The sequence below is a fragment of the Sander vitreus genome, chromosome 20 (genome assembly GCF_031162955.1).
Source record: "Sander vitreus isolate 19-12246 chromosome 20, sanVit1, whole genome shotgun sequence".
In the NCBI taxonomy this organism is placed as follows: domain Eukaryota; kingdom Metazoa; phylum Chordata; class Actinopteri; order Perciformes; family Percidae; genus Sander; species Sander vitreus.
In genome coordinates, this window is record NC_135874.1 from 16470595 (window position 1) to 16758952 (window position 288358).

The 288358-nt window shown below is 41.2% G+C and overlaps 14 protein-coding genes, 3 long non-coding RNA genes and 1 pseudogene across 37 annotated transcripts in view; 11 read left to right on the forward strand and 7 right to left on the reverse strand.

Annotated features, from left to right (window-relative positions):
* Positions 1-2420, forward strand: part of ttc8 (tetratricopeptide repeat domain 8) — a 4979-nt gene extending 2559 nt beyond the window's left edge. Inside the window, exons 10-14 of the mRNA XM_078278103.1 lie at positions 1-81; positions 729-903; positions 1087-1209; positions 2107-2190; positions 2304-2420. The exon at positions 1-81 is cut by the window's left edge and continues 59 nt beyond it. Coding sequence (XP_078134229.1) covers positions 1-81; positions 729-903; positions 1087-1209; positions 2107-2190; positions 2304-2420 — 580 coding nt within the window. The remainder of the gene's footprint in view (positions 82-728; positions 904-1086; positions 1210-2106; positions 2191-2303) is intronic.
* Positions 2421-3261: 841 nt separating this feature from the next.
* Positions 3262-6020, reverse strand: LOC144535567 (uncharacterized). The gene is made up of 6 exons (XM_078278104.1): positions 5903-6020; positions 5421-5537; positions 4245-4493; positions 3969-4132; positions 3637-3773; positions 3262-3418 (listed from the first exon to the last, which is right to left on the reverse strand). Exons 1-6 carry the CDS (start codon positions 6018-6020, stop codon positions 3262-3264), a joined length of 942 nt encoding a protein of 313 aa, XP_078134230.1.
* An 8800-nt stretch (positions 6021-14820) lies between these two features.
* Positions 14821-23352, forward strand: nek9 (NIMA related kinase 9). The gene is made up of 23 exons (XM_078277180.1): positions 14821-15602; positions 16133-16310; positions 16397-16452; positions 16540-16610; positions 16695-16800; positions 17239-17370; positions 17477-17587; positions 17736-17800; positions 17931-17981; positions 18091-18283; positions 18365-18509; positions 18614-18814; positions 18964-19010; positions 19161-19322; positions 19417-19525; positions 19617-19778; positions 19935-20102; positions 20181-20240; positions 20366-20553; positions 20650-20808; positions 20917-21021; positions 21112-21165; positions 21251-23352. The coding sequence occupies exons 1-23, from the start codon at positions 15417-15419 to the stop codon at positions 21431-21433; spliced, it is 2892 nt and encodes a 963-aa protein (XP_078133306.1). The 5' UTR covers positions 14821-15416; the 3' UTR covers positions 21434-23352.
* LOC144535596 (uncharacterized) lies at positions 23052-25653 on the reverse strand. The gene is made up of 3 exons (XM_078278133.1): positions 25631-25653; positions 23794-25027; positions 23052-23328 (listed from the first exon to the last, which is right to left on the reverse strand). The coding sequence occupies exons 1-3, from the start codon at positions 25651-25653 to the stop codon at positions 23230-23232; spliced, it is 1356 nt and encodes a 451-aa protein (XP_078134259.1). The 3' UTR covers positions 23052-23229.
* Positions 25654-26222: 569 nt separating this feature from the next.
* acyp1 (acylphosphatase 1, erythrocyte (common) type) lies at positions 26223-27466 on the forward strand. Its single transcript, XM_078276734.1, has 3 exons — positions 26223-26313; positions 26553-26640; positions 27071-27466. The coding sequence occupies exons 2-3, from the start codon at positions 26560-26562 to the stop codon at positions 27284-27286; spliced, it is 297 nt and encodes a 98-aa protein (XP_078132860.1). The 5' UTR covers positions 26223-26313; positions 26553-26559; the 3' UTR covers positions 27287-27466.
* Positions 27467-27554: 88 nt separating this feature from the next.
* Positions 27555-40795, forward strand: mlh3 (mutL homolog 3 (E. coli)). Of its 3 annotated transcripts, none has more exons than XM_078276730.1 (15): positions 27555-31372; positions 31499-31630; positions 31718-31797; positions 31941-32045; positions 32161-32245; positions 32324-32392; positions 32485-32593; positions 33552-33711; positions 33815-33838; positions 33934-34012; positions 34673-34864; positions 38025-38125; positions 38760-38987; positions 39315-39422; positions 39521-40795. In XM_078276730.1, exons 1-15 carry the CDS (start codon positions 28780-28782, stop codon positions 40187-40189), a joined length of 4734 nt encoding a protein of 1577 aa, XP_078132856.1. In that variant the 5' UTR covers positions 27555-28779; the 3' UTR covers positions 40190-40795. The 3 variants fall into 3 exon arrangements, with proteins under 3 accessions (XP_078132856.1, XP_078132858.1, XP_078132857.1); XM_078276732.1 differs by having other exon boundaries at positions 31499-31600; XM_078276731.1 differs by lacking the exon at positions 33815-33838.
* LOC144534741 (uncharacterized) lies at positions 35473-37181 on the reverse strand. Of its 2 annotated transcripts, XR_013503604.1 has the most exons (4): positions 36870-37181; positions 36150-36223; positions 35821-35960; positions 35473-35591 (listed from the first exon to the last, which is right to left on the reverse strand). It is a non-coding gene; the product is annotated as an uncharacterized LOC144534741 (long non-coding RNA). The 2 variants fall into 2 exon arrangements; XR_013503603.1 differs by having other exon boundaries at positions 35473-35960; positions 36870-37179.
* LOC144534742 (uncharacterized) lies at positions 38671-43307 on the reverse strand. The gene is made up of 2 exons (XR_013503605.1): positions 43219-43307; positions 38671-38961 (listed from the first exon to the last, which is right to left on the reverse strand). It is a non-coding gene; the product is annotated as an uncharacterized LOC144534742 (long non-coding RNA).
* On the forward strand, positions 41195-45499 carry LOC144534739 (jun dimerization protein 2-like). The gene is made up of 4 exons (XM_078276733.1): positions 41195-41397; positions 43252-43469; positions 44140-44244; positions 44361-45499. Exons 1-4 carry the CDS (start codon positions 41310-41312, stop codon positions 44544-44546), a joined length of 597 nt encoding a protein of 198 aa, XP_078132859.1. The 5' UTR covers positions 41195-41309; the 3' UTR covers positions 44547-45499.
* A 2492-nt stretch (positions 45500-47991) lies between these two features.
* Positions 47992-70211, forward strand: LOC144535306 (choline/ethanolamine transporter flvcr2a-like). 2 transcript variants are annotated; one of them, XM_078277701.1, is made up of 11 exons: positions 47992-49311; positions 57078-57219; positions 59058-59198; positions 60643-60710; positions 61071-61174; positions 63299-63409; positions 64505-64610; positions 64706-64817; positions 66404-66474; positions 68112-68231; positions 68769-70211. In XM_078277701.1, the coding sequence occupies exons 1-10, from the start codon at positions 48727-48729 to the stop codon at positions 68184-68186; spliced, it is 1515 nt and encodes a 504-aa protein (XP_078133827.1). In that variant the 5' UTR covers positions 47992-48726; the 3' UTR covers positions 68187-68231; positions 68769-70211. The 2 variants fall into 2 exon arrangements, with proteins under 2 accessions (XP_078133827.1, XP_078133828.1); XM_078277702.1 differs by lacking the exon at positions 68112-68231.
* On the forward strand, positions 52763-55531 carry LOC144535307 (choline/ethanolamine transporter flvcr2b pseudogene; annotated as a pseudogene).
* On the reverse strand, positions 69924-71982 carry erg28 (ergosterol biosynthesis 28 homolog). Its single transcript, XM_078277703.1, has 5 exons — positions 71849-71982; positions 71436-71590; positions 70727-70817; positions 70519-70637; positions 69924-70435 (listed from the first exon to the last, which is right to left on the reverse strand). Exons 2-5 carry the CDS (start codon positions 71566-71568, stop codon positions 70347-70349), a joined length of 432 nt encoding a protein of 143 aa, XP_078133829.1. The 5' UTR covers positions 71569-71590; positions 71849-71982; the 3' UTR covers positions 69924-70346.
* Positions 71983-72777: 795 nt separating this feature from the next.
* Positions 72778-120646, forward strand: ttll5 (tubulin tyrosine ligase-like family, member 5). Of its 2 annotated transcripts, XM_078277104.1 has the most exons (32): positions 72778-72965; positions 73357-73512; positions 75667-75773; positions 75889-75971; positions 76763-76869; positions 77166-77296; positions 77429-77511; positions 79661-79730; positions 79839-79923; positions 80965-81066; positions 81155-81246; positions 81460-81567; positions 86925-87006; positions 90753-90814; positions 93604-93698; positions 94329-94370; positions 95259-95363; positions 95499-95590; positions 96098-96160; positions 96808-96944; positions 97198-97453; positions 98323-98440; positions 98871-99017; positions 99120-99211; positions 99349-99497; positions 99770-100345; positions 100429-100616; positions 102627-102766; positions 109571-109769; positions 113915-114117; positions 117427-117509; positions 120104-120646. In XM_078277104.1, exons 2-32 carry the CDS (start codon positions 73451-73453, stop codon positions 120154-120156), a joined length of 3912 nt encoding a protein of 1303 aa, XP_078133230.1. In that variant the 5' UTR covers positions 72778-72965; positions 73357-73450; the 3' UTR covers positions 120157-120646. The 2 variants fall into 2 exon arrangements, with proteins under 2 accessions (XP_078133230.1, XP_078133231.1); XM_078277105.1 differs by lacking the exon at positions 117427-117509.
* Positions 120647-121392: 746 nt separating this feature from the next.
* Positions 121393-132962, reverse strand: tgfb3 (transforming growth factor, beta 3). The gene is made up of 7 exons (XM_078277106.1): positions 132178-132962; positions 127660-127823; positions 126162-126291; positions 125910-126017; positions 123684-123840; positions 122972-123125; positions 121393-122878 (listed from the first exon to the last, which is right to left on the reverse strand). The coding sequence occupies exons 1-7, from the start codon at positions 132521-132523 to the stop codon at positions 122720-122722; spliced, it is 1218 nt and encodes a 405-aa protein (XP_078133232.1). The 5' UTR covers positions 132524-132962; the 3' UTR covers positions 121393-122719.
* A 486-nt stretch (positions 132963-133448) lies between these two features.
* LOC144535458 (uncharacterized) lies at positions 133449-134489 on the reverse strand. Its single transcript, XR_013503670.1, has 3 exons — positions 134402-134489; positions 134117-134235; positions 133449-133810 (listed from the first exon to the last, which is right to left on the reverse strand). It is a non-coding gene; the product is annotated as an uncharacterized LOC144535458 (long non-coding RNA).
* Positions 134430-147554, forward strand: ift43 (intraflagellar transport 43 homolog (Chlamydomonas)). Its single transcript, XM_078277948.1, has 9 exons — positions 134430-134563; positions 135780-135881; positions 138338-138408; positions 140954-140989; positions 141788-141834; positions 145843-145915; positions 146733-146808; positions 146950-147012; positions 147255-147554. Exons 1-9 carry the CDS (start codon positions 134519-134521, stop codon positions 147363-147365), a joined length of 624 nt encoding a protein of 207 aa, XP_078134074.1. The 5' UTR covers positions 134430-134518; the 3' UTR covers positions 147366-147554.
* A 21768-nt stretch (positions 147555-169322) lies between these two features.
* Positions 169323-190797, forward strand: LOC144534906 (G patch domain-containing protein 2-like). 8 transcript variants are annotated; one of them, XM_078277020.1, is made up of 12 exons: positions 169323-170287; positions 171955-172608; positions 177966-178027; positions 178935-179093; positions 179199-179284; positions 179375-179439; positions 179545-179584; positions 179721-179787; positions 184287-184375; positions 185974-186038; positions 189108-189185; positions 189592-189678. In XM_078277020.1, the coding sequence occupies exons 2-11, from the start codon at positions 171959-171961 to the stop codon at positions 189175-189177; spliced, it is 1353 nt and encodes a 450-aa protein (XP_078133146.1). In that variant the 5' UTR covers positions 169323-170287; positions 171955-171958; the 3' UTR covers positions 189178-189185; positions 189592-189678. The 8 variants fall into 8 exon arrangements, with proteins under 8 accessions (XP_078133146.1, XP_078133147.1, XP_078133144.1 ...); XM_078277021.1 differs by lacking the exon at positions 189108-189185 and having other exon boundaries at positions 169325-170287; positions 189592-189709; XM_078277018.1 differs by lacking the exon at positions 185974-186038 and having other exon boundaries at positions 169328-170287; positions 179696-179787; positions 189592-190797.
* A 51161-nt stretch (positions 190798-241958) lies between these two features.
* esrrb (estrogen-related receptor beta) lies at positions 241959-268253 on the forward strand. Of its 9 annotated transcripts, XM_078277440.1 has the most exons (7): positions 241966-242368; positions 246140-246154; positions 248159-248275; positions 254363-254494; positions 255008-255169; positions 264146-264415; positions 268009-268253. In XM_078277440.1, the coding sequence occupies exons 1-7, from the start codon at positions 241972-241974 to the stop codon at positions 268251-268253; spliced, it is 1338 nt and encodes a 445-aa protein (XP_078133566.1). In that variant the 5' UTR covers positions 241966-241971. The 9 variants fall into 9 exon arrangements, with proteins under 9 accessions (XP_078133559.1, XP_078133560.1, XP_078133566.1 ...); XM_078277433.1 differs by lacking the exon at positions 246140-246154 and having other exon boundaries at positions 241959-242368; positions 254363-254545; XM_078277434.1 differs by lacking the exon at positions 246140-246154 and having other exon boundaries at positions 241959-242368; positions 254363-254473.
* The last annotated feature ends 20105 nt before the right edge of the window (positions 268254-288358 follow it).

A 288358-nucleotide genomic window follows, 5' to 3' on the forward strand; every position in this document is an offset into this window, starting at 1 on the left:
CACTCACGTGGAGGCTATTGCCTGTATAGGCAGCAATCACTTCTACACTGATCAGCCTGAGATCGCCCTGCGCTTTTACAGGTCTAATAAACATGCATGCTTACTTTATGTAATGTATTGTTACAGTCAGGGCTTTAAATTAACTTTTTTGATCACCAGCCAACAAGGCTAGTAGGTTTTAAAAGTTACCAGCCAATCAGATTTTTCCACTAGCCACTTGTTTTTTTCGAACTAACTTTTATTTTTTAGGTCCTCTGGTTTGTTTCGCGCCATTCCGTTCACCTTCGCCGTTCGCCTTCTCCGTTTCGTTTCAGCGTGGCTCGTAATCGATACCTCACACTCTAGACACGTAGCCAACGGTTGCATGACACGTCACAACATAGTGTCCATGGGAAATGTAGGATTAGTACTACAAATAGTGTTGCCGGATAAAGATTATGTTCCAGCCAAACATACACAAAACCGCCCAAATTTCTTGTCAGAAAGGAGAGAGAGATCTGGCACTGACTTGTCATATCATTTCTGCAGCCTGCCAATTCAAACAGACAGTGTTATTTGCTTCTTCATCAACGGCCAAATTGGCTAGAAACTTTACAATGTTACTCACCAAAGTTAATTATTACCTGCATTTGGCGGGTTGGCTGGTGTCAATTTAAAGCCCTGGTTACAGTATATGCAATGAGAAATGATATCCCATCTGTGATTCAATAAGTTTATCCCATTGCTAGACGGCTACTCCAGATGGGGGTGTATAACTGCCAGCTGTACAACAACCTGGGCTTGTGCTGCTTCTACGCCCAGCAGTACGACATGACTCTGTCCTCATTTGAGAGGGCTCTGGCCCTGGTGGCCAATGATGAGGAACAGGCTGATGTGTGGTACAACCTAGGACATGTGGCTGTGGTGAGTTAGGAATCCCCGAATATATCCCAGAATGTCTGATGATTTCATAATATGATACCCCCTCTTTATATGGTTTAAAGTTTGAATAAAATGACTTTTTGCAACTAGAACTCACAAGCTTAGATCAGATACTGTAGATATAAATAGAAGTTGGCACAAAGTGCATGTGTTCTATGTTTACAGGGCATAGGGGACTTGACACTGGCCCACCAGTGTTTTAAATTGGCTTTGGCTTTTAATAACGACCATGCTGAGGCCTACAACAACCTCGCTGTGCTGGAGCTGCGCAAAGGTCGTATCGAACAGGTGAAGATATATCTTTAAGTCATGTAGCTTTTATTCCACTGTTCATATATGAGGTATGAGATCATATTGGTGTTCTTTTAGAGCCTCTAATATTAAGTAACACAGACCATTATTTAAGTAGCATTACACTGTCACTTAGTTGTTAAACTCAAATGTAGCTTGTGTGAAGACTTAAATACACCACAGTGTTGATTAGTATTCATTTGAAGGTTACACTTGCACACTATGAATCCAACAAGCTATAAGCCACCAATTAGACCAGTCAAGAGCTGGGCAATAAATCAATGTAGCATTAATATAATGATATGAGACAAGATTATGAGATACAGTATATTGCATGAGACTGTAGTTATCCCACAGCTGCATAAGGTAAATAAGGTGTCTTTTAGGATAACGATGGAATTGGAATTGGAGCTATGAACAGAACTAATATTGTGTAGGGATGTTTGGATGTCAAACCACACATAAAGTACATATTGCTTAGTTTTTAAGTTGTTTTAAAAGTTTAAACCAACCAACATTAAACCATGAAGGCTGTTGATGTACATTTTCCAAAGAAATCCCTAACAGTTATGGTCTTCAAGCTTAAATTAAATGTTAAAAACAGAGCTAACAAGATGGCAGAATTATATCTTTGCTGTCTGATTTTGGAGATGCCCCTGCCCGTTCCTCAGATGCAACCCTACTATAAATGAAAAAAAATGCAGGCTGTAATTCAAGCCAGATATCAGCTGTCTGTCAAATGATGTAAAATGTGTCATCTGGCATAGATGTGGTGGAGGCGAGCTCTAGCGGTGAAAATTTGTATTTCAGATTTCCATATCCTACTCAGATTATGATAATAACTCAAATATTATTATGTCAACAATATTAATGGTTGTCCTATCTTCGCGCTAGTCAAAAGCCTTCCTGCAGACTGCTGCATCACTGGCCCCTCACATGTATGAGCCACACTTCAATCTCTCCATTCTCTCTGAAAAGGTAATTTATTACTATTTAATTCATCTGAACATCTAAACAATGCAGTAGTTAAATAGACAAAGTATAATATCCACATTACAGTCAGCCAGAGTGATGTTTTTGTCTGCTTCCAGATTGGAGACCTTCAAAGCAGCTTCACTGCCGCCCAAAAGTCTGAGGACTCCTTTCCGGAGCATGTCGACACTCAGCAGCTTCTTAAGCAACTTCGGCAGCACTTTGCAGTGCTGTGAGCATCCGAGCATCATGCTTAGGAAGCAAGGTGTGGTTTGAATAATCTAGTTGTCAAAGACAAGAGATATTTCGCTGTCGTGGTAGCTATCAGGCTTCAGAACAAAAAGGGTATTAGCAGATTAGTTGGCAGATTAGTCAGACATGGAAATGTACAAATGGGCATTAGTTTTGGGTTTGTATCGCTTTGGAAACATTCTGCACACCAGCGTTGAATTTGGATGTTACTGGCCTTGTTATGGCATGTCTGTTCATTTGCACTTTTCTGGCCATTTTTCTTTGATCCCTCTGATCCACTAGCTTTGTGTTTTTATTTACACAATCTCTGGTCACTGGTAGTTCTTTTTTTTCCCCACACGAAAAGGCCAACAAGACAGATGTTTAATAATTAGCTCCAGTGGTTAGGTTAACACTTACTGGTTTTGTAATAATAAATGTCTGTGACATTTGCAAGCTTAACTTAACAACTCCATGCTAACTGACGCTCTCAATGCTGCTTTGGCACGCAACATATGACTTGTAGGAATGTACAGTTTATGTGACTGTATGTGTTTTCTTGATAAATTGGTTACCAAGTGTACAGATCTATATAGTAGTAATTCATTTGTACATAGTAAAGCTAATATTAGTATTTATTACAGTAAAATGGTTAACTTATATTTAAAGTTAATTTCATAAATCAGATGTATTTTTCATATTATGACATTTGCCATTGACAATATTGACATGACAATAAAATGTTGTCTGACGCTCTCAATTCAGAAGATGTGTAAAAGTCTCCAAGGCGGAGTTAATTCTTCATTCAAAGAATTAATTGAAAAATAAATCTGATTAAAATTACATTTAACTTTCAGAAGAAGACCTTGGTGCCATTTGGCAAATCCATTTCAGTTCATAATTGCATGGAGCATCATTCCAGGACATAAAAGGGTTGCTTCTGGGATATATAGCTGCACAGTCCTCATTACCCAGGTTGTTGGGCTCTCCATCATTCCAGAACCTGAAACAGATGATTGGTTGTTGAGCCATAATAACCGCTCTGCCACTGTGTGTATAAACTAATTATTAATTACTCATTGATTTTGAAGAGTTGTATTACAAATAGAGTAGCGCCACAGCTGTAAGTATGTGAATGTGCTATCACAACAATGCCTAAAATCACAATATGTGACTCCAACAGTTATCTGTTTTTTAGTATGTACTGTACACGTATGTTACCCCTCATTCAGTCTTCTTCCATCCACCCATTTCCAAATCCCTTCCTGCTCCACATCTCTCAGTCCGATCCAGAAGCCACTGATGCTTATTTCTCTCGCACGGTCTTGATATTTATTTATCAAGTTACTTATTGCCAGCTGCCAACATCGGAAATGTAAACACACACACACACACACACACACACACACACACACAAACACGTTAAGTACATTCATTTATCTTGTTTGGTTCCATGTACCACCAAGCTCTTTTACTGCTCAGCAACAAAATGTAAAGTGTTATAATTAAAGAATTACAAAAATGGAATGTGTTGACTAAATGTTGAGTCTTACGTGTGTCTCTCTGTTGTCTATCACTGCCAAGTCACCTCCTCGTTTTGTGCAGAACTGTCTGGCTTCCTGCCATGATCTGCGTGACATAGGATCAAGGAAAGTGAAGTAGTAACAGAAGGAGTTCATGAAAGTCCATCCTGGTAGACAGTGTCTGCAGCCCTCCTCTGTTGCAAAAGAAAATGGAAACATGATGTGTTGTTGGTTGGGATGTTTTTGTCACAATTATGTAATTATACCTTGATAACACAATCAGTAAAAAAAAAAAGAAGCTCTCACTAATCATTGGGATGTGGGACTTCAGCGCTGCAATTTCCAGTTGAATTTTGTCACTCAGCTTTTCAAAGTATTTGTGTCTTTTATTCTCGTGTTCAATTTCCCACTTGGTAAATTGCTGCTGACTGAGCTCACTTGCCAACTGTTTCTTGGCTTTATCCTTGCTTTGGATTGCATCGTTGTAGATAGCCTGCAGTTTGGCCACCTCATTGCTGATGTCCGTTATGTGCTGCCCATCAGTAAGTTTGCTATCTGTAAGTGGTCAAAGACATAGTGTTACTCAAATTATGAAGTCTCAGTTTAAGTATTTTTTTTAAAGCACAACACTTTTTACAGTACATGTACAATTACCTACAGTATAAATAAACAAGTCAAGCGTGAGCACAGGAGTAGGAGCAGAAAACAAATGAATGAAAAACATTTATATATTATCCTTATTGGTGATCAGGCATTTTTAACATTTTCACAAATACATTTCTCAGTTATTTCACTTCATTCTTACTCTCTCACTCTTGCTGTTATTTAAAGAGCTGAAGGTGGAGGCCCTTGTTAATGTGAGTACTGACAGCAAACTTGATATTGATTTTTTGAGGTGACTAAAATATGTTTTTGCTGCTGCCCCTGTCCTGAGCAGTACATTGCTTAGCTTTCATGCTGGGACTCCTGCCTGCTTCTCCAAACTGGGGGCGTGCCAACAGCCATCTACTGTACGTAATACACTGACTATGGATAAGTACCTCATACAACCCCACTTCAAACAATCTGAACTTCCCTTTTAATGCATCAAGCCACTCGGCAAAATTTGAATTTTTACTTTTGTTAATTATATTGTGATATTAATACTTTTATACTTTAACTTGTAATATTTTAAATGCAGGACCCTTAATTGTATTTAGAATTAGAATCACCTTTATTATTATTATTATTAGCAAGTAGCCTTGGTGTACACTGACTCTGTTTTTTTTGTTTTCTTTGCATGGCTCTCATCTATATACATAACAGCTAGGAACAAGGACATTAAAGCTAGACAAATAAAAGTAAGGAGTAATTTTACACTGCATTTTTACTTAAGTATCTGAATACTTCTTCCACCACCAAGTGAATTGTGAATGAGATGTCACCACATGACTACCTAACACTTCAATATCTTTATGATATATTGGGTGAACAGTGACTTACAATAGACTCCCAGGCCAATGTCAACTGCTAGTAGAATGACAGCAAGCACTGCCAGGCTTACTGTAAGCAGTTTGTATTGATTCCCAATGGATTCAGGTCTCACCATGGACATGGACACTACACAGAGAAGAGGTGGCTCAATATCAGAGGCATGAACTGTGTCACACTATCAGTTCAATATTATCAAAATAATGTGGACGGTTGACAAAAGGTAAAGGAAAAACCTCAATACATGAGACACTTCTTTTGATTTGTCCTGCAACATTCTAAAGATGATATTGATAATAATCAGTGGTTGAGCTATACAGTGATTTAACAACATGCACATTTAGCAAAACAAAGATACATGTTCAAAATGGCATAGAAATTTGTACAATGTCTCCAGCCCTATTTTAGAATCTGGTACCAGTATCAAAAAACAGATTAACAGATTATTGTTGATGTGCACACGTGTCATTTTATTCACTTCTCATTTACTATACCTTGTTGCTTCTCTTGCTTTGAGTAGAGAGTGTGCTCATCTTCACTGAAGTCCTCTTGATAAATCAGTTCGTTATATGAACTATCATAAATACCAACTGAACTTTCTCCGTCCTCCATTTTGACTGTTGAAATGAGAGCAGTTTAACCTGATTGTCTGGGAGAGATTATTTGTTAGGACATTGCCCTGTGTGTGTGTGTGTGTGTGTGTGTGTGTGTGTGTGTGTTTTGTATGTGTGTGCGTGGGTGTGTGTGTGTGTGTGTATTTAATTTGTTAAATATTTACATGGGGTGTTGGTAATTTGAAGAGCATTGTCATTTTATTTCATTTAATTTACATGGCAGGCTTTTTCTTTCATATAAGACTGGACATATGGTGCTATATCAGATTGGTTTTACGTTATGGTTATGGACTTACAAGGGAATCAAAAAGTTATGAGCAGATGTGCGTAGTAACCAGTGTTGTAGAGATTTTGGCAACTACTCTGTACTAGCACTGCACACAGATGTCTGTAGAAATTTTAACTCTAAAAATGATCACATACAACATGGATACCAATGTATAGAGCTGCAGTTTGTTTATTTGAAAGATTGTGCATTGACAAAAATGATTTGTCCTGTTATTGTGATTTCCACTTGAGAGGTTTCATGTTTAGCTTGGATCCATCTCACATATCCAGTTCAATAGAAGGGTAAGGCAGTTTCCATTATACCATGTCCTCTCACTGGCAAAGTAAGTAAAGGCAGCACAGTTCCCACTCTGAAGTCCATCATGGGCAGGCTGTCCAGGTCTCCAGTACCTTGAAGACGAAAAATCATTCAGAGAAGAATTAAGTTCCACTATATTTGTTAGTCATGATTATATTGTCACAAAACTATTGAAATCAATAGTATAGTAAGCGTTAACAGTCTGTGAGATGCTTACATTGTTTCAACCTCAGTCACATTGTTAACCCAGACCCATGTTCCCGCTGTCACTACATTAGTGAGGCCGATCCAAAATCCATTCTGCCACCACAAACCAGTGCTTCTCAGCCTAGGAAAGTTGTCACTTATGAGTTGCTGTAAGAAAGCAGATACAGGAGTTGATATTGCACGTCAGGTTTTTAGTCATATATATGTACTGTATGATCAAATAGACTTTAAAGGCTAGGAACCCTTGAACCCTTAGCTTCTTACGCTGAGCAATGAGGTGGACATGAACCCAACATGTTCTCCCATATACTATACTAAACAGAGCCATGAAAAATAAGCTTTACGGGACTGTTAAACATCAAATGAAACAAGTATTTGCTTTATACACATGACCTAAAATTCCAATGAAAGTAGAACTATTTTTTTTACTTTAGAGATGGAAACCCACCTGCTCCTCCAAGTTATTGATCACAAGTAGGTCGCCTCCTTGACTAATACAGTTTGCTCTGCTATCCAGCCAATTCTTTTTGAAGTTGGACACATGGTGAGAAAAGTAATAGCAGGATGATTTAAGAAGACTCCATCCTTGTAGGCATCTACCACATGATTCCTCTGTTGCAACAGAAGATTGGGAAAAAAATCATTTCTTATGATAGGCTGCTTTGTTTCTCTATATAATCTGTAAACCAGTACAATGTATGTGCGTAAATTGTACAGGTTTACATCCTGTATTCTATTTGGGGGGAGGTTAGTATGGACTGTTTGTCACCAAAGACATTTGGAAGTCTGTCTTACCTATGCTAGTTTTATTAGACTGCAGATTTGTCCTCTCTGTTTGTAGGGTCTCAATCTGTCTCTGAAGGTAGTCAGTGAGGGTCTTAGTCTGCGTCACTTGCAGCTTTAGTTGCAGATGTCTGGCACGCTCTTTCACTAATTGTGCCTGGGCTTCTACTTTACCTCTGATGATATCACTGTGGTTGCGGAGATAGTTCATCTCAATGATGAGGGGTGTAGCAGCTGAATGAGGATCCTGAAGGTAATCAGCTTTGGCACCTGAGGCATAAAAACTTGTTGTAATAAAGAGAAAGAGGAACTGTGGCAAAATTGGTGTGTGAAGTCACGATTGTTTTTTTTTGCCGTGCTAGCAACACTATGAGGTAATGTCTGTCAGTTGGTCCACTGTGGTTCTGACTGGCCTCTGGACACTAATGATGGTCATTTTTTTTCTCTATTTTGTGACTGTATTGTATAAGGCATTGCAATAGGGCTGAATCCAATCGCATTAATCTATTTGCTGCTTAAAAGTGTTTCTTGATGCAATAAATCATTCATTGCATATCGAGACACATCAAATCTGTCTCAGTGAAAAGTAAAATGGCTACTGGATCTAGTACATACCTGTACAGCATTTTAACCAACACAAGGTGTTAGAAAAAATAAATTGAGAATGCAATTAATTATTGCGATTGTGAATACAAATTCTAAAGAAGATGACAGAAAATCAGCTGTTTTCTGTGAACTCTCATACTTACAGTAAATCCCAATGACAACAGCAGCTATCAGCAGAACTGCATTCAGCAGGCCCAGAGTAACCAGTCGGTGGAGTGGAAATGCAGATCCACCTCTCTCTGTAAACAGACCTTGATGAAGTTCTCTGAGTTAAAATCTTAAATTTAAATTAAATTTTAAGTTAGACACTCCTAATAAAATTAAGAGCATTGCCATGGACTGTCTTAACTTCTAATGGGTTACAGAAAAATTGATGAATATGATTATATACGTAAAATCATTAGAATATATTATGAATTATATTTAACAGTGTTCTACATATATTTCAAAGTCACTGAATGAACTAAAGTTACATGTAGTCTGTGTGAAAAAGAAAAGAAGTGGGACATTGGTTAGAAACAGCAGAATATTTGATTTTAAAGTTGTACCTTGTCCAAATGTTTGATGGTGAGAGCCTGAATGCCCATTCGTGTTGAAATCTCGAGAAATATTTTGTTCAAATGACATTTCCTCCCTTTGTTCTGACTGTGAGTTCTCCATTATACTGGTGCAAGTAGTGCCTATTGACCTGTTTGTCTTCTGCTTATACCAGTGATAAGGCGCATGTGTATTTGGACTCTGGTCTGGATGTTAATTCCTTGTATGTGAGGATTATAGTTGATAAAATATTAGTCATACGGAAGCTTGTGTAGCTTAACCTCTGATAATATTTTATTCAGTCCAAAAAATAATGCTATTATCACATTCACTGATAAACCTTATAATTATGGTATTCTTTCTCATGTTAAAAAGATGCTGAGTCATAAATAGGAAATACAGAATTCAAACGGATAATAATTTCTTTCCTTCTGGGATTGCAATATACTTCTCTATTATTCAGTATTTCTTTGCTGAAGTTTTACTGCGTTGTACAACTGTTAACTAAGTGTAACTGTAACTGAGTGAACTAAGACTGTCAACACACTTTTATTAACTCCCAACAACAGCAGAGCATAAATCTAGCTTCACTTCTTTCGTTTGTGTCCTTCACAATAAAAGCCCAACTTAAATTCACTTCGCATTTCACTAAGAGGAAACTTAATAAAATAGCGTACACGCAGCTAAACGACATTTTTTTGCAGACATTATACATCAAACAAAAGCCAGACACTATATCGTATTGTATTAGGCTGCTGTGAGCACTTCCAAGCAGAATGTAGAAGATAACGTTATCTCGGAGCCTGACCGGGCCCACTAACACAGAACGTTTAGGGAACGTTGGGGAACGTTAGTTTCTGGTTCCCTAAAGGTTAGTTCAAACAAACCAAAAACTAACGTTTAGGGAAAGTTCCCTCATGGTTATAACGTTCCCTAAACGTTAAGGGTACCAACCAAATGAAACGTTCTCCTGTGGTTGCACTGTACCTCCGCACAACGTTCCCGTTTGGGTGTTTTTGGTTGTTTTTGGATGTTCTGAGTGCGGTTTTGAAAATGTTTATTTAAACCAGCTCCATTTATAAGTTTTTGAAGTAGCATATAAAAGGTTTGCAGTAACTTGATTTAGATTCACTCAAAAATGATTGGTCTTATAAAATCTAAGTAAGATAAACAACATAGCAAGAGAATATATTTATTTTTAGGCTGATAACAATTTTGTTAAAAAACAATACTTTTGTGCTTGATTTCGGTTTTTTTAACTGTATTAGGCGAAAATATAATACTTAAGACAAGAATCTATCAATAGAACGATTTTTCTTTCATTTCACTTCACACTAGTGGTTCAGTTCAGTGTACAAATCCAACTGTTACACCCCCACGTCAGTAGGGGGAAGACTGCTGATAAGTGGGGTCATCCCCACTTTGGCCATTCACCTACACATTACATACTTTATCATTCCAATATGCATCTTGCACACTACATTTGCACTCTACATCCCACTCCATTATTTTTTTTCTTCTTATTTGTATAGTTTCTGATTGTTATATTATTTTTTTAGGCCTTTTATATTTTTTGTATTTTGTTAATTTTATATTAAAGTTTTAAATCCCATGAAGGTTGCCTGTTCATTCATTCCTGCCAATATATAATAATTCATTCCTGCTCATGCACAGACAGTTTAAACTAATAATAAAATTGGTACCATAGTCGTTAATTATTAAAGGTTAGGGGAATGTAAAAAATAACGTTAGGGAAACGTTCTCTAAAGGTTACAACGGTAGGGGAACGTTCTCTAAAGGTTGCAACGTTAGGGGAACGTTCTCTAAAGGTTGCAACGTTAGGCGAATGTTCTGAGAACGGTCAATGTAACCAAAAACTAACGTTCCCTAAACGCCAGGAAAACTTTCCATGGGAACCAAAAACTAACCTTCAGGGAACGTTCCCAGAACGTTCTGGGAACCAAAAATTGTTACCTGGGAAAGCCTCTCTCTCAGACTCACCATGGGTCAGGTTCCGCAGCTCTCTGTATGGGTCTGTACCATGAATGTGAGTGATTCCTGTTACACAAGTTTTCTTGTGAATGCTGCATGAAAGTATCATGATGCTGGCACTTCAAGCCTTCATTTTGGGGAAGGTGTGTTTCTGCTTATGCTGGCTTACAAAATGTTTGCTGGCTGTACCATGCCAAGTCAACCAATGTGAGTTTTCCAACTTGCTCTTTCCACACCTTCATAAAACTGTGATTGGAAGGTAACAGGTCTCAGTCATGGACCCAGCTACCTCAGAGGTTTCAAGGCGGCCTCCCTTTCTCACACACTGAGTTTTTGGGGACAGCCTGTTCTAAGCTGTAGTATTTAAAAAAACATGACTGACCTAACTGTACCGTGAGGTTTATTCCTTAGCAGTGTTCTTATATCCTCAGTTAGTATGGTTAGTATTAATCAGCACTTTCAGCAACCTTGTTTGGACACACACACACACACACACACACACACACACACACACACACACACACACACACACACACACACACACACACACACACACACACACACACACACACACACACACACACACACTCTCTCTCTCGCTCTCTCTTTTAATTATAAAATGATTGTACAGGAGATTTCTTTTTAATATAGTTACACAAATGATACAAGTTAATTCACAGCAATCAAATCAATTTTGCTACTTCATTCTTGTAAAGTGTGATATTGGCTGTATGGGTGGTAGTTGTGGTGTATCTCCAGGTGGGTTTTGGTGGGCTTGTTTTGTTTTCACTGTTTTGTAATAAATACTATTTCATAATCAAGCTTTCATTTTCAGTGTTTCATCAGCCGGTGCCATGCTAATAATAGACTTTTTTATTATAGTCTGCCCTGTTGGCTAGCCAGTTCTCTTAAGGGATTGAATCCTGATTTAGCATGGTAGTAGCACGATGTGTTTAATAAAAAACATTCTGATAGACATCGTCCACAACTTTCCACTGTTAAAAATGAGTTAAAGTCACAACAAGGTGAACAGGTTTGATGGTTCCTGAGCTCTTTCTCTAATGCGTTTTGGGCCTCTTCTAAAGCTTTATTGGCTTCACTCCTAATTACCTGAAGTTGCTTTATGATAAGCGTTTGTGCTATCTTTTGGTGTGGAGCGAATTCCTCACTGGCTTTTCCACCTGTGATAAGCAGAAATAAGGAGGTCACTATTTGTCTAATAAGGGATATTCAGAAAATGTAAACAGGTGTAGGTGTAGAATGGGTAAATATAATTAATTATCTTAGCTTGGTTCTCATCTCTCATATGTGAAATTGTCTCCAGAAAGTCTGTAATGTTTTAGGTGCTGTAGTTACCTGCTATTAGCCATTACTCGTTTAAAACCAGTATGTTCAGATTGGAAAACCCCATTAAAAGATTTAATGACAAGGTAACTTAATGAACTTTACACTTAAGACAAATGGAACAATAAACAGATTCACAAAGTTTGCTTTGGTGGTTGTGCCAACCACGTAGGGAAAAGATTTAAACAAATGGGTGCATGTTATGTACTGTACATCTGGAAGTCTAAAATTTAACCAATGTTAAGTATAGACGGCATACATTTCTTATTTATTCCCCATGCTGTCCACACATCTAAGTGTTGCTTTGAAAGAGAGATTATTCATTTATTGTTCAAGCTCATATGTTTTCACTGTAACATCTGTAAAATTAGTGTAACTGCTCCAAAGAAGTACTCACAAAAATGTAAATGTAACACATTGAGGAACTAGAGGTCTTATATGTCAACTTTACATCAGAATAAGACTATAGAGTCTACAGCCAATATGCTCTGTGAAGCTGTTTGTAGACACATGCTAACATGCTTATGTTTAGCAGGAATAACGAATGCAAAACCAAATGCAAAGTATAACTGAGTAAGGCTGAATGTCATTAGTTTTGCAGATATTGGACAAATACAAATTTAGAAAATAATCATTAATTAAGAATAAAAACATCTGTTGTATGAATCAAGAAATAATGAAAAACATCAATGCTTTGGCCAAAAGCATCATTACTAAAACATGTACAACTGTAAGATTAATATTGCCATTAATCAGGTCTCATTATTAAAACTATCCAGGAATACCAGAGTGCACTGTTAGAACATGTAGCTAAAGTTTTGTTAAGGAATGGTTAGAAATGTTGGGAATACATTTGAGAATACATTAATTTTCTTTCTTGCAGAGAGTAAGATGAGTTAATCTAAACCACTCCCATGTGTTTAATAACACGATGTGTTTAATAACACCCATCCTGACCGGCATCGTCCATAGCTTTTCCCTGTTAAAAGAAGAAAAGCAGTTAAAGTCACAATTAGAAGAAAAGGTTTGACTCCAAAATGCAAAAAAATTTATGCAATAGCCTCTCGCGAACATCCAATGTATCGGACTGCAGCGTTGCTCTCTCAAATTGTAGGGTCTCAAGCTGCCTCTGAATGGCGTCGTTGAGGGTCTTGTTCTGCTCTTACTGCAGTTTAAGTTGCTGAAGGCTCCTGAGCTCTTTCTCTAATGCTTGTTGGGCCTCTTCTTGAGCTTTAATTGCTTCAGTCTGCATAATGTGAAGTTGATTCACCTCTATGATGAGCGCTCGTGCTGTTATTTGGTGTGGAGCGGATTCCTTACTGATTTTGCCATCTGTGATTAGCAGAGATAGGGGGACACTTTTTTATTCATCTTATAGGTTATTAGTGAGTTACAATTTCATATGTATTTACCTATTCATGGCATTAGGTATAGAAAGGGTAAATAGTTAATTATCAAAGCTTGGTAAATGGGTCCATAGCTTAGTTAATGAATTGTTAAGTACAGTGTACTCCAAACTGAGAACAAGTGAAGTATAGAGTTGCATCACCTTCCTTGGATCAGTTGTACTTACAGTTAATCCCAATAACAATAGCAGTTAACACAGAATAGTGTTTAGCAGTCCTAAACACATGATAACCAATGGATACCGTGGAAGACTTCTGGACCCAACTCTGACTCTGCATATAGATCCTGAACAAACAGACACTTTGATGTTAGGTTGAAGTGAATAATAATGCAGTAGGCCTATGTTTTCTAAAATCGTTATGAGGACTGTTCAAATAATACAAGCTTACCTTTGCTTCCTATGTTATTTTGCGATGATTTTCCATCTTTGCTGTTGTCTCTATTTAAAATCATGTCTGGATATCCATCTGGTCTTCAGGTTTTTACTCAGAAATGTAGCCCCTTGTAGCATGTCACTTTTATCTGTGTGTGGTGGCTGCTCTGTCAATATTACAAAACTGTGTGTGTGTGTGTGTGTGTGTGTGTGTGTGTGTGTGCTGCCCACATGGGGGAAAAGATCTAATAATGGATGGTTGGTTATGGAATGTACTGTACGTCTAGAAATCTGGGTTGTAGGAGACATTCAAATTGCTTATTTGTAATTCCTCTTGTTGCATGCAAATATTCAATGTGTGTAAAAAAAAAAGTGACAGTTACCCTTTATACCACGGTAACTATCCTTTTAATACATCTGGGAGAAGACCATTGCAGGCAATGTTTTAAATCAATGACTAGGACAGCTTTATGATAATATTGGATTTTTATATGATCTTTGTATCAATTAATTTGGTGGATCAGCCAAAAACAGAGATTTCTGTCAGACTATCTTGTCCTTTAAGGTTTTTCAATTTATTCTCTATAAAATGTACTATACAACTATATTGATATCTAAATGTCAAATTATTTGTAACTGGAGTTACCTATACCACGCACCACCCCCCCTGCGGTAAAAGAGGTATGATAAGGGTCATATGATCTGTAAAGTTAGTATCACACTGCACCACAGTCCTGATAATTTGGTATGAAAATAAAACTGTGAACTGAAACTTTGATGGAGAGCTTGATGTATGATGATGTAGCTTGACTTTGATGTATATGAAACTTCAATTGCATCTGCTACTTGTGTAACGTCTCCTTTTTTAATGTATAGTCGCTAAAGTAGAGCAAGGAGAAAAAAAGACTGATACAAGATTTTAAAAACTCCAAGAGACCGTTTAATTTGATCGTTTCCGGGTTTAAGGGCAAGGCAAGGATTTCGGTTTGTTGTTACCTCTTAAGTCGCGTGTTAGACGAGACCAGTCGGTTTTTAACATTCGCAACCCGTGTGTTTGTTATACAGACTTACTGAAAGTTTTAGTGTGGTAACATTTCCATGACAATTCTGGATTATATTGCAGTGCTGTACTTTTTTCCCCTGCTAACCAGGTGTTAGCCAAGTACAGCTAAACAGACTAGTGCCTTTACCGGAAATACGCTCGGTTGGAGTTTCATCGTAAAATACATGACAACACGCTCGAGGATACGCCTTTTATTCCGAAACTCCATTATGTTTGGCTGAACGTCCTCATTTTTGTTGTGTCATGCTTGACGCTGGTGCAACTAGTACGTATTTTGCTGCGTTGTATTTTTCTTACATTGTGTGTGTTGAGTGGCTTTGAGGCATCAGGTAACTTAATACGAATACTTTGACAGGCCTCTTTGTTAGCCGACACGGGTAACATGTTAGACGTATGTACGGTTTTATCCAAGTCTTTCAGAAAGAGTTATCGTAAGGCCTGTTAGGGTTATTTCCATCAGTAACGTTACCACTGGCTAACAAGACCCTAAACAGAAATGTCACTGGTGGAATATGAAAGACATTTCGATTCGCTAAATTCAGATTTGTGCGACGGGTCTGTGGTCAGTGAGCGATCAGCGTCGAGCACTTATAATGGCGAAGAGGAGAAGTTGCATTACATTCCTATCCGGATCCTCGGGAGGGGGGCGTTTGGTGAAGCAACTCTGTACAGAAGGACAGAGGTAAGTCATATTTCTGTTCCAGCAGTTTTGTTTTTAAAAGGCATGGATAACACATTATGCCATGCAAGAATCACTTTCCTTCATGAACACTTTGTTGTTGAAAGTGTTTTTTAAATGTACATAATTTACCATCACTTCTTCAACAACAACAACAACAGGGCAAGGAAAACACGTCGTAAGCAAGTTTACAAGGTCCCCAAAACTTTTCCTTGTACAGGCATGGGGGTTTGGAGTCAGAAATGAACCACTGCTTACCGTGAAAACATACTAATTACACATTACGTGTACACTACACGTTTATAGTGCTACATCTTGTTGTGCAGACCCTCTCTTAAAAAATATTCTGAACGAATTATATTTAATAAAAGGTTGTTGTTCTAAAACTGAGAAGATTTTCCTTGTCTGTCTATTCTGTAAACTGGTAATAAGGAGTGTAGAGAAACCTAAACTTATAGATTCTGTTATCTGGAGGGACACATCTGGCTGCTGTTCTCATTAGTATTATTTAATGTCTCTTCTGGCTTCCCTAGGACAACTCTTTGGTGGTATGGAAGGAGGTGGAGCTGAACTCGCTCTCCGAAAAGGAGCGCAGAGATGTCATGAATGAAATAAGCATCCTCTCCATCCTGGAGCACAACAACATCATAGCCTACTTCAATCACTTCATGGATAAAAACACCTTGCTCATTGAGTTGGAGTATTGTAATGGTATGTAAATATTGTGTCCATTTGATCGAGATTAGTTTGAATGCTGTTTATCTATGACAGAATGCTAAATGGCCGTCTCATCACAGGAGGAAATCTGTACGATAAAATCAACCACCAGAATGGGAAACTTTTCAGTGAAGAGGTATGAGTTCAACATTGCAGGGAATTTATTTATACATTAAAATAGGCTATTTTCTATTATATCTTTACCTTTAACATGTTTCTTTAGGTGGTCATATGGTACCTGTACCAAATTGCCTCAGCAGTTGCCCACATTCACAAGGCTGGGATCTTACACAGGTAACCATGTTTTCATGCCCTTATCTGGCATCTGCAGGACTTTTTTATTTTGTTTCGAACAATGATTTTTTTTTTTTCTTGCAGAGATATCAAAACTCTGAACATTTTCCTGACCAAGACTGACCTCATCAAGCTGGGCGACTATGGCCTTGCAAAGAAGCTAGACTCTGAGTTTTCAATGGCAGAGACTGTAAGTTGTGATTTAGTTGTTTTTTTTAATCTGGGTGGCAGTGGTAGCCTAGGGGTTAAGGAAGCGAGCTTGGGACCGGTCGTCGGTTCAAATCCCCGACCGGCAGGATAAAAAATCTGGGTGGGGAAAGTGAAAGAGCAGTGCTTGTCCCTCCCTCATTACCACCACTGAGGTGCCCTTGAGCAAGGCCCTTAACCTCCAACCGCTCCAGTGGAGCTGCTCAGTGGCCAGCAGATCAGACTGTGGTTGTACTGGGCAGCTTCCAGGTATGGAATGGGTAACTGTGTGAATGTGACAGGTCGTCGTTGCAAATGAGAAATTGTTCTCAATCGACTTACCTGGATAAATAAAGGTTTAAAAAAAAAATCAGACTGCTGTGATTTAGTAAATATTACTTGATTTGTTCACTTTCACTTTTTTCTTTCTCTGTAAATCCAGTGTGTGGGAACTCCATATTACATGTCACCTGAATTGTGCCAGGGATCGAAGTACAACTTCAAATCAGACATCTGGGCCCTGGGTTGTGTAATTTTTGAAGTCTTGGCTCTTACAAGAACATTTGATGCAACGGTAGGTTTGTTAACCTGCTAGAAATAGTTTTAATGCTTCGCATTTGTCAGAAAATGTAATTTTATTTCCAGCAGAATGAACTAATTTTGCTGCTTGTGTCCATCAGAACCCTCTGAACCTCTGTGTGAAAATAGTCCAGGGCAACTGGACTATGGAAGTGAACTCAGATGTTTATTCATCTGCATTGATCAAACTGGTGTACGAGTGCCTCGATCAAGTGAGTGAGGGTAATAATCAGAGAAGAGTGTTGTGTTGTGATTGTCATGAAACGAATGGTTTGATTCCAGAGATAATACTGTGTGCTAAGCAAAAGCTGGCCTCTGTGAGGGATATCACTGTAAAGTTGTGATCTTTTTGTGTCGCAGGATCCCGAAAAGAGGCCTACATCTGAGCAGATTCTGGACCAGCCATTCATCTCCTGCTGCAGACAGTAAGTTAGTTGAAAGGGAAAAGATTGTTTCGGTTATTTCCTTTTTAATAAGAAAATATTTTAGATTCTGTTGGATGCAACAAAGTCAAAACATCCATGACAACCCACTGACAACCTCATTCTCTGGTAGGGAGCTTGAAGAGCGAGTTGCCCTGCTGAATTCAGCAATGAAAAAACCAAAGTAAGCTGTTAACACTCGTTTCATTTTCTGCATTGTAAAAGCCTGTCTATGGTCCTTTATGTAAGTTTTTGTATTGTATAACAGATTTGTTGTCCTGCCTGCACCATAGGCTGAGTACAGTGACTGACAGCTCTGTTGCTGTGGTGACCACGCGTTCAAGGGACGTGTACTCCTGGGGCGGAGGGAAGTTCACCCCCCAGAAACTGGACATGTTTAAAGGAGGCAGCAGTGCCCAACATGTGTGTGCAGGGGAGAGTCACTTTGCAGTAGTGACAGTGGAAAAGGAGCTGTATACCTGGGCTGTGAGTGTTAATCCATGGATGAGATATACTGGATCAAGTTGTCTGCTTCACTACAAGGAGCTTTCTTAAACTTCTCCTCAGAATGTCCAAGGTGGAGCCAAGATGGTGGGCCAGCTGGGACAGGGAGACCAGGCCTCGTACCGACAGCCAAAGAGGGTGGAGAAGTTACAGGGGACGACTATCCGACAGGTGGCATGTGGGGGTGACTTCACTGCCTGTGTCACTGGTGAGTGAGGAAAGCTTCCTGCGAAAACAGGAAATTGAGAAAAAAAACCTTTTTGTATAATAACACACTTTTTGAACCCTCTGCTGCTGCTGCTGCTTTTGCAGATGAGGACCAGATGTACATGTTTGGGTCAGACTATTACGGATGCATTGGAGTGGAGGGTAGTCTCGGCGTGGAGATTTTGGAGCCAGTGCTTTTGGAGTTTTTCGAGGATCGGCCTGTCCGTCAGGTTTCGTGTGGAGACAACCATGTGGTGGTCCTGACTCAGGGTGGGGACATCTACTCCTGGGGCTGCGGAGAGTATGGTACATAGAGTTGCTGTATTTACTGTTCTGAGCTGATCAGGGCTGTTTTTGCTGTTATACCTGTAGACAGCAGGGGGAGATAGTGGCCCTTTTAAAATAGAGTCATACTAAGTGTTCTCAGTCAAAATTGCTCTATTTTCCTGCTGCAGGGCGTCTTGGCCTGGAATGTGAGGATGACTTCTCTTCTCCGATGCAAGTAAGATTTTGTTTCCTGTTCTGGCATATTCTTCACTGTCTTTTAGGAGGCTAAATCCTTGCAGGAGCAAGTAAGATACAACATGTTTTAAAATAGAATAGTATTTGTAGCTATTTTTAAACAACACTGTCTGTTTTCTGGTTTTCCCAGGTGGAGATCCCTAAAGGCGCTACCATCTCCTCAGTGTCATGTGGCAGTGATGGAACTTTCTTTTTAACAGAAACTGGCAAAGTCCTAGCATGTGGAAACAATGAATTCAACAAGCTTGGTCTGAACCTGGGGTTCTCTGGTCTCAAAAACCACCCTGGAGAGGTACTGGGTTATACTTAAAGGACTGTAATAATAAACACTTTAGGGGATGCAGCTATGTTTATATGTGGGTTTTCTTTTGTGTACGCCACACCAGAGTTACCAGGGGATCCCATACATCACCACACTGACCTTGGTAAAGCAGCTGTCACGGTTCAAGATTCAGACCATAGCTCCAGGGAAGACCCACACAGCTGCCATTGACGGTACAAAAAAAAAGAAAAAGACAGCTATTTCTCTTGTAATTGAATTTTTACCATTTCAAAGAAACCTATCCTATGTTTTCTGGGTCTGCAGTACGTGGTCGCCTGATCACTTTTGGTTGCAACAAGTACGGACAGCTGGGTGTGAAGGACTTTAAGAAACATCAGGGTGTCCAACTCCTTCTCGGACCATTCGGAGGAAAGATAGTGACCAAAGTGTCTTGTGGAGACGGCTTCACCATTGCAGCCACTGAGGGTAAGAACATGAACAGTCCTGTTGTGCATCTATGGCAATAATATGTATATTTTTCTGATTTTATGTCAAGGTTTGTAGTACTTTTATTTCTTTTCAGATGCCCGGCCTCTTGATCTTGAGGATATAGCTTTCGTCACTTGTTTTTGTTTCTTGCAGACAATCAGATCTTTGCATGGGGAAACGCAGGAAACGGGCGACTTGGGATGCCAGCTGATAAAGGATTTGGTTCAGAGGTATGCCCTGCCATGCCAAGGCCTATCTTTGGTTCCCTCCACCATGTACCGGACCTCTCTTGCCGTGGTTGGCACACCATTATCATAATGGGTTAGTAATCACAACCAGACACTTGCCCAGTGTACTGGTGCAAGCAGCCAGCTGTCTAATATATTTTCTCTTTTGCAGAGAAAGTGCTCAACTCTAAGACTATTCGCTCTAACAGCAGTGGACTATCATCTTGTTGTGGTAAATACCTTTCTTTAGTCACCAGTTTGTGTATTGATTCATTTTCTTTGCTTGAAGAATAAGCCTACATTTACACCTGCCAGTCTACATTGTTAGTGTGTGTCAATGTATGTTTGTACACATAGGACTGGGCCAGGAGGCATCTACATCCACACTGGATATGGACATAGAACCTGGTTCAGAGACAGAGTGTCGTGACAGGGGTCTTGGGGGTACACTGGAGGATAATACAGAAGAGTGCCTCATGGAGACCCCGATGATGTCACTGGCAAGTCAGACTGGGGACAGCTCCTGCCCTCTCTGGCTTAGAAAGGTTTGTTATCATGAAAGCACCTTAGTCTGAACCATAAAACAGAAACCTCTAAATGGAGACTCAGTGTTCTAATTCAGGGAGGTTCTCATCCAACAGGAGCTTGAGAACGCAGAGTTCATCCCGTTGCCAGAAGGCTCTGAGGCATCCACTCCTGACCAGCTCTCTTCTATCTCTGAGAGCGTCACTCTACCTTATGAGGAGCTGAAAGAGCTAAAGGCTGCGGCAGCAGCAGTCAGCACTAAGAAAGGCCTATCGGTAATGGCAACATAACTGTCCTTTGCACAAGACATGAATTATGTACTTCAAATAAACACTAGAATTTCATACTGTGTAAAACTACATTTTGAAATTATTATTTTCCAGACTAAACGAATGAGCTGTGGTAAAGTCAATGGACTGGAGGAGGCTGACGTCTGCAAAAAAGGAGAATCGAACGCATGCTGCAAAGCAAGTAGCGAGGTCACACAGGTGTCAAATCTGCTCACTCGGCACTGCAAATCATGATCTTGTCAGTACATCCCATTGCCACGGTATTTGACAAAAGAACTTATTTTGCAGCTGCGAGAGACGGTCTCAAGTCAAGAGATGAGGATCCAGATGCTCGAGAAGCAGGTGAGACATTTTTCCCAAAAGCGACCGGATATTGTTCTGATGTCGACCCTTGTGCATGTCTAACAGCATGCATTCTTGCCTCTAGGTCAAGGAGCAGCAAAAGGAGAATGAAAGGCTCTGGGCAGCGATTAATCGTTCAACGCCACGTCAAGCAGAATGTGACAATAATGGAAACCGTCAGTCAGATGCCCGTATGCCCGGGGATGGAGGAGAAAGAGGAGGCGGATTAACAAACCATGGGGGTCGATCTGCAGGGGCCAGTGTGTAAGGCGTAACCTGCAGATGTCCTGATTGTGGGATAAGTGTCAAAACTCTTAGCACATATTCAATTAAACAAGCTTGTTAGACGGGGAGTGGAGGCTTGGTGCAGTCGAGTGTGCATCCTCGTGCCCATTCACAGTGGTTACGTACAGTATGCATATTTGACAGAGAGCTAAGTTGTATGATTACATTGTTTCATATGTAAGACTGTATAATACCTTGCACACTCTCATATGCACACTTGTGTTTACCTGGGTGCAGTAATCTAGCTAGTTTCTCCACAGACTGAAATGTTGGCTGGATTCAACATGAAGCATCGGACCTTGACATCTGTGAGAGACAATCGTCATAGTGTTACTCTGCAATGTGAATGTCAAGTCCATGTTTTGGTGGTATTGTTGAGTTTAAGTGCTGTCAGCATTGAGGCTTCAGTCCTTAGTGCCTCATATATTAGTATTTATCAAATACCATGTAAGACCATCTTGCGCAAATAGGAACTGATTAGGGTTTCCTCTTGTCAGCTGTTGAGAGATAGGCTGCCAGGATGTTTGTCCAGATTGATCATGAGTCATGACTCACGTTGGCACCATATTCAAATGTGAAAACATATGTATCACTTTTATTTTCAATTATTTTAATTGCATTTGATATTCTTAAAATACCAAAATAGCAAACACAAACTAGCCTCCTAAACCGTTTATTACATATTTATCAGAAATGTTAGCTATTACAAACATATTCAAATGATCTCATGCAAATATATACTTTTTTTTTTTTTTAATTTGCATGTTTTAATGTCAAAGTATTTGTGTGAAAGACGAAACTACTGATTCAGTTTTTAGCAACTACTTTTAGTTACTTTTTCTTATTGCCTTCTTCGACTCTTGAACTCTTGTTGGGGCAGCACATGTAGGTCTATCTTCTTTGTGACATGTATTAACACTTGAACCGTTTTATTTGAATGTGGAAGCATTTGTGATATAGCTGACCTTGCAGATATGTTATTGTGATCTTATTGCATTTTCGAACCATTTTATTTGTCTTAGAAATGTTGCTTTGCTTTATTTTGCATTACATTAAGACATTTTGGTCTGCGTGTGTGCATGTGTGCATGTAACCCATTTTCAGCTTACAAGCTGTTGACTGGATGTCAGATGTGTGCAGTATAACACTGGCAATGTTTTCGTGCAGTAAAATGCAACGTTAAATACAGTCAGCGTGCCTTAGCAAGCTATAGAAACCAAAATGAGTGCAAATATGACAATGCTGTGCCTTAGGTTGTTTTTTCATACAGTGTGTTGACAGCATTTAAAGATATGGATACTTTTTTTCACGAGGTTAACCAAATATTGTGGCGCTGTAACGGTTGTGTAAACACTTCTCTCACAGACACACTGTTGCTTCATGCTTTGTGTAAACTCCATAAATAAAACTAACAGCTTCTTTTGTTACGTGTGTATAGTCAATATTCGCCAAAATGTAAGCTACAATACACTGCAGCCTTTTGTATTTGTTGATATTAATCAATTTTTTTGTCACGTGAAAATCATATAAAATACAATTTCAGTGAAATGTATTATGTAACATGAGCTATTCTTGTAAAGATCCAAAACTATTTTAGACGGTTCTGTGTAGTTAATATAGAATATATTCAACCAATGTAACAAAATGCATATAAGGGATTAAATAACAATTCCGAGACTGTACTGACTAATGAGGTGGTGATGGGTGCATGTGCTGACATCTGAGGATTTCTTGTTCCAATGGTCCAGGGCCAAAGTGTCTGGGTTTGGTCCAGTCGGCTCACTTGGGCCGTTTGGGTTGTGAGGTTCCAGCTGGGAGTCGACCCTCATGCAGATTCCTTGTGTTTGCCATGTGGTTCTGTCTTTGGTTCTTTAAAACCTGAATAAAAAGACATCAAATACATCTCAAATATTGAATGCTTACTTCAAATAATCAATTCAGCATTAAATTCCCATAAAGTTGGAAATTGTGAAAAAAAAGCTTGGTGCAAGGGAAACAAAAAGCAGTGGAAAAGATATCTGACTTTTAGTCCTTAGTGTGGGTAGCGCATCCTACATTTCCCATAATGCAACTAATAGTAGCTTCTCATTAGACTCTCCCTTGCTAGTAAATGCTATATGACCCTACACCACCCAGTTTGTAATGCAAGCTCTGTTATACATTTGTAGTCTACCCTGTGGAGTTTTCTTTTGGTGAACAAAGTCATGTGGGACCCACTCTTAAAAACAATACCCCATAGTGGTACAAATAGTCAAACTCCACAGGGTATACCTTTAACATAAACATTTGTGTGTAAAATTGGTATGGTGGTCCTTCAAAAGAGGCCAAAGTGTTACTGCCTACCTCTGGACTCTTGCTGTGGGTTTTCCAGAACTGCTCTATGGCGGATCCCTTGGTCCTATTAACGTAGGAGTTGAAGACTTGACGATGCGATTGTTTCACTTTTTTACAGATTTGCATATGCTTCTGTAATCTTTCGCTTGCAAACTTTCTGTCGCAGATTCTGCAAGGAAGGAGCTGGAGGCCAGTGCCTGTGCTAACTTCCTGTCTGAGCTCCTCCTGCTCCGGTCTGCTGGAGTGAGAAGGATGAGAAACTGGTGGAAGCAGTAGTCCTGCACTTCTGTGGTTTTCTGTTGCAACTTTATAAGACGTTTTCTGTTGATTAATTTGAGGCATGTCTCGCTCATCGTCTAAACCATACACCTCCTTATATGTCCTCTCCCTATGTTTCCTTTCTCTTGTCGAACCTTTATCGGTCATGGAGGTTGTATTTGGTTCTCTTTCTTTTGCTTTCTGTCTTCCATCCTGTGACTTTACACCTGTCTCTCCCCAAACGCCATTATCTTTTTCCTCCCCTCCTTTTCTTCTTCTTCTGGTATGCTCGTTCACATTTTCCCTAGAAATGTTAAGCTCTCCACTCACTTTTTGCACATGAGCTGTGATCTGATGAGTACCTTTATAACCTTTTCTATGCGCCTGGGAACTCTGTGCGTCTTCTTTATCTCTTATTTTCCACCTGGCCCTTTCTTCTTCATGTGTATTGCTTATTCTGTCCTCGTTCCTCTGATTTTGCCTGTTCATAAGTTGTTTGACATCCTCCTGTCTTCTTTCTTGCATCATCATTTCTGTTTTTCTTTCTGGTTCTCTCTTCTTCTGCTCAGCCAGCCTTGTTAATGTCTGAGCGTTTCCCCTCTCTGCTTGTCCCCTGTTGTGCCTCTGCTCTTCACTCCTTTGGTACTCACTTGCAGCAGCGTCTCTCTGGATTTTTCGTCTTATTTTGTCCTCAACACTCCACAGCTTCTCCTGCAGCATTAGCTCTTTTGCATGAATTGCTCTGGCCATCTGCAGTTCTCCACTGGGCAGTGGGTGCGAGTCTTTTCTTGAATGCCGTGATGCCGTGGTCTTTCTGGTGCCATTTGAATGGTACTCTGGGGGCAACAAAAGGCCTCTTGGTTGTTTTGTAATAGTGATTTTTTCAAAATCATACAGATCAAGTGAGTCTTGTTTCCGGGGGTTGGGAGGTCTTCTGTGGCTAACGGGCTTGTTTGGAAATGGCCGGTCTACTCCATCTGCTCTCCTACCAGGTACAACACCATGTTGTGCTTGAGTATAAACAATGCCTTGCCTTTTTCCTGCAATATTGGGCTGCCCTTGAGGACTGTGTCTTCTTTGTGGGTACGTGCTCATGACTTCATCTGTTGTCTTAAAGGTTGTATTGTTGTTAGATCTTTGCCAAAAACACCTTAGCCTTCCACACCAGCCGCTAAGGGTTTCTTCTCTGTATGATTTCTAAGAAGAAGAAAAGACAAGCAGAAAAAGAAAGAAGGTAAAAAGACAAAAAGGTTGGTGGATCAAAGCTGGTATCTACAGTGTGTAACTATTTGCATGAAATAAGAGCACAGGTGTGACCAAATCAACAATTATCACATGTAATCATTTTAGATACAGTTCCAGTGAAATGTGCTACAAATACATTTTTTAATTGTATGGGTCCTTAGATTGAATTTGACAATTCAATCTTGACCTTGACAACTGTTGACACATTGTTAGGTGCACTCACTTACTTGTTCTGTAGCTGTTTTTTTCTTCTTTTTTATACCAAATTGAGTAACACAGTCTTTATTAGCAGATGAGGTTTGCTAAGTTGTCATGCAACTGTTAATGTTTGCACCATTCTGACCAGGTTTGGGACTTCTTGTCCATTTCGCCTTAAGAGTAATCAGCAGATGAAGTCTCTTGATGAAGATTATGGTCAACAGCTCCACAATATAATATCTTGAGTAGAGTTTCTTTGACAAGTAGCTAGATGTTTCACTCCAAAAAATACCAAAGATAAAACAAGGGCAAATAGTAAGAAACCTCTGCAATATAACACTTTAACAAAACATTGCTGACATGGCAATTTCTTAGATAACGTCTGCTAGCCAAATGATAGAGGTCAATGTCAGATTAGTCTCTCTTTGACAGACCCTCCTCCAAAGATGTCAGATAAAATATAGCAACGTGGTATATCGTATATGGACTTATCGGTGGCTGACACATTTTCCCAAAAAAACGGTTTAGAATTTCCAACACTTACTGACCTTTTGAATGTCGTCTGAATTGAAATTAAAGTTGAGTTTAGCTAACGCTACAAATAAAGCCACTCGGTGACAGCTATGATAACTGTTGCGACTCCTTTTCCCAACGTTTATACTTGTTGCTTAGAAACCAAATATCTCGGGTGTTCTGTGATTGGTCCACTGAACATCACTTCCTGAAGCAGAGCCCCGTATGTTTCAAAATCGAGGTCCTTCGGAGCTGCTGGATAGCATAATACATCCGTGCTGGAGAGTCGTCCCACGGCTTCCTAACAATATTCAGGTGAATTATTTGACAGACAGCGAGCTTTCATGTATTAATACACCATGAATAAACAGTTAAACGTGTTAAGTATCTAGGTTGCAAACCGTTTGAACATACGTAGCTACATATACTACATACATTGTGTGTTAGCATAGCTTGTAGCAGCTATAATAACGTTAGTCCCTGCGATGTAGATATGTTCCTGGCATACACAACACAGCACCCAAGTAGCTACTGTCTTATTTCTCCGTTTCTAGGTCCACTATGGCCAACGAAGATCTAATTTCAGTGGATTATGAAATTTTTGGAAGAGTGCAAGGTGTATTTTTTCGGAAATACACTCAAGTGAGTTTGACAGTGATATAAAGTTAACCTACACATTAACAGTAGGCTATTTTTTAGTCTTAGTTTGACAATAAAAAACTCAAGGTTCATTCTCTAGCTTTTTCTGGAGCTTCCAACTGCATCTCACGGTCTTCCGGATGGAGTTATCTCAGTTCATTATGGTGGATGATAAAAACTAACAGGGCGGCGAGATGTGAATAAAAGCTCCAGAAGCTAGTAAGTGGACCTTGAGTTTTCGTGCTAAGTGTTATTTTAGTTTTAAGCTGGAACATGACAAGCAGTCTTTGTCCTATAAACAATGCTTAGATATCAAGACTGTTCCATCCTGTACAATTTATCTAACCAATATTCCCTTCCCAGTATCCCATCACAGCCACATTCTCCATCAGTATCCCACCTCTGCCATCTTCTAATGTGTTTAATTTTCCAGGCAGAAGGGAAGAAGCTTGGTCTGGTGGGATGGGTCCAAAACACAGGCGCAGGAACTGTTCAGGGGCAGCTACAAGGCCCATGCAGCAAGGTGAAAGAAATGCAAGTATGGCTGAAATCCACCGGGAGCCCCAAGTCAAACATAACCAAGGCAGAGTTCAAGAACGAGAAAACGGTCAATAGCCTAGAACACTCAACTTTTAACATAGTAAAATGAATTAACTCCTAGATTGTGCCTGTAATGTTAACTTTGAAGCAGATGTTTTATTTATTTAGCCTTTTCTTATTGGTTGGATTGCAATTCAATTCATGAATTAAAAAAAAAGATGTGTTAAGGTTATGTCTCCTTAACATCTACAATATGGAATTACATTCAATAAATGGAAAATTCCTTTCAGCCTGCTTCACATTGTATGCATTATATTGTAGGAACAGAAATACGGAAATATTTGATGAGGTGACCACATTATTTAACAGACTGAAAATCTGTTTGAAGGGGGTATTTGCAAACAAATCAGAATCCAGCAGACATGCTTCTGAGCAAACAGGTAATGGTATGCCCTTGAAATCCGTCACAGCTGTCTTCATCGGCCTGCCCAAAGACGTGACTGAAGGAGTGTGAGGAGAGCCTGATGAATGACTAAATACTTATCAGAATGCTGCTTCCCTCCTTTGTAAAGGACTGAACTCTGCAGGTGGCTGTGCAGAAACACTGACAAAATAGCCAAAGATGTAGAATAAATGTGTCCTCAATTTGTGTTAATTTGATTTATAAGGGAAATATTCATGAAGAATGTCACTGTTGATGTCAGACCTAATGAACAAGAGTTGCCAAGAGGTATAGAGGAAGGAGACATGGCATACAATATAAATATATATATATATAGATATATAGATATAGATATTGACTTAATATATGTAGGAAAGAAAGAGCTGTACATAAAGACAAAATATAACCGGCTATAAATGGAATTTTAATAAGATTTAAATGATTAAGTTGAGGGGCTGTCTGTTGTTAAACGTGGCTTCTTGACATCTCCTGACACTTCTTATTTTTCCATTATCTGGATTGTATGCAGTGTATGTGTGCGCAAATAAATGACGATATTTTTTTCTAGGCTAAATGAATAAGCGTTAGGCGACAATGTGCCTGTATTTGTTTCAACTTTAACTTGAAAATACAAGGATAACACAAAACCGTTCCTGAGTCAACTCATGAGATACAACACTTTGTACAGCAGGTGGCGGTGTGCACAATACAAGCTGATTGCGATTTGCCAACGACCAATAGAAAAAGACGACGGTTAAATGTGTAAGTCCAAAGTCCTTCACACCAGAAGATGGCACTGTTAGCTTTGGCTGTTAACGTTAGTTGCTACCGTCATCTCTTGTTACACGTTGACTGTAAACCGCTACTAAGATTTACTTTTTAGCATGGACTTCCGATAGTTTATTTTAATTATATTACTAAGCAGTGTAACATGTTATATACAGTCTATGACTGCGACTTTTAAAATGTCACTATCGTTGGAACCATAGACTGTTAATACAAAAAAAGTCTATGGTTGGAACCCATGGAGTTAGCTAGTGTTAAGCTAATGTTAGCAACGGCCAGTTTTAAGCGAGCCGACTAGCTAATGTATTACTGTGTAGTCGGTCGGAACAGGTAAGAGACTGAATATGTCAAGATAACAGAATTTAAAGAACACAATGATTAAGTGTTTGGCTAAAGAGGTTCAGGGGAAACTTCGCTCCGGTGTCGCTATCCCCTCGCTTCAGCAGTGTTTAGAGGAGCTTATCCTAAACAGCATCGATGCAGAGGCGACCTGTGTGGGAGTCAGGATGGACATGGATGCGTTCAAAGTTCAGGTAATCGACAACGGTACCGGGATAAACGCTGAGGATATGGAGTGCGTGGGAACCCGATACCACACAAGCAAATGCAGCTCTGTTGAAGACCTGGACAACCTCAGGTGGTATGGTTTCAGAGGAGAAGCCCTGGCAAGTTTAGTTTCTCTCGCCACTTTAGTTGAAATCTCATCCCGGACCAGATCATCAGTGAAAACTCACGTCAAAATCTTCAAGGATGGCAAGGGCATGGATGTGTTTGAAGCAGATACTGCTCGACCTTCTGCGGGGACAACTGTTGTTATTTGTAACTTCCTCCACAACATGCCAGTCCGGAGGAAGAGGATGGATGCTGTCCTGGAGGGTGAGAGGATCAGACACAGAGTGGAGGCTATATCTCTGATGCATCCCTCTGTGTCTTTCACCCTGAAAAATGACTGCACAGGAGCCATGATGGTGCAGCTTCCTAAAGCTAGAAACACCTACCATAGGTTTATTCAGATACACAGTCTTGGGCGAGCACAGAAACTTGGAGAAATCAGCTACACACATGGACAGTTTGAAGTGATCGGTTACATTGGCAAAGAAGGCCACTACAACAACAGCTTACAGTTCCTGTATGTAAATGACAGACTGCTGCTGAAAACAAGGATACACAAGCTCCTGAACTTTCTTCTACGCAGACTGAGCAGTTCAAATCAGAAAAATGGCAGTCCTGATGGGCAGTCTGCCATCCGGAGTCCAAAGCACAAACGAAGCCAAGAGCTGCATGGAGTATACGTCATCAATATCAAATGCTCTTACTCAGAGTATGACATATGTCTTGAGCCTGCCAAAACTCTAATAGAGTTCAAAGATTGGGACCGCATTTTGCTCTGTATCGAAGAGGCAGTAAAAGCATTCCTGAGCAGGGAGAATTTGGTGGCGGAGCTTTCTCAAGAAGACTTGGACTACTTACCTCCCGAACTGTTTGGCACACACAACACAGATAGTGGTAATGGTGGCCAAGCAACTAGCAGTGCTTCCACACTAGATTGCAGTATTGGAATGAAACTGGCATCTGATCCTGTTCATCGAAAGCGCAATGATGACTGTGTATGTGAGGACAATGTTAGCCGTGAGTCTGGTCAGATGGAGTGCAAAGAAGAGACTGAACAACAGGGGAAGAAAAAGATAACTGCAAATGAGTTTTTAAAGATAAAAAGTGAAGGAAGCATAAACAAAGAATATAGATATGAGCCACAGTGTGATCTGGCTAGTCTTGAACCTACATCTGATAATCACATTACTGAAGAAGTGGAGCCAACATTCAATGAATCAGGGGAAGGCTCACCAATGTTACATATGTCAAGTTCAGTCAGACAACTAGAAAGTGAAAAACTGGAACTCTCGAAAGAAAAAGAAATACTATTAAATAATGCTACCTCAACCAGCAACATGACTTCACTAGACAGCATCACTCAGCAAATTCAGCCTGATTTAAACAGTATTGAGCAACAGTTACCAGACTGCCAGAGCGCAGGAGGACATGAACATACTTTAGTAAGTAACAGAAAGATCAGTCTGTCTGATCCATACATTCACGAAAAGCTGCTGACCCAGGACCTGTCCCAAATCAATAAGTCAGCAGTTCAGCAGCAAATCTTAGCGCAGAAATGTGATGAGAGATTCTTTGCATCAAAACGCAAAATCTCACTGCATGCAGGCAATGACAGAATTAGTCAGAAACCATGCAAAGACTTCACTCCAATAATTCCCCCAAAAATTCCCAGACTTGCAACTTGTCAAAAGTTGGCTTTATGCAAGGAGTCTGGATCCCTTGAGAAGTTTAGAAGAGTATATGGAAAATCTGATGAACTAAAATTACCCTCTCAGAATAACACTAGACTTCCTCGTACAGACAGCTTTGTTTTGAAGTCCCAGAATTTGTTGGTTTGCCGGAAAGATCAGCAAAATGGTGGAGTTATAGAAACGGAAACAGAAGAGACACAGAGCATCATTCGAAGCCCACCAACCCTCTCAGCATTCACCAGGTTAAAACCAGTCTCAGGGCAGAATAGAGGCAAAACATCTTTGGCAGCTAAACTCAACCATTTGAAACAACACAGGACAGACGATTCAAAAGTATTAAAACACCTGTCCAGGACTGCTTTGCAGGACAATACCTGTCATAGTAGTAATGATGGTAGCCAAAACGGCAATAACAACGAGAATGACTGTGGTTTGAATCCTGAACCAGTCCCAGGTTGCAGGGCAAATCCTCTGCTGGCTGAGAGGGAAGAGGCTACGACATCGGGGGACTGGCTTCATCACTACGATACATCTGTGGGAAAGACAGTTTATGTCAACAAAGTGACTGGACTCAGCCGATATGAAGACCCACCTACTGAAGAAACACAAGTGTGCTGTACATCTGATGTCTCCAATATGGCTGTTAGTGTCATCTCTGAAACGGGTGAGTTAGTATTTTTTCCTGTGCTTTTCAGCAGGTTATATTGACATGATAGTAACTGGAAGTAGCACTCAACATTAACCAAGAATACCTTCCCTGTCACCGTTGTTCCTGTTCCTTAAACTGTAGGGATGGAACACAGATGCTACCCATTTCAGGTGGATCTAGTGTTGCCCTTCCTACCAAAATCCAGGACAGAGAGAGTGATTAGTTCAGGGCTTGATGACAGAGGTACCCCACAGATGGATCAGATTGCAAACTGTAGGGTGCCTAACACACACACGCACAATATACAAAATGTAATATTGTCTTGTTTGTGTTCACGTATGGTCTTGTCTGTCTTAACAGATGCCAATGGCGAGAGCTCCAACTCACTTACGTTGTTGTACTCAAAATGGAATAATCCCGTATTTGTTCGACCTCCTACGGTAAACAAAACTTGTGTGTTTACTTTGTACAGATTTTGCATAGGATTAAAAATATGTTCTAAAGTTTAGTGTCTCAATACACTTTCCAAATTGAATTTTAATGCTGTTTAAATGATACACTTTGAACTCTACTGTGCCAACAGGTTGGTGTGGACATATCAAGTGGGCAAGCTGACGGACTGGCTGTCAAGATCCACAACATCCTGTTTCCATACCGTTTTTCTAAGGCCATGATTTGCTCAATGAAGGCAAATTTCTCTTTTGGTTTCCTTTTAAATGTTTGACAAAATGTTCTTTATAATGCTTTTAGCCATTTTACCTTCATTGATGTTATGAAGTAATAGCTATTTAATTAACTTATAGGTTATTCATCAAGTGGATAAGAAGTTCCTTGCATGTCTTATCAATACAAGAGAGGAAGAGCCTGCAGCACTCAATGAAACTGAAGGTATAGACAGTTACCTCACTTCATTTAGTCCTTTGTTGTTTTTATCAGCATCTCATGCATTTGATATTGAAACCCCAGGAAACCTTCTGGTGCTGGTGGATCAACACGCTGCACATGAGAGAGTTCGACTTGAAAATCTAGTTGCAGGTAAAAACAAACGCACAATGCACAGTATTAATATTAAGAATGAAATGTTAAATTAACAATGCTGTTGCTGGGACCCTGATGTTCTGTCATAGATTCCTATGAGGATGACCCAGATGCGCCAGGGGAGAGACGTCTGTGTTCATCAACCATTTTGCCACCTCTCGAGATCCGTGTAACAGAAGAAGAGCTTAGGCTGCTTAGGTGTGTTTTTATTATATGTACAGTACAACAAGCTAATAGGAATACCTGTAAAAAACAGTACACTTGGCGGAAAGGCAGATACTACTGAGCTTGAGAATATAAATATGCTAAGTAAGTATGGCAAAAGAAACTTCATCCAATACTTGTTGATTTTCAAAAAGTTATTGGCCGAGCCTAGCACATCTCATGTGACGAGGTGTGTGTGTGTGTGTGTGTGTGTGTGTGTGTGTATGTATGTATATATATATATATATATATATATATATATATATATATATATATATATATATATATATATATATAAATAAGTCAGCATCTGATTTTTGATAACAGAATGTTGCCAATTTTAGGATAAAATGTCTTTTTTTTTTGGAATGCTTGATGACTAGTTAGTCTACTAATGGCTGATGCAGGACCTTGGTTTGTTGGTCCTTTTTTTTTTACTTTGGTGCGATTGTCATTGCTTGATGGATTACCTTACCCTGCAGTTGGCCTTTAACTGGTTGAGGTTTAAGAGCTCGCTGTCTGCTCTGTACTACAACGGAGACACCCAGCAGCAGAATTTGGCAATGAGATGAAGGATGGTAACAATAAAGATGACAAAAAGGGCGGGTGCAGTGATGCAGCCTCATTTCACCCCCGTTTTAGCTGTTACGTAGCACTTTGGCTCCCATGCCATCATTCAGTAGCATCAGCACTCTATTGCTGTGCCAACCTGTATTAATAGTAGCGTGTACACCGTCAAATGCCTCCCAAAGTTTTGTTGACTGCATTTTTCTTGTAATTGGAGCACAGTCAAAAAATCATGTCAGTTTTTTCAGACAGTGGAAGGAGTCACTACCTTATTTGGACAAGGAGGTAATGGCTCTGTAACTGCATCAATCTGCCTTATTTCCATCTTGCATCTAGCATTATTGTTGAGCAGTGTTTTCTGTATTGTGGACCCTTCCTCTTACAGGTCTTGTCAGGCACATTTGCGGTGTTTGGGCCTGGAAGTGAAGTTCTCACAGGCAGCAGATCCACACGTTTTTGTAAGGAAGGTACCACTGTGCTTCATGGAAAAGGAGAGTAATGAGATCAGGCGGGGGAGACCATCTGTTATCAAGCCTATTGTTGAGGTAAGACTTTCACATTAAGACCATCTATTGTATCGCTCATTTAGCCATAAGGCATCACCTTATGTTTACCATTTTGCTTCTCCCCCCAATAACCACACATCAGGAGTATCTTCAAGAGCAGATTGAGGTAAATCTCTTTTTGAGGCGCTAAACCTTTTTGTGGGGGGAAAGTATCTTATTCAATAAAGGGTAAAATGTATCGTTTCTTATTCTTTGTCTCAGTTACTTCGCTCAACTGGTCGAGTGAGAGGAACTCTGCCTCTCACTGTGCTGAAGGTGCTAGCCTCCCTAGCATGCCATGGTAAGGTTACATTTCTTCTCTCCATCCTTCAGTTTACTTTTTCTTCATTGATGTGTAAAAGAAATTATTATTCTTTTGAGTTTTATTATCATTTTACATTTCCTAAATACTCATTTTCTGTATGCTCTGTGTCTTTGTGTTGCTGCATACTGTAGTCTCATTTAGTGTTTCCTGTGACAGGACAGCACATTCCACCAGAGCACAAGTGACACCATATAGCCTACATGCACGCGGCAGGAAGAAACTGTTTTGTCATAGGATAAAGTGGATGTTGCTTGAAGTCTGTTGTCCAATGATAATAGACTATTGTAAAGAATCCTTTTAATAGGATGAGAAGAGATTCGGTTTTGGCTGTATTCCAATCAGAAAGAAGTTCTTTGTCTCTAAAACAGTACAAAATCAATGTGCACAAACTTTTCTTTGGGAGCTGCCTTGGAAAACTGAACTGATAAGACTTGGTGACATTTCCTCTGCAGCTTCCCTGTAATTAATTACATAAACTATTTGAAATACTCACCTTTAACCATCTCTGTGCTTTTGTGTTTTAATATTCCACTATCTATGGGAGCTAAGAAAATCTCCATAACAGATGATTCAATATATTTCAGTTACATTGAAATCTTAATACGAATCACATATATACATGTATGCATTAAACAGGTGCCATCAAATTCAATGACAGCCTGAGTAGAGATGAATGCTGCAGCTTGGTGGCGTCCTTGTCCTCCTGCCAGCTGCCCTTCCAGTGTGCCCATGGCCGTCCCTCCATTGCTCCCTTAGTAGACACCCTCCATTTGGACAAAGACGAGAAGGTACCACAATGGAAAAGCACATCTGAACTTTGTACCAAAGGTACTATTCAAGGCATTTTACAGCACAGCAATTTGGTGGTGACTACGCATTCTTGTCCCCTGCAGGAATTACAGAAACCCAACCTCCAAAAGCTAAGAAGAATGTATAAGGCGTGGGAATTATATGGAAATAGATAAGTGGGTGTGTATTTTATTTTGAATGTGTAGTTTACTGTCAACTAAATAAATTGTAACTCATAACTCCCTGATTAAATGTAGTTTATTATTCAATATAATTAGTCAAATTCCTCCCCAAAGCCCTGTAGCAGAAACCTTTTGTTTGTAAATTCATAGGAAGACTTTGCTATTTATATAAACGACATATTGTCAGAACGTGATAACATTTAGTTTGGTAAGTACACAAAAAGAGGAAATATTAAAATAAAAGGAAGCAAAAGCACCATTCTTAAAATAAATAAAGAGAGATTCTGGTGAGCACAACAAATGATTTAGGAAAAAACAACAAAAACATCTTCTTTTTTTTTTCTTCAAATGAACCCTTCAAATAAAACATGAATGAAATGTGATCCATAATCAGAAACCCAGCAAAAGGCACATTGTAGGGACCATGTTCCCAAACGTGTAGTTCATCAGGATCCAGGTTGTTTACTCAATCAACTTCCTGGTCTTTAAGAATCGTCTCAAATAGAAAGTCTGCCACGTGGCCAACGCAAGAAAACAGCAGACGGAGGTGATGCTGAAGAGCAGAATTTGCATATTGGTGGATTCTGTTTTAAGACAGGAAACAGCAGTTAAATAGTGATTTTTATTTTTTATTTTTTTTATTTAACACTTTAGTCAAGGTGATCGTTTTAGGGCAAAAACCCTGCTGTGACATCACACATAGGAATTTGGCCAAAAGAGACAATGTAAACACAGAAGGAGCAGTGCAGGTGCAATGTTCTGCCCAAGTGGTGATTTACTTATTCACTAAACATTTTTGCTCTATTAATTTACTTATTTGTTTGTTGCATCTCTTCCCCTCGTTTCTTCAAGTGGATAAAGTCATCTGCAACGGACTGTGAGAGGTGCTCAAGATGTCTTAGCTGGGCCTCGGGGTGGGGGGTGGGGGGGCAGGGCAGTCTCGCTTTTTAAATCTGACAAAGAGGTTGCAAGAGTAATAGTTATCAAACATGTTTAGATGCTGGGATCTCTCTGCATCATCTTTCTTGCTGCTGTCACAAAGTTCATCATGCATTGAATTATCAGCAGTAGTTTGGATTAATACTCATGATATTTGAACGGTTTAAGGTTTTGATTAGAACAGTATTAACACGGTCCCTCACCTCTTCGGAGTTCTATGCTTCCAAGCCGTGCTCAATGTCCAGTTGAACCAGTTGGTCTGGGACCCACCCACTGCCTAATGACATATGTTATTTGACAGAAAATAGTTAGGATTTTGCCTCACTTGGATCACCCCAATCATGTGTCTTTGGCCTCCATAGTCAACCACCAATAATTTATAAAGTGTCCATTTGAGTTGGAATATTCCTTCTCTCACTTATAATTAATTGAGAAAAGATTGCATTTCTTTCATATTTTAAATTCTTTATTTATTTTTCCAAAACCTCACACACCCATTGGAGATCTGCTGTTGAAGCAAACGTCAAACTGGTCATTATTTTCTGTGGCGAATGAAAAGTTCCCTTTTGTGGCATTTTCCTGGGTAAACAATATGTAACCAAAAGAATCCGTGATCTGAGGAAAGAGTTAACTGAGGGACTTTGGTACAACCTCTCAATGATCAACTCGGTGGGGCACTGGGCCAATGAAGTAAAGCTGGATAATAAACCAATATTATATTGATATCCTGATATAAGACTAGACAAGTGTCACCCCGCCCCCCATTTAATACAAATTAAACACTGAGTATTTACAAGAATGTCTATACATTTTTTGTATTTGTAATCTTGCATTTTTGACGTTAAAATACAAAGTCTTTACTTGCCAAGACAAACAGTCTAGAAAGGTTTGCCATATGTTACACCTGAAGTAAGTTCACGTACCTTCAAATGAGTTGTAGCCTAGAGACCAACACATTTTTGTAGATGTTATCTTGTAGACATTTTCCAGAGTTGGCCGGCAGGTAGAATGTAATAGAAAACATCGGGTCCAAAGGGACAGCGATCAGCAGGAAAACGCAGAGTCGAGACATGCTGCTAGAGTGAAGGATGATGCTGCTCCTGTCAAACGCAGTCCCCGCCCCCCTCGTTCTCCTCCCTCTAGTTCCGGGTCATTTCACGTGACCTCTCCGCCCCCACATAGGCTACCTCTCCTCATCACCACCCCCTTTTCACCTCTTCCTCCCCAAGTAAACAATTCCGCATCAGTTCAATTATGTCTGCTCGCAGCTCTCGATTCTTATCTTAGAAAAAGGCCGCCCTAAAGTGCTGAGTTTACCCAGAGCTCTGTCAGAAGTTAAAAATATGGGATATGTTCATATATGAAATGGGGAGAGGAATATGCAAACTGAGACAATATGTAAACTATAGTCGACATACTATATTTTTGAAATGATCGTGCAAAATGCGTCGCGTCGACCTTGCAATTAAATTAGCTTTTACATTAATAAACAAAATCCGTGGATGTTCGGCTATTTATGTAGCCTACTCTTAATCGCTTAAGTGTCTTTTAACTCTTGAATAAATGAATGCACCAGGACATCAAGTTTTTTTCGCCCAGGAAAGAGCTACATTATGTATGTGATTAAGTGTATTTATAAATAGGCTCACGTTTCTCACCCCACATTGCATTCATATGAAGCCGATATTTGTGAATGGGAGTGAAAAGCGTGGCTTTCGTGCGGGGACGACTTTATTACCAGTTCTAAGAAATGTTATAACATATTATTCATGGAGGAAATATAGAAGAGAGAGAGAGAAAAAAAGCTTTTTTACCCCGAAATGTAGGCCTGTGTGGAAGTCAGTCTGACCACCTTCCCCCTCCGCGGATGGTACGGTCTTGGTTCATTCATAAAATTCTAGCAGAGCATAAAAGGAGGGGCTTGCATTCAAGTCGTCCAGTTACCAGGTATATACCTGGAGGAAAAACCCGAGCCGCTCTGCCCAGCTGAAGGCCAGAGTCATATTTGTCATTGATCAGGACTTGTTTTTTTCCCTCGTGATTTATCATAACAACCTGACGGCCTGACATGGATTCAGTTTCCCCCACCTGCCGGACAGAGTCTCCTGTCGGGACACTCTTCGAGAAGACGCCAGAAGAGGCGAGCTCTCCAGCTTCCTCTTTAGAGAGTAATGCAAAGGTATGAATGGCTTTGTTGATCATACATTCAACACGCAGTCTAGGAGGCGCTCCGTTTACAAGCAGGTTAAACAATGCCTTTTAAGGGGTTCACAGACTAGATGCTTTTTTTTTTATCTTCGTGGTGGGGGGAGGGGAGGTGGAACTGATTGATAGGATTTTAATTAACTGGGTGCGCTTAATTTTTAAACATCATTTTTGACACACGTGATATATAATTGGACCAGGAATAAATAAAGGCAGAAACGTGACAAATTGGCACCGTTGTTCGGGTTGTTATGATCCCGACGTCCTGGGACCAAATGTGAGCGTGTCGATGCAGCGGTTCATTGAGAAAAATAAATCCATCCAGGAGACTCCACAGCATCTCTGCGTCAGTGTTGACGTCAGAAACAATGATAAAGTCAAATATTGATCTGGAGAAGGCTATTTCTGGTTGGGTATATTTCAAGATAATATAACACATCCAGGCTACCCTCTGTTTTAGACTCTAAACATGATTTGTAGGTTTATTGATGATTGTCATCACAATAACATCCACTTCAACCAGCATGGGAATAGATTTATTTAAAAAAAGAAAAAAAAATCTCTATTATAGTCCTCATTGTCGATTTTTTTCCTCCTTTTTTCCCCAGGAGCTCTGCCGAGACATGAGCGTCGAAGACACCCCATTTGTTCCAACAGTCACTGCAATTTCCTCTACCCCAGATTTCCAGTGGATGGTCCAGCCTACGATTATTACATCTGTCTCCCTGTCTCTGGGTAGCAAGCAAGCCAATGAACCACAAAGCTCTCACCAGGCAACACCCAAAGTGGGCGGGAACAAGGGCAAAAATGCTGTCAGAAAGGGGAAAACAGAGCAGGTAGGTTAGCTCAGATGAAGTCTACCTGCCATTGGACAGAATAGTCAATACTGTAAATTTACATATAAAGATCTGAATTCCTTGTGTGCAACAGTGCTATTATGCATGCTCCTCTGGTGCTGTATGCTGGCTGTGTGCCTTCCTTACAGTCAATTTATATTCAGGTCACAGCAAGTCTGCAACAATGGTCTATTTTTAGACGCATTGCAGCGAAACATGGTTTTGCCATTCTTCAGAGGGGTGAACTGGCAATGGATGTAGCGGATTAGAGGATGAAATGGCTGGATTCTTCAAGGTAATAACTGAATTATTTCTTTCACATCCCAGCTGTCTCCAGAGGAGGAAGAGAAAAAGAGGATAAGGAGGGAGAGGAATAAAATGGCTGCAGCAAAGTGTCGCAACAGACGGAGGGAACTTACTGATACACTGCAAACTGTAAGTAAACAGTGATGCATGTACTCAGCTGTCATCAGCACACACTGTTTGTTTGTGTTTTCCAATGTGGATGATTCTGGATGTCGATCTATCTGAAGGAGACCGATAAGCTGGAGGAGGAAAAAGCAGCCCTGGAGACGGAAATAGCCAACCTCCTCAAAGAGAAAGAACGACTTGAATTTATCCTCGCCACACATAAACCAGGGTGCCAAATGTCAGAAGAGTTGGAGTCTTTTTTCCAGGAGCCCACGGGGTCCCCAGGGCTACCGCCCAGTCCAGACGAGGACAGACTTCCAGAGGATGGCACACAGGAAGCTCCTTCGCTCCAGGACATGGACATCCCCAGTGATCCGTCCACAGCAATCTCTGGGAACTCCAATATCTTGCTGTGTGCCAGTGCTGAAATCAACATCTGCGATCTTGAGTCGTCTCTGGACATTAAAGAGGGGCTGCTGGAAAATATGTTACCCAGTTTGGAGGAGAGAACCCCCATGGAGACAGCTCGATCCGTGCCTGACATAGATCTGAGCAGTTCTCTTGGGGTCTCGGACTGGGAGACCCTGTACAAGTCTGTTTCCAGCGACCTGGAGCCTCTCACCACTCCTGTGGTGACCTCCACTCCCACCTGTAGCAGCTACCTGTCTGTGTTCACATTTGCGTGTCCCGAGCTAGACTCTCTCACAGAGGGACTAGACAGTCATAAAGGTGGAGGGGGCAAAACGGAATCTGTTGATCTCCTCAACTCTCCAACTCTCCTAGCCTTATAATGTACAGAGGGAAGTGATCCGTGTGATCTCTCTGGTTTTTCTGTTGGCAGGTTCCTGACTTTGAAATGACATGAACAACATATGCTGTAACACTTCAAGGAATACCTTCATGAAATGTCTTGTGTGTGTGACTAAGCAAACATATTAACTTTCTCCAGATACATAGCCAACAGAGTGATGTAGCGAAAGGCATGGCTTTTACAGGAGGGTTTCATTTTAAAACGCATGCCGAGAAATTCCAAATAATTTTCAGAACTTCTATATATCTGATCTGTTACTAGATCTAAGATGTAATGTGGAATTTAATGTATCAGTATGGTTTTGTGTTTTGGTGTCAACAGTGTATTGATTGCTGTAAATGTTGTATTTACATATTCATCTACGTTAAGTACCTACATACCTCAATGTCATCAACTGTGGTTTGACCTCATTGAAAGTTTTCCATGAAAACATCCAGTGCTATATACTATATATCTTATCAAGATGTACCTTATGATTTATTTTTTTACCTTTCAGATTTTGATTTATTTGTTAAATTTAAAAGTCAAAACGAGCATTGATTGCTTATCTATGCTGCTAAATAATTACAATAAATCTACATTCAGAGTGGTGTTTGCAATCTGTCTCCTAGAAATCTATTTCTATATCAAGGTCAAAATATTTCAATGATCAGCTTGCATGTTACATTTACATGTTATTCTATTAAATTATAAGGTTATATTCATACAAAGGACCTTAGAGTAGTATGCACATAATGTGCAAGGCAGAGTTAAGGTAAAAGTGTTCAATAAAAAATTGAATCACTGAGACCTCAGTATATCATAAAACCTAGTAAAAAATGATTTAAGCTTTTATATTTTCATATTGTCTCTTGGCATGTGTATTGGGCTGACTGTAGATGAGTAGTTCTACTGTATTTTCAGTGCAGGCCTCCATCTGAGCCATATTCTGTCGTTGCAGTACGCAACCTCAGTGTTTCTTTATGGGAGGAGCGGTGCGACTTCCCCACTTCTGCTCCCACTATGTACTTTTTTACATCCCTGCTTACGTTTGGCTGGCATAGCCTAATTTCCGCATTCCCAAATCCTCCCAGATTGGGATCACGTTTTAAATCGGTCTGATGCAACGATTTCCACTTTTTAAAATCTACTCTCGACCCTCGGCTGACCAGAAGAAAGGACATTTGTTGCACCTGGGATCAAAGTCAGGTCGGTAAACAAAACTTCATAAGTCGAGAGCTGAATCAGTTTTTACATACTGAACAGCTTATTGGCGCGCCACGCATAGGTCCTAACGAGCATAGTTTGTGAGCAGGCAGCGAGAAGGTCTGTGATGTTTTGGGTTATATGGTGCTTTTCACTGCAGTCTCTGAGTTTTACGTGGGATTTTGTTTGGTGTTCAAAGTAGACCTGACAACTTATTTAGCATGCTACAGAAAGATCGTTTTCTTTTGTTTGCATGCTCCTCTTACATGGAACCACGGCGTGCACAATTCAGAACAAAATGTTCTTAGTTAGAGCTGTCTATCCTTTACATTGGTGTTGTGTATTGCTTCCTAAAATGTGATTATCTAAAGCGAAATCCGCTGGAAAAGAAAAGCTGTAACGTTTTATCCCTGCAGCTCTCTGAAGGGAAGACAAGGTTACGTAAGATAAATGCCGCACTGAAGAAAAACTTCCGCTTTCAAGTTGACCAATGGCTTCAGTGTGCACTCGCTGCAACACAATGCAGTCGACTTAAGATGACTACACATATTCCTAAACTACTGATAATAACTAACCGGAAGCTTTCTCATGTAAAGGTTCAACACAAATAACTATGATACAGTCTAATCAGTATAAGTTAATTGACTTCTTGGTCCTTTAGGGTTATAATAAAGTTACAATTATTAGAGTATGGTAAATAGCTGTTTTAATCATACCTTCACTGTAGACAATAATATATTCAAATGGTCATTGATCCATATTGTAGCCTATGGTTTTTATGAAAACGTTTAAGAACTATGGTGTTAAGGTGGCTTTGTCTTTTGCTTTTGCTAGTGTTTTTGTGAGCATTTCAAACCAAATGTCTAATGCATGTAATTACATATTACTTCAATTTAACTTGCACAGTTTTTAAGACAAATTTGCCTATCATGCAAGCATGGCCTGCAGAGTTCAGAGGCCTTTGTCTTTTTGACCTGTAGTTTGGGGATGTGTGAAAACTGACAGTTATTTCCCAAGTGTGCTTCTCATGTTCATCTATTGGCATACATACACTCCTTCCTTAAAATTCCCATACATTTGTCTTAACAGATAATAACAGCCTGCTTTCTGTAGTGGTATGTATATCAGATATTGCCTGTTTATTTCTGTAGTGTGGGCTACATGTCTCTGAGTAATTGACCTTAGATAGTAGTTTTTGGCTGCATCATGTGGCTTGGAAATCTGCTGAGTTGCTATGTAATTTCCTGTATTTGGCTGGTTTGCGCTCACACACCTCTCTCAATGTCTTTGGATATTTTTAAATGTTCACCTTCAGCATTTTCAAATTGGGGCATTTGCCAGTGTGCAAAACAGTGAGTAAACTGTTTCAACTTTCAATCTTTCATGTGGCTAAACCAAACCAAACAAGTTAAATTTGGGTTCATACTTTACCACATTATGCTGAATTTTGGCAGCCACATTTTACTCCCCTGACATCAAGTCTCCATAAGGAGGACACCACGGCTAACAGATATTTCTTGGGAACGGCTTCTTGAAATAAAAGGGGAAACTGCCCACGTCTGCTTTGTACCCTGTTCATCTCTCTTTTGATCTCTGGGGATTAAATAGGTTAAATTCTTGCCAAGAAAATAAGAAATATGAAATAAGAAAAATAAGAAAAATAATAAAATGGCCTAATGCGAGCAGCCTCAGCATCCAGCTCCTATAACAGACCAGCAATTCATCACAGTAAGGCCAGTCTGACTGCTAGAAAGGAGCAGTGCACCTCAGGCAAATGCTTTCTTGAAGCTCTGTAACAGACTGCAGGTCAAATAAAGCACTTACATGTGTATTTGCCTCTTTTCTCTTCCTCTTTAGCTGTGGTCACGACCGAGTCTGACACGATGCCAGGACGAATCCCAGATCCCTCTGTGACAGCAGGCTCCCTGCCCAGCCTGGGCCCCTTGGCTGGGATCTCAGCCACCACACTGACTGACAAGCTCAAATTTGGGGACTTCCAGGAGTTTGGTACAATGCTGTCACCTCTGCACTTCCTGGACAGTCTGGGGAAGAGGCCCCTAGTGATCAAAGCAGAGGTATATGAAACATTGATGAGCTGATAACTAGATCATGAACATCATAAACAGTACATTTTGAAGTTTTTACTCAGTTTGCATGCTTGCTTCTTATCTGACGTTTGAACATTAATGGAATTAATGGAATGGGATTATAAAGAAGAGATGCAACAAACCAAATACAGTATTTCAAATGTACCATACAGATTCTAAACTTAACTATGTATAAAATGTGCCTTATATATCATAAACAGGTTTGCCTGAAGTGAAAGCACCTTGGCACTTACAGCGTTGTGTCATATCTTAATCAACAGGTCCACCTAGTGGACATAGTTGGACATGATACTGTTGTATCACTTCAAGAATAAAAATGCTCTCATACCAATAGTCTCCTTCATTAAACATGCATGCTGTGACTGAGACAGATCAACATGCATGCAAAGTAAGTAGAACATACAAACATTGTTAGTTCTTTATTTAGCATTTCATTGGTTATTGATAATGGTATTAAAGAAGGCACGGTCAAAGCATACTTCTGTTATCGTCAAATAAAGATGTGATATAAAGAAGGCGAGATGATATTTTGTACTCATTTCAGCATCATTTTGTACTGAAACATGAAGAGTCTCCCAATGTGCAGCAGGTCCATCACAACTTAGCCTCAAACCTTTTTACCTGCACTGCTGTTTAGAGAGATGAAGAGGACGACAGGAGGAAACGAAGGCGAGAGAAAAACAAAGTGGCTGCAGCTCGATGTCGAAACAAAAAGAAAGAGAGAACAGATTATCTACAAAAGGTGAGACACACCTAGTTAATCACTTTGTCAATATTTTCAAACGCTCACATATTTATCTTATTGCCAAAACAACATTGTCTCTGTCTTTGCCTCCTTTTCTCTCCACCCTCTCACAGGAATCAGAGAGACTAGAGATGTTAAACTCTGACCTTAAAGCCCAGATTGAGGAGCTGAAGCTGGAACGACAGCAACTGATCCTCATGCTTAACCGACACCGCCCCACCTGTATTGTCAGGACGGACAGCATCAAAACTCCGGAGAGCGAGGCCAACCCCCTGCTGCAGCAACTGGAGGCCAAGTGAAGGTGCGATGACTTTCTACAGTTTACAGTTGAGAAGAAACCGCCAACTAGCAGCACTTAGCTTTGGGCCTCAGCCACAGATGAGATCCAGCTGAGTCCTCCCACCTTATCTCACAGAGTGTTACGCCATAAACTGTGGATGTGATTACATCGGACACTGCTTTGGCGGTTAAATCAAACTTCTTGTTTGTCTCTCTTTCTTTCCCATGTATTTGTAGTTGTGGTCATCAGACTCCAGCCACTATCAGTATGAAGTTAAACAGAAAACACAACATAGCTATTGGCACATTACTTTACATAAAGTTAGTTATTTATGGTGGATTTGTACTATATTCCTCCTTAGCTTTAGCCATCGCTTCATTTCCAGCAGCTAAAAAATTATTTTTCCACTATCGAAAACATCAGTGTTTAATATCAGCTCAGTCATTCCAGTCATTAATTTGGTGATTTAGAAATGAACATCTTTTATTTGCTGATTTCTTCTGATATTAGGAATTTGAAATGAAATGCATCTAGAAGAGGGCAAATAGGTAGGCTTATTAGACACATTTAGTTTGATTTGCTTACTCAATAAAAAAAAAAAAAAAGAAGTAAATTCTTTATTTTTCTTAAGCAAGTACTTACACCCGCAGCCAGTCAGAAGCCTTTTTACTATAATAACCTTCATGAGTCATGATCATTTTTGTTTTTTCATACATTTGGTGGCAGAGTGGTTGATACTCTTTCTTATTCCTATGTTTTGGCGCAGGCGTCATGTATGCACATATATTATATATATGGACTTTTTACATTGTAAAATGTACATTGTATTATTTTCTGTTACCATATTGTTACTACCAATGTTTTTTTTTTTTTATACTTTTGTATATTATGTTATATAAGCATATAAGCTATCACAAAATGTCATTTGTATTTCCTTAAGAAATAAATGTTTGGTTTGTTTTCTTACTGGAATTTCATCCAGAAAAATTGAAAATGTGTTAATCATGTATTATATGTTGGGTCAAATTTTTATGGAGAAAATATTTATTCATAATTCAAATTGAAAGTCCAAAGAGAAAACGAAGCGAGATCAAATTAAAAATATTATTTGACTACGCTACTAGGAAAAATCATGCCATAATTGAAAAAAGAAAAAGGAAACTGAAAAAGCAAAGTTGATATGTAAAATGATTTATCTTTTGAATTTTCCATTTGGCTTTGCCATTTGGATTTAATATTTGGCTTTTCAATTTCAATTTAACATTTGGCTTTGCCATTTGGATTTAATATTTGGCTTTTTAATTTCAATTTAACATTTGGCTTTTCAATTTCGATTTAACATTGGCTTTTCATTTGGACTTGACACATGTCAATATAAATGAGGAGGCGTGGCCCAAAGGCTGGTGGGAGGGTCTGAAACAAAAGGGGTGCAGAGGCACCTTATGAACAGCAGGGGGAGCTGACTGCTGGGGAGCACACTGTTGAGGAGCATCTGTCTGCAGCTTCGCCACCAGGCTGACTTGGCCTCTTGTTTCACATGATAGAAACTGATGATGTAGGCTAAAAACAAACGACATTTCATGCAACAACAGTGAGGTTTTATGTAGTTACTTGCTTGCATAAAAAAAGTCTGAAATTGGAAAAGGAAATGGAAAAAAAATGGAAATTATATAAAACAATCAATTCTATAATCTAGATCAGGAGTTTGCTGTAGCAGCAGCAGCAAACAACTGGAAACTTTTTTACAAATTTTGTCTGCTATTTCACCACTAAATTCACTTCTGAGACTTTATTATGCGAGAAATTAACTGTGTAGAGTTTGAATATGGGCAGTTTTACAAACATTGATGGCCAACTGCACATTTTCTCCGAAGCTGTCAGAAGCTTCAGTCTGACGGGACGCCTCCCTGCTGTCCGGCCAGTGATGCTCACAGACACTGCTGTCAGCTGGAAGTCTCTCAATAGAATCATGGACAAGTTTATTTCCTGAAATATGGCTTGTTTTCCGTTTGAACACATTGTCATCAATATTAACAAGGTTTAAAATGACCCATTTTTCAAATTTGGATATCGTTTCAAAATCGGAAATCAAATGAACGAAAAAGTACACGGGCTGTACAAAAGGCCGCCAATCAGGAGTGATTGTTGTGAATACATGTCGGAGAATAGCGCAGACACCCACCTCACCCCGCACGCACCACCCAGAGAAAAAAGTGAGAGAAAGAAAAAGGAGAGGTCGCAGTTTGGACGATGACTACCCGGTTGAGATTGTGTGTGGGTGCGTCCTTGAGATCTGATCACACACAAACACACGTAGCAGAGCTACCCACACCCATGTTTCTACTGTTGCTTAATTAAATAAAACATCAAAAGAGAGAAGTTGTCTCCGTCTGTGTTTTAAACAGACACCTGGGGCGAAGTTGGAAACCAGAATCAGCTTTAAATACAGTCATAATCTAGTCCTTACTAACATGGGCCCAATTATAGTAACTACATGAAAACTTCACTGTTGTTGCATGAAATGTCGTTTGTGTTTAGCCTACATCATCAGTTTCTATCATGTGAAACAAGAGGCCAAGTCAGCCTGGTGGCGAAGCTGCAGACAGATGCTCCTCAACAGTGTGCTCCCCAGCAGTCAGCTCCCCCTGCTGTTCATAAGGTCCCTCTGCACCCCTTTTGTTTTTGACCCTCCCACCAGCCTTTGGGCCACGCCTCCTCATTTACATTGACATGTGTCAAGTCCAAATGAAAAGCCAATGTTAAATTGAAATTGAAAAGCCAAATGTTAAATTGAAATTGAAAAGCCAAATATTAAATCCAAATGGAAAAGCCAAATGGAAAATTCAAAAGATAAATCATTTTACAGTTTCCGTTTTCTTTTTTCAATTTAATTATGGCATGATTTTTCCTAGTAGCGTAGTTAAATAATAATATTTTTAATTTGATCTCGCTTCGTTTTCTCCTTGGACTTTCAATTTGAATTATGAATAAATATTTCCTCCACAAATTTTGAGGACCAAACTTTCTGGTAAATGGTGCCATCTGGTGGCCAGTAGCAGCACAACCTGATCAGCCCTGTACGTCTGCAGTTTGTATTGGTTTCCGCACATTTGTTATAGTTTTATGTAGGAACTTCTAAACTATTTTTTTTATTTATTTAACCTTTATTTATACTCGAAGGGCTTTGAGGTTTCTCTCATTTTCAACGATGACGAGTTAAACTTGATTAACTATTCAAACCTATTGTATCTATCCAACATCCCACTGGCTAATTGTTATGTGGGAGGTTTCAGTGATCCCAAGGTATCCTGCAGAGGAAAGGCTTTGTTTTAGCTGTGAGTAATTCCACACATATTATAACAGTGGAAAAGATGAAGGAAAATAATATATTTCACGATTAACCTTATTCCCCTCACATTATGTGTAATTCTGCATTAAGACATCAAACTACTAATGCCTTTCCTTTTGTATTTTAATGAAATGGGGATCACTGTAATCACATGAGTTAAGATTTAACATTTAATCCACATTTGATCTATTGTGAAAAGTATGTAAGAACAGCATGTACTAATTAACAGCAAACACAGGTAACAAGGCACTTATTGTTCTTACACGGTGGGATTTAACTTTTAACAATGCAGATTAATAAAGTGATGACTGAGGCAAGAGCACAAAACTCCTGCTAGAGAAATAATAGCAACCTTATATTATTATTGAATAAAATACTGTTAATGTGGCACACTGGTAATCTGCAATGTTGCATTGGGAGATAAAGTTGAAAAATAAGGACTAACTAAGACACCAGTCTGTGTTGTTAACTGTCTGGTAGGTGTGTCTCATTACAGTCACTGTCACGTCTTATCTCAGCAGCTGGGTGGAGTAAAAGTCGGGTCAGCTCAAACCTAGTGTGTGTAATAAAGGCTCAAGTATTGAATGAATTTTTGGAGAGCAGGCCAGTCCTTTGGAATGAAGTCTGAAGTCGTCTCAGTCCTTTTGGTCCTACAACTTAATAGTGTTTGGACTGTCACATGGACCGAAAGTGATTATTGATTATCTTTCATTGTTACTTCTGTACTTTAATTTTTAATTCACATATATTCGGAGCAGTTTGGGGTTTTAAAGACATTTTAAATCCGTTACTGCGCTGGGGGAAGACTTTATTATATTTCCAAGTGTGCTCGTTTTAACTGAAGCAGAGGATGGGAGAAGATACGCGGGCATTGCAGGACAAAAACGCGCAGAATTCGATGGACAATGGGCCACATTTGGGAGCTGGGGGTCCAGATGCCGTGCAGCAAATTGAATGCAGCAGCATCCCAAACGGCGACAGCGGCTCTGCTGCCAATACGCGTTTATACAAGAAGCGCTGGATGATCGTGTTCCTGTTCAGCGCATATTCCCTGAGCAACGCGTACCAATGGATCCAGTACGGGATCATCAACAACATAATGATGAAGTTCTACAACGTGGAAGCCTTCTCTATAGACTGGCTGTCCATGATCTACATGCTCACCTACATCCCATTCATCTTCCCGGTCACCTGGCTCCTGGATAAGAAAGGGCTGCGGGTCACAGCGCTGCTGGCCAACGCGCTCAACTGCGCCGGGACATGGATCAAGGTGGCCAGTGCCAAACCCAACTTGTTCGGGGTGACCATGGTCGGACAGCTCGCAAGTTCCCTAGCCCAGGTGTTCATCCTCGGGATGCCCTCCCGCCTGGCGTCTGTCTGGTTCGGCGCGGATGAGGTTTCCACCGCCTGCTCCATCGGAGTTTTTGGGAATCAGGCGAGTTGATCTCTTAGCCACAATTGTCACTGTGATAGACCTCTATAGTCGGTTTAATATGATTTAGTCCCAAACTCCCCCTGAGAAATGTTTGAATTGCATGAGTAGCCTGAATCAGACCCAAACCCATGGCTGGATTAACCTCTTAGGGGGCCTGGGCAAATAGTTGCTGTTGGGCTCCTGACCCACCCTCATCCCTCCACCCATGACCAGAGAAACCAACAAGATTATCAATTACTTGAGTAATACAGGCCCCTTCTACACGGTTAGATAGTAATGCCGGTATGCCTTTGTTGACCAAAAAACAAATGGCATGCAGTAGCCTAAACCTGGAGGTTTTGAGGCATGGGTGGTTTTAGACCATTTTTAGGGGGGCTAAGCTTAAATTTTTTTTCTCACTTTTAGAGTTTAAGTGAGAGTTTGTGAATTTGTCTGTTAATGACAGAGGACAAACAATTACCATTAACATAAACGTAGTTTTGGCCAATTGGAGGTGGTTGTGCCAGAGGGAGAACACTTTTGCAATGCACTGTATCTGTGTCACATTCTCATTAGGGGCTGAGCCCCCCTAAAGGTCGCCCCTGTTTTAAGGGTCTCTGTGGGTCTGCGGGCTCTGGGGCATTGCCCAGTTGGCAATCCAGCCAGTCATTTGCGCTTCTCAACTGAACGAAAACATATTTGTGGAATTTCTTAGTTTGCACTGAATTCTGATACCAAAGCTATTCTTTCAGTAGACTTTCACAAATATGTGTGTCTTTGGTCCTGATAAAAATCCTTTGCAGTTTGTACAAATTTAGCGTGGACAGATACACAAGCACTTTTCATTGCCTGTAAAGCTTGAGAGGCAGACATATGCTGTGTGTGTGTGTGTGTGTGTGTGTGTGTGTGTGTGTGTGTGTGTGTGTGTGTGTGTGTGCGTGCGTGTGTATGTGATCTGACATGTGACAGCTTATCTGCATAGTCACAGAACCTGCTTACCTTGAAAAAGCTTATCTGGGTTTATGGATTCTTCTTGTTTGTTTTCGATTGTTGAAGTCAAATCAGATATATATATATATATATATATATATATATATATATATATATATATATATATATAATATATCAATCTGAGGGCAGATAAATAATGGGGTACAAGAGAAGAAAAACTAAGTTCAGCTTAGTTTGTAGACATATTTTTATTCAATTCTTTCCCTTTTCCAATTCTTTCTTTTAGTCAGTTCTTTCCCTAATTTCTTCTATTATTTGTAAAATATTGGATACTTTCTCCTCTTTGGGCCTGAAAACTTTATTTTATATGAAACATATGAGAAATTTAGATGGAAAAATCTGTCTTTATATTGGAACTGCAAATATTATTATATATATATATATATATATATATATATATATATATATATATATATATATATATATATATTATAAACATTTGACAAGGGGCCCAAACTGCACATCGTTTTTCTGTAAGGCGTCACAAGCCAAACAGGTTGGGAGCTCATTATGTATTTTTTGTGTAGATTGTAATTTGATATAGCTATCAGATGTAAATGTAGTGGAGTAAAAAGTAGCCGACACTACCCTCTGAAATGAAGTGTAAGTAAGAATGGAAGTAGCCTAACTTAAAACTGTACTGTAAAAATGTAGCTAGGCCTACTTACTTACTTTCCACCACTGCCTCTTTAATCTCACAAACTTTTCCATGCCCCAAATGTAAAAAAATAAAATAAACACGCGACAAAAATGTTTAAACTTAAAGAGAATATCTGGTGAAATATTCCTCAATCGTGGAAGGTAGGCTATTTGTTTTGAGGGTGGCAACCAAATGGGAGGTGACGTGCACAATTCTCAGTTGTCAATTCAGTCTCGTGCTGGACTGGTATAATGTTTTGAGTCAGTGTAGTCTGTGTAGCAATGCTGCCATGTTCCAGGTATGGTAAACTTTGTTGTTTTTGTGCGAAAAAGTCAGAATGTCCGAATACTAGGCTGTATACAGGGGTTTGTATAATTACAGCTCATGTGTTCATATCTCGTCACTTTGTGGAAGTGGAATATGACCGTGAGGCAGTTTATAGCCCAAATAGGCTACCTAAAGTGTTTTAGACATCATAGATTGTTTTATCCACTATGGTTAAGCGTTTTATTGCACTGTTTTTATGGAATTAAGGCGAATACCAAAAAAAGCAATCTCGGCTAACTAGTAGCCTACCTTCTGCTGAATGTAAACACCGATACTGAAGGATTTGATATCATATGGATTTGCCAGGGTGAATAATGAACATGAAGTGCATTAAGGGTTGCATTTTAAATATTATGAGGTTTTGGTTCTCCTTCTTTTACCTTCCACTCCTTCCATTTGTGGGTTTGCGCCTTTGCTCCATGCAGCAGAGGAGGCTGGAGGCTGTAGACAGCAGGGAAACCATTAACAATTACCATTGGTGCTTTGAGAACCCATTCAATAGCTTACTAGCCTACATCACTAATATCCTTTTTTCAGTTATTTCATTTTTTAATCTATATGTTAGAGCCAAGTCTACTTTTAGATAGGCTACATAAACCCATATGCAGTAGGTAAAACTCTACTTAAAAAAAACAACTTCAAAACAGAATCATGTAGAATTATCAAATTAATTATAAAATGAATGAGGCACACTAAAGTAGCCAGTATCTACCATTTTTTTCTTTATTAATCCATTAATCATTTGGTCTATCGAATGTCAGCAAATAAAAAAGTCAGTTTTTGAAATTAGTTTTGGCTCATCAATTGATTATGAAAATAGTTGCGGATGAATCTGTCGATCAAGTAATCAATGAATCAACTAATTGTTGCAACTCTAATTCTCATGAAAACGTTGTCACACTCAGTTGTGGCATGATTGAATCCTTTCTGGAAAAAGTTAAAGAACATTGAATGTTGTTGCATGTGGCTCTTCAGCTTAGGTTCTCCCCTCGAGCTATATACAGGCCACCGAAATACTGTGCAACCTTCTCCAATGACTTTACTGAAAAGTGTCGAAAAACTGAACACAGGTGGCGAAAAACTAATCTCCAGGTCCATTATGACACCTATAAAGAGAGGCTTTGCATTTATAATTTGGAAATGAGGAATGCAAGGTGGTCTTTCTTCTCTGACATTATCGCCAGAAACAATAATAATTCACGTGCTTTGTTTGCTACTGTCGATAGGTTAACAAACCCTCCAGTACCAGTAGCATCTGAACTTTTATCCACCAAGGCCTGCAATGAATTTGCCATCTTCTTCAGAGACAAAATCAGAAAATTAGACAAACAGTCACAAAGTAATCCTCTGAAAAATGATTGATCATGACTAATTGTGTATGTCCCACAGTAATAATCCTCCATTGAACCTGTCAGTACCTCATCACGGCAGAGCATTCAAAATCCAGTGTTTTTGAGTACACAAGCACTGATTAGAAAGACAACATAACAAAAATGTGTTGTGCTAAATGAATATGTTTTAAATCATCCGGCTTCAGGTCTGCCAGTGTGGTAGCATCTAAGACAGATGATGTAATAAAAAGTGATTGGGCTTTAGTAAATCCAAGACATAAGCTGGAAGGAGGAGTTGGAAATGAAAAATAAAACTTTCATGTGACTAAAGCGAAGTGTTAAAGACTGGAGTCAGTCAGGTATGTAACAGTTGGCTGGGATCAGAGCTTTCCAACATTGCTCATTACAGTATATTTCAACTGCACCACAGATCCACCTCTGCTAAATCAGAAGGATTAATAAGCAGTAATCGCCACTGTAGGCACAGCTGGCAAGCTTGTTTATGATCAGCATGTAGGATAAAACCTGCTGGGAGGGAGGGACGAGTCAGGTAAACTGCCACGGTTTTGAGAGAGCGGACGCACAAGGAGAAATGTTTGCTCTTCCCTCCAGTTGTTAATTACTACAGAAGCCTGAATGAAAGGGGTTTCAGTAAGAGCAACATGAGTTCTCAGGATGAATTCCTTCACGAGTGGATGGATGGCCTTGGAGAGGCCAGAGCCAATGGTTGGTCTCCAGCAAGACAACTAGTTTGGGAGAATATAGCCAGCTGCCACTGGGAGACAGCAGCGACATCTTGGAGCCTTCAGCCCTGGATGCTGCGCAGCTCTCCCACTGATAGAGACAGAAGTTGTACAAGCGGCGATGGTTCATGCTGTTCACCTTTAGCGCTTACTCCATGAGCAACGCCTTCATGTGGCTGCAGTATGGCATCATCAGGAACATCTTCATGCACTTCTACAACATCAATAACCTCACCATTGACTGGCTCTTCATGATCTACTTCCTCACCTACATCCCCCCTCATTCTGCCTGTAACGTGGCTGCTCAACAACCGGGGATTCAGGGACGTCGTGGTGGTGGGCGCAGCTTTCAACTGCAGTGGGGCTTGGATAAAGATGAGCACGGCTGACCCCGACACATTTGCAATGACCTTCTTCGGGCCAATTTGTGTGTTCGGTGGCCACTGTTTATATCCTTGGCATCCTGTCCAGACTCTCGTCCCTGTAGTTTGGGCAGCAAACGCCTGTTCCATTTGCGTTCTGGGAAACGAGGTGTGTCTCTGTTTGCCTTTCGGGCTCAAAATGTCTTTGGCAGTGTGTGTTATCTTCTCATATTGGTGTAGAGAGAGTATGAGTGTTGGTTGCCAAGAGAGAGAGAGAGAGAGAGAGAGAGAGAGAGAGAGAGAGAGAGAGAGATCTATCATCTTTAGCAATCTGAATGGCCATGTGTCAAAAAACAGGCAGGTACATGTTGTGCCTTGTCAGCGTCTTTGAATGTGTGACTGAGTCTGTCTCTGGCAGCTGCTTCAGCTTCTAACAGTGAAAAGGATCTGAGAGAAGCGATGCATGTTAACTTGCAGAAACAAGCACTTAATACATGTTGACAATGTTAGCTTCAGTTCGCTTAAAATTACCTCAGGATTTCGTGACAGCCTACGGTATGGCATGTGGTATATGAGAAGTTGAGGAATAAATAAGCAATAATCCATGACAGGCCGTGGTTTACAGGGATTTTAGAACAGTTAGGGGGTGTCTTTAGATACAACGGTCACAGTTGTGTGTTTTATAGTATTAGTATAGTATAGTAACGACTTTGATCACGTCTCAGCCAATCCTAATCAAGGACTGTAACTCTCCGTTTTATAAAGTGTATTTTATTATGTCAGCTGTGAAAGTATTAGCTCACAGTTTACTTTTAGGTTATTTTCCAAATGTTCAATGGTGATTTTCTTTAACAAGGTTAGGGCTTCATTCAGTTCTTTGGGAAAGCTTAGTTACGTAGTAACTACCAAGTAGCCTAGTATTACCATTTTTGTCAAATATGTATTCTTCAATTTTGTGTTCAGAAGACTGTAAATTTTGAGCAGAAAATAAAATTGCTGGAAAAATGTGGTAGCAGTGAGCAAATTTTACATGTCAGCTAAATCAAACTCATATAAGAAGTCTGCCATTTTAACATGTACGCTGTACTGTAAGCAAAAATGTACTAATGCAACAGGTGAGGTGTGTGGTAAAGAATTTCCCAAACTGGGAGGAAGCAGATATGCCAGAATGTAGCTCTATGTGTGTGTGTGTGTGTGTGTGTGTGTGTGTGTGTGTGTGTGTGTGTGTGTGTGTGTGTGTGTGTGTGTCTTTTGTTCTTTCTAGGCAAAGGGAAATTGCGGGGGGTGACGGTCGACTTTCACCTCCTGCTTCTGAACAAGTTCCCAGGCTTGGGTAAACTAACTGTATAATGAGATTACACTGAGAATGCTGTGTCCATGGCAATAATGAGGGCTGCTGGGAAGGGTGTGTGTGTGGTCGTTTATCCTATCCTCTCACACTAAAAATACCAGAAAATGTATTGAACTTGTTAGGTCGTCTAAAGCTTGAGGTAAAGGAAAACCTGAACATGTCATGGTTCATGTCTCTTTCACAATTGTTAGAGAGATGATAAATCTAGAGGTTTTGAGGTTTACAATGACATAATTTTGATGCATCTTTGAGTCATTTCTAAAGGGAAGAATCTGGCTTCATAATTCATTTAAATTTTATGTATTGGGCTATATATGGATGCCTTGTGATCACACCACGATGTTTAACCCTATACCTAAACATAGATCATCAAAAAACATCTGACCCCTCTGATGCTCTTGAACCTCTGAACCTAAAATGTTTTTTTTCTTCAATTGAAGTGTGTTCTCTCTCACCTGCATTAATAAACACTGCATACCGGCCATTGTCACACATGTTCTTGTTTTTTGCTTAAGTCCCACTCTCCGCCGCTGAAGATAAAAGAACACATTGTTGTTGATGTTTACTTGCTCACCAGGACTTTATTCCTTTGGATCCGGTCCCTAAACTTGATGCTTCCAAGTTTTCAGGCTGAAGTAGTTCACATATCCCCTTGGACATCCAGAAATAGTTCACATTAAGAAAAAATAGGTAGGATTTCCATAAAGGCCTTTGAAGAACAAACAGATTAACAGTTTGTGTGCCAAAAGTAACATTATAAGAGATCCTTAATTTGCACCAACTGAGAATAAGCTTGTTTTGCTTTTTTGTTATCAAGTTATCAAGACTTGCTCTACTTCTCCAAAATGCACAAAAATGAGTCCAGTTACTGTATTGAAGGGATCTCTAGCTAAATGACCTGTTAAATTAATGATTAATATGCTATACTGTAGAGGGTAACAGGTGCACATCTATATCCTAAATCATGGTGGCTATAACATTCTCAGAGGACTGAAGGGGTCTAATGTATTTCTGTGCTTGCACGCCTCAAACACTGTTCACAGGTTTCTTCCCCCAGAACATGTCTTGTCCCTTTTTGCACTTTTCCATCTCTCGCCTAGAGTGGAGGGACTTTGGCTGGTGTTCCCTCTGGAATGTTTTTGAGGCTGTAGGAAGATGAGGAAGTGGGCACTACTCATATGGTATTCAGATTTGGAAAGTTTAGTACCCCCCAACTGTTCCAGATCCACTAGAACTTTTGCTGACCCTGAGGGTGGGTTGGGAGGGGGAGTGTTAGGATATAAAAAGTCAAACAGACATTGTACCTTTATGTCAAGCACATGTACCCCTTGCATTACCTGTACTTCTTAAAGCAATAGTTTTACATTTTGGGAAATTTGCTTATTTGATTTCTGGCAGAAAGTTAGATGAGATGATCAATACCACTCTCATATCTGTCCGTTAAATATAAGGTTACAGCCAGCAGCTGGTTAGCTTAGCTTAGCCTAAAGACTGGAAACGGGGTAAGAGTTAGCCTGTCGGTGTTTGGTATTTTAAGCCCCCAACATCGTCTTCCAGGCAGCACTGCATGGAAGACGATGTTAGGGTTAGGTGTCTTGAAGTCGACGGTGGCAGCGCTGCCTTGAAGTCGACGGTGGGGGCTTAAAACACCATCGTACTAGCCTGTCTTGGTCCAACATAACCCTCCATAAAACAGCGATTTTTTAAAGTTTTTATATTGTCTTTTGTACAGATTAAACAAACAGTATATAATGTGTTAGCTAGTTTCCTAAAATGTAAAACTATTGCTTTAACACCACCCACCTTTGACATATTTTGATTTTAATTTTGTAATCACTACATATGAAATAAGCATGTATTATTGATGTGTTTACTGGTAGCCATCACTCACACAAATGTCAAGTTTGTGTTTTTTCAACTTTTGTAATGATGCTTTCCCCCTTTAATAATGTGTACTAACTATAGCTGTGTGTGTAGCTGTCAGCTAGAGTCATTTTTAAATGTTGTGCCTCTTACCTACAGATGGGTATCGCCATTGGGTTCCTGCTCCCACCCATCCTTGTGCCTAATGTGGACGATATCAATGAGCTGGCGAACCACATCAGAATCATGTTCTACATCAGCGCAGGAGTTGCCACCCTCATCTTTATCCTTGTGGTCATTGGTAAGATGACTATTCACATCCGCAGGCTCATAGAGCTGTCAGGGCTTCTTGCCCACTCATGCAAGTCCCTTTCAAGTTCATATAACTCCCACAGTCATGTTGTGAAAATATATAAAGCAAAGAGTCATCTTGACAGTTTGTGCTTTAGGGACTGTGACAAAGCTGTTACCTCACCTCCTTTGTCCCACAGTAATGCCAATGACATTTCTTAGTTGGCAGTGTAATGGTATTTTTAGACGAGAACACAGGTGATTTTCTAGTAGGGTTTTGCAACATCAGGGTTAATTGTTAACACACTATTTGATCATTTTTATATGGTAGAACTTTTAACTTGCTTGTTGGGCTCCTAAGGCAGCACTACTGGAAAGCTGAGTCTTCCTGAGATGTGCTTTCTACCGAGAAACAGCATCGCAGTCCACTGGATGAGCAGCAGCAGTAATTGCTGTAATTGTTCACCTTTTGATGAGATGTGTTCAGACACGATGGGAAATAGGAACTCAGGGAGTTGTGACAGTGTTTTATGAAATCATCTTCCCCGTCAGCTCTGTTAGTTCCTCTTTTCACCTCCACGAAGGACTAAAACTCATCGACAGTCAAAGAAACATAGTAAAGCTTCACTACGACTTGCACTTCTTTCTGGGAGATGTTAACTGGCATTACAGGATGTCACCAACCTGGTATGATAACTTGCCGTGCCCAAACAAGCGCAACAAACCAAAGGGGTGAGGGAAATGTCAATCCGATTTTCAGAAACTCTGTTTTCAGTGTTGTTGTGTAGACAGGGAAATTGAGTTTTTAGCTTGTAATGTCAAAATGTGCACCCTTATCTCCTTTGTGAGGTGTCAAAAATGAGGCGGCATTTCGTGCGATGGTGGCCATGGCCAAAATAGTACTGGTTCTAACCTTGCTAACAGGACTTTACTACATGTTTACACAAAAATGTATTAAATGTATTGTAACTCTTCCGCTATATCCATACACCATGGCAGCCAGATTAGGAAAGCCATTAGGATCTAGAAATCATTTTTTTCAGGCTTCTCATTGGCCAACTGCTTCTTCTCCGCATGATTGGCCAACATGGCTTTAGGGTTAGGGTTATGTTGCCTTGTTTTTGTGTTTTTGCATTTCCATTTGAACAGATTTTTTTTAACAGTGCTTGTGTGGAAGGGATATTTTTTTGTGAACGGAGGGAAAAACCCTATTTTCAAAAATACCTGTGTATGTGTGGACTAGGCCTAAGGCAACATAAATGAAAGCACGTTTGGATGGACTATGGGTATACAGGGGATTTAAAGTTTTATTTTGTACCCAACATTATTACATTATTATTACTTTATTAGCTGCAAGTTGCTGTGTGGCCACTCTAATGTGATACTGAGCTTATGTATCAAGGGTGTGGTAGTAATATTGATTATATCAGATCAGATATAAAAGCCAATCCAGGGACAGGCATTACAAATTAGTATGTAATATGTGATATGCTATTCTGTGTATCTGTCCATGCAAACATATCAAAAAAAGTTATTTTATGGGCTTATAATAACTTAATAAGGTACAAATTGGTTTATAAGGACAAGGAATTAATACAAAGCTAATAAAATTAAGGTAAGGTGATAATGATGATATGTTTGTTCAACTGACTCATCCTGTTAATTAACTACAGATTTTGCTTCCACTGTTATTCCTCTGCCTGTCATTATGACCTCCAGCGTCACACTGGGCTTTTACCCCCGTCAGTGTCTGTACTGGCTGATAAGAGAACAGACAATGCACTATCACAACAATCTTAATGAAAGAACACAGAAGTATCCTCATGAAATATTTTGTTTGTCTAACAGTGTTTCAGGAGAGACCGGAGATCCCGCCCACCCAGGCCCAGGCTCATGCCAGGAACATCCCCCCCGGCGAGTACTCGTACACGGCTTCTATCTTGAGGCTGCTGCGCAACAAGCCCTTCATGCTCCTGGTGGTCACCTATGGTAGGTACCCTTCCTGTTTATGGCTAGGCTAATGTCAAGAAAATGGCAAAAATGCCCATTACAAGTTCTGAGAGTCCAAGATGACGTCTTTAGATTGCTTTTTTTGTCTGACCAACAATCCAAAACCCAGAGACATTTAAGTCACAATGATATTAACAGAAAAACAAGAAAACCTCACATGTGAGAGACTAAAACTAACACATATTTGGCATTGTACTTGATTATTATGATTAGTGATTAAACAAATTGTCAGGAGTTTCAGTGGATGTAGGACCCAAATGCAAGATGGCAGAAACACGAGTAAGCTCAAGGATTTATTTCAATGAAATCCAACGAACAAAAGGTGTCCTGGAACAGCAGGCAAAATACAACAAAAACCAGAACAGGTGGAATCCAAAACATGAACAGGCAAAACATCAGGAACACAGAGACCAACAGTGTAGATGACACACAGCCACTACAAACAAAATACAATAACCTGACAGCAGACAAGGGACTAAGTGACTAAATACACAGAGTAAATGAGGAAACGAGCAACAGGTGACACTAGGCTGGGGAACAGGTGAAACACATTAGGGATGGGAAAACGATCAAAAAAGGCGGGAAAACACAAGACAGGAAGTAAAACCAGACAAGACAAGACAGAAAAGACAGACTTCAAAATAAAACAGGAAACAGAACATACACAACCATGACACAAATATCAGAATTGTTGTAAGCTGATTCACTTACATAATACTGTAGGTTCATAGGAAGGTCCCAAAAAAGGATATCATAAAGATAGCAGAAGGAGGAAGTCCAGATCTGTGTCTTCATATGTTTCTCTATCATGATGATGTCTTGATTACATCACTGTGACATGCAGGTCATCCCACACTCCAACATCATTACTTTTATTGCACATCCAGGGAAAGATGTTGCAATATCGAGGTGAAAGGTAACAAAGATTTAAAAGCCTTGAAATAGACATCTGCGGTTGAAGCTGCCACAATTACATGACTTGAATTGTGACTCAGTCTTTATCAGCTGGTGTGCAGATATGGGGATGTGTCATCACAACACATGGACTTCCAGCGCAATGTGTAGTATTGATTTAAAGGTCTTTTGAGATGTCACTTTTTTTGCTCAAAGGTCACTATTTAATGAAGACAATATCAATGATTGACAGTGTGAAGCATATTGAAATGTGTTAGTCTGTAAATGTGTACCCTTTACATGCCTGGACAATGGGATTTTAAGGTAATTTTGTGTCTTTGTGCTCCAGTATAAATAAACTTAAATGCTATTAGCCAAGTAGTGACAGAGTCTGAAGGCTATAATGTGTGTGATGTGTGAAGTTGTCAGCAGTGTTTTTAGGGGGCAGCATTAGGTCCCATCTGCACCCTGCTTTCCCTACAGGTCTTCTCAAAATAGACAGACACTGATTTCTGTTTGTTGTCTGCAGGGCTGAACGTCGGCTGCTTCTATGCTATTTCCACACTGTTGAATCAGATGATCATTGAACAATATCCTGTAAGTCTCAGTGTGTCTGCTCTAAAATATGCTTCTGCCTTGTATACTTTATTTCAAACCAGATTAGCTTTTATTTTGCTCTTTCGTTGTTCTCTGTGTCTTCCTTCCTAACCTCCTCAGCCATTCATTCCTGCCATGTACTCAGTGTCAATAGGCCCAGCATGTAGACATTTGTGTGGTTTTCTCTGACACCAATAATTATGAAGCTGCCAAGGAGATGACCCTGACACAGATAACTGAGGTATGGGAATCTGATTGTTATGGTTTAGAGCTTCCAGGACAAGCTAACTACAGGGTGAACAAGGTCACAGATGCCTTATATGGTCTGTAAAACCAGAAATGTCAATGTTTTACTCTCAGGGTGAAGAAGTGAATGCTGGGAGAATTGGTCTGACTATTGTTGTTGCTGGCATGGCGGGGTCCATCATATGTGGCATTTGGCTGGACAAGACCAAAACATACAAGTAAGATATTTCTACAAAACACTGTTTTACTATTGATACTTTGAAAGGCAAAAACAATGCCAAACTGATCTTAAGTAATGCTTCCAGCCGTTGACAGAAGAAGCCAAAACTCAGCCATAGTGTAATCATACTACTACAGTCTTCAGACAAATACGTGTTAAAGGTCCTCGGAAATCAATGATGAGGGTCAATGATGACTTAATGTTGACAGTGGTTCTTCTACTGTCAGCTTTGTGAGGCAGTGCTTAGAGCTAAATGCTAATATCAGCATGCTAACATGCTCATAATGACGATGCTAACATGCTTTTGTTAATCAGTTGTACTGTTTACCATGTTCACATCTTAGTTTAGTGTGTTTGCATTGTAACATTTGCAAATTAAAAAAACTTTGACCTTTTGAGCTTGTGGCACATTTCATGACAATCCATCCGAAAGCTCAAAACCACAAATATCAAACTCATGGTGGTGCTATAGGAAAAGTCAGGGGATCATCAAAGCAGTTAGGATTCATAATCTGGTGGCTTATGAAGGTCTGTACATAATTTCATGGCAATCCATCTGATAGTTGTTGAAATTGATATTTCAGTCTAGAACAAAGAACAGAGACCGTCAGACCGACAGAGCCTGTAGCATGTCAACAAATGTCATGTTGTAGCTTCACGTTTTAAGTGAAAACTCACCGTCACCTCTGAAAGGAACAACAGTCAGTCTCTGCTTTAAAACACGGGCTCCTTGCATGGATGTCTTTTAAATCATGCATTCACAGGGAGATGTCCAAGTGCATTCATGAATGAGAATCCAGCGGAACTGAGTTTTATATCTGATGTCCCTCTCTGCTTATCTGAACTGACAGGCTATACTCTGCTGCTCCTCCCAGGTCACATCTCACACCACATTAAACTTGGGAAATATTAATAATTCAATCTTAAAAGTGAAGATTTACAATTGGTATCGGAATTATTGATTCTGTCATTTTTGTCTTGATCAAGAAGTAAGTAAGTAAGTAACCACTTATTTCCAATAGTTTTCCGAGTGTTAGATGTTTGGCACACTGCCTTCAGCGATCTGGCATGCAAACTATTATGATTCGTCCCTCAGATTCCTTACATGCCATTAGGATGGTTAGCTGTCAAAGCCGTCAGGTCCGGATTTATGTTGTTGACCCTCTCATGCCTATTGTCCCATGTGGGACAGAGTCAAAGGACTATGTTATATTAACAAAAAATGTTTTGCAGCAATAATTTACGCGTGGTTGTACGAGAGACAGCTTCACCAGAGTAAGCCTGTTTGTGCAGATGGCCTGGGTTATGACGAGGGGTATTCAGTGACTCATTCATTTTAAGTAAGACATTCTTCTAGAAAAAGATGCCTGCTCTGACACAAACTATACATTACTTTTTCATATAGGCCTAAACCAGAACTATTTGATAGTTGTTATCTCTTGTAGTGGTAGAAACTGAAGATGTTTTAGACATAAGTCCTAGTTAGGTGCATCATAATATGCATTATACACATTTAATGCATGAGACACATACAATGATGCGTGTTTAATGTGGAGGAGAAGAGCTACTGGCTTATTAGATGGTCCCATTGTTCCCAGTTTAACCCTGATGGTTGAACTGATGAGTTTTGCTTCTTGTAATGAATTTCTTAAAGACTAAATAAATAAAAAAAAAGTGTAAACAACAAGTGTTTTTTTCAAATGAAACATGGGATCTACATTAAATAACGGCAGGTGTTGACAAATCTATGGAAACAGATATTTCTTTGTCATTTACGTAACAAAACCAACATTAACAAGCAAAGGTGTTGCCTTTGCTTGTTAAGCTATTTTGAAGTATAGAATCGTCACAATATACTGTACATGGCGGATTAGCAGGAAATATTTCCCCCAAAGCCAAATGTTTTTTTGTTAAATTGTGTTGTAGGATTTCTTTGTTCTGATCAGCTTTGCAGGCATGTAGCAAACCTTGTCACAAGATTTGTTAATGTAAAAGTCAAATCAGATTACAGGATTTTCCTCAAATAGGGTGTGCTGTGTGTGAATGCATATACTGGCTGATTGTATCGCCATCGCACATTTTTTTAAACTTCATGATTAATATTCCTCTCCTGTCTCCTCAGACAAACCACCTTGGCCGTATATCTCCTCTCTCTGATTGGGATGCTGGTTTACACCTTCACCCTCAACCTGGGTCACCTGTGGGTGGTGTTTGTCACAGCTGGAGTTTTAGGGTAGGTAACCATTACAGAGTAAAGACTGCAGAGGTCATAAACATCACAGCCAGGGTTTGAAATTAAATGAGTAAAAATTAACTATGGTCAGTTATTTCTCTATAAGGAATACTAAACAGGGTTCCTGCAGTTGTTACAGCAGCACGAAGAGAGCAAGAGTGCAGATATATAGAGAAATAAATAATAAGAGAAATATTAAAAAAAACAAAGTAAATTAAAAAATAAATAAACAAGAACATGTGATGTGATGTGTGGTGTGATTAAAGCAACAGTAGTAGGAGTCATCTGAGATTTGTTATGCCAACTCATCGTATACAACATCTCTCTAAACTCTTTATGTTATCTTCAAGACTTTGGATCCTGATTTAAAAAAAACCTACAATATAATTAATTATAAATTTTACAAAGATGATCACAGGTAAAAGTGTTTCAATTTGAACAATGCCTCATTGCAAAACATGCCAATTTTATGTCAAGAAGTCAATGTCATTAATTTTAACAAAGATTTAAGTCTTAAGAAATGGTGGCTAAGAGAAGGTTTACTGTGTACGTGTCATGATGACACAGTTTTTAGACTAATTTTAAGCCCCAGGTTATTGTGAACCTTGTCTGTCACATTTGATGTCCACAGGTCTCAACAGCTCTTACGGTTTTGCTAATAATGTGTTAAAACATTTTTTGGGGCATTTTTTTGCATTGCTGGCATGAGAGCTGCTTTGTCAAAGCAATATTAATGCTCCTCTGATCCCCCGGTCCACGAGCTTTGTCCTGACAATTATTGCTATTTATGGTAAGCTGATTAAGCCCATAACTGGTTTCCATAGCAATTCCTTTGTCGGCTTTCATTACTGAAACCCAGACAGGGTGTATTGTACTACTATTGTAATATACACTTGCCCTACTTTTAAATTTGTGGTTTTTGTATTCCTTCTTTGGTTGGGATGAAAACTACTGCAGATCACACACTTTTCTTTTAGCCTTTAATTTGCCCTTGTGTGTGTGTGTGTGTGTGTGTGTGTGTGTGTGTGTGTGTGTGTGTGTGTGTGTGTGTGTGTGCGTGTGTGTGTGTGTGTGTGTGTCTTTGTCTGTCTGCAGCTTCTTCATGACAGGATATCTACCTCTTGGCTTTGAGTTTGCAGTAGAGCTTACCTATCCAGAATCAGAGGGAACCTCATCTGGACTGCTTAACTGTTCAGCTCAGGTCAGTAATGTTAGCATGAACAACAAATAAAACAGAATAGAAAAGGTGTTGGTTTGGGGCTGTAAATTTTTTTTTTTTTTTAAATCTCCTTTCAGATCTTTGGAATCATTTTCACCATCTCTCAAGGGAAGATTATTGATAGATGGGGAACTTTAGCAGGAAACATCTTCCTGAGTATCTTCCTGCTAATAGGAACAGTACTGACAGGTAAGATATTAACTTCTCCTCTGTTTCCTCAGCATACACCTCTCCTGTCACAGTGCTTACAACAACAGTGAACATTGAACTCCTGTCAGCAACTATGGATGCACATGATATTAAATGGAACTTTAATACAGAAGTGAAGCATGACTATTTAAACCAGGGCGTATTGTGTTTATAAACCTTAGGTTTATTAAGTTACACGCAACACAGTGGTATCTTTCATAGGATAAGGTTGCCCTCTAGTGGCTGAATGAAAAATCCCCATTTATTAAAGGCACAATAAAATGAAAATTACAGCATCTTATTCCTTAATGCTCCATATCAAACAAAAATAATATGCTCCTTTAAAATTCCTTAACTTTAAAGCATTTTACTGGTTACCTAATGTCATGTATTATGTTAAGAGTAGTGTGATTAAAGTGACAGTAGTAGGAGTCATCTGAGATTTGTTATGCCAACTCATTGTATACAACATCTCTCTAAACTCTTTGTTATCTTCAAGACTTTAAAGACGTTAAAACATTTTTTTTTGGTATTTTTTGCATTGCTGGCACGAGAGCTGCTTTGTCAAAGCAATATTAATGCTCCTCTGATCCCCTGAAGTCCTGAAAGAGAGGAAGTTATAAGGAGGATAGACCAAAGATACAGTGTACAGATTAAAACAGAAATACTGACACTGTCAAACATAAACATGCACACACGGCCATATAGAAGAAAAAAAGCTGCTATGAAGAGTGAGCACATGGAGAGTGAACATACTGAGCAGCCCTCTGTGAAGCCTTAAAAACCTGCAGACCTGAATGCCACGCTCTGACCTGAACACTAGAGAAGACACACTTGGAACCTCAATGGTTTTTACACCCCTACACAAAATCATCTTTGTAAACATTATTGTATCTAATTGTAGCATTTTATATGTCCTGTCAGTACAATGCAACTGCCACTTTAGTGACTCCAACATTACTACACTCTTTCACTTAACTTTAATTTTGGAAAGCTTTTACAGTCCCCTCTGATTAGTGTTAATGTAGTGTTCTATGCATCTAATGAGCAATATTTAAACTGTGTTTCCTCATATTGGACCAATAACGTGTGTAAGTGAACTGAGTCTTCACATTGCTGAAGCATTCTATTGAGTGTTAGTGTTGCAGACTAAACACTGTGCTGTGTTTTCCTTTCATGGCAGTCAGATCAACAAGGCTCATCTTTAACACATAACAACTCATTTATCTGTTATTCTCTGACATAAAACATGCAAATCATCCCTCTTAAAATTACATAAGATACATTGGGTTGTGGAGTGAAACCCCTGTTACCATTTTGTATGGAATGTGTTAACTCATTTTAAAGATGCTGAAACTGTTGAGGTATGTGGAAATAACACTAAGATACAGTATGATTAGTGCTGTCTAGGCACTTGCTTTGAATAGCCTTCTGTGTTGTCCCTGTTTTTCTATTTCAACCTAAAATACATTAAATTACAGAAGTGAGTCACCACTGATATGCCATTTTCTTTTTCTGATTTTAAACCAAAAGTCCACAAAGCCACAACTTCCATAAGCTAAGCTTTCCCCTCTCCTTTATCGCAGGATTTATCAAGTCCGACCTCCGACGCCAGAAGGCCAATCTACAACAACAGTCTGAGGTGCAGGTAGTGAGTGTAAGTACATCTGTGTACACTACATAAAGTCTGAGGTGGAATCTCCACATCCACCATCCCCACATTTTAATATAGATAAGACCATGATGACATTATTCTATCATGCTTTTATCGAAACCATCATATCTTTCTCCCTAGTAGCATGGTTTGGGTGTGTTCCAGTCAAGCACAAAAATCGCCTAAACCAAATTGTAAAATGGTCAAGTAAGCTGACTGGGGAGTCCCAGCTGCACCCCCATTTACAATTTACAATTACAGTGGATAGCTATGGCTATCAAAGAAGATAGCCTACATCCTCTGAATAAGGAATTCCAGTATCTCCCCTCTGGACGGAGGCTAAGAGTTCCTGGTTACAGAACTACAAGATTTAAAAACAGTTTTGTACCAGCGGCAATTACTATGTTAAATAAACAGTACAATTATTTGCACAAAACGCACAAGCACTTTGGTTATGTACTGTTTTCTATTCCTTTTTATCCATGTTTTATTACCTGTTTTTATATGGTTTAATGTTTTGAGTGTTGCATGTTATGTTTAAGGATGTCCCGCCTCTCTTAGACTGTAAAACTAGTTTACCTACAGGTATCAATAAAGTAACCTAACCTAACCTAACCTAACCTATCCCTTTGGTGAAGGAATGTTTTAGATATCTCTGGGCTGAATGCACTCTGAATGGTTCTCATGCACTGCTGCAGGTACACACGAGCAAAGCAGGGGTCGCACTTCTACAACCTCACTAAAACATTCTCTATTCTCGAATACTGTTAGCAGAAAGCCCAAGTCTGCTTTGTCTGACGGCTCTCCAACTTGCTCTAACAGCATGTTTACCATCTGTTGCTATAAAAACCTTATTTTGTTTTCACTTTTGCAAAGACGTGCAGTTGACAGCTGTCACACAGATCAGTAATCTGTACTAATCAGTTCATAAAACACTGTAATAATGTGATAATAACACACCACTATCCACTGTTAATAAATAAAAAGCAGGTTTAATTTATTGAGTTAAACTGAAACAAAAGCATCTATTTGGTCAATAGTCCACATGTATGTAACATATCACATGTTTAAATGTACTTGAACAGAAAATAAAACCCAGTGGCCTCCAGCTGCTCAGAATCACCTCTAAATTATTAATAAGGAATGCCATTTTAAACAAACATCATAACAACATGCACTAAAATGAAAAGCTCCAGTAATCCTGCACACTAATATATCTTAAATAAGATACATTAAATTGACCACCACTAGTTTCCTTCTTTATTATAGAGCCAGTTCTATTAAATTGTTAGAAATAAGACCAGCAGCAGCGAGATAGAAAACGATACAGTCACAACAGTTGAAATAAGTAATAGGTGAATAGATGTAAAATATATCTAAATAAATAATGCTAAACAAATAATGTTACATCTTAGCATGATTTGCTGCTAGATGACTTTGAACTAAACACTGTATTCTCCTCACTAAAGGCAGTGTAAGTGGAGCTGCTGGGCTAGGTGCAGGTAGCAGGCAGTATTAGTTGGGTGTGCAGGGTTTGGTGGAGGGCACTCTGGGGTGGTGTAGGATGGAGGAGATGGTGGAGGATAAGGTGGCCCCTTCTAAAGCCCCTCAGAGGTGTGACACCCAAGCTACTGTTCTAGCCTACAGGCTCTGTATCATCGGTGCAGGACTACGGGGCCACAACGTGCAGCGGCCACTGGCAATGGCTGTCTTGACAAAAACCCACAACCTCACTAAAATCCAAACACACACCTTCCAAGGTAGGGGAACACCCTCTTTACACCAAGTAAACACCAGTAATACCACACATGCACGCACGCATGCATGCACACACGCACGCACACAGGCAGGCAGGCAGGCAGCCACACAACAGAGTAACATGTGACAGTAAACAAACCTTATCTTCAATGTCAAAATGCCACTCAAAACTCCAGAACATTCAACAAAACTGTTACAAACCACATTGTCTTTCAATTTACAAAAATAGATGACAGGTATTTTTAATACTTGAGGTTATTACTACTGAACTGCAGTACATTCTGCTCCACTCCACAATCAAAATAAACAGGTTAAACATAGATTTAATGCAATAGGTTAATGTTTTAAGGTGTTTAATGAATACTCTAATGAATACTCTAATGTACAGAATAATTTTGGTCTATGTTAACGTTCTGTTGTCTTTCTGAAGGCTGTGATGAGTTGAGAATTTGTGTCTTCTGATTTTTAAAAAAACTACTACTTTTGCTCAGTTGTTAGATGATACAATTGTAATTGTTTTCTGTCCTCTTCCTTTACAGAAAGCAAAAGCTGATCTAGAAGGAGCCGTCTCTCCCCCTGAAGTCCTGAAAGAGAGGAAGTTATAAGGAGGATAGACTGTCAAAGATACCGTGTAGAGATTAAAACAGAAATACTGACACTGTCAAACATAAACATGCACACACATAACATACTGAGCAGCTCTCTGTGTCGCCTTAAAAACCTGCAGACCTGAATGCCACGCTCTGACCTGAAAACTAGAGATTTACACTAATATCCCAAGTGCAACTTAGCTCATCTCAAACAAAGCACAAGTCAATCATGCACACTTGGAACCTCAATGGTTTTTACACCCCTACACAAAATCATCTTTGTAAACATTATTGTATCTAATGTAGGCATTTTATATGTCCTGTCAGTGCAATGCAACTGCCACTTTAGTGACTCCAACATTACTACACTCTTTCACTTAACCTTCGTAAGCTTTTACAGTCCCCTCTGATTAGTGTTAATGTAGTGTTCTATGCATCTAATGAGCAATATTTAAACTGTTTCCTCATATTGGACCAATAATGTGTGTAAGTGAACTGAGTCTTTACATTGCTGAAGCATTCTATTGAGTGTTAGTGTTTAATGCAGACTAAACACTGTACTGTTTTCCTGTCATGGCAGTCAGATCAACAAGGCTCATCTCTGCCTGCCATTCAGGATCACATGGAAGTATTACTTCTGCAACCTGCTGATTATGAATATGATTGATGCTGTGCATCAGTTTTGTCCTTGTTTTACTGTAAGTGATCTCTACAAGATATTTGGTGATACATAACTGGATGAACATGTGAGAGCCTCTGGAACATGAAGAATGGTGGCACAGCACAAAACATGATGGAAGGCAAGTCGATCTACTGCAGTTGTCATTTTGCACAAGAAAATGTTTTTATGTGTAATACTACTTAGCTTGTAAAATTGTGACTGAGAAATGAAGTTCATGCTATGTAACCATTGTTTGTACAGTTTGTCATTAACATGTTTTACTTGATGTGTTGTGATAAGCTGTCTGGTGATTTTACGGTTTTTATGATGCATGTTGGGAGTTTTTCCTTTCAGTGGTATTTTAGTACATTGTGCAGCACAAATATTAAATGTTTGTCAAAAGAAAAAGAAAAAAACACAATTACGCCCTCGGAAACAAGATGTCTCACAACTTATTTTTCACATGTAATTTATAAATACACATCATCCAAAATGTAATCATTTCATTATCTAAAAGTTTTATATGACAATAATTGGGTGTAGAAACATTACATAGCACAGAACAAACATTGAGAATAATTGATGATATTCGTGTTTATGAGACTTTGCAATGAAGAGCATAGCATAGTTTTATACTGTATAGTCATCTGAGTTCTTTGGTAGATCATCACGTCAAACCATTTTTGATTGCACTGTGAACTGTAAATGTAATAAACATTAAATACAGCCCACATAGAGATGTATGTAGTCTATAGAAAGTGTTACAGTAGGAAAGTAATGTACAACCAAAAGCAGCACACTAGGACCAGTCCACTAGTGTCTGGTGGTCATTGTGGAGGTGGGAGGAAAATCAAAACAGCCAGGATTCAGTTACGCTTCTTCTGTCGTGCTCCGACTTCCTCTTGTTGCTCTGGGATACACTGGAATCCAATCAGCATTCCTATAATGGAGAAAGCTAGAAAAACACATACAAATGTAATCAATTAAGGGATAATGTAAAGATATTTCCCATCACTCATCAGTACAGTCCATACTCACTTGCCACAATGAGAGGCGCCATGACACCGATAGTCAGAGGAGCAGTTTTGTAGATGAAGGCTTCAGACAAGAAGTGACCCAACGCCAGCACAAATGTCCATAGGGTGATGTGATAGAGCCTGCAGGAGCCGGTATGACACACAGTAAGAACGTACAGTATGAAGACTGCCAACAGAAACAAGGTGCAGGAAATGAGAAGCGGTCTTACGTTCTGTTCTGGATATCAATGGCACAGGAACAGCGAATGATAGACGACAGCAACGTCCAAATGCCAAATGTTCGAGCTTGGAGACCATTCACTAAGGAAATGAGAAGTACAAAATCAGGAATGAAGGAGTTTAAAAAAAATGGAGAAAAAAATATATCATGATATACTCATGTGTATATCTAAGTCTGCCTAAACTTATTTTATTTACACATTTTTTAATACAAGCCAGATCGATAAATCGGCTGGGCCAATATTAGCTTAACAACCTACTATATTGCTATCAGTATATGTAGCAGCCTATACAATATATGTCGGCTGATAAGTAATAAGAACTTGCAGTACTAACATGTCAAAGATGTTATATTTGGGGTCATTTAGAAACTGTCACCTTTACATTGTCCACCAGAGAGCACTGCTTTGTAACTGTGAAAAAAAGTGGTATTGGTCTCTTAAATCCAGTAGGTGTGACTCTAAAATTGAATATGAGTCATATACAAATGCTGTCTTAGCAGCTGATACAATTTCAGATACATTTTTCTATTCAATGCTATTTTATAAACGTATATATTTTCTGAGGAATCATATCACCAACTCCTGAACACCTGATAACACCAACATCATGCTCAGTTGAGTGGAAAATATGATGATGTGACATTTAATTTTTCTGTAATGTCCATTAGGTTTCGTCAATCAAACCTAGTTTGCTCACCAAACTCTGGTGTGCCTGTGTAGAGCTTCTCTGACAAAAAACTGTGGTCTTTGAAACTCTGCACGGTGTTTCCAATCGCGATGACGGACACCATCACCAACCAGCTGCGCAGGACGTTCAGAAAGCGACTCATGTTATCTGTCTGTGAGACGCACCTGTCCGAAAGAAAAGTTAGTGTGTTGTTTATCTGTGCAGGATAAACAGCTTCAAACTAAAGGCTAATGCAAGTGCAGCTGGCTGGTCATATTACAATCTGAATAACAGATGTCTGCTCCATGTTAACTGACCGACACAACACAGAAAGACCACATATCAGCTAGCAAGAGATATTCAGCAATAACAAACGTGACATAGCATGCTGACGTTGCTGTACGAACCTGGTTAAAACAATTATGAATTGTGCGTATATTTACCTGGCGGCCTCTATAAAACTACCATGTGAACATGTTCCTGAGTGGGACAAAACAAGAGAGAACTGGATAAAAAACAATTAGATGGGAGTCAAGCCAACCGACTTTCAATCTTGGACTGTGGGGTTGACCAATAACAGATTTTAAGAAATGGCTCCATCCAATCGTACCATTCAAATGATTGGCCATACGAGCGTTCAGGTTCCGCCTACTTCCTTTGCCAACCAATAGAAACTAAGAAACCCGGTCAGCCATAGACTGTAAGCTAGGCTGCGTTCAAACAAAGAGCAGATGTGGAACAGGAGGATGCTCTGTGGGGACTTGCGTCTTCGTTAAGTACAGGAAGTACAATGTATTTTTATTTTTTGTTATTCAGAATACAGATATATAGAAACAAGCATTTTTACAAATTCACTTCAAAAATAGAGCTTTTGCCTCGGGTCGAGCATATAAACAAAACCTAGGAGCTTATACATAACAAATCAACATAAAGAAGAAAATAAAATAAGAGAAAAGAAATAAAAAAGGCAATCTCAAATTAACTTAAGAGTTTCAAGTAAAGAAATCAATTTAAGGGCTTTTTTGTCCTTAACCCGTTTCGATGACTTACACAAAAGATTTAACCATGGAACAGGGAGGGTTTGGTCAATAAAATAATTCGAGTAATACTTCCATGTTATCCTGAACGACGTTAATTAACGAAGTTATAACACTGGTTTAAGTATTTAATTTTATATTTCAGTTTATAAGAGCTGCTAATAATATGTGTATCAATACTAACACATTTCATTTTTTGTGCATATGTTCTTGTTCAAACACAGAAAAACACATATATTAACCTAATAACGCTCTTTTCGTTTGACAGCGTATGCCGCACGTCCCGCGCATAGACATTAGAGTCCCACCCAATGACTGTAAATTAATCTTTTTATAAGGTTACGGATGCAGTGCAAAGTTTGGTCTGGTGGACAATAAATAATGTTCGAGACTGCGCATGTTCATTGCTCTGTTGCTACTCAGTCAGTTGTTGTAGTTACCAGGAAGATTAACCGCTAAGATCAACTGGCCCTCGTGATTAACAGCTAGCTGGCTAGCAGTTAGCAGGCTCTCAGCGATAAAGGCAAGTTTACGTTGATGTGTATTTGTATGGCATAGCATCTACCTACCTTATCTAGCTAACGTTACCTGGTTAGCTAGCTTCCCACACCTAAAGTAACATGTTAGTAACCTTACGTCTTATTTAACGTTACCTAACTCTTGTTTGGCTGTCTGGGTTTAGTCTTAACGTAACGTTAACGTTATTCTGTTTACTGTAACGTTAATAGAAAGATAATTTCACCACCACTAACGTTACTACAAAGCAGTTGTTCTCGGTTAACTGTGTGCTAAGTTGTTTCTGGAAAGATTTAACGTTACAGTTCGTTAGCGAGCCTTTGTAACGTGGTTATTAATATAACATTTTGCATTAATGGACTGACGTTGAGCAATTCAACGGCTGATGTGTTTTGCAGTTGGAGGTGGTAGCGTTTTAGGTGCCATGGTAAAACCTAGACACTTGATCCCAGGAGGATTTCACCGTGCAGCTCGTCCCCTTTTACTGTGAAGATGCCTGCTGTGATCCGTGATAGCAAGGAGGACTCTGAGTCCTCCTCAGAAGACGAGCAAGAGTAAGTGTTAGACTGTGTCATATACTGTGTACAGACTGTAAAGCCCCCCCACATGGGTGATTTGTGATATTGAGAAAAATAGAACTGACTTGACCACAGGCAACATAAACATGACAACAGAAAAAGAAAATTAGCTCAGAGATGAGTCCTTATTTGTGAGTAGAGGCTGAGGCTTTTTATTCCTTCCTTAAGCTGACAAATCGTTTCTGATGCTGACTGCAGTGCGCCACAGGCACTAACTGTTAGAGGATTCTACAGTAGACAGAGTATTATTAGATATTACCTTTGATTCAGATTAGGAAAAACTCCCCCAAAAACCTTTAAAGGGGTGTTGTCGTATACAGTCACCTTAGTGTTGATAAGGTCTGCGCAAACTTCTACATTAGAACACACACTAATGACATACTAAACCAGAATGTTCATTCTTGTGTGTTACATTGTACCTACCTATGTTGTTTAATTTCTTATCATATACACTTTTGTGGGAGTATTTTCTCTTTGAAAACAGACTTTGATATGCTTGCGTTGCTTTTATAGCAGTTAGATAGTTGTAAACGGAGATGGAGATGAGTAGGATATTGTTCACAGTCACTGCAGCTTGTGGACATGGCTGTCTGAATTACACAGGTCGCCTTCAGTGTCAGTTAGGTTCTTAGCCTACTGATCCTCCTGTAAGACCTCACCTGAAGATTCCTCTTAAAATATAGTATTAATGTGACACCATATTCACTTTTTTTTTACTGGCTGTTCCAAGGTCTTTGTCTTTGCAACTTGCCATAGTATATTGATTGTGTAATGTAAGCTATGCAGGATTACAGAAGGAGCCCTGTTTAATAATTTATGCCAAGATACATTTAGACAAAATAAAGCCTTCAGGAAGCTTTCATATTGCATAATTGATAAAAGATTAACTGAATGAGAGAGAAGAGTAACTATCTGTAGATCTTAGCTACAACAGTTGGTCTATATGTTATCTTGTCTCAGGCAACTAATTCCCTCTTAAGCTATACTTAGTCATAGCATACTGAGAGCCACTGTGTCTGCTTTTAGGCTAATTTCCATCTCCTGAATTAGTTTGGATTGCTTAGTATTATCCTCCTGGTGACCAGTGCTCTTTTTACTGATGGGGCTGCATTTTTACTCACACACTGCTATAGTAAAACACTTTGATTTTATGTTACAGAAATTGAGTATCTCCAGTACATCCTGTTCGATTTCAATTTATTACCAAACAAGCATCGGCTGCACATTTGATTTCAACCTGTTAACATTTTTCTCCTCAACCCTTACATGGATGTCATCACTTTATTTAATAGGGCCAGTTGATATTAGTTAACGTGATATAAAAGTTTATGACAACATGCAAAGGACAACAGAGTATAGCATTACAGGCCTACACTGGAGGCATACACATGTAAGTGCCTGCATATTTCCATATTTAATCAAATATTTGCAACCTAAATGGTCATAATTTACTGAAATATTACTGCGATGGCAACGATATGGCCTTCTGTCTAAGACCTTCACATCTTGTGTGTAGTATCTCAATAGTCTCAATGGTGGTTCATGTATAGAATAAATGACAGGCTTAAATATGATCAAAACACCTTGTTTATGGTCGTGCAGCGAAGCCACCGCAGTGTAAAATATATCTACCACACTGTCTGACATGCCTAGATACTTAAGCTCTGGGCAGCAATTGTTTACATGCCTCTCTTCCTTATCAAGACCGGCCATGCCTGATTGAATTCTACTCCATCATCATGCTACCTTATCTTATTTTTAGCCCCCGATAAGCGGGCTGTGTCTGGTACTATCAGATAATCTGCAGTTTTACAAGGGTGTTTGTTAGTACAGTACATGGGTTTGTTATTGCCCAGCACCTCCTGAACATGTGTGTAGTTCTGTCTCTGTCTGCCTGACTGAAATAAACACCATGTCAGGAAACATTCCCTCAGCATTAGGTAAACTATCCATGTAGGTTAGTTCACATCATCCGGGAGTGAACACACATGCTACGGTGCATCTGTATAGTGTTGTTACCGGGAAGTCAAATATTTATTTCTTCAGATTATTAGATTTTCTGCGGGTCCCAGACTTTTAACAATATGCTTTTAACTGTGAGTGTGTATCATCTAATTGTTTGTCCACTAGAGACCATCCCTGCATTGCCTGGAGTGGCCTCAGCAAGTCCATTCCAGTTCTCTTGTTTTTCCCTGAAGCTGCAGTTTCAAAAGATGGGAATATCTGCTCTACTGGAGGTACACCACATTTGTTGAAGCTACAAAATAACTGTGAGAAAAAGAGTGATAATATGCGGATAAAAATGTGGAGCCTTCAATAAGTTGGATACTAAGAATATTTTGTTGTCCATAGAGCGATATAATATGGCCTTCAAGATTGTGCGCACAGAGAGCCGCCTGGTACGGGGAATACTGGCCAATCATGGATTCCATGAGGTAATGTTCTCCACTAAATCATGCACATTTGAAAAGATTTGTCTAAATCTTGCAAAACAGCATTGTTTTTTAGCTGCATACATTATGTACATCTCTGCTGTGTAGGATAAGGGATAGTAGGGCTGTTTTTATCTCAGTTGACTAATAGTGCCAATGTCAAAGCCCGGGAATGCACCCTAGGATAAAAAAAAAAAATTGACCTCAAGAGCATTAATCCTGTTTCACGAGGGCACACAATCTCTATTATCGCTCTTTCCTAGCAGTTACAATTAATTCCCTTTTTATTTCATTGCAATGCTTCTTGACTCCCGCTAACCATCATCAAAGGCAGACGAGTGTCTACCACAGCCGCAACAGAGCCAAACTTTAATAAGCCATTATTGCAAACATCTGTCTCTCCCCTAGAAACCGAACGGCCATGTGAATACTGCCTCCTAACGAATTGTTGGAATAAAACAAAACCAAACAGATAAAATAACGTCAGGGTGATGAAAATCTGTGAGTTCTTATGTGATCATTTCTATAGAGCCGGCTGTATTTCTTCAGGTTATCGCTGGAGTGTCTGATCTGCTTCTTAGATTTAATTCAACTGAGCTGTCATATGTGATTGACATCAGAATATAATACTGCTGTCGGTGACTGAGAACTCAACAGAGCTTATGAACAACAATGGCTTTGTTTTATGCTTTTTTATTGATCCCTTTGCGAATGTCATTTGCTCTGTGTGCACTGAATCTAAATGTTTTGATCCATCTTGTCAATTGAAGTCAGTCATTCCGTCTGTTTTTTAGGTTCACCCAAACAGCAATGACTTTAACCTCATGTGGACAGGATCTCACCTCAAGCCTTACATACTACGCAGCCTTCAAGACTTCCAGAAGGTCAACCACTTTCCCAGGTATGACAGACGTTAAAGTTAAAATGTATGAGTGTGTTGCCACTGTTTTCTGTGTCATAAATATCACCACTGAGCCATTCTAAGCCCGTCAGTTCAGGCGATGTGTTTGTTGGCTTCCACTGCAAAGCGCATTTAGTTTGGACCGATGCCACTCTGAAACGAATGAAATGAATCATACTGTCAGGCAGAGGGCGATCTATTGCTGTTATGTACGTGTATATTTTTGTTCTGTCAGTGTCGGAACTGTGGAGTGGAGTGCTGGAGCATTTTAAACTGGAGGCTCTGCTCAATTTCAGGTCATATGAATTGACGCGCAAAGACCGTCTGTATAAAAACATCCAGCGAATGCAGCAGACTCATGGCTTCAAAAACTTCCATATTGTTCCTCAGACCTTTGTGCTTCCCTCTGAGTACCAGGAGTTCTGCAGTAAGACACCGCTCACCTGATCCCGACCTCACTTTATCATATGTTTACAAGCATTGCCCACTCTAAACATATACATTATACATTTTTCTTTCTGTTTGCATCTTCTTCTCGTCTCTCCTGCTTCAATCTCAGATTGTTTTGCCAAGGACAAGGGCCCCTGGATTATTAAACCAGTAGCATCTTCCAGAGGAAGAGGCATCTACCTGGTCAGCAATGTGAGTGGTTTTACCCACAGGAGTTATTACTCTCTAATACAGCCGGTCCCAATCTTTTTGGCTTGTGACTCTGTAAAAAGAGTATTTTTCTTCTTCTTCTCGAATTGTTTGATTTTTTAGACTTTTAGAGACCGCAAGAGGTAAAAGTAGGACTGCAACAAGTTATACAGTTAATCTGACCCTTATTTTCTCAAGTAATTGATTTGTTGTTTGGTCTATAAAACATCATAAAATAGTCAAAAATAAACATTTTCTCATCATCATGTTCAAGAGCCCATGATGAGTTTTTTTTGTGCGTGCGACCAACAGTTTAAAAACTCTGAGATATTCAGTTTATGTAAAACAAGGGAAAGCAGCAAAGCCCCACATCAGAGAAGCTGGATTTAGAGAATGTTTTTTTTTTTTTTTTTTAACTTAAACTATTAATGCGTAAACTATAAATGAATAAAATGTTTCCGGAGCTGAAAGCCCTGCAAAAAACAACAACCAAGTAAGTGGACCTTGTGATATTCTAGTCAAAATAAATATTGTTTATTTTATTCCTGAGTTTTCTCAAATTGTTGATTTTTTTCTTGTGAAATGTTTCCATATCCAGTGACAAGAAGCAACCCTCAAGGTCATACTTAGTTTTGTGTAACAGAAATATGTTTTTTTTTTTTTTTTCTTTTCTTTCTTATCCCTTAAATCTTGGGGTCAGGCTGGGAACCACTGCTGTATAACCCCTGTCAGACTAATGCAACGACCCAAAATAAACCTGTGTTTGAGGTTGGAGTGAATTGACCGACATGTGTTTGTATAGATAGGGAAATTGGATAGGGAATAAGGAAATCACATCATCACAAAATGTGTGTTTTTTCTATGCTTTTTGTTTAAAACAGTGTGTAAAACAGCACTGAATGTGGGGGACTGGAACAACACATTCTCTCACATGCACATGGGACAGAAATTGAAAACAAACTTAGACGTTGATGATACATTAGCAGGGGTTTAAGTTCTACCACTAGTTTGCATGTGAGATCTGTATGAGAAAAGCAGTGTGTTAAAAGGAATAGTTTGACATCTGGGGAAATACGCTTATTTACTTTCTTGCTGAGAGTAAGGTGGGAAGATTGATACCACTCACATGTCTGTAGGATAACTTTGAAGCTACAGCCAGCAGGGGGTTAGCTTAGGTTAGCATACTCTGGAAACAGAGGGAATCAACTAATCTTTAAGCTAAGCTAAGCTAACCAAATATTGTGTGTGAAAATTTGACATTAATGGCAAACTTAGTGGGAGTTAAGTATAAGCATAGTGACTTAAAAAAAAATACTGTGTGAACTGAGTTCATTGGCCAGATGTTTTTTTGTGTGTGGAGGGGTGTGCAGATACAGCTGTCTTTGAAATAAGTATCAACCAGTGTTTCAGACATTAATAAGCTTTGTGGAGTAAATCACACTCTTCCAAGGCCCCGGCTTTTGGAGGAGCTCAACAAGGTTCTCACTCTTGGAAAACATATGCACGATCCTTCTTCTTCTCAGGCATTTTTATGAAACAGTGGAAAGAATGTCAGAGCGATATTTGGAGAGAAGAAAGAAATGCGTTAATTTTTTTTGGTTCAGGTTTTCTCTGAACTGTAGCCAGCACTGAGGTTACCCCGTCTCCCCCCTCCATCCCTCCATCTCTTCTCAACTTCGCCACCTGCAACACATTTCAACCTCATAAATGACCCATCTCCCACCACCAGATTGTGTTTTTATAGGCTGTTTTTGAATGTTGACCCGCTATGGCCAGTGTCATTGCAGTCTCCAACTTTTCTTGACGATTCTTTGATGTTAATGGTTAACAGCAGTGTCACATCATCTATTTGGAATTTAGTGTTTAATGCTGTTGTATGTGAATGAATGTACAGTATGGAGCACTGTGAAACATAAAAACCTTACATGGAAATGCTATTCATACTTTGCTATTGAGAGATTGAGTTTGTAAGGTGAGGTTGCACTTCAGTTAAAAAAAGCCATCTAACTTCATCACTTGAGTAAAAGTTGCTATGTTACCTGGTCAATTGATGACACTTTGAACATGTTAAGATGATTATGATCTACTGCCTTCATCTTCCTCATTGTGTTAATTAAATTGTCTTTTATGTGTTTTTGTGTGTCATCTGCAGCCAAATCAGATTTCAATGGATGAGAACATCTTGGTGTCTCGCTATATTAATAACCCACTACTGATAGATGGTATGTTCTTCACCATTTAATTGCTTCAGACATATCTTAATTTGTAAGGATTGTTTTGGCATTCTGAATAATCCGTGTGACTGACTCTAGTTTTTGTTTTGTTTACAGAGTTCAAGTTTGACGTGCGGTTGTACGTGTTGGTGACATCATATGACCCAGTCCTCATCTATGTGTATGAGGAGGGCCTGGCTAGGTGAGCTGTGTGTGCGCTTTTGTTGTTGCTTGTTTGTGACATTATTGGGATAATGAATACCTGACACAACAAAACAGTGGTCGCTGATCTTTGTGGGTACAAACAAAAATACTACAGCACAATTGACATTTAACAACGAATACATTACAAACTAGCACTCAATAGATCATGCACTTCTGTTTTTACAGCTGTTGCCTCCATAACGGTTTATGTTTGTTTTCTTGGTTTCACTTCAGACAAAATAAGATATACATAACATATAAAAGCCCCGAATGTGAATAGTTTTAATAAAGTAAATTCAGTATTGAGAAAAGCATTCACCAGTTTGAACAGTAAATGGCGGTGTAGACACTGACTGGTTCATGCACTTTAGGCTCATTGGTACTTAGTGCCCAGAAGAGGGCATCCTTACCTTTTCAGACCAGCTGCTGTGTAGTGTGCGCTGTGGTGATGACTCTGAAACAATGCGCTCCTTTGTTCCAGTTTTAGGATGTGCTTATCAAATGTTGCTGATTGTGACATGGTTCAAAGATCGTATCTTGTGCTACCTTTGTATAATGGCCCTATATTGGGTGTTTGTTATTTCGAGAAACAATAACATATGACCAAAGAAGAGACCATTGTCAGGTACAGGTAGGTCAGCAGACGGTAGCTGATTTATAGAACGTCTGGCTCTTCGCTTCGGTCTGATAGAGGTACGTGCTGAATACAAGTGCCACCGCCCTTTTGTTTGCTGGCTTGATTATCAACTGTGGGCAATAAATCATGGCCAAATTCTGAATCCCACTTTTATCGCTTGACATTCCTTCAGAGTTGTGTTGGTATTCAGGTACACGGTGCGTGCCAGGAATTCTCATTATTGCACATGTGGCATCCACTCCTCTCAAACACTGCCAGAAGCTAATCTCCCTCCAAAGTGCCCCCCATCATTCAGTCCAGTGTCAGCTTTATGAATATGGTTGTTATGGCAAATATAGATACTGTATGTAGTGAAATTGTTGAATTGTTGGATTACAGAATTTTTTTTTTTTGTGTTCGCAGATTTGCCACAGTCAAGTATGACCGGACTTCAAAGAACATTAAGAACACGTTCATGCATCTCACTAACTATAGCGTGAACAAAAAAAGCAGCGATTATGTCAGGTATTTCATCAGTGAATGTGGCGCTGTTATTGGAAGCTTGATTGACTCATCCATTTATTAGAACACAAGCACATTTCTTCCTTTTCAGTTGCGATGACCCTGAAGTTGAGGATTATGGGAACAAATGGAGTATGAGTGCAGTGTTGAGGTATTTAAAGCAGGAGGGGAAGGACACCACATGTGAGTCAAATCTTCATTTTCTTTCCTTTTTTCATGCTTTTAATCTTTTCCTTTTTAATAATGGAGTACAATTCACCCAGTTTACAGTTGCATTTCTGAACCCCTGCTTGATTGTCTCCTTTAGATTCTAACCAAAAGTGTGAATCAATTAACCAAAACATAAGAATTCTTGAGAGCGACAGAAAAATCATCTCTTAATTTTGTATATTCCAGTGCTGATGAGACAGGTGGAGGACCTCATCATCAAAGCTGTACTGAGTGCTGAACTTCAGATAGCCACCGCCTGCAAAATGTTTGTTCCCCACAAGACAAACTGCTTTGGTAATTATTTCATATTCTTCTTAAAGTGTTTTTGACCATACAGTACTGTAAGTAAAGCAATCTAGTCCACCAAAGTTTAACACGTTTACACCTGCACTGATGCAGCTTCAGAAGAATTTCCTTTTAGATAAAATTCCCTTTTTTGACACACTCACACATATTTAGTCATCAACACTACCCCACCCCTCACATTTCCTTTCAGTTTCATATTCATTGTCCAGCAGTTCCTCTATACTCTTTCTCCACTGAGCCGAGCTGAAGTTGTAGACAGTCATTCCTCAGTGTGGAGCCTTCCTGCCCATTGCTGCAGGGTTGCGGAGGGCCTATTGAGCAGGAATTTGCTTCCTCCTCTCTGTTGCCATTCAGGTCTGCCTGATTTAGGCTGACTGTTTTCTTGGCTGCTCCTGCCTAGAAGCAGGCTCGTGTGAACTCCATTTTGGAACCATTACCCATGTTAGTGTTGGCACTAATTGTCTGCGCTCGCTCTCTCTGTCTGGCAGTCTCTCTGAGATTTGAGGGTTTAAAAAGCGAGCACATTGGCCAAGCCTCCCTCAGCACCACTGTCTCTTTTTCCTCTTCTGTCGCTGTTTCTGTTTGTTTATGATTCTCCCTCCCCTGCTCACACTCTCCTTCACCTTTCAGATGTTAGAAAAATAAAGGGCTTTGCAGTTGTGACAGGCTTCTGTAGACATAATAGCCCCCCTGATTGGTGGTTGTTTGGGCTGTATGGCGCGAGCAGCATGGACTCACACCAGTCGCCTGCATAAAGATGCTATCTGCACCCTGAGCATAACTGCTAGGTTAAAAACCCACATTAGCCCAGGGTGTTGACCATGCAGGTATTTACAGTGAAATGTGGCTTACTGAGCCTCAACCTGGCTCTCATACACATGTGATAGACATGAATAAACAACCAGATGACACATATCTTTGCTGTGATGGAAAAACAAGTTTGCTTTTATTGTCATTCATTCACTCATTGAGGTAAGCCTGGAATATTTCTCTATGCACATCCACATGCCCCAATTGCAAAAATGCTTTATGGAATGTTCAGGGATAACATGTAAATGTTACCTACTGCATTGCACCATGCTTGCATTTACATTCCTTGGCATATATAAACAGAATTCTTTTTATATAAAAACAAAAGCATCTGATATTTATTCTGCATAGGGTAGTAAATATACAGTATAAAGAGGGAAAGTGTGAGAATATGGATAGTGGCACCACGCATCAGCCTACTAATGATTCTATACTGGTACCATCTTTGTGTTGTACATTGTGCAGCTCTGTAGGCAGCAACAGAGAATACTTCTTAGTTAATATTTACTGTTGTTTTATTTTGACTCCACTAAGTCCACATTGGATTTGAAATTAAACAATGCAATAATGAATGAAAGTAAGGAATTCGAACTTTAAGGGTGCTGGGTTGTCCAACAATGTTGAAATCGTATACCAAAGCTTATAGAGACCTGTATAGACATAGATACTACATCAGTGTTATTGTGTGGCACAAAAGCAATTAGGTTCTACACCTTTTCCTAAGATACATAATACATTGTGGTCTGCTTTGAACATGCACATTACCCTACTTCAGCCGTATCAGTTTACTATTGAATTTAGTGTAATTTTGTTGTCTTCATAATGGCCCCAAGCAAGTCAATTACAGCATTCATAGTCTGTCTAAAGGATTAAGTTTCCAAAGACAGACACTGACGGTTCCAAGAGGACCACCCTCATCCTCTCTCTGTTTCTCCCAGTGTGGTCATGTTGCGTGTGTGAGTATGTAAGGGCAATACGAATACAGAGACATGCAGGAACCAGTGTAAAGCATTAGTTTTACAAACACGCAGGTCTGTCTAAGCTTCAGGGAGTCCAGTCAAGTACCTAAATAAAACCCACCCAAACCACCAAGGAGTCATGATCAGCTGTTGTCTTCAACTCCCCTTTCACCTTCTCTTGCACTTATCCTCAGTACTTCCCTTCTCCTCCTGCAACAATACAATACGCCCAGCATTTAAACCTGGGCCTCGGCAGCTGCCTGTAATTGTAAACAGGTAAAGCATCAGAATGCAGGGCAGCAAATACATGCGTGTTTGGGCAGTTAATGTGCCGATAAAAGCAGCCATTGTTTAGAGTTTTTATACGGTCTCTGGCTTATCTGGAAGGGAGCCATGCAAGATCATAAAGCCCATTATAATCTTAATTTACTGCAAATTGTTCCCTGCCATTTTAATGTCTATTAATGGCTTTAATACTATGTTTATTGTTTTCAAATAGAATTTCTTCCCTTTGCTCAAATTACACATCTGTATCTAAATGTGCATACTGTAACAAAACCTTTTTTATAGCTCTGTAATGTGGGAAGAAATAAAAACAACCGATTTTTTGTTTTACATTGGTAAGAAGTGTGTGTGTGTGTGTGTGTGTGTGTGTGTGTGTGTGTGTGTGTGTGTGTGTGTGTGTGTGTGTGTCTGTGGGGAGAAAATGCCACCCATGCAGCTCCTCACCGCTGCTGTGTGATTAATGGACAGGCTTTTTGCTGAGGGATGCTGATTACGAGATGTTTTGACTAAGATCTGATTAGCCAAGCCAAAGGCCTATTTTATTACACACAAAACATTCCACTTACTGGTCCTGTGTTCCACTGAACGTCCCTCATTAAGTGCTGAGTGTGGTTGGATCCCCCGTCTGTGAACAACTCTCCCTGTTTTACATTTGTCAGATACTCCCACATTTCACTACAGCACAGTGTTGGTATGCCTGTGATGACAGTGTGGCTGCTGTATAATTCAAAATCTTTGAAGGAATGATTAATGGAATGGGTTCTGCTATCATAATAGGGCTATAGAGTGTCAACTGTTACTTTAATTTGTTGTCATCAAAGTGTTTTCATGATTGTGGCTCCGCTGTACTCCCTGCAACAGCAGTTAAAGCACTTCAGGGGCAATAATTTATGTCAGAATGATGCAAAAGTAATCCAATTGTTCTTGCCTATGAAGAAAACACACATGAAGCAAATACTTTATTCTGCTGTTGTTGTTGTGGGCCAACCGACTGCAGTGCCAGGGTGGGGAGATTATTGTTTTTGGGCGTTTGTCTCTTGTGGTGAAGTTTCCAGCAGCGCCCATCCAATAATAAAAAGTCATCCCTTTACTCTGTCACATTTTTTTTCTCTCCCTGCCTCTTTAATGGGTGTGATGTGGATGTTCGCTGCCTCTCCACTCCTTGTCTGTGATGCTTGTTGTGGCCTCTCTGCGGGCACATTTAACAGCACTCCCCCGGCAGCGGTCGAGCCATAGAACAAACGTGTCTAGCAGTGAGCAAGCTCTTGGGGCAGGAGCGGCGTCTGCTCCTAATTGGGGGAAAATGAGCGGCACATGGAGCCTGCTTGTCGGGGGCTAGTGAGGTGGTATAACACCTCCCCATTTTCCCCTGTTGTTGTGGTGGTGCCACTGGTGAGGCACTGCAACCCATTTATTCCAGTACTCCGTTCCCCAAGACTAATGCATAAGGTTTTATGTGTGCGTTTTAATACAGAAGAGGCTAAAATGGGATAAGCCGGCAAGTGGAAAATAAAATCTTAGTGCTTTGCTTAAGCACTGTTTAGCAGCGGGGGTCCCGTCCATCCTCAGAAGTTAAAAAAAAGTTAAAGATGGCAGTGGCAGCTTCTGTTGCTGCTATTGGTTCAGGATTATATAGCAAACTTTGTTCCATCATGAAAATACAGTTTTCACAGTCACACCAATTTGGACCTCATGACACTACCATATTTTGATCTCTTGACCCATGTAATATATCTCAGTGAACAAAATCCAGTGTGCATTTTCTCCAACTTGTCCTAATACAGATGATGAAAACATGAGTAGAGAAAAAATCAAGTTTTTAGGAAATGTTACAATCTTAAAAGAGAACTCTTTTAGAGACTTCCATAAACTTGGGGGACTCACAAGAGACGGATTAAAAAAGAACGGTCAAAATGGAAGCAGTCTGGAAAAACCCTGGATCTTAAATTTCCTATAATGCAATTCAATAGCATCTTTCGTTAGAGCCTCACTGTCTGGTAAATGCCCGTGTCTTTTAAACTCCATGCCCCCTTTTTAGTACTTCTAATGATGAGTAAACTGATCCTGTTGTGTAAAATCAGTGCTCCTTTAGTAAAAGACCAAATATATACGCTTTGTCAAGTAAAACTACGTGATATTTGTTACATTGCCACAACATTCTGTATGGCCAGGGTGGAGATGACTACAATAAGTAATGTACAGCCAAATACATTTAACTCATCCTGTTAAACTAGAATTCCCCAGCCTAACATTATTTAACCAAGTGCAATATAAAGCCATTGCACGCTGTCACACTGCCTTTTGTATGCTTAACACTGGCACTGACCTGAGATGCTAAAATAAACAGTGCTGGTTATGGCAGCTTTGAAACCTCCAACCCCCCTGGCCTATTCTCAAAACAGTCTATTCTTTTGAAGTACCATTAGAAGGATTTTTCCTCTGGCTCTATGACTGGGTTTTGCGCTATCCCTGTAAAATACTGTGGTTTCCCTGCATGCTGCTGCTGGGGCCGGCGGGTCGTTGGCTTACAGGGTGACACTCCCCAGAGCAGTGTGAGGGCTTTCATAGGTTACATAGAGCAACTCTGTCACAGTGAGGCATATGTCAGTCAGTGAAACAAGAGGGAAAATTGGGATAGAATGGATGAATTTCTTTCTGACCACATTGTAAAAAGCGTTTATATGTCACTCAGTGCTAAGCTATTACTGGGGTGAAATATATACAATATATAGCCTACGGCTGTCTAATCTACCAGGTTTCTGCCACTTGGGACACACTGTCACATTTCTAGCTTTGTACTTCTGGAGTTCACATTTGACTGCCCCAGTTGGGCAAGATACTATCTTTATGATGCTTATTACAGCGCCATCCTTCTTGTTAATATGTAGTGACAATATGTGGATTGGTTAATCTTCCCATGAGAAAATTATTGACTGTATGTATGAAAATATTCACAGCCACAGTGTGTTTTTGATCTACTGTCTTATGTATGCAACTTCATGATGGATGAAATGTGTATGTACTTAATTAACGTAATTGAGCCGATCCCTCAGTAGCAGGCTTTGGTGAATGTTTCTTTCTTGAGTGATTGGGGATATAACATGCGTGTAATCAGTAGCAGAAAGACATAGGCCATGTTGCCAAATGCCACATAATGGAACTATGATAAAACTCTTGTGACTTTGATAGCCTTCATCTTTTATTTTCAGTGAGCAGATCTCAGAGGTTTCTAATTCTGCCTCCCAGTCTGTGGTGAAAACCCTTTGATTCATTTTGTGTTTCCCTCTGTAGAACTGTATGGTTTTGACGTGCTCATTGACTCCAACCTCAAACCCTGGTTGTTAGAGGTGAACCTTTCTCCCTCCCTGGCCTGGTGAGTGACTGTCTTAATCATTTAATTCTTTATTTTCTTGTTTCAGGAGAATTTCTTACTGAAACTGTTTCTTGTATCCTACCAACTTAAACAAGGCTTTTTCTTAGAATATGCAACCAACCAAAAATGTTAATAAAATGCCACATTGAAGGAAAATTGCACTCACACTTAAAGCATACCCTCAGGCTAAAATCTCCCACCAAAGTGTCAGTTTGGCAGTTTAGTTTTAATCCATCCATCCATCCATCCATCTTCATCCGCTTATCCGGGGGTCGGGTCGCGGGGGGTAGCAGCTCCAGCAGGGGACCCCAAACTTCCCTTTCCCGGGCCACATTAACCAGCTCCGACTGGGGGGATCCCGAGCGTTCCCAGGCCAGGTTAGAGATATAATCCCTCCACCTAGTCCTGGGTCTCCCCCGAGGCCTCCTCCCAGCTGGGACGTGCCTGGAACACCTCCCTAGGGGAGGCGCCCAGGGGGCATCCTTACCAGATGCCCGAACCACCTCAACTGGCTCCTTTCGGCGCAAAGGAGCAGCGGCTCTACTCCGAGCTCCTCACGGATAACTGAGCTTCTCACCCTATCTCTAAGGGAGACGCCAGCTACCCTCCTGAGGAAACCCATTTCGGCCGCTTGTACCCTGGATCTTGTTCTTTCGGTCATGACCCAGCCTTCATGACCATAGGTGAGGGTAGGAACAAAAAACTGACCGGTAGATTGAGAGCTTTGCCTTCTGGCTCAGCTCTCTTTTACGTCTAACGGTGCGATAAATTGAATGTAATACCGCACCTGCTGTGCCGATTCTCCGACCAATCTCCCGCTCCATTGTCCCCTCACTCGCGAACAAGACCCCCAAGGTACTTGAACTCCTTCACTTGGGGGTAAGGACTCATTCCCTACCTGGAGAAGGCACTCCATCGGTTTCCTGCTGAGAACCATGGCCTCCGATTTAGAGGTGCTGATCCTCATCCCAGCCGCTTCACACTCGGCTGCGAACCGATCCAGTGAGTGCTGAAGGTCACAGGCCGATGATGCCATCAGGACCACATCATCTGCAAAAAAGCAGCGATGAGATCCCCAGCCCACCGAACTGCAACCCCTCTCCACCCCGACTACGCCTCGATATCCTGTCCATAAATACTACAAACAGGATTGGTGACAAAGCGCAGCCCTGGCGGAGGCCAACTCTCACCTGAAAGCGAGTCCGACTTACTGCCGAGAACCCGGACACAGCTCTCGCTTTGGTCGTACAGAGATTGGATGGCCCTGAGAAGGGACCCCCCTCACCCTGTACTCCCGCAGCACCTCCCACAGTATCTCCCGGGGCACCCGGTCATACGCCTTCTCCAGATCCACAAAACACATGTAGACTGGTTGGGCATACTCCCAGGCTCCCTCCAGGATCCTTGCGAGAGTAAAGATCTGGTCCGTTGTTCCACGACCAGGGCGGAATCCGCATTGTTCCTCTTCAACCTGAGATTCGACTATCGACCGAACCCTCCTTTCCAGCACCTTGGAGTAGACTTTACCGGGAGGCTGAGAAGTGTGATACCCCTGTAATTGGCACACACCCTCTGGTCCCCCCCTTTTTTTAAAAGGGGAACCACCACCCCGGTCTGCCACTCCTTAGGCACCGTCCCAGACTTCCACGCAATGTTGAGAGGCGTGTCAACCAAGACAACCCCTCCACACCCAGAGCTTTAAGCATTTCTGGGACGGATCTCATCAATTCCTGGGGCTTTGCCACTGTGGAGTTGTTTAACTACCTCAGCAACCTCCACCAGGGAAATTGATGCCAATCCCCCCCCTCATCCTCCAGCTCTGCCTCTACCATAGAGGGCGTATTAGTCGGTTAGGAGTTCCTCAAAGTGCTCCTTCCACCGCCCTATTACCTCCTCAGTTGAGGTCAACAGCGTCCCATCCTTACTGTACACAGCTTGGATGGTTCCCCCTTCCCCCCCCTCCTGAGGTGGCGAACGGTTTTTCAGAAGTACCTTGGTGCCGACCGAAAGTCCTTCTCCATGTCTTCTCCGAACTTCTCCCACACACGCTGCTTTGCCTCTTTCACGGCAGAGGCTGCAGCCCTTCGAGCCCTTCGGTACCTTGCAACTGCCTCCGGAGTCGTCTGGGATAACATATCCCGGAAAGACTCCTTCTTCAATCGGACGGCTTCCCTGACCACCGGTGTCCACCACGGTGTTCGTGGGTTACCGCCCCTTGAGGCACCTAAGACCCTAAGACCACAGCTCCTCACCGCAGCTTCAGCAATGGAAACTTTGAACATTGTCCACTCAGGGTTCAATGCCCCCCCCCCAGCCTCCACAGGGATGCACGAAAAGCTCCGCCGGAGGTGTGAGTTGAAAGTCTGTCGGACAGGGGCCTCCTCAGACGTTCCCAATTTACCCGCACTACCCGTTTGGGCTTACCAGGTCTGTCAGAGTCTTCCCCCACCCCTGACCCAACTCACCACCAGATGGTGATCGGTTGACAGCTCCGCCCCTCTCTTCACCCGAGTGTCCAAAACATATGGCCTCAGATCAGATGAAAGCGATTATAAAATCGATCATTGACCTTTGGCCTAGGGTGCTCTGGTACCAAGTACACTTATGAGCATCCCTATGTTCGAACATGGTGTTCGTTATAGACAATCCATGACTAGCACAGAAGTCCAACAACAAACAACCACTCTGGTTTAGATCAGGGAGGCCGTTCCTCCCAATCACGCCTCTCCATGTGTCTCCATCATTACCCACGTGCGCGTTGAAGTCCCCCCCAGCAGAACTATGGAGTCCCCGACTGGAGCCCCATGCAGGACTCCACTCAAGGTCTCCAAGAAGGCCGAATACTCTGAACTCTTGTTTGGTGCATATGCACAAACAACAGTCAGAGTTTTTCCCCCCCCCCACAACCCGCAGGCGTAGGGGAGGCGACCCTCTCGTCCACCGGGTTAAACTCCAACGTAGCGGCGCTCAGCCGGGGGGCTTGTGAGTATCCCCACACCCGCCCGGCGCCTCACACCCTGGGCAACTCCGGAGAAGAAAAGAGTCCAACCCCTATCCAGGAGTATGGTTCCAGAACCAAGACTGTGCGTAGAGGTAAGCCCCACCAGATCTAACCGGTGGCGCTCCACCTCCCGCACAAGTTCCGGCTCCTTCCCCCCACAGAGAGGTGACATTCCACGTCCCCCAGAGCCAGCCTCTGCTGCCCGGGTCTGGTCCGTCGAGGCCCCTGACCTTCACTGCCACCCATGTGGCAGCGCACCCGACCCCAGCGGTTCCTCCCACAGGTGGTGGGCCCATGGGATGGAGGGATGTCCGCCACGTAGCTTTTTCGGGCTGTGCCCGACCGGGCTCCGTGGCAAACCCGGCCACCAGGCGGCTCGCTGGCGAGCCCTCCATCTGGGCCTGGCTCCAGACGGGGGGCCCCGGGCTTCCTCCGGGCAGGGTCACTTCATCCCTTCCTCGATTTTTCATAGGATTTTTTGAACCATTCTTTGTCTGGCCCCTCACCTGAGACCACTTTGCCTTGGGAGACCCTACCAGGAGCACAAAGCTCCAGACAACACAGCCCTCAGGTTCATAGGGACACACAAACCTCTCCACCACGATAAGGTGATGGTTCCCGGAGAAGTTTAGTTTTAAGCTCATTACAAATCTGTATCTTATTATGACAATTGATGATTTTTGACTCAAGCTGACTCAAAGTTTGTTTCTTTGTAAAAAAAAAAAAAAAATCATCATATTTACAGTGATGCCCCCTTGGATCTGAAGGTAAAGGCCAGCATGATTGCAGACATGTTTTCACTTGTGGGTGAGTACATGCTGAAACAATGACTAAATACAACTTCCATTTGATCACAAGTGATGGCACTTCATAGATATTGAGTTCATGTCAATTCAGTGTTTAAAGCTATATTTTTAAATCCATCATCCATCCATCATTGTTATATTATTATTAACCACCACATAATTAAGAAAGGAGGACAAACCTTGGGTTAATACAGAACATTAAAATATTAGGGTTACAGATTTGTATTACTAAGAATGCATACAGTACATTTGAAATAATCCATCATCAATGCAGAATCAAGATCTGGCCTTAACAGGAGTCAATAGTTGTAGTAACATAGGGTTAGTCATATTCAGAGCTTAAAAACAAATTACACTGACTATTAAGTTGTTCTTAGATACTTAAAGTTCATATTTTAGCTTTAAGAACATTACTCAAACTTTAGATTAGAATATGGAACAACTTCATATATAATAGGTCAAATATAGAATATTTATTTATTGCATAATTATATAATTGGGATAAAGGTGTTCATTTTGGAGAAGCTAATATAAAATGAAAAGTGCTCTAATTATGCTGTATTTATTTTCAATAACCTCACTCCAGAGGCATAGATGCTAGTCGGCCTTACTTGTAACCAGCATGTTTCAAGCAGGTGGAGACAGTCATCTATTGTTTAATGCTTAATGTTTTGCTTAATTTCACAACGACATGTATGGCTGTATGGCTTTATAATAGTAGCTCCAGTGTTAGACAATAAACCGCAGGCTTCATTAATTAACATTAAATGCCTTGCAGACAAAATTGTCAACAGAGGCCTTACTTGTTTTGTAGTCATTAAGCTCTTTTGAGAACCTGAATTGGACATGTCAAACTAAAGCAGTCTTTTGCATGAAGACACAAACAATGCCTGGCCCAAGGCAGAGGTAACTGCCCTGTTTATATAACAGTGTTTGTAGCAGGGAATGAGATGTGTCTCTGTTATGTCTCCTCCCCTCTTAATTATTGAATTCTCATGCAGAAGAAGATCTTTTATTTGATCTTATGTATCCTTTATTTAGCCGGGAAGGTCCCACTGAGATACAAGATCTCTTCTTCCAGGGAGCCCTGGACGCTTATAATATTTTGTAATGCATAAGTTTAAACCAAGGAGAATCTCATACATTGACCACATACAGAGCTCTGAGAGCTTGCCTATATCCTTGTAGATGAGAGTCAAAAGTACACATGTAGCAAAAAAGAGACAAATAACAACCAAACTTTCACATCTCTTGATTATTTAACTTAACACTTAATCCTCTGATTTATCCTTATTACGATTCACAGGATACATGGAGCCCACTGATTAGCAGGCGTCCATCTAAACTGGCACTGAACCATTAAGTCTGTCTGTGGTCTCAGCCTAATGATATTAAAGGAATGGCTATTGTGTGTGTGTGTGTGTGTGTGTGTGTGTGTGTGTGTGTGTGTGTGTGTGTGTGTGTGTGTGTGTGTGTGTGAGTACAAATATGCACACGTGTCTTAGCCTAGGCCATGCTGCGGCTTGAAACCCTCCCCTCTGGCTCATTAAATGAAAGAGTAGAATCATAAATTGCCAGTTATCTTTGGACTGAGACGTTACTGCGGGTCTGGGGAAAATGAGCAGTGGCATGTAAAACATAGCACATCTATTTTGTACCAAACAAACTAAGTCGCTGTTGGCTGATAACACTTGGGCTGCATCCCAGACCTGTAAATAATGACCGCATTCCATTAGCATTCATTTTCCGCCTGTGTGAAGCTGTCAGCTCCGTGTCGCTTATGTTTGTAATAATTGCTGTGTTTAGGCAAGAGCATGGCAGGGGCCTGATTCTTACCTGACGGCTTGAAAGAGATAGTACAAATAGCCTTGAGCTCCAAGCTGTCAATAGAATTAATTCACTTCAAGTGTGACTGCAACATAAACATATTTCTTTAACATTTCACTTTTACCACTGGTTAGCTTTGAGGGAGTGTGGGAATTAATAAACAGAAGATCGTAGATTGATTCTTATTGACTGGTTGGGAACATCTTAGTGGGGAATGTGAATTACAAACAATTTCCCCCACCCTTATCAACTACCACTAGAATGTAAATGTGTGGAGCTGTTTAAATCTGAAGTAGAGTGTCACAATAAAAAAACATCTTATCTCTCTCCAGAGGGAGTGAGACTGTGTTGCTCTCTCTGATATAAAAGCTTAAGGGATAGTGCGACAGTTTGGGAAACTGGGAAAGGAATAGAGTTAGATGGCAATATCGATACCACTCTCATGTCTGTCCATTATCAGGCTACAGCCAGCAGCCGGTTAGCTTAGCTTAGCATAAAGGCTGGGGACAAGGGGAAACGGCTAGCTTTAACTTTTTTTTGTACAAAAATCGAAGTTCACATTTAATGAGGGATACAAGCTGCAACTTCCTAGAGTTTCAGTGTTTCTAAGGGCCAAGCAAACAAGACATTGTGTTAATTAGTGCACTTTATAGGCTATGGTTGGCAGATTTTGTTACCTTTGGACAGAGCCAGCTGTTTCCTCCGGTTTCCAGTCTTTATGCTAAGCTAAGCTAACCAGCTGCTGGCTGTAGCTTTATATTTAATGGACAGATATGAGCTCAAGTCTGTCCGAAAGCTCCTAAGCGTATTTCCCGAAATCTCAAACTAGTCCTTTAAGCAAGGTCAGTTGACAGTCAACATTGAAGATCTGATGCAATAAATAAAGTTTATCATATTTAAGACCTGATGTTATTGAAATTATAGGATGATATACCCCTTTATGGCTGTTGTGTTTCCCCGCAGGCTTTGTGTGTCAGGACCCCTTATCGAGACAACCACGATCTGACCGAGTCACCCTGGACTCCAGCCTCAAGCAACCAGCAGCCCAAAAAACACAGGTACTGGATGCACACACACGCACGCACACACACACACACACACACACACACACACACACACACACACACACACACACACACACACACACACACAGCGGAGCCAAGTGTTGCACTCATTCACCCTTCCTTATGAAACATTCCCATTCTCTTGTCTTCATCTCTCTGTTACTTACAGTACATTCCTGCCATTGCCATTGAGCTCTTCTTCTACCCTCATGGAAAATTCACTGTAATGCAAAACAACTGCTAATGTAATTACACTGTTTGAGTGACATCAGTTTGTAAGTGCTACGCTCTTTGGCTTATTGTTTTATCATTTCTAATCAAGTGACTAATGCTCTCTGTAGGCCTTGTTGCCTAATGATGCCACAACAGCTAATGCACTTGGCTCCTTCCACTCGACTACTGCACCCAGATTTGGCACAGGATCTGCTGGAGGGAGATTACTAAATCAGACAGATTTCTGCTCCACCTTATATTGTGTAAAGGGCCTGTTTAGGCATACAGTAACAATGTTTCATTGTTGCATGTCGATGGAGCATGCATGCTGTCTGTATGCGGTTTCATAAAGGTTAAGCAGCAATGCTGATGCTCACCCACCACTCACTGTCTTCACCCATTGCCTCTTAGAAACCTCTTTCTGCCCCGACAGCCACTGCGCACAGCAGAATGGTGAGTTTTCTTCAGACTCAGACGTATTAATCTTCTTTTGCCTTGTTCCTTTGCAATTCCCTGATGCCTGTTACATTACCGGTAAGAAATTGCTTACTGCTTTTTGCTTATTTGATTATGCGGCTTTGCTATTTATCATAGTGACAGATGGCTTGTATCGATTCCTAATGCTATATTTAATAGAATTCTCATTGCATTAGCAAAGTGGCCTTAGTAAGCAATTACTTGAAATGCTGCAATGCACCACTTGACCCAAAACTCAGAGACTTTGTTGTACAGAGTTACTCAAACATCTAAAACAAGCTTGACATTAAACCACAGAGGCTGTTGTAGAACTCCAGATGCCTTCAGAGAACCTCTCCTCTCCCTTTACTCTGATTAGGGGCAACAGATGAGTCTTTTTCTGAAGGATTAGGCCTTGTCACTTTTTGGCTGCCTTTGCATCCCCCCAGTCGTGTCAGACAAATTAAATGTAAACCCTGTGCTATTTAGATGACAAATTCTGTATGTGATCCTGTGGGGTTGTGCTCCTCTGTCTGGCCCAAGCTCCAACCTGCATGCCAAAGTTGTCAATCACAGCCTGGTAGTGCATGCAGCGGGAGGCAGCCAAGAATGCCAATGCATGACAAAAATGCTTCATTTATGTGACAGGGAGAAATGAAGAGAGGGTATTTTTGTTACACAAGCTATAAAGGAGAATTGTGTTTCAGATTAGTAGGTTGTTTGTCACTAACAGATGACATCTTTACCGAAAATGTAAGAATTGCAATTATTCTTACAACTTTAAGCATACCTAAATTCATAAAAAATGAAATAACTCAATTATTTTTTAACATTGGAAAGTATTTATGTTGGAAAGAGGAATAACTCTACATTTCTCCCCTGTAGCGGCAGAGGCCCACATCCGCCGGTAACTCAGAAACAGAGGGGAAAGACAAGCTAGGACCTAAACAAGGCCAAGGAGACAGCACTCTGACCTTGACTGCTGAGGAGGTAAGGCCTTTACAGTGGTAGTGTCTGACATGATGAGTGTTATTTTGTTGAATTGAGACATAATGGGAACCTTAAAGTACAGTAACTATTTAAAATGGTGTCAAATTTAGTACACGTCTTGTTTTCTTTCACAAGATCAAAGTGCTAAGGAGGATAAAGGAAGAGTACGAGAGACGTGGAGGCTTCGTTAGGATCTTCCCCACCGCAGAAACATGGGACCTCTATGGGTAAACTGAGCCAAGAAAGAACAGACACTTGTCTGTAATGTTACTCATTATTAATACTGTCTTCAAATAAGTGAGGCACTTAGGCTAAATTAATAGACCATACGACTCCTCTTTACTGTCACTAATTGCACCACCAGACTAAGGTGTAACTACAGAGATGGTATTTGTTCAACTTTGTGTATTATGTTCCATTATGTATGAAATGGCATTAAAGCCCTTATTAATGAGGAAATCTCTTTTTGTGCTTACAATTCATATTCTTATATGAGGATTTGTTGCTTGATTAGCTCCATGTCTCTCTTAACAGCAGGGATTTTGTGGCATTTTTAAAAGCATATTATTGAGGGGGTCTGAGGAATTATTGGTGCGTTTAACAGGGCTGCTTCCTGAGTAGTTATATCACCGAAGCCTTGTTTTTAACATATTTGCCGCAAATAAGGAGGCAGAGGCTCATTGGGGCTCCTGCCTTATGATTATTGTAATTTGCTTATTATCTTCTTCTCTCAGTGGATATCTGGAGTCCAAGACATCAATGAACTACATGTTGGCAAACAGACTTTTCCATGGCAGGTAAGCATTTCCATTGTGGATTGGAAAATAAATCTCTCCATCAGTTAGTGGAAACGGTTGGATTCTAACGTGGCGTTTGTTTGGTCTTTCGATTGGATAGGTAAGAGGAACAGCTGAAAAGACGTTGCACAGTCAACTTTTCCAGCGTGCGCCCAGTGTCTACGTGGCATTGCGGCATCGATTTTTATTAAACCACTTTTTGTTTTTATTATTGTAATGCAGCATGCATTTATGTTATTTGAATCGGTATGGGCTTTCAAGTTTTAACCACAGCTTTGTCTATTGCACAATATTATCTGAAGATTTGGCCCCCAAGTAAGCCCATCTATGATTTTTCCATATTCGTTATTAGGTAGGTAGGTTATTAGGTATTAGGTAGCCAGATTAGGAAGATGTTTATTGCTGCAAGACCTCAGTTGCTGTTATTATTCGCCATTTATCCTCTCTCTCATTTGGACCGTCCCTGTCTCTCACGTCAACTTCTGGACAAGCAACTCAACCACACTAATCTTTCTTAGAACTGGCTTCAGTTAAAGTAAAGATTTATAACTGTTGCTCTGCTTTGTGATTGTTGATGATACACATATAAATCATTATGGTTGTTGTTATTACAATTGTGTGTTGACATGTCTTGTTCTGTCTCTCAGGAACGTGCAGCTGCAGGTGGACGCCGTCCACAGCTGTCACGTTGTCCAGTACGAGAGAAAGCTGCTGTCTCTGGAGGCATGTAAGAGGAGACAGCGCCACCTGACTCATCGCTCTGCTGCAAGGAAGAAGAAATCTGGTAGGTCTGATGTGTTCTGCCTCAATTCAGGAAAGTGTAGCTAAGTGGGGACAACATCCCACGCTAATGCACTTTAGTTTCCAATAAATAACTCCCCTGTGTCACGGTAAGGTTGGCCAAATATGACTCTAAATGAGTTCATTTCATTGCAGCAACATCAGAAACCCTACTTTGAGTGTATATGTGTATTGTATCCAAAATGCCAGTGATGCAACTGCCATTTGTCTTTCCTTTGCAATGCTGCATACTTTAGGGAAGGAGTCCAAGGTCTCCCTGCCTGAAAGCAGCAGTCAGGAGGGAGAGGACTGCGCTCAGGAAGAAAGAGAGGAGGTGAAACAAGCTCTCGAGCCAGTCTCACACAAGACTTTGGTAGCAGAGCAAAGAAAACAAGTGGCCACACCACTGGAGCGCTGCCACAGCGAGGCTTTGTCCAGCTCAGAGGCAGCCACGCACGATGCCAGGCCCAGAGTCAACCTGCTCAACATCCTTCAGCAGGGGTGGGACCTCAGGTCAGTCTGGATTCTGGGCTGCTGCTCAGGTTGGCTGCTGCTGTCTTTTCTTTTCTCTATTAAATAAGGAGGAATATGAAATGCACCTACCAAAGAGGATGAGAAGAAATTGAGGCTCTCTTTACACAAGTTATGTTTTAATCAGTTTGTTTGAGCATTACTCTTATGTACAGTATGTCTTTAGTCAGTGTGAGGAGTGAAGGGAGTTGTGGTAAGATGATATCAACATGCATAATGCTTTACAATTTTCATATTTTCTTTAATTTAAAATAAAGATACCACATATTCTAAATACTGTCAAACACATATGACACACTGCACATACTATTATACCTAAGTGCAACAAAGACTGCGGTCTGATGTTGATTTTAAAAGTGTGCCTGAAATTATAATTTGAGGAGGAATTACAATAACAAGTCTGTGTTTGTAGAAATTCCTCAGTGCTTGTCAGGACTGTGCATGAACCAGGGAAATTATAGTACAGCATATCATTGTTATTTGTTTTTTCTACTACAATGTTCTGACAGTTGTCTTTCCAGGTTCACCCAGGTCACAAACATAGTTTATTATATATATTATAAGATACACTGTTTCAACGACTTTTGTCTGAAAGTGATACATAGCTGTCTTTGGCTTCTCTCTCTCTCTCTCTCTCTCTCTCTCTCTCTCTCTCTCTCTTTTCTGGATGATATGTAGCTAATGAGTATATGATTGACTATAAATGCTTGTTCTTTGTGTTGTAGCAACAGATTCCAATTCAACATGCAGAGATCCTGGTGGATAATGTTTATTATCAACTGTTGTTATGTCTTTCCTTTTCTTTTTTAACCTATGCAGCTTTTGATGATTTTCCTCTCTCTCCTCTCCAGTAAAGTGCAGGCCCGGATGGCCTTTTCCTCATACCTGCAGCGAGTCCAGCAAAGACTGCTGGCAGAAAGCAGAGCCAACACCATCCCAGCTTGGCCAGACAAGGACAACGACCAAATGGTATTATGATAACCATTTTTTAATCTCCTTTTCCTTATAAATGGACATTGGTGGAATACCCTGGGGCATTGGTTCCCTTGTATTTCTAAACATGCCAGATTTTCCCTTATTATTATCCTGTTACTCATATGTACCCTGGCTGTAGCTGAAGTGTGTACGAGACATTTGTGGCCACATCGTAGGAAAACGTGGTCTCTGTAAAAGTTAGTCTGATTGGAAAGTCTGCATTGTTATGGCGTACATCATCATCATCATCATCATCAGTGACCTCAAACCTTTGGGGAAAATGTGAATTCAAGTCGATCTATAAGCCTTTAAAATGTTTTGAATTGAACCTGAAAGGGGACTTGAATAAGTGCATCAGGACGAATCAGTGATTCAGGAAAGTAATAATAAAATATTTCTCATGAATGTTTTTTTGTCTGCACAGGAGCTTGTGATTCGCTTCCTGAGAAGAGCAGCCAGTAACCTTCAACAAGACATAAAGGTGGTCTTGCCCAGTCGCCAGCTTCCCCTCCAAGACCGCAGACGCATCCTGTCCCACCAGCTAGGAGAGTTTATCCACTGTTACAACAAGGTGCCCGTTCCCAGACTCCAGCTTTACCACAGAATCACAAATCGAAGAGATGATGCAAACATAGGAAACATTATGCTGTCTTATTCTTTCCTATCTTCTCAGGAAACTGATCATATGGAGAAAAAACAGGAGAGCAGCAAAGAGGAGCATTGTGTTAACCCCAGTGTGTTTCAGGAGTACATCACTGAAGCAAGGTTAGTAAATTGGCAAGCCCACTGACCATTGTTCAGTCCTTGGCTCTTTTCTTTTCCATTTATATATGCTACTGACTGAAGAGTGATCTGAATCTGCTATACACATTTATCTTCTCTCTTTTTTTTCTTCTCAACAGTGAAAATGATCTGGAGGAAGTACTGACATTCTACACACAGAAAAATAAATCAGCCACCATCTTCCTAGGAACAAAAGTCAGGAGTGTTAAGAAAGACGTTCATGAAGTAAATGCCTCAGGAGATTCAGGCAACAGTGAGAATTCCAAAAGTGAGTTCCTCCCGTGTGTTTTTTCCCCCCATATTTTTGTAGCGGAAGGTCTGGTTTATGTTTAATATTTTATCATTCAAGCACAGTAAACTGGAATTGTTTAGATTTGTAAAACCCAAAGAAAGTAAAGGGAAAAAGATTAAGTCATCTGGGGTAAAGGAAAGGTCAGCTTCAAACGATTAGCATCATTGGGGGAAAACAAATGTGTGTCAGAGCCAAGGAATGGCTAACTGATGATAAAGGAGCTCTGGCTTCTTTCCTCCTTTGAACAGCTCTGCCTGTGGCCAAAGAGGATTCCAGCGCTTCAGAGTCCTCGCTCTCCACGGGGAAAGTCAGCAGTGACCCAGACATCAAGAACACTGAGAGTCAGCCCTTTGTCCGTACTGAAGACCGACAGGCAGCAGTTAGAACAGCTAAAATCCAGCCAAAGGTCCAGGCTTCGCAGCACTGCTCCAGCTTTCCTGTGACTTTAGACAGCACACATATTCACCTGCAGCACTGCTGCCCCGTCCCGCCATCCCTGCCTCTCCATTGCCCACCGCCACCGCCACCTCTTCAGCCACCGTCCTATGCACAGTCCTTGGCTAAGTCTCAGTTCTGCCATTCTGAGACTTTTTCTGACCCTCCTGCATACACACCTACCCCTGTGGTCACACAGCCCCCAAGAGCAATGTGGACAGCTGTTTCCACCGGCTCTAACACAGTCTGTACTGGGCAACCGACCCAGGTGCTTCAGAGGATTCAGTTCTTTACCTCATCAACGTCCAGCTCTGGAGCAGCCTCTTCCATCCCGAGTGCCACGCACATCTATAGCCAGAAGCTCTCGAGACCCACCTCTGCAGGCCAAGGTAAACTCAGTATTCTACGTGCTGTTGTTTATCAAATTGAGGACCATGTTCTCACATTTGTCTTTTGTTATTCTGTTTGTCAGTTATCCGGAGGAGCACTTCCAGTAAGCTGAAGTCAAACTCCGCAGGGACATTAAAGGAGTTAAGCTCCCTGTCTGCCCAAGCCCAGTCTAACCAGCAGGCCTTCATCTCAGCCCTGCAAAAGCTGGCTGACAAGCAGGTAGCTCGCCACTATGCCAGCTCCAGTCACATCAACCTGCTGACACAACACGTGAGTTTATTAGATTTTTACCTCTATGGTTCACTGAGCCAACAACTACTCCCACTTGGAGCAGGACGTTTCATTGTTATTAAGCAACTGTAAACTGATCTGTGTAATGTTTCATGTAAGGAAGAAGAATCTGGGCCCGCTGCAGTAGTCTCTCACTGTGAGGTCTCTGATATTTCTCTGTGTTGATGCGTAAACCTGGCTCTGACTCCATGCTGATTGGCGGCATCTAGCTGCTTATTCGTTTTGCAGACCTGTTGGAGCCGGAGGGTCTGCTGCCTCGTACCGTGCACCTTTCTCCTTCAGTCCTCGGCTCGCCTGCAGTCTGTGGGCTGGGGTTGGTGCGGGGGTGGGCCTGGAAATGGGGTTTAAAGCTGGCTGGCCTAAACATTGGTGAGCCGCTTCAAGCCTCAGCTCTGTGTGAGGTCTCATTATCAGATGCACCATGGGGGAGTGATTTCTGTTGATACTTAACAAGCAGCCACTTTTTTGTGGTAATTGATGCTTATAAATAGAGGAATGTAGCAAATTGGCACTGAGCAGGGGAGCAGCAGCTCCATTGGCTCCATCACCACCTTCTCCTATATTCCCCAAACCTTTCCTCCCTCCTCCTCCTTCTCCTCTTCCTCCTCCTCCTCTGCCTCACTGGATTTTGTCTCTCAATTTTTTTTGTGATGGCACCAGACCACACAGACTGCAGATTTTATGGCTTCCTTTCGACTGTACATCATTCTGTCTATCTTAAAGGTGTTTGCTGTATTTCTTATGAATAGTTAATCCTGGGCATGGCAGCTGTTTATTTTGCAGTAAAATAGTGTGTTAAAACAGTGTTTTGCACTTAAAGGTTTAGAGTACATTTTGTGTTTTTTTAGGGCTCAGATTTGAAGTCATTAAATCACTTGCTGAACTAAATGGAGAACGTTGTAAACACGAACAACACCCTGTTGCACTAGTTGACCTCTAAGGTTTAAGTGATTACTCACTCTCATGCTAGACCACATGTAAATAAAACCGAAACGGAAATTGAGTAAAGCCAGGCACATTAATAAAATGAATATACTCCTGTGCTGTGATGTGTAGATATGAATCCTTCCAGCATACATATGTGCATATGTTTATGTACAAAACATCATTATAAGACATCCTTGTTACACTGTGAAGCCGGTGAACACAACCTTAGAAGATGGGGCATTACGTCAATTATATACACTGACTAGACGATAGTAACTGTGCCTTATGTCGTAGAACAATTTTTTTTTTTTTATGGTGGATATATCTATAAATTGTTTTTATCTCTTGTCATGATCTATGACAATTTGTCCAAAAGCCCAGCAATAATGGTACCCACGTGTGTTTTCATTTCCTCAGTTTAAATCAGACAGTTTGTAAGAAGACGCCCAGTCTACCTTAATAAGTAACTTACAGGAGAGCTGAGGCTGTGTAACACCATGCTGACAAATTTTTTCACGTCGTACAAGGCTTGGCAGCATTACAATTTTCCCATTGGACTATTTAGTCCACAGGAGGAAATAAAGTAAATAAAATGCCACAGCAGTATAATTTATTCTCCTATTAGCACTGAAAATAATTCCCAGGGTAGTACAGAGCAGGACAGAGGTGCAGTTGCAACAGTAGTCGTAAACAGATTTGGGCTGGCGAGTCATGATAGCTGATTCTGTCAGAGATGGAGAAGGGGGGAGGGGACCACCTGGATTTAGTGCTGAGCGGAGACTAGCTCTGCCATGTGCTGTGTGTACATTTCACATAGCCCCCAGAGACAAGAGAATGAAGTGGTCGATGTAGGGAGGAACACAATATGAGTGCTTATTTATCAAGCATTTCCATTGCTTTAGACATTGGGACTAGAAGTGGGATGCTTGGTTGAAGTAACTTGACTTAACATTGATTTTGTTAGTAAGTACCTACATCTTCTTAATACAGTAACTGTAAAGAAAATGACTTTAAATTGGTTTGAGTTGAATCATCTGTTGAAGTGTTCTCCTCTCCCCACAGTTAACCAACCTGAACCTGGCAAACAGGATGCTGGGCGGAGAGAGCGTCACACTGAACCCGAAAGTGCAGCACACTGCTGCTACAACCCAAGGGCCAGTGAAAGCTGTTCATTCTGGAACAGATCTATGTAGCAGCACTAGGTGAGTCCACAGGGGTTAATAAACAAGGATCTATATACAGTATACACTACTAACAAAAAGTTAGGGATATCTGGCTTTCGGGTGAAATTTATGGAAAATGTAAAAAGTTCAAGCTACAGTGGTATTATATCATGAAAGTAGGGCATTTAAGTACAAGCATGCAATGGTGATTTGCTCATCTCAAAAAATGTATTGAAACAAAAGCCAACAACAGTGGTGGGTATACCACAACAAAAATGTCAATGTCTCAATAACTTGTCATGTGCCCTTGAGCATCAATTACAGCTTGACAACAACGTCTCATGATGTCCACAAGTCGAGTTATTGTCTGCTGAGGCATGGCATCCCACTCTTCTTGAAGGGCGGCCCTCAGGTCATTGAGGTTCTGGGGTTATGGGCCTCAACACGGCGACTCAGCTGATCCCATAGGTTTTCTATGGGATTCAGGTCTGGAGAAAGTAAGGGCCACTCCATTTGAGGTACCCCAGTCTCCAGCAGCCGTTCCCTAATGATGCGACCTTGATGAACTGGAGCATTGTCATCCATGAAGATGAAATTAGGTCTGTGTTGTTCATGCAGGGGCACAATGACTGGATTAATGATGTTATTCAGGTAGTATGGGCTTGTCACTGTACCATTAAGAAAGTGTAGGGCAGTTCTGTATTGACTAGACACACCTGCCCACACTGTAACACCACCACCACCAAAGGGTCGTCTGGTGACAACAGTGGCTGATGCATAGCGCTCTCCTTGACGTCTCCAACATCGTTGGCGGCCATCATTTCTGCTCAACGTGAATCGACTTTCATCAGAGAACAGCACTGAGGCCCACTGGTCCCTCATCCAGCAAGACGATGACGCCTGTGCCTGGTGGTGTGGTCAGGTACCCTTGCAGGTCGTCTAGACCACGCTGATGTAAACGGTTTTGAATGGTCTGACGTCATGAGGCCTAAAGAGTTCAAATACTATAGTTGAGTTGCTTTTTTCATTCTTGGAATTGAAGAGTTTGAAAGAAAGAAAAGCTGTTCACCTATCAAGTATTATTCACTTTGGCCAAATTAATGTCCTGAGGATTTTCTCTGTAATCAACTTTACACAAGTATTTACTGTAGACACGTATATTGTGGTAGCCTATTTGGTCACACTCAATAGAATCTAAATGCTTTTTTAATGGTCTCTGATGAATTTTTAGATTGAAGATTGTTAGTCTTTGGAAAAGGATTGTGGAGTGCCAACACTCCTTTGGGCAGGCTAGTTCAATATGTGCCTGGAAATGGGCATTTTATTCTCTTTTTAATAGTGCTTTGTGGGGCTGAGTAACACTAGATTTGGCCGCGGAGTGTCGGGAGTGTGTGAAGCATGCTGGCAGCTTAAAACATTGCGTTGGCGGGGTGGAGGCAGTCTGGAGGGGGTTATGTCAACACCCACATAGTCTGTCTGCTCCATGCTCTGCAACCATTGACATCTCCCCTGCCCCCCTTTCTCACCCCATATCTCACCTCTCTCACATTGCTCTGAGAAGAGAAGAAAGGAAACAGAAGGACAGAATATGATCACATGCTCATGCTCTATGGTACCAGGCTGGGATACTAAACCGGCTTTTTAAAGGTGTAATTCATTGAGGGCTAAGCATCTATGGTTACTCCACTTTTATTTTTGTCTTGATATGTGAGTAACAATGTCTCAGACAGCTTGGCCTTGATCTTGGTCTCTGTTTTTCCAGTCCTGCCCTTCCTTATGTATCGGGCTGTCATGGAATTCCAGAAATGTCTGGCCTTTTCCTTTTTTAAAATGTTTTTATTTCCACAAAGCAAGAAGAGAGATTTAATAGAATTTATAATTTTATGGCTAGCCTCACACAGGTTTTACATATGATACTGAGGAAACAGAAGTCACCTTTTGATCTCCCATTTAACTTTAGAGCTCTAGTGCTTTGATTGGATCATACATTTTTTCTCTCAATTTAGTCATTCCCCTTATATTATATTTGGGTATTTCCTATATTGTTTTGACACCTCATTCATCACAAAATACATTTTAGTACAGCTTTACATTTCAGCTTTTCACATTTCAGCTTAATAATTCATAGAAGGAGGAATATACAGATGCTTTTGTTAGAAGGCTTATTTTACATCTCTCTAGAAAATACACAGCTCCCTTTATCTTCCCATTTGTCACTGGCTTGCAATACATAAAGCTCTCTTGTACCCCAGTACTCCCAGCTCTTGGTTTGGCGTCCACCTCTTATTGCAGTGAAATGCCTTTAATAAGATATTAGGATAAATTGCCTTGATTTCACCTCGGCGCTGTTTCTTATAACACAGAATTTCCTGTGTCCTCCCCCCCCCCTACACTCGGGCCAATGGTTTGTGCCAAACATACTGAAACTGTTAAGCGCACTGGCTCTTTAAGCAACCACAGGGGTGAAGTATGATGGGTTTCAAAGAGTAGCACGGCTCTTTGAAGTAATGCTGCCAGGATCTACCAGGTATGCTTCATCAGCACTCTGAGAGCCGCTGCCTGCCTCCAGTATGCTGACAACCAGAGGGCTTTGAACCATACTGCACGTCTTCATACATCCACAGTGATCTGGGGAATCGTTTCCGGTGTTGGACCTCCTGAAACGTTTATGATTTCCATTCAACGTACTTGTGAAATGATGTGAGCAGTTTAAAACACTCAGACAGTCAGTCATTCAGACTACAGTCAAAAAACAACAACCAGTTTGTTGTGTTTGGTTACTTCTGCACATTTTGAGACGGAAAAGTTGTCCTTATCGTAATCATTTGGTAATTTTTCAAAGTGGAATCTTATTTATGCCTTATTCATTCTTAGTTTTGGATGATTTGGTTTGCTTTTACAGTTGCAGTTTGAGTTTGTGATAAAGTTAGTCTTGTATTAAGTCAGAAGCAGGTCATGGTTGATCTTCTCCACATGTATTAGTCATATGAACACTCATTAATGTATCTTGAGCTGCGTTAGCACCCTGGCCACAAAAATGGCCTCCCCATTTTCTTCTCGCTGCACGTACAAATGACCGCAAACCTATTACCTCTGCAGTGTTACGTTCACTCCAGCACAGCTAGAACTGAGAAATACCACAACCCTGCTTATGCAGGGTATTTTTAGTTCTGTTCAATACTCTGTTAGATTGATGTTTGACTTGGTCGAATTTCTTAAGGACATACCATTCCAAAGGATTTTATGACAACCCATTGGCTGAACCAACAACCCAACTAATCAGAAAAGCTCTGGTGAGAATGTAAAACTTCTTTGATGGAGGATGAAGTCCACACAAAATTGATTTGATGTCTCTCTTCCTTTGAATTTAAAAGAAGAGATGTTTTTATTCACATTGATTGGAGCCAGATGTGGTAATAGCAGGGAGAACCTAAGCTAACCTAACCTACTGAAATTCCAATGAATGGATTGATGTTGTTCAGCAGATGCACACACCTTAACAGCAGTACATGTCCCACAGTGTGCAGTATTAGTAAGAATATGTCACCCATTTTGCGGTGTTGTCAAATGGGACACTCAGGTTGCTAACAGATCAGGACGTAAGGATAGGTTTTTGTATAACGTCATTCCTAAATCTCTTAGTAACTACTCACTAGTTTTAATCTAGTGATTTACGAAATCCTGCTCACCGTTAAACTTGATAAATGTCTTAACTAGTAAAGACTTTAGTAATATGTAAATTGGTTGTGAGGATACATCTGTAGTGCCTCCCAGTCAAAAACAATCCACTATGTAAACAACAGGAAGTCGCTGCAGCATCACCGGCTGTAACATCACTTCCAAATACAACAGGGCCAAGTGATATGTTAAATGTTACTTATATATATATATATATATATATATATATATATATATATATATATATATATATATATATATATATATATATATATATATATATATAAAAGCCTGTAAACCATTTTTTTTTAGAACAGACCTCTGGTAGTTTCAGGATCCCACTGCACTTAATAAAGTATCAGTATCCCTGTCTAGACTGCTCCCACAACAAATCCCCAGATACTAGTTATTTTCTGTATTTTAAGGACAGTTCTATTGAGTGTCGGGTTGATGCAATAGAACAAGGTAAACAAACAAGTCAGTAATGGCTGGAAATACCCTCACACTCTTGAGGCGATTGATGTTTACACTGAGCAGGCAGGGCTTTGAGATACTGTGCCATGATGTCACCTCAGGCTGTCCATTTTCCCACATTCACACTGAGTTTGATTGATGCCACACATGTGCTCAACTTGCACTGCTGTGTTGTTCTACAGCAAGTCATATCAGCATATTATAGGATGGCGAGCACAGCGGGGAGTAAGCTGACACCAGTGAGCAGTAGTCCGGCAGGGAGGGAGGTCCCAGGTTGTCGGAGCTCCACACGTGCTGTACTAGTGATGAGAAACTCAGATGTAAAACTGTTCTTCTCTCCTTCATTTTTTCCCCCCTATTTCATTGGTCACTGTGTTCTTGGTGATCTGTAGTGTTTTTTGTGTGGTGTTGTGTTGACAAGCCTTGTCTGAAAAGACTTCTCCTTGGGGCCCTACTGCGACATTGTACTCGTGGAAAGCACATGCTCGTGACCGGAGCAATAGTCCGTTTTAGACATTGTGCTAATAAAATGGTAGCACTGAAGGTCCCTGTGGTCCTGTGTGCAAACTGCAGCCAAGCTAAAGGAAATGACTGCTGTAAACAAAGAACGAGTTCTTGTTTTGTCTCCTGGCGTTGTAGAATCTCTGGCCTTGCGAGGTTCACAGACAAGTCTTTGTTTCCAGAAGCTAAAAAAAATGGATTTGGCCCATGGTCACACCAGTTGTTTTTGCAATATACAGTATGTGCCATTACGTGAACTGAGAAATGCATGGGCGGATATAATGTTCACATGAGTTTAAGATCCCTTGTGTGTTTGTTTGGCCACACAGGGCAGGACTATGTTTTCACTTGAGCCACACAAGATTATTATCCCACAGTGTGTATTGTTGTTCAAGATTAATTGAATTCTAATTTTAGAGCTTATCATAGTTTGGCTCTAAAAATATAGCAGCTATTGTGATTTTAAGTCTACAGTGTTTCCTCATACTCTAGACCAATGGACAAATGTTATTGCACGTAATGGTTGGAATTTCCAAGAATTTCTTTTGTGATTATGACCCCCAGAATTCCAATTTCTTTAACTGTACTTGTATCTCTCTGTCTTTTTTTCTCTTTTATATTTTTCCTCGCAGCTCCCAATTGTGCTCTTTATGGCATTATTTTTGGCTAAGTAGATACATATACAGCAGTACACCAGACTCAATGTAGACTCAATTTAAGCGTGTCTGAAGGGGAGGCTCACTTCATTGCTTTAACAGGGGCCAAAAAGGAGGAAAAAAGGCTGAAACAGGCTTAGTTCTAATGACAGATAATCCAGTTACAAACTCGTGGAGCTCGTCAAAAGGGTTGCTTTCCAGGTTGTGGCTTTGTGATGTGAATGGAACGTGAAGCTCGGGGAGCACTGAGGCAAAGAGGAAAGGTTTTTAGTTCAGCCTGTGTTTGCTACAGGCTTGCCCTCTACTTTGACTCTGATTTGCACACTTTGACTTGAGGCTTCGGTGGGCCCAGCATCCACCGACTGGGACACTGTGAGCTGTCTTGTCTGTTTTACTTTTTGTCGATCGTGTTGCAACTCAACATGTGGAGGGAAAAGGGAGAGTTAATAAGCTACTGCCACATCTCTGCCGTGGTTGTATGGTAAAATAACTGACAAAAAAAGATGGTAGCAAATACTGTGCTATTATGGCTCACTATTGAGCCACTGAAGTTATTAGGACGGGTCGGTAATCTGTCAGTATTAGCTTCATTTGAGACGTTTGTATGTAATTATTTTAACATTATGCTAGCACTTCTACCTCTCAATATATGCTAGAATGCTATTTTGTCACACCTCTTCCTCCATTGTCTCCTCTCTCTGTTTTCTACACTCTGTCTAAAATAGGAGTAACCCTCACCAAAATGTATTCAACTACCAGTCGTTTAATAACAAAGAATATTTTTGGACTATAGTAGAATTGTCACACCTATTGTCACACCTCAGCTTCACACAACTACACAGGAGTGGCTGTGGCTCAGAGGTAGAGTGGGTCAACCACAAGATTGGTGGTTTGATCCCAGGCTCCTCTGGCCACATGTCAAAGTGTCCTTGAGCAAGACACTGAACCCCAAGTTGCTCCCCGGACATTATGTGGCTGTCCACTGCTCCTAATGCTTAGGATGGGTTAAATGCAGAGATTGAATTTCACTTAATTGTAGTGTACGATTGTATATGATGAATAATACAGTTTCTTTTAAAAACCAAAAAAAAATAGTAATTTTGGGATATACGTTTATTTGCTTTCTTGCCAAGAGTTAGATGAAAAGATCTCAAAATGAAGCTGTAGCCAGCTGCCGGTTATCTTAGCTTAGCATAGATAGTGGAAACAGGGAAACGGATAGCCCGGCTCTGTCCAAATGCAACAAAAATCTGCCTAACAGTGTTTATGCTCAGCTAAGCTAACCAGCAGCTGGCCTCACATCTAACTCTCCTCAAGAAAGCAAATGAGCATATTTCCCAAATTATTCTTTAAAGAACACTGCTTTTGTTCCAGGGTGAGTTATGGATGCTTATCCAACCTGAGGTGAAACCTTCATAGATGTGCAATTTCTATTAGAGTGCAATTAAGTCGGAAGTGTAAAACGGTGTGTGTTTTTTGTTGTTGATTTTGATTCTCTCAATTTTGACTGACCTCTTCATTTCTGCTCTCCAAGCCACAGGCCACTGAAGGATGAGGAGGGTCTTTTGGATGGGCAGATGCAGAGTGCCTATAGCTTGGTGACAGGGGTGAACCCTCAGAAGCGCTACCAGCCCACCCAAGGAAGCTACCAGCTCCAGTTTGCTATCCAGAAACTGCAACAGCAAAGACTTCAGTCTCGACTATTTCTGGACCAGAGCCATTGCAGACACCAGGTATATAAGAGATTGTTTGAACCCCCCCAGTATATTTCATGATAAATATGATACTTTATTGACTACACTGATTAATGTTAAAAGTATCCTGTTTACAGAGCACAGTGAGCTGCCATCCTGGCCAACTTCCATCCTCAAGTGTGTAGTTGCTTTCAGACACACAGGCTTGATTCTTGGTCCTTTGTGGACAAATGATTTTCCTGTTTACTACTGCCCCGGGTGTTTAGAAGCTGTGAATCTCAACGGCATCATGTTACTGGAATCTGTTGTTGATTATATTTGTTCCCTTGAAAATTCTTAGGCCTTTTTTGTTTTGTTCAATTAAGATTTAGTTAAAGAGTTAAGAGAAATGCGTTGTTCAGCTCCTTTTGTTTTCGTTTGTTGCCTTACTTTAATATATACACCACATGGATGAAACCTGAACGTGTATGAGAACTATTGAGCTATAACTCATATTTGTGTATTTTCCTTCTCTTAGCACTGTGCTGTCCAAAATAGTATAATAAACCCACATCAAAAGGGAAAGCTTTCATGTTAGCATTTACAAAGCTATTCTGAGGATCTCTTTCCAAACCACTTCACAAAATGGTGTTTGGTGGGAATATCCTCCTCAACAGGAGCTTATTCCTGGAGAGCCGAACATGACTCCTCACCCCAAGATTACATTGTTTGACTAAGTGTCTCTGCTAGGTTTATATTGGAAGGTGAGGAATCAAGGAATGCTACCCATGAGGGCACCAGAGAGGCCCCAGTACAGAGTCAATTATGAGTTTGAAGTCTTTACAGTTCATATCAGAATTGAGCTCCATTTGTGATCCCATTACAACACAAATAACATTTTGGGATATGATTTTCTCAGCAGTAGTAATGTAGCGACAAAAAACCTTTTAGTCATGCCTGACTAGCCGTGACAGATGTGATTTGGCTGTTTTTAGAGGGAGATTAGAGAGGTATAGAGGTCTTTGCACAGCATAATTTGAATGTTTAGAGAAAAAGGAAAGGCCCCTCTTTTTCTGTATAGTTGCTTTGAAAGAGGATCTTAACAGGAAGAGCATATTCATTTTCCAGAGGATTCCGTGGAGTCCATGTATGGATGGAGAGAAATTAAGACAGGAGAGTGCCATAGGACAGCTTAGAGGGTGGAATGATTGGATGCACCCGCTTTTTTCCGATCTGTCCTGAGTAATGCAGTTGCTCTCACGTCATTGTTTTTTCATCGTCTTGGTTAAGCCTTAATTCATGCAATTGAGGTGATATTTCTCTTGGCTTGGTCTGGCAGCCTTATGCAAGACACTCTATGAAAGTGATCCCATGCTTTCCCTCTGTTCCATTCCCCTTTTCACTCATCTTATAGTCTGAACATAGTTGACCAAGTTTCTCTTATTCCCGACATGTCCCATCAAACTCCTGCATGTGTTCTTTACAACAGAGCCATCCTGTTGTTCAACCCTCACACACTGAGGTCATAGGAAGGCTGACTCTGGGTATGGTTGTCTCACCATTTAATCAGATATCCCCCTCCATCCCTCCTTGTCATCCCTACCCATTCATTCCACCCACATGGGTCTCTCTGCCAGTCTGACCTAGCAATGTGTATTGGTCCAGGAATTAGTCAGTGACTTGACAACTCAGTAGTGGCTTTGGTCTTTTTGATAATAATGCACTTTATATTGCTGAACTCACCTTACTGGCTTTTTTTTTTTTTAAGATAATTATTTTGGGGCATTTTAGGCCTTTATTTATATAGGACAGCTGAAGACATGAAAGGGGAGAGAGGGGGAATGACATGCAGCAAAGGGCCGCAGGGCGGAGTCGAACCTGCGGCCGCTACATCGAGGAGTAAACCTCTGTACATGGGCGCCTGATCTACCAGGTGAGCTACCCAGGCGCCCGTTAAAATCAATTGATCATTTTGGATCAACTGAAGACACAAAAGGAAGTGCTTCATCTAGTGTCAGTGCTAATGTACATGTATGTGTATGAGTGTGTACTTCTTTGAGAAGAGAAAGAGACGGGGCTGTTCCGGGCGCAAGAGTCCCCGTTCCAGTTACTGGGTGCAGACTGCGCGGCTCCTCCACAGGCTTGGCTCTGTGCCACCTGGCAACCAAAGAAAGGTGGCCTTACTGGTCCCGCTCAAACTGAATTGCGGCCATAGGCCTTGCAACCTGGAAACTTAACTTCTCATTTATCAACACACAAATTACATCAGATATTCCCTGTCACAGTGCCGGCCCTTTGAGCGGCAGCACTGTGAAGCTGGAAAAGCATTACCTTGTTAGATAGCCGTATAAAGCTGCAGAGAAAATAGCATAGACATGAGATGTGGAAGGAATGTATGCAAATCATTCCCCAGCACTACAAGGACAGAGTGAAATATGGCTGTAAAATATTATTTTAGAAAGAAAACAGTATTTCCCCCCTTCCTAAGCCTTTGAAGAGATATTGTACAAACAAATAAATAATGTGAAGAATTTGCTTTTCAGTGCAGCCAACTGCAAAAAAGGTTCTTGTTTTGATACTGGATGGCATTTCATTAATATTTGCACTAATTCATGTCAAGCACTTTGATATTTCACCTAAATGATCAGAGACTTTTATTCCTATGACTTACCCATTCCAAATGTGATTGCACTTCCTCATTCCTTTTTTGGAATTGAGTTTGAGTTTAAGTTTTTTAGTACATACATATTGTAACATCCTTTCAAAAATATGCACAATACAGGGACAATGACACATATATTTATATACATAAGGAAAATATTGGCACTTATACATTGAGAACATCCTGATTCAAAACAACCATATCTATGAATTTTGACTTAATTCTGAATACCTATGCCATTCTCAAAAACCAATAAAATATTCAGTTTTTATTTTAAACACATGCCATCCTTCTAAATACTAAAACTTGGTAAGAATATGGTAAATGAAACATTTTTTGTCCAATGTTTACATTACCTTAAACATGCTTTGGGAGATCATAATAATTAAAGTTGTATTCACTTAAATTCTTAATTGAATCATGGCTGTGAATTACCTTTTCTTACAGCTGACACCTGACCATTATTTAAGACTGTTACAGGGGATTTTAAGAATTGTTCTATGAGCAGGTTTACTATTTGAGGCAGATAAAACCCTGTAGATTCAGTCTTACATAAGGTGTAATGAAAGTCTCTCTGTCATGTATTACATTTTAACATTTCTTGACCAAGTAGATTGTAAAGTATCTAACAGCTATCATCAGCTTACAATCAACCACAGATGTATGCCATTTATTCATTTATTTCCATATATTAATATATTGGTCCACAACACCACGAGCCACAGCTTCCCCGATCTTTATTATCTTACCTTTAATATCAATGTATTGAAAAGATATCTATATATAGTACAGTAGAAGTGGTGGTAACAGGCTTACTGGGACAATCTTTTAGGGACTTAGCTCTAAACATGCTGGAATTGCTATTATAGATATTTCTCTGTAATGGATGCATCTCTATTGTTGTAAAAAGAAAAGCCGGCACAAATTTTTGGGATCACTTCAGTAATCCCTCTGGCTCCACCAACTTTGGTCAAAGTTATTTTCTGGCCTGCAACTTATCCTTATCATTTGTTGAGTTAACATGAGTTAAAGTAATGTACGCTGGTCAGTTGCAGACCATTAATTTGAATTAAATTTTGAGTTTTGTCAAAAACACAACAGTTCGTCATAGTTGCGAGTAAACCATACCCAGCCATTATCAAATATGTTTATCACAATCTCAGAGAAGTTGATCCAGTCTTTCTCTTTGTTTAACATGTAACGTCTGTAGTTTGCCTTTAATACTTTATTATACATTTTTATCCAACAGATGTCCGATACCTAAAACTGTTTGTTTGTCAATTGTGAATGAAGTTGACAGCAAAGATGCATAAGGTGGAAGTTAGCCGATCTATGCAATGCTTTGTCCCATTGTGATGAATAATGGTTGATCAGTGAGTAGTCATTGTTAGTAGCTGCTCGTACTGTACTGACAGCCTTTTACTGACTGCCCATAAAGGTTAAACTACAATTAAGGCAATCATTGCAAACTGATCTCAAAAAGTTTTTTTTACCGTCTCAATGATACTGACTTTGAATAACCATTGTCTTTCTTGTTTTTTAGGCTCAATTTCCAGACAAGACAGGTACTCCACACATGCATGCTCCCACAAACTCATCCAGCTGCCTTCTCTCCAGCTTTCATGTTCGGCCCAATCACAACCACAGCCACATCCCAACCTGTGTTAGTCCTGTTCTCGCCCCAAAGCCACCAAGCAGTGCCAGAGAGGGACAGATCAGGAAAACGGCAACAAAGCGCCTCATAAAGTAAGACCAGCCTTCCAACTGAATGCATTTACTTCTGATTTACTTTTTTTCTGACTCCTGATGCCAGTTAAATCCAGTAAAGCTGAGAGTTTAACAAATGTATAGCTCATTAAGTGATTGCAGTAGGGATGGCATTGATTGGCCGCTGCTTGTGGATTGAGACAAAGTGCATGGAATCGATGAGTTCAAGAGGACATGGCTAATGCTAATGAGAGTAAGAATATGTGTGTAGTGGAGTGCTCCCAATCTTTTGGCCGCTGTTCAGTAAACAACCTCATCACAGGCCTGATTTCTGCCTGAACCGTAAACAGAACGTGGTTCAGTGGAAGGGCCCCGGGCTCCGAGCGCCGTTTAATTCCTGTTTGGTTTGGAGATAAGCTGAAGAGCACAGAAGGAAAAATAAAAGGAAAGCAGTGAAACAGGGCTGAACTGCCAGCTATTTCCCTCACGTACTTTATGACTTTATTACTGCAACATCTGGCCAAATTACACAACAACAGCAAACCTTTGTGATCAGGACTGATTGTTTGTTTAAAGCACACTGTTGTAGTGGTGAAAGGCACTTCACACTCTAATGCGTAAGAGGGAAGGTTTCTATTGTATATGAGTGAAGCCTACTGAGTTGTCACCAATCTAACTGTCCATTATGTGAGACTTAATTCATTTATTGCTGACACTCTAAGCAGTAGAGTTTGAGAGTAGCAGGAAGCGCTGAGCGAAGCCCTCTCTCTGCTGACGTGTTACATTCATACAGTCATCTTTCTTGACTGGACAAACTGTACATGGTAAGTGAAGAGTTAAGAGGGCAGGGGTGCAGCGCAGGGGTTGTAGAATAGGTTAGGGCAGCCGGGGAGGTGCTGTGTTTGCTCCTGTGTGTGTCTGTGTGTGTCTGTGTCTGTGTGTGTGTGTGTGTGTGTGTGTGTGTGTGTGTGTGTGTGTGTGTGTGTGTGTGTGTGTGTGTGTGTGTGTGTGTGTGTGTGTGTGTGTGTCTTCCTGGCAGTTGCTGTGTTTACCCTCTGCATGTGGAATTCCAGAGCCCCCTCACACTCTCCTCTGTCCTGCATTTTTGTGGTCGACCAGTGTGACAGGGGAGAGTGTGGGAAAAGCGGAAGCTTCAGTACCAAAAATGCACCGATGGAAACAATGAAAAGAAAGAATAAAGAGAGGGGAAAAGAAAGAATGACAGAGGAAAGTCAACTCTGTCCAGGAGAAAGGAGATGATTGTTTGCAGAAAATGGGGGGATAATAAGTTGCTTCCTTTTATTTCCAGCGCTCATTTTTAGGGGCAACTCAATACCTCTGTTATTGAGGCACATCTGAAATGCATCCCATTGTAGGCCCAAGCTCCTCCAACCTATAATAGAATCACTGTGCTGGGTGTATTCAGACAGTTCAAGGTTATCCAGCCCTTCAAACACCTTCCTCTAGCCAGCTGTTGAATTGTAAAACTGTTGCTTGATACAAATTTACCAGCGCTAGCCTCGCCTGGTTTTCCCATGAGTAATACACCACTGATGATCACTGAACTGACAGTTGTGCGCTGAATCTATTTATCAGAATCACATTTGGTTTTTGGTCTTGTTTAGGAAAGAAAGTGGAGTGAAGATTTCTGTCTATGCAGCCAAATGATTTCTTCTGTTTGGAGACAAAATCCTCAATCAACTTTGTCTGAATCTGCTGACTTGGACTGAGTGACAAGTCAGCATTCAGTTTTAATTGAAGTTTAAAAGAAGCTTGATATACCTTGCCAAAAGTGGCAGTGCATTTGATTTCTGAGCTCAGCAAACATGCAGTACACTTGCTTGAAGCAAATGTGCTTCATGTTGGTATCTACTTAGCAGGGCAGGGCTCTCTGGTCTATCAACATACCACAGCTGCCAACTCGAGGGGCTGCAAGGACTCAAAGTGGTATGACTTCAGTGAAGGCTTTGAAAGGAGCAATTTGTAAGACAAATAAATGAGCCTGTTTGGTATTTTGTTTGTAAGGTTTGGCCAGACGCAGCTAAAACTACGGAAACCCGGGCTGTCGTGTGGCATTACTAATAGGGTGACAATTACAGCAGCACCATTAATGTCAGCCTTGCTGCTGCTTTCACTCCCTATTAATCAGCCACAACAGTAGTTATTTTCACAGGATACTGTATACACACAGAAGCTGCCAGAAGTGTGTTTATGGTTAAACTTTATCCCCTTTGGTCAATCGGCATAACATCAAGACATGCTAGCTACCTGAATGCACAAAAAAGTAAGCTATGTTTACACAATGACTTCAGCTCTCTGTGAGTACTGTAAAATAATCAACTTTAGGCTTATATTTCATCTGTGCATATTGTAAGTTCATATTTTGTTCTTACCTACAATGTTTGGCTGCTGCCTGACTCTTGAAGTGACAGATTGAGAGACTGTTGACAAAGAAAGCGATGTGAAGAACCCAGAGGTCAAGTTTTTTCCCCCTTTCAATATGAAAGGGGTTCCTTCCTGTCGACGTATGCCACACTTAAAGTTGGCCAGTTCTATTTGTGGTTGTGTAATGGTATGAAAGAACAACTGTGCAGTCCCTTACAAGGAGGCAGTGTGTACCCTCATTACCTTGTTAATGCTCCTTTGGCAAGCTGCTGTTATGGGGCGAGAGGTTAATGCCAGCTAAGCTTTATTTATTGTTCCCCCTAAACAGATTTAATGTATAGGTTACAGACGGGTCTGCTCCTGCTCGACGCTTCGCCAGTTCTTAAAATGGTTTATTTTTTGAAAACACTGTATTTGCAGTCTGATTATATGAAAAGGGCCATGTAATTCCCTGTCTATGATCTCCAGACTCCTGTATAAAGCCCTGTGAGATAAGTTCTCACAACTGTACTGACTATTTGCCCTATAAGAAAGACTATGTATACGCCTTCTGTGTCTGTAGCTGTTGCCTGTAGGTCCACATAGTCAGCAATCACACAATATTCTTGTGAAAATCACCTCACCCAGGACAAGGAGCAGGAATTTGCCCCCTTCTTGTCACAATAGCTCATGAGAGGCACTCAGCAAACACTTAACCCCCACTAGCCTCCACACTGACTGTACACACACACACACACACACACACACACACACACACACACACACACACACACACACACACACACACAAAGACAGTTTTCAGCTATTTATTTATTTAGATATTCAGCTCTAAGAGGGAAAATGCTCTAGGATAAATTCATAGCTTTGACTCAGCTTGTGGAGATAAGCATTGCTTTTCAGATACAGTTCTATAGCCGCTTGAATGATCTTTTTCACTGACACTTAGCGTCTCTTGATTAACAGGCAGACGTCCGCAGAGAGTTCAGCCAGTGGAAGTGTGTCCAGCGGTCAGCATGTGGTCTACGAAGCTATCTGTGGTAAAACAGGTGGGTCTGATGCTGCAGTTCTACACACGCTTAGTACCGTGCTGTAACTTGGCCTGTTGGTGCTGACGTCCTCGGGCAGGGGGGAAGTTATGCCCTCTCTGTGCCAGTGTCCGTGATTACAGCCAGGCATAGTGGACATTCCCCATGGAGAACTGATAAACACCCCTGGATATTTTTAGCCAGCTCCTGCTCGCATAGTGGTGTGCAGGATGTATAAATGCATTTTGCACACTGTAAAGCATAACTATATTGACATAATGATAAATAGTGTAAAAACTTTAATTACATTCTTGTTAAAAGAGTACAAGTGAGGTTTTATTGTATTATATTACAATGACTTAATAACTCTCTTTAGAGTTTATGGCAAGTATAGTTGAAGCAGCCAGATCTGAATGGGCATAAACAAACTCTCTGTAATTTGCTATTTGATCATATTGTCTGTATGTGTCCAGGACTAGAGGTCAGATTACTGCTGAAGGATAAAGAGGCATTACAGTGATGACATCTTTCTTTTGTTATGAGATCCAGTGATGGGAACAGTTCGGGAATTCCCATCTGTTGGTCATTCCTACGCAGTTGTAATTACTGTCTGTCCGCCAAAAAGGCCGTCCAGTTGTACCCCCGAAATTACACCAAGAGAATGAAAAATGTCTTTGTAAGTCTTTGCTAAATTTATTATGAGTAATGCACTCACGTGTGCCCCTGTCATCCTGCCCTATTTCCACAACTCTTTCCATCCTGAGCAAAGTGTTGAGCTTATTGCAGTAACAGTGATATTAAGCGCTGATGCACACATCTGTTTGCCTGATCAAGAGCTTTTTCCATAGACCGACTATACATTAGCATTAGCAAATCATACCATTCATCACATCATGTGAGTGGCACAGTCAAGCCGACCCAGAAATCAGCTTGTCGGAAAAACACAGTAGCTGTGCACTACGCAGTCTCCCCAAAAAAAAAGAACATTTCTTTTTATTCTCCCTCTTCCCCCCAAAACTATGAAGGCTGGCTTAAGTGAACAAACATCTTATAAACTCATCAATTACTGTAACTGGATCCGTTGGGAGAAGCTTCTGAATTTCATGAATGCATTTTTTCCGTCTTTCAGGGCGCAAAGGGTGGGGGAGATGCCTCACTCTTGACTTTAGTCTCCCAGTACCAATACCAGTTATCAAGGCAGGTTAAACCATGCATTTAGAATGGGACTGGGAGTTGAACAGAGACTCAGTGTTGTGTTGTGGAGGGAGGAGGGTGTTATTAGAGGGGGAACAGCCTTTGTGGAGCTTAGGAGTGTGTCAGGTCTCTCTGCCTTCCCAGTGTACCTTTTGTAGCAAGATGACTGAGCTCCCCTGATTGACTCTGACAGGGAGTTAGAGCGAGTCCAAATGGAGAGCATTCTCTATGATCAGCTGTCAACCGTCATTAATCACACTCTCCCTTTATCTCTCTCTTGTGCACTCTCTTAATCTCTTCCTCTCTTTGCTCATACTCAACTCAACTCTCCCTTTATCCTCTGAAAAGTTGTCCTGCTCACTCACCATTATTCCCCTTTTTCCTTCCCCACTTCTTCTCTGGTCATTTTTGACATGAGATGAAGGGAGGGTTTCGATGAGGATCTACCAAAGCTTACAAACCTAGATTATATCGACCACGTGTTTTACAATGCTTCCCTTGACCCTATCTTGAAGTACTCAGTACTCCACAGCTGGTGACTGGGGAGATGTATTGCTTCAGTTTGAGAAGAAAATGAATGCTGCACTTGTGCCATTTTAATGGGAGTCTGATCATGTCAGAGCGGATCACTTAGGCCTCTCTCTCTATCAAAATAAGAGTGTGGTGCCCTGTTGGGAAAGGAACATGGTTATTGGCTGTCAACCCTTTTTCAGATGTATTATGGAAGTTATTGGATGTTTGATTCAAGGCAATCACTGATACGCCTTTTTGATTATTACACAAAGATCCAAACTGTTGAATAATTATGGTAGATAACTGATAATACCGTTATTCTGTTCCACCTTCCAGACCTTTTTCTTTCTAACATTTCCAAGTGTCACTTGGAGTGGGACACGTTTGAGACACTATTGTCCCTTTATCTTTCTTTTGCCGAGATGGAGGAAGCTTCTTCCAGCGGTCATGTCATCGGATTGGAAGTCAGGGAGATGTTTTCGTTTTCCTGCTCAGTCAGGCCCCATGGTGTAAAAGAGCACCAACATAAACAGAGTGTGCAGAGAGGGAATGAAAGGGAATACTGTTTGGGAGCACAAACACGGCAGCTCTAACTGTACTTGGAATGCCTTTTCTACTGGACGCCTGGCCGTGAGCCAGCCGATAGGATGAGGAGCGAGGGGGCTGAGAGGGCTAAGCACTGAGATGGCCGAGCAGATCCGCTGGTCTGCTTGGCTTGACCAAACAAAATTCAAAAGATCAACAAAACATTGAGCAGGAGGGTTTTAGTGTACTCCTTTAAAGTAAAACTCTTTCAGGTTTGACCTTAACATTTCTGTTTGTGCACATGGTGTGGGTGCTGTGGGGAAAACCTTGTGCTGCCCTTCTCCCTCTTTTTAATAATTTGACTTTCATCTGTTGCTTCCCAGGTCTTTCTGTTCACCCCAAGCTGTTCCAGGGCCAGGAGCCCACTCACAGATGACATGAAAGCGACCAGAGGCACGTCCTACCCCTCTGCTGGCCTGACAGGTGTCTCTGCATGTAACTACATCCTCACAGAGGTGTATTCTGGGAGAGGACAACAGCAGCAGATGAAAGCATGCCAGACATCGAACAGGGTCCTATTAATTTCTCTACGATAGAGCCACAGACATGTAAGAGGATAGTCTACAAGGACAGGAATGCCCAGCTTTGACGCAGGTTGGGATTTTGTTTGCTCAGCTCAACATCAATTGGTCTTTTCAGCTCCTTGCCCCCCTCCCCTCACCCCCTCTTGGCTACACTCAGTCTATATCCCAACAGTTGTCCGCCCTCATTCTCTCCATGCTACTGATGCCACAGAAAGATTTCACTGACAGATAGCCTTCAGCAGATGGTTCTTCAATGCCCCAGTGGCATTTTAACTGCAAGATTCAACTTTTTATTTTTTTGCTCATGCAGTATCATGTGCACCACTAGACATTCATGTCGATTTTATCTTACTAAAAGGTTATACAAACAGACAAGCATGCAGAGAAGTTTCTTTCATGAGTGTCTTCTTACATTAGACACCAAACCAAGTTGTTGCCAAATGGTACTCTATGGTCAATGCCTAAGGATGTGTTCAAGTATAGCATCATTTGCTTGTAGGCTTAAAAAAGGAGCTTAAATACAATTGGTTAATGCCTTGTTCCCTGTTTACACGGATGATGTAATACTGTTGCCGGGATGTTTAGGTTTTATATCAAGAACAGAGTGGGCTTGTGATTATTCTTGTAAACTGTTGAGATGTTGATGTTGTTTTCCTTGGATGGACCAAATTTAATATTTTTGGTTTAATAAGTAAATTATTGCATCAGTATTTATTTAATGGACATTGTCCACCAAAAGGCCTTTTTGGCCGTTTCTGTAGCTCAAAGCATAACATAGAAAATGCGGTTATGCACAGCCTTGCCTACAATGAAGGTTAATGCTGCACTAGCAGACCAATATCTTCGTAGATATTCTGTCACTCGGGACCATATAGACAGTTAACTCAGGGCGTGTTAATAGAATCAAACATCTCTGTTATATATCAATAGATTCAGCATATGTTTATGATGACTTTGTCAGAAATATTTAAATGTCATGCATGTTATTGTCATATCAACTGATGATTATCATCAGAGTGGTTTTGCACAGATTGTAGTTTTCAATGCAGTACAACAGAACTGGTTTTAATACACTTAATGGTATTGGATAGTGATTGATGTTAAACTTTATGTCGTGGATTTCCTTTACTACAGTATACCAGTGCATGCTGTGTTACTAAAATCCAACAGTAGAATCTGAAATCAATGTGTATATTCTCCTGTGGTGATATAAAGTTGTTTACAGTCTGATCATTTCATCTGTTTAGTCACTGATTGTTTACAACACACATGCATGGAAATGTAATATTTTTCGGAATCATCTTGTCAGTCTGTATCAAACAGCATTGAAAAACATTAAAACATGCTGATCATGTCAGTAAATGTATTTGTTCACCACACATGCTGCACACTGGAGGTTGTCCCTCACTGGACTTTGATTTCTTCACTTTGGTCAAATTTAGCCTATTACCCTTTAAAATAAAGTGCTCTAAAATACTTAATGCAAACAAAAAAACTCCAACAATAATGGAATTAGAACAATTCTATCCAACTGTCCATTTTTAATAAAAAAAAAAGTGTTTCCAAGAGTAATAAGAAAAACATTTACAGGTAGTGATCTAGTTAAGTGTTCACTTAGTGACATACGTCGTCTCATACAACAGAAAGGCTTCACTTCAAAACAAAACAATCCCTGGAATCACCATCCTGTTGTATTACAGAGGTAAACATAACCATGGAAATACTACTTTAAAATAAAGGTTGGTTTCCAGCATGTTTTCTTTTTGTCCTAAGGTCAGTTTAATTCAACAGCATTTTAATCCTAAACAAACAGTGTAGGGAGCTGTGGCGTGCACAGCGTCGGTTTCCAGCTCAGACATTCAAAGGTGTCCTGTGCGTCAGAGCTGAGGGATGTGTTTGCTCTCAACAAACAATCTTTTTTTTTTGTTTCACCCTCTTTGATGTATTCCTATTATGCTGAGTTCAGTCTGCATTCTCAGTCATTTTCTCTTTTTGACTGCAATTATTTTATGTCCGTAAGAATGCAGTGGTCACTGAAAGGCAATTATTGTTCTGTTCCTCTTGTTATTTAACTCTGAGGTACAGGCTGTTCAAAATGCTGGAATATGAAGAACAAAAACATGAGAAACACTGATGTCAAGAAGGTGGTTGCTGAGGAGGTCTGATGGGTTCAGAGTGCCGTTAGTGAAGTGGTGTTTGACAAGTCTTCCTGGTAAATGCTGCCGATGATTGGGTGTGGAATGCATTTGAGTTTTTTCGTGAAAGAGAGAGCTCGGGCAAGGCTGAAGCAGGGGTTGTAGGTACTCGTGGAGGGCAAAGTGTACCGCGCCCCCTTTAACCCCTCATACCCGCTCCTGAGTAGTGCTGGGAGCCATCACATCCCACGTCTCTAGCCGGGCCCCGAAGCCCTGAAGTTTAGCTGCACTTGCAGGACTTGACAACCATGTTGGAGAGCTGCTCGACTTTGGGGGAGCGACCCACGTAGTAGAGGATGGTGAGGGGCTCTAAGTCCTGAGGAACACAGCAGGGTGAGGCAGATGCTTCGGGGTTTAAGGTGTTGTACAGGCTCAGCAGCTGTGGAACAAAGAGCGGAAGGAGATAGGGATCAGCAATCACATTTCCCCAAACAGATTCAACACTTTCATGTGTTGTGGCACTTTGTCTTACCGAGCTGTGAGTGGTGTCTGCGCTGCGTAGGTAAGGACAGGGACCAGAGCAGAAGTTGGCATAGTACCCTTCAGGCTGATGAATCCACCTCCAGCCCAAATCCTGCCGGAAATTAATATATAGTGGTCGCACACAGCAGTTCTCCTCATAATTGCTGCAGACATGAGAGGACAGAGAGGATTACACTCACTTCATTTCACAGATGACACACAATTTTAAGAGTTGTATACATTTTCCTCCCCACGGGCACACAGCCAGAGATGAGAGTGAAGTTCAGGAATTCCACTCTAAGGTGTGCCCTTATTTTCCCTCTTGGAGTCAGCCCAGGTGTCTCTGGTGCTGCCTGTCAGCCTGACAGAGGAAATCCAGAGCTGAGCAGACAGCGTGTAAGAGGAGGCGGTGTTTGCTAGTACTGGGACAGATCCCGACTTGTATTAGCTAATACCTCTGTCATGCTCGTCTAGGTGATTAACAAGCTTATTCTGTGTCCATGTACTCTTCTTCCCAGCCATCTTTTTGAGACGTGACAGCTGATATATTTCCATTTCATGTAGCCTTGGCTGGTGTACTACTCGACAATACCCCCCCCCCCCTTAATTTGCTATATTTTACCTAGCCCAGTGTTCAAATCTCAAAACAACTGACAGAGAAATTATTCAACAAAGTTAAAGACTATAGTCCAAGCAGTGCATTACATTTTCCAGGGCCTTACTTGAAGCAGTAATTGGTGTCAAGTGCCCGCTTACGCCTGCGGGAGGAGGATTGGGCATCCAGCCTGTGGGGAGGGAGCATCATGAGGATAAGGTGAGGGTAGAGCTGCTCCTTTTGTTTTTTCACACGGCTCTGATCGTCATAGTCCGCTTCCATACCTGAAAGAGACAGTCAGTCAGTCAGTCTGGAGCATACCAAGGAAAACTGCACTAAAATACAGCAGATTTATTGAGAATTGTAAAGATGTCTTCAAGAGCTGACTTCAGTGGAACCACAGCTTAACTCTAATCAGTGTAGTCAACTGTAACTTTTACAGAAGGATACTGTAATATCCAAAAAGGGCTTCACAATTTTTTTGGCTCACTGTTTTCACCCTTCTCCTTATTTAACACTGGTCCCTAACTTCCTCCTTTTCTTCCTTACCCCCCCCGGGCCTGTGTCTGCTCATCCAATCTACCACTGATAGCTAAAGCAGTGGATATCTCAGGAGAGATGCTGCTGTTGGATATGTACGCCCCTCTTTAATTCAGGGCCAAGCGTCTAAGCGCCGTGGCAGCACATTCCTTGTGGCCAAGCCAGTCGAGAGTGTTCCCAGGGCCGAGGGCCCCAGTGCTAAGTGAGATACCAGATCAATTGTATTCCCATGCTCTGTGTCTCTCTCTTCATCTTAGAAAGGAAACCCATTATCCTACCAAAAAGACCTCAATAGGTATTGCTGCTGGAGAAACATGTTGATGACTGGATGAAAAGGAACTTTTTTTAGACCAGTCTTATAATAAGGAGAGTATTGTGAGTGTGATTGTATTATAACCAGATTTTCATTCATCCTAGGAAACACTGCACTAGAACATACCCTGCACATTAAGAGACAAAATAAAGACCTCAGGTATCTTTATGTTTCAAGAGTTTAATTTTACATATTTATATATTAAATATAAATATTATTTATTTACTTTCATCAAATAAACCTCTACCATTTGTAGAATTGAAGTATAGAGTCCACTCTGCCAACATGGCAACACCAGATGGGGCGTCCTATAGCTGCCCTGTATGAAGGGTTTTGAAGGATCCTATTTTACATTAACAGAACACCAACCAATGCATGCCATTTTCCAATTTTAGTATGATTACATAATAACTGATAATTCAAATACAAGTATGACATTTTTGAAACATCTGAAACAGGCACTATAAACAACCTGGAGCCCCAAACAAACTCCTACAATAAACTGGTCCTAAGACCCACTAATGCAAATCATCCTAAAACCAGCACTGCCTTAATAGCACTAATCACAATGAAAAAATTTTTCAACAAACATGAGATGCCTATCTGGAACATTAGACAAATCAAACAGACGTAAATTTTATCTGCTCTTGATCATAAGTACAAACTGGCAGAACATATTTTCACAGAGAGAGATGAAAAGCGGAGAGAAATCCAGACCAAATACAGACTTAGCAACCACAGTCTGGCCATAGGAAACAGAAAAATGCTGGAAACCTGCACAACAGACGAGATTGAGAATGAGATGTGCTCTTAAAATGGGAAAAATCTAATCAGAGCAGCATACTTGAAGAGTTATTGATCCTGATTACGTTTAATTTGAAACGTGATGAAAGCAGAAAACATTAGATGAATCTAGGAGAGAGATATGCAAGATATTTAAAGAAATAGTTTGACATTTTGGGAAATATGTTTATTTACTTTCTTACTGCCAGTTAGGTGAGAAGAGGTATACCACTCTCATGTCGGTTTAACCGCAAAAAAACAAATGTGTATTTTTCAAAATGTACTGTTCTTTCAACTTCACATTATGTCTTTGTGTGCCATAACCTGAGGAACAAACAGTAAGAACATCCCACTGAATCTTGACTCACCTATCACTATCTATTCATATATTCTATTCTATTCTATTCTATTCTATTCTATTAGTGTAACCATTACTACTGTAGATTTCTTTTAAACTTATTTCTTATTTAAATGCCATCCTTGCTTTAGAGATCTATTTTTATTTCCCCCAAATATAATATTCCTCACATACGTTTATAGAAATGTGCCTGGCTGTTTGTCAGTTTGAAACCATAGCAATATTGTTTTCAACACCTTCATGATACCTTGTTAACTTGAAATTTTAACAAGCTTTAGGAAAAACAACAAAGCTTGCCAATGCAAATCCAAACCATCAGAATTTCTGTAACATCACTGAGGTATTAAATGCAGTCTCACCTTTGAACTTGACCTCCAGCACCTCATTGGAATTCTCAATAATGTCACCATTAGGCCTGAAAGTGTGGCAGGGACAATGCACACTGATCTCCAGGCCGAGATTGGTCTCTGAGGGGGAAACAAGAGCAGAGGGATCTAAGGAGCTGTCATTTTCCCCTGACGCCGTTATCCTTCATTTTGAGTGAACCAGTACTATTTGGCAGGATATGTAATAAGGTGTGATGCAAGGAAAATTGGAGGTGTCCCACTCACGTCGGTACATTAGCCACTCTCTCACTGTCTCTGTAACATCAAAGGAGACCCACTCAGGCGTTCCCTTGGTCAGGACGTTCTTGCCCCCAATGTAGCGCTGTTTGGCTTTGGGGTCGTCTTTCTGGAGGATCTAAGAGGAAAGATGAAAATGTGACCCAGCTGCATAAACTCTCTTTCTTTCACACACACACACACACACACACACACACATACACACACACACACACACACACACACACACACACACACACACACACACACACACACACACACACACACACACACACACACACACACACACATAGAGAGAACCAGAGCTGTCTGTCTGAGCCAGACTCTCCAGAATGCCTTGGGCCAAATGTCTACTCTTCATGGAAAAAGTGACTCCCTGTGTTGATATCCCCATTTTGCAAGTTAATGCCTGCGTGTTACCCTCCTGCCAATGAGAACCTGGCTGTCCTTCACGTCAGCAGTTTAAACTTTGACTTTAGCTGGGCTCCCAGATGCAGTTCAGGAAAAATAAAGCAGGGTTGCAGGTATCTCCACGGGCATTCATGTCCTAACTGTGTTATCATGTCGAGGCCCCAAATTTACAAAACTAACGATGGAGTAAAATGCAACAGTGTTCAGACATTCCTATCTCCATCAGCACTTCTCTGAACAAAGGTGTTTATCTTTAGTGAGAAATGTGTGTGTATGACCACCGAGCCCCACAGCAGTGCTATGGATAACCAGGTTCCTGAACATTGTCAGCATCTAATCTGTCTTCCTGTGGGAACGAGGGGCCAGCGTCAGCCCTCTGCCAATCAACTCCAGTCTGAAAAGTGTGGGGGCGAGTGAGCAGCTCCATTTACTCCCCCCGGTGGGTGACCCTGCCTCTATCTCCTCCTAGGCTCCTGGAAACAATCTGAGGGCCTGACAGTCTGTATTCAGCGCTGGCCAGAGCCTTGCCTCAGAGGCGGTATGCAGTCCGGAGACGCTTGTCTCCCTGGCAGGAAATGTTGGAACCTGATCATTACTCCTAGTCTCTCACGGGAGATTAATGAGGAAACCGAAAAAGAAAAAAAATCCATCCTTGCCACCCCACATGCACAGACATCTAACAGATACACGCTTTAACACAAAAAAATGTGCATAACAAATGCAGGTACAGATCTATAAACCCCCTGTTGAAAGCATAGCACTTCACTTGATCTAACAAGGATGGACAACTGCTCTGAGATTGACAGCTAAGAATAAAGAAACTGCTGAATGGTAATCTAGGGTATCTTAAAGATGGCTGTGCAAGCTCTTAAATTTGTCCTTACGTAGAATCCATTTGACTGTAAGCACATGGAATAATGATCAGCGCATGAAAAGAGAGGGAGAGGGAGTTGGACACCCTAATATAAATGTTTTCATCTTTCTCGCTGACCTACACAGGCCTTTCTGAGAGAAATACAGCACATTACCCTTCTGCGCTCTGCTAACAGTGGAAATGAAAGGTCAGTTCACACACCTGGTAGAGCTCAATCCTCTGCTCGTTTCTCTTGGCGCCAGGGTTGGGGACCCGCGGGGCTCGAAACTCGGCCCGGAACAAGTTGGTGGAGTTCTTCTCCATGGTGGAGACGTTAAAGCGGAATACCTTGGAGGTGATACCCTTAGGGCAGAAGGGGAGGTCATCTGCAGGTAAAGTGGAAATGAGATGATGTTATTTAATATTATATTATTAAATATCTCCTTAAAAAAAGATCAGATTGGAACACTCGTTACTTTTGTCAGAATCCCTTTAAGCTCTTATCCATCTGTTACCTCATTGTGTACATGTTACCAAAGCCTGTTTTCCACTGACATCCTTACAGGGGTGGACATGTTTACCTTCTGATTATTGATAAGTTTTTTGCAGAGGATTCCCCTCTATAAGTTTAGATAGCATACAGATAAAAACAACAACTTGTATTCTATTAACTATTTCTACTCTATTCCAGAGAGACGTGGGCCATTACTGCGAACCATCTGCTTATACTTTGTGCGGTCCGAGTTAGCAAAAAGTTGAAGTCATGAAATTAAAACCAAATGTCCCATGTAGTAGTGGAGCAGGCTGCAGTGGGACGGCAGCATGCTCCTCCTCCTCCCACCAGCTCTTGAGCCCAACAGGTGCTCCGAGGGCTCGGCCAGAAGCTAAGCATTCCCTGGAACTAGGAGGTTTAGCTGGGAACATGTGGGCTCACGTGCTGGAGCAGAACAATACCTGAGAAACCATTGAGGAGGGCAACTCCATCATGATAGTAATAGCGTGCTGTATACATGGTGTGGGTATGTGATTGTACAATGACCTTTTGCAGAACTTAGCTAAGTAAATGGCCACATTGTGATTCTATGTAAAAAGCTTCCTGTTGCACTGAAGTCTTTCTCCTTTTTATACCATAATACCATTGAACAGTTTATTATTTTAACAGGCCAAGCGCATGCAGTGTTGAGCAAAACAAGCACATAGCAAAATTTTTATGGGCCAAATGGAAACAGTTATTTACAGCCAAGCCATGGCTAATTTATTATCCCAAGCTTAAACTTTATTACAAAGCCTCAGATTTGCTGGTGGTTGAAAGGGGGCATTGCACCTTTAGCTGATTTGCACTTCGAGCTGTTTCGGGAAAAATGGAAACTCAGAAGTTCAGTTGTTTCTGTCATGCAAAAGGAACTTGCACATCTCCAAGTATCTGTACTTCATTTGACCCATAATCCTATTTCAGTGTCCTCCCAGTCATTATCCGATATTTCCACAAAGTTTTTTTTCAACTTTCCCTATTTATAGGTGACCTTTTCAGCATTCATCCCCAGCCAGATATCTGTCCAGTGTTTCCACGCAATCTATAAGGAGGAAACCTCAGTAGCCTTCGACCCCCCCCACTCACTGCTCAGTCTCCCCCCACTCCCCCTGTCCCTCTGCCTTCCCCACAGAAGGTGGAAAGCCCCACTTCGAGGAGAGATTTGAAATTCTAATCAAGTCTTTGGTTTCCTTTTGGATGACCTCATTTTTCCCATTGCAATGGTTTTAGGTGGATTTCACATTATGGCTTATTTTTGCCAAGGGTCTGAAAGGTAATTTGTTCCATGTTGGTAAGTGGAGGGGATTGCTTGCATAATTAAAATGAAATACATTCACCAATTTTCTGACCCCCAAATGATGGCTGTTAAGACTGTCAGGATGCTGACATAAGTTTGACCTGTAGTATTTGAAGATTTGATTCTAAACATTATGGAAGTAAAACAAATTAGATATATTGTTATAATTTATGATTTATTTAGATTACACACTGTTCTTAGTTCACATTCTAATTAGAAAATTTAGTTTAACTGCAAAACATTCTCATTAACACGCTTAGTCACATATAAAAGCCTGGATAATAAAATGATGCCCAGTTGATCTCATTTTCGTATTACCACTCAATGAATTTAAACACAGATGGGTTTTAAATGTGGGATTTAGGGGTAAAGTTGTTCAGGAAGGCCTGGGGGGACAGATGTTTGAACAGAGTGCCTCGCCCAGACGTTATCCACCACACCCCGCACCCTGACACACTCTCACCCTCCAGTTTCTAGGATCCTCTTCTTTCATGACACATGATGAATTTTTCCTGATGAAAAAAAACTCTCAGGAATCACCCCTCTTTGCCCTTTTGCCCGGAGGATTGTTCATGATGTCAGTCTCTCCAGAGCTTTGTAGACGTAAACTAAGGAAATAGGAAGCATAAGGCAGCAGGTGCTAGCCAGCTGCTAAGGTGTCTAGGTCTCATAGAGGACAACAGAAATTTCTTTGGAAATGTGGTAGTTTGGGTGTTTCATTATCTAGTTAAATGGCAGTATCTGAAATTAGAATTTGTTTGCATTATGCTGCCATGGTTTGATTTTGACTTACCCATGACACAGAAAATGGATATTTAGTTTTAATAATACAGATTTCAAATTCTGCTTTTTGTATCAGAGACGAGCCTCATTTCTCTACTTCACTACAGCAGATGACATAATGTGATGCAGCTCTGTTGAAAACTACTTTTTTTCCACTTGATTAAGGATGAGGAAGCAAAAATTGTCAAGGCGTGGGAGTTGGGGGGTGGGGGTGGGATATGCTGTTTCTTTGGGAACAGGCCAAAGACCTCTGTCTCTGTTTGTTCAGATGACATCATCATTCTACTATCCCATATATCAGATACCCTGCTGTCCTCAGCGTTAGCGCTCATTTTTTACTGACCCAACACTGAGTCAGTGATTGGCTTGAAATTCCACTGCATGCTTCAGTGTGCAATGCACTGTCTTTCTAATTTAGGAGTCAGTGAATTTTGATTCAGAATGTAATTCTGCCAAAGGTCATCATTTAGTTCGGTTATGTCTTTATCTCATTTCTTCTACAGTATTTGGTTTATGATGATATAATGAACCACACTGGCCTTCTGGTGCACCACAAAAAGGAAGATCTAGTGCTGCCCAGTCTCAGTTATGCTTCATCTAGTCATAAATGGCATGTGCCTTGATTTGCCTTAGTAGTAGTGGCTAAGAAACGTAGTCTGGAGCAAGTGGCGCATTAAAGTATGACAGAAAAGTTTCTGTTTAACTTTTTTTAACTGGGCATGAAAAAAACAAAACTTGACTATATATTCCCAAACACTACCACCTTCCCAAAACGGTGAATGTAAAACTCATTATATCCAGCAGGAATGAAAATGAACTTCACTGCAAAATGATCATGGTGACGGACGTTATGTTCCTATACACTGCAACATGCCATGCTCTCTTTAAAATGACCGAATGGAAAGGGAGAGAAAAGTGCTAATTAGTGTGTGTTGGCACCTTGTGTTCATTTCCTAATAACTTTCTTGGATAAGCTGTTTATTGCAGAAAGTGTTGCCAGTAGTAAGTCAAGTTCACATCTTGTACTATCACTTACAGTATGGCCTACAGTATGAGACTAGCGTAATGTGTCCTGGGCACATGGCCATCACTGATCCCACTCCTTAGACCTCTGTTTGTTTTGGGAGCTCTGGCTACCTTTGACCAATGGATAAACCCCGAGCTGTGTATTTTGAGTGTCAAAAGCACTTCATGGGACCTGTGAAATGGATTTGATTAGGACTTATGTTGGAACCGGCAGAGGCTCTGCTTAGTATCAAAGCACAGCATAAACACCTGTTGATTTCGAAATGGTAACATCATGCATTAACTGGCCTCTGACCATGAAAAAAACACATCCAACTCTTCCACTTAAAAAAACGGACTTTCTCTGGAGAATTTGCTGCTCAGTGAGCTTCTGTTTCTGGTTTCTGGAACAATCAATGTACCATAGTTTATACAGGAAATACCAATATGGATGAACAAGGGAATTAGATAACAACATAACACTGAGCTACTCAGCTCTTTGCTACTAGAAAGAAATAGTGGGGAAATGGAAGTGAGAAAGTCGTAACACTGGATGAAAAAATATTGGGAAACTCACGGCCAGAAAATGGAAATGAGGTATTGGAGTTGGCAATAAATACTAGACTTAACTGCCTGAGAATTTTCCCCGCTTAGGAATGTGTCAGACTTAGGCTGGAGTTCCCATGGCTTTGGTGTGAGGTATGTATGAGGAATGGTACTCATTCCAATTAGACTGTTTACTTTGCCCTCTCCTTTGCGCGCCGCTCCACTTCTCATAGGCGCGTAGGTGCGTAAAGGCTGCACAGACACGAGTGGACTTAAGGCCAACTGGAAAAATGAACTCCCTGCTTTTGATACTGTTACCTCACCAATATTAATTTTATATAGATGCCAGATAAATGAGTGTAGACAGATTTGCACAAGTGAGTTTACAAAGGCCTTTAAATCAAGTTTGCGCACCGTACGTCTAAAAAGGTTGGCTGCATGGCACACTGACAAAACAAAATATCGTGCCAATCACAGATAATTACTCCACCCTATGTTTTAATCACACACATGTAGAAAATAAAAGATTTGTAGTTTAATAGATGAGTATGATAAGTTGCAAAAACAATAAACTTACTGTTTTCTGGCGGACCATTGATCATGTTGAACTTGTAAATCTCTTTGGCATAGTACTCAGTCTCCGTGTTATCCTGCCCACAACTCTGATGCCTGTCTCTTCCCAGCTCCTCAATGAGCTCCTTGGTGCTGTTATAAAGGGCCAGGACCTGAAACGGTACTTGACTTGGACCTGTTGTTTGAGGCGGACTGGTCAGCCGGAGTTTACTGAGAATCTGTCCCCGGACCGCCTCTACTCTCTTTTTCTTTATGTGGTCGATGTCCACAGTGGTGCAAGTGGATAGCGACAAAGTCATTGTCACACAGTTTGAGAGGAGGAAAAACAAAATTGCTTTTCCCAGATTCATATTTACTCTGCGTTCACTCACAACCGAGGCTTGTCAAGTAAAAGAAGAAAAAAACAAAACTAAAGTCCGATTTGAATAGAATCCCGTTTCTCTTTTCATTCAGGTCGTGAATGAGTTCTGTTCCTGTTGGAATCCCATTTTCTCAAGTGCTATGTCATCTTTGCAAAATACGCATCTGCATGGGAGCAAATCCGTGCAATTTTGGAAAATAATCTCAACTCTTCATTAAAAGTCTTTATTCTACTCTTCATTCCCCCTTATCTCATGCAAGCATCTCTTCTTTTCTTCCTGAGTTTACTGGGCTCCGATCTCTGCGCCGCGGTTCAGTTTCTCCATTGCATTGGGCTCTTTCCATCCACTTGTGCTTATGGAGTTAGTGCGCCACTCTGCTCTCTCGCTGCAATCCGGCCTCAAACACACTCAAACGCTCTCCACTCTCACTCATACTTTATAGTCACAAGTGACGTTTTCGAGGGAGGGGCAGCAAGTTCTGCCTGTGTTCGGACAATGAGCTCGGTCCTATTTTGAAATGCATTTAATAAGACTACAAATTGTAGCCTAGGCCTATGTGGTCAGACTTAAGAAAATGCATTAGATTGGGCAATGTGTGATTTCGCAAAAAAGGCTCTCGAGTAAAGAAGGAAACTCACTGATTGCACTGATTTGTCGATGGAATAGTTTTCTGGATGAAGAGGACAAATAGCCTACCATTGTATTTTAATTAAGACTGAAGTGTATCAATCAATCATCAATCAGACTTTATTTAGGCCTATATAGCACTTTTTACACACACACACACACACACACACACACACACACACACACACACACACATATATATAACACATTTGCTCCCTCCCGGCCCCATTCACCACCTACCCAACCACCCCTAAATTGACAGAAATTATGTCATTCAAAACAGGAACAAGCTGTACCAAGTTAAGCAATGTGTTGCTGTGTGCTCATAAATTCCCATCAATTAGCCTAAGGACCCCTTAGCATGGTTTGGGAGGGGGGGGGGCGTGTCACTGAGTGGACTATAAGTCCTTTGACAATATCAACCACATCCAAAATAAAGTTTTGTAGGAAAATCAAATACAGATGGAGGGCCAAAGTTACCAAACACATCTTGAAGGTGCACGGGGAGCCCAGCCAGCTGCTGTGATCCGCTGGATGCTGCTACTGTTCAGCTTCTCCTCAGGAACATAAAATATGCATAGCAGCGACATCTTGCGGACGTCAGGGGAAACTTCAGGTCCCATCTTCCTACTTTCTCAGGCTGTAGGCCTGTGTGGGTAATAGACGAGATAATATGTGACCAAAAAAAATGGCAAAGGCGTGGGAGTTGTGGGAGAGATGCTGTTTGTTTGGTAAAAGTCAAACTCAAGACTCTGATTGTTTAGATGACATAATGATTCTAATATCCCTAATCCCTTATTTTTACTGACCCAACATTACGAGTCAATTTGGTCCGACCTTTCACTGGAACTGCATGCTTCAGTGTACATGGCATGAGCTTTCTAATTTTAGGAAATTAGTCACTATTCTTAAAAGTTAACATGCTGTAGGTCTTCAGTTCAAATATATATTTACCTTATTTCTTCAAAATGGGTTTGGTTGCATGCACCAGAAACACATCTAAATGCTGTCCTATCCATAGACAGTACAATTAAGGTCCTATCGCAGGAGAAACCCCTTCCGGGCTTTTTACCCTGCAGCAAAAAAAGGGAAACAAAGATAATAAACATAACGAGCTCCTGGCTGTATTCATGATACTCAGCAACAGCAGCAGCATTATAATCAATTTGTCATAGCTAAATACTTCCTGTGTATCGTAGCTATTTGTTTGTTTGTTTGTTTGTTTGTTTATTTACTTACTTAATGACTGATTACCGAGACGCGAACTTTCCTTCAGATTGGCGTTACCATGGAGAGCGTGACGCTTGTTGATAACCAGGAAGACGCTGCCCTGGTGGGGTGGCAAGGAGGAAAGAAATGGACGATAACTTTCAGCTCGGAGATTTTGGAGCGATAAAAAATGTGAGTGACTCGTTTGAATAGCAGAGAGCGTAGTAAAGGGAATAGGGGCAGAGGTAACGTTAAGTTTGTACGCTGTAAATGGAGTTGAGAGCATAATGTTACTGTGCAGTGAGGCTAATGCTAGCTGCTTAGCTTTTAAGCTAATGTAAACGTCAGTATTAGCCAGCCAGTACATTAGATAGCTTTTTAACCTGTCTGTTACCCATTTTCTTATACCGCTTTTGAGCAACGGCAGCAGAAATGGAATGTCTGTGAGTATACAACGTTAGCTAATTAAACTAACATTAAGTGGTTAGCCCCTGCTATCCGAAATTTCCCGACATGCAGTGCATGGCTCAATGTTTGTTGATTAGGTTACTGGGCTCATTTAAGTCGAATGGGTTTTCTTTATCCTTTGCCTGGCTGGTCTGTAATTAACGTTACTCTATCGAAAAACTTACACGAAACGTCCATATTGGGGTGTACGTATACTTAATTCAATTGCTATCACACTTTATCTATAAAAAGCAATTATCTTTGAATTGTAACTTTATACTGTAGGTTGCTTGGGGGTACGTTCACCTTCCTGATTGTTTAATGTTCATTTTTATTGTGCTAAAATATTTGCGATGAAAACAAAACCGTTAATTTAAGTTTACAGCACTTGATAAACCTTTTTTTTTTTTTTTTTTTTTTATTAATTATTATTATTTTATTTTTTTACAAATGGCTCTGAATGAATTTCTGCTTATGATTATGCCATCAATTTTTGAAAAAGCGTTTTATATTTAATATATTTTGTTGTTTGGTAAAATAATGGTAAATAATGCAACACCCTACTTTGAAAGTGTATGATGGTCCTTCAGTAGAGTTGTTGCTCCATTCTTCAAGGAAAATCATACAAATGATGTTCACATGTTGAATAATGATCCTATCCTGTACAAAAAGAAAAAATCTCATTGCCACATCTGCACAGTGTGACTTCACAGAATTGGAAGTTGTACAAAATTATGAAGAAAAAGCATACTAAGCACCAAACTTGGTTGGTTTATGAAATTGGAATAACCTGATCTACCATATTTTGAAGTCCATCCAGACAACATTTGGTTGGCTCATTAGATGGCAAAGTTTAAGCAAAGCAAAACCACAACGTCTTTGGGAGTCATTGGAAGTGCCAGCTTCTGGCTTTATGATATCAAAATCTATTTTCCATTTAAAAAGTATTCACATTTCCCAGGTTGCAAAGTCTGGACGAAGAGCTCGCCTTGCAGCAGACCAATCATCGTTTGAAGATTCTCGTTACATAAGGAAGTCCTCCACATCTGCTTCAATGGGAGAAGTATGTGAACATGGCATATACATGTAGATAGATAGTTGCTTGTTATAATTTCACCTCACAACATTAATCTTCATCAATATGCATTTTGGTTTTGTCTCATACATGAATCACAGGAGGACGATGAGGTAGGTAGCATGAAAAAAGTGGTGAATTTGCATGGCTTCTGCTGCTAATGCTCCAGACATCAACTTTATACCATTTACAGTAGTACTAACACCAGCTTGACACACATATTGAGTTTTATTAGAGGGCTAATTTATGCAAAGCCATTTGAGTTGCCATTTTCCTACTTCAGCAGGTTTTAAAACAGACAGACACTGTTCCAAAACGGTAGCTGCTCTTCATTTATTATCCTGCGTGTATTGGATCTGATGTGCTTGAATCAAATGTTTTGAAGTGTTACTTCATACAAGCTATAAACCCTTTAAAACTTTAGTCACAAAGCTTTGTAATGGTCCTCTCGTAAATTGTCTAATTGAAAAACAAGCAGATTACATCACTAAAGTCCCCATGACTCTACAGACATCAAAAATCCTCTCCTTATACTGCCTAATGTGACATGAATCACGTTAGCCTAAGTCTTAGCAGCAATGTTGTTTTCTCGGTGATGTCTGCCTCTTAAAACATGTTGGAGTTAATGTTGTTACATTTAGACTAAATATAGGGCAACAATATATGAGAGAAGTCAAATCAGAGTTGACATATAACAAATAATTTCACTCCACTATCGTTGGCATTTATGGAATCAGTTACGTCTCCTAGATTGGCAAAATGTAAACCAGCCAACATCCCAAAGCAAAACAATTCCAGAAATGCTTTTGCTTTAGGCTAATGTTCCCAAATTAGGGCAACTTCCCTAATGTATGAACCAGTATTCTCGCGCCCTCTCTGACCTACTGTGCACATGCAATACATTTTTCCAGAGTGTCGTGCGACTGGGTGTGTTTATTTGCAGTCTTCGTTTATCAACCCTGGCCTCTTCTGCCTAAAATACCCAACTGATTGGTCACATTCCTGTCATCCTTTTAAACAAAGACTCATTTGCTTTTATGGGCTCATAGGGTTTGGCCACCACAAGTCCCTTGCCCTAGAGACCATCAGAGAATCCTAAATTAGAAACTACGAGAGCTAACTTAATTGCCTTAACAGCCATAACTATTTTACTACAACTGTGAAGTTCTTATTTGGTCATGAAGAATTCGAGTCACAGATTTGTTTTGTTTCTCAGGACACTTATGGTCCTCTCCATTTTTGTAGAGTGAAATAACTGTCACAGGATAAATGTATTACACTCAAAGATACTTGACCTTACTATCTTGTCTCTCGTGAAAATTGTTCATTGTCAGAAATACCAAACATCAGAGGGATTTCACATTAGTTGAAGGAATTTTTTTAATGTTGCCTAAATGACTCAATTGTCATTATTGCAATTCCCTTTGTTCCTAATAAAGAGACAGTTACTAATAACACAAAGTTGAGGGAGCTGTTTCAGCCTCAGCTCTCTCGATTAATGGTAATATACAGCAGAGCAGAGTGGCTCCCCCTCCCTCTGCCCTGCTTAATGGTGACATTCAGATTTATAAATGGCTTTGGTGAAGGAACCAGCCATGAAAGATTATTTCCTCTTTCATCATAAACGAAAGAAATTCTTCACGAGCACTTTGTCCTCTGCAGACCCAATTTAGTAATGAGAAATGTTGTGCCTTTTTTCCCTAATTCATTTGTCTAGTGCCCACCTTCCTGTGCTCTGAGGAATTCATTCATTCAAGTGCTGGTCTCAGGGTCCCGGTCTCAGGATCGAGATGCATACTCAGTTTACTATTTTCAGAATCAAAGAATGAGAGAGGGTCTTTTTTTTTTTTTTTTACTATCTATTTTAGGGTCAGACTTACAGGCCCTGGCAGTTCCCACACTAAACGAAACAATGGAGTGCATATACTGTAGATAAATCTGTGCTGCACATACCAGGCATGCTGTTTACTGTACAGGAGGTTTTTGGTAGCTTGCAACCTAGATATTGGAGTATAGGATTAGAGGTGGACTTTGGTTTAAATGGTCCCCACACCTTTAGCAGGACAATTAAACTTGCATTTTATTGTTTTACATTCATGCAAATTTAAGGCGCCCCCCCCTTTCTATTGTTATGGACAAGAGGGCCACCTACTGGCACATTTTCACTTTTAAAAACAGATTTTGTTCTTACACAATATAGCCTATTCACTTTGTCAAACAGGTATTGATGTAACACATAAGCCCTATAATTATAAGCCCCTATAATTATGACAAAACGTAAAGCTATATCATATAGAAACAACCATGATGTTTTTGTGCTTCATTTTCCAAGATTAAAGCCGAATAACAGTTAGAATGCTAACAAATGTGATTTGTTTATCCTCTATGTGAGTGAGTAAACATTCAATGAAGCTTTTTGCTAATAAATTCCTCTCTTCTTCCAGGGCCCTCCCCCTAAACCGGCCCGGCGGCAGGGTGGCTGGGCAGAAGAAAGCTCTGGGTCTGGTTCTGCCAAGTACGTATCTTCACCTTTTCCTCTATCTCCTGTGACTACACCCGAGGTGGAGACTGCGAGCTGTGGTCTTGGGTTATGTGTTATTAATGAACTCTCATGCTGTTGAATGAGCTTATTTATCAGTGCATATTTGGCACTCAGGCTGTGAATCAACAAGGTTAGAGGGAGCCTGTCTGAGCAGGCAACTCTCCATTCGTCTTCATCTGTGAGCAAGGCGGTAATTGACATGGTTAATGTATCAGCCACAGGAGGGCACTGTTAGTCAGCTAGCCACTTCATCACAGGGGTTGAAGCCACTTAATCACCCCTTACCACTGCAGTCTGCTCTTTACATAGGGAGCACAACATGGAGAATTCATGAAATATTTGGAACAGATGGACGGTGTTTGCGCTTTTGTCTACAACTAACAAATCTATATCTGAATACTGTACATGACTAAATCAACATGAGACTTTTATTGTAGTGTGAAACTCCCTCTCTTGTTTGTGTCTGTCTTCCACCTGCCACTGTGTTTAGAGGTGGAAGAGAGAGCATGGGAGATGCATCAAAGTGAAGCGGGTCAATTGTGCTTATTTGCGTAGTTTACGGCACTGTTAGTGCAAGCAGGGAAAACAGCAAACTCAATAGATCGTTCCTTTCTCACAGAAGGTCAGTGTGTCGCTTCTCTGCGTTTGCGTATCCTAGCTTGATTCCCAGTCACAAAGCGATTGAAACACAGGAGGTGTAAAAGGGGTTTGCGTGCGCATTGATCCCCTCTGAAACAATGTAAGTAATGGTCCCCCCTGGAACCGGCAAGGACTTTCCCTTCAATGTCACCCCTCATGCTCAATCACCGCCGCCCTCCTCCCACTAATCCCAGCGCAGAAATCCCGGGATTTGTCGATCTATCACTTCTAATTGACACTAAATGATCTGTCAGTTTATTGATGAACCTTTGAAACCAGGTTGTCACAATATATTTTATCCCTAACAACTTTCTCCAGACAGTTTTACCATGTCTATCGCTTTGCCTTACATGAGTCTTAATCAAGGGGCCTGTAATGTGTCTTAAGTGTCGCCACCCCCGCCCCCCAGACAGGACACAGTCCAAGGGCAGGCAGGTAGGCTCCCTTAGCTCCTCTTTACCCTGCCTGGTTGGACTCGAGTATCCAGTATGGATAAGACTGACAACACAGGAGTCAACATTTTCAGCTGAGAATTGGTTAGCTAGTTGTGTTTTATGTCACTATTTCCTTATATTTTGGGACTCCCCTTTATCCAATACACATAACAAATACATTATAACTTAAATGTATGTATGTATTCAGATTAATTACGGTTGATATATGACGTCAAATGGTATTCAGATTTCCCTGTGGGACACTACTCTAAGGTGCGATATCTGGACTTTTATGCAGGCTTTATTTATTTGAGTTGAGTTTGTTTGTATGAATTGAAATGTTGTCTACTCTGCCTGTCAAGTAAATTTTATTGATATAACCCAAAGTCACAAATCAAATTAGCCTTAAAGTCTTTACAGTCTGTTCAGCAAACACCCCGCAGGAAAACCCTTTAATAGAAAAAAAGTAAGTAACCTCTGGAAGAACGAGGGATCTCTCTTATGGTGAATTTGTGTGCAGGTGCTACTTTTGACATAGAAGCTTTAATTTATTTCCCATGGTTGTTCACAGCGGGTTTGCCTTTCTAGTGATGTCCAGAGCCCCTGAATACTGACATTAGTGCGCAGTGATTTTAATCCCAAAATTGGTACTTATGTATTATGATATGCAGCTCTTTTATTATTTATTTTTTTAAGAAATGTATATTTATATATTTATTTAAAAGTATGAATTTATTTAATATAAATTATTACTGCAAGCCTGCAATCTTGATAAGTGACAGTATGAAAGGATGAAAATGACAGCAAGGAAAAGTCTGTTGCTGTACTGGATGTATTACTTTTAAAACCAGTAGGGGGCACTACTCAACCAGGAGTTCGAGCAAAAGCATTTTGCATCATGAGAAAAGATTAAAACCTCTTATACAAGTTTTAGGCTAGTTAGAACACACAAGCACTCACTCTGCTTTGATTCCTTTCGTATGTTATTTCTATGATTGATCTGGTGAAATACGTCTTAGGTAATAATAATGTTTTTGTTTTTGTTCTGGTGTTATATCTACCTTTCTTAAAACAGATAGCGAATGCTAAAAATACTGTGTTGAGAGAACAGAGAAGTGTCGTAACACAGTATTTTGGTAGCTGGCATGCTCTGTTCAAGCTGAGCTGAGAAGTCTGAAAATAGCAGCATCGTCCAGCAAGAGACGAGGTTGAGAAAATCGAGTGGAGAAGACAACTATTGTAGACCCCACTTTGTCTGATATAGCAGAATGACTATCATTAGATACAGATGGAGAGGATGTATTCCTCAAAATACCTCTAAGGACTATGCCAGGAATATTATATTATTCCTTGTGCTTATCATTATTTTGAAGGCAGGAAAAATGTAATCTAACAAGTGTGTTATTTAATTTGTCTAACACTTGTTTTTTTCTGCTGCTATACAGATCTTCAAGAAGGCCTGCAGCTGAAGACCTGGAAGAGTAAGTTCACTCAGCCACCACATCAATGCCAGTTACATGTTTGTGTGTATGCATAAAATAGGTCAGTTTAAATGTTTGTTCCCTTTGCAGTAAAGTGGAAATAGTGCTGTCCTTTTAGATTGTCCTTGGTTTCAACTAATCCTTACCTTCCAAGAACAATCACTTAACATGATTAAAAAATAGCGTGACTGAGTTGTCATCACTTTTATTGCTGTTAGGAGCCAAGTTTTTTTTCTGTTATTCTAGTTTTTTCCCCCTCACCCTCCCTCGCATCATTCTGTGACTAGAATAGACATCATGAGGAGAGGCAGGTAGAGGACGAAGTCGTCTGTTTTACTCATCACCGCAGTTGGAGCCCAGTGCCTCAGTGCCTGAATGGCTGTAGTGAGATAGAGGCTTTGTGTGTAAAGTTGTTACCCTGCAAAATCCCTTATGTTGTGCTTCTGTCACTGTCTTGTCTCAGTAATACTTATTCTGACTGCTGCTCCAGCTGTTTTTAAATCCTAGAGGTGATCTTGTCTAAGGCTTGCAGGCTGGTCACCCAGACAGCACAGCAGCGTCTCATAGCATCATCAGTGTCTTTTGGCAGAGACTACTGTTCAGAAGTCCAGTCAGGCTGTAGCAAGTGTCCTGACTACCATGAGAGAAAGACAAGACAAGACAAAACAAAACACAGGCCTATCATCAAAGCAAAGTAGCCCAGAAGCCAATTCACTCACTCCCTGGGATGACCTCACCATTGGGCTCCATTTTGAAAGCATTAAATAATTCATACTCTCACACTTCCTGTTTCTACAGCCGCCGCCTGCGACCACAAACTCCCCAGGGATCAGATGATGAAGGAGGTAAGAGCACCCTCACTATGCCCCACTCTGTGTCTCTCTTCACGGGCAAAGAGGAGCCCTCCAGTGCCTCCCCGGCACATTCATCCTCTGGAAGTAGAGCAGATAAGCAGGTAGTCAGATCATCGCTTTTCACTGATGCTCACACCATATTTCTCATTGAATCCAGCATGAATTCATGTGTTAGAACTCTGCCTCTGTGTTCCTCCTTTTGACCAGTGTGTTACCCCGTATAAGCAGGGCCCTTTTTAAGAAAATTACAAATGAATATGCTCAATAAATAAGGTTAGATCTATAGGTGATGGGATTTAAGTGTTTCCCTCTCCACCTAGAACTGCTCAGTTAGTCACTCACACATACACATACACACACACACACACACACACACACACACACACACACACACACACACACACACACACACACACAGAGTGTCAGGCAGGTGCTGTTGAATACAGATCTCGCAGTAACTGAGTCACCTGAGGGCCCAACTCTGCGCACCACAAACAATGTCAAAACTGAGTGGGGAAATTTCAGCTGAACCCTGCCTAGAATAATTGTTCTATTTTGTGGCGCGAGGCAGTTGGGGAAATAGGTTCAAATTGCCTTAGTAAAGATAGGTTAGCAGCATGAAATGCTCAGTTGACAACACTGAAAGACTTAAAACACATCCGTATCTCAGGTAGTATTGAGTAATGCCATTTATGAACAAATAAATACCATATTATTCAAACCCTTTTATCCGCAGTCAACTACAGATCATAACGCTGTATAACATGTCCATCATCATGTTTCTAAATTCAGTATTGCAATACATGATGATGATACTTAGAATTGGAAGAAGAATAAAATATAAGTTATGTCACTCAAAACAAAGCTACAAATATGTGATGAATTACTAACATTAAGGAAACAATTGTGTCAAATGTCTTCGTAGTTTTTTATTCAAATATTTCACTTTTATCATTAATTTTCTCATGAGAACTGTGAACTATGATAAAGCGTTATTACAAATTATTATAATGTGGCGATATAGTAAACAATAGTATTTAATTATCATTCATCCCTATGTAAATGTTGCAATATTGAAATTGGAAAAAATAAATAATTTAACAGAATAAATATTTAAATGTATTGATATAATCATAATTGCACACATGAAATGCAGGGTTTAAGGTACTTTAAACATTTTATAATACTGTATGTCTCAGTTACATTTTATGTACACATACACATATTGTCTGTCTAGTATGCGATGGCTAAAACGGCCAGTTGAATGAAGAGTCCAGAGGTTTGGTTCTCTTGCAGTTAATGCCACCGGAAAGATTATTACTCTGTGGAGGGAGACCTCTTAATACAGAGCCGGAGGCAGGGGCATTGGAAATTACAGTGCTGAGGGTTAGTGAGATAGCCCCTGCGATCTTGATTATGTCCCCTACCCTTATCCCTTATGTCCACTGGCTACAAGCACAGAGAGAGAGAGAAAGAGAGAGAGAGCCCAGTCCCCTGCTCCCATCTTCCCATCAGCTGGCCCCACAGCCTCCTGCTAGTCACTTAAAATAGCACCAGTATCGCAAAAACACTCATCTTTTTCATGTCTCACTGTCTTACTTGTAGCCATTGATGTGTTGAATATTGTCCCATAAGCCTTTCAAATGGATTCTGTGCCTAGGTAATCATTTGACTGGACCCCTGCGTAGATTATAGGAGCCCAAGATGTCCTGTTCTTCAAAGTCGCTGACTGGTGTGTGCCTGCCGGGAGTATGTCTACATTCACAGCAAATTATCCCCTTTTGATATTTATGCTTCAGCGAGGAAGCTGGACGAGACCATGTAATAAGGATATGCTTGTCCTGCTCGCTGCCAGACAAAAGCCACCTTGATACATGTCCAGCCGAGGGAAGGAAGTGAGTGTAGGTAATGTGTGGCGCGCTAAGGAATGACAGCTCCTACTGATGGAGCTGCCCTTTGCGTCAGAAGAAAACACTGGCTTGTTTGCGGCTGCTTTTATGCCCCGCTTGACCTCCAGTAATGGGTTGAATTTGAAGCTCATTCAAAAATGTTGTTCCCTTTTTCACTTAATAATAGACTTTGCATATAGACAACATATGCCTCTGTGCTTCACACTGAACTCTCATGGAGTGTGATAATAGTGTATTACTGGCTGAAATGAAAAAGTGTGTGTGGACAGATAGACAACCCAGGAAGCTGTTTGCAAAGAGCTGGAGAGCAAGGCTTTTTGATGTCATTGCACTAAGACCATTAAATTTGATTGGGTGTCCAGGGGGGACAGATTCTGCTGAACGCTGTGCTTTGTAAATGAGAGGACAAAGTGTCACCGGGGCCTCATGAATATGAAATACCCGCGCCTGCATTTATTTGGATATCAGAAACACAGATGAATCTTGTCAGCGGCTAAACGAGCGCGGCATTTTTAATTTGGTTTAATTAAAAAAGAGAAAGAAATAAGTTATCAACAGAGGGTGAGCTTTTATTATTCTCTGAGAGTTGATAGATTAGGTTTTGACCAAGTTGTCTTTTAAAAAATATGTTCAAAATAATTTCTCTTCATCTCAACAGTCCATAACTTTTATGGAGAACTAGAATTTTGTGTTGCATCACAGATCGATGTTTCTTCAACTCCAGTTTATTTTCAGGAGTTATTTTGAAGGAATGGTGACATAGATGCCAAGATATTTCCTCACATCAGATGCACACTTCCATCTCCTCACCTCTATTTAGCTCCTCTATTGACTTTCCCCTCAGGGTGCAGTACTGTGGTTAGAGATTACTGACAACCCTCTTCATGCAGTCCAGCTCTCTCTTTTTCTCTCCATGTCTGTTCCTCTCTCTCTCTCTCTCTCTCTCTCTCTCTCTCTCTCTCTCTCTCTCTCTCTCTCTCTGTGTCTCTCTCTCTCTCTCTCTCGCTCTCTCTCTCTCACTGTCAACACTCAGCTGTGGAGCTAATAAGGATGTGCAGTCTGCCCCCCCCCCCCCTAATATTGTTCAGGAAATCCACATCACATCCAAAGTTAACACATTTTTTTATAAGGGCAGATGGAAAGCCAGTAAAGTTTTTGGCAACTGTCTGTGCTACACAAAAATGTATACTGTTTGATACAAACATGATAAAACTTGGAACACTTTTTTTTTGCAAACAATGCTTCCTCATTGACTATTGTGTACATTCATCTTTAGCTATATTGTAACCTTTAGTTGATAAATGTCATCACACAATAAGGGACTTCAGATTTCAATCAGTATCTTTATTTATTATTAACTATATAACTTATTTCATCCAATCTGTCTTATTATGCCTCTTTTATTTCCCTGCTCCAACAAACATCCGTCTGAAAAATGCTGTGAAAGTTTGCCCTGTCCTTCTTGGGAGTGGAGCCATCCTCTGTCCTGTTGCGTTTTGCCAATTAAAGTGGGTTCCCACTGTTTGAGCAACGGGTTGGCGGCTCCTGGCACTGCAGCCCCTGCCAGGCCGCACTGTGACTTCCGACCCCACACAGATGGGCCCGCAAGCAAATACTCTTGCACATGGCTGGATGCCGCCCCAGTCGGAGTGGCAGAGTGGACATGGAGGTCGGCCTACCGGCCACTGCGGGTCCTGGGGGTGGGCGGCACTGACAGGGCCCAAATGCTAAGGTAGCAGGGGGTGCTTTCTGGGGAGCCCCTGGCCAGCGCCCCTCTCACAGCAGGAAGAGCTGATGCCTCGCCTCCTGAATATTCATGGCCGCATGGCTATTGTGACAGGGCAGCTCTTATGAGGATGTAACCAGAGAGAGGGAGTGGAGGAAGTGCCACACAGACATGGTCACACATACTCATATTCACACAAAAATGTGCACTTTTAGCAGCCACACACAGGGGATTTACTGTATTTTTCATAAATGATTCTGTCATTTGGCTGCTAATCAGATTTTCTCAAATTTTGAGACTTTTTAAAATGTTATCAGATCCTCTGTAAAATGTTGTGATGTCTGTATTTTTTTTGGTTTTCAGATATTCCAGTGATTCCAGACCTCGAAGAAGTACAGGAAGAAGATCTCACCATGCAAATTGCAGCTCCACCAAGGTACGGTAGTGACACCATAAACTTTTAGAAGGATACACACACACACACACACACACACACACACACACACACACACACACACACACACACACACACACACACACACACACACACACACACACACACACACACACACACACACAAAGAACGTCCCCAGACCCATGCATGACAGTTAACCTCTGTCTGCACAGGACTCTAGATCAGTAGCCTGCTCTGGTGACTTTGATGGTTACCTGTCCTCCACTCATGCCATTGCAGAGTGTCTTGCTTTATCGGCTGAAATGGAGAAATAACAGTTGGGTGTGATTTATGCAACTCTGTTACCAGGGTCTCTACTAACTGGGCCCTTTGATTTACAGGGCAGTGAGAGACACGCCGACATGTGTCGAATATGTAGCAAGGCTATGACAGCGGTGGAGGTTATTAGGCTGGGGCTTGCTCTCTGTGCGAGATAATATCCACATTGAACTCATTGCGGGGGCAATGTAGCGTGTAATGTGCAGTAAGTAGGACTGGCATGCACTGCTAGGCCCCGGCCACTTTGAGAGCCCCCCCGCCCCACTTAATTCCAACCCACAGATAAGCAGCTGGGTTTCAATTTGAAGCATTTACCACTTGGCAACAATCTCTTGCTCTCTGTGGTCTTTGCTTAAAGTCTTGGAGCTTCATTGTGCACAAACTTCAAACTTCTTCGTTTGCATGTAGTTTGAAAGCACTGCAGTCAGGATGGCTACTACTTTTCTGTGCGTGTTGTCCTGATTGAAATAAATCTGTTAGTCTATTAGACGCCTATTCTGACTTTTTGTCTCCTTGTTAGCATCCAGGTAAACCGGGTAATGACCTACAGAGATCTGGACAATGATCTAAAGCATTATTCTGCATTCCAGACCTTAGTAAGTCAAGGACATACATTTATTTGTATATCTCTTTGATATTCCTACCTCTCTTCTCACCAAAGTGGTCCATTTAATTTTGCAACCAACATTACCTCTGTTTGTGCAAGCTAAGTTAATTTTACTATGATCTTTCTTCAGGATGGAGAGATTGACTTGAAGCTCCTCACCAAGGTTTTAGCGCCAGAGCAGGAGGTGAAAGAGGTGAGTGAGTTTTTAGTAAATATAGCTTGTTAGCTTCCAGTGAATGCCTGTCCAGCTGTTTCTAGAGCACCAGAGGAGGTTGCCACTCTGTCTCCCAGGTAATCAAGATTTATGATGTGTACATTAACACCCTCTGCTCTCCTTCTCCCATTCTCCTCTCTTTGCTCCCTCTGTTCCCCATGCCCTCTTTCTTGGTATGTCTCCCTCTGATTCTTATTTTCTCCCCCTCTTCTGCTCTTCAGGATGATGTGAGCTGGGACTGGGATCATCTGTTTACAGAGGTGTCCTCAGAGCTGCTGATGGAATGGGATCAAGGAGAGAGTGAGGAGCAGGCTGCGTTGCCTGTAACATGAGGAGGAGGTTTGGAGTGGGACTTTAAATGGCTCCAGTGGGAACTGGGTGAATTGCCATTACACAGAAGGGCCAGTGACTTTGGTTATAGTAACTTTAATTACTGTTTGTTATCCAGAATTTATATTTTGTAAAGTGTATAGAGTGTTTCATGAATTTTCTAAATAAAGTTCACTGTGCAGTGAACAGTGCTGTGTTGTCTCACCCTGTCTTTGTTTAGGTTTTTGGAATTTCACTCTTATTTTTTGGTTAGTCTCTAACTTAAATAGCCAAAAGGCAAAGTAATTTAGTATAAAAACGCTCCTCTGAAAAAAAAAAAAAGCTGTCACAGATTAAAAAAAAACACAAAAAAAACGCCCTCCCTGTACTACCAGCATTATCAACACCCTCATACAAGTCCAAGGTTGATAATCAGCTAAGCTGAAATCCAGTTGATTGTGTTCAAATTAACATTCCTCATTAAAGCCTACAACCTTATTGTTATTGACTGTGCCATTGACTTTATCTTCCAGGTCTTCGATAGGAGCAACCCCTTCTTCACTATTATCTCAAATGCATTGAACAGAGTTCCTATTGACACCTGGGGGATTAGCATATATTATACCTTTTACTGGATAAAGAGAATTGGATGTAAGTCAGGAACAAGACAGCAGCCTTGTGTCAGGTGTGTGCTCTTTAAGTAAAAGAACACAAATCTTGCACAAAAATGTGATAACACTGAATATAGCTCCCACAAAGCAGGCCACAGGACAGTATACGGATGTTTTCAGCTGTGAATTTAAATCGACATTGGCTCTGACACATTTTCACAGAATTTGATATGATTTACAAAATGCGTTGTATACCGTGCCTTCAACATGTGCTGGTCGCATGTATCAGCATTCAGTTTTGTCTTTGGTTCATGTGTGTGAATATAAATGCAGGCCTCCAAAGTCAGGCCAGGTCTATTATAGAAACAGCTGTAACATTTACAGATTGTGATTAGGTTTATTTCTGAAGCAGAGAGCAGTCTCATGACATTTGGAGATGCACAGCAAAGTCCTCAAGGACACATAATCTATGCATCTAACAGCTCAATCACTGCCCATCACAAATAGATCCAGATTTTTCATTTGGTGGGCCTTGAATCAACTCTTAAGTGTAACACCTCAGGACGAAGCTATCACACGGGATATTTGTGCTCAGAATGTTTGTGTGTGGCAGTATATTTGAGCCCAGTGCTCAAACGCAGTGAGTGATCTCTGTTTCTCTATCAGACATACAAATGCATTTTTTCTTTTTTACCGCCTCCACAATTGGCTTATTTAGCCAGACTTAATGAATTCTGCCCATATGCCCTGAGCAGCTGCTATGTTGCCCCTTCCTCCTGCCCCCGCCGAGCTGCGAAGTGCCCATCCATGTAGAGACAACCTCTAGCTGTCTCTCTGGAGAAGGCTAAGCCTGCCACTCCTCTGCTGGCAGCCGGCCGGTGCTGTCTGAGGTGGACTGCGGACGGGCCGAGGACTCAGATTAGGGCCCAGTGATCACGGGTTGTGGCCGGCCTCAAATGATTGGCCCATGCATCGCTGGATCAGAGAAGGGATTAGAGAAAGAGAGAGATCCAGAGACGCTGTTTGGCATATGCTTGCATCCAGCTTCTCAAAGTGACCTCTCCACTCCCTCATCCTGCCGCTCTCTTCTTCTTTATTCTCTCCGTGTCTCTCAGTGCATACAGTATATCCTGATGCTGCAGCGAGGCTCAGAATGACCTCTCACTGTCTGGGTGCAGTGAATTCAATCACTTCAAAACAGCTACAATATGTACATTATTTCTACTGAAGAAGACAGTTGTGTTCTTAGAGAGCTTTTTGGTTATGGGGTAGCTTTCAGGTGAACATGGTGTCACTGGGAGGTGAGCTGAGTCGAGGCCACACTGATGCTGTGTATATCAGATCAGGCGATACAGGCCTCTCATGGGTTTAGGGTGTAATTTGTTTTTCCTTGACATTTTTCTATTAAAATAATGGAGCTATTACTGCTGTAAAAATCCATGTTGCCTCAATGCTGATGCTTCTGTAATCCGATATTTCATTCAAAATGTTCCAGTAATGACACAATGTTTAAAATCCTTTGATATGATGGGACCCATGCAACACCATGGCACACCAAATCTCAGAGTTGTATGTAGGAAAAGAAGTTTTCTCGTGTGAATCTACACAGTTTATTTTTAAAGCAGCAGTTTGTTACTGAAGACCCCCCTGTAAAACCTTTAGGTCAGCATGGACCAGCTGAGCACAGGGAATTCTCAGGCCATTGGGTTTAAATGGGTAGTTTATCTGTGTTTTTATTGGGTCCCTTGGTGGAAATTACTTTTCATTTTGTGGCAAAGAAAACAAACGCAAGGAAGTAATACGATTTTAATAAAAAACGGAGGAAGGCCCCATTAATGTAATGTTTTTTCCTGCTCCGTGTCGACAGGCTTGTCTTAATGTATTTTGATATTGGGCGCTAATTGGAAGGATAGAATAGAGATAATATGCTTCCAGCTCTACCTAATATGCTGTGGTGTTGACAGAAGTTTATACATCTTATCTGGTCACAATATCTGCCTTCCATATGGCCCAAAAGCAATATGCTGAGGTGTAATTAAAGAAAATGGGGAGATGTGGAGATAGCTGGGGCCCGATGCCGGGGCCCCGCAGACACAGAGTGAGGGGTGAGGACAGACACGCTAAAGCTCAAGGAATATTAGGACCAGTTCATTCCACCAGGGGCCGCGTGCCTGTCACAGGTTCCCTGTCGCTGACCTGGCCAGCACTGCATCAGTCAGGTGCCATGAACCGGTCATGAAAGGATTATCGGTTTAAAAAGGAAAGAAAATGAAGACATTCCCCTTTTAAAGCCAGGACAAGATCATGTTTTACACATTAATTTGTAACATAACTAGCTAAACTGCATCAACCATATTCAAATAGATCTTGCGCTCTTTGAAACGAGCCTCAAAAAGCAGCCCCAGTATTGATTTGCCACAAAGACGTCATGATATTTCAAGTTTGAAGGAGAAATCCTCGCCACACAACTAAGGCAGTCAGATCAATATCATTTTTTGATCAAAAGGGGATTTGCTTTTGAAATAGCTAGATTAAACAGATGTTTTATTTTTCATTAGATATACTGCACCTTTAAAAACCCACAGGGGGTTGTGGGAGAGGAGGGGAAATTGCTCCACATAAGAGAATGAAAGTGGTATTTTTTAAGATTGAAAGTTTGATGGGTTGAAAAGTATTTTCAGTTTTGTCAGTACTATTTTTTTCCCTCTCTTCTTTAGTTAATATTCTACCGCTCCAAGTCCTTTTTTGTTTACCCCAGGTGGGCTTGGACATGAAATGGCTGGGACGGTGGCAGCTTTGAATGCCCCTGGGCATCTCACGGCCGTCATGTTGTCAAAGGACCCAGGAGGGGGAATGAGAGGAGAGTTTTTTTCAAGTGTAAACCATGAGATGGGGAAAAAAAAGCTTCTGTTCTTTTGCATCAGTGAGATTGGCTAAATTCATTATTATTATTTCCCCTCATATGTTTGTAGTGCAGCCGAGGGTTGGAGGGTGAGACAGGGGTTTGAACATGAAATACAGTCGAGCTCCACATTTGTCATGTATTTTATTATTTCCCTTCCTCACCTCTCAGTCCTGTACGCGAGGTCCTTCATTTTTCACATGACTGGTTTTCTTATCATTGTGGGCCCTCTCCGCTGGCCTATGAGTGACTTAAAGGCAATAAAACACAAAACATTCTGTAAAACACGGATGCCTCTCTGATCGCGGAGGCCCTGCAATGCCTCTCTGGGAAATTATGATAATAACTCAGTGGCGGTTGGAGTGGCCAGGTCGCTTGGGGGGGCTGGGGGCAATGGGACGGGGTTCACCAAGGTCCTCTGAGCAGGGACAGGTCAAGGTGGCCTGTTGGGCCTCGCCACACACCCCCCTCTGTCATAAACTCTTTCCATCATGCAGGATGCCGTCCGCAGCCAGGTATACAGCAGAACCTCTTTGTCTTGTAGCCACTGGCGATAAAGCAAGGGCTGATGGGAGAGTGGTTGTGTTGGCCCCCCAGCAGTGGCGAGGTCAGCCGAGGAGCTTATCATAGCCCGCAGAGGAAAATGCCTGAGTCAACACAACTCCACTGTTTGCCCTCTGAGGGTCACAAACACACTTCTATTAATTTACTTTGAACTTGGCACTTTTTTTATGTGTTCCTTTTGAGAGGAAGGCAGCAAGAGCACTGGGTCTGGTCGTGATTTTTGGTGTCTGGATTGTTGCTGGGTGGAGGGAGGGGCTGGATGTAGCCCCACAACACCTCTCAAGTGTGTGAATGAGAAGGAGCGAGGACAGGAAGAGAGCGCAGGCTCCACCACTGAGGTGCTGACAGAGGGGATCGAGGGGCTGAGATTGCACCTGTTCCGGCCCAGCACCCTCCCAGCAGGGCCTCGCCAGAGTCTCAGCCTTCTCTTGGCATCTGTGATGGGGGCCAGGGCCAGTCCCACCTCCAGCGCTCGCTCCACCTCTTCTTTGCTTGTAGAAGAGAGACGAGAAACGCTGGAGGCTCCATCTGCCGAGGGCTCGCCGCGGTCTCTGCGGCCCGCCTGGGGAAGGAGGTTGCTGGGCCTCCACGACTCTGCCACAGGGGTCTCACAGTGGTAGACCACAGCGCGGCACATCACACGTCACATGCCAGCTGGCCAGGCTCTCTCCACTGTAAACAGAGACTAATGACCACTCAACACATACGCGCACACACACACACACACACACACACACACACACACACACACACACACACACACACACACACACACACACACACACCAAACACATAGCCCTTGGTAGAGTGGAGGAGGGGAGACAGTAGGGGAAAGGGCTTGGTTTGGTTTGGATAAAGGAAAGCAGCATCCTGAGGTTAATTCACAGGTTTTGCTGCTGTAGGAGAAGCTGTTTGATCCTGGAGAGGGAGCTCACCGTCACCGTCACAGTGGGACGTTGCTAAAGCTATACTCTTTGGCTCTGACTCTGAGTCCACTACATTACAGTCCACTGGTTTCCTGCATGCGTGCAAAATCACAGGCCTCCCAGTGCTCCACAAGCCCCCAGGCTCAAGCTGGTCCACCCGGTGAGTCTGTAAAGCTCTCATGTTGGATCTCAGTCCTGAGGAACGGTATGTAGCTATGAACTCTGGGAAACAATAGTGCACAAGGCACTGCTGAAAAATAGTCCTAATGGATATTTGATGGCCCTTTCAACTTGTGGGCCCCTATAATTGTAAGAACATTATCAATGGTTAATATGTAGTGTGCAAATTGTTCCTTAAAGAATTCAAAAAGCAATGTGATAATGAACATTACTCAGTGGGCTGTACTTTAACTGTACCATATACCATATTATACATTTGCTGTATGTCAGAGCGGCCTTGAGTTTTCTGTCTCCTGATTGAAGGACATTTGTGTCTCCTGTTCCGTCTCATTCAGGATCTCCTTGTCCGTGTCTCCAAAGCTCAGTTTTCTCAAGAATTCCCCTCCTTCAATCAAATGACAATTATTTTTAGCATCCCCCAACCACATAACCAACCACGTCCTGCTTTCTCATTTGACGTTTCAAATTGGATGTCCCCAACACGTGCATTTATAGAGATAAATATATATAGGGATATAAATAAATACATCAAATGCAGGAGAGGAGTAATGTGACATTGAGTGTTATTCCCCAGTTAGGCAGGGAGAGGTAGGGAGGTCACTCGGCTACACTGAGCCACTGGCAGCCCATGGGCCCCGCTGGTCCACTGGAGTGACTTGGCTTCATCTACAAACTTGCAATAAATATCTGGCCATCATTTATTTTAATTCACTCCTTTCTTGCTCAGATGGAATGGATTCTTAACCTTGTAGGACAAGGACACCCACATGCTGCCTGCCTTGCCTTAGCTGCTAAATTATTCTTCATTCTTCAGGGGGAATATATATTTAAAAAAAAGGAGTCCGACGTTGCTCAAACTATCAGCTCCAATGAAAAACACGCCTGAAAACGTTGTCACTGAACCTCTGGACAAGGAAAAGACGGGGAGTGGGCAGTGAAAGAAAGGGTGAGAGAAGTGGAGGAGAGAGAAAGGGGGGAAGGTGGGGGAGTCAGCAGCCTCCAGAGTGATTTATTTGCCAAATCAGGACACAATGAGTCGATTATGAGTCCTCTAATAAGAGAGAGTGTTTGGGGACCCACTAATTGGGCATGATTGAGTTGCAGTCTGGGAGCCGGGCGAAAAGGGAACCTGGTTCGGCGGCTGTCATGCAATCATCAGCTAATCAGAGCTTTGAAATTAAAACTGAGTGTTTAGGGTAGAGGACGGGATAATGGCAGGGACCTGTCTGAGCTCTGAGGCTGCCTGAGGAGGCTGTTACGATGTCCCTGTGTTTGTCTGTGTATTTGTGTATGTTTGTGTGTGTTTATAAGTACAGCATGTATGTGTGCAGTGGATAGAAAAGAATAAGATTATTGTATGTGCCATGTGTCTGTGTATGTGCATGTGTGCGTTTGGGGCCTCTCATCTCTGACTGTGGTCCTGACTGGCCTTGATGAGGACAGTGAACGAGCTGTAATCAGCCCAGACCTTGTACTAATACGTGGATGGTGTGTGTGTGTGTGTGTGTGTGTGTGTGTGTGTGTGTGTGTGTGTGTGTGTGTGTGTGTGTGTGTGTGTGTGTGTGTGTGTGTCTGTGTCCAGCTTTGTATCTTAAGGTTTATTACAAAGCCATATGTGTTTATTTTACATGAAGGCAATAGAAAATGAGAAATATACACTAATCCAATATTGTTATATATTTATTATTATATATTTTGTACATTGATTTTAAATGTTTATATATATATATATATATATATATATATATATATATATATATATATATATAAGTAGAAGCAAATACTTGGAATATTTTATACATAAACAGCTATTTATAGTTGTTAAACTAAACGATATATTGGTCTTTTAAACATGATGGAAAACATAATTACAAATCATCTATTTAATAAAATTATTAGCACATGCCAATAAAGCCCCACAGCTCTATTAAGCTTAAATTAATATAGAGTTCAAAAGTCCCAAAGAACGAAAAGATTACGTTTCTACAAAACAATGTTGGGGTTATATTTCAGTTGAACAGTTGTATTCCCGTGTCGTCACTAGGGGGCAGTGTTTATCTGCAATGCATCGCGAGAGCAAACAGACGGGGCTAATTGATGTCAGGTGCTTTCTCTTGCAGTATGGTTAAACCAGAGTTGCAAAGCAGAGTATTACAACAAGAAGGCAGGTAGAGCATCTGTTTTTACAGGTAAGATGGAAACAATAAAGAAAATGTTTTATTGTTTTATTTGCAATTTTATTGTAGGTATTTTGACATGGTGACACGGGTTGTTCGGACACATTTTAAGGCCACTTTGATGCACTTGCATAAAGGCTGTCTTATATGCTAAACTGCTACAAAAAGTAGATTTTTTAAAGTTGGGATACATTTTTTGAAAGAATAAATAGCACTGACCTGTCAGACTATCAACGTCCACAGAGAAAGTAAATATCAGTCAAGTGGTCATGTGGAACAAAACAAAACAATTTCATTTATTTTCTACCCCTAAACGTTTACATAAAGGTTACGTTTCTAAATGTGGTTTCTCTATAAACAATCGCCATATGAATCTACATACATTTCTAAATACATTTCTATAATATCACTGTAGATTCGTATAGCCTCCTCAATGGTGAGTGTATGTTAATTTAGGTTAGCGTTGTGGTTTGCAGCATGATATTTAAGGAATACAATGTAACGTTAGCGAATAGGGATATCTGTACAATACCATTCTAAAACTTTATATTAGTAATTTATACTACTATGAATATTTTATAATGTTACGTTTTATAACATATAACAAACTGGTGGACTTAATATGTGCAGGACTGCTTGAGTCAATGCTGTATGGAATTTGACTGCAGTGACCACAGTAAGTAAGAAATATTTTGATAATCAATTGAATAAAAACAAACGTGTGTGTTAATTTTGGCTGCTGTAGATTCATGTATTCAGATGAAATCATTATTTCTATTCTCAGTAGCAGTACAGAAGATATTTACATTTTTTATTTATCTCATAATTAATATGATATTAATATTACCATGCTGTAATATTAAAATGAAGGGATCAGTCAGGAGTCAAGTGACACCTGTATCATGTGTTTCAGTGACAACTGATTTTTTTTAAGAATAACTTTCAATATTTAATTTTTTCTCTGAGCTTTCCTATTTCCTGTCTGTGTCTACAAATGACCCCACAAACAAACCAAAACACAGTATTTCTTTCAATCCTTCTAAGGCCTTGTCTAATTGTGAATGCGTCCTACATCTAAAGAGGGCCTCACTATAAAAATCTGAAGTGGGTTTAGGCATAAATGGGATTAATTCCCAAAGAATGTCCTTTGCTCTTCCTCCCATAATTTCATTTGCAGGGTCCACAGGATGAATAGCCAAGCAGGCAGTGATATGGAACTGGAGGACAGGCCTTGCGGGGCCTGTGCTGCTACACCACAGCCTTCAGGTTATGTTACCTTGATAATGTCACAGCTGTAGCCCACACTGCCCACCTTACAGAACACAGGAAATCCAATTATCTGCCTTCTAATGTGTGGGAATTTTACGCTCTCATTTCTTAGACTTTGGCTCCAGCCCTGCCAGAGGGCAAACCTACCTGAGAAAGATACCTGGGATTGCCATTTATTTATTTACCAGGAAATATGTCCACTGGCTTTTTGACTGAAATCAATATTATAAGAAGGTTAAAACGTAGTGGAACCTAAAACAAAATAGTTTCTCAAGATAAAACCATTTGATTAAGATTTAAAAATCTGTTTCTTTAACTCATTTGACGTCCTTTTTGTGCTTGTAATTTAAGTCTAATATCAATTTCATGCATACAATAACTGTGCTGCACAAACGACACACAGTCACACACAGAAAGATGAACAGGAGCAACCCTGATTCATCCTGGAGTCAGCCAGGTCTTTGTGATGGCTGTATATGGGAGCAGGTCTCCCACCTGCCTGGACCCCCGACTGGTTTTTGATTTAATTAAAAGGAAGAGGGTGCATCAATTTCACGTGTGTAGCGGGGAGATGACAGTACACAAATTGAAAGTAAGCATCTCAGTGGAGCAGGGAGGGGGCCAGCCCATCATTAACATAGACAATTCTGTGTGCAATGTAACAAGATTGGAAACATTATTATCATTCCACCACGAGACATAAAGAAAAAAAAAACAATCTCAAGAAGGCTCTTTACTCAGGACAGAGCGAGACAGGCTTGAAAAAACAAAAAAAACATAGCATGGTCTTCATGATATTGAGCTGAATCACACACCTGCATAGACAAGTGTTTTTTTATACTGTCTGTGAAAATATGTAGCTCATTCCTGCAGGAGGTTTTATATTTTCTGATACTTTATCCCACACAGCAGTGATTATGTATCTCAGAAGTGATTATATATCCGTCCCCCCTCCCCTCCCCTCCCTGCTGAATCTCCAGCATAGATCCAGTGTTTCAGTGATAGGGTTCGCTTTCAGTCCGATCCGAAGGAATGTCAATGGGCTCCCTGCTCGAGGAGGAGCCCTATTAATGAACGGTAAAGACAGATGAGTCTCTCTCATGCCAAGCAGGTTGCCTCAATTGGATTAGTGAGGCTGAGATTGCGATAGATAGCTGTCTATGTGCCAAGTGGCCACTTAGCCTGGCCAATATGCCAATATAACTGTACACAAAAACAGGCTCAGGATTCCCCTCAGTGATCTCAACACTCAGACTAGAGTCAGCAGCTGAGAATTTCTAAAGCATTAAGACTGTACGGACATACTAATGAACAATAAACATTTATCAACTGTGATATGCAGGTTAAATAGTTGGTTCAACAGCTGCCATCTTTAATTTCAAGTAGCACCTGAGCCAGTTGCCAATGTTTTTTTTGTTGTTCAGGAAATACAAATATCAGCATCAAGTACGAGTGATCTGTCACTGGCTGTCACACTGTACTTTATGAATGGAAAGCTGCCCATTCCTGGCATGTATCAGAGCGGGATGATGGGCACTGTAGATGTCAGTGGACACCAGGGGCCCTTCTCCAACCAACTATACAAATGGGCATGAGTGTGAAGAGCTGGGGAAATGTTATCAATCACCCCGCATCCCAGCGGAGGAGCTGTTGGCGTTTGTGTAGAGAGTCCCACTCATACTGATCCATATAAAAGGCTGTGTGATGTATTAGAGCAGATGAGCAGGGGCTGGCTCTGACACATGACTGACAGCTCATTTGACAGCCCCAGGAAAGTGTGCAGGGAAGTTTCAATCTGATCTAATGCTGCTGAAGGAATGAAATTGTGGTGTGAGATTATGTTTTCATGTTATATCCCCTCTAGGACAACACAGGCTGAATGGGATGAATATGATGTAGACGACCCCCCCCCCCCGGTCAAGAAGGTACAGGTACCTATGGAGCCAGACGCCATAGTCTACTCTCAGTTGAGAACTCCTGACCCCCTCAATCCACTTCAGTCCAGTGAATCAGGTTTCTGAAGAAAAAACAAGAAACTGAAACCCGGCACAGCCATATCTGTGGGTAAACAGAAACATTTTTGTGTCATGCATTATCAATCAGCTGTCTCGTGAGGCTTTCCAAACAGGTAATCTCTGTCATTCAATCGCTCCACCGCAGGACCTGGGTACTCCTGAAACAAGAGAGCCACAAAACAGACATTAATATTAAGTGCAAGAGAGATCAGCTTCTTTTCGGCCAGCTCTGCCTTCTCCTTTCTTCATAAGTGCAGAATATCTGGGTAGGCCACCTGCATCCTGAAATCAATATCCCTTATTCTGCACTAGTGTAGGTTTACACTCATATTTTTAATGCTAAGATACATTTTCTTATAATAAATATTTATTGACACAACATTAAATGAGCCCCTTGTAAAAACATTTCCACATACCACATTTGAAGGTTACAGTGGTCGCGGAACATTTCTTAAGTACACCAGAAATGTAAAATTATTTTACCAGAAAGCTATTAAAGCCCAGGAGACTCAAACCTCCCAATGCATGCTTCCACAATGATCAATCATAGAGGGCTAATTAGCCATTTCACAGCTATTAAAAAAAAAGACACCCAGCCCTTTTCATTATGCCCCATCTATTTTCCCACCATTATGGTCTTTTTCTTTTTTCCCCCCAACTTTCGAAAGTTATTAGGAACTTCTGCTGCACTGAGGAATAAAGCATTGACTTTCCATATTGGATGCGCCAGGCTTTCTTCCCCTCCGTCCAGTGCCTTTAATTCGTAGAATGAGGTCAGCAGTTGGCCCGTGAGCGTTGAGTGTCAGCTGCTGTTTTTCCATTGAAACAGACTATACTCGGGTGTTTAGCCCTCTGACAGCCTGACGTTGGCCTCCTAGCAGCCCGGTGACCACAGAACCTGATCCCACTCAGTCAAGCGGCTGTGTCTGCCTAAACTCTAAACTCACCTTCCCCAAACATGTCACACAAATATCTCGTCCCTCTGCTTCCTGTAGCATGCCTTTCTTCTCCTTTTACCTCTCTCTTCTCCATCTGTTTCCACACTTTTCCGGTGTCAGCGTCCCTATTTCCCCTGCCAATGCGGTAACCCTGCAAATGTTCGTATTGTCTAAGTGATCATTAAAATTTATGGCAAGCTGACTTCATCCGGCTTGCTAGGCCGCGCTGGCATAAGTCATAATTATATGATGACACTGTAAGAAGCAGTGTCCACGCTGGCCCCTACTTCCAGGCAAGTTAAATGATATAATTAGCCCAGTAAGAGGTGAGCGCTCCAGATTGGATAAGTTATTAAATGTTTGGATGAACCTGAGCTCCATTTCCCTAACTATTGCCATTTTCCTCTCGCTCCTGCTCCCTCCCTCCTCCCTCCATTAGCCCATTAGCAGTTATGTGATACTATATGCTGATGGGGCAGTGGACAGACAAAGTGGGTAAATTAAGCCTGACCACTGGTTATGTTATAGACTGCTCTTATAAGGTGCCACTGAAGGACACTGCAAGACTCAAGAGAACAGCACATCACTGAGGGACATGCGACTACCACAGACCTGATGGTACAGTAATGTGAGCTCAGCTGAGTTTGTAAACTTGAAAAATGTCACTCTGACCTTCTTTATGATCCTAGACTAAACGTTATGTTGATTGCATTCATTAAGAACTCATGTATGTCCTTTAACTCACTGTTTTCACCCCATGGAGCTATTGAAAGTGGTTGTACTGTACAACAAACACCGGTTAGATGGGCAAACATGTCTAACATGTCAAATTTAACCAATCAGATTGCTCAATTTGTCCCCAGTTAAACTGTAATGGAAGGCAGTGCACTGAGGTTGACAGCGTGCCTACCGCTGGGCCCTTGAGCCTGTGTGTGTGTGTGTGTGTGTGTGTGTGTGTGTGTGTGTGTGTCGCTCCACCAGAGGGTCTCACCAAGCATGACTGTGTGTTATTCACACTGACGAGTTCCACTGTTCACTGTCACCTCTCATTGTGAGGGGAAATAAGCCTGCAGAGAGAGCTGTGGCCAGGGGAGGGTGTAGGACAGAGGAGCCCCCCCCCCACAACTGTATCCCAAGGACTAGTTTCTCTTCCAAGGAGAGCCCAGCTGAATATTCCTAAATATCAGTCCACATCCGACCAAACACTTGACAGACAGAAGCAGTTAGTCCGATGCAGAATGCTCAACAGTCTGGTTATTTTTGCTAACACATTCTTTCAGACAGTGGCGGAGGCCTAGCTGTGTGTGTGGCCGTGTTCGGGGAAGGGTGGGTGTTATGGTGTTTGATTTGTTGTGAAGACTCGAGCAGCAGGACTCAGCAGAGTCCAGGTTGGCGCAGCAGGCCCGCCGAGAGTGACACTTCCTCTCTCTGTCTCGTCCTGCGGAGAGCCCTGACAGCAGGGACCTGGTGCTGAGCTGCATCCCTGTTCATCATCACCAGAACCAACCACCCACAGCGAGCGGGAGGGGGGGGGAATTCGGTTATCTGTGTCACCCCGCTGTCCCCCCTGCCTCCATCCCCCTCATCCTCCTCCTCCTCCTGCTCTGTCTTTGGCCCTTCTCCAGAGAGACCAAAAAGCCGGTCTCTCTCGGCTCCCTGATTGTTTTTGTTCCTGTGAGCAGACAAATAGAGTTTGGCCTCTTACAAAAGAAAATGCCGGAGCTCATCTGATCTTACTGCCCTAAGGAGTGGCCTGGCCTGAAGGGCTAGTGATTGGAAAATTACAGTGCTGCTTCGGCCATATTGTGAGGGAGTCTCGGCCAGACTCTTTTCTCTTGTGTGAAAGGCCATCAGCTGAATGGCCAATTGTGCACTTTTAACGCATCCATCAATACTGTGGAGTGATTGGCTGTCGACGGCACTAATTTAGATCTGAATCATTTGTGTGGAAATCCTAATTTGGTTAATTTTGATTCCAATATAGTATGTGAATACAGAAAAAATGATGCTGGTAGGTGGCATCTCTGCAGGGCGGATAAACCTAATTTTTAAAAACTGATCTAATGCTAGTTTCTACTGAGAAAAAAAATCTGTAAGAAAAATCTAAACATAAATTAATTAAATACATGCTCACTGAACTGGTCAGCAAAATCCGGTGTGAGACAGCAGTCAGAGATTTGGTCTTTTGGTGAAAATACCTGTTGCGGCTCCAGAGTGATGTTCAAGCCGCCCATTCCTGCCACACGTGGCTCTCTGAGAAGTGATTACAATTGATGGTGAAAGGAGGAGTAAAACAAGGGCCTTGTCAGCACAGACCCTCCAGTTTTGAGGTCAATTTCGCCCCCTGATTGCACGTGTGTGTGTGTGTGTGTGTGTCTGTGGGGGAGGGAGAGACAAAGTAAGAGTTTACTGTTGCCTCATCAAAGCCATTCATCATCACCTGATGAGCAAAGGCTGAAGCCATCCTCATTTTTTTTTTTCCTCCACCTCCCTTTCTTTTATTTTTCCACGCTTCCCCATTCCCCTCTTTTCCTCCCCTCATCCCTATCTCTGCCCCTCTTCCAACACTTGCCCCTGGCCCTCTGCCTGTTCTTTCGCCCACCCCCCATGTTCGCAAATCACTTCTTCCCGTGTCAGCAGGTAAATTGTTTTGTCCTCCCATTCCCTGCTTTCATTACCTTGTGTAAATTAAGCGATATGTCGTCCACCGGTGCGCGCCAGAGCACTCACTGCGCCAACGCCAAAATCATGAGATTTGGCATAATAAATGAAGACAAACTGGCAGTAGCAGTGCTCCTCTCCGCGCGGGCTTGCCTTCATTATTCGCTTAACTTGCCGGAGAAAATGACTTAACCCTGACCTGTGTATTTCGCCCCATATTCACTCCAGATAAAAGCCTTTTTACAGCGCACAACAATTTATATTCCAGCAAAGAGGCTGCTTTTCTCTGTCAGTTTTCCAATCTCAGCTCCTGAACACACGTCATTAAACTTGTCTTGCCTTCCTGTATTTGTCCATCAGTCCTTCTTTTTACATAAAATCTGGCAGCATTATTCTGGGATTTGATGGCACCCACTCATTTTTTCCCCTTGGAATGTTTGATTGGAAGAAATATAGCCGAGCTGGGGCTATCTCCTCTCTTCTGTGGAATCATGCACTTGATGAAATAGTGTTCCCCCAGCAAGAATAATAAAAACAGACTTGTGCATTACAGGGGGCTCTCAATCTGCCAGCTGGGCTGGGCTGAGCTGAGCAAAAAAACCCACCCTGCTCCTGACAGATTTTTATAGTTATCCCAGCAGATAAATGGAAACAGGTGACCAGGCCGGGGGAGGCCACTCTGGAGCTGAGTGTTGGCTACAGGGCTGGACAATAACATGAGGTGTGGTGTAAACATTAAAGGGTTGACCACGGAGACAAGGACGCTGGTACCACTAGAGATGTCCTTTCCTATTGTTCAGAGAGAAACCTGTGATACATTGTGGCTACTACTAAAACACAGCTTGTACACAGATAAGACCAAACAGAAATTCAAGCACTCAATGTAGTTTGGTTTATGTTACTAAACCGTTGCTTCGGTCCCCCATAGCTAGTGTGGTAGTGTAGTGATAGAGAGGCAAGTTAAAGTCCCGTGTCACACTGTGGTCTAGCTCCATTGAGAATGAACTGTACACGATGAAAGGGGTGATTGCAGCTGTCCTCAGGGCGATAGGTGTTCACTTTCCAGTTTGGAAGTGTCAGCATTACAATAATATCAAGCTCACTTCAATGTAAAAGGTCACTGATACTTTGCATAAAGTCTTTCACTGTTACTGGAGCAGGGCCGTTAGTTAGTTAGTTAGTTAGTTAGTTAGTTAGTTAGTTAGTTAGTTAGTTAGGATTCTTCAGTAAAGCACGAGATGGAGGCTGTTCTTACTTGCCTTAGAGCTACACATGGTACAGTGTAAAAGCAGTTATGGAAAGTTTAATTATATAGTACAAGGGCTGCGACTTATAATTAATTTCATTGTCAATTAATCTGTTTTAATGATCTGATTTAATCTGTATTGATTTAATTGATCACAGTTTTCTAGTGCCCAAGGAGATTTCTTCAAATGTCGACCAACAGTCCGAAACTCAAAGATATTTAGTGTACAATTATATAAAACAGTGAAAGGTAGCAAATCAGTTCACACTTGAGAAGCTAGAACCTGCGAATTGGCATTTTTGCTCGACTGTTACTTAAATGATTAATCGATTATCGAAATATTTGCTGATTCATTTTCTGGACTTTAAAAACAAAAGCTATTCAAAGTGCTTTACGTACTCTAATGTAACACTAAATGGGAAATACAGTTACAATGTTAAAACATAAATTGAAAAGATATAAACCATTTTAAAGGAAAATATAAACAGAGATATAAACAGAATATAGGTCAAGATGTAAAAAAAACGTGCAATTATGTGAATGCAAAGCATATTTTTAGGTGTAACTCTGACTTCATGTGTGACTATATTTTATATTTCAATGCATACAGTCAAAATAAGAGTATTTCATCTCATACATTTGATGTTTTTAAAATATTTTCACCTTCCTTTACACCACAGCACATTGCATTATAACATTATTTGTTTTACACTTGAGAATGTCAGTTCTCCTGAAAACAGACAATTATAAAAAAAAAATGAAATGTCATGTTCACATAGAATAAAGACATTGACATGTGGGTTTTGACATGTAATCTTTTTTGGAAGGCTTAGAATGACCTTAATTAAAAAAAAAAAGTAAACTAATACTAAAGCAGTTAAACACCCATTCTACATCCAAGCTTAATGTTTAGTATTTAAAAGAATAAGATGTTGAAATAACAGGAACAACAGGGCATCAATTAAATGAGTAAAACTCAATTACATTAGCACCTGTCTTTCTAAATGATTTTAGCCACTCAAGCAGGATTTTTTCACGTCTTCATGACGTGTCCTTTTTAGCCTAAATCTTTCCCCTGCCGGACGGTTCAGGCTATAGCCTAAAGCCATAAGTAATTAGCTGCCATGAAATTAGAAAGTAGGCTATGTCTGGTAAAATTTTCATTTTTGCTTAATTTAATACATGAGTTGATAGAAGGATTTATTTTTCTTACTTCTACTTTGACTTGTTGGCTATTTATTTTGGCAAATTCAAATGGAAAAATGCTAAGCCCGATACTCCTACAGCAGTAATGTGAAACTTCATGAAACCAAATGTAAGCAACATTTTCATTAAAGAAGGAGTTGGAAATTGCTGGGTTTAAATGGAGGTTGAAAAGTTACATTGTAGATTGTACCTTAGATTTAGCTTTCTGGGAAGATAATCAGCCATAAATGGTGCTTGTTTCCACCTAACAGGCTCTGATTAATCAGCCAAACTGAGCAGGCTAATCAATCTACCTCTAGTGCTTTCCTCGCCAGGCCTGGAGAGCTTTGTGTAGCCTGCATCCTCTTCCTCCTCCTCCTCCTCCTTCCTCCTCCTCCTCCTCCTCCTCCTCCTCCTCCTCCTCCTCCTCCTCAGTTCAGCAGTAGGCAGCTAACACACACAATATAATATTGTAAGTGGTGAGACATGTGAGGGCGCTTTCTCTACACTTTAAACAGTGCTCATGTGTCTTGGTTAAATTAGTGCTTTTGCATTTGATTGATGTTGCTTATATTTTACCATTCTGTAGCATTGACAGACCTCCAAAAACATAACAAAAAATACAGGAGAAAGAAATTATACAGGAATGCTTAGTTTCAACGAACCAAAAGAAAAAATATTTTTTGTTTGTTTTTTGGGGGGAAATTTTGCTTTTATTTTGTAGTTTGGCAGTAGAATAAGACGTGAAACATAAGGAGAGAACAATAGATACGGCATGTAACAAAGGTCCCCAGCTGGACTCCAACCAGGGACATTGTGATAACATGGTATGTGCCGTACACCACTAAGCAGAGATGGCCATAAGGTGGCTTGTAATGAAATATTACTCTTTAAAGGGGAACTATTAGGTTTTTTTTACTTAATTTACCTTAACTGAACAGCTTCAGAGTCATTGGAATGGTTATATGACTTTTTTTCGGGTTGAATGGTGGTCGTCTCGCTTCCCCCTGGTGCCTGTGAGTGGAAAAACCACCCTTGCAACTTTTGGCCGGCGAGCCAAATAATAATCGCGTGATATCAGGTCGATGTAACGAATTGCTTTAGGCACTGCGCACATACAGGAACCGGCTAGCTATAAGAACAAGGTAGCGATGGAGTTTTTTACACCATCGTCATGGCTAAGACAAAATGTGGACATGAGATCCGATTGTCTTGTCATTAGGAATTTGTATTTGTGGATCGTTAGGATTCCCTCATATGTGCAGCCTTTAGTTTAGTAATAGGTTTGCGTTAAGTCATGTTTCACACTATTAAGTAGTAAAGATCCATAATATAAATGTTTCCATGGGCCTCATATACATCAGTTAATAATAATTCCATAAATTACACTGCACAAGTGGGCAGAAAGGATAAAGACCTACTGGTTTTCTGTCTCACTTTCATCATAAAGCAGCAACCGCTCGTCCTGTTAATTTCACATGAAAATGAGCACTGACATTTCATATTTTTTGTATTTTCACACTTCAGTGCAGCCCTACACTGACACTGAACTTGTTCTAATTTGTTGGCAAGTGAGCTGCCTGAGTGTTGTGCACTCATTGCTCTCATCAATCAGGAGCAGTCTGCCATCAGCCATCCGCCATCTCTTCTTCCACTCTTTTATTTGTATTGTACAGACTGCTCCTCAGAACGTTTATTTATAATTGTAGACTAGCACTGATGACACTTTTTTGCAAATGATTTTCTTCTGTTCTCAAGGAACAGGATTCTTTTTCAGAAATCTGGTATTGTGCATGCTGGCTCACTGTTGGCTTACTGGGACACTTTTAGCGCGAAGCCATTGTTAGTGTTATAAGTAACACCTGTGCTGTTCCTACTACAAGTCAACATGTCTGCTGTGAGAGATTCCTGCTGATTAGCAGGAAAAGCACAGGTGTAAGCGATGTCGCACGTTTTTTTAGGCTACAACATTTTTTTGTCACATACAGCAAACATCTCCTCACTATCCGCTAGCTGCCTGTCCCCTGAACACACTGTAAAAAAAACATGGTCTCTGTAGACAGCCCAGGCTCCACAAACGGCAACAAAAACAAACTGCGCCAACCTGCACCACGAAACATAACAGTGTTCCAGCCAATAACCAACAAGAAGGATTTGGGGGTGGGGGTTGGGGGGTTAGTGCGCATGCACATGAAGGGGGGTGTGGGGAGGGGAGGAGAGAGAAGTGTGAAGAGGGAAGTTAGCTAGAGGAGCGATGTCCTAGACAACCACGACGACGATGACTAACGTTAGAATTATATTCTCTTGAATTTTGATATGGCTGACACACGACCAAAGAGACAACGTTCCGATGAACAAATAGCAAAGAAGAGGGAAAAGGAGAAGGAACGTGCGAAGTCCCGAATTTACATCGGAAAAGCCTTTTGAAAGGTGGCGAGAACTCCGCCGGCAGAAGGGAGGGGGAGGGGACGGGATGAGGAGGAGGGAGGGGTGAGCTAGCCTCCGTTTTGTTTGAAAATACTTTGAACGTCAACAAGAAGTGACGTCACCCAACATCGCTTAGAGCACCTTTTATAGGCTGGTTCGAGATGAGCCAGGCCTGCGCAGAATCGATCACTGGCGATCGCCGCCCAATGCGTGCCGGTTAGATTTGTGTCCAACTTCATCCCGACTTGCTCTGATGTCATGCACACATGGGCAACGATAACCTCACGACATCAGGGCCGCAGCAGTTTTTAGAGCCAGCCGCCGCAGTTGCTTTCCACCGACTGCAAGCCCCAGGGCATGGGATGGGAAACGCCTGGCTCTCAGCTGATTGGTTCAGAATCGACTCTTTAAAAGCATATTTAGGACGGAATCAAGACGAGGCAGTCAAAACGAGTCGATATCCGAATGCGAATGAACGGACTCCATATGAGGCTCCTTTTTCAACTACGAGGTCAATATTGTTTTTCAATAACGACAAAACAAGAAATAATCCGTGCATTTATATGGAACTAAGCTTTAGGAGCTTTCCATCTTTACTCTCCTCCCTGTTATGTTGCATTTGGAAATCGATTGTTTTTGACTGATAAAATGGCTGCGGCCGGAAACGAGCTACGGTGAGTTGTTCAAAACCTTTCTTTTTAGTAAACTCTGGGTACACAAACAATGTTGTCAATGCTTTCGTTGTGTAGAGCCCCTGGTGATACTTCGAGCAAAGTTTAATGTTGTGTCGAGCCTTCTTGGTGTTTTAAAAATAGCTATTTTGAGGCTAGCATAAAAGTGCCCCTAGCACTCCCATTCAAAAGGCCATTTGACCAAAAATTCGGTAAATCTTAAAAGTGGCGATTCCGTCCTAAATATGCTTTTAAACGAAAGTTTGACTCGGGTACATTCACAAAAAGACCCTAGGTTGCATTTTGGCGAGAGTTATGCTTTAAGTAACCAATGTACTTCTTCCACCACTGCCAATGTTATTTAAAACATATTTAACTACCAGACACTCTGTTACGAATTTCTTGCTGATCTCCTGAATTGAATATTAAATACTAAATTACAATCTTAAATCTGTACCAGATTATAATCTATAAAAACTCTGACAAAGATCATTTAAAATGCAGAAGAGCTCCAGTAGTTTAAGATGGGCAGCTTTGCTCAGTGCAGGGACTCCACTCTAAACAAAGGAAAAAAAACCTTGGGAATTCTACTCATTTTTTACTGTATGAAAGTTTCACAAGGTCGTTTGGAGAGTCGTGTTAACACAATACCTGAATACAGATTTGTTTCCTTGTTCTACAAGTCAAGAAGCCCAGAGTCTTTAAGCGATCATTATTACCATACAAATAGACAGATCTATTTAACAACCCCCTTTTTATCGCATAACACTTATTCTTTAGTGTTGCTCACTGAAAGGCACTGAAATGCGTCTCCCCCCTCCTTTTTTTTTTTTTGCAGGGAAATCGTCTACGGGTTGATAAAGGCTCAGAGCAATAGAAGAAGCAAGGCTGACATCTTCTTAAGAGATGATAGGAGAGCCAAATCAAATAGGATGGAGCAGTCACTCTTTTCACAGATAGGTAGCTCATTTCTGGTGGCTGAGAGTTTGCATCCCTAGTGGCGCTCTGCCTGGGAAAGATAGCTCACTCGGACTCCATTCATTATTTGAGTCCCAGCCTCCTCTTTTCACGTCTTAGCTACTTTTTTTTTCCTGCTTTAATGAGTTGCCTATTTTTCTCAAGTGTTGATGGGGATCTTGGAATTTAGATTTGGAAACAAAATGTTTAATCACAAGCGTTTTTCATTTGTGGAGAAGAGGCAAAAATTAATTATTTCTATTAGACAATGCTGATTGGAAATGAATGGAAGTGGTAGCATTTTGAAACAAAGGCTCCATGGTGGCAAAGATAAGTGTCAGTCTTGCCCCCCTGAGGTACAATATGTGGTTTGGCTTAATATGCAGTTTGCAAACATTTGCCATACAAATGGTTTACCATGCCAATACCAACACAGGAAAATAATTAATGATGACAGTACTCATAAGTCTGTAATTGTGGAATAGAAGTAAATAATGTAAAATCATTGCGAAGAGCCAATGTCGAACTACAACTTTTGCAAACTGAAGATGTTTTTAATCAGTGCTGGTACATCTGGATGTCCTTTTATCAAATATAACTTGAATAGCCTTTGATCCATGTCATCAGTTGTAGAGGTTTTTTCAGCAAAACAACTCCCCGGGTAAGTTGCACGAACTTTTCCCGTACACTATTTACAGCTAGACTTAATCAATCAAGCACAAGCTCCATATGATATTCAGCCTAGCACTTCCTGAAGAGCACTTTGCTATCATATCCCTCACATTCTTTGCAAATCCCTTTGAAAATTATTTATAAAAAAATTTACTTCTCTTGCAGAGGGCTCATTGAAAGGAAGAATTACACGAAAGATAAAACACTTTATCGCCAGTGAAAGACTAGACAATGTACATTGAGAAATTGGGAAGATGGCAGAAACAATGAATATTAAGTGCCTAAGAATCTAAAGCTGCTGACTAAATTGAAACTGTATATCCTGAGGGGGCAAGGTTTCCAAATTACTAATTACTGCCTCTGAAAGGGGGCTGTTTCTGATATGTTTGCTTGTGAAAGGCTGCTGCTTAATGAAGCAGTGGCTCAAGTTTTTTATTTGAATATTCCCACTCTCCAGCTTTTAGGGCTCTCTCTGGACTTTCCTCCCAGGCCAGAACAATGGCGGGCCCAGGAGCCCAGCTTCCCCACAGGCCCCAGCGAGAGGAGGCCGGGGGCTGGGTACTGAGGGAGCCGCTCGGCATGCTGAAATATGGAGGCGACAGATAAGGTGGCAGCGGCACAGAGAGGCCCTCTCCCATGGGCCCAAGGGGAAATTTGCAGTTATTAAGAGGAAGATGAGAGAGATTAAATGGCTTTTGTACTCATTTTCACAGACTTTTATTTTTTTATTATTTGGGCTGCCTTCAGCGAAGAGATGAAAGAAGTGGTAAATGACTTTTTTTGTGCTTCATTCAGCAACACACTGGCTTTGAGAGACAATTCTTCATTACTGAGAGTTGTCACACATCATAAAACACTTATTAGTGCACTATTGTTTTAAAAGGTGCAAAAGTAAAATAATTACTGTAATCTACAACTAATGACAAATTTAACATGGCTTGGGATTTTGTTTGAAGAAATGTTACATACGTGTAGATTTAACAAGATGATGTAAATCTTTGATTTCCATTAAAAGTCTGTCATAGAAGGTTTGACTCAACTATATGACAATTTCTGAGGTAAATGGTTAATAGACTGCATTTATATAGCGCTGTTATCCAAGTAGCTTTACAATGTACCTCTCGTTCACACGCACACGCTCACACACACAGATGGCAGCGGAGGTACCGTGCCAGGCTAGGGCCCAATCTTAAGGAGCAATTGAGGTTCAGTGACTTGCTCAAGAACACTTCGACATGTCAACAGGGGGATCGAACCGCCAACCTTTCTTTGAAAGAATTGTTCATTTGATGTCATACTTACAGAAATAGTATCAACATAATTTGTCAGCTTGTTGTAGGTGTGCTATAGTGATCAGTGGTAAAGTTACGTGTATTATCTGAAGCAGCAGGCTGACTTTTTACCCCATATCTGCATGAACACTGTGGCGGTGTGGCGGGCTGTTGGCGAGACGGAGACACCTGATTGGCTGGGCAGAAGGGCGGAAGTGCGTCTACCGTCCCAGCTGAGCTGAAAACAAAACAAAACAAGACAAGCTGCTACTGGTGAGTGTTCGAACACTGCGGCCTCGCTGCCTTTATATAACATCATCGTGATAGCTGCTATGAGTCGTATTATGATACGGTTACTATGTTAAACGGCGTGTTTCGCTGATTGTTAACAAAAGGGAGCTGTGTGCTGTTCAGGCTGTCCTTGTGCTGAGCTCTCGTGTATGTTGTTATGTAACAGTCTGCACAGAGCATGCAAACATCCCAGCCTACCTCTGCTATTGTTTTTGCTGTAGTTGTACAGCTTCCCAGTCGCTTTCTTAGCTAGTTATGAAGATGCTGTGAGTGTTTATAGCTGCTGATTATGATGTGCAGACGCTCAAGGAATCCACAATGTTATTCTGCCAAAAAATTAGCCTGGGTTTATTTTATTGCATGAAAGACGTCATTGCAGAGCTACCTTGACAATTCTAGGTCCATTCTTAGCGGAGTGATTACAACCACAGCTGGTGATGATAGGAAGTCTGTCAACTCCAATGGTCAGAATAGATTTCTCTAGCAAGAGCTTCAGATGTGCACTGATATGTTCTATCCATGCTCTGCCATAAATGAAGAGAAGACCACTGTGGAAGAAGCAGAGATAACACATTTCCATTCACAACAACCACAGTTACGCACAGCTTTCAATAATAGGTAGAAGTGGGTATATGTAATGTTGTTGCAATATTGATTTAGGGCTGGGTGATATAACCCAAATATTCTATCCCGAAATAGGCCATTCAGATCTTGATAACGATACGATATGTTTTCTGGTAATTCAATAAATAAATAAATAGTCTATATGGAATAATTAACCACTTGGCAAAGCCTATTTTTGTACATTCCTGTGTGAATTAAATACTTGACGAATTAAAAGTAGCCTATTGAGTATTTTCTCATTTGATTAGGAACTTTAGTGCAAAATTAACATAACGTGCAAGGATCACAACGTAAAGCGTCGTCCAAATGACGTAAATATTGCCATAACACAGTTCGGCCACTAGTTTTTTGTCATCGCGATAGGAACGATTTAAAAAAATATATGATAGACATTTTTACATTATTTTGACAGTGTATATCATCATATTGCCCAGCCCTATTGATAATAATGAGCTATTCACTTTTTTGTTGTTGAAAATAACGTTAGAAACGGTATATGGTTAAAATAACCAGACAGGAATGTGAGTTGTTGGCTAAACCAGCATATCAAATGCCTGGCAAATCAAGCTATTTCATGAAATTGGTCACATTGGCCTGATACACCTGGGCTAAATATTAAAGTGACACAATCACAGAACAATTCAGATTTTCTCATATTTTCATATCCCCATATAACACATAAACTTCAGATTCTACTATTACTATCGTCCACCAACACATATAACCATTACTAAACAAGGTTGATATCACTTTTATGTTTCTAAATGTACTCTTCTGGGCCTACATTTTTTACTACTTACCCATCTTGGAGCCAGAATCCCAAATTTGCTCTTAGAGCCAGAATATAGTTGTCATCGTAGGAGCTGCATCTTAAAGCACTTCAGCATTGGCTTCACATTCAGCTTTTGTTTATTTTTGTTGTCATGGCTGTTATATGTCAGACTGATGTATTTATTTTGATGTAGCATTATCCATAGTGTTTAACTGTTTGCCTTTAACCTGTATCTTGTTTCTTTGGGTTCCAGCACCATGATGGATGAGCTGGTGCAGGACCTGGTGTCTGCTCTGGAGCAGACCTCAGAGCAAAGCAAGCTGGGGGAGCTGTGGGAGGAAATGGTCCTGAGTCCCCTGCACCAGCGCCAGCAGATTCGCCGTCGCAGAGGCCGCAGCAAGCGCTATCGTGAATCTTCTCTCTATCCGCTGCAGCACAGACGGTGTTGGATTGAGGCCTCGGAGTCCAGCTTGGACGAGACTATACGATACAGAGAGAACTCTTCCTCAACCATTACTGCCTCTGTGGCCAGCTGCAGTGACTCTGATGACGAGACTTCAATCAACCGATGGCGCTCCGTCATGACTAGGCAGTCCTCCTGGCCAGAGTCCGACTCCTTCACCGAGAATAATCCAGGACGGCATCTCAGGAAGCGGAGGAAGGTCAAACGTATGACCACAGACGTCACAGTTAGGTTGCAGCAGAAGTTAAAGGTTTCTGGTGTAGATGGGAAACAGAGACACAGGCCGTCTAAGATGCAGCATCTGTCAGGATCGAAGAAGAGGTTGAGTGCTTGGGTTGGAGCAGGGCGACAGACCGAAGGAGCCAGGCTGATGGGAAAGAAGTGCTGGAAGAGAAAGGTGTCCAAGGAACACAGAGATGCTGCAGATGAGAACATGTCTGAGGGGTAATGTTAGATTCAAGGAAGGATTTTTTTCTTCCTCCTTTTGTTTTTATGATAGAGTCAAACCTAACCCTTTATTATTTCAATGTTGTTACTCAGTTAGGCCTTATAGGAAAATATCAAGTCCACATTTAGGATTATATAAAAGCGGGTTAGGGCTTTTAGGTTCATTATCTGTGAAAAATAAGAAATTCCAGTTTTCGAAAGCCTACATTTAATTTACAGCATTGCAACAAGCCAAATGTCGTTGTTTAAAAAGTCAGGATTAAAACCATACTGAAAAAGGAGCTCAAAACTCTAAAAGCCCTTTTTACCCTTTAAATGGAAAGTTACCAAGGCAGTTAAACCCATAACATAAAAGTCATGGGCATAACTACTATCAGACAGGAGCAATTAAACAAGGCGACATTTAAGATGATCTATATTGCCTGTCTTCGTTGAGCCACTTGTCAATATTCAGCATGTCCTCAACTTAACCAAAAAAAGTATCACAATCATACCACTCCACTTTAAAGTATTGAGTTGACATTAAAAATGAATGATAGAGTCTCTTCATTCTCATCTCCTATTTCTGAAATGATCACCAGGGAGGGATCGTTGATAGTTATGCCTCCAGGCATCTGCCAGCTCATTATTTCCTTTCGAGAAATATTGTCACAAATAAATAAGTGACTTGGTGTGGTATTGATTTGTTTTGAAATGAATTCCTTTCTTGGGCTGGGTAATTAAACCTTGGCCTGTCCCAGTGTCCCAGAGTGCACCCTCTTGTGTGCATTTCATTTAGCAAAACTAAATGTGGCTGTGCAAAGATGGGCATTATACTATTACAGTAAAGCAATGGTTACAATATACTGTGGAATCAAAAAGGCTAAATGTGACAGGTTTAGTTACTAAATGACTAGTATTAAGACTTATATTATATATTATATTATATTAAGCCGTCACCCTGTCCCAGTTTTTTTCTGGTATAAAGAGCTGCAACCAACAATTATTTTCTGTGTTGATTAACCTGATGAATACTTTTTTGGGATCAGTCATTTGGTCCTTTGAACATCAGGTAATCGTAATTTCCTTGAGCTGAAGTTAATGTCTTCAAATGTCTTATTTTGTCAAAGCAGCAGTCCAAAACCTAAATATATTAAATTTACAAGGCAAGGCAAGTTTATTTGTGTAGCAACCTTCTGCAATAAGGAACTTCTATTCTATAGCGCTTTAAGACATAAAAAGGCTACAATGATATTCAAAATGGTGTGCCAATCCATCCAGCAGATGCTAAGATATTTCACTGTAAAAGTGGAAAAATTGACCTGTTAGTGGCGCTAGGAAAAGTCAATGGATCATTAAAGTTATTAGGATTCATCCTCTGGGGACAATGAATGTGTGTACAAAATGTCATGGCAATCCATTTAATAGTTGTTGAGATATTTCAGTCCGGCTCAAAGTAGTCTGCATTGCCAGACCTATCTCCAAAGCATTGTGTCAGCGCTGCAATATTGTCTGGCTACACCACCTCTCTCTATTCTGGGATAGGGAGAAAAAACCAATTAAACCAATCAGAACCGTCCTGGGTGGTGCTAAGCCTCGATAGCAGAGATAGCGAGAGGGATGCGCCGGATCTCAGGCTTTATCCCAGCAATGTACATCCGTTGGACCCCGCTGGTGGACCCCAGAGCCATGCTGATAGTGTGGCAAAAAACAACATATTTGAGAAGCTGAAATCAGCAAATGTTCTGCATGAAAAAATGACTAACTATTAATCAGTTGTCAAAATAGTTGCAGATTAAATTTCTATCAATGGGTTTATTGATTTATTGATTAATTCTTTCAGTTCTTCATCTTCAACTAGGAGCTTTGCATAGCAAAAGGGTGATCCTACTCTCTCTCTCTCTCTCTCTCTCTCTCTCTCTCTCTCTCTCTCTCTCTCATATATATATATATATATATATATATATATATATATATATATATATATATATATATATATATATATATATATTTATTTATTTTTTTCAACTGGTAAGCATTTCAGCTGTGAGTCATTATAACATTCAGTAACAGTCTTTTAAGCCTGGGAGTTCCACATTCTCAGTGCCTTCTTCTCATGCATCTGCACAATGTATTTCCTTTGCTGATCTCATTATCTGTTGATCATATAAAACATGTGAGAAGAAGACATTCGAGGTAACTGGTAATGGGACAGACAGAAGGCTTTACATCTTCTGGTTTAATTTATGCTGACCTCCCTAGCCCTGAAACGGTACTTGTTTTCTTACTTTATGGAAAAATCAATAGCCGTTCTGACAGAAAACAGCTCCGGAGAAGAAATAAATGGGAATACCATGGCACGCTGTCAATCATTTCTCACTTACACAACGGCAATGCTCTTGATTGCTGCTCAGTGGACTGCCACACTGTACTGAGGGCTGAACAATCTAATGGTTAAGCTGTGGTGGAGGCAAAAGATACAAACAAATGGCAGCATCAGCGATGAGGGGTGGACAGTGGTACAACAGCAATATTTATACTCAGAGAGTGTATGGTCCATTTAATGTCAGACACAGATGCCATTGTTGAAATGTCTTTTGAGGTACTCTGATTTCTTTGGTCTACATTCATTCCATTAACCTTTTTCATATGGAGTTTCTGGTCTCTTAAAATGTGTCTATCCACAAGGTCACTTCAGCCACCCAAGTTCAATTGGAGCAGATGTTGGCAGCTCCAGTTGGGCTCCACATCCTTGATTAGACCTGGCCCAGCCTCCTGGCAGTGAGGCCACCTGGTACCCAGGCTGGCCCAGCAAGCAGGCCTCACCTGTGGGTAGACGCCGTCCCGGGCTCCGCCTCCGTCTCCAGCTGTGGGCTGCTACTGGTGATGTTGACTTCAACCCTGCCACCAGAAAAACAAAGCCATTGTGCAGGCTTTTCTCACACTTGGCTTTATCGTGCTGTAATTTATATTTTGAAAACTCTATGAGGAGTTTTCGGAAAAGCAGTGCAGCATTTGCCGAAGTTAATTTTCATAAATCTCTGAGACTAATCCAATTACCGCAGCTCAGGGATGGCGGGATAACCTTATAATCAGACACCCATGGAAGAGGGCATGGATTTGGGTTGGTGCGGCTTGTTTGAAGAGCCCACAGATCCATTGTTATCAGCGCTTTGCCCCCCTCCGTCTCTGCCTCTTCTTTATTCCTCTGGCAGAATGAGCCTGGGCTCAATAAATGGCGGCTAGCCTGTAATCTCTGTGCAAACTGGTCTGCCTCTCCCAGGAGCTGAGGATTATATCCTAATGATTAGTGCTCATCTGGATACTGTGTTTTGCTTCACCTCTTTGGCTTGTATAGAGACAATGGGGCCATGTGGGGACTTAAGTTCTCTCTAAAACACTGGAGTGCAGTTTTTGTTTTTGCCCTTGCCTTTGTTTCACCATGGACATATGGTATTTAATGTAATTAAGACATATTTGTTTGTATAGCACCTAATCCACATTATTTTATGACTGGGGGAAGTGCTATTTTGTGTGTGAGCCTAACACCAAGTTTTTACTTGACAAAGGTCACTGCTGAAGAAAGAAGAGGGTTTTCTTCTGGTCCCAAGAAAAATGGGGGTCTCAATTATTTATGGCATTGATTAAGCAGTACTTAATGGAAATGGTCTCACATCGGCCCTGTGATGCTTCAAGCGACATCGCATTACACCTTTAATATGGATAAATACTTAATGGGTGTCTCTAATTAATTGTTTATAGCTGTGATTCTTTTCAAACTTTGAACAAAATCCCCCCCAATAAGAAGAAAACACATTTGTTTTTACTTAGAAAATTGAAGATGATGTCAGGCTGCTGGAAATAGATAATCATCACTGGTTCCTAATTTCTAAGAAAGGTTGTTGAATAAAATGAAACATGAACTCCAAAATGGTTGTTTTTGTAGAGCTTGTAGCTGTGTCCTCTACTGATGTTGGAGTGTTGTGTGCTCCAGATGCCAGCCAATGTGTCCAGAGGTGGGGTACAGATGAGCAGAGGCCTGGGGAATCAGTCTGGAGAAAGGGCTAAAGGGGTGGGATGGGGGGTGGAAGGGAGGTCCAGGACTGCTTGACTAGGCCAGACATCCTCCAGATTCCCCGGAGAGGCCTGCTCCCTCTCACATCTGCTTCTTGTGGATGTGAAGGGAGATGATGCAGAACCATCTGGCCAGGAAGATGTGCAGGCTGGATCGACGTTTCTCTGATGCTGTCGTCAGGCCTCTGCAATATGGCGTAGCACGGTATCAGCGCATATCTGACCCTCCAGCTTTCTCCTAGAAGCAAGGTCAGCGATGAAAAACAGGAAGCAAAAATGCAAGGCAATCAAGAGCATCAGCCCCCACCCCACCCTCTTTCATAAAGTAGTCTGAATGGAGATTAGCTTTATTTAAAGGATATATCTGTCATAATTGTATATCTTAATGTCACGAAAAAAAAACATTTGTTCCTAAAAAAAAAAAAGACAAAAATCTTAAAAATTGTTTCACTATATACGTCACTGTGTGTCGATTTATAAAAGTATATGTAAATATAAGGACTATAGTTGAACATTAGTTGGCCAACACTGACACATTTAAAGAAAGGTAGCTTTTCTCAAACGTTACTAAAACTCAACATGACCTTAGAGTATCTGGAGGTCCCAGTTGAAGGTGGTTGAGGTGTGAGAAAGGCAGAGAAAGCCAGGGTGGTCTGGGGTAGCAGAGGGGGCACACAGAGGGTGTGGAAGCAATGTAACAGGGGTTGCCCTGGGGGTGTGGAGAGGAGCAGCGATGGAGTAAGCAGTAGCAGCCCACACAGCCGATGTTGGCCAGTTGTTGTGTGGAAGCAGCATGTCTGTGGGTCGCTCTGTGTGTGGGGCACACCCAGAGGGAGGGGCGGCCAGGGGAATGTGTTTCGCTCTCCTGTCATCCTCCACAACGCAGGCCAGATTAGATTGGAGCTGACAGCGGAGGATATTCAATTAGATTGTGCATGTCACTCAGTGGCTTCGATCAGAGCCTCTCCTCATGCCTTTGTGTTAGCTATCGCAACAAGGGAGAACACGGCACGCTCTGTCTTTTTGTGTCATTTCCATTTATGTTGACCTCTAGCTCCGCACTTCTCCATTATTTCTATTATTGAATGTTACATGTTAAATATTGACATTACAGGGGCATGCACATTTTTGATTCACATTGTTTACTTTTCAGATGCTATAACATTGTCTGACCTAAAGAACCAATCAGGTTAGAGATGACAAATCAAAACAGAGTTCTTCATCCTCAAATGTCATTGATATTAAAGAAACAGGTCAGTGGCGATCACTCAAATATGATGTTTTTCTTCTTTTCTTGGCAGGGAAACCAGCAGTACATGCAGCAGTGACCCTGGCCTGTTCACCAATGATGAGGGAAGACAAGGTATTAAAAAAAATCATAATTTTAACAACTATAAAACAGCTTCGTCACTTAATGTGGCTCGAACTGGTAAGTAAACACTTGATTTGATTTGGTGTATTGTGAGCTCATAGATGAAGCGTTGTTGATCGTGGAAAGAAAGATGGCGAGTTGTCAGATTTGGACGATACCCTGCTTGACTCTGAGGGAATGCTGGGGCTAGAGAGGGAGGTTTCGATACAATGAGCTGGTTGCTGGGCACCCAGGCGACTCTAATAAGACGTTGTCATGTCGTGTTAATGAGCGCTGAAGCCTTTGCTAATCTCATTAGCCGTGGTGGGGCCAGGCAGCCTCTGATTTAACAGTTGTCACTACACCTTGACTGTGAGAGGCATGGTTCTTGCGTGTTTGCTGACTGACAGGTCTGAGGAGAGCTCGCCGTCTGGGGATCAGGCCGGTGTTGTCTGGTTGTCTGGTAGTGGTTAACGGAGCAGTTTACCCTAAAAAGAAATTTCAGTCATTATTGATGCACCCACGTGTCAGTCGAAGCTCTACTGGAGTTTGTAGAACCACCAAACATTCAGCAACTTAGCTTCTCCCAAAATATATGACTCAAAAAAGCCTGAATATAATGTTAATTAAATTTCTCCAAACAGCATTACACAAGTGTGTTGTAACTACTCAATCACATTGTTAATTTGAAGTTACAATATTTATTTCCAATATTATCCTCAAACAGTACTCTTGTTAAAAGTGCACATCCAACAACACTACTTGATTTTTGGACAAAGCAATTCTGCAGTGGTGGGGGGTGCTTTTGACTTCAGCATTTTAATGAAGACTGCAACAGTACTACCTTTGTAGAAATATGAAGCCGGCTGCAGCAGTGACATGCTAACCAATGCAACATCTTCCATGTCCCTGTGTGCAGGCGATGACGAGCAGAGTGACTGGTTCTTCGAGGGGGACTGTGGAGTCGGGACGGGTGTGGCCGGCCTGCTGCCGAGCTGGGACTCAGACAACCAGCTTTCCCTCGAGGATAACCACCCCCCGCCCACATTCCTGCAACCTGCACGGCCCTCTCAGAGAGGTAGTGGTTGTCGATTTTGTGCTTAATACACAATTTCTTAATTTTCTTAATGTTTTCTGACCATTTTGCAACACAGGAAGATAATTGTGCTTTGTGCTGTTGCAGGGTATCGGTATCATTCACGTCTGAAGCGAGTGCCCTGCTATGCTGCATGCTGCATCAAGAAGGACAGGAGGCAGCTTCCCAGCAAGGTTAAAGCAAACATGCTCTTCAGTAGAAAACAGTTATATGGTTTTATGGTCTTTGTTTCTTACTGGGTATCTTTGATTTGTGTTTTGTAGGGCAACGGCGTGCCAGCGTTTGTAGAGAGCCTGGGACACTCTTCCCGAGATCCTTACCAGAGAGAGTAAGATATGCTGGTTAAAACTCATTCAAAATGATATAGAACTCTTGTGGTATTAAATGCATCTGTTTTCATCATCATTGTGCACCTTTGATTATCTCTTTTTAGCTTTTTGCTGCCTTCTGTTGGAAAACGAGACCGAAGCCAGGTATGTTCCAATACAAGTCTTTTCCAAGCTTTATCTTCATGACCCCAGTTTGTTCAGACTTTAATGCTGAAATTGCAAAATCTAAATGTTATCGATACTTTCAATTTCCAGTTGAACCCTTTGTGCCCATTTCCAGTGTGTCCTATTGACATGGTGTCAGAGAGCTCCCATCTCAGATGTTCCTCCTCAATCTTCAGAAACAGGTAGTTGTTGCCACATGTTAGTTAAATAAAGTAGCCCCTCAAGGGCCTATCGGGGATATCATTCAGTGTTTTCGATCACAGCTCAATATATTGATGAGATAGTCTTTGACTATGGCCAATGATTTAAATGAATCAGTTTACGGATCATAGGTCGCTGTTGACTCGAGTAATCTTTGTTAAGATGATGCCTCAAAGGCTCTGTGACTTTACAATAGTTAATTGTTAGCTAGCAGGTTTTCTGCATAAATAAATTAATTCAAGGTATTTTTCATGTTGCAATTACACTATTGGAGGATTTAATCTTACATTTATACGTTATGCTTATTCTATGCAGTGGTATATAATACACACAGATGCACATATATTTCAATATGTGTCCACATCCATCGTAAGCCGTTTTGTTGGTAACCCTTCTCTTTGGCACAAACTGAGCATGCTCATTCAAAAAGCATTGTCATTACACCAAATAAGGTAATATATCATGTTTTACATGTGCAATGCATGAACAAATATATATTCCTTTTGTTTGCCAAAAAGTCATTCACAGACAAGGAAATCTGCAGTATGCTCTCCTACACAGTGACGTTACTGTATGTGTGGGGTCAGGGAATCCCCAGAGACATGTAACTCCCTGTTTGACGTCTTATGAACAAACTTATAAAACATGAAAGAGAAATTTAAATAAACTCATTTGAAATTTTGGCTTAAAAAGTGCTGTCAGCAGCTGAAGACCCCAAACAGAAGTAATGTGTTGTTTCTGTACAGGACCTCTGAACCAAGTTATCAGATCAAAACATGTAGCATTTCTCATATAATTAGTTAAGTTAAAAATATGTTAAGTGTGTTTTTTGAGCTTTTAAAGAGGGCCTGGGGTCTTCAGGACCCCAAGATTAGTGTTGATGTCAAATACTGGCCTGAAGTCTGAGCTGAACTGACAATAGATAGCTACAGTTGAATGCAGCAATGCAGTCAATAGTTTTCAAGGTCAGCGTTCCCAAATAGAGAAGTACTATGTGTTGACATAGTTCTGATGCAGATTCAAATACCTGTATTTCTGGGACTGCACAAAACAAAAAAGGCTTCTCCAAAAGATTTTTGTCAAAGCATCGCTTCGCTCCCAGTCATCTGTGGAACTGCTGGATCTGCATGGGGGACTATTGAGAAGCCGCTTTGGCCCTTGGCCTCGAGACTGTGGGACTCCTCATTGTATTGTTTCCACTTTGCCTATTTATGGTGCATTCTTAATTTTGTTTCACACACACTCTTTTTCCTCCCTCTCTCTTGGGTTATTTCACAGAGCGCTCCAGCACTCCTTGATGAGGGGCAAAAACATGACTGCTATGAAAAGCCCCCGACTTCTTAGGGCTTTCTTTTCTAAACTGGCCCTTTCTTCTCCACCTGAAAGGTTCCTTCAGATTCCAGTTTGAGGCATTGTGAATACTAATTTCTCTCTATTAAAAAGCCCTCATATCCCTGCCATGCTCTCATTTGAATGACGGACTCAGGGGAGACCTCTTAATTCCTTTATAGTGGGATTCAAGACCCTTCACTTCAAAAAGTATAAATCATACTCCCAAATGAATGAGGGAGAGAGGGGGGATTGACGAGAGGGGCTTCTGATGTGTCCCGTTGGACGGCACGAGCTGAATCTATCTCCCCAAGCTACTCAAATCCACTCTCCAGTGAGATGGCTGCTCTGTCCTTACGACCCAACTCTGCACACAGGGCACCCATTTACTTTCTTTAACTTCCTCCAAAACACACATTCACATGCAAACACAACACCAGTTACAGTTATTGTTTTGCATGACAATGAGGAATGCTATAATTGCTCATGCCTGTTCTTAACAAACTTTAAAATGTCCACCCCAGATTTCAATTCACTAATTTCTTCTAATCTTTTAATTTCTTTCGAGCAGCTTACCCGCTTGATCGATTTCTGGCGCAGAGCTCCCATACATCTGACTTTTCTTTTGTTTCCAAACACCCTTGAGAGAAAAGTGTTTTCTCTGTGGGCAGAGTGTAAGCATTAATCTTGTACTGTGGCCAGGTTGAAATGATACTGTATTAATAAAAGCTGTCATCTCCTGTTTGCCGCGAGTTGACAACGACAATCAGAGATTTGATGTTAAGTGATAAAGGCTGTATGAGGTTGTATGCTGTTTATCCTCGTATCGGCGCATGAATAGGTGCACTGCTTTGTGGGATTTGGCTGTAATGCTTGAGGCCAGCGGCCACGTTAAAATGCATAACTGCCTCCCACCTGAGCCAGGCAGCAGCAGCTTTTATCTATTGACTTATTTATTTCTAAATGACACTTGCGCTGTGAGATAAATCATAGTCTTACGCCACTCCCTTCCCAGTTTTCATTTTAATTGTGAGATCTCTGTGTCAGCAGTTAGTATATTGGTGTGAGTGGCCTATTGATTATTGATTTGGAGCTATTGATTATGTTCCCTGGAGACCCTAATCCTTTCTGATTCATTTGAATACCTCTATTAATCTTGAGATCCTGCTCACACCTGAAGCACCGTGTACCCTAATGAAAATAGATAGCCATTTTGTAACTGCAGCTCCTCACTCCTCTTTTGATTTATTATTTTTAATTGATATATTTGCTTTTGGATGGGGGCGCAAAAATTACAATTGACCCTGTGTCAGTGCTGTTTTACTCCGTACCCTAAGGGACTGTGCTGCATTTAAAAGTGTCTCATATGACCTGAAAAATCCATCTTGGAGACTTTTCCCTCTGTGTCCTTGTGTCTTTGATAGAACTGAGTTGTTGTTGGCCGTCTTCTTTACATATTACTTGTTTTTTCATTGCTCACTGCCTCTAAGTCAATCTTTGTTTTCTCATTACAGTTTCTGTATATTTAGGGACAAAACAACTGGCCAACATCTGCCATGCTGTTAAAACTGATGAAGTAACAGATGTTAAATAATAAAAGCTGTGTTTTTTACCACTTCTCTCGGTTTTACACGGAGCCATGTAACATGCTGATAAAAAGCCTTTGGGTTCTGCTCTGAGATGAATGGTGTGTTTTGCCTTGGTTAATGAGCCAGCTGATGGCATTCTCATGTTTGATTAGCATTGTGCTGAGTGTCTCAGTGGGCTCCTGGCGGCCCCGGAGCGGCACTACCTCTCGGCTCTCAGCAGCAGGGGAGGGCCCACGCCTCCCTCTAGGCTGTAGGGCCCTGGAGAGCCTTGGCCTCGGTGTAATGAGGGAAGAGATGGAGGGATGGACCTCCACACATTAAGACCAAATGCATCAGGGTATTACTTTTAATACTGCAGGCGTGCCTCGTGAAATAATGCGACGTTTAAACAGAGATCGATTTTGGAATTAAAAAGTTAGTTTGCAAAGATTTACTGTGGGGAGTTCAATGCCTGAGCTCTTTATCAGGGGCGCAAATGGCTGGTTATGTGCTGTCTAACAGAGGTACGATTGAGGGATCGATAGGCGCGTGATTTACTAACTGGAGTACAGGTAATCAATAAGTATAAAAGTAAATGAAATATGCATTACTGGGATTTTATTAGAGAGGGGTAGCAGGGAGAGAATAACGGTCAGGCCATTTATTTTTATATCTATTGATTATACAACATAGAGACTTCGCTCAAAGCAGGCCCCGCACAGCTCTCGACACCCCGCGCCTGCACACCCGTCATGTGATTTATGGGTGTTGAGGTCATGGAACACGCTGCCGGTTAAAAGGCTGCCCTGACGGGGCCTTATTGTAGCATGTGCCTGTAAGGGTTGTGAGCTTTATGTAGCCTGCCGTCCAAAATGAGCCACGCTGGTTAACAAGAACTATCTTCTGCATGCAATCTGTCGTGAATTCATTTTTGCAAGCTATGTTTATTGGCAGAACAATACGCCATATTGTTCTTTAAATCCTCTCTGAGATGCCTAGTTGTGTATAACAAGCAAAATGTGCAAGATTTGAACTAAAATCTTTTTTTCTGTCATATCTCAGTGAAGCTTCCTCACACAACTCTCTTCTCTCTCTTTCACGCAATCTGTCCCCCTCCTCCCATGCACAAACATACACACATACATCAGTTGCTCCCCCCCAGTGATGGAACGGACCTTGACCTTTTGAACTTTACATCTCCGAAGGCAGGGCTATCAAGCTGGTGGGGGGCTTTTCCTATTTCAGGGCTCCTGACATATGACACAGGAGGCATAGATCAGGTGTAATTTGTTTATGTGAACTCTGCAATGACTCAGCCACATGCATCCGCGCACCTCTCCTCATCGAATATTCTCTCTGGTGAAAATATGTATTAATGAAGAAAAATTAAGAGGTTGCAAAATATGCACCGTACCGAGGCTGAATGTAAGCTGCTGAGTTTGCAAATGCGCCTTGCCTGTGTTTATCGACTTTTGTAAAATTATTCAATTTCTACATGTTTATGTGTGTATTGTGGGCGGGAGCTGCATCATCATATTGTGAGTAACATTTGTTCTCGTTCTGTCAACATTCCCCCCCCCCAGGCAGACTAATGTCTCCTGTGCATACCAGTCCCAGAGTGACATCAGGAGGAAGAGGGAAACAGAAGCTGTGTCCGTCACAACAACATCAGGTATCACCCTCCACACATACTAATGAAGCACGGCCTTCTCACCACTCACCTAATTTATAATTGGATGTGTTATGTTGTTACATACAAGGTTAGACCTGCAGATTAAGAATTGTACATATATCAAATAAGAGCTTTAGGTATAATTTCTGTCATAAGGGAAGGGAGGGAAGGGAAGGGAGGGAGGGAGGGAGGGAAGGAAGGAAGGACGGGAGGGAGTTATGTGGAGTTCACCCTGCTGAAGGTGGCACTGAGCAGTTGTGTCTGTTTGGACCAGTGGAGCTGCCTTTTTTCATTAGAGGCATGGCTCGGGGCCTTGTGTCTTTGCTGGATTGAAATCTGAATTGGTTTGTCCACCTTTTCTTCTGCGTCCCCTCTCCGTGCTCCTCTCCTGCAGCTGCTGTTTGTCATTTAAATAACAAATGCTGGTTGTTCCTTGATTTAGTGAGGGGTGCAGGCCTTTGATGTATATTAATATTGTCGCACAGTGCACTGTACCAGGGTCCATCATTCATTTGGATAAAAGAGGTGGAATTTAAAAACAGCCAATGCTTTACTTGGATACAGATTGCATCCATTTATTGCACTGAGTGATGGAACGGCCGGCAACTCTGTCCTTCACCTCCCCAGTGCTGAACCACTTCCCATAAAAGTAAAAAAGGATTCACCCCTGGCCCTTGAGGGCCCCTCATATTCAACATGCGGAACAAGGGGCATCCCTCAGTTTCTCGACAGTTAAAAGACCCACAGTCTGTTGTAATTGGGGCAAGAAAAAAAGGTTTGTTGGAATCTTAAACAAAAATTGAGAATTTTTTCCACAAATGAAATAAATTATTAGTGTCATCTGTGCAAAACAAGCAAATTACAAATAGAGCAGTAAGTACTGTATTTTCTAATTATTATTTTTTTTTAAATGGAGATGCTGTAATTTACTCTAAGATATTCTATTATGTGTGTTTTGGATTAAGAGACTAAAAGATGATCTGTTTCTTAAATTGCATAGAAGGAGAGTCCCTGATTGGCACATCCCCCCTCAGCCCCGTTCAGAGTGTTTTCCTGCTTCTTGAGTCTAGTGCCCCCTGTCCACCATGATTTATCATGCATCCCATGTCGTCCAATGTCAGTTTCTGCAGCTGCAACTGCTCTGTATAAATCTTTACTTTGGCAGCCTGCTGCACCATGTCTCTCCTCAGTAATCTCACCAACGCTAGGAGATGCACATTCACTCTGACAAGCTTTCACACTCACACTGTACAAATTTTGGTTTGTTGCCATTCTGACATAACGGTGTTCAGAGACCAAAATGAGATTCAGGGATTTGTTGAGTGGAGTTGTTTTCTGTTAAACATCTTGTTTGCATGTAAAGCTTGTTGTACCGCATTTAGTGGAAAGAACAGAGTGTTGCTCTTAGTGAACACGACAGCCGAGTCTTTGTTTGAGATGGCCAGAGGAAGTGGATTGTTGTATGTGTTAGTGGTTGTTTGAAACTCTGTAATCAGGAGTGAAAATGGTCTGCGGCTGGAGGTGTCTTCCAGGTCTCCATGGGGAATTACTGAGGCGGTACCCAGCTGTTGCTTTGTCTTCTTTCTTTACCCTTTTAGCACTGCCGTGGAAGTGCTGAAGCTGGTTGTGAAAAAGAAAAACCCACAACAACTTATCAAGCCAGGTATCTGTTTGGATTAGATGACCACTCCATTTCTTAGCCGTAAATTGGCCATTTTCTACTTTTCTCACCACTGTCAATGTCAACAATCCAACTCAATCCAACAAGTCCTTACTAGATATAAAACAAAGCATTCCCATTTTCTGTTTTATATTATTGGTTATTATTTAAATACAGATTGAAATTGTCACTTAAACTGGATTTATTTGGGCTTTGTCCATAACTTGTGCAATTTCTGTCAAATATTGATATTTGATCAATAAATATCAAATCAAGAAATATTTGTATTCTGCAATGAGTGAATTATAGAAAATCACCATGTTGCCCAATGATCGAGAAATAAATACATTCTACACACTCTAAAATTTTGGGAGAATTATTCGTGAGGAAAAGATGAATCAGTATGTTTAAAGATCCTGATGGATTTTAATGGCCTTGGCTGGCCTCACACACAGACTAATTTATTATTGCAATTTTACTCCTCCCCTACTGTCTCCTACTGTATAATGCTCTTCATCTTTATCTCTATAAAGGGATGATAGCAATAAACCCAAAGTTGAACTTATTTAGCGTGCTACATTTCAGGAAGAGTAAGAGTTTGAAGTAAATAGGCAGGATGTAAAGTTAGTTTGATTAACCTCGTCAGACTGTTGTGCATTATCTCTATATGTTGGAAAGAGCCCCGTGGAGGCCAGCCCCTCGGTCAGCCCTGCCGCCTCTCCTCTCCCCTCTGTCTTCATGTGTCTCCTTGCCCGAGCAAGACGGCTGCGTGACAGATCACCTGCGTCTGAGGCCCGCCGTGTTCCTGCCCGGCGGTCCGGCCCCCTCTCATTAATGCCCAGGCTGGTGCGAGGGCCGTATGGCAGCACAAGACAAATAACGCTACCACTCAGCCATCACTTCTGCTGACAGAAATGCAGCCCACCGCACTATTTCGCCCTCTCCGGCTCCACTCCGCACCCTGCTTGCGTCCTTCAAACCCCCCCTCCCCCATCTCCTCCGTCTTAACCTGCACCTGCCTGCACTGCTCCACCAAACTTTTATGGTGTTTTTTTTCTGTTGCTGGAGGCTGAGCTTAACACTGAAACCCACACAAGTTGACATAGTGTACCATGAACCCGCTGCCTTTGTTACCCCTCTAATTGTTTTCTGTTTGTGGAGACAGATTCGTTTTTAGCAGCTTAGTCTTTCAGGGGCTTCTTGACTCGCTTGTGTGCAAACCTTCTCAGCAGGAGGTCTAATTTAAATGTCCTGTTTTTTTTTTTGTTTTTTTTTCGAGAGAGAGAGAGAGAGAGACTAATCATTAAAGAGCTATTCAGGCCCTGTTCATTTAAGTGTGGGAATTAGCAGGCCCATTACTGTCAATGTGTAATTAGCTGATTAATAAACACGGGGAAGGGGAGTGCTCCAGGAAGGCCTGTAATGATTGTTTTTAGTGAGCATCACATGAGAGCTTATTAAGATGGTAAGATGGTTCCATTCAACCTCACATTATCACCCACAATAAATGCATGTACTGTAATTCTCGCATTGACAGAAAACCTTTGCGTTGTAATGGCTTTATCGACCTTGATGTAAAACCAGTTGAGTGTAAGGGAAGCTGTGTTGGCCAAATGAAAGTATCTTTTATTCAAACTGTTGATTATTCACATTAATCATTTTCAAATGATCTTGTATGGTACACATTAATGTACACAGATACTAGAATATTTAATGAGTTGTTGTATGTGAATACTTTATTTACCTATATACGGACATACGTTTAGTGGTGGGAAGTAACTATTTACATTTACGCAAGTACTGTGCTTAAGTACAATTTTAAGGTCCTTGCACATTACTTGAGTATTTCCATTTTCTGCTACTCTACCTCTACTACATTCCACACATGCTAATATTAAATGCAATGTATTGTTAAATATTAAACCAGTCTTTCCAGACATGTTGGCTTGTGACTCCTTATATAAAACCAGTGTCAGATCAGATGCCAATGAAAGTTCCCCAAAGACACGTTTCCCCTCTAAACTTCTCTGATGCTTTTATTTAAATAACTGTTTGAGGTCCTAAAATTATCCAATATTTCACAACAAAACAAAGATTACAGAAAAGTCTGAAAAAATAATATTTGCATAGCTGAACTTCTTTTCCCCATACGCCATCAGTCATCTCACAACCCTTACTCCTACTGTAGGTTGGTAAAAACAAAAAAAATTCTACTTAAGTATACTGTATTGAGGCATAAGTATTAACAATCTAATAACACAATATATACTAAATATATCAGCCACAGGGGCCATCTTTCTGTAGAAGTACATTTGGTTGAAACCGCTTCTATACTTTTACCAAAATGAAACTGTTGTATTGATACTTTAACATAAGTAAATGATTTGAGTACTTATTCCACCATACTATGAACTAAACATGAGAAACTTATATACTGGTACAGTGATTAGCGGGAATAATGTCACCTCCCTTAAATTAGTACAGTCTCGATGAGTATAAATATCTGCTCTCTTGATCACAATGTAAAGATGTGTATAAACAGATTTATCGTGACCTTGACCTAGATTAAAGGCTAGTATCTGGTATGCCCTGTGCATGTTAACACACTCCTAAACTAAATGTTCCCAGCCAATTCTGTGTATCTGTCAAATATGAAAACCAATGAATTTTGATCCAAGCCTTTGACTGTGTTTAACCTGAGTGTTTGGGTTGAAACTCAGCAACGGTTAGTCATCATTCCCTCAAGAAATATTAATCAATTATCTTGCCCGCCGGATCAGTTTGGGGAAGAAGTCATCTGGAAAGAGGCACAAGCAGATATAATGGGAAGGAGCAAAAGCACATGCCAGTGAATGCTGTAATGCCTAATCCTTTGAGACAGCCCAGAGCCACAATGTCACTTCTAGTTCCCTTGTCCTCTGCTCTGGGACCGCCTCACAAATGTCTTGTGTGACCGCCGCTAACTTTTTTGGGGAGAGATCAGAAAAGATTTATTTATCAAGCATGTTAGGGAGTGCAGTTGTTTTAGAGTTCCTCTGTCTTTTGCAAAAATTGGCCCCTTTTCTCTTTCAGATATTTCCCTTCACTCCCAGAGACAAAAAGCTTTAAAGCCGAGCGAAATCAAGAGAAAGAGGATCTTTAAAAAGGAAGGTAGTCCGTGAGATGTGAACGTGCAATGAATGGAGTTAAAAACATACAGCTTCTTACACTGCATAACTGGAGGGGGAGAAGTTAAACCATAGGAGTAGCACAGATTGGCCTTTTAATAACCATGTCCACAAGTCATATGAGGCCAAATTGGATTTGGCTCACTTGACCAAAACCTCATTAATATTTAACCTATTAGAAGAGGGATTGCTTCAAAGTTTTATTTCAATATACCTAAAACAGCGAGCGATCCATGAGTCGTGGACTAAATTTAATTTTTATTTGAGAGGCTGTCCATTGAAGCAGTCAAGGAAAATGTGATTTATGTGAGTATCTTTTACTGTTTGTTCTCAGTGTTGTGTTACATGTCCAGAATATGATGTGTGCTTTCTTTTCTTTCTCTCTGCAGCGAGCAACCCATTTCATAAGGATCACCAGAGAGCAGAGGCACGGGGAGCCAGTAACACCTCAACCCTAGAGACTGTGGGAAGTGCACCAGGTTTACAGAGTTCATCTTTCCTCCAGGGGGACCATGAAGAACCTGAACAGGGCTGGACAAGCACAACTAAATGACAAAGGAAAAGCTACTGTGCCAGAGAATGAAAAGGCCAAAACTCCCCTTTCTGAACTTTATGATAAAGAAAAAATACAAAGCACATCATTACTCCTCAAATCAGCATGCTACTTCTAGATCCAGTCTTTCCAGGTAGTATATTAAGCTTGACAAATGTTAATGCAATCAAGCCTTGTTAAGCCCTCCGCCTTCTCCTCAAAGCAGCTTCAAGAGGCTCCTCGTTTGACTTAGGGCTGGAAGGCTCCTCCGGTTTCCACACACAGTCTCCGGGCCACCTGCTACCACATAATCCAACAATTATGTCCACTTTAGTAGCGCAGCGTTTACCAGCAGGAACACTGGGAGGATGGTATGGTCAGGTGAGGCAGCTTTGTGGCCGGGGTGGGGGGTCTGCTCTTTACGGCAGACAACAATGGCCGTGCAGGCAGCACATACTGTGGCCAGCTCCGAGACAGAAGAGCATCAGAATGTTTAGCTACCACATGCTACAGGGTTCAGAGAGGCGACCACCGGTAGAGAGACACACAAAGTACAGGCCTCCTATTAGCATGGATTTGAAAAGCTACAGTTTGTACAAAGGTGCTCATTAGCACAACACAGAGGGAGTGTAGTCACCGTCCTCGGAGGGCAGCCTCTGTTCTCTTCAGCTTACCTTCCATATTCAAATGTTCCCAAAAGTATTTAAGTTCAAGGCCAGCTGCAAATCTGTTTAAACAGGCTGTTTTTCAGCAGTGGTGGATTAGTTGGTGTACAGAGAGCCAGCAGAAATGAGTTGAAGGAGCTGTTGGAGACAGGAGAGTAGAGTCGTACACTGTATTTTCCCCTACCCTTGGGGTATACATTTCCCCGGCTCCCTTGGCATCAAATGCATTAAAAGATCAATGGCAGCATACAGCAAGATCAAACAAAACACTTCTCGCCAAGCTGGTAAATGAGCAGTATTTTCAGAAGGTTGCATTTTTATATAGGAGTCAAGTGAAGTACAATCTACTTGACCTAAACCACATAGGTGATAACGGTCTTTAAAAACACAAACACCTGTACATAATCTCTGCTAGAGAGTGTCTTCAAAAGGTATTTTAAAGTGAAATGTTGACGAGAAGAGAAAACAGAGTGAATTTGGTTGCGTGCAAAAGTTTGATGTTTTTAAAAAGCTTATCTGAGCACCAAAAGGCACATGTATGCACTTTCTATAATGATCACCAGCTACATTCTGCATGTCTTTTCAGACACTTTAAAGCCTTATTTAAGAGAAGAATCACATTCAGTAGAATGAGATTTGCCAATTAACATGAGTTATACGTCTGCAATAATCCATCTGAGAAGGCTTTATGTGATCATGTTGGCCAGGGATGACATTTATAAATGCTGTGTGTGCACACTCATCTAAATGGATACCTCACACAAGACATCCTGCCACAGGAATCAGTCAAAGTGTTGAGGCAGAGCAACCCCCCCCCCACCCCCCCCCTCCCACACACACACACCCCTGGCTAGCGCTGCAGGGAGTCCAGCAGCACAGTGAGCTCTCACGCCAGGAATACATGGTCCAGACTGAATACATTCATAATTAGAAAAAAGAAGCTTTTGATAAATACATTGGTGTCTTCTTCAAGACATATGCCCCTGGACACGTTGACAAATATTGACTGTGTAGTGTTTTAAGGAGAGCTTTGCGCCATTGCCCTATCTGTCAGTCTGTGTTTTGGTGCCAAGGCATTGACAGGGAAGGAAGACGCATCAGTTCAGATACAGTTTCATTAGTAGCAGGAGGGAAACACCTCTCCTGCCTCTCTGGTAATTAGCAGTCACCATAATGACATCTCAGCCAGACTGTATGCCTCCAAAATGTATTTCCAATGGCCAGGAAGTGGGGGAATGGCTTCCGTGCAGCCAGTCAATTGCCCTGTTACAGTTAAGGAATCCAGCAGGCTGGTACCACTCATATTTCATCCCAGGTAAAGATTACCTGTCAGGCCCATGGGAGATGTATTGATCTGTTTTCCTTTTTCCGCCAGCAATCACCTGACAAAGGCACCTAGGAGGCGAGTGAATGAGTGATGCCTGGTCTGTCTGCTCCAGCGTAGTGGCTTCTAGTGTCCACTGATGGGTGGAGAGGTGATGAGGAAGAGGAGAGATAATGCAGTCATAAACTCTGTTTGAACCTCTTCTGTATGCATGCAGGGCAGCCCCTTGCTCCTTGGTCACAGGTCAGTGGGGGAATTTGCTTTTTTTTTTTAGCTCCTTGTCAGTGGCGTTAGTTCTTGCTGTGTAGTGGTGATAGAAACACATGCAAAAGAGGCTCTCTGGTTCCTGCTGACAAATGCACGTTCTGAGTCACCGTAGTTCAACTCACTTTGGGTTTCAAAAGTGATCCGGTTTGATCGGGGCACCTTTCTCACAATGAATCCAACCTTGTGTGGTCAGGATTTCCTGTGATTGTCAGCGTGGCGATGCTGCACTAGCAGTGATCAATATATTTTACATTATCTTGTGTGTTTTTGGCAGCTAAAAGTATTTATATATTTGCCTTGTTCAGTAGAATGACAGTGTTGATATTATCCATGTAGCCATGCATTTAAAGTGATTGCACTGTATAAAATGTGTAGTATTTATGATGTTATCCATAAATATAGGTCCATTAATTGAAGATTTAGGTCTAAGGACATTAAATTCATGAATTCAATTTCATGATACTGTAGATAGAGTAGATATGTCTCTCTAATTTTTTTTTACTGTTGTATTTTTTTAATTAAATGTACAAGGATTTAAATATATCTCCCTGATATCAGGGTTCTTAGGCAGCTATCCACATTTGATACATAGTACAAATAGCATCTTATCTCATAGGCTGTTATCTTTATATTTAATAGTAGTGGAGGCATGCCTAATTGCTTTGCAAATGATCTAAAGAGGATTACTCCTCCCTTAGAAAGCCTGCCTGGTGTCACCACATGTTAGAGAGACATTACAATGGTAACATTCAATCAAACCTGCAGTGCAGCGTTTATGCAGTAGCTCTGTTTTCTATGTGTTATGTCAAAATAAATGTCAGTATGAGGTGGATACTCTGCTTTTGAATAAACTCTGTATGAACACGATTATGGACTATTATGGATAAGAAGCTGTTTTAAGTAGTTGTACTTCTATTTATGTCATTTGTGTATCTTCAAAATTATATAAATGGGATTTGTGTTAAGATCATGAAATGTCATGACTACATGTCATGAGTATTCATAGAACAAAAACTGCGGTATCTGTTTATTTCAAATACTGAAATTTGTGTGCAATAAATAATTGTGTGAAATCTGTATGTGAAGATGAGATTAAGGTTATACAGTGTACACAATTTCTGACTTATATACGCATATTTGTCTTATTTGGTAGAATTAGTAGTAGTATAGAGAGCAGGAAACACTGGGAGAGACGGGGAATGCCGTAGTTACAGTACATGGTATGCATCGTAACCACTCAACCACCAGATCGACTGGAAGTATTTTTTTAAATCTCAAACCAGTGTTTTAGACCTACTTTTCCCCTGACATAGATATTATATAATACATTATTAGTGAAACACTAGTTGATTAATCAGTTAGTTGACTAAAAAAATGAATCATCAGATGAAGTGATAATTTATTAATCAATTGTTCAAGAAACAAGACTTAAGTCTAGCCATGTGAGGCTCAGGCACAGCAGTGCTTTGAACTAAATGCTAACGTCAGCATGCTAACATACAATGACAATGCTAACATGCTGTTTGTAAGCTGGCATATTGTTTACCATGTTCAACATCTTAGTGTGTTGGCATGCTAACATTTGCTAATTAGCACTAAACAACATGTACATCTGAGGCTGATGGGAATGTCGTTAGTGTGGAGTTCGATGAAAAGTCTAGTGTGGTGAACATTAAAGGTGGAATAGTGGCACAAGAAGAAAAGTCATTAGGATTTATCTTCTGGGGACCATGAATGTCTGTACAAAATTTCATGGCAATCCATCCGTTTGTTATTGCATTATGTATTTTAATCTGCAAAGAGGTGGGCAGACTAACCGACCAACCAACCGAAATACAGACCAACATTGCTATCCATAGTGCGCCAAACCTTCTCTACCTTCTAAAAAGCTTCTAAAATGAATGTCCCTGTTTTATATCATTGTACATTGAGTATCTTTGGGTTTTGGTAGGACAAAACAAGCAATTTGAAGACATCACCTTGGGCTCTGGGAACCTGTGGCATTTTTCACTATTTTTTTTACAACAAATTAATCAATAATGAAAGTGATTGGGTTTTTTTGCTGCTCAAGAATACATTTCATATTGGAGTGTTTGAGTACAAATGTTAGTGTGGCTGACATAAAATACTCCATCGGCCGATGGACATCATCAGTAGATCACCCATTGTTAATCTTGTGGCTGAATGCTGAAGACGGTGGTAGTCACTTTGCCACGTGTTGAGAGCAATTCTCTCCGCTCACCGGTGGGCCACGGTTACAAATCACATCATCAGCTGTCTGAGCACCCACAGCCACCTCTTCTCCACCAGATTGATGGTGAAATGGAGGAAAAATCAATGGTTTCCTCTCGCCAGAAAGAGCCAGCTCTGTCATGTTTGGGAGTTTGACGTTACCCTCTCTTACTCTCTTTTCACGATGGGAAATTGAAAGCCGAGTTTGAACAAATTGACAGACGTGAATAGACTGGAGTGTCTCAAGTCGATATAATGACCGATTTCAATCTGCTGGAGAAGATCACAGTGATCAGGTTGAGTTTCTAGTAAATGATAGTTAGTCTTCAAACTGACTTGTAAGCTCCTGTGTAGGTGACCCTGTGAGTAACAGCAGTCTGTTTTCTTACTAGTCACCCGCTCAGGAGTCCCCCTCCATCACTTCATTCTTATCACCACCATGACACACTGCAACTGTGAAGCAAGGTTTCCATTCACTGCCTGCTCTGAAATGAGCAAGCATCACTGAGCTTTTTCACTCTGACACCCCCCCTCACCCTAATGGGAAATTCAAATATCACATATCAGCTGAATGCAATATTCACTTAGCGAGAGATAACACTCTGCTTGATGTGTCTCATGTATCCGGTTTAGAATAGGCACGGCTCAGTCTCTGACACCAGATCTGACTGTGAAACTTGGTGTATAAATTCTGTCTGAAGCTCGTGTGCATTCTGTTCATTCACTCTGTGTGCTTTATTGGTGTGTATGCGTTGGTCCTCTTGTGTATTTGAGGGAGAGCAGATTCCAGGGCATCTGTGCTTGTCCTACTGCTTCTCCTGTGTCTTTGCACCAGCACCATCCCTTTTCATTTCTGCTGGCATTCTAATCAGAGCGTTACGAGCTTCAGCGGGTGAAGTACGCAGAAAGTTGTGTATCCTGACAGCCAATAAAAACCGTATAATCTCCCTGATTCAAGTGGCCCATTTAAAAAAAAAATACTAACTAGTGCTATCACTCAGACCACCCCTTCCTTTTTTCTTTAATGCCTTTTTTTATTTAATATATAGCCCATGAAAAATGAGAGACTCCCGCTTCGCCGTGTAGATATTTTGTTGCTGATGATGCGAGACGAATTTCCATCACAGCTTTGTTTCCAGCGGGTGAGCGGATAATCTTTTACAGCGCAGGGAGGGAGGGCACCACTCCCATCAATCTCCAGGGCTTATAGCCGCCGCATGGTTGCTTTACCTGACCAGAACGCCTGCACGGAATGCCGGCGGCCCACTCAGGGTCAGGAGCCACCAGGGGATAGGGGCCACACTGGAAGCTCACTTATGGAGCAGCCACCTCACAGACCTTCCTTAACCTGCAGAACAGTGCTTCACTTCTGTTCCATTATTCCTGTCATTGTTATTATGTCATTTTTCTAACAAGGCGGTCACGTCTGAGAGAGCAGCATTGCTTTCATGCTGACAGCCCTGTGAAACTATGTTTGCAGCGGGGGCCTCAGCTGCTCCTTTTGTCGACACAAAGCTGCTCCAGAGGTTTCACCCCTCTGTGCTTCTCAGCCATGTGCATTATGTGTCGTAACGCAAAAGGTTTCAGTTTTAGTTGTGGCATCCTGCCCAGGCAGCCTCTTGAGAGGGGCCCCTGGTGGCCCCATGCTGGTGGAGTGGCTGGCAGGCATGCAGCATGCTGCTCTCCGAACCCTGCTGCCCTGGCAATCGCCTGCTGCACAGCTCCTCCCGTGGAGACTATGCTGCTCTGATTGACAATAATGGAAAGTGGCAGAATCGATGGGAGACAAGAGAGGGGTGCACGTGGAATTCTCCTGGAGCTTCCAGTCACAGACCAAGGGCTTTGGCACCACTCACCTGTCATCCCTGCAGCACCAGGATTAGGGCCTGTGACAGCAGGAGCAGCCTGAAGAGAAAGATGCTGTGCTCGTCATCGCCACTGACAGCCTGGAAAAGGTGCATCTCCTGCACACTTAGACTACATATATGTCTCTTTACTAGGCTGCACCCGGGCACCACACTGCCCCATGTCATTTCTATCTGAGCAAGTGACATTTTTACCTACAGATGTGAAAAATCATACCTCCAATTGAGACAACAAGATAAAATGACCCAACACAAGAACATGAGATGTAGAATAACCTGAAACGAGTGGATGGCCTGGTTTCTAATGAGCCATTTAAGTAAGTGCTTTCAAAAGGTATCTCATTTCAAGGATTAAAATAGCAGTTCACCTTGTGCTTGTGCTTGGGCATTGTGTGTGCGTGTGTGTGTGTGCGCAGCAGCAATGAAGGGCAGGCGTCGTGACAGAAGGGGCATTCCATTCTCTAATTGATCCGCAAAAGATGCACATGAAGAAGACGTTAAAGCAAAATGAAGTCATAACAGTGGATTGAGACATTTATTAAGTCAGACGAAAGGCCCTCAGAAACGTTGAGATTGTTTATTGATTTTTGTGTTTTGGCTGGCTGCGCAGGAGTAATCGCTCGTGCTGCTGCCGGCTAAAGGGCTCGAGTGCAGCCACATGTTCAGGCGGAGGCGCTGACTTCCTCCTAAAGGAGGTAACTTTAACCACCAGAACACAGAGCCTTCATTATGAGTCCAGTTGTGTCATACTGACCTGATAAGCTGTCAGTCAGTTAGAATTCCAACCACTGTCATGTGAAATCATTCGTGATGTGTATCGCTGATATAGCAGATGCCAAAAGTAGCATGTTTAACTCATTTATCAAGAAAAAAATGACAAACATTCCATTCCAGATTTTCATGCCTGTTTTACTATATTATGTTATATAAACTAACCTGTTACAAAAAAATAAACAATAAGATTTCACTTTGGGCCACTATTTTAGACTGAACAATCGTCAAATAATTGACACATTAATTAATAATGACAATAATTGTTAGATATATACATATATTGACATATAATCATAGGTAAACCACAGTTCCTATAATTCTTTCCCTGCCAGATTTTTTTTTAAAATAAATTCACTGCTTCACGACTTTCCCACTGTACACGTGTGTGTGTGTGTGTGTGTGTGTGTGCGCGCTGACTGAGTGTTAGGTAGAGTTCAACCATACTGGTGACATCAATCTGCCTGCTCTTTATTAGACGGAGCAGTGAGGTGTAACTGACTGCATTGTCCACAGATGGACTGGGGCCCATAGAACACGGGACCCTGGTCAGCCACCCTGACAATACAATCAATAATCACACACTCATTATGGGAGCCCTGCCTGCCTTCTCCTGCCTTCCTGCCCTGTGGAACCTCCCTCCATGCTTCACCCTAACTCTGTCCTCCCTTTTCACTCTCTATTTCAATCTTCCTATGTTTTCAGTTGTGTCTTCCTCTTTTTCCTACATGTATCACTTTTGAGTTTGCACGCCGTTTTGTTTTTCTCTCAAATTATATTAAAAGCTGAAACCGGAACACTAAATGCTGAAACTAGGACACTTAGACGTCCCAGCTCAAGCTACTTAGGCTGCTGCAGTATTCAGTAGTCAGGCTGGACAGTAGTGGATGACAGTGATCCAGCATGGAGCCTGGGGCCTATAAATGGTAATGCCCTCCACTTGCCTTCCTCATAAAGCATAATAAAAGGAGGTTATAAATCCTACCAATTAGCTGCGTCCATCAGTCGACTTAATTGGAGTGTCGTGACTGGCTAGGGGATGACCTTGTGTGCCAGGGAGCCAAGACAGACGAGGGGGCCAGAGGGGAGATCTATGTGGAGGACTTGGGCTTCTTTAAATCAACTGTATCTAACAGGCCATACTGTAGTTAAGGGTCAAGCCATATGGCAGTAAAACGTTTCTGCTGACTCGTCGTGTTGATGTCGTCAGTGTAAATGTGTAGGGTTTTTAATGCATATGAATATGCTTCAGGCCAAACGTTGGTCATATTTAGAACTTAACGATGGAGCTGAAAATGATAATTCATGCTAAGAAAATGTTAATTGAAACTCATTGATGTTTGTGTTTGAGTGACACTTCACCTCAGCTGTCATTTTTCAGCCACTAGTGTCAGTTAGCAAGCACATTGTTGGAGATAGGAGCTCAGTTTAAAAAAACGAAATAGCATGTTCAAAACAAGCTGTCGTAAAGAAAGAAGAGTTTTATGTTAAAAACATTTTTAAGAATGATTGGACTGAGAAATAAGTGCTCATTCTACCTGAGGGAAGCACAATATTTGTAATCTAAGACGACAAAATCATCATTTTCAACTATTAATACAGTGAAAAACCGTGCTGCGGTAAAGTAAAAACCACTTACACTGATGTCTCTAGTCATTGCACCTTTTGTATTAAGGTGTTGGTTATTGTTAAAGGACTTGGTTAGAAAAAAAAGGTGTCACTTCTCCCATTAATACAGGAATACCTTTTGTGCACATACTGTAGCTATGAAGTTCTATGCCATTGTTTCTGGACTGGATGCACTAGAAATGTTGTTAGTGGTTCTCTAACTTGTATTTGATAACAGACTCTAACTGTGAACTTCAGTGGAGACACAATTGGCATGAGGGTGAAAATAATTTCCCGTGAACTATTTACTTAATTGAGCTTAGAGTGTCTTGAGTAACTGTGATTATGGAAACAATATGGCTGATATAGCACTGTACCCCCAGACACACAGACATTGCCTTTGATCAGTAACGACAGGTGTTCTGGGTTCAATAGGCTCCACTCATCCTGTAGTGCAGCGCTTGTTCTTTCTTCCCCTCAGCGCAGCAGTTAAATCTACCCTCCGTCCTCCTGTGGGTTCGGCCACCACACCTTTCCTCTCAACACCTCAGTCAAGCACTCTCTGTGGCCACTCAAACCTGAGACCTAAGCTTCCGCTTTCTACGAACATCTACTATCTCATGACACTGCTCTCTCCGAGAGGAAACACAGAACCCGTTTGTCTGTGGAGAGCTCCGTGTGCAGACGCTGATGTGTGCTTACATTGCTCTTTCTCTCTCTGCTCCCATCCCTCCACCCTGAGATTAGGCAGTAACGACCAGTTAACTAAGCAGCTGTCGGAGGAGAGTTTCTCTCCGGCTGACTGAGGGCTGCCGACAGTTGTTTCCTTTCTCTCTTACCGTCCAGAGATAATTCAGTCAACAGGCTTTGAACTGCAGATAAGAGAGGAAGAGGATGATCTCCGGGATGAGCCTGCTGTATATGGGGCAGGGGTAAAGGAGTAGAAGGGCAGTGCAGGCAGAGGGAAGCAGGGGCAGGTGTATGGGAACTGGAGAGGGCCAAGTAAGATAAGACACGAGACAGATGCAACTGTCCAATTCACAGTATATTCTTAGTTTTACGTTGTTTGAAACAAATGTAGATTTCTTTGCTCTCACATGATAACCTCTTAACTTCAATGCTAATGCTTTTCTTTTCATTTCATTTCATTATTACACCCTCCTGCGCTGAAAACACATCACATGGCACACAGCCTTTTCAACCTTATGAAACACAATTTTTCAAAATCTGAAAAATCATCAGAACCTAAATTGGGTCAGATTTTAATCTAAAATTCACTTCATCATAAGACCAGTGAGTCTTGTGATTTTCTTAATGACTTATTGCCCATATGCATTCGTATCTCCTGTGACTGCACATGTTTTAGTGCTGCCCCACATCATCCTGTTCTTTTCCGTCCTCCGTTTTATGAATGCAAAAAGATTGGGGAGAGGAAATTAATTTCCAATAAACGTTTGACAGAGTGGCTTTTGTTGTGTCTCGGGCACGTGGTTTTGCATACCTGCCAGGTGTTGTGCGACGCAAACCCCCCCCGGGCCCCATGCTCCGTGGCAAGGTGCACGATGAAAGGCCTCGGGTGGCCCATCAAAGGGCCCATTGAGATCGAGCCACGAGCAGGACAGAGGGCCACAGTGTGGCCCGTGGATATTTGACACCCTCTGACAGAAGCTCCATACAGCCCACTCAGGGCCACGCTGACAGCATTGCTCGCAGGTTATCAGGCGCTCTCTCGTTCACTTCTACTGACTCACTACCTGCTGACCCCGGGCAGAGAGACAGTAAGAGAGACAGAGACAGAGATGTCTCTCTCTGACTGAAACACGGTGCCCTAGATTATCTTAAGTTTGAAAATGTTATCTTGAGTAAAACAACTGATGATCCTTTAGATAGATATGTGCAGCAAAAGTGCCATTTTTGAGAAATAAGATCAAAGTATTTTATGAAAGCACAATTAAGACAAACATATTTTGTAGTGTACTGACCTTGACATGTGACTGTGTTTGTTCTGATTTATGAATGATATGTGAGTTGTAGGTATGTGTGTAGGGCAAACAAAGTTAATCTTGGTGTCACTCACTAAATCTAAATCTTTCATAGTGGCCTCCCATTCTTTTCCTTCCAAGAGTTTAAAGACTGTGGTAGTAATGGTTAAAGGAACAAGCTGTGACTACATGAGAGGGGCAGTGGACTACTTCATACTGCATACTAAGTGTATACAGTCTGTACTACTATATACTAATCCCCCTACTGTTTTTGTAGATCATAAACTACTTTTTGTAAATCACTAACATGCACTGCTGGACCTCAATCACACTGAATATTAGTGTCAGAATTAAATTCTTAAGAAAACCATGCTAGCAGCTCCGTACAAAGGCACAGTGACAATGCTAACATGATGATGTTTAGCAGGTCATTTTACCAGCTTCACCATCTTAGTTTAGCCTGTTAGAATGCTAACATTTGCAAATTAGTTATAGGTTATTGAGAGACAAAGTGGTTGACAATCCAACAGCCATCCATCAGAGCCTCTAGCATGGCTAAAAAGCAACTGATTGGTTCTGTTCTAAAATATGCCCAGTAAAATAGGAGAACATCACGGTGAGAAAATTACTTAAAGCCTTCCAGATGTCTTCAACTCAGGTTTGATCAACTGAGGTTTGCCACTAATGCACTACACAGTCTACTTAAAAGTTGAGGATCTTTCAACAGAATGATCTTATTAACCAAGCACCTCCTGAATGTCATTCCTACACAGATAGAAAATAGAAGTGTGTTTTAATGAAGTGTAATATAATTTTAACTGTGAGTCTCTCGAATTAGCAGTGGCTGGGTCACGACTGGGCTACTGCTCTCATCGATGTCCTCAAATAAGCCTCACCTGTCGGGCAGTAAAAGAGCATGCAGGGCCTTTAATCACCAGCGAGTGAGCAGTGGACAGGTCCCTGTCCCCCAGCCTACAATTACAGGTATTAATAGACACCGGCAGAGGCATGACATACTGTACAGAGACTTATACTTATCAACTACTGCGGGCACCTGTGTTTATTCATTTCTTTTTTATCAGCTTTAAAAACAATGTAAACTTGCTTTGTACAGTACATCTATAGATAAACCGTAACAACATGTCAGAATATATCAGTTGTTTTCTTTCTAGTTAATCTTGATTAATATGAGGTGAATAAAACAAATGAATTAAATTTATCAACCCCTCAGTTTTCATAAATAATAATAATAATGCAAACAACATTCAAACCCCCAACTTGATTGCACCATCCTGGCCATTCAAGCTCATCACCTTTAAAAGAAACAGCCTTAAATAATAAGAGTTGTTCGTGTTGACACCCTGGCTGATGTTTGTTGCTCAGTAATATATTGCATCGGCAGAGCAGAGCAGTTGTCTGTGCTCTGCACCTGCACCAGCCATTCAGCCTGAAGTCTATAAATCCTGCGAGGAATCACAGAGCTGAAATGTTCCCCGGCCTGCTCACTGGACCCTGGGTTTGCCTCCTCTGTCAACTTACACCATGTGAAACCTCAGATGTGTTTTTGTTAGTGCACATATATGTTTGTCTGTGTAGTGCACAATGGAACCTTTACATGTGGCGGTGCTTTGATTAGCTACCCTCGCCACACGAGTGGATCCCCCCTTCTACTACGTTGCCCCAACCCCCAACGCCACGTGCCACCGGGCTGTGCATATACAAATCACTACAGCCTTGTTAGCATAGTTTAGTGAAGATGTCAGCTTTACGAGGGCCAGGATGCTTGCTATGCGTGTCAGGGACAGCAGGGGAGGGGCTGACCCACAAGGGGAGTACAGCGGGGCACACAAGCCCTGCACTGTAAATTTAGGTACGGGAGCTGTGAAACGACAGGCCCAGACCTCTGTGGAGCAGTGTGAACCCACACCGCACTGTGTGATTTAACAGGGACACAGCAGAGCAGGCAGAATTGAAACTGAGGGAATGGGATCCTCACATCAAATAAAAAGAGCTCCCTGTTTTCTGATGTATCATAAATAAAATGTGATCATACATCACTGAAGATGCCTTTTCCTGTGCTCATAATCAAAGCTACGATAAATGGACATTTGCTTATGAGTATTGTTTTGTGTGTGCGTGTGTGTGTGCGGGGGGCTGCTGGCATCATTAGAGTGTTAATCTCATTTCCTTTCTGATGATTGAAAATGGAGAGAGGCTCTGAGTTTATCAGGCAGATAAATGGACGGCCCATCCTCTGAGAAGATCTAATCTGTCATGCGTCAAGGCTAGGGTTCACCTGCCGCCGGATAATAACCATGTCGAAGGGCATAGATGATTTAGGAGAGCCCGGCTCTTTGTTTGCCTTTGCAAACACCTGATGGTTTCATTAATTAACCGGCCACAATTAGCAGCTCACGTCACGCCAGGTAGACTCTTTCAAGAGAAATATGAGATATTAAAAAGCAGGGAGGAACTCCATTAGAGCTGACCTTTCCTGTGAAATTACTGATATTTGAGATTTAATTCGGAATTCAATGAAAACTTCATTTTTATTCTTATGGCTCAGGCCCTTTCTGTCTCCAGTCTGAAATGGGGTCTCCCGCAGCATGCAGGTCGTTAATTATGATCTTTATAAATTAAATTAAGAGGATGTCACTGCTTGATTCTTTTTTATCTTCCTGTCCTACAGGTTAAAGAGTAGATAAGATATTTATCACCTCTTGACTGATCTCCTACATATTAATTACAAAATGTAGCAAATCCCCAATTGGCTTTCTGTTACAGTCTGCTTTCAGTTATCAAGTAAACACTTATTACATATTACCAGAATACATTGTGAGTATCCTTGTGAGTTGTTTTTTTTGGAACAAATGGCCTTTTCTTCCTCTGAGGCTAAAAACAATCAGCTATTCACCTGATATTTGGGTAAAATATTCAGCGACTGCAGCTGCCTTTGACATATGACAGATATGGACCCTGGGAAAAGACAATGTAATTCTGAGGGTATCCATCCTGATAAAAATGCCTTTGGCAAGATTAAGCACAGTGTATTGTTACACAGTAACGTTTTAAGATGTGTAATGCTCCAGATGATTTTATACTTGCTGAAGGGGAGGTAGAACTGAGAGTACTGTCCTTCCTCTGTTCTCTGTCAATACATACATCACATTTCTATGTTTTACTCTTTTTTTCTCTCTCTCTTTCTGTCTTTCACTTAGTTTTAAACACAAACACACTAAAGCACAACACTCATCTCTGTAGGTCTTCCATTGCCGTCTCTTACGTTAACTCAGGGGCACTGCTACCGTCATCTCATCATCTTTTCTCTCTCTCTCTCTTTTTCTCTCTTTCTCTCACACACACTCACATACACAAAAACACACAGCCACTGCCACCCGCATGCATTTATTTATTCGTTATATTTCCTAATTCAGTTTGACGAATGAGTGACAGCTTGACACTTCATTCGGCAAGATTAATAGAACGACACAATATTTACGTGGCAGAGACAGCCAATTATCCCACCATCTATCATCCAGATTATCTTTCTGATTGAAAACTACTCGTCCATGTAATCGGAATTATTTGGAATTAGAAGGGAATTTATGGCTTCTTGTGTCACTTTTCCTGGACGGTGGTAAATTAGAAATATTAGATACATAAAGAGAGTATAGGAAATGGGATAAATAGAGGCCTAGGAATTAATGTCACGCATTTCTATTTTTATTTTTTTTGCCAGTGTGTGCCCCTGAATGAACCCCATTTCTGCCTCAATATTTTATAGGTTATCTTCACAAATTATTGACACACACTGTAGGTTATATTATTCTGTTGATAATACTAATACATGATGCAGATATGTTTGATTTAGCAATAAGTTGTTTTAATCAGAAAGCAGAATTAAATGTGTTGAACTTTGAAGACAGTAATGGATAGATCTTATCAACGGAGATAGCCTTGTGCGTATTGATCTCTGGCTATGTTTTTAAATGTCCATCTCACTCAAGGCAGAACCGACATTAGTTTACTCCTTCAACCTCTGTCCTTCAGCCTCTGTTGATTAATTTGCCTGACTCTTTCCATCTCACCCTACAATACTTTGTATTCTGTTTTCATACATCACCTTTTTGTACCATTTTCTTATCAAACTTTTATCACTTGATTAATTTACCTAATCTCTTAGCTCTGCCTAATGTCTTTGAGTAGCTATGGTTCATAGCCAAAACCATATTTCCATTGTGACACAGTGGATGGACAGGGCCGACAGTAAACGTTCCAGCATGTCTGCACCGCACTGCAGGAATCAATATGCTTCACTTTTGCAGAATTTGTAACTTGTTTTTAAACAGCTATATCGTAAATTAAAATAGACTTATAATGTTATCTGTTGCCAAAGTGGCCAATAGCTGAACCAAAAATAAATGTACCTAAAATTTGTTATGGTACATGAATTGACTGAGCATTTTTCACTGTAGGTCTTTAGTAATGGAATTTGGAAAGTGACGTTTCATCCATTTAGTAAATCCTGGCAGTCTAAAAGCCTAGCACTCAGTCATTTCTTCTTTTAGAAATGGTGAAAATTGCCACATATAACAATGTTGCTGGGGTTTGATTTTATTGGCCAGAGTGCGTTCAGACTTGTAAATGGGATTATGCTATCCCAATATAGTGCTTCAACAACTAGCTTGTTTATTTTTATCCTCTTATTAAGGGAGGTGAATCCTTAAAGGGTGCCAAAATTATCCTGCAAATCGCTGACAGGGAAAAATGAAAGGTCTCTAACGGTTATTATAAGCAATCTGTCTGCATTGAAGCACAATGTGACTGCTGCGCTTGCGATACCAACGAGGTGACCTCAGTGAGATGGGGAGGAGAGACATGTTGAAAGTCAGACACACCGTCTGGATGGGACCACCAGGACTATACCACACACCTCACACGCCACGTTCACACTACATCCCTCAAAAGAACACTCAGCATTGACTGTAGAAGTATTCATTAGACTGTTTCACACAATATATCCTTTAAACGTTTGTGTAGTGCATTGTCTGAATATTTTACATGTGTATTTAACCTGATGTGGGACATCAAAACCTTTATAATTGTAGTACATTTTGTAGACAAGCTATGGTATAAATATATATCAGTGCTTACCTTTTTACTGATTTGGTACGGAAATCTAAATGTACGAAACGGGAATCGACTGGGACACATTGTCATGGCAGCTTGTAAAATCTTTGGGGAGCAATAGCCTTCTCTGCCCAACATTTACAGCAGACAGATCACACGGAAAGCTAAAGCCATCATATGAAATCCAAATTATCCACTCCTTTAGAAATTTGACATCCCTCCCCTCAGGTCAAAGATACAGGTTTCCAACAATTTGGTGCAACAGGTTTTGCCCATGTGCAATACGCGCTCTTAATTCTGATACATTATAAACCAGCCTCTTGGTTCCCCGCTCGGCTTAGCATTTTATTTTTCTTATCTTTGTTCTTTGTCTTGCAGTTTCAGCATCATTCACCCTTTATTTAGTTCTGATTTGGTTTTCCTAGTTTATGTTTGCCTTGCTGCACAAATAATTCCCTCTTGTGGGACATGCCACTAAAACTTTAGCAAGATTCAGTTTGGCAAGATTAACTTAGATAGCAAAACCTTTACCCGGCCATATCTACGACTCAAGTATCCAGTAAACATGTCAGATATAATCAACCTATGGCTAATCATGTTTCGCTATCGGCCTGTCAGCGTACGAGTGTTTTATGTCCACAGAGTCTGAGTAATTCCTGTAACAGCCAAACGAATGTTCTTCATAATGGTCTTTCAATAAAACATTTAACTTTAGCTTGTTTTTCACAATACTTTTAATGGATAGTTAAATTCAATAGGTTTATGAGGAGGTGTGGGGAGGAGTGACAGGAAAAGTTTGGATACTTAAATATGTTTTATATTGAAACAGACACAGGGATTTGTTGAGTAACCACAAAGGAAAAAGCTGTAGATAATTCACCCTCCACAGTCTGACTATCCATGTCATGGAGAGATGCTCTTTGTCAAATTTCTTTGGCTGCAGGCTGCCGGAGGAGTTGGTATTTTGGATATATCTCATGAGCTAACAGAGCCAGATCACTCTGCTGGTTGACTCCTTGGACCCTCCGGGAACAAATTAACAGTATCGAGCTCTTGGCTTCCCTGTAACCTTTCCCCATCCTGACTGACATTTGTATTTTTCTTTGCCTTGGGCCTGGGCGTATGGCGCCTGTGAGAGGATGCATGGAGATGCTGCATATGTTAAACAACTGCATACATGTGTTGCTGTAGGGTTATGTCTGTATGTGATGTGAGACTGTATAAATGTGTGCTGTGCTGTGCTGTGCTGTGTGTGTGTGTGTGTGTGCGTGCGTGCGTGCGTGCGTGCGTGCGTGCGTGCGTGCGTGCGTGCGTGTGTGTGTGTGTGTGTGTGTGTGTGTGTGAGCCAGTCCAGCTGTTGTGAAACTGAGACTGTGCAAGAAGCAGTTACAGTGGAGGGGTTGCGACCTCAGAACATTGCACAGATTCACAACTCTGGCTGGGATGTTTCCAGGGAAAAACATGAAAACAATAGCCTCTGAAGAGAGTTGTTCTCAAGTTGCAAAATCTTGTCATGGTCTTGCCACATTATCATTACACTTACGGTTGATACTGTGTATCAGGACTATATGTTAGGGCATCTCTAGTTCACTTCTACTGCTGACAGAGAAACAGAGAGACAGAGAAAGAGATGTTTACAGTCAGAGAGATTAAGCTGACTCAACATGGTGTCATAGATTATCTTAAGTTTCAAAATGTTGTTTAACAACTGATGATCCTTTAGTTTAGATAGATATGTGCACCAAAGGGTTCTGGGCATTTTTGAGAAATAATAACACAACAATATAATACATGATAGTAATATAACTGACAGGGGCCATTCTGCTACAGTATAAGTACTTTTACTTTGATACTTTCAGTACATTTTGCTGACTGTACTTCTATACTTTTGCATGTTTTGTATTTTGAATGCAGGACTTTTACTTGTGGAGTATTTTGATATTGCTTTTTTTACTTAAGTAAAAGACCTGAAAACTTACTACTACTTAAGCAGTACTTAAAGGTGCACTATGAGTTCCTGCATGACATCACTTCTGTTGACGTTCCAAGTAAATACCAAACAAAACAGAGCAAGCTAGCGGATCAAGGACAGATGCCTACGATATGAGACAAAAATGAAATTGTGTTAAAACCATGCAGGAACTCATAGTGCACCTTTAATACTACTAGCACCACTGGATGCACTTTTTGAAATTTTTGAAGACATCTAACTCTTCTCAAAATCTCATCTGGAGATTGAATGTACTTAGTGTAAAGAATCTGCCAAATATATGTAATGAAAAAAGGCAATGGTTATGTTTAGTATAGCATGGTTTATTTTTAGTTAAATACACAGTGGCCAAAATAAAATTCAGTAAGTCTGCTTTGTTTGCTTCTTTTTCCGTAATCTGTATTTCAATTGCTTGTATTTACATTGCTGTTAAACTATAAAAACAGTGGGGGGGAAAGCACCAGTTTTTAAATCTGAATCTCTCTCAAGACTGTGACTCAATGATAAAGCTGCACTGAAACAAGCATAATTGAACTTCTGAGGAGTGAAGGGGACGCAGTGCATTTTACTTCCCAGTTGAAGTGGTGTGGGGAGAAGAGGGATGGAAATACGGTTGGGTATATGAACCTTACAGTGGAGCTGTCATGGTGCTAATGGAGGAAGTGGAGCAGAGGGTCAGGAGTCTTCAGCACCTGTGTGGAAGATTAATGACCACAGAACCACGGGAGGGAAAGACAGACAGAAAAAGAGAGAAACTCTAAAACAGGCCTCGGCCTACCTGACTAACTCAAAGGTCAGACCTACTTGACCTTTGCTAGGGAGCTACGATATTAACTATGTCTGTGCACTACTGTCACTAGTGTTAAACAAGTATATAGATTTAATTCACTTCAACAGAAATCAAAACTAGCCTGAGAACATGCTACAACATCACCTGGGATCATCATGCTGAATGATGTAAAGTCTATGATAGAGCCATTAGATTCATATTCAGCACAAGCTGTTGTCCCTTTAGACTATAAAAGGTGCTCTCAGGCAGCGATGACAGTAGAGACCTGTATGATTACCTCAGTAGCATGTAGCGCCACAGAAAAGAGATATCATCATTATCTCGACACAAAGGCGGCCCTCACATTGTTAAAACAATTTGCTGCTTGCTAATGTAGGCTGTCAGAGCTGCGCACAGGTCTAGTTCCAAGAGTTAAGTTGTAGGGCTTTTTTTTTTCTTCCCCTCCCCGCCTGCCCGCCTGGGGAATCACGGTGGGGACGAGGCTCATTTCCTCATCAAACACAAGACGAGTGATTTGGAATATTTATGAGGCTCCCAATTTAAGTTAAACATTTAACAAAAAAGCATCCGATTAAAGTGAGACAGCAGAAAGGGTTAAAGTCCCTGTGGGCAGCCAAGGCTAAAAATTAAACATGGAATGCTGGAGATGAATTAAAGTAGCAGGTCTAAGACAGATTTCAGCTCAGTGGCATTACTGTATAGAAGCAGCGGTGATATGGTATATGTTGAAACAAGCTTTTCATTGACTGTGACTGGAATTCTAATTAGATATGAAGAGATAATGCTTTGATAAAGTGACTGTGAGATCATTTTTGAATCATTTGCATACTAATGAGACAATTTCATACAAATGAGACATCACAGAAATGAAACAAAAGTACCTGAAAACAAAAATGTTTTGTATTTATTTATTTTGCAATTTATAAATCTGTCTGTGTGGAGGTAAAAATATAGATTACACCATGAGGTGAATGTCAGATGATCATTATGTGATATGGTTTAGTGGTAAGCTAGTTAATAATTCTCAATCACTCTAATCAGAACATTATTGAATGGAAAACAAAAATCCTGATACATGTAAGCACACATCTAATTGTCAAATACAGATAAATTATGACTGTCTCCTCCTATAGTTCCATCACAATAAATATATCAGAGCCATAGTAACCCTGCTTAGGTCAGAGGGCATGTGTAACACAATGCTGCATTGACTTTATTGATAATCTATGGCTCCATTTCATCCATTTTCCCTCCTCTCCTCTAGTCTTTGTAGAAGCAGATCAGTGAGCGGCCCAAGAAAGAGGGGTCAGCCAGCTCCCGGTCTGCTCAGTGACTCTCACTGCTTCCTGTTTAATCACCGGTCCCTGAGGGATATTCTGCCATCCATCTATCACACCAAGGAAAAGTTCAGGTGCTCTATATTGCTGAGAGATGAAGGACTTGGGTCAGGTGTGTATGTGTCCGTACGCTGGTTTCTCTGAGATGCATATGAGAGTGTGAATAAGCATTCTTATGTGTTACAGCTAGCCTGGCTCTGTCCAAAGGTACAAAATCTGGCTATCAACACCTCCAAAGCTCACTAAATAACACTGTATATCTCGTTAGTTTAATCCGTACAAAAAACAAAGTGTAAGAACAAGTTGCAGTTTTGTGTCAGACCAGTTTCTGGGGTCTACGCTGGTTGTCCGACAACCTGACGATGAGGACATGACTCCTGGCTAAATTGAGTGGCTCTAGCTTCATATTTGCTTTATCTGTATATCATATGTTTATTATCACCTTTTTAAGACACAAAGCACGCAAGGCTCAAACTCACAGTGAACCCGATAGTAAGATAAGCTTCATTAATTTTGTGCTTGACTGACATGTTTATATGATCAGCGTCACCTGTTTTTGTTTATTTATTGTTCCTATATTAATTGCATCCATTTAACTTTACTACAAATTGTATGTACTTAACCCCCTGCAATGTTTCAACATCCACCCTACAGTTTGATAACCACTGTATTACTGTAAACAATACAAACATTAATATCTGTTTTATCATTGTGAACATTTTATCTTGAATGCTTTCCTGGAGAGGAGGAATGCTGTCTGTTTATGTTTTCACTGGCAGCCCTGAGGGAAGTGACTCATGGCTCGACCACTGAGACACCGCCTCAGGCCATCATACGTTGCCCTCCACGGTTCCCCCGATGCAATCTGTGTGTGTGTGTGTACATGCATGTATATGTGTGTATTCAAGTTATTTTTTATATATATCTATCTATAGACCTTTTCAATGGAATTCCATTGCTAGGCAACAGCATAGACAGTATATAATGGACCAACAGATCCCGTTGCTCTGGACGAAGACCAGTGAAGGCTATTAGAAGCACTTTTCAGGTGAGTGCGGAGCGTTACTGCGCAGCCTCCAACTGAGAGAGACGACGTAAATGTGACGTGAGCAACCTGTCTGAAAGTTGTAAGTCTTCTGGTAGCTGTGCCAAGAGAAATCTCAATCATTCCCAATATGGCAGAGACAGAGAGCGTAGGTATATGTAAGAAGATAACATGGACACAGGCTAATTATTGCTAACTAAAATGCTAGTTAACATTAGTAATTAAACTTAAACAGCAAATGTAAGTCGAAACTGCCTGCAAGCTTCTCCTGTACTATACGGTAATTCCTCTACTATGCAACAGTAAGTCGCGTTGTTATGACACAATCGTTAGCCTATTTTATAAAAACGTCTGCTACGGAGCCATAACGTGAGGTACAGGGTAATAGAGCCTTTTATACATTGTCGTGTTTCTTTAGAAAATGGACAAATAAAGTCTTTAAATGCTTCAGATGTAAAGTTATTTGCTGTCAAAGTGGCGCCAAAATGAATGGCAGTCAATGGAATGCTAACGTCGGGTGATCGTTTGGTAGCATCAAAATGGCGCCATAGGAGGTTCGAGTTCTGAAGCGAAGCTTACCCCCTTGGGCAACAGCCTGGCCCTTTGGTAACTACCAGTCAGTTGATGTCATTCACATACACTGCAACAGGAAATCAACTTGGGGCCATTTAGAATGTCTATGTTTACATCTGTGAAAAGGTCTGTACAGATGCCATTTTTTACGAGAAAACTTGCAAAGGTACAAAGCTTGCTTATTGCTGCATTAATTAACCCTAGCAATCACACAAAAAAGGGAGGATTTAATTAGGTATTTACTGCAGGCCTTCTGTATTGTATTGTAAGGTGATTATATTTTAAGTTTCTGTCTTTAAGTTAGTATTTGGAAAAAGTGCCTGAATTCAAAGATGGTGTGTCTTTGGAGAGAATCTGAGTGTTCACTAATTTAGATTTTCATAACAAAACAAAAAGGCCTTCTTTAGCTCTGTAGCTGCTGGTAAATGGCAATAATTTAGAGTCAGTTAGCACCTGTTAGTGCCAAGCATTAAGAGAATTTATCACGGTGTCTGATTTATTATAATGTCCCCTTGGTTGATGCAAATGGTTTTCCGCTATTATCTTGTAGCCTGGAATGAAGGTCTTCCAAAGGCAGCCCCCCTATTGTGGCGGTGTGATCTCATTTTCTCAGCGGTGAAGCGAACCGCTAGCCTCCCTCTGATCCACCTGGCAGGAGGGGAGTTTGGACTGAGACAAGCTGGCCAGCCCACTGACCTCTGGGTAAAATCTCTAGCTGCGTTGGGCAGGCAGCCGGTGTGGTCCAACGATGGGGCACGAATGACTGAAGCAATAGGCTGTGATTAGCTGACACGGTGGCTAGGTTTTGCAAGCTGTCCTATTCTTGGGCATGGGTGGACAAAGGGGCAGTGCAGCTAAAATGAGAATGAATGTATTGATCCTGCTGCCGTTATGAGAATGACACGCACAAGCTATTTTTACATGATGGGGAACACATTGCTGGCGAAGGCAATCTGTCGGTGACGTAGGTAAGCTCCTGAAAGAAAGATGGACCCAATGGGTGGAAGAAAGATGCAGGCTTGACTTAAGGGACTAGTTTGCCTTTTGGGGAAATTTGTGTTCTTGTCAAGAGTTAAAGGGGCAAAGATCAATACCACTCTCATGTTTGTACAGTAAACCTGTAGCGAGAGCCAGCAGCTGGTTAGCTTAGCTGAACATAAAGACTGAACACAGCTAGCCTGCTCTGTACAAAGCTACCAAAATCCATACCTGCACCTCTGAAGCTCACCAATTAACACATTATATCTCTTTGTTGTTTCCCTTAAAAACGTGTACAAAATAAAAAGTTGTGGTTGTATGGGGGTTATGTGCTGTACTATTTCTTGGCCGGGCGCAGTAATATCCTCTAGTCTTCGCTAGTTACCTGACAACCTCTACTTTCACAGCCAAGAAATAGTCTGGCAGATAAACTCCACAATGTGTCATTTTTTAGAGGTGTTGGTAGCTAGATTTTGTTATCTTTGGATAGAGCTAGGTTAGCTGTTTCCCCCAGTCTTTGTGCTAAGCTAAGCTACCCGGCTGCTGGTGGTAGCTTTATATTTACAGTACAGACATGAGACTGGTGGTATCTTCTCATCTAATTTACGGCAAGAAGGCAAATAAGCGTATTTCCCAAAAATTTCCAAAATGTGCTCACACTGCTAAACAATGCAAGGCTTGAATTGTTTTTTTTGATAGATCACCATTCAGTATGAGCACATAACAATGAATCAATGTAATTATTTAATAATTTTACAGCAGCAGTATATGAATGATGCTAGATGGGCGATGTCACCCTGTCACAGTGCAACAAAGCTGTCCTCTGCCATCTCCCCTCTCTCCTCGCTGCCCTTTAGTGCCCATGGGAAGTGAGCTGGTCCTATTGAAATGCTGCAGCCTGCAAACAGCAAGAGTTCAGAGCAGGCTTATTCTCACTCACGCCACTCACTGAACTCCTCCACTCTTTTTGCATAAAGTAATTGCTGTCAGGGAGTGTGCACTGCAGAGAGTTGCTTAGGCTCCAAAAGCACAGAGGGTGAGATTAGGGAATAAAAGAGCTAAGTCAGTGCTACTTAGGCACTCCCAGATCCTGCGTCTGTCATTGTGCTGCTATGGATGAGGGCTGACAGTGATGAATATTGGCCAAAAGTTGGTATTCCACATGATGATTTTCCCTAATGAGAATTGATGAATGCGGGAGGGAGGGACTCAGGATTGTGTGATGAGAGGAGGGACCACTCATTAGAAGCCAGTCATGCTAAGTTGAGCCGCTTTAAGGTGGGCAGGACTGCTGGGCTGAGCTATGCCACTCCAGCAGTTCTTCAAAAAACGTCAGCTGATATCATTGATCAATACTGCCTCACACAGAAGAGTGTCAAATGAGATATATCCAAAGGAGGAACAAAATCAATAAGTAAACTCCTCCCTGTGCACAAATAGCATTTAGCAATACTGTCCACATAGCAGAGCATTTATTAGTTGTGTGTCAGCTTCCACATATCTTATCAGAGATCTATAACAATCTCTAAAATCCATATGTATAAAGTTGTTGTAAACACCTGGGTGTGGGACAGTCACAGGCCTCTGCTGTCCCAGCTGCAGCCACATCAGCCTGGGAAGGGGAGCAGGGCCGCTGGTCTAGCAGATGGCAGTGTGGGCTTTGAAAAACCATGGCCCTGAACGAGCCTCAGGCAGCCCCAGAGGCCAGCACTCAGCCAAAGCGCCACATGTGGCAAGCCAGGAAGGACATTAGGTGGATAATAGTTAATAGTGAACCAGGTCATTTACTATCATGTGCGTACTTTATGGAGCACAACCCTTCTGCACACACTAGTGTGTGCAGAAGGGGCCAGGGCTAAGAGGTGTAACTTTTTTAGATAAAAGTTAAATGATAATGCAGGGCCATTTGCATGCCGTCACATTCTTGGATAAACATTGTGCAATAACTTCAGGTCATTTAATAGCTTGTTGTTGGGTTAATGAGAAAGCATATTAGTGGACATGGTCTTTCAGTCATATGACTGGCCACAGAATATGGCCTTGCTCATTTCAACATTTTCCACCCTAGATGTTATTGCACCTCTCCTTTACAGGGCCCAGGGCCATGTGATGTGTCACTCCACTATAGTTAAGTACAGATGAAGAGATAGCCTCTTTAATATCCAGGAGCTCATTTCACAGTGGCTGGCAGGTCACAGCATGATGACAGCTAAACAAGCCAGTCTACAGGATGGAACATAAGCCTCACAGAGCATGTGGCCTGCACTCTCCTGCGTGTACAGAGGATACCAAACACTCAAGATGGATTGTTTTTACATACAGTTAGTGGTGAAGGCATACATGCATTGTCATTTGCTTTGGTAAACATGTCTGAATGAAGATACATCCAATTGCTAAAAATGCAGTTTTTGAGGTGCAACTGGCCTCCACCAGCCACAACATTTTGATTTTCTCTGTGTATAACTTCACTGTTAAAGACAGTCAGAATGTTTCTCCTCCTTAGCCCCAGTGACAGACTTTGTCATTGGCAGATGCAAAGCAGGATAATAGGACACATAATGTAATAGGATTGCCTTGTCTTCATTGTATTTTCTCTCAAAAGTGAATTAGGATATCTCTTTTCGTCACAAAATGAAATAATGTATCCAATAGGTGCATTCGAAACCATTTAACCTCTTTCTGCTGTATTTATAATTGGATTTTAACTGCAGGTTCCTTCAAACATCTAGCCGTCACCATCTCCAATATTGGATTTTTCAAATACTTCTATTCATGAAGCCTTCTCTTTATTCCCTTCCTGTTGAAATGACATGATTTTTAATCAGCCAATGCACAAAATGTCTGACTGCACTGGAGTCATTAAACCTAGCTCTACACAGAGACATGCACACATCCCACTGACTGCATTGCCTATTAGAGAGATGGAAGATTATGGCCTAAATGAAGTCATTAGTTACGCAAACCTAATGATCATCTTATTTGTATGTGTAAATCTGATCCATTTCCCTTGCTCAAGTCAAATATTGCTTCCCTCAAATGATTTTGGAGGAACTGAGTAAAAACAACAGCAGCGTCAACAACAAAAACAACATCAGGAGCCATAATGAAAGGAGTGGAGGCAAAGGCACTCAGGCGATTGCATCCATTACCCCTCTCCTCTATATGTACCCCTTCATAGGGATTACCCCTGGTTCCAGAGAGGTTGATTATTAGGCGTTCGCAAAGGTTTTGTTTGAATCGCCCCAGTTAAACGAGAAATTGCAGGCTGAGGAGAGAGGCTAATAACAGTTATTAACCCCGTGCGGGCGGCAGTGTAAAAGAGCGCCACAATAACGAGGTGCAACACCAAGGTTTGAAGCACAGCGCAGCTAGCACACCCTGAGGAGAAGCTAACTTATTAAAATAATGAATTAGCCGACCAGATTACTGCAGCCTGCGGCAAAGGCAATTATCCCCCTCCAAATCCCTGGACAGGGCTCCCTAGCGCCACCATAAAACAAGTGCTCAGAAAGCAGGAGCCCTCCGCTCCACACAAATGAATAGGCTGTTAATTAGGATCTCTCCCGCTGCGGGTAGCCTTCCCACTGCCATAACAGAAACCACTTCTCTACGACAAGGAGAGGAGGAGGGGAAAAAATAATGGGATGATACTGAATGAGTGTGATTACAAAAAGATAGTGAAATATGTAAAGAGTGAGTAAAGAGTTTCAGTAGCATGAAAAAACGCATGAAATGACAACGCAAGAGCTGTTTTGACTGATAGACAGCAGGAATCGTTGGTGGCCCGAACTGAAAGCGGTGTGTGAGGCCTCTTTGGAAACAGCATTTAATCCCAGCGCTGCGTCTCTGCTAAACGTTTGATGGCTTTATTGTACAAGGTCAGGTCCAGTGAGCCAGTTTGGCCTGAGAATCAGTGCCTTCCTTCGGTAACTAAATCTCTATATTAGATATGTTTTAAACAGAAATTCTCAGACCAAATCTGTGCACTAATTAGCTGTCTTGAAATCCCAAACATTTTCAAAACTTATGAAAATCACCTACAACAGCTAGGATTCCCTTAAAGTAAAAGTTAAAGTGTTCCTCTGACGTAGAGGGGTTATCGGTCCTAGCGTGTAGAAACAGTCGGACAAGGATAGAAGTGAAGTAGGCCAATGGCCACCCTGAAAAAGAGCTCGCTGTACTTCATGACATATATACAGCCCCTAATGGTTATAAATACTAAAGTATCACATGGTTGACATCATGAACCAAATCTGGCCACCTTCTGCTATCACCTTCCAACTGCACATCAGTAGAAATCACAAAGTTTTGAAGGCTGGACTCACCTTGTCCTGCATAGCGATACTTACTCTACACAGAACAGGGAGATAACTGTCAAAGTGGAAACTGTGCCAAAGGGATAACTGCTACACATGTTGTAGTCCAGCTACACATTTAGATGTTCTATTTTGCATTACAGTTACAAAATGTGAAAAAGCCATGTATATACTTGATCAGAAGTCTCTTTTTTCACTATGGGTAAGGATGAACTAGTTACATCTGGTCTACATTTGAATGCTTCAATCGACTTGGGGAGTTTATTTCCAAGCAGCTATACGCAGTGAGATTACTATTGATTCCCTATGGATTTTTATGTTGTTGTTTTTTTGAGGAGTATTACAACCTGTTTCGCAAGAAACAAAATTGATTTGTTATGTAAATATGTTTATGGGTAAATTATTCCACTAATTTTAATTAGAAAGGACTGCTATATTTACATTAGAGTGAACTGGATTTCCACAACATCATACAGTGCTGTATTTACTGTATATAGTCATTTGAAAAAGAAACATTAGTGTTAATAGTTTCTAAAGCATACTCTTTATGGTATGATTTGCTCCCAAGAGGGCGATTATATGGTCACACAGATATGCAGGGCACGAAACAAGACATTATGCCAGTGTACTGTATGAATATGCCTGCAAGGCTTGACATGAATGCAATTTCATGTAATTTGAATGCCTTTCATGAGGCAAGGACTCTTTTGAACTGTCTTAAAAAGCTCATCCACCATGGTAGCTGCCAGTGGCCCTGGGTACAGAGGAGTCATGTCGACAGGCCCAATTAATGATGGGGCGTCTGAGAGGGAATGAATGAGGAGCTTTGAGAGGATTCCTCCACCTTAAATCCCCCTGTGCTGCTGCTCCCAGACTGCCTGTGAAGAACAATCAAACGGCAGCAACCCCCTCCTATTTATCACTTTAAGACATTAGCCAGACATGGGCCTGAATATTAACCAGCTCCTTTTCCAGGAGAGTTCCACACCAAAGGCTGCGTGTGGCAACATACATTTTTAATCACAGGGGAAAACGAGGCCTCTCAATCGCTCTCATCCATTACTGTGTGCTTAACTCTCCGCATTTTTTCTCCGGGTCTCTCAAAACAGGAAACAAGCTGTCATTGTTGTTGCTCTTTCCTTGCAGTTATTGGTTTTATTTTGATATTGTTTAACAACATTTTATCAAAACTGCAACAATCATGATTTTATACTCTAATCTATTCTGCAGTTTCTCAATGGATTCCAGTTAGTCCTTATCTGGTGCAAATTGTTTGTAAAGCAGAATCAAACTCTCTCAGTGACTATCTTGACTATGCTGACAGAGTTCATTTCCCTGGGTTTACTGTATGTCTTCCTGCGCAGGACAACTGGGCTGAGGCAGTGGAGCGTGAGCCAGGCTTCCACAGCTTAATTGGAGTCATGTTCTCCAGAGCCTGGAGCTGCTCCTCTCCCTGCACGGGCCTCTCTGGTGCTGGGCCTGTGGTGGGAGCAGGAAGGATAGGGCACAGGTACCAGGCATGCAGGGAGATGATCTGTTCACCCCACCCTCTCCCTCTGGGTCCCTCCACTGTGACACATGGCACCCTGGTGACAAGGTCACTCCACTGTTGTGGCACCACAGGGGGAGCTGGCCTTATTATCAGGAGAGAGGACATCTTTAAGAAGAATCTAAAGGAGAATCTGATCTCCAATCACATTTATTCACGCAAGACAAGGTTTTGTATATCCAGGAGCTTTCTTTCTAAGTTTGTCAAGGGTAAAAATACTTACAATTATTTATGGGCACAACACAAATTATATTTTCCATTTTGATAAAAAATGTCACAGTGGATCTTTTTTTTTTATTTCTTTTTTTTAAATGTATACTTTATTAGAGATAGTATAATGGGGAGACCCATAAGATACATTACACTAACCTTTCAGTTAATATAACTTATAGTATCAAATCACTTCTGAGAGGTAGTGATCTCTGTCAGAGAGGTATGGATTAAACATTATGGTAATTTTAAAATGCAAGCTAGTGCAACAAGATGACAATGTTGTTGTATTGGCTTGCATTTAAGGTGTCTACTACCTATACAAAAGGTGCTTTTTTTTGCAATGAGACACAAAAGAGCTGCATCAACACATGACTGACACTTTTAACAAAACTGAACAATTTTAAGCTTCACTAAAATAATATTTATTGTAGGGCTCCTGCATTTAAGAACATTATATTGTACAAGTGTTGCTGTTATTGTTCACTCCCTGTATTATTATAATTTATAACTTGGATGGAAAGGGAATGGTAGGCGCTAATGTGACAAAGGTCAAAACCTGAACACATAATCATACAAGCTCTCTACAGTATAAGCACCACAGCTAACGGTGTACCAAGTACGCCCAAGAATGTGTTCAAAGACTTTTATTTTGAAATGCTTTAGTGTTTTATCTTCATTTTGTTAGGAGGACTATAATAAAATGATATTAGTAGTTTGCAACACAGAAATACATTGAAATGTCTAACAAATCAGAAATCCAACCTGCGGTGAAACAACTAATACAGTCAAGGCATGATCATTTTTCTAAAAAATAAGATGTTTATAAGACAAGCAATGCACCAGATTTTTAGTTAAGAAGTTTTCTTAGCAATATTATTTCAGCTTATGGCCCATTTGTTAAGGTAACCATTTATTAATCACTGTTTAGTGAGGAAATCACAAAAATTGGTTAAATGAGGTACACCATGCATGGGTTGGCACTGCACTGCCTGCATTTATCAATCTCAATCACTCTCACAGTGTAAGAAAGTCAACACTAAAGAAAGTCATTTTGTGCCCAATGAAAGTTTTCCTTTAGAAATTTTGCCTTCCATTAAGAATCAAATTAAGCTCTGGATCAGTGCTTTTTTTAAAAAGTCCACCCCCTCAAAATACACACACTTCTAATTTGTGATTTATTATGTTCTTGATGTGTTAGGAGCATTGGTGTGCTGTTGAGTGAGAGGCGGTTTATCCACTCAACAGTGTACCGTGTGTGTGATGTGATGTGATGTGATGTGTGTGTGTGTGTGTGTGTGTGTGTGTGTGTGTGTGTGTGTGTGTGTGTGTGTGTTTGCCAGTGCATATGTGTAACAGAGGGAGGTGAAGCAGAGTATGCAGCCATCTCTCACTGCTGTGGGTCAGCCCTTGCATGTGACAGCAGGTGACCAGTGTCAGACAGGAAAGGTCACAGGCCTGCAGTCTGCACTCTCTCCCAGTTTACACGGATTTAAAAAAAAAACCAGGCAAAATCTGACTCTATAAAACAGATCATCTGCCTCGCCTCTCACGCTGTCATGGTACCGTTCTGAGGTATGGATCATGGTTAAATATTCACTTAGCTGTTTGCCTCTTTGCCTGATGCGTTTTCTCTGTCTCCCACTATTTCACTTTCTTTATGGCACTTTTTTTCTCCAGAACTTAGATAGCACGTAGCCTTTCTTCTTGGCTCGTCTGTCTGCATGGACCCTAATGACAGTGAAGTCTGGAGGCAGTGTTTTTGAACATCTTTCAGACTGGCTACTCTCTGTGGGAGTCCTCTGACTTGAAGGTACGTTATTTGTCTAATGTGTGATGCACATTTGACATTCACCTGTGTGTGTGTGTGTGTGTGTGTGTGTGTGTGTGTGTGTGTGTGTGTGTGCTTGTGTGTACGTCTGTAACTTATTCTTGTGTTCACAGGCCCATTATTTAAATAGATAAAATGCATTCCTTTTTCATCTCTGTATCGCCTAAGGGGTGTTTTTCCTTGAATGCAGTATGCTTTCCCTCATTAGTGGTAAGCATGTTTTAATTTCTTATTATAGACTATCACACAAATACATGCAAATGTTTTTTGTTTAGTTTTTTTGTCATAGCTAGGTAGCCAAATTTTAGTTTTTCTGGTTAAATTGTTTGTTGTCTTGGTTTTTTTATTATTAGGAAGATTAGCTATGAAGTTTTACGTATCGGAAACCTTTGTACTAGCACCTCCATTGTGGGAAAAGGGCATTGATAGGAAGGCAGATATAGCTGATCAATAAGTAGTGCAGTTTTCTCCCCAGGACTTCTTTCATATCTCTCTCTTGTTTGTGTTTTGAAAGGGTCGGGGGTAGAGTCTGGTAAAGTGGTGGCGTGGGCGGGCTTGTGCCCCTTTATCAATCAGGATTTTAATTACACACGTCTAGGGCGACAGCTAGATTAGAAACCAATCGACGCTATCGGCCACAAAATCTAATTACTGTTTATTGACAGATAAGGGCAGGCCCCCTTCACTTTTCCAAATAAGATAAACCTCCCCCCTCGTACACAATGAAGAGCAGCTCATACTGTCCATGAAAGACTCTATGATAAGTAAACCCCACCAGAGAATTCCTCAATGCTTATGGAGGGACGTTACCTCTATGGACTTCTCTGTTATAGATGACACAGGATCAGTGTAAGGGAGCCAAATTACACCTCTCCTTTAAACTGCATCAGCTTTGTAATAGTATAATCCTTTTGCTAATACAGTACATGTGTGCTGAGGATTTTTTATACGCTCAGTGAAGCTCAACTCGGTAACCTTTAACCTCATGTTTAATAAACTCTTGTTACTCCCTGTTTTTGAAAGTTACTCATAAATCAATGGGGTCTTAATGAAGAGTAATGAGTGACCCTTAACCCACAGGTGAACCATCCTGTCTCCTGTAGACACACATCTCCCCTAAGGACAGTACATCCTCGCCCTCCTCGATGTCCTCCTCTCTCTGAGCTAGAAACTGCCCCCAAAACCCCCCGAACTATCACCCTCACCCATATCAGCCGTTTTATAGCCTCCGTCACCCTGCAATGCACTTTGCCTTTAAAGCCGAGAATCTGCCTCAGGTAAATATGGAGTAAATGATTGGATTATTGTTCTTTCATTTGGCTATGTAGTAATGGCTGGATTATAAACATTGCAGAGTATAGATTTCCTGTCAGATTCTATGAATCAGACATCCTTATCTCATTTCCAGACTGCCGCTCTACCCAGCGCTGCCATCTCCCAGCCAGGGAGTCTGGGAGAGCATGGGGAAGCCATAGACAAGGGTGCACACACACAGACATATGCAGACATAAACATAAACAGACAGACAACCAGACACAGTCTCACACACACATATGGGTTAGAGGGAGAGCGAGAGAGAGAGAGAGAGAGAGAGAGAGAAGAGACTGTTGTCACCCAGCACAGAACAGGCACTCCAAAGTCCATTCGAAGATTTCAAAAACCACTTAGGCCCCCTGTCCATATTTGTTAAGCAAGTAAATCTAAGGGCTACAGCGCACTGAATTCAAAGAGAGAGAAGAGACAGCAATGTAGAGAGCATGAGAGAGAGGGGGAAAGATGTCTCCTAAATGAAATTTAGGCGAGGGTGGGATGGAGGGTGGCTGACAGCAGGTGGAGGGAGAGAGGCTGTGGACCCTCTGATTTGGTTTGAATCGCGCAAAGAATAATGTTTGGGGTTGAATTATGCAGCATTTTTGACCGGGGCTGGAGATTGATGCCTGATTCATCTGATGCTTGGATGTCATATCAGTAGTTGGGTCTGATATGTTTCATGTTTTTCTCTCTCTGCCTGCCTCTCTGCCTCTTCACTGAATTTCTTTTCACTGGATTACCAACACTGTAATTGGGTTAGGGAGCTGTGTGGACCAGTAACCGCTGCACAAGCATGCTTTTTGTTGGAATCTATCAAAACTCACCGCAGAACTATGGAAAGTCAACAAAACAACTAACACGCAAAACCAGTATTACAAAAATGTAGGGTACACGTATACCCCCATTTAAGCGGTGACATTGATTCTAAAGCTAAAAGCAACAAACAAACAGTTTAATAAGTCTGAGCTTTCATTCTTTTTAATTTAAAAATGCCATTACAGTGCATTACAGTTTAGCAATCAAAGTACAATAGCAGGCAGGAGAGATTACGAGAGAAATTTGGTTTTATAGGCCACATTGACGTTGGCCATTATCATAAATTATTTGGTGGTGACATTCAAAAAAATGTAAGAAAGCCCCATGAAATTATATTTGATGGGGATAATCAGTTGATTTCAATACTCAAGTATATGAATATGTTTTTGTGGACAATATTGCATTTGCAGAGACAAGTAACTAGTGCAACTCTTCTGTACGTATTGATTCAGATTTGTTAGGAGTAGAACTAACAATGACTGTTATTCGATTCATCTGCCACTTCTTGGTTAATCAACAAATTGTTTAGTCTATAAAATCTCAGAAAATAGTTAAAAATGTCCGTCACAATTTCCTGAAATCCAAAGAGTGGATTTTTAAAGTGCTTGTTTTGCCCGACCAGCAGTCCTAATCCCCAAGATATCCTGTTTAGAATGATATAAAGCAAATAAAGGCAGCAAATCTTTCCATTTGGGAGGCTGGAGCTAGGTTTTGTTTACATTTTTTAATAATGATGAATCAATTTTTAAAGAGCTACCGATTCATTTTCTCCCGCTCAAGTAATCGATTGATCGACTAATCGTTTAAGCTCTACTTTGAACTACTATAAGCAAAAACCTTAAGTGTAGAAACTAAAGATTTTACAACTCCGTAAAATCCCTCAATATCTCAATGACTTTACATATTACAACCATCCTGTATGGATCCTGTATTACAGCCATCCTCATGGCTCTTACTTCTAAGAGAGGATTGTTTATGTTAGCCAATAATAAATAAATAAAAAATCACATGTAAATTCATAAATTTATCGATATTCTCCTTCACAGTCTGGATAATCTTTCTATGGGTTGTTGAGAGCAGCTCACTGGTAGTTAATACACCTAACAGAGGGAACTGAACAGGATTGCTGTTGTCATTCCTTAGTGCTGTGCCATTACATTTATAGATTTTCTCTTTGATGGGATAATTTGGTCTTTATATCTCTCACAAATGAAGTGATCCTCAGTGCTCCTTGCGCAGCTCAATGTGCAGGTCCATTTTCAAATACAGTTAATTGCATTCGAAAAGAATCAATGATACTTTCACGGTGACAATATCATTCTTTTAATGTCACTTAATTTCCTTAGTGAAATGATTACATCAATAGCCTGGAACCCATTTCTATCTTTCAGCATGAATTAATCTATTAAGGACAATAATTACACGTTTGCAATGGATAGGTTTTTGTGCTCAGAAGTAAATGCAGTTGAGTCTCCATTGTGTGCCTGGTTGTTGGCACTGTCCTGACTGTCATTCATTCAGTTTATAAATTACACTATCACCCTGTGAAAATAAATAAAGGTACCTCTACTGTAGCTCTACGGTGGCCCTGTTGTGAGATAGCCCTCCCTCTAGTGGAGATGATAGAGTTGGTTAATGCTGTCAGCTGGCTTCATGCTCTGGTCCACAGCTGAGGCAGTCAGTCAATGATGGAGAATGTACAATGTGTGGAGTAAAACCATTCATGAGACAGGATAAAACAGAAATGATATAGGCAATTAAAAATAAAACAATTACAATCACATTTCTTAAATTAAAAAAATGCTCCAGAAGTTGTAGGGTTACGTGTACTGCTGAGAAAATGTATTTTAAAATAGTTTTTACATGTTGATGCTTCTGATATAGGCCTATGTGGTGTTTTTCCATAACACTCATTGGATTCCAAAATAGGGCCCGAGGACCACCAGGGGTCATGCAGAGGGGTACTGGGACTAATAAATAGCCTAAGTTTAATTTCACTATAATGTACAACACATGCATTGAGTGAGTTTTCTTACTGGTTGGTGTGCCTATAGGAATTCACGAAGCAGTGGAATGTAATAATAACGGTCGAATAATAAATATGATCAAAATATGATCCATTAATATTTTTTCACATAGGCCTACATCATTAAACAAAAAGTCGAAGTTGAAGTCACGAGACAAACAGGCGGAACGGTTTTATTGCCTAGTTCCTTGAATCACATTTGACCCCGCTCACCCGAGTCCTGCTGCCGATGGAGGTGTTTGGTTTAGTCACAGGGCGCGTGCCGGAGGAGGAGTTGATAGTGTGGCTGTAGTGTGACAGTTAAACGGCGCGCTCAGACCCACAGAGCCACAGCACTACTACAACAACCTGGAGACACCACTACTGTTCGCTGTGCTCAGCCGGGGATGTGACATGACTTGTCCGAGTAAGGTACACTATACATTCATCAACCTAAGTTTATCTTCCTGTTACACATTCGAGGCACATTGTTTTGTTTTTTTTTCCCAGATTTGTGTAGTGTTTTATTTTTATTTTTAAACATTGTTATGCTATTTTCAATTTAGCTTCGACGCACCTGTAGCTACTGTAAATTACATCAGTGTGCACACGGTTTAGCTAATTGAAGCATGTACAGTGCGCGCGGACCTGCTACACTGTACCTTTTCCTCTGGGAATGGTGACTGAATTACGTTATCGATTTGACTATTACTGTATGCATGAAAAGGTTAAATATGGCGACTCTACAAGGCCTAGCTGTTTGTTTATCTGCAGGGAAATTGACGTAAAATTGTTAAATGCAAACCACTAATAAAGTATATTTATTTGCTAGTTCTTTTTGTCTCCCAGGCCAAACTTGTTTACATCACCAGACTTTCCGGACATTTTGTATAAAATTGACATGTCAATTAGAAAGTTGATTAAAGTAACATTATCAGACCATATCATGACGCTTCATCTTGCACGTGCAAGTTAAATTTCAGCACTGTGCTAACTGGAAAACATTAGTTGGTGTTATGTTTAAGTTCTGCTGTGTAAAAAAAAAAAAAAAATTAAGGCAGTATCATTTCATGACACTAATCAACCAGACCATACTGCTTAAAGTTACTTTAGTCTGCTAATGTGACCCTCTGTAAAGTAACTTGTCTTCTTTATTGCACCATCCATACATGTAAACAAACATACACATGTGCACATGTGAGCTGTACAGGGTGAATAAATGCAGATTTGTCTGATGCCATAAAAAAAACAGAAATCTCAATCATTAAAACAAAAACATTAACATGTGAGATCAGATAATCAACTGAACCCTGCTCCTGGTTGTCATACTCCACTAACTTTGTCACACTATGTGTGATCGAGTGTTTGCCTAGTGCAGCTCTATTCTCTCTCTCTAGTCTTTATTTGTATCAGATCCCTTCCTGTCAAACTGTCATATGCTGTGATTTTTTTTCCACAACAGCTGATAAGAAGCAAGATAGCAGCAGCAGGGCTTTCATAGCTCACACTGTGTGACAAAAGTCTGTGTGGTGTCAGTCGAAAGCCTTGGGAGGCCAAGGGAAAATATGCAGAAATGTGATTTATCAAGTGAAGGCGTTTATCAATTTGAAAGACAGTACACAGGCAAGATAACAGGATAATATTGCAGTCTGTCATGAGAAAGGACCACCTCTTGTGATAACTAACTCTCTCAACTTAAATCATGCTGGATCAGCTATGGTACTACTAGAATTATGTCGTGATTTGTGCAGTGATTCGACTCAAAATGAAGGATGTTTGGTCAGTTGTCAGTTGTATCCCAAGTGAGATAGATTGGAGAGCGACCCCTTGATTAAATAGCTGAATGATTAGAATTGTGATGTATAAGGAAGTACAATATACAGTCTTGTTTGTGCCTTGTGAGGTGTTTGATTTTTTTTCTTTTTTTTCTAAGTGTCTTATTGAAGTATAAGAGCTGTGTTTGATAGTGATTGTATTCCTCTTTAAGGAATTAAACTGACAGGTGTTTGATTTGGCATCAATCTTAATTGGATTTTCATTTATTTAGTCATTTGTTTTTGTCACAAAAAGAGAGCAGCTGCTGTGTGATCTGTGCCACTGTGGAGGCACTCTTGCTGCACATCAATAGGCCTGTGATGATCAATAGGGATTGCGTGATGTTTTTGCATTGATTATAGAAACGTGAGCCGAAGAATGGAACTGGATTCCTCTCCAAGGGTTATACTGTTCCTGTTCAGCAGAGAAAACCAGAGAGCAGCTGAGCGACTTAACACACCTTAGATTGGTAGATCTCGACTCCTCCTCACTCACTCTTATTTTTACTGAAGTAACTGAAGACCGTTGTCAGCCACCTTGTGAGTTTTTGAGAAGTGGGCAAGCTGCTGTTTCTTTCTGCTTGACTCAGCCAAGTGTCGGCCATTGTCGGACTGCTCATTTCTCCAATAAGATGCCATGGTAAGCTCTGTTCTTATAATGTGGGGATACAGTAACATGGAGACCCTCACTGGCTGTGAAATGGTATCTGCATTCTCGGCATTCTTACTGAGCTTGATCAACAGTGAAACACAGGCGGTTCTAGAGCTGGGGTTAGAGAAGACAGGGCTGGATTTGCTGCTGCTTTAGAAGCTGATGGACTTCCAGAATATGAGTTATGGCTTGAGATCATCTCTTACAGGCGGTGAAAGGTTCACAATGGTACCTCACATGTAACACCGGCAAATGGAGCTAGCGACACAGCTCAATAAATACATTTACTGTCCTTAGTGGTTTGAAAGCTATTGCTTTTTGAAAGTGAAGTGCTGCAAATGCACTTGCTTGCTGGAGCTTCTATAGTGTGGCTTAGGCTGGTGTCATATTTGACTTTATTATGTGTTATTTAACAGTACATGCTACATTTATATATCTTGCACAGAGTAAATTAATGTAAGTTTGTATTTTGTCATAGTCAAGTTCTGAGATGTCCGCTGCTTGGGAAAGTTATCGGTTGTGTGAAGTCATTTTGCTTTGGCTTTCCTTTGGCTTTGTTTGATAGCATTGCAATGCATAGTAATGTAAGCATACAGTACAAACAAGATGTAGAAACTGAGACAAAATGCTTTTATTTGCAAAGCCATCAAATACAAATTACAGAAGGTTAATAAAAATGTTAAGATACTTTACTATTAAATACAATAAATGTCATTACAGAAATAAATAAATCAAGCTTTTTTATATATATTCCACAAATGCTATAGTAGGTGCATGCACTGATACAGACAATTTCCTACTTCTATGTATTATCCACATTTATGTTTTAATGGGAGTTTTGAGCATCCAGAATTTCACAACTATTTTTATTTAATTGAGACGGACACTTTGCGTGTTGACTGTTGTCCGAGTTGCGTTTCTGTTGTTCATGTGATAGGTTGTTTTGTCTGTGTGTGTGTGTGTGTGTGTGTGTGTGTGTGTGTGTGTGTGTGTGTGTGTGTGTGTGTGAGTGAGTATCTGTGCATAGCGGCGTGTGCGAGTGAGCGTTTGGATCCCTCCTCCCTGGTGCTCTGCCGGCCCCTCTGTCGCTTTAAGTCCTGCCCCTCGGAGCCAGCCAACAGCAGCTGTTCCATATTCATCAAGCCCTTGAGTCTTAAAGAGCCCTATCCCGACCATGGAAAGAGTCATTCTCCTCGCTCGCGCTCTCATGCTCTCTCCATCTTAACGCTCATTCCGCTGCTGCCTGCGCTTCTCTCTCTGTCTCACCCCCCTTTACCTTTCTGTCTATCTGTCCCTCCCCCCTTCACTCTCTCTCTCTCTCTCTCTCTCTCTCTCTCTCTGTCTCTCTCTCTCTCTCTTTAACATACACACACTTTCACTTACATACACTCAGACACACTTTCTCTCCCATACATCTATACATAAACACGCACATACACAACACACATGCTCACGCACACACGCAAGTCTAACATACCTGTGCAGGCTGGGGGGAGCGGTGCTGGAGGGGGCTTTCGGCAGCGCTGTGTCTCTGAGGGTGCTGTGCCATCATTTGGGGAAGAAGCGGGTCTCAATTGTTTTCTCTTTCCTCTTCCTCTCATTCCTGGAATGCTAAAACTGGACTGATGGACATTTCAGAACTTTGTCTTCCAGACCCTCTCAGCTATCATAACCAGTAGGTGCACCTTGTTTCTTTCTTTAATTCTTTTCACTTTAACCCCTCCTACTACCTTTTAACCCCTCTGTTGTGATGCAGTTTTATTTCTTCAGTTTCTTCCTCTCATTCTTTTTATCCTCATCTGCTCTTTAAACAGTGCCTGCTCTAGTTTAGTTTCCTGAACCCTGTTAGTCTAGGCACTGAACTTTTTTTCTTGTTTTTAGCTGTGATGTACTTTTCCTGGCTTCTCTCTCCATAAACCCTCTCACACCTACTCACACTCTCAAAAGTGCACTGTCTCTTGTTCATTGTTTTAAGGGCTCTTAAATCATGTAGGGCTTGACATTATAGAGCAACAGGGCAGGTGCAACTGCATATGTGTGTGTATGATTGTCTAGATTTATTCTGCGAGAACATCATGTATGCAAGTTTTTTTTAATAAATTCCATTCAGAGCATGTCTGATTGATTTAGCTTGCCCCTCTGCAAAGTGTGTATTTTTTTCTAAAGAATTTGGGGTACCTGTCCAGTTGGGTTAGGAGATTGTTTGCTGATGGCTTTGTTCCTAGATCGGGCCGCCCAGGGAGAATAATATTTTAAAGAGATGAGATTAACGTGAATCCGTGGAATTGGAGAGGATAAATTACACAGTGTAATATTTGTAGCCAGAGAAAGACGAATGAAAGGACCCTGTAACCTCAGTGAGCTGGCAGGTCTGTCCCAGCCAGCGGCATACGAGGAAGGCTGCTGGGACAGTCTGAGCTTCCTGCACTTACCACAATTTAACTTTATATATCTTTCAATAGCTTACATTTAATACAAAATAAATATTAAGTTGGGGGAAAATATATTTTTTTATTTTGTATTTATTTTCTTTAACATATCCCTGTTAACACTGGGTTCATGTAAATATTTGTTTCCATATATAGATACTTTTATCAATCTTAATTATATTATATAAAATGTTCAATAGATAAATAAAGACATTTCAATTACCTGTTACATTTGCCTGATACTGAATTTAGACAATTGTAATTGTATTCTGTTTCTTGTAAAATTAACAGAACATTCCAGTTAAAATTGTTCATTCTTATCATCTTTTAACTGATTTCATGTACTGCACATGTTTTAATGATACCATAATTGAGGAGTTTTTTTTAAATTTTTTATTCATTAGATCTTAGAGCAGTTTATGCAGTGAAAATACTCAACAGAAAATAATTCAGTGTAAAATTAAACAGCTGAATGTTGTGAGTGTGTATTGCTTTACTTGACCCATTTGTTCACAGATATTCTTTACTGTGGGCTTTGATTGCTGCAAATTTAAAAAGTCATTCTAGAAAACATAATATCTTAGACATATATGCAATAACCTCCTTTGTTTTCCCTCTAAAATGGATTATAAAAGTTCACTTCCCTCACTGATACACCTTAATACAAAATAACATTAACATGCCAGGTATTATATGTTCATGTGTATTTATATTTATCATTGTAGTATTCCCTGTAAGTATTCCCTAAATTGAAAGGCAAAACTACTATAATAAGTATTTAGTTTTTAAGCAGATCTTTACACCACCCCACCATATATGTATGTTTATAATATTAATATATAACTATTCTAAAGTCTGAGAAGACATTGAGATTTTTTATTTTCAAATGATTTTCCTTACAAATGCACTTTCCAACACATTTTGAATAATTGTCATTGCAATGAGGAGAAACATTATTAAACATGAAATCATTTTCAATTATGTTGGAAATCATTTGTTTAAAATGTTTTGAGTTTCAGGTGACTTTATTTGACTTTATGTCTTTATGACTTTACTTTTATGTCTCCTTTCAGGTAATCTGGTAAAATTCAGAAGTGTATTTTTGATTTTACTTTTACTCTCAAATGTTACAGTATAGTCATTCATCAAATGTAAAATAATAGGTTCCTAAATTTGTACACATGTTTAAGTAATGCATTGCAATTTTTTATTTTTGTTAATTTGTTTTTCCCTCCCAAACATTACAGTTACATATTATTAGATATTTAGGGATGGTGTGCACTGAAATGGAATGTGTATATAATAAAAGAAAACCGGATTAATATTTAATATCATTCCACACAAGAACATTCCAACAGTTGAATTTCTGTGTCCCATGTTCATAATATTTGATTAATATGGATACATGTAGCATTTAAAATAATGGTGAAAGGAGCTTTTGGTCTTTCAAAGCTTGTTGTGAACAGGTGTTTGATGTATAAATAACTTTGGAGACTTAATGTAGATGTGTTTAGAAATTGTTTGTGGTCATATGTGGAGGTAATAATATAACTACTAAGCTAAAAAAAAAATCTGTCACAATAACATGATAATAAATGCTGATAGAAAATGATCTTTTCCTGCTTACATGTCTACCTACCAACAGTTAGTTATTTGTGGGCTCTCTTTAGCATTGGTCTGGGTGTGCTGTTAATTTTGCCTCAGCAGTGGCTCTCCTCTGCTAATTGTACAGCGGTATTTGCAGCCCCTCACTGTGGGCTGGATGTGGCCGTGATGCTTGGATGAGAGGATTAGTGAGACGTATGTGCTCCATGTAATTAGCACAGCACTGTTGTGGAATCACTGTGGTATACGCTCTATAGATTGACCCGAGGGCATCGCCACTGCCTGGGAATTAGATGGAAACAGAGTTTTGCCTTCAGAATAGAAAGATATGCTCCTCCTGTCTCTTTGCACACTGGTGATGTTTAGAAATCTGAGCGTATGCACGTTTTCACCAAGTATTCAGATATAACAGGTTTTATTGAAAGTTTAATTTCTATGATATGTATTTTTTTCAAAATTAGGTTCTTACATTGCCACCGGTTTGTAGCCCGTTACACTCCACCTGTTATTTACTTTTGCTTGACTTGTTAGAGTAAATGTCTCTTGGCTCATGCAGTGAGACGCGCCATTTACTATATGAGTCTGACAGGCTTACTGTTGATCTTGTATTATAGTGGCAGTTCGCGCCACTCAGAAATCAGCCAATGCTGAGGATTGTCAGTTTGAGTTTCTCTGTGCTCGCTAGAAAACGCATACGGTCTGAGCGGCAGTGAATTGAGATGTGACTTCTATCTGCTTCTAAATGTTGCATCAACACCCTCGCTTTCCTTAAGCCCTGGCAGAGCCGCTGCTTTAAACTAACTAGGCTTTCCAATTTCCCTTCATGAAATAAGTGCTTTTTAATGTATTTTTTAGAGAAGCAGGAAGAAGTTAACACACAATGATGAATTAGATTTCAATTTATTTGACTTCATTCCCAGCTTGCTGCATTAGAGCCTGCAAACACCCATCTCTAGCAGTCCGTCTGCTTGATTCTTATTAGGTTTCAGAAAACAAGGCGAGGGAATTGCATTAGTGTATCTTAAGTTAAAAGCTCTTTGCTCTTTGACCAAGTGTTTCATTGTTATTGGGTTAATCAGATTTTTGCTGTCTTCATGGAGATGCTATCGCAGGCTAGAGGCAGTGGTGGGTAACCAAAGCAGCCGTGCACAGACACTATCCAGATGGGATCAGCTTACGGTAATTTGGTTTCAGAATACATTACCAGAAGAGGCTCCTGGCCGAGAATGGCCACCCCGCTATGAGCCAGGAGCTGGTGGCCTCTGTAGCTGCAGCGTCCTGCCCCGCTGACCAGCCAACCCACCTGTCCCACTCCCACTCTCCTCATCTCCCAGAGCTTTTAGGGGGTGTCGGGATATGTGCCTTTTTAAAGAAAACCTAATGTTTTAAAATTCAGTTTGTCACCCAATTCTAAATACTTCTTCCTTGTACCAACAGGGCTTTGTTGTCCAATTCATTAGAGAGATTCCTGAGTCCACTGGCCACGCTGGAGCCCTCTCATTTCTGGTATCTAGTATCATTACTTTCACTGTAAATATGTCACTCAGCTCAGGCTGAGCGGGGGGAGGGTGGAGCATGTTGTCCCTCTCCAGGCCAAATGGGGATGCAGAGTATATTGACACTCTTTGGATGTTCACTGTTCTGTAGCTTCAGATGTATTTGGGTTCATACTTGTTAGTGCTTTGACTGACTTTTAAGGAGCTGCCACATCAATGCACTTATTTTTTTCTATCCCACCTTGAGTGCTTTATGGTAATTAATTAGGAAAATAAGAGGAAGAAAAGCATGCAATATCTAGATTTCTTCTGTTCTGAAATATGACCGCTTATATAATACTGTGCATAATGATCTGTGTAAAATGGTCATATTGCAAGTGAACTTTTTCTTTTCACACCAACCAACATTGCACATAACAGAAAGTTTGCAGAAAGTATACAATTGTATTATCGATATAATTGGTACATTTTGGAAATTTCTGTTATAAGATGCTGTCTATTGAGGTGCCATCGGATGTTTGGCCTTTACACCTCTCAGTGATTAGCTACCATGCCTCTTTGCTTATTTCACAACATCCACCCGCACAGAAACCACCCACCGTCACCGCACGCGTCCCTCCTGATTTCTCATCCATGGTAACCTTGGACACCTCCACCGCAGTTTGAGAATCTGTTTAAAAATAACTAGGTCCATTAGTCTAGAAGGATAATGCTAGCCTACGTGGGCTCTCATGCCCTTGTGGCAGCAGAGTGCTATCACTGACACGGTGCGTCAGCACTTCTTCCTGTTGCGCCAACATTGAAGGGCTCCTCTTCATTTAAACACGCATGCATGCGCGCACACACACACAGACACACACACACACACACACACACACCATCTAGAGCACAGAAGTTTAGAAAAATAACCGAGTCAAGAAAAGTCTTAAAGTAACACACTTGAAGAAATACTGAAAACAGTAGCGTGGTATACTACAAGAAAGCATGGAACTGAATGTTTTTTTCTGTGTTTTCCAAGTCTGCCATGTTTCTTACGGTTCAATCCATTGGTAGTGTGATAGATATTTACATTCCCTCTGTACTAAATGTAGTGGAGGGAAAATTCTAAGTCCACTAATTCACACTGGGTAAGGAAATGTGATGTAAGGTTGGTAACTATATGGGTGTTTATCAGTGAAGGCTATTGGTATTGAATGGCCAGTTGTTTGAAGGTTATGTTTCAGAGCAGTAATTGAAATGCAAAATAACATTAGGATCGATGGTTAGCTTTGTTTATTTATGAAATCAATATCAAACCGTCCGTCACAGTAGCAGCTGTGATTCCCACTGACAGCTTCACCAAGTCTCCTCTGCAGCCTTGCACCCATTACTGCTTTTAGACCAAGCACGTTTTTTTTTCTCATCACTCTTTGGTAAACTGTGAATTAATGTTTCAGGCCCATGTTAAAACACACAGTCCGCAGTTTGAAGGAAAACTGTACAGCATGGCATCATCAACTGTTGAAAACTGTTCAATTTAAAAGACTGATGTAGTGTGCACACTTATAGTAGCTATGTTATGGGTGTGTCAGAGAGAGAGAGAGAGAGAGATATCTACTATCACTCATCCCTGATATGCCCAAGGGAAGTAGATGTGACCAATAACCAGCCATTAACATGGCAGTGTGCAAAAAGCCAGCTACTATAGGCCTAGTTTCTCTGTGCTGAACAGGAATTTCTATTGATGTATTTGATTCTCTTGACCCGTGTCAACAAAACCCCTATTCGTTTGAAAGTGACTCAAACATTAAATTATGTTAGAAAACATTGCTGTTAAATCCTGTTTCTAGAAATCAGAACTAGATGGTCTTCAAACTAAACATAATTGATACACATTTGATATAACACTTACTTCTTACTTTCTACCCTCTTTTTTTCTTTTTTGGAAAGATGGCCCATTATTTTATTATTTGTTTAAACTGATGTTGCTTCCATCTCAGTTTAAATCAGATTACCAGACTACAGTAGATTAGAACGATATTTACTACAGGTTAACTTTGTTTGTCTCATGTCTCATAAAACCTCTAGTTTACAACTTCACTCTTGTAATAGAATCATTTCAAATGATACCTGACAGATTTGTTAGTTTAAAAGAGTGTGTTTGTGTGTGTTCCTACTTGCTAGCCTGCCTTCAAATTATACAAGCGCGTGCTTATGTGTGTATTTTCCCCTTGGTGACAAAACACATTCACATTAAAATGCCTCCTTATGAGTGCAATCGAATGGTCACATTGAGTGGCTGGTTGTTGAACCTGCCACTTGGAGAGTCCCTCCCTCCCAGTACATCCGGCGACACCAGACGTGGTAAACGCTAAAATGTATGTTTAGATTGCCCCCTGAAGGAGACACATTAATTCAGGAAATATCCCCAAAGTTTAATTATTCCTGAATGGTGTGGTGGTGGACACTACCGTATAAATCAGTTAGGCCCACCCGTCTTTTTATTACCAGCACTATTTATGGGGAATGTGTGGCAGCTGGTAGAGATGAGCCTGTAAAAAGCTAAAGGCTATTGCTATGACTTTGTCTGCTGCTGTGGCAGACAGTCAAAGCAATAGTGTTTTGAGCAACATAAATTCATTTTGGAACTGTTTGAATTGTGTGCTACAAACATCAGTTTAAATATGAGTTGTATTATTCATGTTATTTAATACTTACCTATATGCCATGATTACACACTGTGAACCAACATTTACAAATCTGATTGCATTTAAATTATCCTGTAAACCTGATAAACCTGCTAATTTTGGCCTGTTCATTTGGCCTTGTATATTTGTATGTATGTGTGCATGTATGTTTATCTGATTGTATTTGTCCTTTCTTCTTATGAAGAGGACAATTTATGATGGAGGCAGGATGGGCTCTTTGTTTAAAGCAGGTAGAGTTCCCCCCCTAAACCAGGGCGGCCTATCAGAAGAAGATTAATGAAGTAATTTCATGCATGGCTCTATGCCTCCGTCCTCCTGTACGCACAGTCACTGTGTCTAAACCTGTGATTTACACTGGACTGTGTTAAATAGCCTTAACCCTTTATAATAATATTTCTTTCGTGACACACACACACACACACACACACACACACACACACACACACACACACACACACACACACACAGACACACAGACACACTGCAAAACACATGCAACACAATCAGGAATATCCTTCACCTCTCTGTTGTCTCTTGGATTAGATCTTTTGCTCAAGTTTCCATCATTCATATTTTATAATCCCCTCTCTTTATTTTACATAAGGAACCCTACTGAGAGTACGTGAGAGGTGTGCTGTGGTTGTTATCTGCTGGCTTTCCACATAATTTATGGCAGTTAAACAAAACCTAGCCTTAAAAGGCTTTTGTAGCATAAAACTGAATTTTTATGACTTATTCCTACAGTATTAGTCTGGACAGGCCAGTTATTTGGAAGCATATTACCAAATTTAAAAGAAATTTTGGTTGTATTGAATCTTTTAATCTTTTCCTCTGATTTGATTCATTATTATACACAGAAATTCAAGGAAAATCCAACTAGTTATGACTGGCTGAGGTAACTCATGATATACTGTCATGGTATGTTGATATGTTGATGATGGCATTATGATGCAGGATATTCTGTGATAAAACAATGTCTTACAAACATTAATTTATGATACATCACAGCCTCTAACTAAAGAGGAAAGCACATTGGTCCACTAAAATGTCAAGACAATTTTTCAAAAGGCAGAAATCCAACATATAGTGTATTTATTAGTTTTATAGCCAAATAAGAGAAAACAATGTGTTCCATTGTTAAGATGTTAAACAGTCATAAAGTGACAAAGAGCTGAATTGCCAGAAAGAGAATAGTTTAGAGGATCCAACTATGTCTCAGTATTGCAAGAGAGTGTATGGTGATATTTGTGTAAGTGTATCAGTAACATATCACACAACACCAGGTTGTGTCTGATGTCATTACCCACACCAACTTCGGAGGAGTCTTTTAATATAAAAACCTTGATAATTAGAAACTGTTTTTAAGGATGTTTTTTGCCAGTAGTGGACTATAATTACTTTTTCTAGTTATCAAGAGCCATTGTAAATTTATGTTGTTAAATTATACCATGGCCATGCCACATAATGGATGTAATGGAAACTAATCTTTTCTAATGAAAAGGCTGAATTAGAAATTTGATCCCAAATGTACTGTGCGGCAGACTAGACTTATCACTGAACTTCTTTTTTACATACAGTATGATGAGCTGTCCAATTCTGCAGGGAGCTTCCCCACTGGGTCTACATAGAAGACTGTTAACTCTTTGCTCTCCACAGTGAAAGTTTAGACACCCGTCAACTCTCTCACATCCCCCCACTCACAGTAGCTCTGCCATTAGCCATTTGCTTCCCTCAACATCCTGAACTCAGCCCAGTGCGGCCCAGACAGTTTACGTCAGACTAACAGCAGCGCCTGTATCACAAGAAGCCCTCTCATTCCTGCCAGCAGCATCTCTAGAACAGGAAGGAGCAAGAGGGGGGATCAATAGATGTGATCTGCTTCTTGGCCAGCGCTATCTTGTGATGCCGCTGGAGCATGGGGCTCATGTTGTCGTAGTGGAGTGAGCTCATAGCTTTATAAAGACTACAGTGACATCGCTGTGAAGCAGCTAAATATAATCCTGTGCTGGAGACTGAAAAACTTAATTGCCCAGGCCACAGAGCAGCATGGTCCCCCCAGTGGTAACCCTGTACGAGCCCCCAGCCTACGGACTATTGATCCGGGGCTCGCTCTCCATTGGTGCCATAAACACAGCTCTCTCTATGTCTTCTCTCTCCTCCCCTCATGTATCACTTACTTTCTCTTTCCCTCTTTTCCTGTTTTTCTGTCTCCTCGACTTCCCTTTTGTTTGCCTCCATAGATCTGCACATCATAAATCTCTGTCAGCTTCTCCTGAGTGTCTGGCATATCCGTTAATAAAGAGGCCCCTCCCCTCAGGTCCACCCCCTCCCCTCCGCTCCCTCCTCTCTCTGCCAGAGCAGGACTAATGAATGAGAAACTCCAAAATTAGGGGCCTCTCCTTCATAGATTAGAATGGGTCCCTATGGAGTGCCCGGCTTGCCTCCAACCAAACCACAGCCGTCGCCCCCGTCTCCTCACCCCCCTCCTTGCCATATTTCCATCTTTCATATTCTGTCTGAAACACAAACACACACTTAGACCTATGAGCACATGCGTAACGGTACAGACGCACATCGCCCCAAGAGTCTTTTTTGCCCCTTATTCCCCTGATGGTCATTAACCTGGAACCAGTTAGACAGAGTGGCATCCTCCATATTTTAAATGTGTTTTGGAATCTCCATTCCCTTCCTTTCTCCCAAGGGCCACCCCAAGCCCTACCTGAGCCCCAGTCCTTTTTCATTTCCATTTCCCCCCTGCAAGAACACGCACCGAGCACCCTTGGTGGCATACACACTACTGCATGTATTTCTGTGACTTTAGTCGGGTTGTGTAGACATTTCAGCGTGGTGTCCGCTCTCCCAAAAATAAATCCCTGGCTGTGTGTTGGAGCGGTAAAAGGTGGCAGTGGCCCCTGGAGGAGAGGTCAGCGTGGCAGCTGCCAGTGGGTTCTTGCTGTGGCGGGAAGGCTGAGCCGGGCTGAGAGGAGGTCTGTCAGGAGCTAATTGAGTTCGTCCTACCAGCGCTGACTCTGGGGCCAGTGGCTTATCAGACCACATCGCCTGGGGCCCTCCAGACAGATCTGCCCCTAACGGGGCATCTGATATCACCATCACCCTGCCTGCAGATGTCAACCCCCACCTCTGCCACCCACCCCTTCCCCTCCACTTACCCAGTCTGATCAGGTAGCAAGGATGTGACACTCCGGGATGAGGTTAGCAAATGTTATAAAATGGTGTTTTTGGCATCTGGTGGCCTTGAGAGTAAAAAAGGACATCAGGAATATACTAACTGTTTGAGTTGTGCCTCTAGCACAGGTTTGCACTGTGTGCTTGTGATTTACACATGAAACGGGGAGAGAGCTGTAGTCAACCAGAGAACAGTGGAGGATGTCAGTATCCTCCTGAAGTGAGCAGAAACCTCTCAGCAGGAATACTTACAAATTGGCTCAATTAGATCCTGAATGTTCTGCGTTTTTACGACAGTGTCATCCAACGTTCAGAGTTTCGCTTGCAGGCGAGGGAAGTGTTGAGACGTGAGAGAATGAGTGCTCCTCGGTTCTTCTCTTGGAAGTTGAGGAACAGAGAGTGTGAGACGAGCTGCCAGATCATTGGCCAGCTAATCCTGGTCACAGCAGCACCAGTGGAATGATATTAGGGATATGAAATGCTGTTAGGAGGGCCAGGTGGAATCAGATTAAAACCAAACTGCGCAGTGTGCGTTTGCAGGCCCATAACCCACTACTCAGCATGAATTTTGATCAGTACAAAGGGAACAAAAGGAGGAGGAACAGAGAGGGAGAGATACTGTATCTTAGACGAGCACTGCTCCTTTGGCCAGCCAGGCAGCATAATTTGAAATGCTCTTACCTTGAGGAAGGAAGTAAGACAGAACTATAGATTTTACAGCATCAAGTCTCAGTTAGTTCAACAGACCCTTTCCTGTCTGCTCTGTCTGTGTAGCACACAATCTAATTAGCACCTGCCCCACATATTGAATTATTTATTACAACTATTGCTGCTGTCAAACTATTTAATGCTCATAATTCATTTTCCCACACAATGGTATTTATAGATTTAAATTGGACCTGTCCCATTAGAGATTACGAATATTTATAGAAATATTTTAGACTATTTGATTAATACGCCAGGTTCAAGTGGTTAGTATTCCCTCAGTACCATTAATCAATATATGCTGGCTTGTTAAAAACATAAGCATAGCAGTGGAATAATGTGTCATAGCAGAATGAGTTAAGGTGATTCTAGCCAGCACATTTATTATAAATGACCACATTGAGCTGGAGGGGAAACAGTTAAGACACTTATGCAATTATGCTAAGTGTCACCCTGAAGATGGCCTTTGAACCGGGGTTAAGCTTACTCTGAATTTGTGAAATAAAAGCCAAATGGAGCCATCTTGTGCTCATGTGTTTTAATATATAGCCTTTAATAAGCCAAGTGCAGGTGCCCTATCGCACAGGTGCACATATCCATCTGAAACAGAGAACATAAAGCAGATGAACACAGAGTCGTGCATTAATTTATGGGTATGCAATCTGCATTCATTATCAAGAGCGGCAAGTTCTATTTTAGAAAGGCATGAAATGGATTTGCTTTTTCAATTTCTGTGTGCAAGGACATTTAAGAGTACAAGTGGATCATTTTTAAAACTGCAAATCTGATGAACCTCCCCCAATGCCACCAGTAGTATTAAATGTATTTTTTGCATTGTTTAAATTAAGAGTAGCTGAGAAAAACTGTACTTTGGACAGCTTGTTCTCTAGCACAATGGTAGTTGTGTATCAGTTTTATGTAGTGAAGGCTTTATATTGCAAGAAGAATTCCAGGAGTGCTCAGGCAAAGGGGTTATTCCACAAGGTCAACGGTTTTAACAGGGGGCATTTTTTATTATTTATTTTAGCAGTTAACCTTTTTGTGAATTTCCAGAAGTGGTAGGCACCTGGAGCGCCGATGAATATACATGACAGCAGGGAGGGAAACCTGGGAATGAGATTTAATTTGACACGCTGACCCCCATCTCCACGGGCCCAGAAAGCCAGGGTGAGAAAATAAGGTTGACCAACTGACCCCTAGGCCTGAACCCCTCCGTCACCCACCCTCACAATTAAATCAGCCTCAGAGAGCAAGAGGAAGTCCGGCCGACCGATAGGGGACATAGTGGAGGCCTCTGGTTTCCTGTTTCCTTTGAAGCACTCTGAGACAGACAGCTATCATCCAATCAGGCAGATAGAGCCAAGTAGGAAACATCCTCCTCTCAGGGTGCTCATGGTAAACTGACATGTCAAATATGTAAACATTACCATTAGTTGGCAATATGCTAATGGCACTGATGTGCTAAGGCACAACTTCAGGCTGCCACTCACTAGGGGACCCTGTGTCTAAATTTGCATAAGCCATGCAAGGCTCAATTTTGTTAATGCAGGCAAGTGCAGGTGACCCTTCACCCCTTCCGTGGCACCTAATGCAAAGGGGTGTGTATGTATGTAAGTGTGTGACCTCGCCTTGACCCTAAGAGGTCACTATGTCTACACGGCATCCCCAATACATTGAGTTATCCATCTCCTCTACCAGTCAACCCCTTCATTTTATTCCATTTGTGGACGGAGAAATGAGTTGAACATGTCCAGGCTAAGTTTTTTTCCCCCCATTGTTTTCCCAGTGCAATTTCAAGTTAAAAGGTTATAGAGCGAGACTGAAATAGATTTATATGGGCAAGGAAGGCTTCAGAGTGCATTTTGTGGCCACAGCCAAAAGGCTGCACTTTAGTCTGCACACGTTACAGCATCATATTGCATGTACTCCAAAATACAGTTATTAGGCAGACAGTGAAAAAGTCAATATCTTGCCATCATGTTTCTTTTTGGTTGACTGCTGACTCAAGGAGACAAGCCAAGGTCCACTCTGCTCTCTAAACTATGGAAATGCCCCAGACTTTGTGTGTGTGTGTGTGTGTGTGTGTGTGTGTGTGTGTGTGTGTGTGTGTGTGTGTGTGTGTGTGTGTGTGTGTGTGTGTGTGTGTGTGTGTGTTAAGTTATTTGAGTGCTCTCTTTCCCTCTTTCTATCCCTGCCTGCCTCTCTATTTCCTTTCTTTCTGTCTGTGTGTTTGTGCATGTGTGCATCTGTGTATGGACATGGGTGTTGTAGTTGTTTGTAGTTGTACATTGAAGTGCTTTTTCAGCTGCCATGGCGAATGGCTAATGAAGAGAATAGTTAGGCCACATATTGGTTACGAGAATAGAACATTGGAAAGACTTAAAAATCTGACACATGCACTAGTAGGGGAATTACTGGAATTGTTGGGTCTTTGTGTGTGTGTGTGTGTGTGTGTGTGTGTGTGTGGTCTAGACCTACTCTATCTGTGAAGTGTCTTGAGATAACTCTTGGTATGATTTGATACTATAAATAAAACTGAATTGAAATTGAATAGTAGATGGTAGATACATTTAAATGTGATTTGGCTAATAGATTATGACTGTTTGACCACATGAAACCTACCTAATGTGTCATCTCCTGTCTTTTCTGCTTCCCGTTCTAGAAATTACACGTTTAAATTCAGAAACACATCTTTTTTTACTGTAAAGCATTAGAAAAAGATTTAAGCATGACATCAATCGTTTGGTATTTATCTACTCTAGAAGAGCATTGGAACTGTGAAGTAGAATATAATCACAAGTATGATTCATTAACTCTAGAAATTTTAACATAATGTCTAGTTAAATGAAAAGAGCATTTGTGTTGTAATTGCCACAGAATCATATTATATATTTTGTAATTAATGTAAATCAAGTATTTAGTTTAGACATTTATTTCACTCCACTGGTTGATGAAATTCATTTCTACTGTCCGAAGACCTCTGCTAATCATTTTCCTCTTTTCCTCCTCCCTTTCCCATCAACCCTCCCCCTCGCCCTCTCACCCCGCCCCTTAGGCTGCTGAATAGAATGGCCGCTGATGACCGGCACCTACCCTCCAGTTGTGGGTCCTACATCAAGACGGAGCCGTCCAGTCCTTCCTCAGTCATCGACACGGTCAGCCACCACAGCCCCAGCGGCAACTCAGACGCCAGTGGTGGCTATGTCAGCACCATGAACAGCCACTCCAACGGTCTGGACTCTCCACCCATGTTCACCCCCAGCGGGCTCGGGGCCGGCACCTGCCGCAAGCGTTATGACGATTGCTCCAGCACCATCATGGAGGACTCGTCCATAAAGTGCGAATACATGTTGAACTCCCTCCCCAAGAGGCTGTGCCTGGTCTGTGGAGATATAGCCTCGGGGTATCACTATGGGGTGGCCTCATGTGAGGCCTGCAAAGCCTTTTTTAAAAGGACAATACAAGGTATTTTTCTCCTGTCATCTCCCCCTAACAAACACTCAGTACAAGTTATTACATCCCATGTCACTGCATCACCAGACAGGAAAACACCCTCCATACAAGACACTTTTGGCCTCACAACAACATTGAAACATACTCAGTCCAGGCTATTCACTATGTAAAAAATAATCACTGGAGTGTGAAAGATGTTTTATCTACCTCCTGAGACCAGCCACCTCCATAAAACATCTTTGTTTTTGATTCCATTAGACTGTACAATACCTACACTACTATAGGATAACATTACAAAATGTGTAAGCTTATTTACTGATTATCAAATAACTGCATTTAAAAAACATTGTACTGGCTTTTAAAAAAACAGGAACCAGAATAATTATTTTACATGGGACAGAAGTGTGGGTATGATTACATCATCTGTCATGGTTGGTGGTGTATGGTGGACATGACATCATCACTCAGTGGTCAGATTTGGTGTAGTGTAGAGGCTGTTTGCCCAGATGTCTTGGGGGGGCTCAGAGAACGTGCTTTATTATTCCTGTCCTGTCCTGTGCGTGTGTGCGCGTGTGCGTGTGTGCCTGGGGACTAGGGTGCGATTGGCTATCTGCAGGGCATGATGTATCACAACTTCTCATTAGACAGACAATGAAAGGCCCCCCACTGTGAAACTGTGCGCTCTGCTCCAGATTAATCAGGAAGATGGAGATATTGTTGAGCCTGGAAAAAAAGGAATCTGCACAACAGGCACAGCTGCCCAGGTCTAAGCTCTGCCGGCTTAGTAGTGCTATAAAAACAGTGGAAAAACTAGATAAAATAAGTAAAATGAGCCAAGGAATTGGATTGTGTTAAAATGAAATGATTAAGAGTGGGAATTTTTTATATTTAAACTAAATGAGTCTTACATTTTTTATCCATTGCTTTCAGTAAATATTCATCAACAAATCATTGCTGATGAAAACAAAATCATTATACAGTATAAAGATCAGGCTGTCTGTCTGCTTGTTAGGTGTTGATTTTGGACATTACAACCCTATCAGCTTTAGACAGTCTATGTACCTTTTGCAGGCAAACAAAAGCATTAGGCCAAATCCTCCTGTTTACCCATGCTGCCATCAGCAATCCTGTCTATTGACAAAAGATGAAATTTTTTTCTTTCAAGTAACACAACTGGGCCTTTGTCCCCTCACTAAAAGTACACTGACGGCAACACAATGGAACAGAAAAAAGGCATCATGGAAGAAAGAGACGTCTTAAGTGAAGCAATGGCCCAAACAATTAAGAGGAAGGTACATGGAAAAAAATTGAAAGAGCCTCTTTTTTCCCCACTCACTTTGCATTGTCGATTTGAAATCCCTCTCTTTCTCTACTTGGAGGGCTGCCTGTAATGGAGCTAATCTGCCGTCGTTTGTCCGAGCCACAGGAGTTTTGTCAATAACAATCAGCGTTTGGAAAGTGTAATTAAGGCCGAGGCTTTTCATTAGGAAGAAGGGAGGAGGCCGTCTCCAGGGACGGGCATGCCAATTAGAAACTCAGGCACGCGTCGCCGGGTAATTTCAGGGAAAGGAGGGGGAAAAAAACCCAGGACTTCTTTAGATTGGAGAGGGACCCTGCTGCTCTTTCAGAGGAGAGGAGGAGAGGCTTAATGGCATAATAATCAGACAGGGGTCCCAGGCAGAGAAGGCAGGAGGACGCAGGGACTTTTTGGGGGAGGTGTAAGCCATCCGAAATGATAAAAGAAACGCATGCAGAATTGCTGGAGGAAAATGGAGGCAGTAAATAGCGGGATGTAGAGCCCTTGAAAGAATGAGAGGGTGCCGTTGATGAGAACTGATTAATTAAAGGAATAACGAGGCAGTCAAGGGTGGAGTGTGAGACGGCCCTCTCTAATGAGAGGAAAACAAAGGAACTGTCTTTTCCAGCCCTTTATCACATTGTTCTATAGCACTTAGGGCAAACAACATGCTAAGTTGATGTTCACCATGTACATGACAATTTCTTTATTCCCTTGTGCTCACCTTGTGTAACTGTGTGTACTATCTCGTAATACAGCAGCTAATTCTTGATAGGAAATTTGTAGTTGTTTTTTAAATAACCTCCACTTCTTCAGCTGATGCCCTTACCTTTTCAACAAAAGTGGATAGAAAATCCATCTTCTGTCACCTACTTATCCAGTGAAAAGCCCCTTGAACTCTTATGTGGAGATAGTTACATTAGTCAAGGCCAGGCACAAATTAATGTCAACCTGGATCTCCATCCATCCCAGAAATACCCCTGTTCTCATTGCTCCCTAATCATCCCGCCATTCCTGCACCTCACGTGCCCCACCAATCAAAAACATAAATCTCTTATTGAACCGTGTTTTCTTCCCATTTTGAACCCAAGTGTAAAATTGCTTGAAAACCAACTGAACTCGGTGGCCCCCTTTTATATGAAGTAATAGACCTTGACAGTAAGCCTGTAAAAGTCAGTTTAGATTTTGATGAGAAATACCTGCCATTTTACTGTAATTTACTTACAAGACCTGACTTTCCCCTCTGTGCCCTGGCATGGGTCCTGAAAAGCCATAAAATAGATTGAGACAGATACTTATCAAGAGAAGAAGGAGGGAAATCTTTTTCTTCTACCTTCACTCTGTAATGTTATTGGTAACCATACCATAACCTCTCTAAAGACAGATAAACCCGAGCATGGCCTTTGGGTTAAAGGGGTTCCTGCCAGTATGCTTCATTTCTGAAAGTGAAACTAGCCATACTATTACTCTACAAGACAGGATTTCCAGACATCATTTCTGAATGACAAGGTTATTGTAAAACATTCAATAGGTGTGCCACTTTTAAGTCAATGTTTTAGTCTACTGTAACTACAAATTCTCAATTAAATCAGTACATGTGTCAATATGTGACACTTTGTTTAACAACTATTCAGGAGACTGTAATGCTACATTAGATGGAAAAGTCATAGAGTCAGTTTAATCCATTCATATATTTCCCTTTACCCACTTATCTTGTTCAGATTCATAAAGTCTGTTAAATCCATTATATTTCAGTTTATTTTACATCCGTGGGTTTAGTTATATTCAGGTAGAAATAGTTTATTCAGGGATGAAAATTTTGGTAACTGAACCAACTAGACTGCTACAAACAACGTCATTCATTCACACAAAGACAACAAAGACACAATAGATTGCAAAGAATGCTACATCTTACAGTATTAATGCCTATTCTGTTCAAAGTAAAAAGTTAAATACATAGACATAAATATCTATTATTGAGCTTTTATTTAACAATTACATTCAAGACCCTAATTAAGCACATAAATTACATGCATATGTTGCATATAGTGTAAATAAAGTGTTTGACATAATGATGACTTAATAAAATTGAAATTACCACTGCGGTTACAAATGTTACTGATAAAGACAAACATTTAACAGCATCAAACATTATAATTCCTTCAATGTGGTATAGTTGTAACAAGTTCCAATCTATGGATCATGGATTGTGCCTTTAATATTAACATGTATTGTATATTTTTCTTTTATCACTCTAAATGTATGTAAGTAAAAACAATAAGCCAAAAGAGGTCGGGGCATATTGTCATGTAGCTCAGCTAAAAGATGTTAGGCATGTTTTGATGTGGGACTTACTGTTTGCATACTGATACTGAACCCTCTCCTAAATATAAACCAAATGTAGAAATTAAAAAAATTAGTTAATCCACCCTTCTCTGCATTGAGCTATGAGAAGCCCCCTCTGACAGAACATCAGACGCACAGAGGACTTGACAGGACAGGTGGACGCAGTAGCACAGCAGTGTGTGAGCGTATGTTTGTTTTTGTTTCTGGAGTGTGTGCTATCAAAGGGCTAACTCTCCTAGTTAGCCACTAGGTGTGGTTCGTGCACGTGTCCCCGTCACCCCTGAGACAGGGAAGGGAGGGGAGGAGGAAAGAAAAATCCCCCCATAAACAAAGAGTCCTCAGGGGACACACAGGGTCAACTGTCCCGGGTTGGCAAACCTGCAACATAGCATGCATATAATAAAGTGATAAGTAAAGATTTTTCAAATTTGCAATCAAAATCCATGTTTCTTTTATGTATTTAGTATTTTATGTACCAACAAATTGCTGATTGGTTAGTGCATAATGGGAACGCAAACCAAAAAGACCTCCAAGAATTGATTCCAGCACAGGGTGGCACTGATTGCCTCCTCCCAGCATATGGGAAATGGATAGGATTATGATGGTCTGGTTCTGCTATGACAACAGAGAAAACAGACAGAGGAAAGACAATCAGAGCTCATCAGCCGCCTTCCCTCACACCTTTATTTACCCCAATCCCAAAGAGATGAGGAGAATTAGCATAATGATTTCTAACCCAGATATAAGGAGGAATTTCTAATTATTTATAACATCTTGGGACCCTCCACTTGATCTGTCCAATAATGTTAACATAATTGCATAAGTTGTCAAAGGATGTTGGAGGGCTAGTGGAGGAACGCCAGTGGAATATTACACAGCTTTCTGTTTCTCTGTACAGAAAAAATTGAGTGAGGGCCAGAGCTGTACGTGGAGCAGCTTCAGGATGTCGGGATGCAATCCTGATGTGTTTATGTGTGTGGATTTCTGTTTGTCAGTTAACACTGCAAAATGTAAAAATGCTTTATCTGTTTAAGGGGTTTCTGTATAGTATGTGTGTGTATATAGTAGTTTCAACATAAAGCATATTTGCTGACATTGTTTACTTGTCTTTTAGTGGATGAGGAAATAATATTGAGGTAATCATAATGATTAAATTGGATTTGTACATTACTCAACTATTTATTTCACTATACTGGCAAATACATAAACCCTAGGTTAAAATAAAAGTTTAGAAAAATCCCAATGTCAAAAGCTTAAAAGCTGAAAGCCCTTTCAAAATGAAGATAATTCAAATGCCTAGGCTGAAGCAACCATTATATTGAAACCCTTTATTGAAAACCCCTGAATACAGTAAAATGTAGGGAATCAGAGAGAAGCGGAGGCATTGCCTCACATATCCTGCCCTTTCTATTGCTAATGCTAGAGTAGAGCAGAACCGGCTCTTTTATTGTGTCGCAATGAAACTCTTTTTCATTGCTCCATCCTGGAATCAGACGCTGCAGATGAATAATGCATAAGGCCTCTTGCCTGTACACTATGTAAATAGTCAACAATGGCAACAGTGGTAACAACAGGTTTGGGTCTGCTGGAGTATTATGTAAAGTGGTCAGGGGCAGCATGCCTGGCTCTCTAGCCTGCTATTGAGGTGGTGGCAGGCCCCTCTGAGCGCAGGAGGGACATGGCCTGCGCCCGGGGCCCGGAGGGGACACGCACAGAATTAATGAGGCCAATTTAGTGTTGGACTTTGGTGGTGTCTACTGATGGGTCCTGAAGGACTATAGTAGCTTTACCTCCACCCCCACCCCCACCCTTTACGTCTTACCCTAGCTTTTCCTCCTGCCGTTGCCCTCAGTGCTGGAAAGTTCTGTACTCACTGGAGAACACCTGAGTCTCCTGCACACTACAGATTCTATAGGAAGTGCCCATGCCTGGTTGGCAAAAGATGGTTTATTATAGACCATCTGAGTACACATGGTGTTATTACCATTAGGTTCTCTTTTGTGCCTGGTGAAATGCTTCCACCTCATATTCTACCCAATATGTGAATATTTCCACAAACATTTAGTTTTAAATTATAATTAATTGTGCCTTAATCCACTCTGGTTTTGTTAGTGATAACCTTGTCTTCTTCTTCTTCTTCTTCTTCTTCTTCTCCTCAGGTAACATAGAATACAGCTGTCCTGCCACAAATGAGTGTGAGATCACAAAACGGAGACGCAAATCATGTCAGGCTTGTCGCTTCATGAAATGCCTCAAAGTGGGGATGCTCAAAGAAGGTAAGAAGAGTAAGAGCATTTTTATTATTCTTACACCCACAGATACATATACTGTACATATTTTGGTTTACAACGTACACATAACAGTTATGCAAATAAAGAAACCTCCATTGATCTGTTAAGGGATAAGGGAGCAGCTAGTGGAACATTACAGCATCACACACCAGTTCTCATGATAGTTGTTATGGTAAGTCCCAGACTGCTTCAGCAATAAGTCCCACAGTATTTTTCATCTACCAGTCCAGAGTGAGAGATGCATACAACAGGCTGGCCTAGACAACAGTTCCCAGCCCCCCTGTCCTCCCCCTACCTACACAGCAGTAAATAATGTGCAGTTGAGCTGGGGACAGAAATATGCTGAATAGGTTGATCCTGCCATCTGAGTAATAGAAATGTAACAGTATTCTGCCTGGAAAGGCTCAAGCAGGGTCCCTGAGCACACACTGGGCACAGTCTCAGCTCTCCCCGGCATATTGATCCACTAAATGTTTTCCGAACATCTCAGCTCTCTTCCTGTGGATGGTTTTTTAAAGTCACGCCAGCAGGGAATTCAGTGACAATTAAACATGCTTCCGATGGATTTTTCTGACTGGGTTTCCCCCCTCCCCATCACCCTGACTGAGCCCCCTGAGACCCCAAGGCTTGGCTGCTCTTCCATGGGAGGCACCTATCCTTCTTCTTTACCCCATTGCATTAGTGGAGGCATTCTCACCTGTCTCTCTTTTTCTCCCTCTGTCTCATTCTCACTTGTTGGTTGCTCCAAAAGGGCCAGACAAATGAATAATGAAAGATATGTGGCTTGGGGGTGAAGTGGCGGTGTTATATTTATTCAAGCCTCCTCTGGGAGCATCTCAGGGACTCTGTAAGGAAACATGTTTTCCTCGAGTGCTGATGAGTGTGGGTCAGGTAGCACTTATGTTGTGCGACGTATGATTGTCCCTCATGTTTATACAGTAAGATAGAGAGCCAGATAGAAGCTCTGATAAATTAAATTCTGTATAAACTTCCACTTGTGTGCAGTATATATATCCCACCATTATTCCTCCCATTATTCATAGGAGAGCGGGATTTATAGATGCATATATACCCGGTTGCCAGCTAAGGCCAGAGTCATAGCCCGTATGGATCTCTACCCAGTAACAGAATCCCTTGGACTGCATGCAGCCAGATAAAGCCTCAGTGCCAGAAAGACAGAGTAATCGCATTACTATCTGATGAAAAATTTATGCCAATATATCATCTTGGAGAATAAGAGACTACAAAAATATGTAGCCATGGCTATAAATGAATGACCAGTGTCAGGTCAGAGTAAAAAGAGTGTAAAACTCAAATATGCAGACTTCGGCTAAGCCCGAGGTTCTAATGCTGCACACTTCTGTGTATTCAGCACATTCCCAGAATAAGAATGACCCTCCTTTTTTACACAGCGGCTGTCATCACCACACGGCAACTATTATCACAGGCTGATTGAAGTCTTGCGCAGATGTTGTCATACTGTAGATCCCTCTAAAATAGCCGTTTTCTGTCATAATCAAAATGTATTACTATTAAAATAACACATTTGTTATGATTAACACAGAGCGGTGTGAAGTGCATTTTTTGTGTAAGCTCTGCCTTGAGGCCCGGCACTTTAAAGTCTCACCAAGACGAAATGGAAAGAGAGACACATGGTCTCTGTCCACTGTAAGCTCTATGAAGCCATCGGCTCAACGCCATGCTCAGGCCCAGAGTGTGGAGATGGCCACCGCTCATGTGACTGAGGTTGCCACTTACTTTCATTACTGCAGAAAGGTCACATTGTGTCTCAATGGAAAATCACCTAATTATAACTTAACAGCTCCAACAAAGTACAGTGCTGTCCCCCAATGAAACAGAAGTTTAAATCCATCACTGTCTCTGAAAGAATAACAATATTAAACGTCTTCCGAGGAAAGTAAGGTTAGATATTTAATTTTTTTCATTTTTTTGATTCTCTCAGTAGTAAAATGCATACAATAGTAGTATCTACTGAGCAAGCACAAAAGCTGCAATCAGAACTTTCATATCTCAAATGGGGGTAAGGAAAATGGTCTTCAAAGATCCACAGTCTGATTACAGGAGACCTGCCTAAACCCTGTGTTGAGTCGCTGTACATTCCCTTTACTGTATAAAGGAGGAAGTGATCAATAAAAGAATCCAATGTCAGGGGCAACAGGTTTTTCCTCTGATCAATGGAAATGGATCAGAGCTTAGAGCAAGAGAGAAGACAAGATACTGTTGAGAGATTACATTGACATCATTTAGTGGCAGTGACTTCCTTTCTCCATCGCTCACTAACACACAGATCCCTCAACATGCATGACCATATACACACACACACACACACACACACACACACACACACACCAGTACAGAAAAATGTCTGTAAAGTTACATATATATATTTTTATCTGCAGCGTCGAGACAAAGACAATAGCTTTTTGTTCCATTGTCATCACTGTGTAACAGCGCTGTTTGTAAAGGTAGGTGTCTTATTGTGAGAGGACAGTGTGACAGTCATGAACATTACCTGAGCAAAGTATGTTTGTGCTGATATACAATACACCTCTCATTGTTCAGCAGACTGGCATTCAAAGGACAACCACATCCCACAATAGCCCCATCATAGCCACGTACGCAACATACAGAACATACACACAAACCACATTACACTCAACATGTATAGTGCCTGAAATACTAGACATAAATGTCCACATGGGCTGCAGGCCGTCTATACCAGTAAGACAAATACAGTCTGTATCCAAGATGCAATAATGGCAATAGTAAAGTAAGTAATAACGAAGCTTTTTCTGAGGCAAAGCTTACTTAAAATGTTTTTACCATACTGTAATTTAGAGCACTCTAAAGTGTAGTTTAAGTAGCACTTTGTCTTTTCAATTAGCAGTACAAGCAGGGACGTCGGCTCACTGGGGATATTGTAGCTAACCTGTAAATGGACTATGTGACGAGGGTGTCAATATGCAGCCCCTGGTGTCAGCAGAAGGGGAGGATGGCAATGCGTGACAATTTTTCCGCTACTCTCGCTCATCGCCACTTGTGATTAAAAATGCTGCAACACACTTACAAGCATGCAAAGCTGGCAACAGGGGCCCTTTGAAATAGTGCTGACGACAGCGGGGCGGCTTCCTTGAAAGGTAAGGTTCACCATGCCTTGCCATGTGGCCTTCTGATTTTCCCAGCTAAAATAGGGTCCGCCTAAGCCCCCCTTGGCATTGCCAACCATCCCAGACATCCTGACGCTTTCCCCAGGGAGAGACAGCCAGAACAGGTGAGGGACTCAAAATAAGGGCCTCTACCACGGCCGTCCACACAAAGTGAGTGAAGACAGGCCCTTTTGTAGGAGTGTACTCGGAAAGGGATTATTATTGTTTTTGGAGAGAAAGAAGAGCCCTAGGTCAGCTGGCCTCAGCCCCCACCCTGAGGTCTGTGCTAATCCGTGCACAAATGCCAGCCGCCTTGGCCAAAAGCCCTCTCCCCCTGCACCCTGCTTTGAAGAGATGATACCCGAGCTCACCCGCTGCTACCCTCACTGCACTGTGTAGTGGGCCATAAATCAGTGAGATGACTTTGGATGAGGTAGTGCTCAAGTCTCTTCACACATTTGTAACACTCTTACTGTTTACTTAGGAGGGAGCACAACAGAGTCAGAAGCTTCGGGATCCGCCAAAGGGATATGAACCTCACAAAGGCCCCTATAAAGTCCCAACCATGGTGCCCGACAGCATAAGTGAATGAATGCGTCTAGCTGCTCTTAATCACTCTCTCTTCCTCTCTGTCTGTATCTGGCCCTGTTGGACAGTAAAATGAGACAGGTTGTGCCAATTTTTTCCTGTCAGCATCTGTTAATTATGGTCAGGACTGTTCTAATTAAAAGAGGCACCCATCTACCTTCATCACTAGCTTTACACTGGCTGACACAGCCACATGACTCAACCAGCAGAGAGGATCATGGAGAGCAGAACTGCCAACTGGCAGAGACCGAGCACATCGCGAGAGCCGGAAGAAACTGTAATAAGTGGTGACATCACATTTGACAACGAAAGGAATTTTCCATCTCTACATTAGGAACGGCACCATCTTAGTTAGATCTGAAACTTTTAAAGCACTTAAACGCGAGCAGCGGAGGGTGTTTGAAGACTATTCTCAAGACGCCTTCACAGAGATAAATCTTCCTTTATATGTTACACATTAAAATAAAATTGTATTGCGTGTATTGTATGTGTGTGTGTGTGTGTGTGTGTGTGTGTGTGTAAAGCACAGGTAGTTGGCATCAGTTGATTCCCTGGTGCTTGCTGGGAAGGATGAGGCTCTGTTGGGAATTGGGGGTAATTAGGTTAGTGGGTTGTCAGCGTCAGGAAATTGAAAGACAATTCTAATCAGATTTGTGTTTCTAGGGAATCAAATAATTTATATAAGTAGAAGAAAACTCCTTTCTACAGTTACATGATAATACAGTTTACTGGACCCCCTCATGCCTTGAGTGTGAGGGAGAGGGAGCTATGGCCACATAAGATAATTGGTGAAAATCAAGAAGATATTTTGCATAAATCCACCGTTGAATTCCTCTTTGTTAAATGAAGGCCACCTTCTATCTTACATCATCTGATTTTCCTTCCCCCCTCCCCCATTCAACGAGCGACCTCAAATCACTGTGTATGGGACACATCCAAACTCATCCCCTCCAAGAGCACTTGCTGATGGGCAAATTGTATTAGGCTCATTTGCAGTGGCCACACAATGCCCAGGTTTGACACCGTCCTCCCTGTTATAAAGTGATGAAATCATCAAGGAAGTGCTCTGGCTGCGGGTGTTGTTCGCTCAAAGGACGTGGCTGACAAATTAACTCCTCCTCCACCGCAAGCATTTCATTGAGCCTTTTCTCATTCACCCTTTAGTATTAAATTTGTTTGGGAGGGGGTTACATTATGCCTACAACATGAATTGAAAGGATTCTCCCTCTTGACAGGATTAAGATATCGGGGATATTTAGGCTGTACGGTAGCAGTGACACGCTGGTCTAAATATAGGGATGCAGGATATAAATGTTTGCATACACTTGCATTAAATAACCAAATACCTGCCTGGTGGTATCAAATAAATAGAACAGCCTAGATGAAATATTTTAAGTATGTTAAAAATTAATAGAATAGAAAAGACATCCAAATGGAAACATTCTTATCAAATAATGAGATAATAAATAACTTATGTTATGATGAGGCCGTCTTGACATTTACAGTATCAGTGTGGAACCTGGCCCCCTAGGTGTGGCTGGGGGTGATAAGGCCTCAATGCTACTCCAGTGAAAGAGGGGTGAAATAAGGGTCTTTTATTGGAAAGCAATACCTAGTTATCTATCTGCAGTATGACAGCGGATGTTTTGTACAGTGTGTGTGGGACTATGTCTTTGCTTGTAGGCTAGTTAAGTTTATTTTTCTGGATACCGAAGACCACACACCTGAGCTCACACACCCATACAAGCAAAGAGGAATGTAGCTGGCAGCTAATTAGTATGCAGTCTGCCTCACCCCAAAAGCTAAATAATTAGAAGGCCAGTCTGTGAGATCATTGACCCTGCGTTAAATATTCATATGTTTAGACCTGCTCTGGGCTCAGCTGTGTCACAGTAGACCAGCCAGGCATGGACCACATATGGGAAGGCAGCCGTGCCTCTGACAAATTCTCACACACACACACACACACACACACACACACACACACACACACACACACACACACACACACACACACAATGGAGTGCAAGCTCACTCGCTCTCAGACACACACACTTATGCCACTATGCAGTCCTTTTACGCTAACGCTTTTACACATGATCTAGAATATGTTAGAGTGTCACCTCTGATCATCATGCTACATTTTTGTTCTAGTGTAATAGATGAAAGATTTAATTGCGGCTTTACTACTGTATCACCCTTTATCTGATATATTTATTAGCTCAACCAAAATTTAATTTCCATGTATTTTGATATACCTCTATTGTGGAAAAAATACACTCTTAATCTCATGTCCCTTTTGTCGTTTCTATCCCAGGGGTTCGTCTGGACCGCGTGCGAGGGGGCAGACAGAAGTACAAGCGGAGGTTGGATACAGAAAACAACCCGTACCTGGGCTTGACGCTCCCCCCTCCCACCAAAAAGCCTCGTGAGTACTGCTTCGTCACTAGCCCATTGTCTCCCTCCTCTGCCGCCCCTTTTCTGCAAGGCCAGCATGCAGGTGAAGCTGAGGCAAAATTCTAGGCCAGCCTCATGTTCTTCCTGTCTTTGCCATGTTTGGGCAGTTGAAAGATCATTGATCCGAAAAATGGGCCAGGTATTGTTCTGGTCAGAGCTGAATTATGATAAGTCTATGAGCAGATGTTAAACATTGACAGAGTGCTCGAGGACACTAGTGTCTCACATTTTCACACATACATCTTTTCCTACCTGCGTGCATTCTGTAGGGATAAGAGCTTTCAGTGCCTTCATACAAATTCAAGCTCCATCCATTAGTTTGCATAATGAGACCGAGAACGAAACTGTGAAAGTGAGCCCACCATTCTACCATGTGTTACAATTTCACCGATGCCCAATGTTTAGCAGCACGGTGCATCTTTGTGCCTCGCTGAGCTTTGCATTGATATGACCTTTGACCTCTGCTTTGCTTTGACATCCCCCCTTCTTCCTCCTCTATCCTCAGTCACAAAGATAGTGTCTCACCTGTTGGTGGCGGAGCCAGAGAAGATCTATGCCATGCCTGACCCCACCATGCCGGAGAGCGACATCAAGGCTCTGACCACGCTGTGCGACCTGGCTGACCGCGAGCTGGTGGTCATCATCGGCTGGGCCAAGCACATTCCAGGTATAAAACAAATGACTTTTGCTTCCTTTTTTCATCTTTTTTTTTTTTACCTTTCTGTTTTGTCCTATTTCCCCCAGTTTTATTTCTCTCTGTCTCCTCTCCACACACACTATGAAAAAACATGTGCACTCACACACGTAGATAATTAATGACAGCAGCTCATACAGCCTCAGGGTGTGTGGAGAATGGGGGTGGTGCAAAATTGACATAGCCGTGCAAGAAACAAATCAATAGAGTGCATCTAAAACCCCTGCATTGAACGGAGAGGGGGACACAGTCCCAGTGCCAACGTATGTTGTAATCACCAGGGAGATTTAGAACAAAGTTAGGGACCTGCCCAACCAAACAAGGCATCATATCACACACACACACACACCCACACCCACGCACACACACACGCACACGCACACACACACACACACACATACACACACACACACACACAGACACACACACACACGAATGCACTCAAGCGCAAGCACACATACATTGAATTATTGATGGACATAATCATGTTTCTTCCTTGCCCCATAGACATTCTGATAGACGAGGTGTTAGGTTATAAGAGGCTGTTGAATTAAGGATACAGCCCCTCACGTCAGCACAGATTTTGCTTCCTTCAAGAGTTTTCCTCTGATTTTGACAGAGAACACATTGTTTAGCAGCTCTTTTTTTTTTTTTGCAACCGAGGCAGATTCTCCTTGATCTTGAGCTTGACCCCCATAACTCTATAACATTACTGTGCTGTAGGCATGAAGGGGTAACAAACTAAATGAATGTGTCCCTCAGCGGCACCTCCATAACCTCTTCTTCTCATCAGCATAACTTGGGCAGGCACAGAGCTGTCAGAATGCAGGAAATGTGCAACATCAGTACAGCACTGACACACACACACACACACACACACACACACACACACACACACACACACACACACTGTCTGCCTCACTCTCGCGCACATACAAGTGTGCATGCTTTTGAATCATACCAGTTAAGATAAATTCCAACCCCAATTCATAGATTAAGAAGGTTCATTTATTTTAAGTAAGGTGAAGTGGACTCCAGCTGACCTCGGGCAGGTGCATTTTGTACTGAAAAGGTATTAGAGAAGGAGGGGTATTAATCAGGTACAGATCTGATAGTAAGGAGATTAGAGATGGATATGCTCCCAGCCCGTGGCCTCAGCCCCGGCCCCTTACGCATCTAAACAGTTTGGATCACTCCCTACAGGCCCTGCATGGTCAGCACACTGAGAGTTTAACAAGGAGCTTAGTCAGGACCGGATCACAACTGACCCGATAACACACTCTCATCGTTGTGACCCAAAAATTACACCAGTGCCGCAGACATGCACAAAAACAACTACATTCCTGTGCTGGCTGCTGAGTAGACTGTGCAAGCATGGAGGCAGCACTCACTAAGACACGCATACGTACAGATAAGAGATGAGTCATATCATGTTTTTATATTTACTGTGGAAGAAATTATTTCACAGGTAATCTGAGGCCACTGATTAGCCTGAAGCCGGTGTAATTAATGTAGCCACCACACACCATTTAATATACAGTCCGTGTTAAGGGCTTTAACTTGTTTCCTGAAGTGCATCATCATGTTAATATGTGTACATTCTATCTCGGATTTTGTGTGTGTCATAGTGTTGAAGCTCTGTTAATCAGATTATACTAACACGTATTGCACAGTGGATAGATTCATAATGTTAATGGGATTTGCTGCACATATTGTTGCAGAGGACTTGTCATTTCAACTGCGTTAATAATGACCCAAAACCTGACGCAGTAAGCATGAGTGGCTGTTCCAACTATGAGCGAGAACCTGGAACTGGACGGATACTTTAAACAATGTGCAGCACCTGCAAGATGGTAGACTTTAAGTCGATTATTCTGATCTGCTTCTGTATAAATACACACAGTCAAACTTGTGCTTTGGTTTTATATTTTATATTTGTTTGTCATCTGTTTTTACGTATATCATAGAATCACACATATACTTTTAGATTAAAAAAAAAATTTGACAGAAGAAAGTCGTCTACTTCAGCTTTTCAGTCTGTCTGTCCTTTTGGTGCTGTCTATATTAGGACAGTAGGTGTCCTCTGGCCATGAAATGGCTGCATAATTGAGTTGTACATGGCTGAACCTGATCAGAAACGGTTCACTGGTTGAGCGAGACTCCATGCACCAACACTCCATGCAACAACGGTACCCCGGGGCAACGTACCATGCTCACTTCTACCACATTTCTCCCTCCATCCGCTCCAGGACAAGAAAGGAACAGGGGAACAAACTGCTGATTGCATTCTGATAGATTTTTGCAGCCTTAGGCAATGGAATTAAAAAGATTAACAGTTCATTATGAAGTAGACCACATTGATTAGGCCATTGACAGATGGGCCAATAACTAAAGTCCAAATGTAACAATTTAAATGTCGTGAAAATTGGCACTTACCTTTTCCCAATTGATTTTTAATTTCCCCTATTCTCAGCTAACATTTGAAAATGTGTTTCAAAATTGGCATAATGTGGAGTAGGGTGGCCCTATTGAGTTTTAATTGGAGGGCGATTGGAGGATATCAAAGCTCTATCATTAGTGTAGATGGTATATTCACAGTCCAATGTCAACTTTGTCATCCTGGCTCTATTGAGCAAACCATGAAAGGTCAGTTTGTACACATGATGTGCTTTTCAGGTTTTACAGATTTTTGTTCTACGATTTCAGAAATCAAGAACAAGATTAATCAATCAGATCAGGTGCACTTGTTATCTTAGTTTAATGAGGCAGATATTGAAGGCTGGTGTCACATATCAAGAGCCTATTCACAAGTTTGCCATTGCCAGACTGCAGCCTTGCCCTCCTTCTGAATCTGCCTTTGATTAATTGATAATCACTGCAGAGCTTTTGGACACTAGTGTCACTACTCCAAATAGCACCATGGAGCAGAGTCTAACACGGCTGTTGCCTGAGGGGGGTAGGGTCATTAGGAGCAGTGTTAGGGGGATGCTGACAGATGGCTTGTTGCTCGTAAGGTGCTAACAACCTTTGACACACATAGCAGTTCACTGTCCACCCCTCTGGCCCCCTTCCATCCCGTAAAGCGGCATTTCACTCCGTCTTAGAGGTTTAGGGAAGTATACTGACAGCTTCAATACCCTAGAACCTGTTTACCACCTTGACATTGCTGCCTTCTTCAGGAGTGGCGGGATACCAGTGTGAGCCCTGTGGCCTCATGCCACCCCACATTGCTTCCCACCCGCGGTGGGAATGTCATGTGTTCATATGTAAAAACTGCCATGCATGCTGCTTATACAAGAGGTACTCGTTTGGTGTTTGCCCGCTCCCCATCATCCCAGGAGTGTTTTCAGCTGGGAATTCTCGGAAGGCTAAAGGTCCAAGCAAACATTGACTCTCTCCTGCTGCTTTGCTCCTATGCAATAAAATATATATCTGCTCTGGCATGTCACCCCTAGAATGTAACATATTCAAACAGCATGTTTACAACCTACATACATTTAGATTTTTTTAATGCTTACATTTTTTTTCGTCATTGTGTGTTATTGCATTTTTCAGTGTTAGATTCAGACGAGATTAATCTAATGAAATTGTCTTGTTGGTGTTGTTCTATTCATTACTGGTGTTTTGGGAATAGTCATCATCTGTGCTTTATTGGATTGCAGCTCATCAGCTCCGCATTTGACAGACAACCGCCTGGTGGGTTAGTTGTTAGCATGGAGGCAGCAATGTTAAAAAGAGATCGCGCCTCTTGTAGGTTGTCGTGTTTGTGTCAGCTCAACCCTCCACCATAATCACCCACCCACCCATCAGCCCCCTCCGGGCTCCTGTTTTCTCTTTGCCATTAAATTGTGAAATCTACTTACTGTGTTGCCAGCCTGATCCCACTCAAGCTGCGTAATCTCCTTGTAATAGTGTGAATACTGCCCGGCAATAAATCAGCACCTCATCAGTGCACTTTATTAAATATAGACACCAACAGACAGCTCTTAGTATATTCAATTTACCCTCTGACGTAGGCTTCAACACAGGAGATAAAGATAGATTGAGCAATCAGGTGGATGCTGAGGCCTGAACCCCGGCATGAGAGCGAGAGGAAGGCGGAAAAGCTGCAGGGAGATTGAGATGGGGGCGTATTGGAGGCAGACAGGCAGTCAGGAGAATGCAGGGCCAGGAAAGGGACATCTGCCAGGCAGGGTGGGGGAGGGCTTTGTTTAGCTACTGTGACACATGAGCAGGTACATCCAGCATCACAATTATGTGATGACAATGATGCACTGATCATATTGTCATCAAGTTGAATCTAAAATCTGAAACTGTAGCATCGGTGTCAAATTTTGTGTCATATTTTATATCAAATGCTTTGTAGGAAATCTTATATGCTGATGTGCCTTAAAGTGATCGTCAGCAGAGCGCCATCCTTCATTAAGCAATGTTGCTTGATGGCAGCGGAGATAAATTATGTGTAATTATGGCAATGATTAAAGCCTGATTTGCCCCGGCCTATGGGGCTTAACAGAGATATGTAACATCAGTATTGGGCAGTGGGACCCTAGGGAGGGCTAAAGACTTTTCTGTTAGGGTCAGGAGGTCATAGGGTGCAGATTAAAACAAGGGGATTACTGTGTTTAACGTTCTTCAACCTCATAACGTTCACAGGCTACTGGTCAAATCAACCATTCCGAAGCTACTTACAATGGGATAATGGGCTGGTTATTACGTTGAAAGAAGGCAGATAGCGGACTCTCCTGAAAGTCAGCGCCAGAGCTGAAAGAAAAATCATCAACCTCTTTTTCACCCAGTCAATTTAGTTTGTATTGACATGATTTTGTCCCATATAAAAACAGCCTGTGTGTCATCAAATCAGTGTCCAGGGAAAGCTTGCAGCAAACTGAGCTGTTTGTGTTGTACATGTGGCTGGACTGCAGGTCAAATTATTTATGTCAAGCACAGCAATTTATTACCAAGCTGCTATTGATTGGGTCCTCCTGACGCTGTCATGTAAATTCAAGAAGAATCATGGTCGGCAGCTGCACGCACACACAGATCCACACAAACAAGCCTGCGCACACACACACACACACACACACACACACACACACACACACACACACACACACACACACACACACACACACACACACACACACAGAGAAGCTGCTCAAAATTGCCCTTCATTCCTGTATTGGTTATACATCTTACACCGTAGTGTGCCACATCAGAGGAATCTATACATATCAGAGGTGCATACATTTCCCCCATGTCCCCTTTTTTTTCAAACTGCCATCTAAAATAAAAAGCTTTGATATAGAATAAGCTTATGGCAGCATGATCATTGTGCTCAGTTTGAGGTTAGAAAAAAAGAAAGACGTGCAGAACCTCTGGGGTCCTGTTAGGGGCAGTTTTACTCCAACTGGAGCCCGGAGAGCTCTTGACTTGGCTGAGGTGAGATTGCCGCTGGGCAGAAGTCTTCAGGGCCTGCTTGTCCTTCTGATAGCTAGCCATGATAGATCAGCTGCTGTCCAGCCAGAATTACTCTCTTTCCTCTTTCTATCTCCCTTTTCCTTTTCTCCTCATGCTCCCCTTTTCACTGCCTGCTGCTGCTCTCTTTCTCTCTTCCTTATCTCCCTCTCTGGTCCATATCTTCTCCTCTCTTTTATCCTCTATTTCTCTCTCTCGCTATTTTTTTTTCTTCCTTTTTACCCTGTGTCTGCTCTGTTGTCTGATTGAGGGTGAGTTACGAGGGGGCTGCAGCTGGAGGGGGCCACCGTGCCTCGTAATTACATCTCTTTTTATTACCTGCGCTAATGGCCCTCGGGGAGAGGGAAACAATAATAAATTAATAGAATATGAACTCCAGCTCAACAGAAATCTACAGCATTTCATTTTGGACCGTCCTGTGCTCTGGCAGATGAAACGGTGCTCTGATTAATCTCTGTGAGGGGTTTGAAGCAGCCGTCTGTGGGTTTGGGCTGCCCCCTCTTGCCCACAGCCGAGTGCATTTGGGGAGATAAAGGGAGAGGTGATGGTTTTGGCTTCTGTTGTTGGTCTTTAGTGATCTTGCTTTCACCCTTTGAGCTATGAATGATAATGTAATGATGCAGTTAGTGGTCAGTTGGGCTGCTCTGTAGTGTTTTTTCTCTGTCACCTATATTTATATTTTTTCTTTTTGTTGATTATACTAAATTTCAGTCATGCCCATGCATGATTAAATATGTCCCCTGTGATCATCATCCCCTGTGATGATTTGAAAGTGAAAATCCCTCTGAGGCATCTGGTTGCTATATGAGCAGGGTGCTTAAGTCAAAGTGAACAAAGAAAAGCACTGCATTGTTATTATCTCTGTATACCTGCCACAACAGACTTCCAGACAGAAATCTGCCGGTGCACTCAGCAGTGGAGTGGAAAAGGCCCTTCAAACGCGCAGACAGGCTTTTCTGATTTGGTCAATATTGTGTCATGTTTGGTCAAACCCCGCCAAGGCAGTGGGCTGGAAATGAAGATGTAAATATTGATATTTCATTAGAGGAAATCACCCACTCCGACGGCACTTAACCGGGCCACCTTCAGAGTGCGGCGGCCGGAGCGCGTGTGACCTGCAGAGTCGGGAAGTCACTTCATTACTCGATTAAATTGAGTGGAAAAAGGCGAGGCAACGACACAAGATCCCATTTGGAGCGATAATTTAGGCCCTGAAGAGAGGGGATGGAGCAGGGGAAAAACACCACCTTCCATTGCACAACACTGAATTAAATTCAAGGACTTTTAGCGTCAAAGGTAATTGTAGGCTGCTGGTCTGCATGTGTGCATATGGTTGAGAGGTGTCTGCTGTATCAGAACAACTCTAAAGCCTCTCCAACAAACCCTGAACAAGGCCTTCACACGAGCTGTCACATTGGAAGCAGCGCTTTAGTTCCGCTTCAGCCCTCCTTGGCATTAAAAGGCTAGAAAAGCCTTGCCTGGGATTGTGATGCCAACCTGATGCGGCAATCAAGACCACGTCCGAGCTTGCATGACAATTTTCCCTCCAGCCAGTCCACAGTCTGTACAACTTAATAGCCACGTATGCAGACAAGGAAATAACATAACATGATTTTAAGATGCAGTCTGGTATGTGTAATGGCACAGGCCTTTACACAATATGGCTTATTGCCTCCACTGATAATGGCCAAGTGTTTTGAGTGCTTTCGGCAGTTTGCTTTGTTGGGTCTAATTTGGGCTCATCAGACCTCTGACCAGTCCAGCCGGGCACCAGCACCTTTCTGTTAGCACTCTATTCTACTGACTATTGATTCCCCTTCAAAATGTGAAGGCCCTCACATTCTGATCACAATCAATTAATTAATGTATCCTCCAGCTCTTCCCCTGCAGTGGTCATCACCACGATAAGGGAAATTGAACACTCAGGTACTACTCTCCCTGGCTCTTCTTTTCTCTCTGCCTGACTCTCTCTCCATCCTGTTTCTTTTTCACGTTCTCTCACGCTTCCTCATCATGTGTCTCTTGTTCTTCTCAACCTGCACATGTGCGCGTGCGTGCGTGCGTGCGTGCGTGCGTGCGTGCGTGTTTTCATGGTGTCCTGGCAAAAGGTGATAAACATCAGGCTCCCCAGTGAGATCATGTATATTTAAGAATAGGTGCGGTGAGCGCCCTGGTCAATACTGTAATCTATCGCCTCTTAATCACGCAGTGGCAGGTAGCGTGGCAACAGCAAACTTGTAAAAGCAATCATATTAATCAGGGGCGGAGCTGAAGAGCCTAATGTGCTGTCAGAATGGGCTGCCTGCAGGCATGCTGTGCAGGAGGAGGGGAGGTGGGAGATGGAGGGGAAAGAGTGTGTGGGGGGGGGGGGGTGTTCATGCAGTTTATTGACAGCTGAAGGGTAGTATGGAGGAAAAAAGGATGAGATGGCTATCTGCTCCTTACTCTCTCTTCCTTTCTCTTTTTGCCTTTACCCGTTTTAATTTGTTTGAGTTTCTCACAGCTCATCTTTTGGGGATCTCACTGTTTGTTTTATTTAATGTTCTATTTTGAGCATATGTAGTGGTGTTGAAGGGGAAATGACAGTGGTTTGACGGCCCGAGACAATTTCTGCTCATCCAGCTGCTGTTGGAGAATGAGGCCCTGGGTTTAAGCAGGTCTTCAGGCTGGGCTTGAACCATGTGACCCCTGTGCTCTGTGCTCTGTGCTCTGTGTGTGTGTGTGTGTGTGTGTGTGTGTGTGTGTGTGTGTGTGTGTGTGTGTGTGTGTGTGTGTGTGTGTGTGTGTGTGTGTGTGTGTGTGTGTGTGTGTGTGTGTGTGTGTGTGTACTTTTATGTGTATGGATTTATGTGCATACGTATAGGTGTCATGATCCGCATGTGTGTCAGTTTTGTTTTCCTGGTTGACACATGTTTGTGTATCTGTGCGTGTTGCTGTGCGTGTACGTATGTCCTCTCATCACCTCCTCCCGCGACACAGTGCATGTCATGTCCTCAACCCTTCCAATGAGAATGTGTCTCAGTGCTAATCCCCCTGCACACCAATAGAGGTGTGACAGGATACACGGGGTAACCATATGGCTTTGTGTATCCCAGACCTTTGCACCGATTTACTGTCCTCACTTACAGTAAAGCCCACTCAAGTGCTCTGACACCGGCTTCAAAGAGGAACTTCCACTGTGCATTTAAAATTAAACACCACTCTCCGACATGTGCCTCGACATGTACTCCAAGCTACCTGGGCTTGACAAGTCATGTTTGGTTTACTGATCAAGTCGAAGTGCCGTCTGTTCTTTTACTTTGAAATACTTTCTTTTACTTTTTAAAACTCTTATGAAAGAAGATGTCTGGTTGAAGAGGCACACCTATGCATGTTTGAACAGAAATGCTTAAACACAAAGACTCCATTTTTATTTCCCCTCTGTCATGCAGTCCTCCTGTCCTCAAACAATTTCCCCCTCTGTCCCCCCAGGCTTTTCCTCTCTCTCTCTGGGAGACCAGATGAGTTTACTGCAGAGCGCCTGGATGGAGATCCTCATCCTCAGCATCGTGTTCCGCTCACTGCCATACGAGGACGAGCTGGTGTACGCTGAGGACTACATCATGGACGAGGAGCACTCGCGGCTGACGGGCCTGCTCGACCTCTACGTCTCCATCCTGCAGCTGGTCCGCAAATACAAGAAGCTCAAAGTGGAGAAGGAGGAGTTTGTCACCCTCAAGGCCATCGCTCTCGCCAACTCAGGTGGGCCGTCTTCAGCACACTGACGCATTATAAATACCATTCAGGTGGCAATTTAATGAAAACTGCAGTATGTCTTAAATGAGCATCAGGAAAAATATTAAATAACCTCAATAAAAAAGTGAAATTATTTATTTAATTTGATTTCATTATCACGAAAAGTATTTTTAACATTATAGTAATTTATAATAACATAACAATTGTGTTAATAATATGAAAGCAGCAGAAATCACTGTTACTCTAATTTAGCAGTCATCTTATTAACCATATATGTAAATAATCTATTTTATATATTTATTATATTTATAATTATAGATACTTTCAGAAGAACAAACCCGTCAATATTACCCCTACTGTTTCATTCCATGATGTAATTTATTTTTGTTTTAAAAACATCTTATTAGTCTAACTCACTTTTTCTAATTAATGTTATAAAAGCATTATTGCATTCAGTGAAATATGACAAAATAATAGTAGATTTCTTGCACAATAAATGCAAACCAAAAATCAGTTTCACTTTACTGAAATAACAAATTCATATGCACACAATATATGAAGAATACACTGAAGTTGTAGTTAATTTTTTTTTTTAAATAAAGACATGAAAATATTTTTTTATATAATTTTTTATAAAGGTTTATTACTCACTCAGAATATTTCGCTTTTTCCTGACTAGTCCTAATGCACACTAGACTACACTAGTGTATAATATCCAGAAACAGTAAGGTATTGTCTGACACAGTTTCAGAAATGACATTTCTTAGTTTTTCAGGAGTTTTTCAGTGTAACCTTTAGTTTGGGGCGTGAGATGGAGAGAAGATAAGGCCAGTGTACGAGAAAGAGGGATCGAGGAGTGAGCTTTTTTTAATTGAACACCTTCCATGTTGTGGTATTTCTCCAGCGCTCCCTCTCCTCACTCTTTCTCCATCTCCATAACAGTAGCTGCAGGGCACAGCAGCCACGGGAGATAAATTTAGCATTTCATTAGGAGCACAGGGGCTGTCAATAAAATGTGTTAAGTCGAATAGAATGAGTATCAGGGAGTGATGGGCCTCGTTTGTTCCAATGCGAAGATAGCACGCCGCTATTGACAGGCTCCTTTTGAGGAGGCAGGACCTGTCCCGCTCTGATCAATGCATGCCTGGGTCACTGGGCCGCTTTCTCTTGTGTTGTCCAGGGCTGAAAAATGAAAATGCTGATGGTGGGCCTTTGCTTTCAGACAACAGAGCTTTGGTAGGGAGGAGGGGTGTGGGAACGAGGAGAGATGGGGGTCGAGGAGAGAAGAGGACGGGGGGGGTCCAGAATGTTAGAACAAGGTCTCTGGGAGATCGCTCTCCCGGGAGCCCCTCTGTCTGACAGCTGTGAAAATTCATAGCAATTGATTTTGTAATTAGCAGTTTATCAATCGGATCGACGTGGGCTCACTGATGGATTGCGAGGAAATTGTTTCTTCAAAGTTGTTTTTTAGTCTACCCCTCCTCCAAAGACTACACGCTGCATGTTTGCTGTCTCCTGCACTCTTTTCCTGCCCATCTCTTGAGATGTCTTTATCTCTGTTTTTATTTTCTCCTCTCTTTTTTTCCTCGCTGCGAAACATTCAATTATAGTAGGTTCAAATAAGGCCGGTTACACACTGCCTGCGTGGCGTGAGCGTGGCGTTTCTGTTGCGTGTCAGCTGCGTGGCGGCTGCGTGGATTTTTCTGTCTTTACACACCAGAAACGTGTGCTGCTAGCCTTGTCTGGACACATGTATGTTTCCCATTGATCAAATGAAATACCATGCTAAACATAACTATAGACTGATTTGATTACAGCAAAGACAACGTCGGCAGTATTGACGGCAAAATAGGCTACAGAATATTTCGTTCTATATTGACAGGTGCAATATTAGAAAATCGATTTTTTTTTTTAAATTACATTTATATCAAAACCTAGAGACTTTCAAACATCAACATGTCATTTATTAATATGTATTCGTGTCTAAACGACATATAAACATCTTTTCCTATTCTATTTTGCCTGGAAACGCTTCCAACACGCTTACGTGACACGAGCCGCGCCTGAGACGCGCGTGTCACGCAGGCAGTGTGTAAGCTCTAACCTGTTAACATGGGAGCCGAAATATAAACGGACACGCCACGCAGCTGACACGCTGCGCGACGCATCCAGTGTGTAACCGGCCTAAGGTTTATTGCTAAAACATGTTTGTGAGCGTGGAAAATAGAAGAAAATATGACTTTTGATTTGTAAAAATGCAGCATGTTGTGAATCCAGCCTCTGTGAAAAGAACAAGAGATAATTATGTCACACCACATCCTCATCTGAGATTTTTTATTTTTTTGCCTTTTGTTCTTCCATCCTCCCCCTCTCACCTCCCTCCCTCCCACATTCACTTAACAAAACGACCTACTTCAGTTTACCACTGTGGATTTAAAAACCGTCAGGGTGAGAAATGTCTCAAGGTCTTGGGAATACAGTTGTTCCAGTCAATGAATTTGGGGCGAAGTCTGAAATCTGTTTTGCCTTTTATTGTCCCATGTGGTAAAATATGCACCGCCAAGGTGAGACGAGTCAGGCAGCCAATGACATGCCGCCACCTGAGTGCCAGACACCGGTTAACCAGTGAGAGATACCACGACCCCGAACTGTCCCTGAGAGGGGCTGGGAGATAGAAACTGAGGCAGAAAAGGGCGAGAATGAGAGGGGAGTGCTGTAACATGATGTACAGAAGGATCTGTAAAAAACAGTGGCAGTATAGGAACGAAGAACACCAGAGAGAAGCCAGACTGAAACTGTAGACTGCTGTAAAACTGGTCAGGAGGTGGGAAAGAGATCTGGGATCACTGTAGCTGAGTGTGTCACAGTCTTTGTTCAGTACAATATAGAAATAAAGTCAAATAACACAGAACATTTACAGGAAAATCGAAACGTTTGTTTTTAAACTGCTATATGAGTTGTTGCGTGTAGCTGTAAAATAACCCCATTTGTGTTTGTTTTCCCTCCACTCTGATGGTCAGAAACTCCTTTGAGAGAGAAGGAAGAAAATTAATTGAAAGGAAGTGTTGTATTCATCTCAGGCTTGTTTATGGCATCCAATTCTCTAATGGAGCCCCTTTTTTCCATTGTTTTTTTTTGTCTGTAAACAATCAGTCCTTTGGAACAGTGAGGTGTTTAATCTGTGTACTCGCTCAGAAAAGATTGGGTGCTATTCATGCCATTGTTACTAGAGGAAAACATTGATTTTCAGTCTCTCTGGTCAAGGGCCGTATGAATAGCCCACCCAGTCCACCAAAGACTAAATAAATGAAATAAAGCAGATGTTGTATTTTTGTTTAGTTTTTTATGATCTATTCTTTATCTTGTCAGGGTGTGAGTTATAATGATAATGTGTTCCCTACCTTACTGCTCCTGGCAGAGCAGTAAAGATCAATCATGAGATTTAATTTAGTTTTAGAAAAATCCATTTCCCATAACTCCTGTTATATTACCAGTCTCAAAGTGCAAACTACTATTTCTTACAAGTTACTATTTTTCCTCTTGTCAAATTTAAAAATCCATCAGTCTTCATGCTCCTTTCTCTGCTCTCTTCCCATCAGACTCCATGCACATAGAGGACATGGAGGCGGTCCAGAAGCTTCAGGACTCTCTCCACGAGGCCCTGCAGGACTACGAGAGCAGCCAGCACCAGGAGGACCCGAGGCGGGCAGGCAAGCTGCTCATGACCCTGCCTCTGCTGCGGCAGACAGCCACCAAGGCAGTGCAGCACTTTTACAGCATCAAGGTGCAGGGAAAGGTGCCCATGCACAAACTCTTCTTGGAGATGCTGGAGGCCAAGGTCTGATTGGAGGGTGGCTTATTGGCCACGGCAACAGCGGAGGGCTGCATTAGCGATACAGAAAGTGACTTGAACCAAGGCTGAGGTTACTGAGGAGAAGGAGACCCCCACTGACTGTGCTAGGCAGGAGAGGGACTGAACTCTCTCACTCCTCCTCCTGGAACCCTGGGACGCTAAATAAAAAAGAACAAATGCAAAACTTGGTTATTAGTATAAATATAAAAATGATGCAGATTAATTTAAAATATATAAGAAATACTATGTACAGTAATAATTTTTTTGGTTTTTGTTAATCGTCAGTGGTCATGCTGTAAATGAAGAAGGACCCCTCTGCCCCTCAGCATCTTCAGAATAAATAGTTGCCTGTTCTTAATAACAAGAGGTTACTTTTTTCAGAGAACTAAAGTTCCTTAAATTTGTTCTGAAGACAGCAGAGGTGTCAACAACCATAAACAGACTCACTTGTCTCACAGTTATGTTTTTCCTGGACTTGACCAGGACATGTATATATTTATTAATGGAAGACTGAGTGTACAGTTTAAAGTCTGGTAAACTTGGTGGCCATTTTCTCTTGTTCTCTTCCTGGAAAAAAAAAATGAACTAAAATTGTTACCTAAATGTGAACTCTTATCGGTTTAAATGTCCTTGGATATACCTCTCCAGAGCAGTAAGCCGTGTGATCTTTGTGGCTCTGTCTCAGACTGGAAGACTTGCTGGTCCTGTGTTTAACCAAACTAGCATAGGCAGGTATAATTAGTCGTCTTATTCTGTAGTAACTCAGCAATAAATGGAGCTGTGGGGAAACCTTCAATCTTTCATGTGCTTTTCAATGCTGCTGTTGCTAGAAGACCATGCCTGTGTATCTCAGTTCCCACATGTGGGACACACCACTGCACACTAGTGTTTCTCCTCTCCTTGTAGTGGTTTGTGTCGGTGCTGTTCATGTAACCCATTGAACCCCAAATTTGGTCATTGTTTAAGCCCATGGAAATTGCCAGTTGGCATGCAAATAGATGACCTGATTCGGGCTAGGTGAAAGATAATCAGCGTGTTTGGTGTGGCAGTGTCAAAGGATTTATGCAGAGTGGCAGAAGTCCAGGAGATTCCTTGTTCAAACAATCAGAGGCCCATATGTCAACCACTCTATTTTGGGCCCCTTTAACCCCATGGCAGAGTCATCCCACACACAGGGAGCAAGGTGCCCAGCATCTGCTCTCACCATTTAAGACACCTCGTCTTTTAATAGCTGTGCCTGCATTTATAGAGCTTCGACCAAACAGAGGTAAATGACAGGTGCAGAGCGGGAGTGGTGGCTCTTAACACTGGGTTCATTTTTAACCTAGCAGGAGGTTGTTGTCTGCCCGGCCTCCCTCCAGGAGTACAGTCGACGCGAGGAACACTTCTTCTTGACCTCATGTTGACACAGTGGCTAGTGCAGAGTAACACCCTTCCCACCGGCCAAGAAGCAGGCAGGCATCTGTGAGGAGACCTCCGGATGCCCAAGCGTGCACATGTGCATCGCTTTGCAAGAAACAAAGTGTTAGCACGCTCCTAAGTGTAAGGGCAACCCAACAGTGTGTCAGTACAAGGTGTGATCTTTGGTGGGAGAGAGAGGCCTCGTGCTCCCTTCTCCCTGTGTTCAGCTACATGTCCGTTACACTGGGTGTGAGTAGTACTGTAGTCCAGTCCAGCAGACTCGTGCCACTCTTCTCCATATGAGAGAGAATGTGTTAGAGGTGAATGCTTATACTACTGAAGGATTTTATGTGATGTGATAAATTGTGGCGCTGTCACAATAATATGATACTGTGATCAAAGGAATCCGTGACATTGCAGTAGGGTAGAGTTGTCGCCATGCTTTGCGATATCAGTGGCTAGCACTGATCCAGCGACCGGCATGCCTTTTATACAGCAGCCTGATTGGCCATGTAAGGGAGGAAGACTACCCACTCCAGCACCCATTCAACCCTAACTTAAACTAGCAGCTGTCCAGTTAGCAAGCTCCACAGTAAAGGGTGACAATATAACTTGAGTTATTTTACTGTTGGGCAATGCAACAGGGACCAATTCTGACTGGAACCATGCTAAAAGCATGCTTTTACTTAGATTTGGAAGAATGTGTATGCTTTAAGTGACATATTCTAAATCCCTCTAATCAGAAACATGTATCCTGTATAGCAGAAGAACTATATTTGATTTGCTCCACTGATAAAATAATTTTGTGCTTGTTTCAATAAAAGTGCAGTATAAATGAAAACTTTTGCAGAAAATCTTTACAACTAGAATTTTGTAGTGGCCCAAGATGATCAGCCATAAGAATCATAATAATGGGAGTCCTCTCATCTCCCTTTTTTCTTTTTACCTTGCAATATGGCACTGTGTTAAGTAAAAGAGAACATGTCTTACATTACAAGCTGCGTCTAAGTGTGTAAATATATCAGCGTCAATACAGTAGGTTGCCGAAATACCATTGAAAATAAAGTATGCAGCGCCCTGCTGACTACTACCTCATTATCATATTGTCAATATTTCTCTGATTCAACACGTTCTGCTCTTTATCATCCTCACATGTCTGTGACATACCTGAGCCATCCATGTTTTTTATCGAAAACTGTTTTTCTCCCTCAGTGCTCCTACCAAAATAGGCTATTTGTAATTGTAGTTACTGATCTTCTCTTCCCACTTATTCTTCATAGATCTGTTTGTAAAGGTAAAGCATGCTTCACGTTGACCACACGACTTGGCCATCAGTGGGTGTGACCCCCATTTTGATTACTAAGCAGGTATGCGTTTTTATGAACATCAATGTGTCAGAATTGGTCCCTTGATGACAAAATGCAGACGGGGGCAGGTAACTGATTTCCTGCTTCTGTGCTATGAGTATTTATGGTGTGACATATATCATTTGGCAATGGTGTACATTGATATCTCTGATCGTTGAATCACCAATATCTGTGTAACTTTTACGTTTTGATTTTCAAAAAGGTAAAGGATCAATGAATTAAATACTACCTGAACTCTGTGATTCTTTTGTGTTTGAACTTAAAATCTGTTGTCAAGCAAAATACTAAGATGAAAAGTTGTATAAATCATATTCAACCAGTACAAGCCAATAATGTTTAAGGTAACAGCTTTTAAAAAAGACGTTAGCGGCTCGGTGAGGTTGCTAACGTCAACATGCTAACACAGTGACAAAGCTAACATGCTGACGTTTGGTAGGTATAGTGTTTACCGTGTTCCCCATCTAAGTTTAGCATGTTAGCATGCTAACAATTGCTAATTAGTACAATAGCTGAGGCTGATGGGAAGCCATTAGTTTATCTGGTATTTGGTCTTAAACTAAAGTATTGGGCAAATTGAAATGTTGACATGATGAAGGTGCTAGAGGGAAAGTTAAGGAATTGTCATGTATTACAGTTCATCCTGAGGGGAACATGAGATGATATGTAGCCTACCAAATTTCCTGGCAATCCATCAAATCACTTTTAGACATAGAGATAGAAAATAGAATCAACCTCATAGTGGCGCTAGAGGACAAGACAGAGGATCACCAAAGTCATTTATATACATCATCTGGGAACCATGAATGGCTGTACAAAATGTAGCCCCAATATATTCAGAAATTATTGAGATTGGTGAGATATTTTACAGTATAAGTGAACATTTTTTAACTGCTGGTGGTGCTACAGTAAAAGTCAGGGATCACCAAAGTCATTTAGATACATCTGGGCACCGTGATTCAGTACAAAATGTCAATCCATCCAATGGTTTTTGAGATATTTCAATCAAAACCAAAGTGATGGGCCGACCATCAGACATTGCGTTTAGCATGGCCAGAAAACACACTCTTTACTGTGTTTACCATCAGTATAGTGTTTCTACTTAGTCATTCACCCAGTAGAGCAACCCTTACTCTCAACTTGCCCTCTGCTCAGTGTGTTTACCCATTCTACTATTGCCAGTCACACACACACACACACACACACACACACACACACACACACACACACACACACACACACACACACACACACACACACACACACACACACACACACACATACATACATACATACACACACTGAGCAGCATTGTGGCCCAATAGTTAGCACTGTGGCCTCACAGCAAGAAGGTTCTTGGTTCGAATTCAGATCGTTCCGGGCCTTTCTGTGTGAAGTTTGTATGTTCTCCCCATGTTTGCGTGGGTTACCCCCGGGTGCTCTGGTTTCCCCCACCATCAAAAAACATGTATTAGGTTCTCCAGTCAGAGCCCTTGATCAAGGCACTGGCTCAGATCTGGAGTTGGTCCCCGGGCGCTGTAAATGGCTGCCCACTGCTCCCTTGAGGGATGGGTTAAATGCAGAGAATTAATTTCGCTACATGTATGTGTATGTGACAATAAAGTACCTTTACCTTTACTAACTGGGAGTTCAGCAATGGGATAGAACAAAGAGCAGATCGGAGCTCTCAGCAGAACACAGATGGGAGGCAGTAAGCGAGGCAAGCCAGTCAGAGATTCACACAGGCCACCCAACCATCCAGCCATCAACCGCAGCCACTGCAGGGCCAGTAGCTGTTGAAAATGGATCCGTCACAGGAAACAGGCAGACAGACACGCTAACGCTGATGTAGGTGGGGGAGTGAGGGGCTGCAGCTCCATTATTTCAGGAAGCTGATATTCCAGGGAGTTAAAGTATTCCCTTCTCTATATAATTATAAGAGTCAATTTCCCTTTTTGAAATAATGTCTTGCTAACCAATTAATTGTAATAATCCTCTTCGTGGAAACAATGGCATCACAAGACAAGATTAAAAAAAAGATCTGGAGCCCCATACAAATATAATGTAGAGCACAGTTGCCAGGTGCTGTATTTTTAAAAGCAATGTGCTCCTCGTTTCTCATGCAAATCATCCGGTTGGACCGGATATCACCATCAATACTTTTCCCACAGATACAGTAGCAAGGCAATCATTTACCTCCATTGACAGGTCAAAACACCTTTCATTAGAGTTACGAGACATCTCATCAAGATGCGGCCCCGCTTGCAGCTGTATGGCTGCTGTGTATTGCTTAAGTGTGTTTCATTATTCCCAAAGCAACGTTGATGATAGTGAGGGAAAGGATTACACGTCAGGGTGAGTGATTGGGTTTGAACAGAGCTGCTGCATACACTTTGTATCAACCCAGAGCTCAAATTACACTTAGGTTGAAAACGGAGCACGCAAATGCCCAGGAGAGCTTGTGGCACAGAAATGAAGAGTGGGCCACCATCTCTCTCACTCTCTCTCTCTCTCTCTCTCTCTCTCTCTCTCTCTCTCTCTCTCTCTCTCTCTCTCTCTCTGTCAGTTTATCTCACACACACACACACACACACACACACACACACACACACACACACACACACACTTTTCATCTCTTTCCTTTGTCAAATTTTCTTTTGACCCCTCCTTCCTCTCACTTTCCCTCCCCACGCTCTCTTCCTTGTTTTTGAGTCACAACCCTCCTTTATGGGCATTCTTATTGTTCCCCTGATTCTGTTATGTGTATTTATTGCTCCATTTGCGAAATTGGAGGCACCGGCTGACAAGCCTATTACTATTCAATAACAGGAGCTGGGCATTTTCACAACCGTGGGCTATCAATGTCCTAGACAGAAACGTTACGTCACATCAATTTCAAACAACAGACGGATTGCTATTTGTTGTTGTGTATTCTATTGGAGGAGAAATTTCACCCATCTCCACAGAGGAAACTGCGAGTGTGAGCAGTCAACAACGCGTCTGATCTTCAGCAAAAGGACAATGTAACTGGTTTAGGAGTGGATCTATTTCCTAATAGATCCTGCTTACTGCTGTCCTGTACCTGTCCCACTAGCGGTATCTGAGCCATGCATACTCACACCTCTGACCCTGCCCAAGACTCCCTTTGGCTGATCAATAGGCTGTCAAAGTGCCTAGCAGGCACACAGGCTGGGGCCATCTGAGATTTCGCCCTCTCATTGTCCATCTTCACTGTTTTAAGTGCATTTATCAGGTTACACGCCTGCTAAGCTCACCACTTAATGCATGGCTGAGCTGTTGTCCTAAAAAACCTAGTGGCCATCAGTGGACCTTTGTCCCAGTTTGTCAAATTACTCTGGTTACATTTTTCATCAGACCAGTATGCAATCACACAGTGAAAGGCAAGACTTTGGTCATAAGTGCAGTTTAAACACTCATTTTCTTATCTAATATCAATCTCCTGCAGGTGTCAGACAAAAATCTATGGCAAAGAAATGAAATGAAATAATCAGGTCCATAAGTTTCTGGGCCAAACTGGTTCTGGTCCTTCAGAAGGAGATGCATGAAAAAACTTAACTGTTGCTGATATAAGAAATTAAGGAAACCCACAAAATCCCCCTGAGAACAAGTCCCAAAGGATACAGAGAGGTGCACCACCAGGGCGCCGCCAGTGCACACAGGATGCCTGTTAGGATGAGAGCACAGTGACCCTCCAGCCAGCGCCGCAGAGAAAATACTGCTTTTAGCTAGTTGTTCCCTAACGCTTGAACATTGCAGGAACACAAGCGCTGTGAGAGAGCAGCGGGCAGGTAATAAACTGCACACACACGAGATAACTGCATGTGAAGGGTTTTCTTCCTTCATTTGAGATTTATTTGCCCAACTGTATCTTTATCTGTGCTGCTCACTGATATGGAGCTGTGGGGGAGCAGAAATATTTCCAACTATCTGCTGAATGTATCTCCCTCCACCCAAGGAAAACACTGTTGTGGGATGTGGGGGGGCTCTTCTTCCCTACTGTTTTATTGCCTCTGCCATGTATTCACGCGTTCTTATGGGCTTTTCCAATTTAACCACTGGTTTGGAAATAATGAAGGGAGATAAGGAACATTGATAAGCATGGATACGTCCATCAAATAGAGAAAAACTCACACAGGGTTTTGTATGTGCTCACTTCACAGGCGTTTAACACAATTACCCTGTTAATACTGAGGGTCGGGCCTGCATTTTGAATTATATGAAGACATTTGCTTCATCTGAGTGTACAGGTGTGATTGTTCAAATTTTCTGGTCATGTTTGGGAATATTAAAACTGAAAACAAATATTAGAATTGTTTATATTCATAGGTTCATTTTCCTTTTTTTCTACCAAATATACATATTGGTTTTAGTTTTCTTATTAATCCTACATTTATTATGTGGCAAAATACCCCAACCAGGACTTCAGTGAGTGAGCTGTGATTTAGGCAAAAAGACACATTTTGTCACGTCATGTGCCAATCTGTGCTATCTTGTTGGTACCATGGATCCCAGGATTTCCTGGGAGTCCAAGGGAGCAGCAAGGAAATGGTCAGGCTCAACTCCTGAGGGAAGCCACGGATGGGCCTGACCTTTTCGGCATGTCAAGCAAAGGTTAGAAATCTCCACTGGCCTTAAAGCAAATGCACTTGTTTGCCATAATGGAGGAGGCCCCTGCCTTTTTCAGCCAGAGACCAGGTCTGGTCCCGAGAGAGTTCCCTCTGATGGAATTCTCTCTGCACACACACACACACACACACACACACACACACACACACACACACACACACACACACACACACACACACACACACACACACACACACACACACACACGCATACTGTCTTTATCGCTGCCCGCTTGGCTGTATAATTAAGTTCAAGTAGGTGTCAGGCTTTCTTGTATCAAACCAACCAAACTCCAACATGTTTATAACAATAAATTACATGAAGAATTCCAGGTCATAAAATGCACTGCATCATCTTCTTTATTGTGATCCTTGTTTCTATTTTCATGCTGTTTGCATTTCAGAAAGAAAAAAAAGTTCAGTCAACAGCATGACAAGACCGCACATGACGTGAGAAATAGATCCGTGATCAACCACCTAAGACCCCAGCAAGGAAATCACCCATCCCTTATCCTCTTATGAGATAGACTGTAGAAATCTCATAAATATTGGCAAGACACTCTGTCTGGGGCCTATAGACATATTGTACATCGTATAACACATATGACCGCTCGTAATTCACACATTTATATTCATAAACGTGATTTTGTATTTAAAATATTACTCATAAAGCATGATATATGGAAATTGACAGATCATATGTGATTCCTGAATTAAATATCATATAGATCACATGTTTTATGTCCTTCTCTCATCTCTCCTCGCCTGAGAAAGGAGCCTTGACCATGCAGGTAATTTACAGTGTTATGGGATGAGTGCAAAACATGCTGTAAATAAATAAGAGTCGACCCATTTAATTTTAGGACAAGGAGGGGTGTTATACCCCACCCCGCTACCCCTTTGAAACGGTGATGTCCCATCGCTGGGTGCATCTGTATATCACCCTGAGAAGGAGAAAGAGGGGAAAGCAAATGGGGCAGCAAGCGACACTATGCAGTCCATTTGCTAATTTCAATATGGTGTCCGTCTGTGTGGGTATGGCCTTGGGCACAGTAGCAACCCCCCTCTTAGTTCACCACCGCTCCCCCCCTTGTCTCTCCCCTATGTGTCCTTTTGACCTTGCATTCAATCACAAACACATATACACACGTATTGACTCCATAAGAAACTATACACAAATCACATCTGCTTTCCAGCCCTTGATATGCCTCTGTTTTTAGTCCACACACAGAGAACTCTTAGATAAATGTTATCTCACACCATCATACAAATGTATTCATTTCAGTGTCCAGTCATCTTCCTTTGTAGTGTCACTTGTGCAAAATGCAGCCACCCAAAGTGCCTCTCACATTGTCAGTCCACACCAGACTGTCAGATTGTCTGTCGATGCCTGACAAGCATCAATACCTTCAGTGTACAGCTGCAGACCTCTTCCTATTGTCTTTGTGCAGTAAAACCTCATATATCGGCAGGCATTTTAGGACACTTTTCAGTGGAATTAACACTGTCAATAAGCTCACAGGATGGATTATTTTAGAAATCCCAATAACGACACCCAAGGTGTGTGTGTGTGTGTGTGTGTGTGTGTGTGTGTGTGTGTGTGTGTGTGTGTGTGTGTGTGTGTGTGTGTGTGTGTGTGTGTGTGTGTGTGTGTGTGTGTGTGTGTGTGTGTGTGTGTGTGTGTGTGTGTGTGTGTGTGTGTGTGTGTGTATGTGTGTGTTCCATTGCTTGTCTCTTGGCCCCAACAGCACTGAGATACACTGCATATGACCGCGTTTGAATTGCTGTGATTTGCTCAATAACTCTCTACAGTGACATGGCTATATGATCATTGCTGTACAGCATAATATCAAATGAGCAAATTAAGTGCGCCCGCCCACCTTCAGCTAAAGTGTTTATGCAGACCCTTATCACAAACTTTGAAGAACTATAAAAAAAAAAATATTATTACTTTATTTCCTCCCCATGCTGCACTCTTTGATCATATAACGCTGTCATTGTTTTGTCCTCACTGCCCAGCAGGTCTGACTGGCTGCTGTTTAAAGGTTTACTGGCCCATGAATCGTGATTAAAACATCTCCTGTGAAAATGTTTTACGGATGCCTATCCCCAACCCTCTAAAACATGTGTCTGTATGTCTCCTCTCACCCTCCCTACTCATTTCATCTCTGTGTTTGTGTGTGTGTGTGTGTGTGTGTGTGTGTGTGTGTGTGCGTGTGCGTGTGCGTGCGCGTGCGTGCGTGCGTGCGTGCGTGTGTGCGTGTGTGTGTGTGTGTGTGTGTGAGAGAGATAGGGATAGGTGTTAGAGCAGAAGCAGAGGGAATATTACACAATCCTCTGTGCATTATTGTAATTAGATTTCCCAGGATAGCTCAATTAAGTCATACTGCTCCGGGGACCCGTGGTTTGTGGTTTGACACTCACTCACAAGGGGTCCAGTGTGTTAAGTAAGGCAGAGAAACACAACTATTAAAATGGTCACTATATATTTTGAAGACAAAGTTAGATATATTTCAACATTTCTTCCTCAACAAGGCAGCATGTTTGTTTTCCAGCAGCCTTGTTTTCTGCTTACACAGAGGACAGGTAAAGGTAAAGCCCTTACTGCAGCTCAGCTCTGTTGCTATAGAAGAATGAAGGACAGCTCACAGTTACCCGAGGACAGCCTTGTAATGTAATGTAATGTAATGTATATTCTAATGAGAAGAGCTCCATCTATGGACCACCTGTTGAACTGCATTCATGATAAAAAGCTTTAAATCCAGCTGAGAACAAGATTTCCAGTATGTTAAAGATAATGCTTGTGGGTGGTAAATAATACCTATTTTTAGTAGCAACAGGATAAATCTGATGGACACTCAGTATTACTGTAGAGGTCAGCTTTAAAGGACTGTCCTGGCTTCCTGTGATTATTTATTTGTATGAATGGCAACAAAATGTGAATATGTTTGGAGGAATTGCATGTCATGTGTGGTGACAAAGGGAGATTCAGCACTTTTGATGATATGTGGTCACATTACTGGTCTCAAGGCTGGCACCGAGTTTGAATGCTCCAGTAACATTTCCTTTTATTTATATCCGCAGACCTTGGCTGAAATAAATGAGTTGAGACAAGTGTGAGGGGCCGATGTTACGAACAATTTCTTCCTGACGTCGGGAAACGAGTATGCGCAAGACATTCAACTCTTTCACTGCCAGTGGCTGACAGGCCGTCCCGGCACGGCAGCAGGAGGCCTCTTAAAAAGATTCAATGTCGGCATCAACGTGAAAGTCGTTGTGTCATTATCTTAAATCTTAACTATCCAGCAGAATGAAAGTGTGAGAGACAACCATATCTGTCAGGGGTCGGCAGGGAATGTTTTATTCTCTGTGTACAGTGAGTGCCCCTCTCATACGCTGAGATTGGAAGTCCCAACCGAGGAAGTCACTCTACAAGGGTCATTCTGCAGCCTGCCTTCAATTTACTGCCACTTTTAATATTCTGTCATAGTTAAACATTTTATTGCCTTCTTTTATGACCATATCCTTATGTCCCGTGCTTATGAACTTTTCTATGCAAATCACTCACTTGAATCAAAAATGGAGTCCTGTTCTCTTTGTTTTCAGGCAGCTGAGACGTCAAGAAAATCAGCTGCCTGCTTCTGCATTTCTTGTCATCAAACACTTGCTGCATTGTTGCTACTGCAAAGTGTGTGTGTGTGTGTGTGTGTGTGTGTGTGTGTGTGTGTGTATGTGTGTGTGGTCCGGTGGATGGAAGGGCGCAGCTGTCCAGAAAAAACAAGTCTCAGATATTTGGAATTCAAAATGACGTCAACTTACCACTGTGAGAATTCACCAAAAATATTCAGAACAGACAAAGTTTCTTAATGTATGTTAGAAAAGTGGGTGAGTCTGCTGTGAGAACAAACAGTAAATCCGGAGCTGAATGTAATGATTTTGTCTCGTTTCTTTCTTCTTTTTTGTAGTGCTGCACATAGACTCACAGGGGACTAGTTTCTCTGAGCTTAACATTACTTGCTTCACCCCTCGCTGTATTTTCACACACTTTCTCCTCCCTGACGACTGCCCCGTTCTTGTTTTCTCTTCCTCTGAGGCTTGACAGGCCAGCGGGCGTTGACAGAAAGAAAGACAGGAGCGGTGGATGAGCTGGAGATTTACGACTGTATGGACCTGCCACTTTGAGGATGAAGTTTATGAATACATTTAGATTTTGTCCTCTGACGCTGCTGTCCTGTGCGCTATAGGTTACAGAGCTCTATGCAAAGACAGAGAGAGAGCCATGCCTTTTAATCTGCTGCAGTATGGATCATCCAGCCAGCCACGTGGGGGAGGAGAGGCTGCTGGGAGACTGACCAGTGGCCAGCAGGACTGGACTATTGTCCTGGTGCCATGGTGACTGGGACCAATCAATATTACATTAGTATGACTGCAATATATACAACTGGCTAGGTGACTGTGTCTCTGACACACACAGACACATGTGATTTTAATGATAGTTATTTGATTGGGAAAGGTGCATCGAAGAGAGGGCAGACCTGACCGGGGTGATGTGTGGATGTGCAGGGGGGCTCTAAGTGCTCATGAATGGCCCTAACGAGGGTAGAAAATGGAGACATAAAGAGGGAATGGGTACACTTTTCACTTTAGTCTGACATACCGTTGCTGCCCCCCTGAGCCCTTGAGGGGGCATTTGGAGAGGGTGCGACCATGCTTCAAATCCTCCTCCTCCTCCTCCTCTTCGGACTAATTGTTCAGGATATTGACCTTGGGAAGGAGGAAAGAACGATGGAGGTTGGGTGAGGGGTTGAGGTGGCTCACAGTTCATGCTGGTTGTTTGACCTACAGTACTTCCTCAAAGCGACACAACACACACACACACACACACACACACACACACACACACACACACACACACACACACACACACACACACACACACACACACACACACACACACACACACACATACACACACACACATTACCATACCTTATGCTGGATGTTGTGGCCATTTTGGAAGTAAGAAGGATCGAAAGGAGAGTGGTGCAAATCAAAAGGCATCAATGAACATGGCATCATAACTGCTGGAATCAATCACTCCAATTTCAGGCCTAGTTTTCACCCCATGTCATTGATTTGGAGCACACGCAGCAGTATTGGATCCATGTGGGAGAAAGCGGGGGTCTCACACACACATGCACACACACACACACACACACACACACACACACACACACACACACACACACACACACACACACACACACACACACACACACAAACACCCCCATCCCCTCCTTGCCCTGACCCTGATCTGTGTTAGACAAGTTCACCATCCTGTTCTTCCTCAAGTCCCAGTCAATTGGTGTCAATATGCTGGACGACAGGGGCTAGAAGGGGAGTCGATGAGGGGCTGATAAGCAGCGAGAGGCTGCTTTGTTTTAGTAATGACGGCTTAAACGAACGCCCACCGGCCCTTCCGTTAACCCACAGCATTCACCTCAAACAACAAGCTTTCATCAATAAAGCGACAGGCACAAACTATGGACCCTCGCTAAGCTGCATCCACACATGTCCCACAGCTCTGAGTTTCAGGAAAATTACTTCAAATGTTTATGATGCTTGGTTTTGAATGCATGGAATTTGATTCATGCACTTTGAGTTTTTGCTCTGGCTGTTGTCAACAACTTCATAAGATTCTTACAGAAAAATCTGCATGGATTTGTTTCTCAACACACTTCTTGGAGCAGTAAAACGTCCTTTTTTATTTTTCAAGCTGATTAATTGCTAGCTTAATGACATTTTATAATGTTACATTAACACTTTAACGATGTAATGCTCTTGGTTCTGCAATGTAATATCTAAAGTTCATTAGAAGTAAATCATATCATTACTGATGGCGCTGTGGTTATTGAAATTGTAATTCTGATTTATATCTCATCAAGATATGTAGTATCGTGGAAAATCAGGGATGCACCAAATGGTTTATCTGAGGCAACAACCTATGAGGCTTTGGTGACCAAAGTCATTGATTCAGTCTCAGTGCTTTGCATGCTTTCTTTTTTTAACCAATAGTTTACAGGTTTCTCAGTTTGAGATCTCTGCTATAATACATCTGGTTTAATCTTACGCCACTCTCCTATTACTGCAGTTTATTATTCAAATGTTAATGTTAAGACATTACTGGCACTCCAATGTCATATCACAGGACCTGCAATGTCATTTTACTCATTTAATTGACTCATATACTCCTGCTCACAGTGTTAATTTTACAATATGTAGACAGGGTTTACAGACATAACAAAACACCAAGATAATGTAAATCACCACAGTATAAAATGATGATGTGATGTATTTATTACATTTATATGTGAGGTGGTAGAAAATAAAAGAGTCATGTTTTCAATGGATCATTGCCCCTGTTAACATTTAGCTTAAAGGCTGATCCACCATTGCTGACCACTTGCTGTAGTGTATGACTGCAAACAATAGCCTTTTTTATTAGAAAGCCCTCCTCCTCTCCTTTGACAGGCTTTTATGGCGTGACAGTTGCACTATACCTCCATAATTACTTTTCAATTAGCGCGATGAACATTTCCAACACTGCCGCACAATTATTTTATAGCCCAGTGTCTTAGCCCATTAATGGTGCTACCAACAGCACGGGAAGTGATAAACCATCTGGCCAGGCTCCCAAAGAGATAGAGCACACTTAATGGAGTGAAAAAGTAAAAGCAATTAATGTCACATTAATATAATGATAATAATGCCTTCCCTTACAGCTCTGGCAGGCAGAGTAGGGGACTGGGACAGGGCTTTCATAAGCACAGCTAAGCTGAGAAGAGGAACTCTGCTGGGACTCTGCACAGGCCTCCAAATAGCCTGCAGGATGCAGAAAACAAGCTCCCTGCTCCTGCAGCTGTAATGTGAATGGAAACATTACTCCAGCAGGGAGAAAAAGTCTGAATGAGTCGGATATGGGAGCATGTAGTCAATGCTGTCAGACAATTACTGTGTGTGCATCTGGATTCTGGGTGGTGGGTTTAAATACTGATTCATAATAGCTTTTTATGCTATCTTTGAATACTCCTGCTATCAATTTGACTGTTTATATATGACTGTGTGTGTGTGTGTGTGTGTGTGTGTGTGTGTGTGTGTGTGTGTGCGTGTGTGTGTGTGTGTGTGTGTGTGTGTGTGTGTGTGTGTGTGTGTGTGTGTGTGTGTGTGGCAGCGCCTGTCTCAGGAGTAGCTCCCCTGTCCTATCTCCTGACCCCTCTGTGTTCCCGCCGCCCTGCTCTGTTTGTGTTAATTCCTCTACATCTCCAGGGTGGCTTACATTAGAATATCTTAACCACTGGGCTGCATTAGCATAGCGTGATGGATGCCGCTGAATCTCCATGCCAGATAATGTCCACATTTTGCATTTTAAACTAAGCTACGCTATGGACGTGCTATCCATTTTCACAGGGGGAAATTAGGTCCTGGTGGGAGAGCGCCTGGCACTCTGTCATCGCAAGCAAAGCTCCCTGCCCGGGTTTTATGACACCTCTGGGGCACCATACAGAGACAGGTTGAGGGTCATTGCCTAGCACTGGTCAGCTGTGATGTCACAGACACTTAGTAAACTTGGGTGTCAGTTTACTTGTTTTTTAAAAGCTTGCCAAAGTTGGGGATGGAATGCTCGTGCACTTTCCTCTTGCAATATTCATGCCTTTCTGTATGTCCACCTGTCTGTCTTTCTGCAATACATGTTGTATTTCTTCTCATGGAGTTACTTTCAAGTGAAGCGTGATAAAGCATGCATAATTTCCATTTTAATCTGCATAGTCCAGCAGACGACTTGTGTGCATATGTCTCAGTGCAGCCAGACTGCCTTGGCTGTGAGGGAGTGTTGATCTCCATTACAAGGCTGTCGTGGACCCCAGCAGTTGATCAATAGGAATAAATCAGTGGCCTTCTTTATGTGACATGAGATAGTTGTACATTTATAAGCCTCTTTATGAGATACGATCTCAACACTTGAGGTTGCGTCATACACTCTGACACACACTTACATGCAGAGAGCCAGGTCCTGGATGCTTATTAAGCAACAGCATGTCTGTATATTTAGCCTGAGGTGGGATGTTCCTCAATAAATATCCACATGCAGGTTATTGTGTGAATGCTGCTGAATCAGCATTCACGGTATTGTTATCTGATTCTTCCGTACGATTTTCGGTCGCCTACGACTTTTACATACTTTCAGCTACAAAAACCATGTTCAGCTCTTTAGGGACATTTGTGCTTGTATTAAATTTTCCTCCACCATTTATACTTTTTAAAATATTAAGCTTTTTTCTTTTTACATTGTAAGTCAATGGAGCAATATTTAAATCCTCTTCAGGCTTCTTCCACTTCTAAAAACTACTCCTCCCACATACTTTCACCTACAGACGTAATTCAAACTTTAAACTATTCACAAAACCTGTGTTGTGTGTATATATGTTTCAGCTCACATATATGACTTTTGTAGACAAACTATACCATGTCTTTTTCATCACTTTTTCAACATACTATACTTTGACTACTTTTGACGTACTGTACTGACTTTTTTTATCACTTTTTTCGATATACTATATTATGACTTTTTTATCACTTTTTCGATACACTATACTATATTTTTGACATACTATACTATGACTTTTTTCGGCCACCATCACTTTTTCATCACTTTTTCAACATACTCAACTATGACTATTTTTAACATACTATACTATGACTTTTTTTAGACAAACTATACTATGACTTTTTTTTATCACTTTTTCCGACATACTACTATGACTTTTTTTTATCACTTTCTGTCAAGATACTTTACTCTGACTTTTTTCAATATACACTTATACTATGACTTTTTAATGCCATTTTTCAACATACTATTCCATGACTGTTTTCAAAATATTTCATTGGAGACATGGTGGCTTAGTGTTTTGCACTGTTCCAAAAAGCACCAGCAAGTTAACACTGCAGACTCTTACCAAGGTTTGATTCCCAAACCCGGTCCTTTTTTGTGGAGTTTGTGTTTTCTTCCAGACTTTCTTTGATATACTATACTATGACTTTACCATCACTTTTTCATCACTTTTTCAACATACTAAACTATGACTATTTTTAACGACTTTACCATCACTTTTTTATTACTTTTTTCAAAAAACTATACTATATTTTTTTTATCACTTTTTTCAACATACTATTCCATGACTTTTTCATCTCTTTTTTGACATACTATACTATTATTTTTATCACTTTTTTTCGACATAATATACTATGACTTTTTCAACATACTATATATACTATGACTTTTTTATCACATTTTTCGACATACTATACTATGGCCTTTTTATCACTTTTTTCGACATATTATTCCATGACTTTTTCATCTCTTTTTTGACATACTATACTATGATTTTTATCACTTTTTTTCGACATAATATACTATGACTTTTTTCAACATACTATATATACTATGACTACTTTTGATGTACTGTACTATGACTTTTTTATCACCTTTTTCGATATACAATATTATTACTTTTTTATCACTTTTTTGATACACTATACAATAACTATTTTTGACATACTATACTATGACTTTTTTCGACAGTTCACCATCACGTTTTCATCACTTTCTGTCAAGATACTTTACTCTGACTTTCAACATACACTTATACTATGACTTTTTAATGCCTTTTTTCAACATACTATTCCATGACTGTTTTCAAAATATTTCACTGGTGGCTTAGTGGTTTGCACTGTTCCAAAATGCACCAGCATGTAAACATTGTAGACTCTTACCCAGGTTTGATTCCCAGTCAAACCTGGTCCTTTTTTTGTGGAGTTTGCATTTTCTTCCAGACTTTCTTTGATATACTATACTATGACTTTACCATCACTTTTTCAACATACTAAACTATGGCTATTTTTAACATACTATACTATGACTTTTTTCGACATACTATACTATGACTTTTTTATCACTTTTTTCAAAATAATATTCCATGACTTTTTCATCTCTTTTTTGACATACTATACTATGATTTTTATCACTTTTTTTCGACATAATATACTATGACTTTTTTCAACATACTATACTATGACTGTTTTTGACGTACTATATATACTATGACTTTTTATCACTTTTTTCAAAATACTATATACCATGACTTTTTCCACTATACTTTAACTATTTTTGATATACTATACTATGATTTTTTTTAGACATACTATACTATGACTTTTCAATCACTTTTTTCAACAGACTTTACCATCACTTTTTCAACATACTTAACTATGACTATTTTTACATACTATACTATGACTTTTTAAGAAATACTATGCTATGACTTTTTATCACTTTCTATCGACATACTATACTATGACATTTTAATGGCTTTTTTTCAACATACTATTCTATGACTGTTTTCAACACTGCGTATTTGGAGGTACAGTGGCTTGGTGGTTTGCACTGCTCCAGCTAACACCAGCAAGTAAACACTTCAGATTCAATTCCCAGGTTTGATTCCTGGTCTGAGGTGGCCCTTTTTTTTGTGGAGTTTGCATGTTCTTCCAGACTTTCTTTGATATACTATACTATCACTTTTTCATCACTATTTCGACATTCTATACTGTCTTTTTTATCACGTTTTCACCATACTATACCATGACTTTTTCATCAGTTTTTTGACATACTATACTATGTATTTTTTATCATTTTTTTCAACATACTATTCCATCACTTTTCATCACTTTTTCGACATACTATCACTTGTTATCACTTTGTTTCGACATAATATACTATGACTTTTTTCAACATACTATACTTTGACTATTTTTCGACATACTATACTATGACTTTTTTATCACTTTTTTCATACATACTATGACTTTTTCACTCTTTTCGACTTACTATACTGTCTTTTTCATCAGTTTTTCGACATACTATACAATGTCTTTTTTATCACTTTTTTCGAAATACTTTACCATGACCTTTTTCATCACTTTCTCGACATATTATACTATGATTTTTTTGTCACTTTTTTTGCAATAATATGCTATGACTTTTTCATAATTTTTTTCAACATACTATACTGTCTTTTTTTATCATTTTTTTTTACATACTTTACCATGACCTATTCATCACTTTTTCGACATATTGTTCCATTACTTTTTCATGCCCTTTTTAACATACTATACCATGATTAATTTTGATATAGTGTATTATGACTTTTTTTTTTTTTTTGGATACATTTTCATTATTTTTATATTTTTTAACATACAGAACAGATAAACACAATTGAACAAGAACAAAAACCCTCTCCCACCACCCACCCTCTGCGGTCTTGAGGAAAACAAAAACAAACAAATAAGCAATAACAAAAACAGAAATCACACCTTGCCTAGTCACTCTCCTCTAATTCTTGTGATGCTGAGGTCATTAGGACTGATACTTGTGCTGATGCGTTTTTCCATAGATCTATAGTCGATGATTTGGCTTTGTTAATCCTTGCTGTACAGAGCTCAAGCATAACTATGTCTAGAAAATACGCCAACCACTGTTTTATACAAAGCGAGTGGGGGGGCGAGCCAGCGTTGAGCTATCATTTTCTTGGTTGCGGATGAGCCGGCTAGCCAAACTTTCTTCTGTCTCCCAAGCAAGTGTAATTTAGTCGTCATTAACTAACAAAACAACCGGGTTAGTAGGAATTCGACATCCTATCACATCAGATATTATTTATGTTGTTTTATTCCAGAACTCATGCACCTGTTCACACTCCCAGACCATGTGCAGGAAAGTTCCAGTTTGTTCAGGTTGACAGAACGTGCAATAAGGAGTGGGAATGACTTTAGAGACGTATCTCTTCTGAGTCCAATATGTCCTATGACATATGTTGAAGTAGATCTGTTGGTGATTTGGTTTCTTGGAACAATGGAAAATGTTGTCCCAAACTGTCTCCCAATTAATTGCGTTCCCCTCAGGGCTCAGCTCTCACTCCCATTTCCTTGCTATTGGGAGTTCTCCTATGGATACTTGCATCAGTTTAGCATAGATCTTGGACCTTAATCCTCTCACAGGAAAATCAACAAACCATTTAATAACTGGGTGCGGCTCAAGACTGTTTCCTCATAGCACTCCATAACATTTTAAGGCTGCTCTTAAGTGCAGAAACAAGAGGAAGGATGTCCTGGGGACCTCAAAACTAGCTCTTAGGTCTGCAAAACTCAACATACCTTTCTCATTGAATAGCTGGTTTACAGTATAAATGCCTCTGTCACTACACTGCTTACAAGCAAATGTAGTATAGTAGTATAGTTGCTCCTCCACCTGTTTAAAGTTAGTCAATGTGTTGGTGATAATAGGGCCATAGGCTAGCATACACATTTTTGGACACACACCTGCAAAGGCAAGGTCTTGCAGTCATAGACTTCCAGTGAGATTTTGCTCTATTTCTCTCCATGGGACTGTAGATGAGGGGTCCATCCACACTCTGAGGGCCCGTAGCTGAAAGGCTCTGTGATACACTTTAAGGTTGGGGAGGGCCAAGCCTCCCGTGTTTGAGGTACATTGCAGGGTAGAGTATTTTAGCCTAGGTTGTTTATTATTCCAAATATATTGCCAAATTAAGGTATCAAGTTTCTTCCAGAAATGTAT

Bases quoted from the DNA above. Each gene is read 5' to 3' on its own strand.
- LOC144535567 (XM_078278104.1), bottom strand. From the start codon at position 6,020: ATGGAGGACGGAGAAAGTTCAGTTGGTATTTATGATAGTTCATATAAC. The intron at 5,538-5,902 runs GTATAGTAAATG...TTCTCTGTGTAG, and splicing joins AAAGCAAGAGAAGCAACAAG to TGTCCATGTCCATGGTGAGA. The intron at 4,494-5,420 runs GTAAGTCACTGT...GACCACTTACAG, and splicing joins CATTGGCCTGGGAGTCTATT to ATAGCAAACTTACTGATGGG.
- nek9 (XM_078277180.1), top strand. From the start codon at position 15,417: ATGTCACTGGTGGAATATGAAAGACATTTCGATTCGCTAAATTCAGAT. The intron at 15,603-16,132 runs GTAAGTCATATT...TGGCTTCCCTAG, and splicing joins CTCTGTACAGAAGGACAGAG to GACAACTCTTTGGTGGTATG. The intron at 17,982-18,090 runs GTAAGCTGTTAA...CCTGCACCATAG, and splicing joins TCAGCAATGAAAAAACCAAA to GCTGAGTACAGTGACTGACA.
- LOC144535596 (XM_078278133.1), bottom strand. From the start codon at position 25,653: ATGGACAAGAAGTCCCAAACCTG. The intron at 25,028-25,630 runs GTCAGAATGGTG...TGTACCTGGTAG, and splicing joins GACAAGAAGTCCCAAACCTG to GAGAGCAGATGGAGTAGACC. The intron at 23,329-23,793 runs GTAGGCAGTAAC...CTTTTTATTCAG, and splicing joins CCCACAGCAAGAGTCCAGAG to GTTTTAAAGAACCAAAGACA.
- acyp1 (XM_078276734.1), top strand. From the start codon at position 26,560: ATGGCCAACGAAGATCTAATTTCAGTGGATTATGAAATTTTTGGAAGA. The intron at 26,641-27,070 runs GTGAGTTTGACA...TTAATTTTCCAG, and splicing joins TTTTTCGGAAATACACTCAA to GCAGAAGGGAAGAAGCTTGG.
- mlh3 (XM_078276730.1), top strand. From the start codon at position 28,780: ATGATTAAGTGTTTGGCTAAAGAGGTTCAGGGGAAACTTCGCTCCGGT. The intron at 32,393-32,484 runs GTAAAAACAAAC...GTTCTGTCATAG, and splicing joins ACTTGAAAATCTAGTTGCAG to ATTCCTATGAGGATGACCCA. The intron at 39,423-39,520 runs GTAAGTAAACAG...ATCTATCTGAAG, and splicing joins TTACTGATACACTGCAAACT to GAGACCGATAAGCTGGAGGA.
- LOC144534739 (XM_078276733.1), top strand. From the start codon at position 41,310: ATGCAACGATTTCCACTTTTTAAAATCTACTCTCGACCCTCGGCTGAC. The intron at 41,398-43,251 runs GTCGGTAAACAA...CTTCCTCTTTAG, and splicing joins GCACCTGGGATCAAAGTCAG to CTGTGGTCACGACCGAGTCT. The intron at 44,245-44,360 runs GTGAGACACACC...ACCCTCTCACAG, and splicing joins GAACAGATTATCTACAAAAG to GAATCAGAGAGACTAGAGAT.
- LOC144535306 (XM_078277701.1), top strand. From the start codon at position 48,727: ATGGGAGAAGATACGCGGGCATTGCAGGACAAAAACGCGCAGAATTCG. The intron at 49,312-57,077 runs GCGAGTTGATCT...TCTTACCTACAG, and splicing joins TCGGAGTTTTTGGGAATCAG to ATGGGTATCGCCATTGGGTT. The intron at 59,199-60,642 runs GTAGGTACCCTT...TGTTGTCTGCAG, and splicing joins GCTCCTGGTGGTCACCTATG to GGCTGAACGTCGGCTGCTTC.
- erg28 (XM_078277703.1), bottom strand. From the start codon at position 71,568: ATGAGTCGCTTTCTGAACGTCCTGCGCAGCTGGTTGGTGATGGTGTCC. The intron at 70,638-70,726 runs GTAAGACCGCTT...CGGCTCCTGCAG, and splicing joins ATTGATATCCAGAACAGAAC to GCTCTATCACATCACCCTAT. The intron at 70,436-70,518 runs GTGAGTATGGAC...GTGTTTTTCTAG, and splicing joins GGCGCCTCTCATTGTGGCAA to CTTTCTCCATTATAGGAATG.
- ttll5 (XM_078277104.1), top strand. From the start codon at position 73,451: ATGCCTGCTGTGATCCGTGATAGCAAGGAGGACTCTGAGTCCTCCTCA. The intron at 98,441-98,870 runs GTATTATGATAA...TTGTCTGCACAG, and splicing joins ACAAGGACAACGACCAAATG to GAGCTTGTGATTCGCTTCCT. The intron at 109,770-113,914 runs GTATATAAGAGA...CTTGTTTTTTAG, and splicing joins AGAGCCATTGCAGACACCAG to GCTCAATTTCCAGACAAGAC.
- tgfb3 (XM_078277106.1), bottom strand. From the start codon at position 132,523: ATGAATCTGGGAAAAGCAATTTTGTTTTTCCTCCTCTCAAACTGTGTG. The intron at 127,824-132,177 runs GTAAGTTTATTG...CTTTACCTGCAG, and splicing joins CAATGGTCCGCCAGAAAACA to ATGACCTCCCCTTCTGCCCT. The intron at 123,126-123,683 runs GTAAGGCCCTGG...TCATGTCTGCAG, and splicing joins GACACCAATTACTGCTTCAA to CAATTATGAGGAGAACTGCT.
- ift43 (XM_078277948.1), top strand. From the start codon at position 134,519: ATGGACGATAACTTTCAGCTCGGAGATTTTGGAGCGATAAAAAAT. The intron at 134,564-135,779 runs GTGAGTGACTCG...CACATTTCCCAG, and splicing joins ATTTTGGAGCGATAAAAAAT to GTTGCAAAGTCTGGACGAAG. The intron at 135,882-138,337 runs GTATGTGAACAT...CTCTTCTTCCAG, and splicing joins CATCTGCTTCAATGGGAGAA to GGCCCTCCCCCTAAACCGGC.
- LOC144534906 (XM_078277018.1), top strand. From the start codon at position 171,959: ATGATGGATGAGCTGGTGCAGGACCTGGTGTCTGCTCTGGAGCAGACC. The intron at 179,285-179,374 runs GTTAAAGCAAAC...TGTGTTTTGTAG, and splicing joins GGAGGCAGCTTCCCAGCAAG to GGCAACGGCGTGCCAGCGTT. The intron at 184,376-189,107 runs GTATCACCCTCC...TTTCTCTTTCAG, and splicing joins GTCCGTCACAACAACATCAG to ATATTTCCCTTCACTCCCAG.
- esrrb (XM_078277433.1), top strand. From the start codon at position 241,972: ATGGCCGCTGATGACCGGCACCTACCCTCCAGTTGTGGGTCCTACATC. The intron at 242,369-248,158 runs GTATTTTTCTCC...TCTTCTCCTCAG, and splicing joins TTTTAAAAGGACAATACAAG to GTAACATAGAATACAGCTGT. The intron at 248,276-254,362 runs GTAAGAAGAGTA...TTTCTATCCCAG, and splicing joins AGTGGGGATGCTCAAAGAAG to GGGTTCGTCTGGACCGCGTG.